This window comes from Rhinopithecus roxellana, chromosome 20 (genome assembly GCF_007565055.1).
Source record: "Rhinopithecus roxellana isolate Shanxi Qingling chromosome 20, ASM756505v1, whole genome shotgun sequence".
NCBI lineage: Eukaryota > Metazoa > Chordata > Mammalia > Primates > Cercopithecidae > Rhinopithecus > Rhinopithecus roxellana.
Genome location: NC_044568.1, coordinates 63,204,636 through 63,492,993, shown reverse-complemented (window position 1 = coordinate 63,492,993; position 288,358 = coordinate 63,204,636). Strand labels below are relative to the sequence as shown.

General features: G+C 46.0%; 2 protein-coding genes across 2 annotated transcripts; both read right to left on the bottom strand.

The window, feature by feature from the left end:
• Positions 1 to 5,378: 5,378 nt before the first annotated feature.
• Positions 5,379 to 70,388, bottom strand: FA2H (fatty acid 2-hydroxylase). Its single transcript, XM_010382962.2, has 7 exons — positions 70,057 to 70,388; positions 33,438 to 33,530; positions 19,969 to 20,111; positions 18,946 to 19,052; positions 11,742 to 11,914; positions 9,153 to 9,405; positions 5,379 to 6,700 (listed from the first exon to the last, which is right to left on the bottom strand). The coding sequence occupies exons 1-7, from the start codon at positions 70,324 to 70,326 to the stop codon at positions 6,621 to 6,623; spliced, it is 1,119 nt and encodes a 372-aa protein (XP_010381264.1). The 5' UTR covers positions 70,327 to 70,388; the 3' UTR covers positions 5,379 to 6,620.
• Positions 70,389 to 170,132: 99,744 nt separating this feature from the next.
• WDR59 (WD repeat domain 59) lies at positions 170,133 to 287,143 on the bottom strand. The gene is given in 27 exon segments (XM_010382963.2): positions 170,133 to 171,005; positions 182,288 to 182,420; positions 182,422 to 182,431; positions 182,894 to 183,020; positions 184,312 to 184,384; positions 184,793 to 184,943; positions 186,322 to 186,434; positions 189,108 to 189,189; positions 190,298 to 190,431; positions 200,809 to 200,962; positions 206,045 to 206,114; positions 206,639 to 206,795; positions 206,959 to 207,054; positions 208,423 to 208,587; positions 211,380 to 211,504; positions 211,637 to 211,769; positions 213,430 to 213,509; positions 219,147 to 219,303; positions 221,485 to 221,562; positions 233,346 to 233,462; positions 238,062 to 238,150; positions 243,839 to 243,876; positions 245,630 to 245,710; positions 247,991 to 248,076; positions 253,048 to 253,183; positions 262,947 to 262,996; positions 286,961 to 287,143. Coding segments are annotated over 27 exon segments (2,925 nt in total). The 5' UTR covers positions 287,015 to 287,143; the 3' UTR covers positions 170,133 to 170,769.
• Between the last annotated feature and the right edge of the window lie 1,215 nt (positions 287,144 to 288,358).

Below are 288,358 nucleotides of genomic sequence, written 5' to 3'. Positions count from 1 at the left end.
GTAGAGACGGGGTTTCACCGTGTTAGCCAGGATGGTCTCAATCTCCTAACCTTGAGATCCGCCTGCCTCGGCCTCCCAAAGTGCTGGGATTACAGGCTTGAGCCACTGCGCCCGGCCTATTTTATTTATTTTTTCAAGACCTCACTCTGTCACCCAGGTTAGAGCACATTGGCGCAATCTTGGCTCACTGTAGCCTCCGCCTTCCAGGTTCAAGCAGTTCTCCCACCTCAGCCTCCCAAGTAGCTGGGACTACAGGCATGCACCAACATGCCTGGCTACTTTTTATATTTTTAGTAGAGATGGGGTTTCACCATATTGGCCAGGTTGGTCTCGATCTCCTGACCTTGTGATCCACCCACCTAGGCCTCCTAAAGTGCTGGGATTACAAGTGTGAGCCACCGTGCCTGGCCAGTCCTTGGAATTTTACCTGTGAGAATTTTTTGAGGCCTGATTTGAAGATACATTTTTCCATAAAACAATTTTAATTGCTTCCTCTGAGAGCCTTGTGGCTCCACCAACCAGGCTATTTCACATTACAATTTTGGCTTGAGGTGTTTCAGATCACACAGTTTGCACGAATTCAGGCTTCAGACCTCAGTGAGGACTCTCCTTGTGGCTCTGCATCCTCAGCCTTTACCCACTCCATGCAGGAAATTTCACTTGCAGTGCCCTGGGGAGGTGGGTTTCCTCTTGGTTCACTCTTACATTGAGGATATAACCATTTGGGGTCTGTAGCGAACACATCGGTTCCTCCTCATCATGTCCCCTCTGTCTACCTCTGGTCTTAGCCTCAATTGCGGTGGAAGGTTCTGTGTGAACTCTGTCTCAGCTTTCAGCCACAGTTCCACTGGCTAGTTCTGGCCTAGCAAGCTCATACTCAACTCGTGCTGATAGAATCCCACTGCCAATGCATACCTCTTCTCCCTGCTTTTGTCCAAGGACTTTTGCCAAAGCCAGCATCTGCTTGGCTTGCACGGCAGGGAAGTCCCTAAGTGAGGGTGAATCAATGTCCCTGAACACAGTCCTCACCCACAGGAGTGGAAGCTGGTGATAAATGCTCCAGCCTCCTGTCCTGTTGGCCCGTTCTGACATGTTTTCTCTATGCTTCTCAAGATGCCCTTACAGAATCGGTAGGAGAACCCCACATACTCAACTTTACACTGCTCCTCCAACTTCTCCCTTTCTAGACCTCCCTGGTTCTCGCTCTTTATTTCTGCAATCACCTCCCAAATAGACTGCCTGCATCCATGTGCTTGTTTTAGGTTTCGATTTTTTTGTTGTTATTGTTTATTTTTTGAGATGGAGTTTCGCTCTTGTTGCCCAGGCTGGAGTGCAGTGGCACGATCTCGGCTCACTGCAACCTCCACCTCCCGGGTTCAAGAGATTCTCCTGCCTCAGCCTCCCAAGTAGCTGGGATTACAGGCATGACACCACACCCGGCTAATTTTGTTATCTTTAGTAGAGACGGGGTTTCTCCATGTTGATCAGGCTGGTCTCGAACTCCCGACCTCAGGTGATCTACCCGCCTCGGCCTCACAAAGTGCTGGTGCAAGCCATCGCGCCTGTAGTCCCATTTTTAGGGAACCTAAAAGAAGATGTAACCCCACTGCTTTTGCCAGAACAAAATATTTTTTCCTCTTTTAAATATCTTCCTCCCCACTATAGGTAGCTGGGATGGGACAGACACTTATGAGACGAGAATCCTGGAATTTTCCTAACTTTACATTCATCTTGTAGCATTCTTTACAGATAACATTTATTCATTGGAACCTGGTGTGGTCTTTGGGCAAAACACCTAACTATAAAGAAAACTCCAGCAGAAATTTTGCAACCATTATGGTTTTTTAGAAAGTTAGAACTATTCATATACATAGTTACAACTTCCTCTCAAAAATGGCAGATGAGTCAAGAATGTAAGTCAACAGAATGGGTAAAGTGGGAAAGACTAGAGTTTTGAAATCACAGACCCCTGCTTCCAAAATAGTCCCCGCGAGGGCAGTAATGATGGGGTAGGGCTGCATGCTGCCACCAGAGGGCAGCAGAGGCCAGGAACAGGTGGAGAGGCAAGGCCCAGTTGCTGTTACCGTCTGAGAGCTGGAGACAAGACGAGCATTTATTGGGCTCTGTTACAAGTTGGTCATTGTGCTGGGCACAATAAAAAATCACACAGAGTTCAAAGGCAGAGGTCAGAGGTCAGCGCCACCGGGGGAGTGGAACAGAGCAGAATTAAGAGGGCAGTTCTTCGGAGCAACTAAGGAACCTTCAAAGACAGCATGCCTGGAAATGCAAACACAATACCAGAAACAAATATGATGGCTATTTTTTGGTCTGTTCTTGGCCGTGGTAGCTGGGTTATCCCTGGAGAATCAGGTGAGGCAAATTTGTAGGGCCACTGGGGGTCAGTCAACCTGCAGATTTACTTTATGCTGATCAGAATTTAAATGGCCCTCTTGGCTGGGCATTGTGGCTCATGCTGGTAATCACAGCACTTTGGGAGGCTAAGCTGGGAGGATGGCTTGAGCCCAGGAGTTCGAGATCAGCCTGGGTAACATAGAGAGACCCTGTCTCTACTTGTAAAAGTTTAAAAATTAGCTGGGCACGATGCCACGTGCCTGCAGTCCCAGCTGTTTGGGAGGCTGAGGTAGGAGGATCTCTTGAGTCTGGGAGGTCAAGACTGCAGTAAGCTATGATCATGCCACTGCACCCTAGCGTGGGCAACAGAATGAGACCCTCTCTCTATAAATAAATCAATAGCCCCCTCCCTGAGCAAACATAAAACTTTTTTGGTTTGGTGTCTCTCCCACTACAGGATAAACACAATCCCACATCACAGGTCCAGGCTTTTCCCATTAGGCTAGATGTGTTGGCATTTTGATAATATCCTGTGCTTGCTCTAACATCTAATCTTTGACTCTTACACTTGATGGCAAAATCCTCCAGCTCCCCCAGATGCTCACTGAGTTGGGGGCTGCTCCATGAGCGCTAACTGCTTGGGGATTGCGGGCCTCGTGGCCTTCCTGTATTTTGCCCTGCTGTGAAAACGCAGGCAATATGGCCGGGTGCGGGGGCTCATGCCTGTAATCCAAGCACTTTGGGAGGCTGAAGTGGGAGGATTGCCTGATTTCAGGAGTCTGAGACCAGCCTGTGCAACATGGTGAAACCCCATCTCTACTAAAAGTACAAAAATTGTCAGGTGTGGTGGTGCGCACCTATAGTCCCATTTACTCAGCAGACTGAGGCAGCAGAATGGCATGAACCCGAGATGCGGAGGTTGCAGCGAGCCGAGATCACGCCACTGCACTCCAGCCTGGGCAACAGAGCGAGACTCCGTCTCAAAAAAAAAAAAAAAGAAAAAGAAAAAGAAAGAAAGAAAATGCAGGCAATGACCCCTCTACACTCTCAAGTGCCTGTGAGGTGGGACTTACTTTCTCTCCAAAAGGCCTTGTGGATACTCCCAAACCCACTGGACAGTTACAGCGGCGCAATGGGGGGCTCTGGGAGAATCTGTCAGATTTTCACCAATTAGACTTTCGATTAATAGGTGGGCTTGGTTTCGTGTTGTCACTTTTTTTCTAACTCTTCTCATTACCATGCTATAAACTCACTTATTTTTTGGCCTTTCTTTTTAGTTTTGTTTTACTCCCTTTTTTTCTTTTGAGACAGGGTCTCACTCTCTTGCCCAGGCTGGAATGCAGTGGTGTGATCACAGCTCACTGCAGCCTCAACCTCCTGGGCTCAGGAGGTGATCCTCCCACCTCAGCCTTCCAAGTAGCTGGGACTACAGGTGTGCACTACCACACTCAGGTAATTTTCCTTATTTTTTGTAGAGATGGGGTCTCACTATGTTGCTCAGGCTGGTCTCAAATTCCTGAGCTAAAGCAATCTGCCTGCCGTGGCCTCCTAAAGTGTTGGGATTACAGGCATAAGCCTCCATGTCTGGTCGGTTTCACTGTTTTTTATTTTTGGTGGTGGTGTTGTTTTTTGTTTGTTTGTTTGTTTGTTTTTTGAGATGGAGTCTTTCTCTGCCACCCAGGCTGGAGTGCAGTGGCACAATCTCAGCTCACTGCAACCTCTGCCTCCTGGGTTCAAGCAATTCTCCTGCCTCTGTCTCTTGAGTAGCTGGGATTACAGGTGCCTGCCGCCACACCCGCCTAATTTTTGTATTTTAGTAGAGACGGGGTTTCACCATGTTGGCCAGGCTGGTCTCGAACTGCTGACCTCAAGTGATCCACTTGCCTCGGCCTCCCAAAATGCTAGGATTACAGGTGTGAGCCACTGCGCCCGGCTTTACTCTTCTTAAATAAAATTTTCAATTTTTTTTTTTTTCTAAATCTTGCTCACCTTAGGCTTTTTCTGCCGCTGTGGCCATGTGTCTTTACACTCGTGGAGTCCGCCTGTGTTCGTCTTCTGCTTCCCTCCCCCTGGGTGTGATGGTCCAGGGTGAGCTGCTCAGCTCCATCAGTAAATGAAGGTTATGAGTTCTGCTGCTTGGACCGTCTGGGTTCCAGGGACAGGCTTCAGGGACTCAAGTGTGGGTGGCTCCGGACAGGTCCTACTTATCTTCAGGCTGGGAGCTGCAGGCATAAAGCTGCCCCTATGAGGCCAGAGCAGGGAGACACAGCACAGTTTGGGGCATCCTTCCTGAGCCTCCCCAACATCAGCTTGTTCCACTTCTGTGTCCTCAGACAGGCGAGTCCAGGGCCAACCCCCTTGGACCTACTGAACTAGACCCTGAGTGCAAGGCCTTGGAGCTACACTTTGACAGCTTCCTAGGTGGTTCTGAGAGGGCAGCAGAAAAAGACAAGCAACAGTTTCACCAAGACTGAGCTGTCTGAGGTTCTAGTTCCCACTATGGGGAGTTGTTGCTGGAGCCTTTCTCCCTATTTTAGGAAAGTCAACTAGAAGCTCAGTTGGGGTTAAACTCCAGAAGAGATCCCTCCCCAGCGGCAGATCAAAGTGGTTTGTGGCACAATGCATCCCAGGTGCAAGCAATAAGAGGAGATGCTATCTGCAGAGAATTTAGAAACAGAATAAAGCTGAGTGAGAGAATAAGAGTAGTCAGCTTTTTTCTTTTGTTTTATTTTGTCTTGTTTTCTTTTCTTTTTAGATATGGAGTTTTGCTATGTTGGGCAGGTTCGTCTTGAACACCTGGACTCAAACGATCCTCCCCCTTGGCCTCCCAAAGTGTTGGGATTACAGTCAGGCGCCATCGCGCCCAGCTGAGAGTTGGTCAGCTTTTAATCATCACCATGCCCCAGCAATTCTACCCACCCTGGTCAGGGCTAAAATCTCCCTCCCTGGGGACCGACACCCGCCCCTCCACCCCTCCCCACACCACTGCCCCTTCCCAACCACGAGGGAGTCTGATGAACAACTCATTTTTGTTGGTTTCTTTTCAGTGTTTTATTTTTCAAAATATACAATTTTTTATTTCACAACTGTAGTTTTGTATATTTATTCCAAAATCTTTAAATAGCTCTGCAGTAAACAGTACAAATCACAAGGTTTGTCAAACTGCTTCTCTTTAGCCTTTACACTCGGCGAGTTTTTTTTTTTTTTTAAGTTTCAAGTAGTAATGGTTTGTGGGTGAGAAAGGAACCAAAAACAGGAGGAAACAATGTTTTTTACATAAACTCAACATGTAGGATTAGAAAGGGCTGTCTGACCAGCTCCTTGGTCTGGGACCAGACTAAGAACATGTGTCTGGTTTATAAATAAGACCGTCCTGGGAGCAGTGAGGGTTTTGGTTATGAGGAGGAAGGGGCAGGAACCTCATCTGCGGAGGCTGGGAGGCAGGGGGAGGTGAGGCACTGAGGGGAGGCTACTTCTGGGGAGGCCCGAGTGGGGGGGCCGAGCCCACCTGTGCAGGGTGGAGGCCAAGAATGGCTGGGGACGGGGTAGGGCTGCCACCAGTGGAGAAGGCTCCTCCCTTGGGGAGAAGGGCTGTGATTCTGGAGGCAGGAGAGGGACGGCTAAAGAAGCTGCCAGGTCCTAAAGAAAGCAGCTGGGACTCCTGCCAGCCACCCTGGGCCCAATGGCACAGGCAGCTGGCAGGGCCAGAGGGGCTGCCCCAGGGTCTGGGGTGGACTGTGGGAGGCATCATGCTGTCTCTTCTTGCGAGAGCTCTTTGTCCACCTCAGAGCCACCAACGCCTCCAGAAAGGACAGCAGGGAGGACAGAGCCCACAGGTCCCACAGACCCACTCCTGACTATGAACGCAGAGCTGTGCCGTGCAGGCAGCTCCTAGGCAGTCCATGACACTAAGGCACAAGGGTGACACAGGTGGCCACGAGGAGTCAGTTTTCTTCATTTCCCCTTGAGGCTGCTACCTTGGCCGGGTCCTGAAGCAGTCCTGTGGGCTGAGCTCTAGGCAGGGATGCTCCAGGAAGAAGAGGGTCACCAAGGGCCACCTGGCCACCAAGTGGATGTGACCCTCCTGCTAGGGGTCAGGAGGGCGGTCCTACCTCAGGGCCCCCTCGGCACCTTCCACTAGGCTGCAGGGCTGGACAGAACCCATCCTGACTGGCCAAGTCAACCTTCTTAGTGGGGTGTGGATGGCGGGTGGGGGTCGGGAAGGGGCCAGGGCCGGGCTGAGGGCAGGACGGAGCAGGTGGGAATTGTCACTGCGTCTTCAGGTGGGGTTTCTCTGGAATGAGGGTGTGGAAACAGTAATCCCACAATTTAGTGCTGATGCCAAATCCTAGAGAGGGAGACAAAAGGGGAGAAGATGAGGCATTGAAGGAGCAGGCGTGCACTGGCTTGGGAAGGGTGCCAGGGTAGGGATAATAAGTGGAAACAATGTCAATATCTGTCCCTTGGCCTTCCCAACCCCCAAGGTCATCCTGGCAGAAGTCAAGGGCGGGGAACCTGTGTTTTTTATTGTCTCCAGCATGAAGCTGGAATAAACCCCAATTCCTTACCTGGCCTGCGTTTCTAGGTTACCTGGCCCCCTCCCACCCCCCACCTCCATCTTCTTCCCCTTCCTTGTGGACCAAGTTCATTCCTGCCTCAGGGCTTTGCACCAGTCACTCCTGGGATGCTAGATGCTGGTTTCTCTTCATTAGGGTCTCAGCTCTAATGGCACCTCTGCAATGACACCTGGACCATTTAATCCCTCTGCTGTCTGACTAGCCCCTAGCCACACGTGGCTACTGAGCACTAGAAATGTGGCTAGAGCTCCAGAGAAACTGAATTTCTAACTTCATTTAATTCTGATGAATTAATATGTCAGTGTAAAAACTGATGCTTGATTCAGTTACTGGAATTTTTAAATTTTTATTTATTTGTTTGTTTGTTTGTTTATTTATTTATTTGAGACGGAGTCTCACTCTGTCACCCAGGCTGGAGCGCAGTGGCTGGATCTCAGCTCACTGCAAGCTCTGCCTCCCGGGTTTACGCCATTCTCCTGCCTCAGCCTCCTGAGTAGCTGGGACTACAGGCGCCCACCACCTCGCCCGGCTAGTTTTTTAGTATTTTTTTTAGTAGAGATGGGTTTTCACCGTGTTAGCTAGGATGGTCTCGATCTCCTGACCTCGTGATCTGCCCATCTCGGCCTCCCAAAGTGCTGGGATTACAGGCTTGAGCCACCGCGCTCGGTCTATTTATTTATTTTTGAGATGGAATTTCGCTCTTGTTGCCCAGGCTGGAGTGCAGTGGCATGATCTTGGCTCACTGCAACCTCCGCCTCCTGGGTCCAAGAGATTCTCCTTCCTCAGCCTCCTGAGTAGCTGGGATTACAGGTGCGCACCACCACATCCAGCTAATTTTTTGTATTTTTAGTAGAGAGGGGGTTTCACCATGTTGGCCAGGCTGGTCCTGAACTCCTGACCTCAGGTGATCCGCCCACCTCGGCCTCCTAGAGTGTGTTACTGGACAATTTTTAAGCTTGTTTGGAGCAACTTACCTATGTGAACTACTGTTTGCAAATTTATAAAATCTAGATACGGATCTAGTATTTCCAATGAAACTTTAGTATCTGAATTGATACGGATCTAGTATTTCCAGTGAAACTTTAGCATCTGAATTGAGATGTGCTGTAAGTACAAAATACACCTTAGATTTCAAAGACATAGTATAAGAGTTGCTAATGACTTTTTTTGAAAAAGAGACTTTACAAAAAGGGTCTTGCTCTGTCACCTAGGCTGGGGTGTGGTGGCATAATCATAGCTCATTGCTGCCTCAAACTCCTGGGCTCAAATGATCCTCTTGCGTCAGCCTTCTAGGTAGCTGAGATTACAGGTGCACACCATCACACCCGGATAATTAAAAATTGTTTAGGTAGAGACAAGGTCTTGCTGTGTTTCCCAGACTGGTCTGGAACTCCTGGCTTCAAGCAATCCCCTGCCTCAGCCTCCTGTAGTGCTGGGATTATAGGCCTGAGCCACTGTGCCCAGCCATTGATGATTTTTTAATGTTGATTACATGTTGAAATAATAATTTGCTTATATTGGGTTAAGTAAATGTTATTAAAATTCTTTTCATCTGTTTATTTTCATGTCTTAGTGTGGCCACTAGAAAATTTAAAATCACTTATGTGGCCCACAGAATATTTCAGTGGAAATCGCTGGACCCTCCCACTACCTATGTGATACTCCATCACCTTGATTTATTTTCTTCTTCTTCTTCTTTTTTTTTTTTTTAAGACAGAGCCTTGCTCTGTCACCCAGCCTGGAGTGCAGTGGTGCAATCTTAGCTCACTGTAGCCTCTGCCTCCTGGATTCAAGCTATTCTCATGCCTCAGCCTCCCAAGTAGCTGAGATTACAGGTGGGCACCACCACATCCCGCTAATTTTCATATTTTTAGTGGAGACAGGTTTCACCACGTTGGCCAGGCTGGTCCCAAACTCCTGACCTCAAGTGATCCACCTGCCTCAGCCTCCCAAACCCCTTGGCTGGGATTACAGGTGTGAGCCACCGCGCCCGGCCCCTTTATTTTCTTTATGGCATTTATCTCAGTTTGAAATCTTTGCCATTTATTGATATCCTTGCCTGTCTCTGCACAGCTGTCTGCACCAGGGAAGAGGGTAGAAGGAACCCTCTGTATATGCCCAGTACACGGAACGGTGCCTCGCCGTTCCCAGGAGCTCAATGGTAGTTGGCAAATAAATCAATGAACACACATAGGGAACTGGGAAACCCAGGCCTGTCCTCACCTGACTTCTGATGTGCAAAGTGGTGCTTGACGTGGTGGGCCTTCAGGTTGTACAGGTAGGAGCCCCTGTGCGGTGAGCCAAAGTGCAGGTAGTAATGGGTCATGTCATACAGGACATAGCCCAGGAGGCCCCCCGCAAACACAGTGCCCCCCACCGCCTCGGGCAGGATGAGCTGCAGGCACAAGTAGAAGACGCCGATCACCAGGGAGGCTGGCACAGGGGGGAAGACCAGGCGGGAGCCGTCGAAGGGTGCCTGCAGATGGAGAGGCTTGGGCGTCAGGAGGCAGCCAGGGGCCTTGGCAGCTGGCCAAGCTTGGGCCGCTCCCTGCAGAGGACAGGGACAGAGTGGCCCAGACATTCCACTCCATAGGCTTGGCACTTTTGGTGGCTCTGGGGAGGGCGGGCCACCACGTCTGGAAGATGTGGTGAGATTGTCTTACTCCCTATTTGTGAGCCAGGCAGGGACCTGGCAGATTGCAGAGGAACATGGGATGGGCAGGATGGGCAGGGTGTGCTGGCAGCTCAGCACCCATCTCATGCTCTAGAGGCCACTGTGACTCTGGAATTTGTCAGGTGCTAGACAGGTATCCCATCCCTAAATGCCATGCCCCTGGCTAGAGGGGCATTCTGGAGAAGCCACCTAGACTGAGGCCTGATGTTGTCTGGGTGAGCAAGGCACTGAGGGTGGCTGAGGTTAATGCAGCCTCTGCGGTGGGATGACCCTGAAGTGTCACTAGAGGTGTCCTCCCCACCCCCATGTCCAAACAGGAGGCCTTTTTTGTTCCAAGGGGGTGTTGCCACAGCAAACCAGCGAACACTGCTTTACCATGGCCCTTGAGCTTCAGAAGCCGAGGGCCTGGCATAGAGGTGAGGTCTTAGCAATGGCTAGGTCAGGATTCTGAGAAGAGAATCCTGCAGCCTCTCTGGGCTGGAGGAGAGAGAGAGAAAGAAGGTGACAGCGACAGTGAGATGCTGGCGTGGGCCTCCCTCCCTTCAGACCCAGAACAACAGGACCAGTGGTGTGCTGGAAAACCAGCTCTCAGGAAAAGGAGGAAGGGAGAGAGGTGGGGGACGAGGGAGGGGGAAATAAAAGGAGGGAGGGAGAGCCCTGATTGGTAGCGTTTGCTAATTCCTGCAGTGTAAAAACTCCTGCCCTGGTGCTTTCAAGCGCCGAGGTGGCATCACTGGAACAGAAACAGGAAAGGATGTGCACAGGTGCTCTTGCGAGCTGGCATGGGCCAGCTCCAGGTCACAGCTGGATCAGGATCCTTAGATGGATAGGTTTGGGGATCTGAGAACACGTTCCTGATTGGAGCCCACGTGGCTACAGGCCACACGATCTCCTCGGGTCCTCGTGGTGTGGCAGCAGGGGACTGGACAGACTGGGGTGGAAATGTCTCAGAAGAGCGAGCCTGAGACAGCCCCTGGGGCCCCAGAATAGCCTAAGCAGGTCCCCAGAAGGTTCCTGTGTCACCTGTGGATGGGAAAGACAGCTGACGGGGCAGTGGATCTGAAAAGCTTCACAAACGGGGCAAGGGACGCAGCAGAGATGCAGTGAGCTCTGGAGAGCAGAGGCCAGGTGAGGCTGGAGGACACAGGTCAGGCCCGGGCTGCGCTACCTCTGAGAGTATACCTGAGGACTGGGCACCCACCCCGATTCTGGCCCCTAGGAAAGCCCCCTAGGATGCAGATCAACTCTGGGGAGGGCCGGGAGGACCACAGCCGACCACCCTGAGAACTCTCAGGTGGCCGATTAAACCCTGAATTGGCTCATCGAGATGAACTGGATTAAGTTGCCGCTGGGAAACCAAGATGAAACCCACGTTCAGTTTCAGCAACATCAGGTTCTAAACTGGTCTCCTGAAAGTATCACATCTGCCACATTTTCTGTGATTTACACCCAGCAGAGAATAGAATGTGGAGACCAGCCAGGGAACAGCCTGGGACGGGCCAAGGAGAGCACAGTGCAGGGACAGAGAGGCAGTGGCGGGTACGGGGGAGGCAGCTTCCTTTGGGCAGACCTGTCTTCTAGGGCCAGCTTCTGGGACTGTCGTGGAGTCCTTGAAGGGCCTCAGGGGAAGGGTGATTGAGAGCGCAGACTCTGGAATCCCCAGAATGGGGTACGACATCCTGGCTGTGCCAAATGTGACCTGGGGCAAGTTTCTTAGTTCCCCTAGGCCTCAGTCTCCTGCTCTGTGGAACAGGGAGAACCATAGGACTGTTTTCAGGACAAGCTCCAGGAGGACAGGGCTTTTTGTTGTTTTGTTCAATGATGTCTAGAACAGTGTCTTGCACACAGGAGGCGCTCACTGGGCATTTGCTGAATGAATGAACGAATGAATGAGTTGTTTCGAGGATTAAAGGTGATGCATAAACAAGGTGCAGAGGGTCTGGGGTCCACCCTGTCCCTGCCTGGCTCAGGTTCGGATGCCCAACCCAGCTGCCCCCGTGAATCACATCAAACGTCCTGTCACTCCCAACCCACAGCCAGACTCCCAGGAGGCTCCGCAGCACCTGAAGCTGCCACCGGCTGCAGGGTCCCCTCGAGCTGCACATGCTAGTTCCGGTCTGGGACCCCACCCCACTCACCTTGTGGTGCTGGCCATGCATGACAAAGTGCAGCATGATGAGGTAATAGCTGTCGCTGGGGGGCTTCATGTGGAACAGGAAGCGGTGGATGAGGTACTCGACCAGGCTCCAGAGGAATATCCCCAGCATGAAGAGCCCAGGGAACATGGACTTGGGCACTGCCAGCGCGTACTCTGCAGGGTGGCGGGGAGAGCGAGGTGAGGACCGGTGCACAGCAGCCTGGTAGCTCCGTGTCCCCACCTCACCATCCCCATCAACTTGGGAGCTGCTGCTCTCTCTTGGACAGCTACGGGGCCAGGCCATACTGTTGGGGCCCTTGGGTCAAAATGGAAAGGAAGCTGCGGGGCTCTGGTCTGGGTCTGGGGGTCCTTTACAGGAGTGATGGGCCACTGGTTGGAGGCCTGATGTCCTCTTTATAGAGGCTGTGGGAGGAGTGGCTGTGGCTGTGGCTGGGCCTTTACCTGGAAGGGTGACCTTGCCCCAAGGACACTGGACACGACACTCCTGAGCCAGGGCGTTGTTATTATTTTGAGACAAGGTATCTCTCTGTCTCCCAGATTGGAAGACTGGAGTGCTGGAGTGCAGTGGTGTGATTGCAGCTTATTGCAGCCTCCCCTTCCTAGGCTCAAGCGATCCTTCCACCTCAGCCTCTCAAGTAGCTGGGATCACGGGCGCATGCCACCGCACCCAGCTAATTTTTAATTTAATTTATTTTTATTTTTTATATTTTTTGTAGAGACAAGATCTTGCTATGTTGCCCAGGGTGGTCTCAAACTCCTGGACTCAAACAATTCTCTTGCCTTGGCCTCCCAAAGTGCTGAGATAATAGGAGTGAGCCACTGTGCCTGGCCTTCAGGGTGTTAATGATGGAAAGTGTGAACCACCAGGGACTGTGGGGCAGGAAGGACAAGAAAAAACAAGCACTGAGATCTCAACAGACAAGACCTGAAATCATAGCACAGGAGGAAGATGTGAAAACGCTGAAGATGATCAGCCTGGGTGGAGAGGAGAAGACTGGAGACAGGGCACCATCTTCAAGCACAAGTTTCCCCCCACCCTCTGGAGACAGCCTGCAGTCCTAGCAGCTTTCAGCTCTTTCCTCCACCTCATTCATTCTTTGACCTCATGGAGATTTCAGCTCTCGTTCCTGTTTTCTCCATATTCATCCTCATCCTTTTTTTTTTTTTGAGATAGAGTCTTGCTCTGTTGCCTAGGCTGGAGTGCAGTGGTGTGATCTGAGCTCACTGCAACTTCCATCTCCCAGGTTCAAGCGATTCTCCCGAGTAGCTGGGATTACAGGTGTGTGCCACCACACCTGGCTAATTTTTATATTTTTAGTAGAGATTGGGTTTCACCATGTTGTCCAGGCTGGTCTTGAACTCCTGACCCCAAGGGATCTGCCCACTTTAGCCTCTCAGATTGCTGGGATTACAGACGTGAGCCACCATGCCCGGCCCATCCTTATCCTCTTAGCTTTCTTTTCTCCACAAACCATAGCTTTGGCCATATCTTCTCTCTTCTTAAATAACAGTTTTATCGAAATCTAATTCACATCCATATAATTCATCCAAATAAAATATATAAATCAGTGCTTTTTAGTATATTCACAGAGTCGTTAAACCATCACCCCAGTCAATTTTACAACATTTTTATCACTTCCCCCCAAACTCCTGTACCCATTAGCAGCCACTCTCCTTTTCTCTCAGACCCTCCCAACCCTAGGAAGCCACAGGTCTACTTTCTTTTTGTTGGATTTGCCTATCCTGGACATTTCACATCAATTGAATCATAGGATGTATGGTCTTTTATGACTGGCTTCTCCTACCAAATATATTCAAGGTTCACCCACGTTGTAGCATGTATTAGAACTCCATTCTTTTTTAAGGCTGAATGATATTCAAAATGTATTTGTCCATCCATTAGTTGAGGGACACCTGGGCTGTTGGCGCTCTTGGCAATGGCGAATAGTGCTGCTATGCACATGCGTGTAGAAGCTTCGGTGTGAACAGATGCTGTCCTTTCTCTTGGGTACAAGCCCAGGAGTGGTACTGTTGAGTTGTATCATAACTCTATGTTTAACCTTTTGAGGAACAGCCAGACTGTTTTCCAAAGCTAGCCATTCTCTCTTTTTCTTTCTTTGTGAGGCAGAGTTTCGCTCTTGTCACCCAGGCTGGAGTGCAATGGCACGATCTCGGCTCACTGCAACTTCCGCCTCCCAGGTTCAAGTGATTCTCCTGCCTCAGCCTCCCAGGTAGCTGGGATTATAGGCACCCACCACCATGTCCAGCTAATTTTTGTATTTTTAGTAGAGACGGGGTTTCACCATGTTGGTCAGACTGGTCTCGAACTCCTGACCTCAAGTGATCCACCCACCTCAGCCTCCCAGAATGCTGGGATTACAGGCGTAAGCCACGACACTCGGCCTAGTCATTCTCTTTTAACCCCTACTCCATCTCCCTCACCTGCACCCATGAACCCTTACCCCTGGGTCAGCACGGGAACCTTTCTCTGTACCCATACCCACGCTGCTGAGCACGGAGAGTCACACGGCTGTGGGTCTGGCACCTTTGACCTCTATAAGACCCTAGACCCAGCCTGATGGATGATCCCTGTGCATCTTCAAGTTCAGCTCCCTCCCCACTGCCCTTGGATATTCTCTACTCCCCTTTACCGCCTCTCCTTCCATCCAGCCTCCTACTTCACAGAGAAGAGAGGCCCTGGGGTTGGGGATGAACTATCCCCTCCACATACTCCCCCCAACTTCCAAGCACACCACATTCTACCGGAACCCTGGCGCATCCTCCTTGCTTCTCAGGGCAGAGGCGTGCACCGGCACGCAGGCGCTGGATGCTCAGAGCAACAATAACAGCAGATGTGTCCTCACTGATTCCTGTGTGCCAGGCACCCTTCAAGGGTGTTCCATGGATTACTTCCTATTTTATCTCACCACAGCCTTACAAGGGAAGCCCTGCACTGCCTGCATGAGTGAGGACGTGGAGGCCCAAAGTCCATGACTTGCCAGACTCCCCCTGTTCGGCGGTGCAAAGCCCTCAGCCGCCTCCTCCCATCCTCCCTCCCAAGGGACTGCTCTGGGCTCCTTCAGTCTCTCCTTTTCTCCTGGCTCTTCTGCTCATCTTTCTGAGCGAGGCAAGACTTTCCCATCATGGACTCAGCCCCTTCTTCATCAAGGCTCCGAAAAAGCCAGGCTAGGCTGAACATGGGGGCTCATGTCTGTAATCCCAGCCCTTTGAGAGGCTGAGGTGGGAGGATCGTTTGAGCCCAGGAGTTTGAGGCCGACCTGGGCAACACAGTGAGACCCTGCCTCAACAAAAAGTAAAAAAATTAGCTGCGAGTGGTGGCTTATGCCTGTAGTCCCAGCTACTGAGGAGGCTGAGGCAGGGGGACCACTTGAGCCCAGTAGTTCAAGCCTGCAGTGAGCTGTGATTGCACCACTGCACTCCAGCCTGGATGACAGAGCAAGACCATGTCTCAAAAAGAAAAAAGAATAAAAAGGTAGTTTGGACTCATGGCTCCACTTTGCCACTTCCCGTCGGCTTGTCAAGTCCTTAAAAAAAAAAAATCTGTCTTCTGGGCCAGGTGCAGTGGCTCATGCCTGTAATTGTAGCACTTCGGGAGGCCAAGGTGGGCGGATCAGCTGAGGCCGGGAGTTCGAGACCAGCCTGACCAACATGGTGAAACCCCGTCCCTAAAAATACAAAAATTAGCCGGGCCGTGGTGGCGCGTGCCTGTAATCCCAGCTTCCCGGGAGGCTGAGGCAGGAGAATCGCTTGAACCCAGGAGGCAGAGGTTGTGGTGAGCCAAGATTGTGCCATTGCACTCCAGCATGGGCAATAAGAGTGAAACTCCATCTCAAAAAAAAAAAAAAAAAAAAAAAAAAATCTGTCTTCTGCCCCAAACCACCAGAACTTCAAAGGCTATTCATGATGTCTTTCTTGCCAAATCTAAGGAATTTTTTTAGTCCACCTCTAACCTAGCTGTGGCATATGACATTAACACTACTCTCTTCTTCAATCTGCAACTGCCTAGGCACTTAACCTAAGGCTTAGGAATATCTAAGGGTCTTAAGTTGGATTACAGGGTGTCTGTGAACTTGCTGATATATCAAATTGTACTTCTATGGGCATTTTTTCTCTGTAGTGTGTCCACAGTTTCTCAAATTCTCCAAAGATCTGGGAGCAATAAGGTCGGAATCCATAGCTCCACCTTCTGCCTGCTGCCACACTTGGCTTTTCTCCTCTTCTCTGGATCCTCCTGCTCAGGCTCCATCTTGGAAACTCTGCCTCTGTCCCCAGGGTCCAAGCCTGGACCCTCTGCCTCTCAGCTCAATCCCTTCCTCTCCCACGTGCTGACGACTGAAGCTCTACACCAACTCCACCCTGGGTGGCCACTCCCTACTGGACAGCCCTATGTGGTTGTCCATAGCCCCCACCTTGAACACCTCCCAAATGAGGCCAGCCATCTTCCTCCTTCTTCCCGCCCACCTCCTCCTGGGTTTCCTTTCTGGGGGGCTGGGGTTAATATCCACACATTACCAAAGGAGTCAGGTTCAAGTGAGCCCTCTCCCACTGAGTCTTAGCTGGGCTGGGCTGGTTGGTGGGAGACCCTGCTTCCAGGGAAGCCCCGATACCTCTGGGGTCCTTTAGGTACTTCGGTGAAGTGCAGAGAGCACAGGCATTAGATCTGCAGACCTGGATTCAAATCCTGACTCGGCACCACCCAGGTGTTACAGTTTTCTCAGGCAAACACCCTACCCATGTTGGAGGACTGTAGTTAGGATGGAGGTAACAGAATATCTGATTATATGATGAGTATGTATGTCGTATTATATAATAACATTAACATTATATTTTCTTTTTCTTTTTTTTTTTTTTGAGACGGAATCTCACTCTGTCACCCAGGCTGGGATGCAGGGGCATGATCTTGGTTCACTGCAACCTCTGCCTCCCGGGTTCAAACGATTCTCCCGCCTCAGCCTCCTGAGTAGCTGGGACTACAGGTATGCGCCACCATGCCCGGCTAATTTTTGTATTTTTAGTAGAGACTGGGTTTCACCATGTTGGCCAGGCTTGTTTCAAACTCCTGACCTCAGGTGATCCACCTGCCTAGGTTTCCCAAATTGCTGGGATCATAGGCGTGAGCCACCGTGCCCGGCCTTAGCTCTCTTATTGGTAAGGAAAGGACTGGACACATGGGAGCACTCTCTGGCACAGACTCAGGTCCTGGCCTCTGTCGGGCCCTGCACACCACCCCACCAGAGGCCTGCCTGCCCCTCCTCTCCGGGATGCTGCTCGCTCTAACATGCTCTCAGAAGCTGCTCTGGAGCCATCCTGAGTATGCAGCGCTGCACCCTCTCCCCTGTCCCCCTGGCTTTTGAAAGCATTTTCATGTGCGCATCTAGGAATGTCAGCCTTGAACTGGTGTCTCCGTTCAGCTTCCACTGCTTCTTGGCACCCTGACTCTTCTGTATTGATTCCAGTGTGTCCTTTGTCCAGCAGCTGCACTGGGACCCCGCCGAGTCTCTCCTTGCCTTGCTTTGTGGGCTCTTATTTTCTCTGCCTGCGGCTTGTGCCTTGCATGACAAGCTGGGGGCTGAGGGAGGCACGTGGAGACGTATCTCTCATGCCCCCATCCCTGGCATCGTAGTCACAGGCTTACTAACCCTCTACACTGGACCTTTATAAGACAGGCACATTTTAGCTCTCTGCCGAGGCCGTGTGGCTGACAGAGCCCTCAAATCATCCTCCCTGCCACACAGGAAAGTCCTCTCCTATAGGTCAAGCCTCTGCCCGCCCCCTCACCCCAGCATCACCCCTGTCTGCCCACCCAGCTGGAGCTGGTACTGAGTGGCATCTCTGGAGGAATCCGGCAGAGGGACCAGGGCCAAAGCTTCAGCGTCCCCTTCCCCCTCTGGCTGCCAGCCCTGGCGGCCCTGCCACTGTTTGTGATTGTTAGGGGAGTGTCGGGCGGACAGTGGGTGATTCAGCGAGCAGGACTTCTGAGCAACAAGCCCTGTGCTGTGCCTGAGCTATTCAGCGTGGGCAGAACAGGACAACCATGGCTCGAGAGATGCCTGCAGTAACCCTCGGTGACCAGGGGCAGCTCTGGGCTGGATCTGGGGGAACTTCCTGCAACTTGCTCAGCCCCGACTCATCCTGGCTCAGGTGGATAAATGAAGCTCCTGGTGCCATGACCGTGGCCCCTCTCATCTCAACCATTCAGGCACTTGACTTGTGGACAGCGGGGAAAAGAGGTGCCTCTGGCAGAGTGAGGGCAGCTCAGGAAGCTCAGAGCCAGGACAGACAGACCACAGGGCAGGTGGCATGTACCTGGAGGCCCAAGGTAGGCAAGGCGCTTGCAGGGCTGGCTGTCCCAGCGGCCATACCTAAACCCACAGTCATCCTGAAAGACCCAGTCTCATAGGCTCTTTAGACACTGTCCCATATTAGCACCTCTTTTCATCCTCTGCCCCCCAGCTAGAAGCTGGGGCGCACCTGGTATCTACATCCTAGCCACATGACCTTCAACTACTCCCTTGATATGTCTGAGGCTCCATTTCCTCAGCTCTAAAAGGGGACAATGACAGGACCCTTTTTATGGGGCTGCTGGGAGGGGTAAATGAGGCAGTCCTGGGAGAGCACATGGCCCTGCACATGGCAAGTGTCCCATAGAGGTTAGTGGGCTGTTACTCCCAGTCTGGGGGTCCGCTGCCTGAACCTTTGCCTTGGACACACTCTAGGACACTCTCAGATCTTTCTCTCCCAAGTTCTCTGCTAATCTGTGCTCGGTTCACAGGCCAGTCTGAGTCTAGCTCTCAGCTGTGCCACCTGACGAAGTGATTTCATTTAGTTTCTTAGCAAAGAATCCCAGATCATGCATTTTTTGGTGTGACACTCAATGAAAAGCACTCTCTATCTCCCTCTTTTTTTTTTTTTATTGCTATGCCACCTGATGATTCCATTTAGTTTTTGCTGATGTGTTGTTGGGTTTTGTATCCATTTGGGGGGTAGATGGGAGTCTGACAAAATTCTTCTTTGGAAGACTGTTTCTACAGAGAGGCTTCACCAAAAAATGTCTGTGATGTGGTTTGGGGTTCTATGCTCTCAGAAACTCTGGGCCAGGGAAAGCACTGAGGTCTCCCTCCTCTAGGATCCTCAGGGCAAGTCAGGAAAGAACCTGGCATTACCTGTTGTAAATGATGTGAAGAGTCGGACGTTGCCCTGGGCAAAGGTTCGGTAGTAAGACCAGCTGAGGTACAGCACCAGGGGCACCCAGATGATGGGGACACTGTACCTGTAGGAAGGCCGTCAGGGTGAGAGAGATACACGTACAGGAGCTTGACAGGGTCCAGCTTTCTTTCTTTTTTTTTTTGAGATGGAGTTTTGCTCTTGTTGCCCAGGCTGGAGTGCAATGGCGTGATCTTGGCTCACTGCAACCTCTGCCTCCTGGGTTCAAGTGATTCTCCTGCCTCAGCCTCCCAAGTAGCTGAGATTATAAGAATGTGCCACCACACCCAGCTAATTTTGTATTTTTAGTAGAGATGGGGTTTCACCATGTTGTCAGGCTGGTCTTGAACTCCAGACCTCAGGTGATCCACCCGCCTTGGCCTCCCAAAGTGATGGGATTACAGGCGTGAGCCACTGTGCCCGGCATGGTTCAGCTTTCTTAGAGAAACATAACTCAACTGGAGGGGGGACAAGATGACACCAAAGCATATGCAGAATGCCTAAGGAGACCTGGGGTCAAAGGGACACTGGTACAGGGAGTGGGGAAGAGAAAAGAGGAGAGAGGCTGTGAGTCCATCTGCCTCCTGTCTCTGAGATGAATTATTGGCAGAAAAGAACTGTGTCCCCAGCGCGACTGACTCTATGCAAATAGATAGACGCTGACCTCTTGTGGCAGGGGAGCTAATTGCAGGCAAAATTGTTTCCATGTGCACTGGGGGCAAGAAACTCCTCCTAAGAGTCTGGAATAGACCAGGGGTGGCATTCAACGTAGTTTCTGGCTACATGTTGGGTTGTGACCCACCCAGTGGACAAAACCATGCATAGGGATGAATTATTCCCATTGTGTGTTCCTCCCTCCCTGAGAGCTTTACAGCATAGACCTGGGCTCTGGGGAGGGACCCAATTGCCGCTTCCCTTTCCATATCTGATTGGCACCATCAGAAGAGAGGGGAAGCCTGCCACAGGCTCAGGGAAGAGCTCACCAGACAGTCTTAGAGAGACCCTCAATGAGGTCTGAGTGGAAGAGGCGGATGGGCCTGGTCACCGGCTGGTGAACCCACTCATCGTACTTCTCTCCCAAGTGGCCCACCTGCCACAGGAGAGGCTTTCGCCAGTCCACCAGGTCCTGCAAGAGATGAAGCCAAGTGGACATTTGATATTCACGTCTTCCCATATTCATTCTCTAATTTCCTTGTTACAGCATCCCAATCCCCCGCTCCTACCTCAGCTCATGTGATCTACATGGGACCACCCACCCTCCTGCTTCAGTGATCAAGAACTGACCAAGTTGCTCATCCCAGCCCCCAGCCACAGCAATAGGATCCAGTAAAGGTTTGCGACCTAAGCTGGTGTGATGAGCCATCAGACACTCCCTCTTTCTGTTGGACGTGCTAAATCGGCAGGGCATGAGCCTGGATTTACTAGCAGAGCCTGCCTGAAGACACCACCAGAACAGAAGATAGCCAAACCAAGAGCTAGAGAGACAGAATCCCAGTGATGACATCTGAGCATCCAGATTCAGCCACATCTGAAGTTTAAAGTCTTGCTCAGGACTCTTGAGGTACAGGACGCAACACATTTTGTATCAGGAATGAAGTGGGCTCTTTTCCCAGGCTTTCTTCTTGGTGTTGGCCTAGGTAATTAATTCATTCAATCATTTATTCAGCAATTTATTTAATATTTTATATATATATATCTATTTCTATGCTAGGTGCTGGGAAGAATCAACAGGAATGAAAAAGGCCAACCTTATTTCATGTAGCTTAGTGCTTAGACTCTGAAGTCAGGCCTGAGTACAAATCCATTTGCCATTTACTGTGTGACTTTAGGAAAATCACTTAACCTCCTTGAGCCTCGGTTTCCCCAGCTATAAAATGGAAGTAATTGTTGGTTGCAATAGCTCATGCCTGTAAACTCTGCATTTTGGGAGACTGAGCCAGGATAATGGCTTGAGACTAGTAGTTCGAGACCAGCCTGGGCAATATTTTGAGACTCCATCTCTACAAAAATAAAAAAATAATAATGGTACCTGCATTAAGTGCTCAGTGAGATGTGGCATGCCAAGTAAGGAGAGTTTAGTGGAGACACAAAGCAGGCTGAGATCCAGAGGCAGAATGGCTGGTACAAATGCCCGGGTCAGGGTAGGTGAGGAGGGCTTTGCAGAGGACCCGGGGTTTGGGGTGGAGTTCACCAACATGGAGGATTTGACAAGGGGGAGAGAGGAAGGGATAGCGGGGAGTGCGGGCACAGATGTAAAGTTGAATATGGTTGTGGCCTTTCTGGCACCTTAACAGTGCTCTGTGGGCAGCAGGAGGAAAGCTGCTGAAGGCTCAGAGGATGGAACACCCTGTACCACACCCAGGAGTTGCTTATTTTCCAGGCCTGTTGTCTCCAAGGCAAGGATGTACACGTACCCCATTGGTACTCACAGGTTAATCCGCAGAGGCAGGGAGAAAATATTAACGACCCTATTTCTATTTCTATTATTTCTATTTATTTGTGTTTGTAATATATTTATCTCTCTTTTTTCTTTTTCTTTCTTTCTTTTCTTTCCTTTTTTTTTTTTTTTTTTTTTTTTTTTTTTTTTTTTTTTTTGAGACAGAGTCTTGTTCTGTCGCCAGGCTGGAGTGCAGTGGCATAATCTCAGCTCACTGCAACCTCCGCTTCCCACGTTCAAGTGATTCTCCTGCCTCAGCCTCCCAAGCAGCTGGGACTACAGGCATGTGCCACCACGCCTAGCTGAGTTTTGTATTTTTAGTAGAGACGGGGTTTCATCATGTTGGCCAGGATGGTCTCGATCTTATTTTTTGAGACGGAGTCTTACTCTGTCGCCAGGCTGGAGTGCAGTGGCGCGATCTCAGCTCACTGCAACCTCTGCCTCCCAGGTTCAAGTGATTCCCCTGCCTCAGCCTCCCCAGTAGCTAGGATTACAGGCACATGCCACCTTACCCAGCTAATTTTTTATATTTTAGAAGAGACAGGGTTTCACCATGTTGGCCAAGATAGTCTCGATCTCCTGACCCTCGTGATCCGACCGCCTTGGTCTCCCAAAGTGCTGGGATTACAGACGCGAGCCACCATGCCCGGCCTCTTTTTTGTTTTATTAAGAGGTGGGTCTTGCTATGTTGCTCAGGCTGGACTTGAACTCCTGGGCTCAAGCGATCCTCCTGCCTCAGCCTCTTGGGTAGCTTAGATTGTGTGTCACTACGCAGGCTTTATCTCACCTTTACACGGCATTTCAATGTTTTCTAACACACAGAATATGAGAGTACATTAACACATACAAATACTTTAGAAATAATTTAAATGGACACATAATGGAGAGTGTGTGCAGAAAGTTTTACTCATAGGGATGCAAGCTCAGAAAAGTTTGCAAGTTTCAGCTCCAGGCAAGGGGAAGCCCTTGGGGATTTCTGACAAGCCAGTGCTAGGTTAATCTGGACCAATCCAGTAAAGAACAATGAACCTGGAGTGAGGGGAACACCATTAAAGCCTGGCTGTGCCTTTGGCCAGTTGTGAGATCCTGGACATGCATCTTTTCCTTTCGGGGCCCCTCAGTGCCCTCATCTATGATGCTGGTGGGCCCCAATCCGCCACCCACAATCGGACTGAGGATGAGGGTGCCGCGGTGGATGCCCGGCCAATCTTTAGCACGGAGAGTCAGGCAGTCACTGCAGGTGGGAAGTGGGGGAACCACAGGCAGGGAGAGGAAGGGAGAGGAGCAAGGGCTGCACATGGAAGAGCTTGCAGGCCTGGATGAAACAGCCATCAGTGATTCCAGAAACCCGCCTTCCCCTGACCCTGGCCGCAATCTCATCCTTGTACAGGCCTCTTCACCAAAGCCTGCAGCCCCAGGGGGTCTTCCAGGAACCGGCCCTCACGTGCCCCCAGCTCCTCTGGAGGTGGAGCTAGTCTTGCCATCACAGCCTGGGAGCAGGGGTGTGGGGGTCCCGGGAGCAAGCAGGCAAGGCCACTGGGTTTCTCTCTGTGCTTGTCACCAGGATGAAAGGCCCAAAGAAAGCTGTGGCTTCTGCCATGTGAACTTGGCAGGTCCCAGGTACTGGCTGCCTTCCTGTGGCAGGGGTGGGGGTTGGGAGGTTCACCTCCTGCTTCTCAGGCTAGAAGACAATCCAAGTCAGCCTGGAGCCATCCCGCCCTGGCACTAACTAAATCAAGCAATCATCTAAACTGCACCCAGTCGCTGCTCCCTTCCTGACCCCAGTCTCCTTGACCTCAGCCCTTGAGTCTAGCAGCAAGTGGGGTCACTGGAAGTGTGCTGTCTCCTTCCCTCCAGTCCTCTGCCCTAGGTCTCTAAACACACACACACACACACACACACACACACACACACACACACACACACACACCCTGCACCACCACAACCGCTACCACCACTACCAGGAAAAAGAACTGGAGGAACCAGTTGCTGGCCTGTGTTTATACCTTATCTTGCGGCAGTCTGCAGAGCCCCACCTTAGAAGAAGTTGGGCCAGGGTCACGGCGAGAATGCGAGGCTTTGTCCCAGCTGCAGTAGCACTCAGAGCTAATCCCCACGGAGCCCTGCTTATGTGTCAAGCATGGTTCTAAACACCTGACACAGGTTCAGTCACTTGATCCTCGCCATACCCCTAACTAGGTGAGTATTCTAACTATTGTCATTTTGCAGATGGGGAAACCAAGGCTGAGTAATCTGCCCAAGGTTGCCCACTTATGTCTCCTTGATGAGTTGGCCCCTTTACCACTGGGAAAGAGCCATCTTGGTCCCTGGAAATACTCCTTGTCCTGAAGTCTGCTTGGGTAGTAATAGAATCACGTTGGTTTCCTGAAGCTTGGTGTGCACAGGATCCATATTTTCCCATACTTTTCCTTTCAACCTGTGTATGCCTTTACATTTAAGGTGCATCTCTTGCAGACAGAATATAGTTGGATCTTCTTCTTTAATCTAGTCAGACAATCTCTGCCTTTTTTTTTTTTTTTTTTTTTTTTTTTGAGAAAGAGTTTCACTATTTTTGCCTAGGCCAAGATGGCAATGGTGCCATCTCGGCTCACTGCAACCTCCGCCTCCCGGGTTTAAGCAATTCTCCCTGCCTCAGCCTCCTGAGTAGCTGGGATTACAGGCGCCTGCCACCACGTCCGGCTATTTATTTTTTCTTTTCTTTTTTTGGTATTTTTAGTAGAGATGGGATTTCACCGTGTTGGCCAGGATAGTCTTGAACTCCTGACCTCAGGTGATCCTACCTGCCTCGGCCTCCCAAAGCGCTGGGATTACAGGCGTGAGCCACCACACCTGGCCATCTCTGCCTTTTAATTGAAGCACTAACTCTATTTACATTTAATGTTGGCATAGCTCTACTCTGGTTTTCTTTTCTCATTCTTTCCTTCTTTTTTTTTTTTTTTTTTTTGAGACAGTGCTTGCTCTGTCACCCAGGCTGGAGTGCAGTGGCACGATCTGGGCTCACTACAGCCTTGACCTCTGGAGATCAAATATTCCTCCCGCCTCAGCCTTCCGAGTAGCTAGGATTACAGGTGGGCACCACCACACCTGGCTGCTATTTTCTATTTGTCTCCTCTGTTCTTCCTTTGTCTTGTTTGAATGAAATATTTTACAATATGCCATACTATCTCCTCTATTGACCATTCAGCTATGCTTTTGGTATTTTCCTTGCAGTTGTTGCTCTAAAGATAATAATATACATCTCTCATACGACCATCTCTCATACGACCATCTCTCATACGACCATCTCTCATACGACCATCTCTAATACGACCATCTCTAATACGACCATCTCTCATACGACCATCTCTAATACGACCATCTCTCATACGACCATCTCTAATACGACCATCTCTCTCAAATGAATCCCCTGGTCCTTTCCTTTTCTGAGACAGGGACTTGCTCTGTTGCCCAAGTGAGAGTGTGGTGGCATGGCTATGGCTCATTGCAGCATCAACTTCCTAAGTTCAAGCGATCCTTCCACCTCAGCTTCCCGAGTAGCTGGGACTACACGCTCACACCACTATGCCCAGCTAATTTTTTTTTTTAGAGACGGAGTATCACTATGTTGCGTAGGCTAGTCTCGAACTCCTGGGCTCAAGGGCTCAATTGATCCTCCTGCCTCAGCCTCCCAAAGTGCTGGGCTTATTTTTTTATTTTTTATTTTTTATTTTTTTGAGACGGAGTCTCGCTCTGTCGCCCGGGCTGGAGTGCAGTGGCCAGATCTCAGCTCACTGCAAGCTCCGCCTCCCGGGTTTACGCCATTCTCCTGCCTCACCCTCCCGAGTAGCTGGGAATACAGGCGCCCGCCACCTCGCCCGGCTCGTTTTTTTTTTTTTTGTATTTTTTAGTAGAGACGGGGTTTCACTCTTAGCCAGGATGGTCTCGATCTCCTAACCTCGTGATCCGCCCGTCTCGGCCTCCCAAAGTGCTGGGATTACAGGCTTGAGCCACCGCGCCCGGCCCGTGCTGGGCTTATAAGCATGAGCCACTGTGCCTGGCCAGTGCCCCTGGTTTTTCTATGTCCCACTTTTGCATGCTACACATGACAGAGCCTGCTATCCTGTGATTCACGTGTGCACTTTACACAGACTGAGCCATCTTGAACTATGATCTTTTCCAGCTATAGGACAGGGATATGGCCGGGGGGTCCCTCTCTCAGCCTAGCAATGGTTTGGGCAAATTTTAATTTATTGATCCATTTTGTCTTTATTTTGTGAAGCAAGCAGAAAATGGCATATGATTCTTTTTCTTTTTTTTTTTCTTTTTCCTTTTTTTTTTTTGAGATCGAGTCTCACTCTGTCACCCAGGCTGGAGTGCAGTGGCATGATCTCGGCTCACCGCAACCTCTGCTTCCCTGGTTGAAGTGATTCTCCTGCCTCAGCCTCCTGAGTAGCTGGGACTACAGGTGTGTACCACCACACCTGGCTAATTTTTTTGTATTTTTAGTAGAGATGGGGTTTCACCATGTTGGCCAGTTTGGTCTTGAACTCCTGGCTTCAGGTGATCTTGCCTCGGCCTCCCAAAGTGCTGGGATTACAGGTGTGAGCCACTGTGCCCGGCCGAAAATGGCATGGGATTCATACGTTGAATTCAGTTGAACCACAAGAAGAAATGTCTAGATAAGCTATAAGCAGGGACTTCAGCCTAGATCTCACACCTGGATGTACAGGAAACAGAACAAAAGCACAGAGCTGGTGTGGAAACCGGAGCTAGACCATGGAAGATGTGTTTACAGGTGTGGTGGGAACAGCCCCGGCACAGGGGTCTGTCATTTGATTGACTTGATTTCAGTTACTCCCTGAGTAGACACAAGCACTGCCACCTGCACACATGGTGGACTTGTGCTCGAGAGTCAGCGCCAAGCTGCCTCTTGCCTGTCTGGGGCCATGGAGGGCCTCACACTCGAGCTCTGTATCTAGTCTATGCTGTGTCTCCACAAGGAAGCCCTCCTGGGTGCCCAGGTAAGGTGCCCACTTCACTCTGGGGCTGAAGGACCACCCTGGAGGAATCCCAGGAAGGCCTCGCTCTCCCTTCTGTGAACACTCCCCTCAGTCATCAAAGGCCAAAACCTGTAGTTCTACGACTGGGGCCTCAGTCCCGCTATTCCAGGGGAAGCCCCATGAACCTTCCAGAGAAGCACAGAAATTCAGGCCCGCTAACCCCCAACCCAATTTATAGATGAGGATATTGAGGCCTGAAAGGTCAAGTCACTCTTGAGATAGGATTGGTTGGGCCTGAGGTGGAAGCTCCCTCCCCCTTCCCCCAGCTTGTGGCAGCCTCCATACAGTTTCCCAAGAGCTGGGACTGGCACCCTGTGCACTTGACCTTGATTTAGGCGGTACATGCACTGATAGGGTGTCCTTTCTTAATCATCTTCCAGTCCTGAGCACTGAAGGAGAAAGGCTCAGCTGCGTGCTGAGAGGTTCGAGGCCTCTCACTTGCTGGTCGTTTTCAACATGGCAGCTGGCGGGACCTGGTTTTGAGAAGGGAGGACAACAGAAGATGACGGCTTGGGATCCAATGAGATGGGAAGCGATGCAAGACACATTTCACTTCCTGCTGTGCCTCACCAAACAATGGCCTTAGCTCATCATCGTGGGGGTGGGCAGTGCTGCTGACACTGAGCAACAATCCCGCCTCCCGTCTGCCCCAACTCACCACATTCGCCACCTTGGGGAGAAGCAGATTCTGGGCACGCCATTCCCCAGGAAAGCGTCCTATGCCACCTGGCCCTGTGCTGCCTGGGAGGAGGGGTCCTGGGGAGGGGATCCCGGAGGAAAGCGTCCTATGCCACCTGGCCCTGTGCTGCCCGGGAGGAGGGGTCCTGGGGAGGAGGATCCTGGAGGAAAGCGTCCTATGCCACCTGGCCCTGTGCTGCCCGGGAGGAGGGGTCCTGGGGAAGGGGATCCCGGAGGAAAGCAGGGAAGGACCCCTCCTACCTGGGCACCACGCCCTTCCGCCCACCCTCTTCTACCTGACCGAAGACCCCTCCTACTCCTACCACATCAGTGGGTCTCTTCTTTCCAGCTCGTTCTCAGTCCTGGCCCTATTTAGTCCTTTGTTCCCAAGGCTTGGGGGACAGAGGGAAGGCATGGGCACAGGTTTACAGGCTATGTTCGTGGCTGGGGTGGGGAGAAGGGGAGATCAGGCCACTGATGACGCCTCCACTTCCCAGGCATCTGGGGGCTCCCATGGCTCCCCCTACAGTAACAAGTCCCCTTTTACAGCAGTGGAACAGGACGCTAAAGAGGTGTGCCCAGCACTCAGGGCCGCCCAGAGGAAGCTGGCCTGCATGGGCAACAGCACAGTTATGCCCGAAACTGCTCTGGAATGAGCAGCTCATTGGGGTGGAGGGATTTTTTGGTGATTCAAAGACCCGACCAATGGGCTGGGGCCCAGGAAGCGATGCAAGGGGGAGTGGATTTGGCCAAAGCACCTTGTGCCAACTGTGTGGGGTCCATGCCCCACCCCCCAGCCTGCTCTGTTCCCGCCTTAGAGAGAAGGGGACGGCCTCTCCCAGGCTATGCCAGGAATGCAGCCCGCAGCAGCATGGGTAGGGGGAAAGGGCAGCCTGCTGCCCAGAGGGTGGGCGGAAGGGCGATGTGCCCGGGTAGGAGGAGGCCTTCCCCGTTTTCCTCCTCTCCCTCCCCAGGACCCCTCCTCCCGGGCAGCACAGGGCCAGGTAGCATAGGACACTTTCTTGGGGAATGGTGTGCCCAGAATCTGCTTCTCCCTAAGGTGGCAAAGGTGGTTAGCGAGAGTAGGCGGCGGGGGGGGGGGGGGGTAGCTGCTCAGGGTCAGCAGCACAACCCACTCCCACAGCGACGAGCTAAGGCAATTGTTTGAATAAATGTCCACCCAAACTCAGGGCACATCGCTGGAGGGCAGCTTTCTGAGCAGAGAGGTGGAGGACGTGCTTCCAGGCAGCCGGGGCTGCGGGAGGGGAGTGGGGGCCTGTTTTCTGCAGCCTGGTCGCCGGTCAGCCGGGGCTCAGGCTTCACATCCCCTATCCTTCATGACTTAATTCTGGGAGTTGGGGCCAATGATGACCTCCTTTGACAGATGAGAAGACAGGGTCAGATGTTCGGCTGCACGTGCTGTGGCAGGGCCTGGACTCGAGTGCTCACAGCCCAGGCTCAGCCAGGAGGCCTCCTGGCAGCCAGATCGGGACCCCACGGCTGTGACTTCCTCGGTACAGAGGCTGTGAGGAAGCCCAGCAGCGGTCAGTGGGGGCAGCAAGGTGGGGCTCTTGGTGGCGTTGCTGGAGTGACTGCAGGCCCGTCCTGTGTGGTCTAACTGGGACAAGCTCGAGTCCACAGAGGTGGACTTGAGGTTCCGGATCACCTGCCTCCTCCCCCTGAGCCCTGTGACCCTCCCGTCACCCAGGGGATGTGAGGACAGGGAGGTGGCCTCAGGCTCATCCCACGAGGAATCAGGCAGTGGAGAGTGGATAGGGAGCAAAAATGCCAGAGCCACAGGCAGAAAGGAAAGACAGCTTGAGTGCTGGCAGAAAGCAGGCATGACCCTGCCCTTAGGGCTGAAGATGAGTGAAGGGGGCCTGGCCAGGGGCCCCACCCCAAAACCAGGTAGGGTGGTCTTCCCTTGCATCACACTTTCTGATATCTCTTAGTACATTCCACCAGATCCTCCAGATAATCCCACTCAATAATAAGATGCAGGGTTGCAATCCCAGCACCTTGGGAGGCCAAGGTGGGAGGATCACTGAGTCTGCGAGTTTGAGACCAGCCTGGGCAACATAGCGAGACCCTATCTCTACAAAAAAATTTAAGAAAATTAGCCAGGCATGGTGGTATGCACCTGTAGTCCCAGCTACTTAGGAAGCTGAGGTGGGAGGATGGCTTGAGCCTGGGAGGTTGAGGCTGCAGTAAGCTACAATCTTGCCACTGTACTCCAGCCTGGGTGACAGAGTAAGACCCTGTCTCTAAAAAAATTTAAAAGATAGAGGGAACAGCTTTCTCCATCATACTGGAACACCACATGGCATCTCTTGCCGCCCAGCCTGCCCTGTCTATGCCCTCCTAGGGTGTCCTCTAAGACCACAGAAGCAGAAGGCAGTGCCCAGCCCACCTGCCTGCTTTCTGCCTTGGGGTATTTTTTGAGCACCACTGAGCTCCTCTGAAGAGGGGCCAGGAGCTCTGGGCAAGGAGGCACGGAGAGAGGAGACTCAGGGACCCTAAGCCCTGTAATGATAGTCTTGGGTGTTGTCATCCCCTTTGAATGTTGGGCCCTCCAGACCCCTACTCTGGCAGGGAGGGATTATAGAAAGGAGGCCCAAGGGGGCCCAAGGCAACTAGGCAGGCAGGGTGCCTGGAGGAGAGCCAGGCCAGTGCCCACAGTGCCGAGGCTGGTCCCCCCGAGAGTGTGTTGGCCAAAAGGGCCTTTTTCTGATCCAGATGCTACCTTCCTGAGTTCTCAGTGACTGATCTGGGGGTCCTAAACAGGTAAAACACTATGGCCAATATCAATAGCCTTGCCTGGCCCTGGGGACCCTGGTGTCAGGGTGGTGTGGGTTATGCCGGGCAGGGGGCAGGGACAGGGAGTTTGGGGAGCCGACTACTGACACACCTGCTGGATGGGTCTATCTGTCCCTTGAGGGAAGAGGGTGATCAGACCCACTGGCCAGCCCCAGAGGCTGGAAGGAAGCCGGTTATGCCAGCATCTGGCTTAGCCTGAGGAAGGATGGGGAAGAGGATGTGGCTGGCTTGGGAGACACCACTGGTATCTGCTCAGCTTCCTCCCTCCCTCTGCCACCCCCTCTCCTACTCACGGGTCTTGGGGTCTTATTCATGGTCAGCTGTCAGGGTGGGAAGGTTCCAGTACCTTGTGGAGGGGAGGGGCCGCTATCTGGGCTGCTAGTGTGCCCAGAGGTGACTTTGGGCAGGAGATTTAAGCTCTTCCTCATCAATTAAATCAGGATAATTATAATCCTTATCCCTCATGCTATCAGCAGGATTAAAGCAGATAACCGATAACACATTTAAAGCGGCTAGCACACAGTGAGGGCTCAGTACAAGGGGTGTGGATTCAGGGCTAACTCTGCTGCTGAGTGTCTGGGCAGGGAACTTCTGCAAACCCCTCAAATCACACCTGTTCTCTACACTTCCCCAAAGGGAGGCTGGTCCCCAGGGCAGAAAAGGTGGAGAGGGCTCCCAAGGGAGGGCTCCGAAAAAGACATGGCGAAGTGGCAAAAGAGGCTGCTGGACCAGGGGGACAGGTGTGTCCAGGAGCTGAGAGTGGTGGGCAGCTCTGGCCACCTCACCTGGCTGTGTTCTAGAAACAGGGAGGGATGTGGAGGGTGAGAATCCACAGCCTGGCTTCTTGTCCCATAAGGAAGCCTGGGTCCTGCCTGGCTGGGTGACTAAAGGGATGATTTAGAAACTGTTCTGGTAAAATTCCACACGGAGCCTGAAAGTCAGACTATCCCTCATCTCTGAGCAGGGAGGGGCACCAGGGTTTGCTTCCTGGCTCTTCTCGCTGTCTTTTCAGATCCTTCTAACTCTGCCCTGGCTCCATGGCCTAGGGTCCCCTCACTCTTCCCAGCATGGCCCACTCTGTCCCCACCTTCTAGGGCCAGGGAAACTGGATCCTGGGAGGCCAGGACTCCAGTCTTCGGCAGCAAGCACAGTACTGAGCTTGGAGGCGAAGCCAGAAGGGTTAACACCGGCAAGCCCTTCCTCCCCAGGAGCAGGTGTGCGAATCCACCCCAGACCTGGGGACCCTCGGCTGAGACAAAGCTGCCGCCTACATGGCCTCTCTCCCAGCTCCTCCATGTCCCGACCCAAAAGACCCACCCCAGCACCCCCTGCCTGGGTCAACAACAGATGGAGGGCTCAGGTTGGAGCGCTGGTGGGCTCCCCCAGCCTCTCTGTTCCTGCTAACGGAGCTGGGATTGCCCGTGAGGTGAGCGAGAGAGCAGCAGCACCCTTTTTTGGAAAGTCAAAAGTTAAAAGAAAAGGAAAAAGCAGAAAAGCACCCTCCACGCTCCCGGGAAGCCCCGCTCCTTGTGCTGATGTTCTGGGTGCTAAGGGGGGTTCCCATGCACACCCGGATGGGTGGGGGCTCCACCCAGAGTAGGCCTCCACATCCTCCTGGGCCCAGCCCTCACCCTTCTGTCTCAGCCCAGGGACACAGGAGGAAGGGGAGGAAGAGTGAGTGTGCGGAGAGAGAGAATGAGAGAGGTGGGGAAGGTGAGTGAGGCTGCCTGGATGGCTGGCCCAGAGCCAGGCAGGGAGCAGGCCATGGGGGAGGAGGGTCCCCTCGTCCTCTTGGGTGTGGTCGTGGTGACAGCACAGGTGATGGTGGCACAGCCCGGGTTAATCCTCCCCTTGCCTCCTGCAGTGATGGGGCCGGGGTCTGCCCTGAACCACAGCTCGGGGAGACTGGGAGGAGCTGGCCGCAGAGCTGGCAATGTGGGCTGGATCTCCCGTCCCCAGCCAGCCTCAGACCCCAGGTCCTCCCTCCAGGACAGTTTTGTTCATGTCACTCCACCCTGATGGCTGCCACATTTGTTCAGTCCCGGTCAGCTCTTTTCAGAATTCAAACCCTAAGCCACGCTCACAGATGCCTCTCTCTGCAGCTCCTTCCGGTACCATCCACTGGTCACTCAGGACAAGACCCTGAGCCAGAACATGCTGTAGCTCACCCTCTGGTCCCTCATCATTCTGCAAACTCTCCCCATTCCTCTCTGATCTCCCCCTGTTCCAGACTGAGGTCCTGACCCTGACAGCGCCCAGGGCCCAAGCTGGGGGTTGAGGCTCAGAAACCAGGTCCCAGCTTGCCAGCTGTGTGGCTGGGCGGCCTTTCCTCTGGCTGGCCCCCATCTTCCCCAGGGTTCTGCACCTCTCAGGAGGGGACATGGCACAGAATAACTTCTTTCGGCCTCTCTGGTTGGATCCCCCAGGCGCCTGTGCTGTGGGCGGATGGGTTCTCCCAGAGGCAGTTGTGATCTCATGTGACAATTGGGATCTCCATGTTCCCAGCGTCAGGGCCAAGGGGGCCCAGCAGAGTCAGCTTTGTGGGGTCCCCACCCCACTCTGCTCGCCTGTGTTCCTTGGGCATGCATCCCACGCCGCCTCCTGGGGTAGTAACTGTTTATGGCTGTGGTGGGGAGGGGTTACTGTCCCCTCCACCAGGCTGTGAGTTCCCGCGAGGACAGGCCAGTCCTGTCTGTTTCTGTGTCTTTGAGGCCCAGCCTAGGCAGAGGGCACGCAGGGTAGGGGTTCATGGACATGCACATTTGTGTCTGTTCCTAAGCTGGAAGGAAATGGCACCAAACCCGGCTCCCTCCAGCGACCCCCCACCAGGCAACGCTGCTTTTCCCCCGCCACTGAGTGACTCCTTTTCCACCATGACCGCTCAGCTCCTCCAGGGCTCACCTCACCGGTCTATGGGGTCTGCTCAGCCACAGCAAGGCACTGGCCTCTCGATGCCGAAAGAGGCTTATCCTAAGACTGCAGGCATCTCTGACTCCTCCCAAACACGGAGGATGGCTTCAGTGCTATCTCCTGCTGGACTCAGCAGGCTCCTGTGTCCTGCACTGGCCAATGTCGCTTCCAGAAGATTGCAGGTGCCAGGGGCAGCTCTACCTTGCACCCTGGTCAAAGTGGGCATGTCTGGGCTTGCCAACCCTGTCACAGCCCCTTCTCAGCTTCAGGGGTCCTGGTGGGAGAATTCTTCTTCTCCAGGGGTGTCTGGGATCTGGCTCCATGCTGAGACCTTGTTTGCTATTTTTCTGAACTTTCCACCAATGAGGCACACCCCTGCCTGAGTTTGCTGCCCCAGGTCACGCCTGTGGGCTGTGGACACCTGCTTCCCCTTCCCTTCTCCCCTGGGCACACGTCATGCCCACTCCCACCTTTGGCTCCACACACCTTCTCCCTCTCCTCATCCCCGCCAGCCCCTAGTCATCACCCCACTCCGTCCTATGCCAGGTACCTTGTCCCAATCCACCACTTTGAACCATGGTTCCATAGCAGGATCTGTCTTCTGAGTTTCCTCAAGGGCTACAGCCTCGTTCTCCATGGAGCCCTGGAAAGAAAAGATACGAGAGGATTATATACAGTGGGTGAGGGAAGAGGGCAGAGCCCCAAGCTGCCCTGAGAAGAGGCAGCCAGGAGTGGTGAGAGCCCCATGGGTGGGGCAGCGTGCTGGAGATCAAGGACGTTGGGTACTTCTAAAAACAGAGAGACCCTGATGTGAGCATTGTTATTCTCTGTATTTTACATTTCCCTTAAAAAAAAACAATTTCCAGCCAGGCGCAGTGGCTCACACCTGTAATCTCAGCACTTTGGGAGACCAAGGTAGGTGGATCACCCGAGGTCAGGAGTTTGAGACCAGCCTGGCCAACATGGTGAAAACTCATCTCTATTAAAAATACAAAAAAGTTAACCAAGCGTGGTGATGTGCGCCTGTAATCCCAGCTACTCAGGAGGCTGAGGCAGGAGAATCGCTTGAATCTGGAAGACAGACGTTACAGTGAGCCGAGGTCATGCCACTTCACTCCAGCCTGGGCGACAGAGCGAGACTCCATCTCAAAATAATAATAATAATAAAATTTCTGCATAAACAAAACAGGCAGAAAAATCTGGAAGAGGAAGTGAGCCGGTGGAGAGACTGCAGGGAAAAGAGCTTGCTTAGTGGGAGCCCTCTGGGAAAGGGGTCCCTGCCAGTCCTCCTTCAGGTCCCTGGCAGGTGCCAGGCAAAGAGAGTACCAGGGTAGTGCCCAGGGCACCTGGTGGGGCTCACAGGGCCACGCTGATGAGTCACAGGCTGTGGCTTCTAGGGCCACACGCCCACAAGAAAGAAAGGCAGCAGGGAGCAAGGGAGGCTGTCCCTGCAGCAACACCCAAGTGCCAGTCAGTCAGCAGCCACACGTGGGGTGGGATTGGCAGAGCAGTGCCCAAGTGGACTCAAGGTTAAATCGAACTCACAAAGAGGTAAAGTCAGAGGGAAATGGGATGTGCTCGGAAAAGCACACAGCCCCAGCCAGCTCTGATGTCACGCAGGGTGAGGCCAGAGCGAGCAGGGTGAGGCCAGAGCGAGCAGGCTGGCACGTAAAGTGAAACCCATGCTTCCCCGTAGCGGGGGCGGAGAGAGCGCTTGCCTTCTCTGTGTCCTTGTGACTGAAGGAAGCCATGGTGCTGGTGGCCATGGCAGGGAGCTGGAAGCTGGGCACTGGCCGGCGGCCAAGAGGCTACTGTCATGACTTGAACATTTTTGTTTCCAAACAGACCCAAGAGAACCTGATGCTGACAGTATTTTGGCATTTTATGGGAAAGTCCACATGTAACCTAAAAGTTGGCTTTTGTGGTCCTGTCTCAGTCTATGTGTCTCAGCGTATTTAGTCTGTATCACCAAGCTAATACCTGGATTTTTTTTATTTTTTTGAGACAGGCTCTTGTTCTGTCACTCAAGCTAGAGTGCAACGGCCCACTGCTACCTCAGTCTCCTGGGCCTAGGCCATCCTCCCACTTCAGCCTCCCAAGTAGCTGGAACTACAGGTGCACATGACCACACCCAGCTAATTTTTATATTTTTAATAGAGATGGGGTTTGGCCATATTGCCCAGACAGGTCTTGAACTCCTGACCTCAGGTGATCCGCCCACCTCGGCCTCCCAAAGTGCTGGGATTACAGGTGTGAGCCACCGCGCTGGGCCAACACCTGATTTAAAAAATACGTGTGTGTGTGTGTGTGTGTGTGTGTGTGTATCTACCTATCTCATGCTCTCCTGAGTACAAAGAAGAGCGGATTTTATAGCACATCATACATGGAAATACCTTAAATATCCAATAAAAAAGTCCTCCCTCTTCCCATGACAGCAGCTCAATAATCCTGTTCCTTCCAATTCTATTTAACTTCAAAATACTCCAGGGCATGCCCTCTCCAATCTCTCCCCACCACCCTGCTCCAGTGACCTACTGACTTCCTTCTTCCTGGGTAGTTTTCTCCAGGTCACTCAAGTCCTTCCTTGAGTAGGATGGTTGACCCCTCCTCTGTACCCCCAGTACCACTCACTGCAACCCCATTTGCCTCTCCTAGCAAAACACAAGGCTCATCTTTTTTTTTTTTTTTAAACAGAGTCTCATTCTGTCGCCCAGGCTGGAATGCAGTGGCGCCATCTCAGCTCACAGCAAGCTCCGCCTCCCGGGTTCATGCCATTCTCCTGCCTCAGCCTCCCGAGTAGCTGGGACTATAGGTGCCTACCACCATGCCTGGCTAATTTCTTTTTTGTATTTTTTTAGTAGAGACAGGGTTTCACCGTGTTAGCCAGGATGGTCTTGATCTCCTGACCTCGTGATCCACCCGCCTCGGCCTCTCAAAGTGCTGGGATTACAGGCGTGAACCATTGCACCCAGCCACAAGGCTCACCTTAGCAGGGAAGGGCTTACCATACATAGTACTATTAATGTTTTTGTCTATACTACACTTTTCAGACTACTTGGAGTGGTAGACACAGATCTCTTTTGGGTATATCCACCTGAACCACCACTGGAAGCAGAAGACAGGGCATTTAGGGAGTTGGTATTTCATGAGTGTTTACTATATGTTCAGCCCTCTAATTTTCCTAACAACTGCATGAAGTAGGCACAGTGCTTATTCCCATTCGGCAGATGAAGGGACCTGCCACGGGGCAGTCCCACAGCTAGTGAGGGGTCGAGCCAGCAGTGGGACCTCAGAATATTCTCTTTACCACCACGATCTTCTTCTCCAACCATTCTAGCAACTGATCTATTCATTTTCCAACTTTTTTTTTGAGACAGGGTCTTTTGCTCTGTCACCCAGGGCTGGAGTTCAGTGGAGTGACCTCGGCTCACTGCAACTTCCACCTCCTCGGCCCAAGGGATCCTCCCACCACAGCCTCCTGAGTAGCTGGGGCCACAGGCACAAGCCACCACAGCAGGCTAATTTTTGTATTTTTTGTACAGATAGGGTTTTGCTATGTTGCTCAGGCTGGTCTTAAACTCCCATTCTCTAGTGATTTGCCTGCCTCAGCCTCCCAAAATGCTGGGATTACACGCATGAGCCACTGCACCCAGCCCATTTTCCAACTTTTTTTTTTTTTTTTTGAGACAGAGTCTCGCTCTGTCGCCCGGGCTGGAGTGCAGTGGCGCCATCTCGACTCACTGCAAGCTCCGCCTCCCAGGTTCATGCCATTCTCCTGCCTCAGCCTCCGAGTAGCTGGGACTACAGGCACCCGCCACCACGCCCGGCTAATTTTTTGTATTTTTAGTAGAGACGGGGTTTCACTGTGTTAGCCAGGATGGTCTCGATCTCCTGACCTCGTGATCCGCCCGCCTCAGCCTCCCAAAGTGCTGGGATTACAGGCTTGAGCCACCACGCCCGGCCCCATTTTCCAAATTTTAAAAAGTCATACTTTCCATCTGTGATTTTTACTCAGTTGGTATTTATAATTTCTTGCCTCCTGTTGTTTGTGAATGTTGGGGGTAATTATCTGTTTTTGTCCAGTGGTGTGATAGGTTCCAATAGGCAGGGACCTGGTGGATTTCTGTTTCCTGTTTCTAGACCCATGCCTAGCATGGGTCTTGCAAATACCAGATGCTCCACCCACATTTCCCCAGTGGGCTGTGTTTCAATGCTGGGTCTCTGCAAGCAGCCAACGTCTCCCAAGACTCCTGCCATGTGGTGGGCCTGGCTGTGGGGGCGAAGCCCTGAAACTCTGCAGGGCTCACACTCCTTGGGGATGTGAAACAAATGGAATGGGTGTATCTGCCCACCCTGCCACGTGGTGGGGTGTCTGCCTGAGGGGATGGGCCAGGACACAAAACATGCATCTTGCACTCTGGACTGGATAGGGCAGTGCCCAGATAAAAGGATCAAAATTCCAACAATCTAGATCATAGATTCTCAGTACCCTTTGGCCGAGTACATAGGAAAGGCATGAGCAGAATGAAAAATATATAAGACTGGTATGAGATTGCCAGCATTTTATTTTGCCAAATAAAAATATTTCAAGAGCAGGCATGGTAGCCAATGCCTGCAATCCCAGCACTTTGGGAGGCTGAGGTGGGAGGATTGCTTGAGGCCAGGAGTTTGAGACAAGCCTGGGCAACAAAGCGAGACACTGTCTCTATCACAGAAAAAAAAAGCCAGGCGTGGTGCTAGTATGCACCTGTAGTCCCAGCTACTCAGGAGGCTGAGGGAGGAGGATCATTTGAGTCCAGGAGGTTGAGGCTATGAGTGAGCTATGATTGTGCCACTGCACTCCAGCCTGGGCAACACAGTGAGACCTTGTCTCAAAAAAAAATTTTTTTTAAATTTACTATCAGCAACATTTCATAAACAAGAGGAAATTTCAAAACCAAATATATAGGAAGTACATGTTGTCAGGATAAAAGGCAGTGCTTTCCAAGGAAGGCAGCCAGCAACTTTATACTGACATTTACCAAAAAAGGTTCTATTTTATTATTTTTAAAATTATTTTCTTTTTATAGAGATAGGGTCTCACTATGTTGCCCAGTCTGGTCTTAAACTCCTATACTCAAGTGATCCTCCTGCCTCTGCCACCCAAAGTGCTATGATTATTGGTGTGAGCCACCATATCCGGCCTCTATTTTAAAATATTTATTAATGCAGAACAATTATAACAACATTCTGTTTTTATGAGCATTAATTGCACATAATTGTTCTTTGGGCTCAAGACAGTTGATGTGGGGCTCGATGATCTATTTGTAACAGGAAGTAAATCAAATGTTCATTATGTCCTGGTTCTAAGGTTCTACTTCAAAAATTACAAAAATCCAGTTTCTTAGAGAGATGCTGGTTAAATAGAAACAGCCGTTGAAAGCTACCTCATTCAACTGGAAGTATCCTGAGTGACATGAGGAAAGCAGAGGAGTCCCTGCTCTGTGGATTTCTGTCCTGCTCCTGAGAGCCAGGGGGAAGGGCAGGGGTCATACCCCGAGCGGCTCCATCCCCAGCACAGAGGGGCCAGGGATTCTCTCTCCAGAATCCCTCTGAATCATGGACCAGAGCCAGTCAAGGGCTAGAAGAGGGGGCACCCTCTCTATGGAGGCTGAGGAAAAGAGGGACAAAGGGGAAGGGGGTGGGCATGGCCTCTTCCTATCCTTCTCCTTCCTGCTTCTGTTCTAGGATCCTGGCGCCACTCCAGGGAGCAATGTCAGGACTGATATGCTTCTGGCATATAAGCCCCAGACTGACTAAATAAGCAAGGCACTTTCTGGGTGGCTTCATCGGGACCACACCCCTCCTTGGCAGAAGCCCAGGTTCTTATCACAAGATGGGACACACCTCCAACATCGGAGGTGACTCCAGGGAAAACCAGAGCCCGTGTCACACGGTGTCAGCAGCAGGAATACTCCTAGGTACAAGGACACATCTTCCGGTGCATTATTCACTGATTAATTTTCTCAAGTCTAGTTGTGAGATTCCAGGTCTAAAAACTCTCCCTACACGCAGCTAAGACAAAGACCCTCCTGAAGAAGGTTTCCCACTCCCACCTGGGGGACACCAGGACTCCAGGAACTGAGTCCTGCCAGGAGCAGCTGCGCTGCACTCACGCCACACACGTTGATCTGGGCCATGTTTTCCAGACTCCCGCCCCAGTGTGTATTTTATAGTTGAGCCAGCTCACCCTTGAATTCCACAGGTGAACACCATCCATGAATCAGGAGTGTGTAGAGGTCACTCCTGGGAACTAGGGTACAACTCCAGCTTTAAAAGGCTTTTAGAAAAAGCTTCTTGGAAACTTTTCACATTCATTATTTAAAAGGCGCTCCTGGTCCTGGAAGCAAGCCAAAAGGTGGTTTTTAAACACTTTAAAAACCAAAAAGTGCCTTAAATGAAGATATATGTGCTTTTTTTCCCCTACTATTTGGAAATTATTCCAGATGATGCCTTTTTTCCAATATTTGGAAATTATTCCAGATTATGGCTTTTTTTTTTTTTTTTTAACAAGGTCTCACTCTGTCACCCAGGCTGGAGTGCAGTGGCATGATCTTGGCTCAGTGCAGCCTCAACCTCCCAGGCTCAAGCAATCCTCCCACCTCAGCCTCCCAAGTAGCTAGGATGATGAGTGTTCACCATCATGCCCAGCTAATTTTTAAATTTTTTGTAGAGATGGGGTCTTGCTCTGTTGCTCAGGCTGCTCTTGAACTTCCACGTTCAAGCAATCCTCCCACCTCAGCCTCCCAAATAGCTGGGACTATAGGTGTGCACCACTATGTCCAGTGAATTTTTTATTTTTTATGGAGACAAGGTCTTGCTATGTTGCCCAGGTTAGTCTCAAACTCCTAAGCTCAAGCAGTCTGCTCACCTTAGTCTCTCCGAGTTCTGGAATTACAGGTGGGAACCACGGCGCCTGGCTGGTGATGCCTTTGGGTAGGTTTCAGTATTTGGTAAGGGAAGTGAAGAATTTTGTAGTTAGACTCACACTGGCTTTCACAGGAATGATCAGCACAAGTGTTGATGAGTGTGGCTTGACAGGGGGTGTCCAACCCATCTGTGTCAGGTGACAGCTTTCTTGTACCCTGAGGCGGACGAGACTATCCCAGGGCAACAGTCTGGTGCTGAGAAAGGAAGCCCTCATCCGGGTGCCTCCTGGCCTCTCCGCCTTGGGAAGGCAGGCAGGAGAGACAGCTCGACACTCTTGTGTTCAGGCCCAGGGCTGCTGAGTGGCGAGGGGGCACCTGGCTCTCCTGATACCGCATTTACCTGTTGATTGTATCCCAAGCTAGCCTGTAAGCACTGTGCAGTAGAGACCCCGCTCAATCTTGCCCACTGCTCACTCCCTAGTCCCCAGCACAGGCTTGGCCCGCCAATACCTGCTGAGTGATCCATTAGCGAGCAGGTGGGTGGCTGGGTTGACTCTGAGAGCCCAGGCCTGGAAAGGCCAGCAATGTGTGGGGAGAGCAGGCAGAAAGAGAGCCTTCCACAGCCCATGTCTACTTGGAGAGAGAAGGATGGGCACAAGCAATGGCCGAGGTGCTCTGCCAAGGAGACGGGGTCGGCAGGCACTGTTCATTCCCAGCCGAGAGCCACTGGACGTGCTGGGCAATGGAGGGTAGGGAGGGCACTTCAACCTCCTCAGATCCTTCCAGCCATAGTCCAAGGCCACACGAGAGAGAAGCCTTTGAGAAGTACCAACCCTCAATGCTCCCAGCACAACACCAGTTCCTGGCTCATCACCAGGCATTATTTCCTCTCCGGTCAGCCCAAGCTACAAGGACAGCATCGAGTCACTGTCAATGGATTTTTTTTTTCTTTTTTTGAGACAGAGTCTTGCTCTGTAGCCCTGGCTAGAATGCAGTGGCACCATCTTGTCTCGCTGCAGCCTCCGCCTCCTCAGTTCAAGTGATTTTCCTGTCTCAGCCTCCTATGTAGCTGGGACCACAGGCATGTACCACCATGCCTGGCTACTTTTTTGTATTTTTAGCAGAGACAGAGTTTCACCATGTTGCCCAGGCTGGTCTTGAACCTGTGAGCTCAGGCAATCTGCCTGCCTCAGCCTTCTTGGGATTATAGGCATGAGCCATGGTGCCTGGCCTGTCACTGCATCTTCGTATCAGGGAGGCTGCTGGGAATGAAGCAGACTACAGTGAAATAGAGGGGCTACGCCCTGTTATAAGATGCAGCCCTGACTTAGGTCCAAATCATAGGAAGATGGGGACCAAGGGTTGTCAGACCTTCTGATTTCTTTTCTTCTCTCTTTTTCTTTTATTTTGACATAGTCTCACTCTGTTTCCCAGGCTGGAGTGGAGTGATGTGATCGTGGCTTGCTGCAGCCTTGAACTCCAGGGCTCAATTTTTATTTTTTTTATTTTTTGGTAGAAAAAGGGGTCTCGCTATGTGGCCCAGGTTAGTCTTATCCTCCTAGCCTCAAACTCCTTGGCCTCAGGTGATCCTCCTACCTTGGCTTCCTAAGGTGCTGGGATTACAGGCATAAGCCACTGTGCCTGCCCCTGATTTCTATGAAAAGCTGGAAAAATACATTTTTATGTAAAATTTCCAGATTTTAAAATTTGACTTGCATTTAAAACAAATGATGTGAGCCAAACCAACACACATGGATATAAATGAGGCCCTTGGTGTGCCAGTTTGAAACTCCCAGGCAAGTTGCAGGCCTCCTGCTCCCTGGGATGCCCTGTGCACTGAAAAGGATGAGCAGGGACAGACGAGAGCAGGGGTTTTCTCCTCCCTGTCAATTCCTGGAACAGGGAATTCCAATGGGGAGCCTGGGGTATACCCTCATGGGGCAGGCATTCAGGGCCAGTTGTACCAAGGCCCAGGTGGAGTCGGGGCAGGCAGGCACCAAAGGGACCAGAGTCCCAGTAAGGTCTGATGAAGGGCAACCTCAGGCAGGGACTGGCTTCTAGAGAAAGGAGTGGGTCAGGGAGCAGAAGTGGGGGTTGGACCTGGTTTTTCCTGGTTCTCCTCCCCTTACATCTAGAAAGGCGATAAAACTGGCCGGGCATGGTGGCTCATGCCTGTTATCCCAGTACTTCGGGAGGCCGAGGCAGATGGATCACCTGAGGTCAGGAGTTTGAGACCAGCCTGGGCAACATGACAAAACCTCATCTCTATTAAAAATACAAAAACTAGCCAGGCATGGTGGCAGGCACCTGTAATCTCAGCTACTTGGGAGGCTGAGGCAGAAGAATCGCTTGAACTCAGGAAGTGGAGGTTGTAGTGAGCTGAGATCTCGCCACTGTACTCCAGCCTGGGTGACAGAGCAAGACTCCACCTCAAAATAAATAAATAAATAAGAAAGAAAGGTGACAAAATCTGTGAGGGGTAAGGAATCACAGTAGAGACTCAGGCCATACACCAAGGGTGTTACTTCCAGGGTCTCGCTTCCCAGTGTAGAGGTTGTGGGTTGAGCTATGCCAGTCCTCACAAATATCTCTATGCTGAAGTTCGAACCCCCAGAGCCTCAGAATGTGACTTTCTTGGGAAACAGGGTCATTGCAATTAGTTAAGATGTAATTAGTTAAGATGAGGTCATTATAGTGGGCCTTATAAAAGGGGTGATTTGGGCACAGACACGCGCGTGTGAAGATGGAGGGAGAGATGGGAGCAATGCCTCTCCAAGCCAAGTATTGTCAAGAGCAGTTGGCAGTCCCCAGCAGCTCAGGGGAGGGCTGGAACAGACCATCCCTCAATGTCCTCAGAACCCACCCAGCCAACACCTTGCTCTCAGACTTCTGGCCTCCAGAGCTGTGAGACAATACATTTCTGTTGTGCAACCACCCAGTTTGTGATAGTTTGTTACAGGAGCCTAGAAAACCTGTAACAAGGCCTGAATCAGTTTCACCTGGGATCAAGATGGGCCCCCAAAGGAGAGAGAATTCAAGGAGAGGGGACAACCGAGGGAGGCATCCGAGGTGCTGAGGAGCCAGGAGTCTGCCCCTCACCCTAAGCTGAGGACGCCGCAGAAACCAGGTTCTTTCAGTCAGCACAGCCTTGCCACCTGGCCCGCAGGGGCAGGCCACACAGATGGCCCCAGAGGGGCAGGCCACACAGATGGCCCCGGGGGAACAGGCATTCAAGTAGGTCTGTTCCTAGCCCATTGCTGCCCATCTGCAGCCAGGGGCGGCCTTGTTCCCCTTCTTTAGGGCCTGAGAGGTCACTTCCCAGTTTTTCCCACATGGAAACACTGTGCATGGAGCAGTGGAGCAAACTGTTACCCTCTTTAGTGCAAACCTTGTTCTATTCTGCACTTTCCCCACCCCCCAGGTGGCAGCTGAGACAGCCCTGCCACCTCCACCACAAGCACCTTCACCACAGCACACACGCGGCGGCATCTCACTGGGACGGACACAACTCTCCCTGAGAGACTGGCAGGAGGCATTCCACACACGGGGGAAACTGAGGCACAGGAGGCCCGAATGACTTATTCAAGATCTCTCAAGTGACCGCTGGAGGGGCGGGGGGAGCAGAGAGCAGCCCACTCCCAGGGCTGTTCCTGGGAAGGCTCCCCAGGTACCCTCCTTTCTCCCCTCCTGGAGGACTCCCTGGGAGGTCCCCAAGCCCCCAGCTTCCTCCAGGGTCTCAGACCCTGTCCTCCCTAGAGAGGGTTTGCTTGGACGGCGCACGGGGGAGAGAACAGAGAAGAACAACAGAAAGTCTGCGCTCTGCACCACAAACAAACAAATCCACCATAGAGGCAGCCTGAAAGGAGGCAGTGTGCAGCGGGCGGGGGCTGGGGGCGGGGGCGCGGGCATAAAGGCATGTTGTTCGGGAAAGCCGGGGCTGGGCACCGCGGGACGGACAGATGGCCTTTTATCCCACAGCCCGGGTTTTGCCTGAAAACCCTTTTTCTGAAAGGGAATGGTTGCCTCGGGCCTTGGGTCCAGGTGCCCCCACCCTATGGAGGCCCAGGGGGAAGGTGGGGGGTCCAGGTGTCACAGCACCCCTGGGTGGTACATGGTCCCTGGCAGCTAGGAAGGGGCAGTCCCCAGAGGGAGATGATGGTGCCAAGGCTGTCCTGAGCCCTATCTGTATCTGCAGCAAGAGTCTTTCTTGGGGAGGAGGCTCTCGCGGTAACAAGCCCACCTCTGCGGCCCCAGGGAGCAGTCTCCTTGGAGCTGGTGGTTTTTGGTAAAAGCTTTTGGCTGAAATGAAGGCAGCGGATCCGCTTGCTTCCATCTTTAATAAGCTGCCCTCTGCCTTTCTAGATGCAAACCAGGAGTCAGGACCGACCAGGAGCTGAGCTCTAGATGCCTGTGGTGGCCTAAGAAACCGTATCTGGCAAGTGACAAGGCTCAGAACCCCTGAAGCCCACCCACCCCTCGCCCTCCCCACAGTCATTGCAAGGCGATGGGCCCTGCAGGCCACTGTCCCGGTATTCATGGGAGCCAGAGGAAAGGAGGAAAGAAAACCAGCAGGAAACTTGTGCCTGAGCTGTGACCAACTCTCCAGCTCAGGTGTGTGGAGAAGGACAAAAAGACAGTCCTGGGTCCTGGGGCGTTGACTGTTCACCACGGACACAGCATCGATTCTACTCGTGAAGTGAGCCCCCTCTGATGCCACTGCCAGCAACCTCGACACCAGAAGCAGAAGCCAGCACAGGTGGGCAGGCAACCCAGGACATGGCAAAAGGGGCCAGAGGCTTGAAAAAATGAAATTACCACTGGGAACGCGCTAGGATACCCTCCGTGGGTTTTCAAGCCACCAGCTCCATTTTTTACCAAATGTTGCTACTGACTGTTGGCAGCCACTAGGATCCTCAGCCCTCCGGTCTCTAACCTCGGATTAGGGCAAAGTTTCCAGGAATGCACTGAGTCAGGGAGACAGGTGAGTTTTTTCCAGTGAATGAGGGAGCTGGGGATCTGGAGAGGCCCCCAGGGAAACTCTCTGTGCTGAGAGCACAGCTGGAGGGGGCGTGGCCAGGGCTTGTCAGGGTAAACAAGAGGGGCTTTTGGAGGCTTCCCTTCTGGGTACTTCCTTACAAAATCCTTCCTCTCGCTGCAGGGGTAAAATGGGAGGATCTGAGTTTCAATTCCAATGAGCAGCATCAACAGCTTGCAGGACATGAGTTCCTTAAAACGTGTCCTTTTGCAGACTTGCCGAGACCACTTCTGGACCGTACTCTCTCAAGACTGAGACCTCAAGCCACCTCAAGCAGGTTTACAGGATGTGCTATCCACAAGGCACCTAAAATATATTATCTCCTCACTGACCCAACTGGTATAATATAACAAATTTCAGATCTATTGCATAACACTCCAATCTAAGAATTATCCTGTATTTTGCTATTTTTAAAAGCAGAATCAAGACTACTGATTTACAAACAACCTCATATGCCATTATTCCAGAAACAATATTTCTAAATGTGTCTTTTATAATCTAATAATTTAAGAAAGAAAAATATTGTTCTTGCCACTGTTTACAAAATGGCAAATGATTATATTACAAAAAACAATAATAGTCACTGAACCGTTTTATTAAAAAACTCAAACAACAGCAGCAGCAGCAGCATCAACAACAAGACCCTCCCTCACACCTCCTACTTCTTTTTGCTGATTCAAGCAATTCCCTCTCCCCATGCCTGGCCATGCAGTGTTTGCATCCTCCCTGTGCAGTTAAGGATGTTTATGTTTAGAAAGATTGGCTGACTTGTCTCAGGTGGCATGGTGTGTTCTAGAAGACAAGTCCATTGGATTCAGGCCTATGTTCTCTTTTTTTCACTCTTTGTGTTTGTGTGTGTGTGTGTGTGTGTGTGTGTGTAAGACACAGGGTCTCGCTCTGTCAGCAGGCTGGAGTGCAGTGGTGCAATCACGGCTCACTGCAACCTCAGCCTCCAGCTCCTGGCTCAAGTGATTCTTCCATCTCAGCCTCCTGAGTAGTTAGGACTATAGGCACATGCCACAAGGGCCGGCTAATCTGTTACTTTTTTTTTAGAGATGAGGTCATGCTATGTTGCCCAGGCTGGTCTCAAACTCCTGGCCTCAGGGGATCCTTCTACCTCAGCTTCCCAAACTTCTGGGATTACAGGCATGAGCTACTCTGCCTCCTCCCACTGTACATTTCTTTCTGTTTGTTTTTTGAGACAGAGTCTCGCTCTGTCACCCAGGCTGGAGTGCAGTGGCACAATCTCGGCTCACTGCAACTCCCAGGTTCAAGCGATTCTCCTGCCTCAGTCTCCCGAGTAGCTGGGATTACAGACACGCACCACCATGCCTGATTTTTTGTATTTTTAGCAGAGACAGAGTTTCACCATGTTACCCAGGCTGGTCTTGAACTCCTGACCTCAGGTGACCCACCCACCTTGGCCTCCCAAAATGCTGGGATTACAGGTTTGAGCCACCGCGCCCAGCCCCATCACACATTTCTTAAATTAGCGAAGTCTACACAATGAATCCTAGAACTCATGACAACTGGTGGGTACAGCCTCCATTCTATGTGTTATACTCGTCACCATAATGCTGCTTCAGCCCCAGAAAGTGACTTCCTTAAATAACCACAGGGTAAATCATCTTTCTAGGAGGTCAGTGCCTGCCTGACATGGCCACAGGTAAGGGACCTCACTGAATACACGTTCTAGTGTGGTCAAGCAGAGACGGCAAGAGCGAGCCACTTGTGAATGACATACGGACAGCAGCTTCCTAGACAGCACCATCAGATTGGGTGCCATTATCCCAGAGAGAAATGCCTATGGTGCTGGGTCACAGCTCTAGACCAGCACCAGCTGGCAGGATTTTGTCCAGTGATGGAAATGTTCTATATGTGTGCTGTCTAATATGACTGGTGGTTCCCACCTTGGACAGCTCAGCTCTGGACTCATATATTCAATCACTATTCGAAATCTCTACTGATGTTTCCTTGGCACCTCAAACCTGACCCCAGTGAACTTTGATGGTCCTATCCCAAACATTGGCCCCCACCCCAGTATTAGTCATTTCCATAAATCAAACCACCCAGTTGCTCAGGCCAAAACTTTGGCGTCGTCCTCAACTTCTTCCGTTCCCTTGCTGCTGGCATCCAATGCAGCAGCAAGTTCTTATGGCTCCATGTCCATGAAAATTTCAAATTCTCTTCATCCTCACAGTCACCAATCCAGGCCACCCCCATCTGCCACTTGGACAACAGCAATGGCCTCTTAACTCCCCTGCTGCTTCCATTCTTGACCGCCCCCCCACCCCAAGCCCAATCTGCCCTCCACATGGCAGCCAGAGCTATCTGATCAAATGCAGAGCAACGTTGTCAGTCTTCTGCTTAAAATCCTCCAGTGGCTGCCCCTGGTTCTCAGCATAAAATCTAAATCCCTGGCCATGACCCATGAATCCCACCAAGTCAGGGCTCTTGTCCACCTCCTTCCACTTCAGCCCCCACCACACCCCACACCTCCCCACGCTCCAGTCATGCCAGAGTCTCCTCTCAGTCCCGTTGTGCCTCAGAGCCTTTGCACGTGCTGTTCCCTCTGCCTGGAATGTTTCCGACCCAGGATATTGGTCCATACAGAATGTTTCTATTCTATCGCGGCACTTGCTGCCACCTGTAGTTATCACGTCTGTCTCACTCCTGAGGTAAGCCCCATGAGTGTCTCAGTCAGGTGTCTTTTTGTCCCCAGTACCAAGCAGGGTACCTGGCACAGAGGAAACATTAGCATATTTGTGGCTGAATGGAGGAAGGGATGGTGGGGAGCAGGAGGCAGCCCTGTGAGCCCCTGAGACAAACAGGGGCCCTGGCCAGCCTCACCTTTGGGGACTGTCCTTCCCTGACCAGGGTAAGTGTCCTGGGTATAGTGCTGCACCTGTCCAGGTGAAGATGGAGTGACGATGGGAGGCCATCGCAGATCTCCCTGGCCAGGCCTGGAGGGACGACTGAGAGAGACCAGAATGTCACATTCTCCAGCTCCTCCAGGAGTACACAGTCCTACCCAGGAGGGTCCAAGCACGCAGCAGCTCAGGTTCTGAAAACACCTGTCCCTCACTACCTAGCAGAAACCCACCCCTGCTTAGCAGAAGCTGGAGCTGAAGGGACTCCTCACCCTCCTGTGTGGGTGTGATCCCTGCATCCCGTTTCACAGCTCTCATATTATCTCACTGTAGCCACACAGAATCCTGCAGGGGAGGCAGGACATAAGGAAATCACTGCTCAGAGAGGTTGATTAACTTGCCCAAAGTCACACCGCCAGTTAGATACAGAGCCAGAACTAGAGCACCATCTTAGGCACCAGATCCTGGACTCCCTCCTCTGTCTCAGAGGGCAACAGCATGGGCTGCCCGGTAAGTGTCCACAGCACAACTGTTCTGCACTAAACGCCACGCACCGCAACAGGAGCTTGAGGATGTGGCTTCTTTAATTACCCCATGAATAGCAGGGCGAGGTGGCTTACGCCTCCCAGCACTTTGGGAGTCTGAAGCGGGCAGATTATGAGGTCAGGAGTTTGAGACCAGCCTGGCCAACATAGTGAAACCCCGTCTCTACTAAAAATAGCTGGGTGTGTTGGCGTGCACCTGTAATAATTCCAGCTACTCGGGAGACTGAGGCAGGAGAATTGCTTGAACCTGGGAGGTGGAGGTTTCAGTGAGCTGAGATTGCGCCATTGCACTCCAGCCTGGGCAACAGAGCGAAACTCCAGCTCAGAAAAATAAAAATAAAAATAAATAAATAAATAACCCCATGAGCACTGCCTGCCAAGCCATGCCCAGCACCTCCATTTTCTCCATCTCCATTTTCCTTCTGCCCTTACCCTTCTAGGACAATGAGTTACAACAATCTTCACGGTGCTCCAGAGTCACACAGGGTACTTATGAAAAATACAGATTTCTGAGGTCTTGACTCCAGAGATTTACATTTTGTAGGTTTGGAGGGTGAGCTTAGAATCTTTTAAAAATATAATCTATGCACACTAATTCTTTAGTTACACATGGATTTTTTTCACTCAAGTGAAGCATCCAACTTTTCACGTAAGTCTTTGACACTGAAATCTCTGTCTCTGTTGAGTCATTTTTCTGCAATAGACCGTAGTTCTCCAATGAGCATTCATAATCACTTTCATCTAGGTTGTTTGAGCGGCAGAAGTTGTTTAATAATAACTGTACCGGGGGCAGGCACAGTGGTTCAGGTGTGTAATCCTAGCACTTTGGGAGGCCAAGGCAGGTGGATCACTTGAGGTCAGGAGTTTAAGACCAGCCTGGTCAATATGGTGAAACCCTGTCTCTACTAAAAATACAAAAACTAACCAGGTGTGGTGGCAGGTGCCTGTAGTCCCAGCTATGCGGGAGGCTGAGGCAGGAGAATTGCTTGAGCCTGGGAGGTGGACGTTGCAGTGAGCCAAGATTGTGCCACTGCACTCCAGCCTGGGTGACAGAGTGAGGAGACTCCATCTCAAGAACAAAAAACAAAAAATAAAACAAAAAAAATGTACTGGGAGGAATAGTGTCCCTTCCCCAATTCCCCCTGCCAACTCATGTCCATCCAGAGCTTGTGAATGTGACTTTGTTTGGAAACAGGATTTTTATTTATTTATTTATTTTGAGACAGGGTCTGGCTCTGTCACCCAGGCTGGAATGCACTGACGTGATCTCAGCCTACTGAGACCTCTGACTCCTGGGCTCAAGGGATCCTCTCACCTCAGCCTCCTGAGTAGCTGAGACTACAGGTGCATGCCACCACATCCGGGTAATTTTTGTGTTTTTTACAGACAGGGTCTCCCTATGTTGCCCAGGTTGATCTGAAACTTCTGGGCTCTTCAAGTGACCCTCCTGCCTCGGCCTCCCAAATTGCTGGGATTACACGCCTGAGCCACCACACCTGCTCAGAAATAGGATCTTTGATATACTCAATGTAAGATTGGTGGCGTAAGCCCACCCAATGCTAGTCATACTTCAGTATGACTAGCATCCTCCTAAGAGGGGACTTAGGAGACATTGACATAGAGCCACCTGTATGGGAAGAACACCTATAAAGATGGAGGCAGGGACGGGAGTGATGCAACTACAAGCCAAGAAACACCAAAGGATAGCAGCCCCGCTAGAAGCCCAGAGAGGGGCTTGAAGTGGTTCTTCCTCGCAGCCTCTAGAAGAAAGTAACCCGGATGAAATCTTGATGTCTGCTGTCCAGCCTCTAGAAGCATGAGATAATACATTTCTGGTTTTTTGCTTTTTTTTTTTTTTTTTTGGCATGGGGTGGGGAATGGAGTCGTGCTCTGTCACCCAGGCTGGAACGCAGTGGCGCCATCTCGGATCACTGCAACCTCTGCCTCACAGATTTAAGTGATTCTCCCACTTCAGCCTCCAGAGTAGCTGGGACTACATGCACGCGCCACCACACCCGGCTAGTTTTTGTATTCTCAGCAGAGACGGGGTTTCGCCATGCTGGCCAGGTCGGTCTCAAACTCCTGACCTCAGGTAATCCACCCCCCTTGGCCTCCCAAAGTGCATTGTTTCAAGCCATCCTGTGGATGGTGCTTTGCAATGGCCAATATGATATCACTGGAAATTTGATCCTTTGCTGCATGTAACCATTCATGTGCTGTTATTTTATATTTCTACTCATTCTTTAAGAACACCCCTGTGAGTGATTTCCACAGGGGAACTACTTAGTATTTTGTGCAACATTTTGTTAGGAAAATTTCAAATATACAGTAAACTGGGAGAATCTCACCAAAAGCACCTGCATCCCTCTAACCTGGATTTCACCATTTACATTCTACTCTTTCTTTCCAAAGCAGTCTTTGTAAGGCTTGTGTATACCAGCACCAACTCTTGCAAATGTGAGGTCACCTACTTAGGAGTGACTATGAAGCTGGTGTTAAGTTTACTTGGCTCTCCTTTCCCCCTACTAAGCGTAATTTTCATATAGTTAAAAAAAACATCAACTGTAAGGGTGTAGTTTGACAATGACATGCCTCCTTACAGCCAATGCCCAAATCAAGACACAGACCAGTTCCATCTCTCCAGAAAGTCCCAGAAATCTATTTTAATATGCTCCTCATGCAATTCTGATGAAAGGAACGAGGAGGAAATGGGGAATACGTATCCAGTTCCCTTGGCCAGAGGGAGAGTAAAGTTTGAGATCACACGGCTTTCCAGGAGAGGTGCATGTTCCCTCTAGCAAACATGGCTGCCCCCCTGCCATCCTAGCCTTGGTCATCCACGCACACGTGGAATCCGGCCTGCAGGCCTCCCCTCTAACCACAGGCTTTGAACACAAAGCAGGAAGAATAAGCAGGACCCACTGGAATGCTGAGTTCCAGGCCAAGCTGCGGCTACCTGCTCCTTCGACATTCCTCCCCATGTCCACATCCCCTGGCTGAAATCACTGCTATTCCATCACTGCTTGGACAGACAACCACTACCGGCCACACACATGCTGCCGAGGGCGGCTGCCTGCAAGCGTTTCTCCAAAGTGATTTCTTATCTGCTCCAGACACATGACCTCAGGGCCCAGGGCACACCGGGCAGCCCTAGTCTTTGAAAGTCAAACTTGACTGTGTTCGCCAAGCCTGGTGACAGGCTCCACAATCACTCCCACCTCCTGTTCTTTTTCTTTCTCTGGTGGAGCAGAGTCTTGGCTGCAAAGGAATGCAAGGAGGAAAACACAAATGGCTAAAACCTAATAAAACAGTAGTGATTTCATTGGTACAGAATACAGTCCACAAACAGACCTACTTAAATATATATGTAAATGACTGATATGTGAAAAGGTAGGTTTTTAAAAAGAAATCAGTGGAAAAAGATAGATTATTCAATAAATCTACTGGGACAACTGGTAATTTGGAAAAATATAAACCTAAAATAATACCTATCTTTTTCCTTATACCCCATCCCCCCAAAAAAATTCCAGGGAAGCAAAACATTTAAGCAAAAACAAACACACAAGAAAAAACACTAAACATGTTTTTATTTAGGAAACTGAATAAATTTAGGAAATAAACATATTTATTTAGGAAACTGAAATATTTTGTTTTTATGTATAAAATCTTAAAGTGGGGGCAGAACTTTCTAAGAATAAAACCGGTGTCTTTTACTACAAGGAAATTGAAAAGTTTTGCGTTGAAGAAAAAAAATTAAGCAAGGCAAAAGGCAAATGAAAAGTGGAGGAAAAATAGTAACACAGATGCCAAAAAACAGGTTAATACCCTTTACCTCTAAGTAGAGATTTTTAATAAGAAGAAAAAGACAACTATCAATAGAAAGATGGATAAAGGACATGAAAAGGCAGTTTACTAAAAATGTGCAAAAAGTTTAGAAACATGTGGAAAGACTCAGAACCTCCCTTATCCTTCATATAAATAAGAATTTGAACAGGTAGCAATTTTTTCATCCATTGAAGATGATTAAAAATACTGCTAACACACAGAATTGGTGAAAGTGTGGAGAGGCATTCTCACACATTTTTGGAGGGAGTTAAAATTGGTACAACTGTTTTGGGGGCAATTTGGCACTATCTATTAAAATATAAGATGCGTATTATTTGGATCCAGAAATTCCAAATCCAGGATTCTGTGTTATGGTTGATTTGCATATATATGCAAAGTGATTATGTAAGGATGCTTCTTGTGGCACTGATATAATAGGAAAAAGCATCAATAGGAACAGCTGTTAAAAAGAATGGAGTAAACCTATATTGCTGATATGGAAAGAGGTACAAAATATGTCATTGGGTGAAAAAGACAGCAAGTTGTCAACTAGTCTGTGTCACACGATTCCTTTATGTGAGAAATAAAAAGAATAATATGTGCATGGCTGGGCATGGTGGCACACACCTGTAATCCTGGCACTTTGGGAGGCTGAAGTGGGTGGATCATTTCAGCCCAGGAGTTTGAGACCAGCCTGGGCAACACAGTAAAACTCTGTCTCTACAAAAAAAAATACAAAGATTAGCTGGGAGTGGTGGCATGTGCCTACAGGCACATGCTACAGTCCTAGCTATTTGGGAGGCTAAGGTGGGAGGATCACCTGAGCCCGGGAGTTCAAGGCTGCAGTTAGCCGAGATAGCACCACTGTACTCCAGTCTGGGTGATAGAGTGAGAGCCTATTTTTAATATAAATAAATAAATAAATATGTGTGTGTGTGTGGGTATATACACATATATATATGTATATGGGTAGAATATATATATATGTAGAATCTCTGTGAGATTACACAAAAAATGAGGGTATTTATAGAGGGACTAGAGCAAGAGGGAAACAATTATGTTTTTGAGACGAAGTCTTGGACTACCACCTGGGCTGAAGTGCAATGGTATGATCTTGGCTCACTGCAACCTCAGCCTTCTGGGTTCAAGCAATTCTCCTGCCTCAGCCTCCTGAGTAGCTGGGATTATAGGCACACAAACCACACCCGGCTAATTTTTTGCATTTTTAGTAGAGACAGGGTTTCACTATGTTGGCCAGACTGGTCTCGAACTCCTGACCTCGTGATCCGCCTGCCTCGGCCTCCCAAAGTGCTGGGATTACAGGCGTGAGGCACCGCGCCCGGCCGGAAACAATTCTTTTTCGCACATCCCTCTTAACTATCTAAATTTTTATGAACTATATTAATATGTAATTATTATGATAGAAAAAATCTACAGTCTAATTTTAATCAACTATGTTATCCATCCCCTGAACAAACAGAACACTGCAGAATGTGATAAATCTTTGACATCTATCCTAATGAAATGCCATGAGTATTAATTAATGTCGATTAGAATGAGAGTTTCCAGGCCAGGCATGGCGGCTCATGCCTGTAATCCCAGCACTTTGGGAGGCTGAGGTGTGTGGATCACTTGAGGCCAGCAGCTCGAGACTAGCCTGGGCCACAGAGCAAGACCCCCATCTCTACAAAATATTAAAAAATAATTTTAAAAAATGCAAGTGTCTAGGACACAGTGGATTCGAAACCATCCAGGAAAAAGCTCCTTCCCAGCCCTTTCAGCAGGTACCGCGTCTTGTATCTAGAACATTCCAGGGGAGCCCTCCTGAAGGCCTTAGGATCTTGGCTGCATGCAAGGCTCAAAGCCAGGTAGCTGCCTACAAACTCTGCTCTCATCATGGCTGCCTGGCTCTGCACTAAAGTTCATGAGTCACCTTGGTCCTCTGCCTTATCAGGTCACGTCCCACTCTGTTGTACCTGGCAGGTTCTCCCTTAACATGGGTCTAGACTCATGACATCTAGTCTGGGACATTCTTTATACTCTTATCCTGACAGAGAAGATACTTAGGTGGGACCAGCAATTAGAACTCCAGGATTCATTTATTTCTCTAAGGGAACTTCAATGTCAGTCTTTAATGTCTTTAAATGCACACCAACATACTACACACGTTTCATTCATGACACATCTATCTTCCTCCCTTTTCCCAAGTCAGACCAGCCACTGCTGTAGAGAAGGTCTGATGTGGAGGGCCCTAGGTCTTACTGCTGAGATGGGCTTTTTCTGGCAATGAGGGAGCAACCTGTCATCGGCTAATTGGCTGGGATCAGCTCCAGCCACAGAGGGTGCAAGGCGAACTCACCTTTGTGGGCGAGATCAAGAGTGGTGGAGGAAGTAAGAGTTTCCCACTCCTTTTTCCATTCTTCCTACTAAAGACCCTTCTTGAATGTGTTTGACGAGCTCACCTCTGTCACCCACATGTACTTCCATGTTTTCTAAACAAGAGAAACCTAGATAGAAGGAACATTTAAAATTCCCTCACTTTCCCTGGGAAGGCCACCTCTGCCAGCAAGACACTCCAGAGGTAACCGCAGTCCTGGGCTGCTTAGGGAGTCACAGCCATGCTGGCTGGAAGGCGAGGTGCTGGCCTGAGGCTCTGCCTGCCTATGGGCTATGGTCTGGCAGTGCAGCCAGGGCCTCGACTGGGAACTGCCTTATTTCACCCGGACAGGACTTGCATCTTGGAAAGGAGAAGCCGCAGCCACCTCCTAGGGGTCCCCTCTTCCTCTCCTGGTGTCCGCTGGAGCACTGATGAACATGGCACATTGCAACCCCATGGCAAGTTTTTTAGGAAGGAGGTGAGGATCTACAAATTTACCTCATCCTGGACAGCCCCTCCTCCAGCATGCAAGGACAAAGTGACAAGAACCTTAGCTTAGCAGCTTCCTTTCCTGACCTAGCAACTCCTCTTCCATGTGTGATGGAACAGATGAAATCCCTCTACAGGGGTCGTCGTTATTCAAGTGTTCTTTATGTGAGTTCCTGAAGATTCAAATTGCAAAAGACAGGAGAATTGCTTGTCCACTCCCCTGGACACCCCCTACGCCGCCGCTACAGCTGAGCCACACACCAGTGACCTCCAGGCAAGTCAGACCGGCCTCCAGGACACCAGGGCCCCGAGGAAGCGTGCTGGGAGCCACAAATCATTATTATTTCAGGTCTCCCATGTATTTGGAGTCTTTCACAGGCCCTATTGCTCATAAGGGAAGTATTTCTCTAGCCTGGCTAAACTAAAATTGTCTAAATTAAAGGCTTCGGGATACAACTGCAGCAACCAAGCATTACCTCAGTGCCCGTGATGCCAGGCAAAGTTTTTCAAGCCAACACACCATCCCAGCTCCCACTTTGACCTACACTCCCTCACCTCATGAAAGGGCAGCTGCCAGGAAGCCGGAGTGATCCACGGATTAATCAGTAACTGAGCATGCAGGGAGTCAATGACACGTCAGAGGAAGATACGCCTGCTCCCCCCAGGAAATCCCCATCACATGAGTATACGCATTGCCTCACATCATCCTAGAAGACAGTTTATGAGGTCTAGAAAGCAAACAGCTTCAGCCTAAGGATTCTTCTCCTTCTGTCTTCAGAGGCCTGACTTCAGCCCAGTCAGAAGGATCAGAGCGGATCTTGGATGGTACCTCATCCCTCCTAGATCTGAAAGAAATGCATTTGGTACCCCTCAGCTTAATCTCATGCCTAAGATTTGTCCCTAATGAGTATGCACTGAAAATACTGGGCACTTGGAGACCCATACTGCAGGATCTCTCTGAACTACAGCTTCCTATATCTACTCCATCCACTTTAAGAGTTCAAGTAGAAATCTATGGGACAGGGTGGGAGGAGGGAGAGCGTTAGGAAAGACAGAGAATGGATGCTGGGCTTAACATCTAGGTGATGGGATGATCTGGGCAGCAAACCACCGTGGCACATGTTTACCTATGTAACAAACCTGCACATCCTGCACATGTACCCCCAAAGTTAAAATAAAAGTTGGAAGGGAAAAAAGTCTATGGAAAAATATTTTGAAAAATGTAGATAGGGCTAAGTGTGGTGGCTCACGCCTGTAATCCCAGCACTTTGGGAGGCCAAGGCGGGCGGATCACCTGAGGTCAGGAGTTCGAGACCAGCCTGGTCAACATGGTGAAACCCCGTCTCTACTTAAAATACAAAAATTAGGCATGATGGCACACACCTGAAATCCCAGCTACTCGGGAGGCTGAGACAGGAGAATCACTTGAACCAGGGAGGCGGAGGTTGCAGCGACCCGAGATCACGGCACTGCACTCTAGCCTGGGTGACAGAGCAAGACTCCATCTCAAAAAAAAAAAAAAAAAAAACAAAAGAAAAACGTAGATCAATGTAGATCACTATATACACTTAAGGTGTGTTACTATTAGCTCTACAGGGATCATTGTTATCCAAGTGTTCTTTATCTGAGTTTCTGAAGATTCAAGTTGCAAAAGACAGCAAAAATCATGTAGATATTTATGAGTCAGTTGTTCAATAAATTTGACCCTTGCTCAAATACTGACCACCTCCTCCCCCAACTTTGCCCTGCCCATCTAGGCAAAGTGTTCTCTCTTTGATGGTTAGAGGGTGCTATCATCCAACAATATGCAGTGTAACAAGATGCAAAGTAAGATAAACATCCATGCAGAAAAAAAATAGAAAACTTCATGAAGTCACTGAAAGCAATGGAGAACTGTTTGACTCCAACTCCATTGCCAAATAAGGAGGCCAGTGTCAAAAGAGAGGCAATGAATGAAGGAAGAAGCCTTTCAAAAGAGATAGACCTGTTTGTCAAAGGATGAAGAAAGACCCTTAGCCCTTAAATACTCTTGTTAATAAGATGCTTCATTTAGGAGTATGCTGTGAATGTTCAAACTGGAGTTTACGGCGTGTTACATTGTGCTTCCACACAATTGCTTTTTTTTTTTTTTTTTTTTTTTTGAGACAGGGTCTCACTCTGTCACCCAAGCTGGAGTGCAGTGGCATGATCTTGGCTCACTGCAACCTCCACCTCCCAGGTTCAAGCAATTCTCCTGCCTCGGCCTCCCGAGTAGCTGGGACTATAGGCAAGCGCCACCATGCTTGGCTAATTTTTGTATTTTTGTAGAGATGGGGTTTCACCATGTTGTCCAGGCTGGTCTTCAACTCCTGACCTCGTGATCTGCCCACCTCGGCCTCCGAAAGTGCTGGGATTACAGGCACGAGTCACCGCGCCCAGCCTAGAATACAGTAACTTTAAAAAGTGACTTTTTATTAGGATTCAAGGACTCTTCTACTTGGGTCTAAGGAACAACTGAATTTTTTATAGCACTTTGTCTCCAACCAGCATAAGTCATTACGGTTGGTTCCAGAAGACTGCCTGGCACAGGAGAAAGCAACCATGAAACCAAGCTCATCTGTCCTTTTCCCTGTTTGGGGGCAACACAGGATCACAGAAGTTGGGTTTATTCAGTCCAGTGAGGTGCTCCTTATTCCTCCACAGCAGAGTCTCAAAGTGTAGGCCTTTGTCAAACTGACTTTAAAATTTGAGGTCTTTCCTTGATCTTTGTGAGTAAATGATGCCATTTCATAGATTTTCATTATTACATAAGACTAGGGGCTACTTATGAGCACCTAAGTGGGTTATTATGAGTTATTAACATTAGGATTTTTTTTTTTTTTAAAGAGTCTCATTCTGTCATCCAGGCTGGAGTGCAGTGGCGTGAACTCTGCTCACTGCAACCTCTGCCTCCCAGGTTCAAGCAATTCTCATATCTCAGCCTCCTGAGTAGTTGGGATTATAGGCATGCACCACCACACCCAGCTAGTTTTTGTATTTTTAGTAGAGACGAGGTCTCACTATATTGGCCAGGCTGATTCTGGCCTCAAGCCTTCTGCCTGCCTCGGTCTCCCAAAGTGCTGGGATTACAGGCGTGAGCCACCATGCCCAGCCTGGAATTTATAAACTAAAACCAGCCATTTCTAGAGATCCCTAAAAACTCTGATTCCATTTCTCATTAGGTAATCTGAACATCATTCAATGCTAAGCAACATTGGAAAGGTTCTACTGGGCACAAAAGAACGTAGAGAACTAGAATTCTACTCTCCCTCTTAAAGGAGAAATTACAACTAATTTACTTAGGTAATTTTCAAACAAGTTTATTGTAGGTTGCATGGTTCACTCTAAGTATGTAATGACATACTTGCATGAATGAAACTGGTGGCTACTAGCTTTACTCTAACAGGACTTTAAAAATGCTTTGTATGCATCAGATTTCAAACATGTTAAAGCAAATCCCACCACCCTCAAATTTTCTTATCTGGTATTGCTATTTAAATACTTTGCAATGTACCATCAAGGTAAGAAACTGAAGTTATTTGGATAACAGTGTTTTGGTGGCAGTGTTTCACAATATAAAGTACTGAGTTTGAGGTTCATATTTCTGAGTTATAAGCTTTACGAGTGTTGCTAGCATCAAGTTTGTTGTTCTTGAATTTTGTTACGGCTGAGCTCTTTTTCTATCAGAGAGAAAGAGCAGGTCATTAGAGTCTTCTGGCCCCCTTACAATACCATGCGACCCAGCAATCCAGTTACTGGGTATATACCCAAAGGAATATAAGTCATTCCATCATAAAGACACATGTACGTGTATGTTCATTGCAGCACTGTTCACAATAGCAAAGACATGGAATCAACCCAAATGCCCAGCAATGGTAGACTGGATAAAGAAAATGTGGTGCATATACACCATGGAATACTATGCAGCCATAAAAAAGAATGGGATCATGCCCCTTGAGGGAATATGGATGGAGCTGGAAGCCATTATCCTTAGCAAACTAAGGCAGGAACAGAAAACCAAATACCACATGTTCTCATTTATAAGTGGGAGCTAAATGATAAGAACTTATGGACACAAAGAAGGAAACAATAGATACTTGAGGCCTCCACCTGAGGATGGAGGGTGGGAGGAGGGAGAGGAGCAGGAAAAATAAGTAATGGGTACTAGGCCTCACACCTGGGTGGGTGACAAAATAATCTGTACTACAAACCCCCATGACATGAGTTTACCTATTTAACGAAACTGCACATGCATCACTGAACTTAGAAGTTAAAAAAAAAAGAATAGGAGCAATTAGAGAAGACTGAGAACCACCGTTCTGAGTCTATGTGCTTTAGAGAATGTTGCATGAAAAGACAGCAGAAAGAGTAAACAGGACTAGAAACCCAGGCAACCTGGGACATGCCTATGGGTGTCACCCAGGGACTTATAGCTACATGGGGACTGGGGGGTCACAACCCTGAAAGCAATGTGGGTCTCGATTGAGACTTTCTGTGGTTAACTTCACTTCTAACCCTTGAAGGAGACTCATGGGATGGCTGGACTGTAAGAGCCTGCTAAGAGAAAGGTTTTGCTAACTGTCTCTGGCTACAAAGAACCGAGGACAAAAGCAGAAATGAGTGACTTACTTGATGGTTCTCCGTCCTTTCCATCAACTCCCAACCCTTTAGCTAACAACACACAGAAGAGATATTTTTCTTTTTTTTTTTTTTTTTTTTTTTTTTTTTTTTTTTTTTTTTTGAGACGGAGTCTTGCTCTGCCGCCCAGGCTGGAGTGCAGTGGCCGGCTCTCAGCTCACTGCAAGCTCCGCCTCCCGGGTTCACGCCATTCTCCTGTCTCAGCCTACCGAGTAGCTGGGACTACAGGCGCCCGCCTCGTCGCCCGGCTAGTTTTTTGTATTTTTTAGTAGAGACGGGGTTTCACCGTATTAGCCAGGATGGTCTCGATCTCCTGACCTCGTGATCCGCCCGTCTCGGCCTCCCAAAGTGCTGGGATTACAGGCTTGAGCCACCGCGCCCGGCTGAAGAGATATTTTTCTTAATCTTTCATTCAATTTTTTTTTTTGGGGGGGGATGAAGTCCCCCAGGCTGGAGTGCAATGGCACAATCTTGGCTCACTGCAACCTCCATCTCCCAGGTTCAAGCGATTCTCCTGCCTCAGCCTCCTGAGTAGCTGGGATTATAGTCATGCACCACCACATCTGGCTAATTTTTGTATTTTTAGTAGAGACAGGGTTTCACCATGTTGGCCAGGCTGGTCTTGAACTCCTGATCTCAGTTGATCCGCCCGCCTTGGCCTCCCAAAGTAGTGGGATTACAGGTGTGAGCCACCGCGCCTGACTGTGTTTCATTCTTAAAGTGTCTTGCATATGCTAATATTTCCTTTTCAATTATGCACATACCTCAATTTTCCAAGCAACTCATTCATTCACTTATTCAAACATTTATTTATGGCCGGGCGCGGTGGCTCAAGCCTGTAATCCCAGCACTTTGGGAGGCCGAGACGGGCGGATCACGAGGTCAGGAGATCGAGACCATCCTGGCTAATATGGTGAAACCCTGTCTCTACTAAAAATACAAAAAATTAGCCGGTTGCAGTGGCAGGCGCCTGTAGTCCCAGCTGCTCGGGAGGCTGAGGCAGGAGAATGGCGTAAACCCGGGAGGCGGAGCTTGCAGTGAGCTGAGATCCGGCCACTGCACTCCAGCCCGGGCGACAGAGCAAGACTGCGTCTCAAAAACAAACAAACAAACAAACAAACAAAAAAGCACATTTATTTATTTATTCATTCAGTCATTTTTTGAGACAGAGTCTCACTCTGCTGCCCAGACTGGAGTACAATGGTGTGATCATGGCTCACTGCAGCCTTGACCTCCTGGGCTCAAGCAATCCCCCCATCATAGCCTCCCAAGTAGCTGGGACCATAGGCACGTGACCATGCCTGGTTATGTTAAAAAATTTTTTTGTAGACATAGAGTCTCGCTATATTGCCCAGGCTGGCCTTGAACTCCTGGTCTCAAGCTCTCCTTCTGCCTTGGCCTCCCAAAGTGCTGGGATTACAGGTATGAGCCCACACTCAGACCATTCAAATATTTAGTAGTACCTGACGGTATGTACCAGTGTGCCTGTGTGTGTTAGAGAAATCCAGATGAATTAGACAAGTCCAGTCCTTGGAGAGTCTACAGATTAGTAGAGAAAATAATAGGGAAGACAAGAGCCATAGTGAAAATACATTAAGTAAGAAAGAATGTTATCTGCCGGGTGTGGTGGTTCACACCCAACACTTTGGGAGGCCAAGGCAGGTGAGGTCAGGAGCTCAAGATCAGCCTGGCCAACATGGTGAAACCCTGTCTCTACTAAAAATACAAAAATTAGCCGGCATGGTGGTGGGCACCTGTAATCCCAGCTACTCGCGATGCTGAGGCAGGAGAATCACTTGAACCTGGGAGGCAGAGGTTGCCGTGAGCTGAGATCATGCCACTGCACTCCAGCCTGGGGCCTGGGGAACACAGCAAGACTTTGTCTCAAAAAAAAAAAAAAAATTATGAATGCTGTAAGATAGGTTCAGGTGAAGAGCTATGAAAGTCTGATCGAAGGGGAAAAAAACAGGTACAGGTGAGGAGGTAAGGAGAATCTCTGTGGAAGAAAGAGCATTCAAGCTGGACTTAAAGGATATGGCAATAGGGAGCCATTGAATACTTAGGAGCACTGCTGTAACATGATCAAGTTCTCTTTAGAAAGGTTCAGAGACAATGGGGAACAGAGGAAGACCTGCCCAAGAGACTGATAGTGAGTGTAACGCAATAGTGAGTGTAAAGAGGCTCTGGCCAAAGTAGGGCAGTAGTGGGGGAAATGTTCCAGAAGGAAGACTAAGTGGTGGGGCTCCTGAAGATCAACAGGTGGTCTAAGTCATTGGCTCTTCTTGCTCCAGTTACTCCCCATTTTCTCCCTCTGCCTATGGATTCTCTAGGACAGAGTAGGCAATGGAAATGGTTACTGTTAAGAGTAAGAAAAACATCAATAATACCCCAGACATAATACTGAGTGAAAGCGGCCATGAACAACTCTGTTCCCATATAAAGAAACACACAATTCCCATAAATGGGAACAACACAATTCCCATATAAAGATGACGGATTCACAAAACTGTCCCACGGTGATAGAGATTAGAACAGTGGCTGCCTCTGGGAGGCGCTATTGCCTGGAAGGAGGCAGGAGCCTATGCTAGGTGCTGGAAGAGTTCTAGGTCTTGATCTGGGTGGTGGCAACAGAGATGTTTACCTAGGTTAAAAAAACAAAAATGGCCAGGCACGGTGGCTCACGCCTGTAATCTCAGCACTTTGGGAGGCCGAGGCAGTCAAATCACGAGGTCAGGAGATCGAGACCATCCTGGCCAACATGGTGAAACCCCATCTCTACTAAAAATACAAAAATTAGCTGGGCGTGGTGGTGCATGCCTGTGATCCCAGCTGCTTGGGAGGCTGAGGCAGGAGAATCGCTTGAACCCAGGAGGCGAAGGTTGCAGTGAGCTGAGATTGTGCCGTTGCACTCCAGCCTGGCGACAGAGGGAGACTCAAAGAAAAAAAAAAAATCCCTGAGCTGTATGTTCAAGCTTTGTGCACTTTTCTGGGAAATGAGAAGTGAGAGAAACTAACAATGGAGACTGAGAAGTCACGACTGGGGTCTGGGTAGGGTGGGAGGCACAGTCTGTGAATATGCTACCTGACTTTTCAAAAGGGACTTTGCAGATGTCATTAAGTGAAGGATCTTGAGATGAGGAGATTATCCTGGATCATCTAGGTGGGTTCAGTGTGATCCCAAGTGTACTTCCAAGTGGAAGATGGATTCAGGAGCGTCAGTCGTAGGAGGAGACGCAGTGACAGAGTTAGAGGCCAGCATGATGAGATTGCTGGCTGGGCCATGAGCCAAGGAATGCAGGCAGACTCCAGTAACTGGAAAAGGCAGGAAAAAAGAATTTCCCCTAGAGCCTCCAGAAGGAATACTTCCCTGCAGACTCATTTTTTACTTTGGAACTATAATAGTGTAAATGTGTGTTGCTTTAAGTCACCGAGTTTGTGGTAATTTGTCAGAGAAGCAATAAAAAATGAATTCAGGTGGAAAACCAAAAGGGTATAGCATCCAGCAGCCAGGTGAAGAAAGTGTACTAGGGTGGAGGAGGGGTGATCAGTGGTGTCACCAGTTGCTGCCAGGCCATGTAAGATAAGGTGAGCACTGACCACCGGGTGGAGGAAGACGAAGGTCCTGGTAATGCCAAGGGCTGTTTCCGTGGTGTGGTGGGTTTCAGAGCTCATGGGGTGCTTATCACCTGTCTAAATAAATGAAGACTATATATGGACCAATGAGGAGTGTGTGTCATAAGGAAAAAATAAGTGAAGATGATGAATGCTGTTGCCAAAGCATCAGTTCGGGTTACTTCCCGGGAGTACTTCCAAAGACAATTACTCTCATGTATTTCTAGGATTCCTGTTTGTTTCTTTTTATTTCCTCCAGAGAATCCTAATTTTTGACCTTCTTCCCAATTCTCAGTCTCGAAGCCTCTTTCTTCACTGAATTGTGGGGTGACACCAGAGAGCACTCCTGGAGCCTGTGCTGACGCTGGGGTGGCCATGCAACTGTAGTGACCTGGGCCCTGGACGCCCCACCTGCTGGCCCTAGTTTCATCCTCTAGGTGAGACTCGCCTGGCACCACAGCAGGCCAGAGTGTAGAAGTTCTGGCAGGTGGTGGAGGGCAGTGACCGTTAATTGGTCAGGCAGGCTCCCCTGGGATGCCCCCTTAGAGGCCAAGCGATCTTAACCCCTTCAGTAAGTTGACTTCTCAGCTGTACTCTTCTTAGAAGGTGGCGGCAGTTCAGCAAATTCCCCAAGCATCAGTTTTTATCAGACCGGCTTTCCAAGATGGGCTGAGCTCAAGATGTTCCTGACCTGGGTAGGGTGGGAACCCCAAGTCTCCCTGCACTTAATTCTCCTCCTTATTGTCCCTCCCCATTTAATTATTCAAGCCCTGAAGCTCTGAATGGCCAGAGCCCAAAGTCTTACAGACCCATGTGTGGTTGAATCTGTGGACTTCCCAGCCACATTGAGACACAGACAAACTCTGTGGGATTAAAACATGGCATCGAGGCCTTCAGACATCAAGGTTACCCCAACACTAGTGGCTGAGGAGTCAGGTTTGCTTTCCTCCGGGGTCTTCGCAAGCACAGGGCATGGTCAGCTGGCATGGTCAGATATCTGCCCATGGGAGGACCTCTCCAGGACTGGCGGGGCATGGGGGAGTATGAGCCACCCTCTGGCAGTTACCATCTCTCTGGGTGGCAGGCCTGGGGCTCAGGAAAAACCCCAGTTCCATATTCACTTTATTTATTGATTGAGACGGGGTCTCCTGTCACTGAGGCTGGAGTGCAGTGGCATGATCATAGCTTATTGCAGGCTTAACTTCCCAGGCTCAGGTGATCCTCTCACCTCAGCCTCCCAAGTGGCTGGGACCACAGGTGCATGCCACCATGCCCGGCTACTTTTTGTAAATTTTTTCTTGTAGAGATAGTTTTTCACCATGTTGCCCAGGCTGGTCTCGAACTCCTGGGCTCTGGCGACCTGCCCACCTCAGCCTCCCAAAGTGCTGGGATTACAGGCATGAGCCACCATGCCTGGCCCCCATTCCCTTTAAAGTGCATGTAAAACCTTTGATCTTACTGTTATTATCGCCAAGCATGAGTACGTGGGAAAATAAAGTGGGTCAATTTAAAGATAAATATTAAATATGATAGTTCAAGTGGTACACCAAGTTGGTAAAAGGCAAAAGACATACAATCTGAAGAGTAACCAGAGTATAATACACCAAATTGGAGGGAAAAATACTGGGGGTAGTGAGTCATGGATGCCCAGAGTCTGGGAAACACAGTAATATAGCCTGGGAAGGAGGTTTAGATCTAAAGTCCTTTCCTTGTCTATTTATTTGGTGAAAAACGCCAGTCGCGCTCAATAGGTGGACTTCATACTCTGCTAACATGTGGCTGCAGCTGGAAGAGCACTGCTGTTGCCTGAGCTTGGGGTGAGGCTCTTGACCCCACCGCCCCAAGGAACTTCCCTGCTCAGCCATGGCTCTGTCACTTGCTCAAGGTGGGCGGCTTGGCTTCCCCATGTCCAAGGCTGTGGCAGACAGCATGGTGGCTCAAACAAGTGGGACTTGTTTTGTGAGTGTGCCTTCATGTGAGCGTGAATGTGTGTACATAGAGAGGGTGCAGCAAAGTTAGGTGCAGGGGGAACAAACGGGACCAGGTATTCTCCCTGGAGGAAGGGCCAGGATGCTCCCATCCAAGGGCTAAACCAGCAGGACAGGCCCCTGGGAGGGGGACCATTCAGAAACGAGCCCCAAACAATAGAGTTGGTTCATGGCACTCCCCTTCACCAGCAAAATCCTCCTGCCCCTCCAGAGACAGGGGCCTCTAACCACAAGGGTGTCAGCATCCCTGGTCCAGCAGGAGAGGTGGGAAGTGCAAAAGGCAGCTTGGGGCTTGCTAGAAGGGCTTAGCTAGGGAGAAGAACACAAATTGTCTCCATCCAGGCATCTCTTTGAAAGGATATCCCACCCCCAGATTTCTCCTTTGACAACCTCTCCCACAAGTTTTTTTTCTTTCTTTTTTTTTTTTTTTTTTTTTTTTTTGAGACAGGGTCTTGCTCTGTCAGCTAGGCTGGAGTACAGTGGTGTGATGTGACTCACTGCAACTTCTGCCTTCTGGGCTCCAGTGATCCTCCCACCTCAGTCTCCTGAGTAGCTGGGACTGCAGGCACAAGCCACCACACCCAGCTAATTTTCTGTAGAGACGGGGTTTCACCATGTTACCCAGGCTGGTCTCGAACTCCTGGGCTCAAGTGATCCACCCACCTCGGCCTCCCAAAGTGCTAGGATTATGGGCATGAGCCACTGTGCCAAGCCTTCCTCTCTCTCAATTTAAAGACAACCCTGTACTAGTTGTTAGAACTCTGAAGGCAGAAGCTGGCAGCCCAGTGGAGTGCTGGGCTAGTGTGACCATTGTTAAGTTTGGGCCATGTATCTGCAGATGCATTGTTTTGAGTTTTGTTCCACATGCTCAGGTTGGGGCCCAGAAATAAGGATGTCTGCAGCATGGCCCGCACTGGGGATCTTAGCTAACAGATGAGCATGCAGGTCAGAAGCATGTGTGAGACTGGGTCCCTGGGCCCCTCTCTGAGGGTCAGACAAGGCAAACCATGGTGCTAGGTGGTTAGCAGAGCCGGGAGGTGGGGCCATCCAGGGCAGCTGGCCAGGGGTAGCTATAAGAATACTTAGGATGGTGTTGGGAGGACGAGCCACACCCTAAGGCTCCTGTCTAGAGGATACAGTGACGACACAGGGCGGGCCCCATGAGCCACCACAAACCTGTCAGTCTCAACCTCTCTTATTTCCTGCACTCAGTTTTTCTTTTCTTTTTCCTTTCCTTTCCTTTTTCTTTCTCTTTTCTTCTTTTTCTTTTTTTGTGACAAAGTCTCACTCTGTCGCCCAGGCTGGAATGCAGTAGTGCGATCTCGGCTCACTGCAACCTCTGCCTCCCGGGTTCAAACAGTTCTCCTACCTCAGCCTCCCGAGCAGCTGGGATTACAGGCGTGCACCACCACACTCAGCTAGTTTTTTGTATTTTTAGCAGAGGTAAGATTCTACCGTGTTGCCCAAGCTGATCTTGAACTCCCGACCTCAAGTGATCTACCTGCCTCAGCCTCCCAAGTAGCTGAGAGTGCACCACCACGCCCAGTGCACCACCACACCCAGCTAATTTTTAGTATTTTTAGTAGAGAGAGGGTTTCACCATGTTGGCCAGGCTGGTCTCAAACCCCTGACCTCAAGTGATCTGCCCACCTTACCCTCCCAAATTCCTGGGATTACAGGTGGGAGCCACCATGCTCGGCCTCCTGCACTCAGTTTTTCTTATATCTTCTTCTAAACCCTTCAGCACAACCTGACACCAAACACCGACTTCTAAGATTAAACTGGGCTCTCAACACAGAATGCTGTCCCAGCATATTGTCTAGAGACTCTCCCATCTTCATGCCCCTTCTCCCCGTGGTCACAGCCACTGCAGTGGCAGCCATGCAGGAGTGTCCTGCCTGATCTCCTCACACCCACTTAGGCTCTCTCTGTTCCTCCTTGACACTGCAGCCAGGGTCCTCTTCCAAAGATGCAAATCTGACCACGAACACTGCCTGAACCTCTTCCCTGGCTTCCTTTTTTTTTTCTGAGATGGAGTCTTGCTCTGTCGCCCAGGCTGAAGAGCAGTGGCGCGATCTTGGCTCACTGCAACCTCCACCTCCCAGGCTCACCTGGCTTCCCATTTTTGTTAGAGTCAAGTCCCAAATCCTGACCACAGCCTATGAAGCCCTGTGTGATGTGGCCCCGGCTGACTTTTGGCCTCCCCCGCACATCCCTGTCCTTGCCCATCAGCCTCTGGCCACATTGGTTTTATTTCCAATCTTTTACTATGTCAAGCTCTTCCTGCCAGAGCCTTCACACATGCTGTCCCCTTTGTCTGAAACATTCTTCCTGCTACACATCACCTGGTTAAGCCCAGCCTATCAGTCAGCTCTCAGTGTCAATGTGACTTTCTCAAGAAGGCTCTCTCTATGCCTCTCCCCTCTAGATCCATACTCTGATACACCATTAACTAAGCAACTATCATGTGATCTGTGTGTTCCCTCTCCCTCCTGTTAGCTGCATGGAGACAGGAACCGAATTGATTTTGTTCATTGATATCTCCCCACACCCAGCACAGTGCTGTCAACCCATTAAGGAACCAGTTACATGACTGAATAAATGATGGAGAAATTAGGCAGGATGACCCAATGAAAAGCCACCTGAAACAGTGGGTGCTAAGTCCTTTCAACCAAAGATCTAAGAATAGTTGCTGGGCTCATCTTGAAAGCAAGAGCTAGAAGCAGGGGACAACTGTTGGTTTTCAGGAGTCCCCCTTATCCATGGTTTCACTTTCCATGGTTTCAGTAACCCACGGTCAACCTGGGCCCAAAAACATAACTAAATGGAAAATTTCAGAAATAATTTATAAGTTTTAAATTAGTTTTCAATAGTAGCCAATGCCACATCACCATATCTGTCATTCACCTCACTCCAATCCATCATGTAGGCGTCTTATCATCTTTTTTTTTTTTTGAGGTGGGGTCTCACTCTGTTGCTCAGGCTGGAGTGCAGTGGCACGACCATGGCTCACTGCAGCCTCCACCTCTCAGGTGATCCTCCCACCTTAGCCTCCCAAGTAGCTAGAACTATAGGCGCATGCCACCACACCCGGCTAATTTTGGTACTTTTTGTAGAACAGGGTCTCCCTATGTTGCCCAGGCTGGTCTTGAACTCCTGGGCTCAAGAGATCCTCTTACCTTGGCCTCCCAAAGTGCTAGAATTACAGATGTCAGTCACCATGCCCTGCCTCATGTTACATCTTACATCATCACAGTACAGTACAATAAGATGTTTTGAGAGACAGGGACCACATTCAAATAGCTCTTATTACAGCATATTGTTATAACTGTTCATTTTATTATTGTTGTTAATCTCTTTCTATTCTTTTTTTTTTTTTTTTTTTGAGACAGAGTCTCGGTCTGTCGCCCAGGCTGGAGTGCAGTGGCTGGATCTCAGCTCACGGCAAGCTCCGCCTCCCGGGTTTACGCCATTCTCCTGCCTCAGCCTCCCGAGTAGCTGGGACTACAGGCGCCCGCCACCTCGCCTGGCTAGTTTTTTTTGTATTTTTTAGTACAGACGGGGTTTCATCATGTTAGCCAGGATGGTCTCGATCTTCTGACCTCCTGATCCGCCCGTCTCGGCCTCCCAAAGTGCTGGGATTACAGGCTTGAGCCACCGGCCATCTATTCTTAATTTATAAATTTAACTTTATCATAGGTATGTATATATGGGAAAAAACATAGCATATATAGGATTCGGTACTATCCATGGTTTTAGGGATCTATGGAGGGTCTTGAAATGTATCCCCTTGGACAAGGGGAAACTACTGTATATCTAAGCATGATGGCCCCATAGTCACCAGTCCCAGAGCCAGGCCTGGGAACACCCAGAGAGTCACTTTACTTCTGGCCTGAGCCTCCCTGGAATCCTGTGTACTGGGTCCGTCTCCCCGACCCGAAAATTTTTGGGATGGAGCCAGCATTGATTTTGGAGTCAGATACATGTGACTTTCCCACTATTTAGCTATTTGGCCTTAGGCGCATTAATCAGAGCCTCCCTGAGCCTCAGATTCCATATCCTGAAACGGGAATAACAAAACCTGCCCCAGGTTCAGTTAAGGACTTAAATATCACCGGGAGCTGGTACTGCACAGCAGCGTGCAGCTCAGCACACAGTCTGGTCCAAAGTGCCAGTCCCTTTTCCTTGGCAAAACTGGCTCATGTCTTTCATTTCACTCTTTTGGACTCCCAAGCCAGTGTGTAGGACAATGATACAAGGGAAGGTCTGAAAGGCTGGAGGACACAGTCCACCCCAGACGTGGCCCAGGCTTCTCCACCCACCCAGGGGAGCCCTGGTGCAAGGCTAGGGCGCCACCAGGAAACCCAACCTAGTGAGAAGAGCTACTGATCTGTGCCTCTTTGAAGCAGAAGTGAGGTGGGATGGGGAGGTGGGAACAGGTGAGCCCATTATCCAAACAGAAACGGAGAGTGGTTGCAAAGAGGGAGAGGCCGATAAGTGAAGAGGAAGGAAAGCCGGGGCGTGTGGGAGGGCTGGGGCCAGAAACCGGAATCCAGGTTGTCGGAGGGCAGGGGCTGCAGAAGGAACACTCTGGAAGGAGGGGTGTTGGGGAAATGGGAGAGCTGGCACGGAGGCGGGCCAGGCGGTAAGGGTGGAAGGGAACAGCAAGTTCCTGGAGAAAGGAAGAAGGGGTTGGGGGAGACGACAATGACCTGTTGCCTGGAAAGAAGACAGGGGAAGCGAGGGAAGGGAGGCAGAGGCTGTCACCTTCGGTCCTCCTAGAGGGCAGGTGAACGGGGCTCGCCCGGGAGTGGAAGGCTGCGGGAGTCCTGGGTTGGGGTGGGGGACCCCGGCCTGGCTGTACCTGCTGCTCCCCGCGCAGCTCTCCCACGTAGTACTGCTCCAACCAGCGGCGCGCGTTGGCTGAGTGCCTGTGCGGCGGCCCGTCCAGGTCGGCGCTGATGTCCTGGCCCGCCCTGGCCCGCAGCAGCTGCTCGCCCCCCGGGTGGTGCCGCACGAAGCTGGAGAGGTCGTAGAGGCGGGCCCCGCGGCGGACCCAGCATGCGCCGGCCGCCAGGCGCCGCTGGACCTCGGAGGGCGAGAAGGAGGCGGCGGGGGGCGGAGCGGGGGCCATGGCCGGAGACCGCAGCTCCCAGCGCGCAGCCCGGCGTCTGCTCTGCTGCCGCCCTGAGCGCCTCTAACATCCCGGGAGCCCCGGGGCCGTTCCGGGCGGGCCGCCACCGCACCTGCTCATTTGCATGTCGCGCTCCCATTGGCCGGAAGGGAGCCCCGGCAAAGCCGCGAGGGGCGGGCCCGGCCCCGGGAGCTGCGCGCCAGGTGGCCCCCGGCAGGGAAGGGCGCGCCCGCCAGGTGTGTCCCGCGCGAAAGGAGGGCGGGCGGACACAGGCGGAGCGAGTCTCCCCATCGCGGGTGGTTGTCTGGGAGGACATCTTCGGTGGCCTGATCGCCGCTGGAATAACTTCAACCGCTTCCAGGAGGAGCTGGCCGCGTGAGACCCTCTGGCTCCAGGAGGTGCCCCAGAGAGCGAGAGGAGAATGAAGTGCTCGCCTCGGGTGCAAATGTTTGTTTTTTAACATTTTAAAAAATGTCAGTAGCTTTTGGGTTACCAGTGGTTTTTGGTTACATGGAGGAATTGTATAGTTGTGAATCCTGAGATTTTAGTCCACCTGTCCCCCGAGTGGTGTACATTATACCCAGTGTGTAGTGGGTTTTTTTTTTTTTTTTGTCTCACACTCCCTCCCATTCTCCCTAGGGTCCATTATATCACTCTGTATGCCTTTGCGTCCTCATAGCTTAGTTCCTCCTTATGAGTGAGAACATACAGTGTTTGGTTTTCCATTCCTGAGTCACTTCACTTAGAATAATGGCCTCCAGCTCCATGCAAGTTGCTGCAAAAGACATCATTTCGTTCCTTTTAATGGCTGAGTAGTATTCTATGGTGTATATCAACTACATTTTCTTTATCCACTCATTGGTTGATGGTTATTTAAGTTGGTTCCATATCTTTTCAATTGTGAATTGGCTGCAAAAAACAAACATTCGTGTGCAAGTGTCTTTTTCATATAATGACTCTCTTTTCCTTTGGGTAGATACTCAGTGGTGGGATTGCTGGACCGTATGGTAAATCTACTTTCCTTCCTTCCTTCCTTCCCTCCCTCCCTCCCTCCCTCCCTCCCTCCCTCCCTCCCTCCCTCCCTCCCTCCCTCCCTTCCTTCCTTCCTTCCTTCCTTCCTTCCTTCCTTCCTTCCTTCCTTCCTTCCTTCTGTGACAAGGTCTCACTCTATCACCCAGGCTGGAGAGTAGTGGCGCAATCTTGGTTCACTGCAGACTCGACCTCCTGGGCTTAAGCATGCCTCTTACCCCAGCCTCCCAAGTAGCTGGGACTACAGGCATGCACCACTACACCTGGCTAATTTTTGTATTTTTTATAGAGACAAGGTTTCACCATACTGCTCAGGATGGTCTCAAACTCCTGGACTCAAGCGATTTGCCTGCCATGGCCTCCCATAGTGCACTGTTTTTTGTTTTTTGTTTTGAGACAGAGTCTCACTCTGTTGCCCAGGCTGGAGTGCAGTGGCGCGATCTCACCTCACTGCTACCTCCGCCTGCCGGGTTCAAACGATTCTCCTGCCTCAGCCTCCAGAGTAGCTGGGACTATAGGTGCGTGCCCCCATGCCTGGCTACTTTTTTTGTAGTTTTAGTAGAGACGGGGTTTCACCATGTTGGCCAGGCTGGTCTCGAACTCCTGACCTCAAGTGATCCGCCCGTCTCAGCCTCCCAGAGTGCTGGGATTACAGGCGTGAGCCACCGCGCCCAGGCCCAAAGTGTACTTTTAGTTTGTTAAGGAATCTCTATACTGTTTTCCAAACAGGTTCTACTAATTTACATTCCCTCCAGCAATGTATATGCATCCCCCTTCCACTGCATCCACGCAAACATCTACTGTTTCTTGACTTTTTAATAACGTTTAAGGGCAAAATTTAATGGGGCACCCCAGAACTCAGTCATCACTATATCTAAAACCTGAATGTACTATTTTAAAAAATTATATTGTTGGCTGGACGCGGTGGCTCACACCTATAATCCCAGCACTTTGGGAGGCCGAGGTGGGTGAATCATGAGGTCAAGAGATCGAGACCATCCTGGTCAACATGGTGAAACCCTGTCTCTACTAAAAATACAAAAATTAGCTGGGCATGGAGGCATGCATCTGTAGTCATAGTTACTTGAGAGGCTGAGGCAGGGGAATCACTTGAACCCGGGAGTCGGAGGTTGCAGTGAACTGAGATCGCCCCACTGCACTCCAGCCTGGCAACAAAGTGAAACTCTGTCTCAAAAAAAAAAAAGAAAAAAAAATTTTTGTTTCACAATGTGAATGTTGTTAATGTCTCTGAACTGTACACTGAAAATGGTTGAAATGGTAAATTTATATTATGTATATTTTACCCCAATACAAAATATTTAAGAATGTTTTTAAAAATCATATTGGCAAATGACAGGGTGAGGGGTGGGGTTGGGGGCGTGGCATTGGCCACTTGTTTTTGTAAATAAAGTTTTATTGGAACCAGGGCCAGGGATTCATGAGACATGGATGTGAAAGTGCAGGGTTAGCTCCTGTTTTTATTTAACATTTTGATATTTTGTCCATCATGGATTTTTTTGCATTAATTTTGAAGTTTTAAAATACTGCATTAAAATATTATTTATATTGGTTATTTTTGTTTGTTTGTTTTTTGGCATGCCTGTAAATTTTGCACTCAGGGCTAGTGCCTCACTCCCTCACTCTAATCCTGGGCCCTGGGGAAGGACCTGAGAGGAGAACAGAGAACACTGTCTCCATTACAGAAGGGGAAGTAGGTGCCCACAGGAGTAAAGGCTGGGGGTGATGCTCTGTGGAAAGGAGGACTGAGTTTGTTCATCACAGTTTTGTTTAGAACAGGAAACCTTGGCTGGACATGGTGGCTCATGCCTGTAATCCCAACACTTTGGGAGGCCAAGGCAGGAGGATCACTTGAGCCCAGGAGTTCAAGACCAGCCTGGGCAACAAAGCAATACCTTGTCTCTACAAAAAATATATATATAAAAATTGAGGGCAGGCCAGGCGCGGTGGCTCATGCCTACAGTCCCAGCACTCTGGGAGGCCGAGGTGGGTGGATCACCTGAGGTTGGGAGTTTGAGACTAGCCTGACCAACATGGAGAAACCCCTTCTCTACTAAAAATACAAAATTAGCTTGGCATGGTGGCACATGCCTGTAATCTCAGCTACTCCGGAAGGCTGAGGCAGGAGAATCATTTAAACCCGGAAGGTGGAGGTTGCAGTGAGCTGAGATTGTGCCATTGCACTCCAGCCTGGGCAACAGGAGTGAAACTCCGTCTCAAAAAAAAAAAAAGAAAGAAAGAAAAAATTGAGGCCAGGCGCAGTGGCTCACACCTGTAATCCTAGCAGTTTGGGAGGCCAAGGCAGGCAGATCCCCTGAGGTCAGGAGTTTGAGACCAGCCTGGCCAACATGGTGGAACCCCATCTCTACTAAAAATACAAGAAAATTAGTCCGGCGCAGTGGCATGCCCCTGTAGTCCCAGCTACTTGGGAGACTGAGGCTGCAGAATCGCTTGAACCCAGGTGGCAGATGTTGCAGTGAGCGGAGTTTGCACCACTGCACTCCAGCCTGAGTGACAGAGCGAGGCTCCATCTCAAAAATAATTAGATAAATAAATACTTTTTAAAATTAGCCAGTTGTAGTGACACGGGACTATCATCCCAGCTACTGAGGAAGCCGAGGCCAGAGGATCTCTTGAATCCAGGAGGTTGAGGCTGCAGTATCCTATGACTGCACCACTGCACTCCAGCCTGGGCAACAGAGTGAGCTCCATCTCTTAAACAGAAAACCAAAAGCGAAAAGCCGCACACAGTTTCACTTGCCCAGCCACAGGGGTTCCCACTTGAACTCATGATTTGTAATCAAACGCTTCTGGTACAGAGGCTAACTCATCTAGCTGGCTTTTGTCTCTTTCAGGAAAGATATTTTAAGGATCACCCCCATTTGTGCCCTTCTGGGGCCAGGCATCTGTGCTGGGCCAGTTCAAGTATGGGAAGCCTGGCCTTGATGCCTCAGGGGCCCCCAGGTCAGAAGAGCCGCCCCTCTCCCCTCTCCCTTCTCTTTGGACTGACCCTCAGGGAGTAGGCAAGAGTTCTGCTATCTGTGGGTCTATGGAGCACCTGCCCATCAGGCCTAGAGGCCTTACATCACCAGAGTTGTTGCTTTTCTCAAGTGGTGAATGCAGAAGTAGTCACCCTTACCCAACTCCCACACCTACTCTGCTCCAAATCCCCTGCACGTGCCAAAGTAGCCAAGCACACAGTCACAGGTGTACTCAGGTACCTCTTGCTGACAATATCTGTGGGTACTCCCATTTGGATTTCTCACCATGGCCGTAAACTCCCAGTGTTTAAAGTTGAACAAACGATTTGGCCATCTGTTCAGAATTGTAACACTCACACTTCCTGCCCTAGTTATTCCACTTCTAGAAATTTGATCTTACAGATATACTATACCAAGATGCAAGAACAATAACATTAATCGCAACCTCATTTATAGACAGAAATGATCAAATGTTCATCATTAGGGAGGACTGATTAAATAAATTATGGTATATTTAGACAGTGAAATACTACGTAGCCATTAGAAAAAATGAGGTAGATCTATGTGTACTAATTTAGAATAATCTCCAGAGTATTGCAGGGGAAAACAACAGGAATGGTGTGTATGGCATGCTAAAAACTATTGGCTATTTTTAATTAATCTTTAAGATATTTTTATGCAAACAAAAAAATACATGTAATTTTTAAAGCAAAAAGTTTCATTAACTCATTGAATCTCCCTCCTAACTCAAGAGCTAGGACATTACCAAAAACTTGTACCTACTGCTGTACCCTAAACCTTTCACCTCTTTGCCTATTGGTTACATACAAAGAGGTAACCTCTGCCCTGATATTAATGCTCATCCTTCCTTTGAGACAGAGTTGAGCTCTGTCCCCAGGCTGCAGTGCAGTGCTATGATCTCGGCTCACTGCAACCTCTGCCTTCCAGGTTCAAGTGATTCTCATACCTCAGCCTCCCAAGTAACTGGGATTACTGGCGTCTGCCATCACGCCCACCTAATTTTTGTGTTTTTGTAGAAATGGGGTTTCACTATGTAGGCCAGGCTGGTCTTGAACTGCTGACCTCAGGTGATCTGTTCACCTCGGCCTCCCAAAGTGCTAGGATTACAGGTGTGAGCCACTGTGCCCAGCCTGCTTTTTATTTTTAATATTTTTAGCACTCCTATGTGTGTGCCTATGGAATGTATTATTTAGATCAGCTTGTTTTTGAGTTTTATGAAAATCATGTGATACTCTATTTAGCTTTATGTGGCCTTGCATGCTTTACTCAATTTTATATTAAGATTCATCCAACACTCCATCCAGTGTTGAGGGTCACTTTTTTTTTCTGTTTTTTTCAAACAGAGTCTTACTGTGTCACCCAGGCTGGAGTGCAGAGGTGCAATCTGAGCTCATTTCAACCTCTGTCTCCTGGATTCAACCAATTCTGCCTCAGCCTCCTGAGTAGCTGGGATGACAGGCATGTGCCACCACACCAGTTTTCACTGCTGTGTCATATTCCACTATATTAATTTATTCATTTCCCTTTTCCTCTTCAAAGGAATTTTAATTGTTTTTTTTTTTTTCTATTGTGAAATTTCTTGTACCTATGGGTGAGACTTTCTATAGCCTATGTACCTAGGAGTACATCCTAGAGTACGCAAGAGTTCAAATTTGCAAGATAATGTAAATTAACTTCTAGGTGGATATACTATTTTACATCTCCATGAAAGATGCATGAAAATCTCTAGCCCTAATATTAGGAACAAGGCAAGGATGGCCAGTCTTATCACTTATATTCAACATTAGCAATGCTAGCCAGTGATGTAAGGCAAACAAAAAAAATGAAAGCCATAAAAAGAAGAAATGAAGGAGGAAAACTTTCTACTTGCAGAGGCCATGATTGTTTACATAGAAATTCTCAACCAATTTGCAAAACAACTAGAACTAATGAGTAAATTTAGCAAGTCCATAGGATCCAAGGTCAAAATACAAAAAGCAGTCATATTTTAATTACTAGCAACAAACAATTGGAAAATAATATTTTAGAATTTCATTTATAATAGTGTCAAAATCCATAAAGTATGCAAGGATAAATTTTACAAAAATTATCTAAAACCTCTAAGTGAAAACTACAAAAATGCTGCTGAGAGAAAAGAAAGAATATCTTAACAAATGGAATTCATAGATATACCAAATTCCAAGTTCATATATTGCATAACTCAATATTAAGATCTCAGTTATCTTCCAACTGATCTAATGATTCAATGCAATTCCAATCATAATCCCACTAGCCACTAGTTTTGTGGAGTTTTTTGTTTGTTTGTTTCTTGAGACAGAGTCTTACTCTGTCACCCAGGCTGGAGCGCAGTGGCACAATCTCAGCTCACTGCAACCTCTGCCTCCTGGGTTCAAGTGATTCCCCTGCCTCAGCCTCCCAAGTAGCTGGGATGACAGGCACGCACCACCACACCCGGCTAATTTTCGTATGTTTAGTAGAGGCGGGGTTTCACTGTGTTGGCCAGGCTGATCTCGAACTCCTGACCGCAGGTAATCCGCTCGCCTTGACCTCCCAAAGTGCTGGGATTTACAGGTGTGAGCCATCATGCTAGCCCACTAGTTGTTGTTGTTGTTGTTGTTTTAGAACTTTTAACTTGCTTTGAAAATTTATATGGAAATGTAAAGGACCCAGAATATTGAAAGCAATCTTGAGAAAGAAGAACAAACTGGTGGGACTTACACTTCCTGACTTCAAGCCTTGGTATAAAGCTACATACATATTCAAGACAGTGTAGTACTTGCATAAGAAGCAAGAAATAGATCAATGGAACAAAAAGGAACAGAAAGAGACCCAAACATAGAAGGTCATTTTGTTCTTTTATTGAGATAACTTACATACGATAAAATTTGGCCTTTTTAGTGTACAGGTGGGGCATCTTCTATATCCTTTTTCTTCCTTCTACATCCTTCTAAAGGTCAGATTTGTCTCTCCCTTTGCTAATACAACATTGTCTTCATTATTGTAGCTTCAATAATGAGTCTTGGTATCTGATAAGGCTGATACACATACCCTGTTCTTCTTTAAGAGTGTCTTTGTTTAGGCTCAGATTTTTCTTTTTTTTCATATAAACTTTAGAATCATTTTGTCAATGTTCATGAAGAAGCCTATTGGGATTGTGAAAATAATTGCATTGAATCCATAGATTAATTTGGAGAGGATTAATACATTTGAGGCCAGGCTCAGTGACTCACACCTGTAATATCAGCACTTTTGGAGGCTGAGGCAGGAGGATCGCTTGAGCCCAGGAGTTCAAGACAAGCCTGGGCAACATGCAAGACCTCGTCTCTACAAAAAAAAAAAAAAAAATTAGTTGGGTATCATGGTGATGCACCTGTGGTCCCAGCTACTCAGGAGGCTGAGGCAGGAAGATCACTTGAGCCTGAGAAGTCGAGCTGCAGTGAGCTATGATCATGCCACTGCACTCCAGCCTGGGTGACAGAGTAAGATTCTGTCTCAAAATAAGTTTGCAATACAGAGACTTCCTATTTATGTACCTGAGCTGTATCTCCACTTATTCATCCAGGCCATATGTAATTTAATTCCATAAAGGTTAAGGTTTCTGCATATAGAACTTTCACACATGTGTTAAATGAATTCCTAAGTACCCTATATTGTTTTTCTATTATAAATAATTTCTTTTTTTTTTTTTTTTTTTTTTTTTGAGGTGGAGTCTCGCTCTGTCACCCAGGCTGGAGTGCAGTGGTGTGATCGCGGCTCATTGCAACATCCGCCTTCTGGGCTTAAGCAATTCTCTGTCTCAGCCTGCGAGTAGCTGGGATTATAGGCACGCGCCACCACACCCAGCTCATTTTTGTATTTTTAGTAGACACGGGGTTTCATCATGTTGGCCAGGCTGGTCTTGAACTCCTGACTTTGTGATCCACCTGCCTCGGCCTCCCAAAGTGTTGGGATTACAGGCATGAGCCACCGTGTCTGGCCAATAATTTCTTTTTAAATAAGCTTTTTGTTGATGTATGACATCCACAGAGAAAAGTACACAAATCATAAGTGTACAGCTCAATGAATTTTCACAAAGTGAGCATACACTTCTCAGGAAATAGAACACTAACAGCCCCACAGAAGTCTCCCTCAAGCCTTTCCACAGTTACTGCCTCTTTCCCAGAGAAAACCACCATGTTGATTTCCAGCCTCATACATGAATTTTGTCTGCTTTAGAATTTTATATAAATAGGACTATACAGTGTATATTCTGTTTAACTGCCTTCTTTTACTTATTCTTAGGTTTGTGAGATCCATTTATGTTGTTTGGTATAGTAGTAATTTGCACATTCTTATATCTGTATAGTATTCCAGTATATGAACATGCCACACTTAATGTATCTATTCTATTATTAATGGACTTTTGGGTTCTTTACAGCTTGGGGCTATTAAGTGATGTGATAAATATGCTTGTACTTTTTTTTTTTAATTTGAATGCATTTCTGTTAGGTAGATACTCAGGAGTGGACTTGTCTGTGTTCAACTTGAGTAGGTAATATGCCAAATTATATTCCCCTCAGCAGTATATGAGAGTTCCAATTTTCCCACGTCCTCGCCACACTCAGTTTTACTAGCCTTAAAACAATTTTTTAGCCATCCTTGTGGGTAAATACTGGTATCTCATGGTGATTTAAACGTGCGCATCCTCAGTGACTGGGACTGAGCACTTGTATTTAATTGGTTATCCCCATTGTCCATTTTTCTATCAAAACAAATTTTTTTTTTGAGATGGAGTCTCGCTCTGTTGCCCAGGCTGGAGTGCAACGGCACGATCTCGGCTCACTGCAAACTCCGCCTCCTGGGTTCAAGCGATTCTCCTGCCTCAGCCTTCTGAGTAGCTGGGATTACAGGTGCACGCCGCCATGACCATCTAACTTTTTGTGTTTTTAGTAGAGATGGAGTTTCACCTTGTTGGCCAGGCTGGTCTCGAACTCCGGACCTCGTAACCCACCCGCCTCGGCCTTCCAAAGTGCTGGGATTATAGGCGTGAGCCACCGCGCCCGCCCCCCCCCCCCTTTTTTTTTTTTTTTTGAGATGGAGTCTTGCTCTGTCACCCAGGCTAAAGTGCAATGGTATGATCTAGGCCGGGCGTGGTGGCTTAAGCCTGTAATCCCAGCACTTTGGGAGGCCGAGACGGGCGGATCACGAGGTCAGGAGATCGAGACCATCCTGGCTAACACGGTGAAACCCCGTCTCTACTAAAAATACAAAAAACTAGCCGGGCGAGGTGGCGGGCGCCTGTAGTCCCAGCTACTCGGGTGGCTGAGGCAGGAGAATGGCGTGAACCCGGGAGGCGGAGCTTGCAGTGAGCTGAGATCCGGCCACCGCACTCCAGCCTGGGCGACAGAGCAAGACTCCGTCTCAAAAAAAAAAAAAAAAAGGTATGATCTAGGCTCACTGCAACCTCCGCCTCCTGGGTTCAAGTGATTTTCCCGCTTCAGCCTCCCAAGTACCTGGGGTTACAGGCACCAGTCACCACACCCAGCTAACTTTTGTATTTTTGCAGAGACAGGGTTTTGCCATGTTTGGCCAAGCTGGTCTTGAACTCCTGACCTCAGGTCATCCGCCCACCTTGACCTCCCAAAGTGCTGGGATTATAGGCATGAGCCACCGTGCCCAGCTGAGGAACACTTTTTTTTTTTTTGAGACAGAGTTTTTGTTCTTGTTGCCCAGGCTGGAGTGCAATGGCACGATCTTGGCTCACCACAACCTCCGCCTCCCGGGTTCAAGCGATTCTCCTGCAGCCTCCCAAGTAGCTGGGATTACAGGCATGTGTCACCACGCCCGGTTAATTTTTTGTATTTTTAGTAGAGATGGGGTTTCACCATGTTGGTCAGGTTGGTCTTGAACTCCTGATCTCAGGTGATCTGCCCACCTCGGCCTCCCAAAGTGCTAGGATTACAGGCGTAAGCCACTGTGCCTGGCCTTTAAAATTTAAAGTAGTTTATCAGTCTTTTATTTTATGATTATGGCTTTTCGTGTCTTGTTTAAGAAATATTTGACTACCCCCAAATTATAAATATATTCTATATATTCTTTTCTCCTGGAAGCTTTATTGTTTTACTTTTCATATTTAGATCTAAAATCAACTTGGGATTGATTTTTTTAGTATGGTGTAAAGATATGGATCAAGATTAGTATTTTTTTCCATGTATATATCCAGTCTATTCAGCAACACTTGTTGAAAAGACCACTCTTTTCTACATGGCTCTGAGGTATCAGTTTCACATAAATCAAATGTATACAGTCATGTGTCACTTAATGGCAGGTATACAGGCTAAGCAATGCATCATTAGGCTATTTCATCATTATATGAACATCATAGAATGTGTGTACCTGAGCTCGGTGTGGTGGCTCACGCCTGTAATCCCAGCACTTTGGGAGGCCAAGGAGGGTGGATTGCTTGAATCCAGTAATTCGAGACCTGCCTGGGCAACACAGTGAAGACCTGTCTCTACAAAAATTAGCTGAGCCTGGTGGTATACGCTTGTAGTTCCAGCTACTCAGGAGGCTGAGGTAGGAGGATTGCTGGAGTCTGTAAAGTGGAGGTTGCAGTGAGCCGAGATCGTACCACTGCACTCCAGCCTGAACTACAGAGCCAGACCTTGCCTCAAAAACAACAACAAAAAACTTGCATTAAAGTTCACATAACACAAAATTCATCATTTTAACCATTTTGATACATACAATTCAAGGGCATTAGTACATTTACAGTGCTGTGCAATTATCATCTCCAAATATTTTCACCACCCAAAAAGGAAACCCCAAATCCACTGGCAGTCCTTCTCCATCCTGTTCTTCTCCCAGCTCCTGGCAACTACTAATTTGTTCTCTGTCTTCATGGATTGGCCTATTCTGGATATTTCATATAAAAGGAATCCTGCAACATGTGACTTTTGTGCTGACTTCTTTTACTTAGCACAGTGTTTTAGTTCATCCTTGTGGCAGCAGGTGTCAGTACTTCATTCCTTTTCATGGCTGAATAGTGTTCCATTCTATGGATATGACCCATTCTGTTTATCCATTCATTGGGTGATTGGCTTTTGGGCTGTTTTTACCTTTGGCTATTATGAACAGTGCTGCTATGAATATTCAGTATCTTTCTGTATAAAATAAGGATAAAAAACTTTTGTCCTGGCTGAGGCAAAGACTGTCAGGAAACTCAAATGAGATAGCACAGAAGAAAGTTTTCTGTGAGCTGCCTGGCCTCGTGCAAGTGTAGATTGGAAGTTGGTGTTGTTGTTATGGTTAAGGTCATGATTATGGTTATGGACAGGTTCAGCTATCCTGGCATCAGGGAGGGAGAGAAAGGGTCCAAGGCCTGAGCTCTCCCTCAATGCCAGCTTGTCACCCAGTGCCCAGTGTTGGTCTGTCTGGCAGAGGCCAGCTGCTCATAAGTTATATTAGTCCATTTTCACACTGGTGATAAAGACATATGACTGGGTGCGGTGGCTCATGCCTGTAATCCCCGCACATTGGGAGGCCTAGGCAGGTGGATCACTTGAGGTCAGGAGTTCGAGACCAGCCTGGCCAATATGGTGAAACCCAATCTCTACTAAAAATACAAAAATTAGCCAGATGTGGTGGCAGGTGCCTGTAATCACAGCTACTTGGGAGGCTGAGGTAGGAGAATCCCTTGAACCTCGTAGGCAGAGGTTGCAGTGAGCCAAGATCACGCCACTGTACTCCACCTGGGCAACAGAGTGAGACTCTGTCAAAGAAAGAAAGACAGAGAGAGAGAGAGAGAGAGAGAGAGAGAGAGAGAGAGAGAGAGAGAGAGAGAGAAGAAGGAAGGAAGGAAGGAAGGAAGGAAGGAAGGAAGGAAGGAAGGAAGGAAGGAAGGAAGGAAGGAAGGAAGGAAAGAAAGAAAGAGAGAGAGAGACATACCCAAGACAGGGTAATTTACAAAGAAAAAGAGATGTAATGGACTCACAGTTCCATGTGACTGGAGAGGCCTCAGAATCATGGCAGAAGGTGAAAGGTACTTACATGGCGGCAGCAAGAGAGAAACGAGAGCCAAGCAAAAGGGGTTTCCGCTTGTAAAGCCATCAGATCTTGCGAAACTGATTCACTACCACGAGAACAGTATGGGGAAAACCACCCCATGGTTCAATTATCTCCCACCAGGTCCCTCCCACAACACATGGAATTATGAGATACCATTCAGGGTGAGATTTGGATGGGGACACAGCCAAACCAGACCACAAGTATATCTAGATATCAGTGCTTGGCCATTCAGATATAGCAATCACAGCAAAGGGCCAGTTAACAATAACTTGCCTTGGAGTTCTGCATTATTATTTGGTCTTGTTGCCTGTGGGCCTGCGTTGGATGGAATAACTTTTGAACAAATCTGCTGGGTGAGGTGCGTTTAGACAGGTAAGACAGGCAGTGATTGGAGTTATTTAGAAACTCCCTAGTGCTCTAGGCTAGCTATAACCACAGTGCAGAGTAGTTTCACTTATTTACTCCCTCCATCTTTTTCAAATGTCTGCTCTCTCTGTCTTGAGCTGGGAACATAAAGGAAAGGGAAGACATCATTTACACGCCCCAGATTGAGGAAAAGAAAATGTGAAGCTGGAAGGCATTTGTAAAGCAACTCACTCCAAAAAATTATCTAAACTGCCATGGTGCAGAGAGGCAGAGGGAATATACACATATTTAAAAAGAGAGGGTTTAGTGAAATTAATAGAAAAGGCTCCTGGGAAGTGAGTGCTCAGGTGACTGTTAGAAAAGGGAAGGCTGGGCCAGGGGTGGTGGCTCAAGCCTGTAATTCTAGCACTTTGGGAGGCCGAGGCAGGTGGATCACTTGAGGTCAAGAGTTCGAGACCAGCCTGGCCAACACGGCAAAACCCCCATCTTTACTGAAAATACAAAAATTAGCCAGATGTGGTGGTGCACACCTGTAATCCTAGCTACCTGGGAGGCTGAGGCAGTAGAATCGCTTCAACCTGGGAGGCCAAGGTTGCAATGAGCCAAGATCATGCCACTGCACTCCAGCCTGGGCAACAGAGTGAGACTCCATATTAAAAAAGAAAAAGAAAAAGAAAAAGAGAAAGGGAGGACTGGAGATGGGTATATATGACTCCAGCGATCCCAGAGTCTCTGCTTGGGGGGTCAGGGCCCACATCCCATCTTTTGTGACATCTACTCACTGGGACATACTATGGTGTGTGGGGTTGCAGTGTTGCTCCCTGTCTGCCAAATGGCAGTCCCATCTGCACAGCCAAACACTACTATACAACCCTAGTGCCTTCTTCCCCCTGTTCCCACTCCCACCCCCAGATCACATGGAAGAGAGCAAGCGAGGCCAGAGCTACGAAGTCTCGGGTCCTTGCAGAGAGTTGGGGGCTGCTATATTTTCACTTCTTGCTTTGACCAGCTCTGGTCCCAATGTGTTAATGGGAGTATATTCAACGGCATCTTAATTACCTGGGCTGTCATTCTGTCATTGCTCTTAGGTTGTTGAACACAACATACAACTTCCTTGTGGATCCTAATTCTCACCGCCTTAAATTGTTGCCAGGTTTTGATGGCACCTTCTTCTTTTCATCACTAGCATATTTTCTTTTTCCTGCCTCTAAAGAGAAGATATTTCCCAAGGTCGCCCGCGACACTCCACTCTTCTGCCTGTACTCTTCCCCTTGGTGACAGTATACACTTCCTCTACCTCAACAACCATCTCTAGTTGTTGTGTATACGTCCGTAGCTCCCTCTCTGACCCTCTTTCAAGCTCCAGAAAGGTATTTCTGATCACCGTATGACAACCGTATCCCAAGCTCAACCTGGTGCATCCAAACCCATTATCTTGTTCCTAAAAATGAGCTTTTCTATTTCTGCATTGTAGAACTTTAGATACTCAGCAAGGAACCTCAGAATCCTCTTTTATTTCTCCTCTCCCACCCTCCCCAAACCAATCCACCACCCACGTGTGTCAATTCTACCTCTGAGATGACGCTCATGTTCACCCCAACCATCAGGTGTACATCCTTAACGTTACCATATATCTATGAGGACCATAGACCTCACGTGATTTCATTCAGCAAAGAGTGTTTAGTTACCTCATTGATTACCAGGACAAATTAGAGTATGTAATACAGTCAGTCTGACTCTGACTCAACATGAATTCCCATATTGGGAGGACTACTTGAGCCTGGGAGGTTGAGGTTACAGTGAGCTGTGATCGTGCCATTGCACTCCAGCCTGGGCGACAGTGAGACTCTGTCTCAAAAAAAATTTTCCTTTTGACTGGGCATAGTGGTTCACGCCTATAATCCCAGCACTTTGGGATGTTGAGGTGGGTGGATCACTTGAGGTCAGGAGTTCGTGACCAGCCTGCCCAACATGGTGAAACCCCATTTCTACCAAAAATACAAAAATTAGCCAGGCCTGGTGGCACACACCTGTAATCCCAGCTACTCAGGAGGCTGAGACCAGAGAATCACTTGAAGCCAGGAGGTGGAGTTTGCAGTGAGCCAAGATGGTGCCACTGCACTGCAGTCTGGGCGACAGAGTGAGACTCCATCTAAAAAACAACAACAACAACAACAAAAATGTCCCACACTATTCTCTGAGAACAGAGAATGTTCTAATTGTCCTGGACATTCTTCTCCCTTTTTAACCTGTCTTCAGTTGGAGAAGTAGGAAGCAAACATACTAGAGAAACGTGGCAGGGCTGCCTGGTTCATCCGAGTATCTATTTGAGAAAGCTGGAAGAATTTGCACCAAGATGTTATTGGAATTCACCTTCCTTTTCCATACCTGTATTTCCTGCTTTTTTTCCCCCATAATGAGCATGCGTGGTGAGTTCTCACGAGATCTGGTTGTTTGAAAGTGTATGGCACCTCCCCCTTCGCTATCTCTCTCTTGTCTGCCATGTGAAGACTGCCTGCTTCTCCTTTTGCCTTCCGCTATGATTGTAAGTTTCCTGAGGCCTCCCCAGCCCTGCTTCCTGTGCAGCCTTTGGAACCATGAGCCAATTAAACCTCTTTTCTTTATAAATTACCCAGTCTCAGGTAGTTCTTTACAGCATTGCAAGAACTGACTAATACAACCACTATACCTAATACCTTTTCGTTTTCAACAAAAACTCTGCACCCATTAAGTAACAACTCCCCCTTCTCCCTCTTCCAAGCCCCTGGCAACCCCTATTCTCCTTTCTGCTTCCATGAATTTGCATATTCTAGGTACATAATATAAGTGGAGTCATACGATATTTGTCCTTCTGTGTCTGGCTTATTTCACTAAGCATAATGATTTCGAGGTCTATTCATGCTGTAGCACACATCAAAACTTTATTCCTTTTCGTGGCTGAATAATATTCCATGTATGACTATGCCACATTTTGTTGATCCATTCTTCTGTTAATTGACACTTGCATTGTTTCCACTTTTTGGCTATTGTGACTAATGCTGCTATGAACATTGGTGTACAAGAGTTTGTTGAAGTCCTTGCTTTTGATTCTTTTGGATGTGTGTCTAAGAGTGAAATTGCTGGGTCAGTAGTCCTATGTTTAACCTTCTGAGAAACTGCCTGTTTGCTACAGTAACTGCACCATTTTACATTCCCACCAGCAGTGCACGAGGGTTCCAATTTGTGCACATCTTCACCAATAACTGTTATTTCTGTTTTAAAAATCATAGCCATCCTAGTGTCTCTTCTGATGTTAAAGAAAGTAAAATTGGCTGGGTACAGTGGCTCATGCCTGTAATCCTAGCACTTTGGAAGGCCAAGGTGGGTGGATCACCTGAGGTCAGGAGTTCAAGACCAGCCTCACCAACAGGGTGAAACCCCGTCTCTACTACAAATACAAAAATTAGCTGGGCATGGTGGTAGATGCCTGTAATCCCAGCTACTTGGGAGGCTGAGGCAGGAGAGCCACTTGAATCCAGGAGGCAGAGGATGCTGAGAGCCGAGATCACTCCACTGCAGTCCAGCCTGGGCAACAAGAGTGAAACTCCATCAAAAAAAAAAAAAAAAAAAAAGCAACAGAAAGAAAGTAAAATTAATACCTGTTTGTGGCTCTTAAAAGTATTGTGAATTGGGGCCTGGCGCGGTGGCTCATGCCTGTAATGCCAGTACTTGGGGAGGCCAAGGCGAGCGGATCACGAGGTCAGGAGATGGAGACCATCCTTGCTAACATGGTGAAACCCCATCTCTACTAAAAAAATACAAAAAAATTAGCCAGGCATGGTGGCGGGCACCTGTAGTCCCAGCTACTCGGGAGGCTGAGGCAGGAGAATGGTGTGAACCCAGGAGACAGAGCTTGCAGTGAGCCGAGATCGCGCCTCTGCACTCCAGCCTGAGTGACAGAGCGAGACTCTGTCTCAAAAAAAAAGGTATTGTGAATTGAACTCGGTGGTGCATGCCTGTAGTCCCAGCTACTGGGGAGGCACAGGTGACAGGAATTCTTGAGGCCAGGAGTTTGAGTCCAGCTTGGGCAAATAGCAAGACACCCAATTCCCCTGCCAAAAAAAAGTTCTCATGGGACCTGCCTGATGAAGTTAGTCCTACATCTCACTGACAGTGCCTGATAAAGTACAGTGCTCAAAGCAAATGCTGATTCACTCTTTCTTCAGTGTGGTTGTCATCAGTTTGATATACATACAGTCCTGTGTTGCTTAACAATCCAAATACATTCTGAGAAATGCATTGTTAGGTAATTTCATCACTGTGTGAACATCATAGTATGTACTTACACAAACCTCGATGGTGTAGACCACTACACACCTAGGCTATGTGGTGGGAGGCTGTGAACCTGTACAGCATGTTACTGTACTGAATGCTATATGCAATTGGAATATAGTGGTAATTATTTGTGTATCTAAACATAGAAAAGATACAGTAAAAATGTGGTATAATCTTATGGGACCACTGTCATACATGCAGCCTGTGGTTGACCAAAATACGTCAACTTCCATATGCAGTACAAGACTATGCTTAGTTTCCATCGCTTCTGTTGTATTCAGTTTTAGGGATTTCCTTCCTATTCTTGTGGATTCAATATTATTATTATTGGTTTTTTTTTTCTTTTTCTTTTTTTTTTCTTTTCTTTGAGATAGAGTCTCTCTGTGTTGCCCAGGCTGGAGTGCAATGGCGTGATCTCAGCTCACTGCAACCTCTGCCTCCTGGGTTTAAGAGATTCTCTTGCCTCAGCCTCCTGAGTAGCTGGGATTACAGGTGTGCAGCATCATGCCTGACTAATTTTTGTATTTTTAGTAGAGACAGGATTTCACCATGTTGGCCAGGCTGGTCATGAACTCCTGACCTCAAGTGATCTGCCCGCCTTGGCTTCCCAAAGTGCAATATTATTTTTAAGTATGTAAAGAATTAATCTGGTTCAAGACTATACTTAAAAACCCCCTCAGCAAAGCCCATTCACTTCGCTTCCCTATACCTTCCACCTTGTTCCATTTCCCATCATAGTTAAACTGAATTCCTTAGTTTCTGGCTTATATTCCTTGTGTTTCATCTTGTTATGTATTTGTTATACAATTATATGCTAATAATAAGCATATGTATATGCTTATTATTATATATATGTTTATATATATACATATGCTATTTCCTCTGAATGAGTTAGATTGTAAGTCATTCCATGTTACTTCATTTTCTCTCATAGCTTCATGGTATTTCACTGTGTGAAATACACCATAGTTTATTAAACCAATCTCCTCCCTGTGTGTGTACATTTAGATTAGTAGTGGTATTTTGCAATTATAAATTATTCCAGAAAAAATGTCATATGCACATGATTTTCATATGACTTTGATGAGTATCTTCAAGGAAAATTCCTAAAAATGAAATTGCTGGATTAAGGGGTAAATGCATGTATCGTTTTGTTAGACAGGGCCACATACCCTTCCATAGAGGTAGTACCCTTTTGTATTCCTGCCAGTAATATATGAGAGTCCACAGAGTATGTGGTTAAGCTTTAGAATGCTTGTCCATCTGATAGGGAAGAAATCATGTTGCCTTAATTTGCACTTCTTTTTTTATGAATCAGGTTTTAATCTTTTAAAAGCCTTTCTGCTGTGAATCTCTTCCTACTTAAATACATCCTTCATCCTGACTGTTGCCAAGTTAAACATCTTTTAGCATTTTCCTAAAGCTTTCTGTATCCCTCCTTCTACGATCAATTTCCTCTGCCATCTGTCACAATCCATATCTCAACTATATCTCCAACTCTTGTCCACAATTCAGAAGAGCAGACCGATTGAATTCATTACCCCTAAATACACTCCACATTTTCTTGCCTCTGAGGTTTTGCCCCTTTGTGGTAATGCCATCTTTGTGGGATGGCAAATATTCTATTTGTATGGGTTGATATTTTCTCTATTTTTCTCTATGTTTCAGGGTCCAGCTCAAACATCCACCCTGATTTTCCCATTGATATTTGTTTTATCTGTGTATAAGCTGTACTCCCTACTCCCTATCAGACTTTAGATGCTATACCAGTGACTTTCTCTAGGGGAAAGGGGACATATCAAATCACTTGAAGAAGACTTTTAACATACATGCTAGTCAGTTTGGCTCATCTCTCAACCCCAGGTGTATAAATGTTTCTGGAGCAATTTGGAATGTTCTAGGGGATGTGGTGAGGAAAACAGATAAATTCTCTTCTAAGGAGCTTAAATTCTTGGGGAGGCAACTAATAAATAAATTAGTAAATAAACAGGAACTCAGGGAAGGAAAGTCACCAATCAGAGAATTTAAGCAGGGTGAGATGGAGACTTTCTTTTCCATTCAAGATGGAAGAGAACAAATTTATCTTTCTGCATGAAACAGCCAAAATACTGGACAAAACGCATGAAACAACGGCTTCAAGACTTTGGACATCAGGCAACCAAAGGCAGTGATCCCTGAGAAGTGGGGTATTAAATGAGGTGAACTTCTTGATTGACCCAGTTTACTGCCTGGAAAGAGCTTCCAGGTCATAGTGCATGGGTGGGGAAATGAGGTTTGGGATGGAGAATATAGGCAGAGCTGAGTGGTCATCCTCAGTTGAAGAGATGGAGCTGGGAGTTGGGGGACACCCAGGTAACTGGAGTTATCAAGGGAAAATACCAGAGGGGAGAGAGATGCACAGAGAACTCCAGAGATCTATAGAGTATTTCCCTCAAGTATTTAGCTGATATTGATGAACACATGTGTGTGAAGAAAGTACTGAGAGTCAGTAAACACCAACTGAAAGTGTTACAGGGAACAATCCTTGAAGCTCACACTACCCAGCATTCCACTGGTCAGACTGGAAAATCTCTTAATTCTCAGGACATTGGGTTGAATACTCAGAGTGCTTTTACCTTAGTTGTGGAGAATAATTAGCTTATCTTGTCTCTACTAAAAAACTTTAAAGGCAAGACCCCAAAGGACAAAGAAGCAGAAAAATACTTCCTCTTTGGAAGTATTTTAACAGGATATTGGTAAATAATTATGAGAAAAATTACAAACTGTCCCACAAATGACAAATGACAAAGCTGATAGAATCAGTAGAAAGGAGTGTTAAAACAGTTATTGTAAGTGTTCTCACATGCTCAAGAAACTAGAGGAAAGACAACATCTTAAGTAGATGTACTGAATACAGAAAAAAAAATCCAAATCAAACTTCTGAGAGGAAATCTACAACGTCTGAGATGACAAATACATTGGAGAGGACGAAGGACTGTTTAGAAATTGCAGAAGAGCCGGGTGCGGTGGCTCAAGCCTGTAATCCCAGCACTTTGGGAGGCCGAGATGGGCGGATCACGAGGTCAGGAGATCGAGACCATCCTGGCTAACACGGTGAAACCCCGTCTCTACTAAAAAATACAAAAAACTAGCCGGACGAAGTGGCGGGCGCCTGTAGTCCCAGCTACTCAGGAGGCTGAGGCAGGAGAATGGCGTCAACCCGGGAGGCGGAGCTTGCAGTGAGCTGAGATCCGGCCACTGCACTCCAGCCTGGGCGACAGAGTGAGACTGTGTCTCAAAAAAAAAAAAAAAAAAAAAAGAAATTGCAGAAGAAAAAAGCAGTGTTAATGAAGATATATGCTTCACTATGAAGCTATAGCAATAGAAATTATCTAAAATGAAATATAAAGAGAAAGAAGACAGAAACAAAATCAACAGAGTGTCAGTGAGCTGTGAGACAATTTCTAGCAGGCTAATATATGTGTAATTGAAATCCCAGAGGGAGGGAGGGAAACAAAAATATTTGAGGATATAAAGTCTGATAGTTTTCCAAATATGATGAAAACCATATTTGATTTTCTGAAAACCTGAGATATTCCCAGACCCAAGAATTTCAACAAACCCCAAGCACAAGGAGCATGAAGAGAATTATATTAAAGAACATTATAGGCACATTGCTTAAAACTGGCAATAATGAGAAACATCCTAAAAGTAGCTGAGGAGGGGAATGGGCAGGGGAACCCATGATATACTAAAGCAGCAGCCCGCAACCTTTTTGGCACTGGGGACTGGTTTTGTGGAAGACAATTGTTCCATGGACAGGAGTTAGAAGGATGGTTTTGGAATGAAACTGTTCCACCTCAGATCAACAGGCATCAGCTAGATTCTCACAAGGAGTGTGCCACTTAGATCCCTCACATGCACATTTCACAGTAGGGTTGAAGCTCCTATGAGAATCTAATGCTGCCACTGATCTGACAGGAGGAGGAGCTCAGGAAGTAGTGCTCGCTCACCCACTCATCTTCTGCTGTGTGGCCTGGTTCCTAACAGGCCACAGACCAGTACCGGTCTGCAGCCCAGGGGCTGGGGACCCTTGTCTAAAAAACAAAGATAAGGATGACAACAGATTGCTCATTGAAAACAATGGAAGCCAGAAGACAATGGAGCAACATATGTGAAGTGCTGAAAGGATAAAGCTTGTCAACCTAGAATTCATACTCAGTGAAGATATATTTAGAGAACAAAAGAGAGTAAAACAAAGACCTTTTCAGGCATACAAAAACTGAAGGAATACACTTATAGAAGACGTATGCTATAAGAAATAAAGTCTTTCAGACAGAAGACAAATGACACCATATGGTAATACTGATCTATTTAAAGAAATGAACACCAGACATGATAACTATGTTGGAAAATTTTTTAAAGTTATTATTATTTAAATGTATTTTAAAAATATTGTTGTACAAGAAAAATAGCAATGTATGTTGGGGATTGTAACATAGGTATAAGTAAAATATATGACAAAACGAATGTTACAAATGCAGGAAGAGGAGAAATACAAAGATACTGTTGTAAGGTTCTCATAGTATATGTAAAGGTTCATAAAATCACTTGAAAGTAGACAGTTAAATATGTATTCTGCAAACTGTAAAGCAACCACTAAAATAACAAAATGAAGAGTTCTAGCTAATACGCTAGAAAATGGGATAAGTGGAACCATAAAAAACAATTAGCTGGGTGTGATGACTCGTGCTTGTAATTTCAGCACTTTGGGAGGCCAAGGCGGATGGATTATTTGAGGTCAGGTGTTCAGGACCAGCCTGGCCAACATGGTGGACCCTCGTCTCTACTAAAAATACAAAAATTAGCCAGGCGTGGTAGTGCATGTCTGTAATCCCAGCTATTTGGGAGGCTGAGGTGGGAGGATCACTTGAACCTGGGAGGCAGAGGTTGCAGTGAGTCAAGATTGTACCACTGTACTCCAGCCGTGGGTAAGAGTGAGACTGTCTCAAAAACAAAAAACAAAAAACAAAACACTCAATCCAAAAAAAGTCAGTAAAATAACAAAACGAGAACAACAAGCAAATAGGACAAATAGAAAACAAAGAGCAAAATGCTAACTCTAACCCTAACCATATCAATAACCACATTAAGTGTAAATTTCGGCTGGGTACAGTGACATAGTTGTAATCCTAGCACTTTGGGAGTCTGAGGCGGGAGGATCACTGGAAGCCAGGAGTCTGAGACCAGCCCGGGCAACATGTTTTTCTGTTTTTATTATTTTCTACTGTCTGGACTGAATTCTAATCTTTCCTGGCTACAAGTCTCCAAAATAATATTTTCATTTTTTTCTTTCTTTTCCTTTTCCCCATATTTTTCCTAATTTGAAATCACTGAAAACTAAGCTGTGCTTTCCTAAAGGCCTGCAAACTGAAAGTAGACAACTTGAACTTCAAAAGAAAATAACAGCATCCTTTTACATACGTAAGCCACTTTTATACCTGCCTATTGATGTATGGACTTCAGAGTAAGGTGGCGTATATCAATTTTGCAGGATTGTTCTTTTGTTTGTGGTTCTTTCTCTTCCTTCTTCCTCCTGTTTTCTCTTCATAGGACATTAGACTTCACAACCTGCTGAAAATGAGCTTTCCTAATAACCTGGAACCTATCTGTCTAGGAGTAAACTGTCTTAGCTGTGAGAGAGCAGATGAAACCTGAGACCAGAGACTCATTTTCTTCCAAAAATGCTTTCTCCAAAAGATTTGAAAACCAAAAGGGGGGAAATGTAAAAGGGAAATAAATCTTATGACCCCAAAATCACTAAGCTAAAGGGAAAAGTCAAGCTGGGAACTACTTAGGGCAAACCTGCCTCCCACTCTATTCAAAGTCACCCCTCTGCTCACTGAGATAAATGCATATCTGATTGCCTCCTTTGGAGAGGCTAATCAGAAACTCAAAAGAATGCAACCATTTGTCTCTCACCTACCTGTGACCTGGAAGCCCCCTCCTTGCTTTGAGCTGTCCCGCCTTTTTGGGAGGAACTAATGTTTCTCTTACATATACTGATTGATGTCTCATGTCTCTCTAAAATGTATAAAACCAAGTTGTGCCCTGATCGCCTTGGGCACATGTCAGGGTCTCCTGAGGCTGTGTAATGGGTGCATGTCCTCAACCTTGGCAAAATAAACTTCCCAAAGTAACTGAGACCTGTCTCAGATATTTGGGATTCACAGTGTACAATACGTTTTGACGTGTGTAGATTGTGGATTGACCCATCTAATATTACAAAATGTCCTTCTTTATCTCTAGTAACATCCTAGGGACACAGCATTATGCTGTTGGAAGCCATGCTAGTATCTCATTTAGATGCTCTGCGTTATTTAGTGCAGAGGTTTGTACAAAGTTATTATGTGGGAAGTGTTCTGTAGTTCTCAACACACACACACATGCTCGCATTCTCACTTATTATCTTGGCTTGCCCTCTAAGCTACTATATCTGTATTCAAATTCTTTCTGTCCTTAGGGAATCCTATGGGTAAGTCTTAAACAGAGCAACATATAACCCTGAGGGCCAATGCCTGGCACAGACCTCAAGCAGGCGCCTGCTGAGGAAAGATCTTGGCCACACAATGAACTTGTGAGCAGGATGCCCAGTACCCAGCCAGGATCATGGCCTCGCTCCTTCTATCTGCTGCCACACCCAGCTCTGTAGCTTCCCTGAGCCCAACTACAAAAATAATCTGCCACGTATGCAGGGGGTGCACCAAGTGGTTTCCCAGCTGAAGCTGAGGAAGGGGAATCTCCAGATCTACTTAGAGGAAAGGAGAAGTCCTCCAAAATGCCCATTGATAGTAGAGCCTATGAATAACCCATCCCTCCAGCAGCCAGAACACCTACCCCAGGGCCTGGCCTGCATTGCTAGCCTCCCGATGTGCAATTGTTGAGTACTGAGAAGCCACCAAGGATTCAGCCTCGTCTCCCTAAGCATTCTCTAAATGGTGGGATGATCTTCCTGTAATAACTTTGAAGGCCAAAGTTTTAAAAAGCCATCCCCTTTTCCTTTTTTCCCCCAAGTCATTCCAATCATCTCAAACAGAAAGCCTTTGTTTGATGCTGCTAAGTCTTTAAGCCTAACTGGAATTGATTAGCAGTAACAGAATTGTTTTGTCTTGTTGTATTTGCCTTTATAGTTACCTTATATTTGTGGCAAAGTATACTGGGTTGTCCATTTGTGATAGGGATGTAAAGTTTTCATTTTATATGAATTAATTTTGGTTAAAAGTAAGTCCTTTAAGGAAAGTAATTGCATATTTAAATAATAACGGGGTTGCAAAATTCATGAGGGTGGTGTTAACTGTGCTTAGAAATCAAAGGCAAGGCCCAGCTGGGTGCAGTGGCTCACGCCTGCAATCCCGGCACTTTGAGAGGCTGAGGTGGGAGGATCGCTTGAGGCCGGGAGTTTGAGAGCAGCTTGAGTAACACAGCGGGACTCCATCTCTATATTTCTATTAAAAGAAAAAAAAAGGAACACCCCTATACATGACATGGGCGAATAGTTCCCACCAAGTAATCCTGGCCATGTATGCCCAAAGCCAAAGGGGCTTGCAGAGGAGGACATTTAAATTTGGGGCTCTACCAATGTTCCTCAGTTTGGCGGGGCTTGGGAGCAGGTGTTGGAGTGAGGGTACAGGAACAGCAGCCCGCTGTCTGTGACACCTGGGCTGGGTGACACCTGGGCTGGGCATTGGCCCCGCCAAGGATGCGGAGTGCAGCGCCGCGCTTCACCACTAGGTGGTGGACGCATGCTCCCAGTATGAGCCACGCTGATTCCGGGAGCAGCGTGGCTCTTTGCAGCCCAAGCAGCTGGAACAGGCTGGGACACGCCTGCCCTCTCGTGGACTCCCGCCCTGGGGTCCCTGCACACCCGGAGCTGGGCTTGGCAAAGTCAGTCTCAGCCCCCTTCAAAACCAAATCTCAGAGCTGCTTGAGGCACAAGGAAATGAAAATAACCCCTAATGGAGATTCTTAACCTTACTTTGTACAAAGCCTGGTTACACTGTGGTGCTCCTCTCAGAATAATCTTTTGAAATTCATGAACTAGATAGGAATAAATAACAAGATCTAGGAATTTGGAAAAACTGAGCACAAGTGACTTTTCCAGATCACTGTAATGACTGTAATATGACATGAACATACCTTCCATTTCAATTGGCACTGCTAATACCACTATGGTTTATTTGCTGCCTGCATTCATAATTGAAGAAAATCCCAAGTATCACTTAGAGGTGGGTGAGAATAACGATTTAATTATTTTCCTTTGCAAGTTCAGGGACCCCATAAACTCTATGCCCACAGTTAAGAAACTTTTAGTGTCTGGCAGTTTCCAGTCAGGGTGAAAAAAAAAGAAATAGAAACAACAACAAAAACTCTTAGTGAAAATCGAGGCAAGATGGAAGAAATTTAAACTGAGCACAACAGACTTCCCTGTCCATTTCCTTTTGCCCCAGCTTTAGTGCTCAGGGCCTCCTCAGTATCTACTCTCCGCCTTGACCGTCAGGAGCTATGAGCAGTACAGGGCATGCATGATCCTAGGGTAAGTGGGGACTGGGAGGGGGCTGAGATATCATCCAGGCTCAATTGTTCAGTCTCCAGACACGGAGACAGAGAAGGGAGTTGGCATCTAGCATCTCCTACTCATTCAGGTCAGAGCTAAAGATCCACGCTCCATACCCATTTCCCCATTTCAGCCTGGGGGACAATTGGGAGGGGACAGGTAAGCCTCCCCAAGAAAGCGACATGAGCTGAGACTTGGAGGAGCCATGTAGATCTCAGGGGAAGAGCTTTTGTAGTGGGGACCATTCACTCAGGTCACACGTAGAGGCCTTGCTGTTTTTCCTTTTTTTTTTTTTTTGAGACGGAGTCTCGCTCTGTTGCCCAGGCTGGAGTGCAGTGGCCGGATCTCAGCTCACTGCAAGCTCCGCCTCCCGGGTTCACGCCATTCTCCAGGCTCAGCCTCCCGAGTAGCTGGGACTACAGGCGCCCACCACCTTGCCCGGCTAGTTTTTTGTATTTTTTTAGTAGAGACAGGGTTTCACCGTGTTTGCCAGGATGGTCTCGATCTCCTGACCTCGTGATCCACCCGTCTTGGCCTCCCAAAGTGCTGGGATTACAGGCTTGAGCCACCGTGCCCGGCCTGTTTTCCCTTTTATATAAATATAGAGATGGAGTCCCGCTAAGTTGCCCAGCCTGGTCTCAAACTCCCAGCCTCAAGCGATTCTCACACATTAGCCTCTGAAAGTACTGGGATTGCAGGTGTGAGCCACCATGCCCAGCTGGACATTGCTTTTTGTTGGGAGCAAGCCCCCCAAAATCTGGCCATAAACTGGCCCCAAGACTGGCCATAAACAAAATCTCTGCAGCACTGTAACATGTTCATAATGCCCCTAATGCCCGCACTGGAAGGTTGTTGGTTTACAGGAATGAGGGCAAGGAACACCTGGCCCACCCAGGGTGGAAAACCGCTTAAAGGCATTCTTAAGCCACAAACAATAGCATAAGCGATCTATGTCTTAAGGGTGTGTTTCTGCTGCAGTTAACTAGCCTGACCTATTCCTTTAATTCAGCCCATCCCTTTGTTTCCCATAAGGGATACTTTTAGTTAATTTAATACCTATAGAAACAATGTTAATGACTGGTTTGCTGTTAATATGTGGGTAAATCTCTGTTCTGGGCTCTCAGCTCTGAAGACTGTGAGACCCCTGACTTCCCACTATCACACATCTATATTTCTGTGTGTGTGTCTTTAATTCCTCTAGTGCCACTGGGTTAGGGTCTCCCCAACCGAGCTGGTCTCAGCAAGTGACGTCCATTGTGGGGGCTCGAATCCAGGTCTAAGGGTCACCAGAGCAATGGTTGGAACAGAAAACTAGCTGGAGGACACCCGAGTACTCTTAAAGCAATCCCCATGGTGAGTAAGAAGGGGAGCTCGGAAGCGTCAGGGTAACAATGGGACAGGTGTGGGGTCTGGTTCGTTTCACCTTGGAACTTTTTCACACTGACAATGAGGAGGAACAAGAGTATAGCAAAGTAACAGAAGAGGTTACAGAGCATGTTTATTTACTAGCTAAAGCTAAAGTGGCAAAGGAAGGAGAGGTTCATCCCTACCCTTCTGCACCCCCTCCTTATTATTTTGAAGAGAATGACCCCCCAGATCTTTCTTTTCCAGAGGACACTGGGAGAAAAAGTAGTTGCCCCAGTGACCGTTTGAGCAGCACCTCGAGCAACTGCTCTTAGTTCTATTCAGGCAGGAATTCAGCAAGCTAGACGAGAGGGTGATATAGAGGCTTGGCAGTTCCCTGCTAGAATACACCCCCCAGATCAACAGGGAAATATTACAGCTACTTTTGAGCCCTTTCCTTTTAAATTGCTCAAAGAATTTAAACAAGCTATAAATGAGTATGGACCAGGTTCTCCTTTTGTAAAGGGAGTGTTAAAGAATGTTGCTGTTTCCCGCTGGATGATTCCTACTGACTGGGACGCTCTTACTCGAGCTTATCTAACTCCTGCTCAGTTCTTACAATTTAAAACTTGGTGGGCAGATGAAGCTTCCATTCGGGCTGCTCCCAATCCCCAGGCCCAACCTCAAATTAATATAACTGCAGACCAACTTTTGGGGGTTGGCGGCTGGGCTGGTTTAGATGCACAAGTGGTCATGCAGGATGATGCCATGGAACCGCTTAGAGGAGTGTGCATTAGAGCTTGGGAAAAAAATCACTTCAGGTGGAGAACAATACCCTTCCTTTAGTGCTATAAAACAGGGACCAAGAGAACCATATGTTGATTTTACAGCTCAGTTACAGAAGTCCCTCAAAAAGATGATTGCAGATTTGGCTGCTCAGGATATAGTGTTGCAGTTATTAGCTTTCGACAATGCTAATCCCGATTGCCAGGCTGCTCTGTGACCTAACATAGGGAAAGCACATTTAGTTAATTATATCAAGGCCTGTGATGGTATTGGAGGTAATCTGCATAAAGTTATTTTGTTGGCACAGGCAATGGCAGGACTGAGAGTGGATAACGGAAATACTCTATTTCCTGGAGCTTGTTTTAACTGTGGGAAGCATGGTCATACTAAAAAAGAATGTAGAAAAAATCAGCGAGTCAGACCACCAGATCGGGGAAAAGAGAAAACTGTTGAGCCTGAAATATGTCCAAAATGTAAAAAAGGAAAACATTGGGCTAGTCAGTGTCACTCTAAGTTTGATAAAGAAGGGAACTCGATTTTGGGAAATGCCATGAGGGGCCCATCCCGGGACCCGTTCTAAACCGAGGCATTTCCAGCTCAGGCCATTCCCTCACCCCTGTACAATGTCTGTCCCCTGCCACAGCCGGCAGTGCCACAGTAGATTTATGCTGCACAAAGGCTGTGAGCCTTCTGCCTGGGGAACCCCCGCCAAAGGTCCCAACAGGAGTCTGTGGACCCTTGCCAGCAGGGACAAGAGGATTACTTTTAGGAAGGTCTAGTGTAAGTTTAAAAGGCGTACAAATACATACAGGAGTCATTGATTCCGATTATAATGGGGAAATTCAAAATGTTATATCTACTTCTATTCCCTGGAAAGCAGAGCCAGGAGCGCACATAGCACAGCTCCTGATTGTGCCGTATGTGGGAATGGGAAAAAGTGAAGTTAAACGAACAAGAGGATTTGGAAGCACAAATAAACAAGGCAAAGCAGCTTATTGGGTAAATCAAATTACTGATAAATATCCTATCTGTTAAATAACTATTCAATGAAAGAAATTTAAAGGTTTGGTAGATACAGGAGTGGACATTTCAATCATTTCTCTACAGCACTGGCCGTCCATGTGGCCAATTCAACCTGCTCAATTTAACATAGTTGGAGTTGGTAAAGCCGTTGAAGTATATCAAAGTAGTTATATTTTGCATTGTAAAGGGCCCGATGGACAACCTGGGACTATTCAACCAATTATAACTTCTGTACCTATAAATTCATGGGGAAGAGATTTATTACAACAATGGGGAGCACAAGTTCTAATTCCAGAACAATTAGATAGCCCTCAAAGTCAACATACGATACATGAAATGGGGTATGTCCCTGGTATGGGACTAGAAAAAAATTTGCAAGGTTTGAAAGACCCTCTTCAAGTGGAAAAACAAAGTTCCCGCCAAAGATTAAGAAATAATTTTTGATGGCGGCCGTTGTTAAGCCTCCAGAACCTATACCTTTAAAAGGGTTAACAGATAAGCCAATTTGGATAGAACAATGGCCGTTAAGTAAAGAAAAACTGGAGACTTTAGAGAAATTAGTTACTGAACAATTAGAAAATGGGCACATAGCGCCAACATTTTCTCCTTGGAATTCTCCAGTTTTCATAATTAAGAAAAAATCAGGAAAATGGAGAATGTTAACTGACTTAAGAGCCATCAGTTCAGTTATACAACCTATGGGAGCATTACAGCCAGGATTGCCTTCTCCTGCTATAATTCCAAAAAATTGGCCTTAATAGTCATAGATTTAAAAGACTGTTTCTTTACTATCCCTTTAGCTGAGCAAGACTGTGAATGGTTTGTATTTACAATTCCTGCAGTAAACAACCTGCAGCCTGCTAAGCGTTTTCATTGTTTTACAGATGGTTCTAGTAAGGGTAAAGCTTCTTATTCTGGATCAAAAAGTAAAGTTTTCCGGATGTCCTATACTTCAGCTCAAAAAATGGAGCTTGAAGCTGTAATTGAGGTATTGACTGCTTTTGATATGCCTATTAACGTGATTTCTGATTCTTCACATGTGGTTCATTCCACACAGTTAATTGAAAACGCTCAGCTACAATTTCATACAGATGAACAACTGATGACTTTATTTACCCAGCTGCAAACAGCAGTTAGGAGTAGAATGCACCCTTTTTACATCACTCACATTAGCGCTCATATACCTCTTCCAGGACCTTTGACTGAAGGGAATCAAATGGCCGATCACCTATTTGCTAAGGCAATATCTAATGCTAGACACTTTCACAATTTGACCCATGTTAATGCTTCTGTTCTCAAACGCAGATACAGCATTGCCTGGAGAGAAGCTAAAGCTATTATCCAGTGATGCCCAACTTGCCAAATGGTACATTCCTCATCTTTTACAGGAGGAGTTAATCCTCGAGGACTGGAACCTAACTCTCTTTGGCAAATGGATGTCACACATGTTCCCTCGTTTGGGAGACTAGCTTATGTACCTGCATGTGAGGACACCTTTTCTCACTTTGGGCTACCTGCCAATGAGGAGAGTCTTCTGCCTGTGTTAAATGTCATCTTTTGCAGTGTTTTGTGGTGACGGGCATTCCAGCTTCTATTAAAACAAATAATGCTCAGGCTATACTAGCCAAGCTCTAGCTACATTTTTCTCTATGTGGAATATTAAACACATTACTGGTATCCCATATAGTTCTCAAGGACAAGCTATAGTGGAAAGAATCTCTCCCTAAAACAGCAGTTGCAAAAGCAGAAGGGAGACAGAGAATATAGAACCCCACAGATGCAACTGAACCCAGCATTATTAACTTAAAATTTTTTGAGCCTGCCCAAAGGCCAGATGTTATCAGCAGCTGAACCGCATCTACGGAAACCACCTGCAAAGACAGAAACAGAACAACTGATTTGGTGGCGAGATCCAATAACAAAAAATTGGGAAATAGGTGAAATAATAACTTGGGGTAGAGGTTATGCTTATATTTCTCCAGGCCAAAATCAACAGCCAATCTGGATACCATCAAGACATCTCAAACCTTATCACAAGCCAGATGCCAAGGGAGAGACTCCGGGAAGATCCCAAGGATCCCCCGGTTGCAGCCATGTCGAGACTGACACTGAGGAGGACCCCAGATGTCATGAGCAACACTCGTCGAACACAGTCACCCACCTGGGGACAGATCAAGAAGATGTCACAGATGGCAGAAGAAAACCTGAGGAAAGCGGGACAGCCAGTCACAATGAATAATTTAATGGTAGCTATGATAGCAGTTATCACCACTGCCGTGAGTATTCCTTCAATAAGGGCTGGTAATAATGCATGGATGCAATCACTCTATGACACAGTTACACATGCTTTCTGATCTGAGTATTTACCATAATAAATCTGCTCCTATAATTGAGGCATACTGCCCTCAAAAACCTATTTGTAAACAAGACTGCACCCAGTCAGAAAAAATGAACGTACTTGTTTAGGAAGATTGCTTTGCAGAACAGGCAGAGGTGCTGCGCAACGATTCCTATGGAATCATTATTAATTGGTCCCCTAAGAGGATGTTTAGCTTGAATTGCACCTCTCAGTCTGTGTGCCACGGTCACACTATGTTCAGATGATCTGAACAAAACGGTCAGATGGTAGAAATGATAAGAAGTACAGCAAAAGTTCCTATTTTCTGGAACCATGGCAGTATAGTGGCACCTCAACCTCAAATCATATGGCCCGCTCTAGGAGCTAAACATAAGGATTTGTGGAAACTATTAAACGCTCTTAATAAGATCAAAATTTGGAAAAGAATAAAAAAGTATCTAGAAGGACACTCTACAAACTTGTTTTTGGATATAGCAAAATTAAAAGAACAAATATTTAAAGCATCCCAGGCACACCTGACCTTAATGCCAGGAACTAGAGTGCTTAAAGAAGCTGCAGACAAATTAGCAACTAGTAACCCATTAAAATGGTTAGAACACTTGGAAGCTCTGTGATTTCAATCATGATTGTGCTTTTAATCTATGTTGTTTGTCTTTGTACAGTGTGCAGATGTGGATCCTGACTCCTGCGAGAAGTAGCTCACCGTGACAAAGCTGCCCTTGCTTTTATCGATTTGCAAATCAGAGAAGGGAGACATGTTGGGAGCAAGCCCCCCAAAATCTGGCCATAAACTGGCCCCAAGACTGGCCATGAACTAAATCTCTGCAGCACTGTAACATGCTCATAATGGCCCTAACGCCCACGCTGGAAGTTCGTGGGTTTATGGGAATGAGGGCAAGGAACACCTGGTCTGCCCAGGGCAGAAAACCACTGAAAGGCATTCTTAATCACAGATAATAGCATGAGTGATCTGTGCCTTAAGGGCATGTTCCTGCTGCAGTTAACTAGCCCAACCTATTCCTTTAATTCGGCCTATCCCTTTGTTTCCCATAAGGGATACTTTTAGTTAATTTAATATCTATAGAAACAATGCTAATGACTGATTTGCTGTTAATAAATATGTGGGTAAATCTCTCTTTGGGGTTCTCAGCTCTGAAGGCTCAGACTTCTGATTTCCCACTTCACACCTCTATATTTCTGTGTGTGTGTCTTTAATTCCTCCAGCGCTACAGGGTTAGGGTCTCCCCGACCGAGCTGGTCTCCAGCAGTTTTTGATTTCTGAGCACAGTCAACACCACCCTCATGAATTTTGCCACCCCATTATTTTTATTTATCATCATCATTTTATTTGAAACCAAATTTCACTCTGTTGCCCAGGCTGGAGTGCAATGGTGTGATCTCAGCTCACTGCAACCTCCGCCTCCTAGGTTCAAGTGATTCCCATGCCTCAGCCTCCTGAGTAGCTGGGATTACAGGCGTGCACCACCACGCCTGGCTATTTTTTGTGTTTTTAGTAGAGACGGGGTTTCACCATGTTGGCCAGGCTAGTCTCGAACTCCTGACCCCAGGTGATCCACCTGCCTTGGCCTCCCAAAGTGCTGGGATTACAGGCTAGAGCCACTGTGCCTGGCCCCATTATTATTTAAATATGCAATAACTTTAAGAAGAGGAAACAGCTGGTGCAGCAGCCCTGGTGGATAGGCCTGGCATGCTTCCAGAAGGAAGCCATGTAGCTGAGGCGGAGTGAAGGGTAAATGAGGTCAGAGAGGTGGCCGGAGACCCAATCTAGAAAATCATCCTCTTATAAGGACTTCGGCTTTTATGCTGTGTGAAACATGGACCTGGCATAGAGTTACTGGCGTTTGAGTGTGTCTCCCAAAAGTCCATGTGTTACAAACTGTGCCCTCATGAATGGGTTCATGAATTAATGAAGATTCTGCCCTCATGAATGGATTCATGTTGTCACTGTCAGGGGATTGGGTAATCATGAGAATGCCTCTGTTACCAAAGTGAGCTCTCTCTTGCACATGCTTTGTTTTGCCCTTTTGCCATGTGATGCCTTCTGCCATGTTAGGATGAAAGTAAAAGGCTCTCACCAGATGCTGGCACCACATCCTTGGAATTCCTAGCCTCCAGAATTGTTAGCTAAATATACTTCTTTTGTTTATAGATTACCCCGTCTGTGTTATTCTGTTACAGCAACAGAAAACAGACTAAAAGAGGGTTTTGAGCAGAGGAGGAATGAAATCTGATTTTGTTTTATTTATTTATTTTATTTTATTTTATATTATTTTATTTTATTTTATTTTATTTTTTGAGACGGAGTCTTGCTCTGTCGCCCGGTCTGGAGTGCAGTGGCCGGATCTCAGCTCACTGCAAGCTCCGCCTCCCAGGTTTACGCCATTCTCCTGCCTCAGCCTCCCGAGTAGCTGGGACTACAGGCGCCCGCCACCTCACCCGGCTAGTTTTTTTTTTTTGTATTTTTAGTAGAGACGGGGTTTCACCGTGTTAGCCAGGATGGTCTCGATCTCCTGACCTCGTGATCCGCCCGTCTCGGCCTCCCAAAGTGCTGGGATTACAGGCTTGAGCCACCGCGCCCGGCCTGATTTTGTTTTAATCAAGGTGATCACATGTTCTGGTTTGCCAGGGCCAGGACTGGCTTACTCCTATTATCCATTGTAATTATCAATAGCATTTCTTTTCACTCTCAAAGAAGGGGTCAATTATGGTTGCTTTAACAGGATGGCCTGGCTGCTGTGCTGAGAATGGACTGAAGGGGGCAAAGATGGGAAGAGGGAGACTAGTCAGGATGCCATGGCAACTGATCCAGGCAAGAGACAACAGTAGCTCTGACTAGGGTGGCCACAGTGGAAGTGGTGAGAAACGGAGAGAGTGCCCGAATTTAGCTTTTGAGATGTGAATTCAAGACATCGATTAGACTTTGAAGTCGTAGCCATTGGCAGATGCTGATTGCCCATGGTGAGCCCTGGTTCCTGTGCTCCACCCCTTCTGCCTGTTACTGCCTGGCCCCCACACACTTGTTGAGGAGTCAGTTGGATGTAGGGGAGAAATGATGCTTCAATCTGGAGATGATGGGGACAGCCCTGGCTGTCCTACCTAGAGCCTGGACCAGAGACTCTCATGTCTAATAGTGACCCAGCTCCAGGGGGCTGTACTCCCCCAGCATTTTCATGTCCCAAGCAGAAGTTCAAGGTTTAGAGCGAAGAGTATGTGGGGCAAGTTGTGTTCATAGTTCAATATGCAAATGTTCTCTATTGCCTTTTGCTGGGATTTCACATACCCTATATCCAGGATCAGCTACATAATTTGCAGCTACATAATTCCAGGGCAAAATGAAATCGCAGGACCCTTTCTTCAAAAATGATTAAGAATTTCAAGATGGGGACAGCAGAACATTAAACCAAGCACAGGGACCTGTGTGATTTACACAGGTCACACATCCACAAACTCAGCCCTGCCTATAACTGAAAGATGTTTCATAATCACTTCTGGAGCTTAGGAGTGAAACTCCTGCCGTCTGTGAGAAAGAAGAGGACATAATCCTAGATTAACAGAACCCTAAATGACAATTTCCCCTTCTACCACCTGAATTGGAAATATCTATTTGTCTGGTGGACACCCTGATGAAAGTGGATATTACAATAAGAGGCTGCCAGAGCCTTCCAGGTGATCTTGAAATCTGGGTCAAGCAGGATTCCTGGATAGGGTGCCTGCAGAAACCCCGGGGCAATGCATGAGGAAACTGCTGGAAGGAAAGTTCTTTGTGGCAACCCAGAGACAAATCAAGAGAAGTAACTGGGTGGTGTGCCAGGTAATAGTGTTGCAGCAAATGAAGAAAGCGCCAGCAGCCTCCGCACTGAGCTACCCCAGTCTCATATGATGACCATAAGTCCTGTGAGGCCTGAGGGTGGGAGGAGATGAACAGTGACACAGGTGTGCAGAAATGAGGACGAGACAGTGTCCTGCCACAGGTGAAGGGGTGGGGTTGTATGGATGCTGCCTAGGAAGGGGCTGGAGGGACAAGATGAGTTTTGGGGTCTTGTAGAGGATTTGATGTTGAAAATAACTCTTAAGAGATAGTAATCCTTTCAGATGCTTCCCACAGTCCACATGGGATTCTCTCTCCCAGCCAGTCAAGGCTGGCCTGACCCTCTCCATTTTTTGCTTATGATCTTTGCCCTAGACTCTCCCATTTGATCCGAAGTCCTCCAGAAGCCATCCATGGCCCCACTGAACCCCAGGAAGCTTTGAAATGTTCAGTAAGCATATCAATCATGGTTCATTCAGGAAAACAGCAACCACAATGTTTATCTCAACAGAGAGAATTTAATAGAGAGAATTAACAAATACTGGAGGAAAGGACAAAAAACAGACATTGTAACTTCAGGAAGTAACTCCCACCCCAAGGACCGGGAGAACAAGGGGGAGAGGTGGATTTATTAGAACCTAGGAATAGATAGGGGAGTCTGGGGAAACCGCAGCTCAGGCTTCCGAGGAGAGGGCACTGCCAGGCGGGTGCTGGTGCCTTGGAAGGTGGATGGATGGTCCTGAGAGCCAGGACCCAGATCCCTATGGAGTGGGCACTGCCTGGCTGCTGCTGCTGTCTCTGATGGGGGTGACCAAGCTGGCTTGGGGAGCATGCAAAGTGTCACTCTGAGGGCCAGGCATGATGGCTCATGCCTCTAATCCCAGCACTGTTGGAGGCTGAGGCAGGTGGGTCGTTTGAGTCCAGGAGTTCAAGACCAGCCTGGCCAACTTGACACAACCCTGTCTCTACAAAAAAGCAAAAACAAAAATTAGCCAGGTGCGGTAGATTGGGCCTGTGATCCCAGCTACTTGGGAGGCTGAGGTGGGAGGATGGCTTGAGTCTGGGAGGTGGCTATAACAACATAGCGCCACTGCACTCCAGCCTGGGCGACAGAGCCAGACCCTGTCTCAAAAAAAAAAAAAAAAAAAAAAAAAAAGTGTCACTCTCAGGGTAAAGAACAGGTGCTGTGGTGCTGCTGGCGGGAATGGAGAGCAGAACAAGATGAAGTTGCTCCCTTCTCCCTTCTTCCAGCATTTCAGTCTCCCTTTAGCACCACTTAGTGGTGCTTGGACTCTGCCAAGAACCCAAGGTGGAGCCAGCTGGCAGGGCAGAAATGTGAATTCCAGAGTCCCTTTATCTTGATCTGAATGTGCCCCACGCCCCTAGCTGAATGCACATCCTCTTGTCCTCTCTGATAGCCAGGGCCACATAGCCACTAGCTCCCTGTCCCCCACCCCCAAGAACTCCAAGCATTACTGCCTGTCCTGCTTCCAGAGGTAGCACACCCAAGAAATTCAAGCGAGACCCCCTATCTCTAACAGACCCCGCTCTGCCCCGACTGTGGAGCAGTGAGAGTTTTTCTATTCCTCCACCTGTTCCTTCTAAACCAAAAAAGTTCATGGTCTTGTTGAAAAGCCCATTTCCCTAAGAAACTTCCTCTACTCTATATACACACATGGGTCCTGACTTCATAGTCTAGCAACCTCAAGATGAAGTTTCCCCTTCATCTTGTTTTAATACATAATAATCATATTTATGAGGTACATAGTGATGTTTCAAACATATAATATGTAGTGATCAGATTATGATAATTCCATATTCCACATATCCATCATCTCAAGCATTTATCATTTATTTGTGTTGGGAATATTCAATATCCTCCTGGCTATTTGAAACTACATAAATCTTGTTAACTATAGTCATCTTACAGTGGTATATTCAGAGAACTGATGAACTTTCCCTCCTATCTAGCTGTAATTTTGTTTATTTATTTATTTATTTATTTATTTATTTATTTATTTATTGAGACGGAGTCTCGCTCTGTCGCCCAGGCTGGAGTGCAGTGGCCGGATCTCAGCTCACTGCAAGCTCCGCCTCCCGGGTTCACGCCATTCTCCTGCCTCAGCCTCCCGAGTAGCTGGGACTACAGGCGCCCGCCACCTCGCCCGGCTAGTTTTTTTTTGTATTTTTGAGTAGAGACGGGGTTTCACCGTGTTAGCCAGGATGGTCTCGATCTCCTGACCTCGTGATCCGCCCGTCTCGGCCTCCCAAAGTGCTGGGATTACAGGCTTGAGCCACCACGCCCGGCCCTAGCTGTAATTTTGTATCCTTTAACAAAGGTCTCCTTTTGCCACCCTTTCTCCACACTTCCCAGCCTCTAGTATCCTCTGTTTTACTTTCGACTTCCATGAGATCAACGTTTTTTTAGCTTCCATGTTGAGTGAGAAAATGCAGTGTTTAACTTTCTGTCCCTGGCTTGTTTCACTTAACATAATGTCCTCCAGTTCCATCCATGTTGCCACAAATGACAGGATTTCATTCTTTTTATGGCTGAATAACATTTCATTGTGCATATACCACATTTTCTTTATCCATTAATCTGTTGATGGACACCTAGGTTGATTCCATATCTTGGCTATTGTGAATAGTATTGCAATAAACATGGGGATGCAGATCTCCGCAATAGACCGATTTCCTTTCTTCTGGATAAATGTCCACTAGCGGGATTGTGGGATCTTATGGTAGCTCTACTTACGGTTTTTTTGAGGAACCTCCATACTGTTCTCCATAGTGGCTTTACTGGTTTACATTCTTTTTTTTTTTTTTTTTTTTTTTTTTTGAGATGGAGTCCCATTCTGTCACCCAGGCTGGAGTGCAGTGGCGTGATCTCAGCTCATTGCAACCTCCGCCTCCCAGGTTCAAGCGATTCTCCTGCCTCAGCCTCCCAAGTAGCTAGGATTACAGGCACCTGCCACCAGATCCGGCTAATTTTTTATATTTTTAGTAGAGATGGGCTTTCATCATGTTGGCCAGGCTGGTCTTGAACTCCTGACCTCAGGTGATCTGACTGCCTTGGCCTCCCAAAGTGTTGGGATTACAGGCATGGGCCACCGCGCCCGGCCTTACTGGTTTACATTTTCACCAGCTGTGTATAAGAGTTCCCTTTTCCCCACATCCTTGCCAGCATTTTCTTTTTTTTTTTTTTTTTTGGTCTTTTTGATAACAGTCATTCTAGCTGGGGTGAGATGATACCCCACTGTGGTTTCGATTTGCATTTCCTGGATGATTAGTTATGTGGAGCAGCTTTTCCATCTATTTGTTGGCCCATTTGTATGTCTTCTTTTGAGAAAAGTCTGTTCAAATCGCCATTTTAATATATATATATATATATATAATATATATATATATTTTTTTGCTGTTGAGATGTTTAAATTCCTTGTATATTCTGAGTATGATCTCCTGTCAGACAAATAGTTTGCAAATATCTTCTCCCATTCTGTAGGTTTTCTTTTCACTCTATTGTTTCCTTTGCTATGCAGAAGTTTTTTAGTTTGATGTAATCCCATTTGTTTATTTTTGCTTTTGTTGCCTCTGTTTTTGAGGTCTTATTCATAAAATATTTCCCTAGACTAATGTCCTAAAGCATTTCCCCTAGGTTTTCTTCTAGTAATTTTATAGTTTTGGGTCTTACCTTTAGTTCTTTGATCCACTTTGAGTTGATTTTTGTATAGCTTGAGAGATGAGTGTTTAGTTTTGTTCTTCTGCATACGGAGATCCAGTTTTCCTGGCACTATTTATTGAAGAGATTGTCCTTTCCCCAGTGAGTGATCTTGGCACCTTTGTCAAAAATCAGTTGGCTATAGATACATGGATTAATTTCTGCATTCCCTGTTCCACTAGTTTATGTCTATTTTTATGCCACGATTGTGCTGTTTTGGTTACTATAGCTTTGTAGTATGTTTTAAAGTCTGGTAGTGTGATACCTCCAGTTTTGTTCCTTTTGCTCAGGATTGCTTTGGCTATTTGGGGTCTTTTGTGATTCCATACAAATTTTAGGATTTTTTTTTTCCTATTTCATTGAAGAATGTCTTTGGTATTTTAATAAGAATGGCATGAATCTGTAGATTGCTTTGAGTGGTATGGTCATTCTAACAATAATGATTCTTCTATCTATGAGCAGGAGAGGTCTTTCTGCCCGTTTTTATCCTCTTCAATTTCTTTCATCAGTGTTTTGTAGTTTCCCTTGTAGATGTCTTTCACTCCCTTGGTTAAATTTATTCCTAAATATTTTAAGTTTTGTAGCTACTGTAAATGGGATTGTCTTCTTGATTTATTTTTCAGATAGTTTGTCATTTGTGTATAGAAATGCTACTGGTTTTTATGTGTTGATTTTGCATCCTGCAGCTTTAGTGAATTTATTTATCAGTTCTAAGAGTCTTTTGGTAGAGTTTTTTCGATATATAAGATTACGTTGTCTGCAAACAGGGACAATGTGACTTCATCCTTTCCAATCTGGATGCCCTTTATTTCATTATCTTACCTAATTGCTCTGAATCCTCTTCATCTTGATAAGGTATCTCCAAGATAATTTCTCTCTACCTTAGAGATAATGAAAATGTGACATGAGAACAGCCAGATGAATATTTGTCCAAAGAGTAGTCTGATTCTCATGTAGCCTTGGGGAGAAGCCATAGACAGGACTGAGGTGCCATGTTGTTTTTCACAAAGTGTGACTGTAGCAGACCTGGTGCCCTGCCCATATCTTCTTTCCTGGGCTGGTACACCTTGCCCTCTAGCTCCTGGGTGTTGCCACTGCTCACACCTACCTCTTTCTCTTGCTCTTGGTGGACACAGCTGCCTTGCCTGGAGATGCCTGGAAGGTTATGTACCATCTTCAGGGGGCAGCCTGTGGCCAATGACTAATGGAGGTGGATATATAACAGCCCAGCCTCCTTATCTGGGCAGGGGTACAGGGGCAACCCCTGTAGTAGAGTTTATTATACTCCAATGCTCCCTGTGGGATTGGGCTAAGGTTAAACTTAGCCTGAACTTGCATCATTGCTTGGCTTGTTCCCTGCCTTATATAAGTTTCTCCAGAGACCCCTCCCTCAAAAATCATGTACACAAGAATCACCATTTCAGGTCTTGCCTCTGGAAAACCCAGCCTATAACAGTGTCCCACCCAACACCAGTCCTCTGAGATGTTGATGAAAAATAAACTTAATGGCCAAGTAAATTTGAGCAACTGCAATTTTATTCTTCTCCTGGAGAGTCAAAATGCCTATTAAAGGTCCTGAAAAATACTGCAACGAAGAAACCTGCTTACCCTTGCTCCATCCTATCAATATCAGACACTTTAGGGAGACTCATCCAGGCAATGTGCCTCAAGGAGCCAGTCAAGCTCAGAAGGAGCAGGACAGGGGATGGGAAAGGGGGATTGGGCAGAATCACTATTCTAGAGTAGTCTAAGAAAACAGTCTATTCTAAGGCTGGCTTTAAGGTTTGGAATTGGGTTTGGTTGAGGATTAGAGAGAGGGTTTGTTCTGTGGCTAGCTGGTAACCCTGGGGAAGCTTCCAGACCAGTAGTCTCTCAAGTCCAACCCTGAACACAAATGATGAGGTTAGAATAAGCCCAAACCCCAGCTTATGGGTAAGGAAGCCTCATGTGTCCCGCCCTGCTGGCTTCACTGTTAACCGTTGTCATGACTCCCTCGGACCTCACTCTGCCCAAAGACTACACAGCATGACCACCTCTCCTCCTTTCACTGCCAAGCTGGAAGAATGTTGTTTGACTAGAGAAAACTGGTAACTTTTTGTTAACTGACAAAGGAGACCAGTTTATCATAATCCAGCTTCTCTTTTCTCTGCTCCATGAGGATGTGTGGGACTTAGTGTCTATTCACGAAGAGGGTTGACAGGTCCGCGGTGATGGGGAAAAGTCATGCCAACACAAACATGGCAGATCTGTTCACTGTGGTAATCATGTCACAATGTACACAAATATCAAAACATCATGTTGTACACTTTAAATAAATATATACAATTTTTATTTGTCAGTTATATCTCAAGAAAGCTGGGGTGGCTGGGCGTGGTGGCTCATGCCTGTAATCCCAGCACTCTGGGAGGCCTAGGTGGGTGCATCACTCAAGCCCAGGAGTTCGAGACCAGCCTGGCCAACATGACAAAACCCCGTCTCTACAAAAAATTACAAATATTAGCCGGGCATGGTAGCAGGTGCCTGTGATCCCAGCTACTTGGGAGGCTGAGGTGTGAGGATTGCTTAAGCCAGAGAGGCAGAGGCAGAGGTTGCAGTAAGCTTAGATCGTAGCACTGCACTCCAGCCTGGGTGACAGAGTGAGAACCTGTCTCAAAAAAGAAAAAAAGAAAAGAAAAGAAAAAGAAGATAGCAAGCTAGGGAAAGAATTTCACAATTCCACTTAAGATTACAAATCACGGCCGGGCGGGGTGGCTCACGCCTGTAATCCCAGCACTTTGGGAGGCCGAGGCGGGCGAATCACAAGGTCAGGAGATCGAGACCACGGTGAAACCCCGTCTCTATTAAAAATACAAAAAATTAGCCGGGCGCGGTAGCGGGCGCCTGTAGTCCCAGCTACTCAGGAGGCTGAGGCAGGAGAATGGCGTGAACCCGGGAGGCGGATCTTGCAGTGAGCCGAGATTGCGTCACTGCACTCCAGCCTGGGCGACAGAGCGAGACTCTGCCTCAAAAAAAAAAAAAAAAAAAAAAAAAAAGATTACAAATCACTTATGAAGCTTGCTTGAATAAGCCAGCTTATACTTCACAAATAGTTGAATAATCCCCAGATATTTAAAAAAAAAAAAAAAAAGCCATGAGAATCAGTGACTTGGATGTAGAAAAAAAATGTCCAGAAAAAATAAAGGCCAGGCACAGTGGCTCACACCTGTAATCCCAGCACTTTAGGAGGCCAAGGTGGGTGGGTTACTTGAGGTCAGGAGTTCGAGACCAGCCTGGCCAACATGGTAAAACCTTGTCTCTACTAAAAATACAAAAAATTAGCATGCACCTGTAGGCCCAGCTACTCTGGAGGCTGAGGCACAAGAATTGCTTGAACCCAGGAAGCGTAGGTCGCAGTGATCCAAGATTGCACCAAAGTACTCCTTACTCCACCCTGGGTGACAGAGTGAGACTGTCTCAAAAAAATAAATAAATAAAAGAAAGAAAAAAATATATACTTCATGAGAATATCAGCCCGTGTTGACTGATGCACTAGCACAGTGAACTTGAATCATCCTGATTTTTGTAAATATGAGATGACTGATTGTCTAGGGCAGTGCTTTCAGAGGCCTGAGACCAAGAAGAAGAGTACTAGAGGAAACCTGTAGTGTGGACATGGAGGCCTGTGCGTACTTGAGAAGACTTACTGCGTGGACACGAAAAGCTTTGTGTACTTGAGAAGACGTGTGGCATGGGTGTGTCAACCTTGGGGACCAGTGGTATGGACAGGGAAGGCTGTGTGCTTCTGAGGGAACATGTGATTTGTTTCCAGAAGGCTGTATAGACACAAGGAGACTTGTGATGTGGACATGATGTTTGTCTGTGACCCGGAGACCTGACAGCGTGGACATAGAAGGCTGTGAGCCCCTAGGGGACTGGTGGTGTGGACATTGATGGTTAGTGAGTGGAGGGGAGACACTTGTGCTGTGGCCACAGAAGACAGCCTGTGACAGAAGACAGGAGGACTTGCGGTGTGGGCGGAGGTGCCCTTGGATCCCTGAGGGAACTTCTGGAGTGGAGGTAGGAGGCTGTGTGTCCCTAAAAGGACTTGTGGTTGTGAAAGTAGAAAGCTGTCCATATGTGATATGACTTGGCCGGGCGTGGTGGCTCACGCCTGTAATCCCAGCACTTTGGGAGGCTAAGGCAGGCGGATCACGAGGTCAGGAGATCAAGACCATCCTGGCCAACATGAGGAAACCCCGTCCTAATAAAAATATAAAAATAAGCTGGGCTTGGTGGCGGGCACCTGTAACCCCAGCTACTTGGGAGGCTGAGGCAGGAGAATCACTTGAACCCGGGAGGCGGAGCTTGCAGTGAGCCGAGATGGCGCCACCGCCCTCCAGCCTGGTGACAGAGTGAGACTCCATCAAAAAAAAAAAAAAAAACAAAGCTGTCCATATGTGATGTGACTTGTGGTGCAGACACTGAAAATCATGTGTTCCTGAGGGGACTTGTGATGTGGACAGAGGACACAGAAGGCTGTGTCATTCAAGAGTACCAGGGACTTGGGAGTTTAAAAAACAAGGCTGTGTGAACTTCAAAGGACTTCTGGTGTGGACACTGGATGTGGACCAAGAAGGCAGTATATGCCTGCGAGGGCTTGTGGTGCGGACCAAGAAGGTGGTATATAGCTGTGAGGGCTCGTGGTGTGGACACTGGATGTGGACCAAGAAGGAGGTATATACCTGCGAGGGGTCGTGACATACACACCGAGGTATGTAGACTTAAGACAACTTGTGGAGTGGAGTAGAAAGCTGTTTATTCCCAGCAAGACTTCTAATGGAGACACAGGAGGAGGTTATACACGAGGACATGTGTGATGTGGCACAAAGGCTATATGTACCTAAGGAGATTTCTTGTGTGGATAAAAGGCTGTGTATGCCTTAGAGGCTTGTGGTGATCGCTCAAGCGATCCTCTCACCTCAGCTTCCCAGAGTGCTGAGATTACAGGCATGAGCCACAACACCCAGCCTGGATATAGTTCTAATAAAAAGACAGATAATAACAAGTGTTGGTAAGGATATGGGGAAATGGGCACCTCTTACGCTGCTGGTGGGAATGTCAAATGGTACAGCCCTTTTGGAAAACAGCTAGAAGTTCCTTAAAATGTTAAGCATAGGGTTACCATAGGATCCAGCAATTCTACTCCTAGGTGTCCCCAAAAGAAATGAAAATGTATGTCCACACCAAAACTTACCCGTAAATGTTCATAGCAGCATTATATATAATAACCAAAAAGTGCAAGCAACCCAGATGTCCATCAACCAATGAAAGGAGAAACAAAACATGGCACAGTAGCGCCCCCTTATCTGTGGTTTCGCTTTCTGCAGTTTCAGTTACCCATGGTCAACCATGGTCCAAAAATAGGTGAGTACAGTACAAGAGCATATTTTGAGAGCGAGGCGAGAGACCACACTCACTCTAAGTTTATTACAGTGTATTGTTATAATTGTTGTATTTTACTTTTATTGTCATCAGTCTCTTTGTGTGCCTAATTTATAAAGTAAACCTTATCATAGATATATACAGATAAGAAAAACACGGTGTATGTAGGGTCCAGTACTATTCATGGTTCCAGGCATCCACTGGGGTTCTTGGAACGTACCTCCTGCAGATAAGCGGGGACTGCTATTTATCTGTAAAATGCTAGCAACCCTTCGTGCCGCATGCCTTGGGTTTCATAAGTCTCACCTCAGCTTCTGTTTTCATGTTGCCTTCTGTCTATGTCTCTGCGTTTTCTTTTCTGTCTTTTATAAAGACACCTGTCATTGCATTTAGGGTCCACCCTAATCCAGGATGATCTCGTCTCAAGCTCCTTACCTTAATTACATCTGCAAAGACCCTTATTCGAAATAAGGTCACATTCTAAGATTCCACGTGGACAAAGATTTAGGGGGCCACAATTCAATCCGCTACTAGGCGTGATGGCTACATAGTACGGGGTTTCTTTGGGGTGATGAAAATGTTCTAAAATTGATTGTGGTAATAGCTGTACAACTTTGTGAACAGGTTGCAAGCCATCGAATGGTATATTTTAAATGGGTAAGTCATCGGACATGTGAAGAATAAAGCTATTATTAGAAAAACAAATGACAGCCCAGGCATGGTGGCTTCCCACCTGTATCCCAGCACTTCGGGAGACTGAGGCAGGTCAATCGCTTGAGCCCAGGAGTTTGAGACCAGTCTGGGCAACATAGTGAAACTCCACTTCTACCAAAAATACAAAAATTAGCCAGTCTCATAGCCTGGTGTCATAATAAATAAACAGATAACTTTAAAATTAAAAATTAAATTTAAAAATTTTTTAAATAAATTTGTAAAGTGGTAAGAACAGATACTGTACTTCACCTTAGCCAAAAGCGCCGAGAAGTAATAATAAATTTTTAAAAAGCAGAAAAACATTCACAGTATCTTCTTGCACCCTCTATTGCTCATGCAGCCACGCCTGGTAGAAATGAACAAAGAATTGCCTCTCTTCTAGCATCTTCAACATGGTAGGACTCCCTGAACACAGAGTCATTGAATATCCCACTCATGACGTTGTTTTTGAAACAACTCCAAACTTTCAACTGTTTTTGTTTTTGAAAGACGGAAAATTGGCGAGTTAGCAGGGCCTTTTCTTCTTTTTCGAGACAGAATACCGCTCTGCTGCCAAGGCTGGTGTGCAGTGGCGTGATCATGGCTCACTGTAGCCTCTACTTCCCCAGCTTAAGTGCTCCTCCCCTCTCAGCCTCCTGAGTAGCAGGGACCACAGGCACACACCACAACACTTGGCTAATTTTTTTTTTTTTTTTTTTTTTTTGTAGAAATGAGGTATTACAGGCTGCTCTTAAACTCCTGGGCTCAAGCGATCCACTTGCACTGGCTTCCCAAAGTGTTGGGATTACAGGTGTGAGCCACTGCGCCTGACACAGGGCCTCAAAGTGCCCTAGACCTCAAGATTATCATAGCAGAAGCTGAGCACTGACTTCCTAAACCTTTACTTGGCTTCACTTGGCACTGTATTTTTAAAAATCATTACTATACTTGGATGTTCTCACAAGGAAAAAAAAAAAAAAAAATTCCAGCAATGCTTATCCACTCCTCACTAACTGGACAAACAAGTACATGAGGCCCAATGGTAAGATGAAGGCTCAAGTATCAAACCCTGACATTGACCTGGCCCTTTGCTGGGCTTGTCTGGCTATTGGGTTTTTGTAGGGTATGGAAGTTCATGGTGTCTTCCATGCCTCTGAAATGTGATTGAACATTCCGAAGGGAGCAAACCCACAGCAAATCAGCACCTTTGAATTTCCTGCTGATCTCCGGAGAGACAAGGACCCAGCTCAGACATCACCTCCTCCATGAAGACCTCCCTGATGCCTGGGACCAGCCTTTCCTTCTGTGTACCCCTGTGGCACGTGACACATTCCCCTGTTAGACCACCTCCACATGGCCTGATTCATAGCAGACATTCAATAAATTGGTTGCATGTAAATCTAATAAAGTATATTGTACCAGAAATTAGGTGGGAGCCACAAAACACAAGCCACCCATAGAAATTTAAATTTTCTTGTAACTACATTTAAAAAGGTAAGAAGACAGGTGAAATTAATTTTAATACTTTATTTCATTTAACCCAACATACTCCAAATATGATGAAGGCAATATGTAATCAATATAGAAACTTTATTTCACCTGACTTGGAGCTCACCCTATGGGCTAGGGTAGGGGGAGCCTTTTCCCCAAGTGCGTTTGTCAATAACATTAAGGAGCAATTGTTTGATTTCATGGCTGCCTGAGATCATGGTGAGACATTTTATTTTTTTTTAATGAAGACTTTTTTTTTTTTTTTCCTTGAGATGGAGTCTCACTGTTGCCCAGGCTGGAGTGCAGTGGCACGATCTCAGCTCACTGCAACCTCCACCTCCCAAGTTCAAGCGATTCTCCTACCTCAGCCTCCTGAGTAGCTGGGATCACAGGCCAAATCCATCACGCCAGGCTAATTTTTGTATTTTTTAGCAGAAACGGGGTTTTGCCATGTTGGTCAGGCTGGTCTCAAACTCCTGACCTCAGGTGATCCACCCGCTTCGGCCTCCCAAAGTGCTGGGATTACAGGCATGAGCCACCACGACCGGCCTTAAATGTAGTAAGTCTTTAGAACCCACTGTATGTTTTCTTTTATGCTTACAGCACATCTCAATCCAGATAAGCCACATTTCTAATGCTCAGTAGCCACATGTGGCTACCATATTGAGCAGCACAGATTTAGGGCATCTGAATCATACAGTAGTTATTATGCTGAGCCTTTTATACCCACATCCCTGTGACACAAACGATTAGAATCAGCCTGCTCCGCCTGCCTCATGCTTCTGCTACCCTAGGTGATCCGCTAAAGGGTTCGCTTGGATTATTGTGTTTAATCTTCCCAGCAGTCCTGTAAATAAACACCATTGTGACACTCACTTTCCCCATGAAGACACTGAGTATTAAAGATACTAGGAAACTAGCCCAAAGCTGCATAGCCACTGAGTGAGGTAGCCAAGCCAGGAAGCCTTAGGCAGAATCTGTCTCCACAAACAGCCTCCACATGGTCTCCCTAAAGCCCTACATGCACCTTCTAAAGCAGGTTCCTATTACAGGGCATTTTGAAATAGAAGCCTATCTGTACATTCTATCAGGCTGAGTTAATAAAGATTTAGCTCTAAATATGCATGCCTTTTGGCCAACTGAATTCTCACCACCACAACATCATTGACTGCTTAAATGTTTTTAAGAAGTCAGGGGTGAGCTTGATTGCATCCATCTATCCACTTTTAGTTCAGAAGTTAAAAGGTTGTAATTTACTTTCATATTGATTTATGATTTCCAGTTATGCAGGCTGTCGTTTTTCAAGCAGAGATCAGAACAGGAAATGGCTGCTTCGACTTCTATCCATGTTTTGCAATGTGATTTAAATGGTTCTGAATTTTTGGCTTAGATGTGCCAAAATGCATTACCTTCAACCTTCTCCAGTAGCTTGCAGGGTGCTATAGAACTAGCTACAAGCAGCGTCATTCAGAGGTAGTCTAAGGAAAGCAAGGACCCCAAGCTCTTGTGGCAATTTCTACACTATCTGGACATGGGATTTCTAAGATTAGCATGTTTTCTGTTTGCTCTGGGAAGGGGTAGAGAAAGCAAGGAAAAAAGTGATGTGATCTTTGTCTGCAGATTCTAAAAGCCTTACAATTTCTGGTATCATGTAAATTCTGTTGTTTTGCTGGCTCAGTAAGGTTGACTTTTTAAATGTGGTGACCAAACAATGACCCTAAGTAGCAGTTTCTCAAATTTTAGGGTTTGGTGCAAATCACTTGGATGCTTATAAAACAGCAGATTTTCACTCTAACCCTCTGGAAAGTTGATTCAGTATATTTGGGGTGGGGCCCAAGAATCTACAGAACTTCCAAAAATTCTGTTCTCCACAGGGCAGTGAGAAAACCGGCAAAAATAATCAGGATCAACTTTTTTTGGAATTCTAGACATTAACCACATGGTTTCAGGAATCCAGGAAGCATTTACTCAAGAAAAATGGCTCTTGGTAAGAACAGCTAGCAAGCATTGTGTGTTTTTATTTATTCCAGTCCTAACCCCTTCTCTCCAGCTCCATGGTAACCTTGACAACCAACAGACTGCACTCATGAGGAAATCCAGTGGTCTGGAAGCCACCAGAAGGGGCTGAGGTTGGAGCACCTTCGAAGTCTGTTTTCCAGAGAATTCTCATTATTTGATCCATCTAGTGTTTCCCTGCAAAACCACGTGCAAAGCTTTCTTTATGTCACCTGACTTGGAGCTCGCCCCATGGGGTAGTGTAGGGGGTCCTTTTCCCTAAGTGCATTTGTCAATAACATTTAGAAGCAATTGTTTGATTTCATGGCTGCCTGACATCATGGATAACAGCAAGGACAAACAACAGACTTAACAAAAAGGCTTAAGAGGAAAAGCTTGGGAATGAGATTTTCACAGAGCTTTGATTAGCTCTGATATATTCCCAGGAATCTAGAAGGCCACGCATGTGTAGAGTTGTGTCCATGCTCCAGAATGACATGAGAAATCCCTAGGCTGTCACTTCTGACTGACTTTGAGGCTCTGCACAAATGGGAAGTGAAGGCTAAGGTGGAGTTGTCAATTGTACACTCCATTGCTTATTGAAAGCACATGCACACAAAGCCCCTTTACAAAGACTTATTGATTCCACTTATTTAAGGAAATCTCTGTCCATTCACTAGTTAACCACTAAACAAATCACACAGCGACTTCAGTGGCTAACACAACCAAGGAATACAGACTTTATAAAATTACTTTAGAAATGTCATTAAACAAATGAACAACAAAAAATAGCAGCAACAACAAAATCTGGTGGGAGGGTGAAGAAAGATCTTATTCCCAGAGTTGCCATATTATATTTCTTAAAATATCCAGTTTTCACTTAAAGATGAGACACATAAACAAAAAAGTATAATCCAAACATAAGAAAAAATAATCAATAGAAACTGCCCCTGAGGAAGTCCAGATGTTAATTTACCAAAGATTTCCAATTAGTTACCTTCAATATGTTCAAATAAATGAAGGTATTTACAATGAACTAAAGAAAAGTTTGAGAATAATGTCTCATCAAATAGATAATATCAAAAGATAGAATTATGAAAAGAACCAAATACAAATTCTGAAGTGGAAAAGCACAATAACTGAAATGAAAAATTTACTAGAGGAGCTCAACAGCAGATTTGAGTAGTCAGAAGAAAGAATCAGACAACCTGAAGACAGATCAATTGAGACTATCCAGCCTGAGGACAAGCAAGAAAAATGAATGGAAAGAAAAATGAGCAGAGCCTCAGGGACCTGTAGAACAATCCCAACAAACACATAATAAGACCCAGAAAAAAAGGATACAAAGGAACAAAAAGAATATTGCAGCCTGGGCAACATGGCAAAACCTCATCTCTAAAAACAAAATACAAAAATTAGCTGGATGTGGTAGTGTACATTTGGGGTCCCAGCTACTTGGAAGACTGAGGTGGGAGGATTGCTTGAGCTCAGGAAGCGAAGATTGCAGTAAACCAAGATGGCACCACTGCACTCCAGCCTGGGTGACAGTAAGACCTTGTCTTAAAAATAGCTTTTCTGAAGAATAGCTGAAAACTCCCCAGTTTTTTAAATTTACATATCCGAGCCCAACAAACTCCAAGTAGAATAAATAGAAAGAGAACCACACCAAGACACATCATAATCACATTGTTGAAAGTCAAAGAGAGAATCTCAAAAGTAGCAAGAGAAAATTGACTGTTTATATTCACAAGAGACTCTCAGCGGAGCAAGATGGCCGAATAGGAACAGCTCCAGTCTCCAACTCCCAGCGCGAGTGACACAGAAGACCGGTGATTTCTGCATTTTCAACTGAGGTACTGGGGTCATCTCACTAGGGAGTGCCGGACAATCGGTGCTGGTCAGCTGCTGCAGTCTGACCAGCGAGAGCTGAAGCAGGGCGAGGCATTGCCTCACCTGGGAAGCGCAAGGGGGAAGGGAATCCCTTTTCCTAGCCAGGGGAACTGAAACACACAACACCTGGAAAATCGGGTAATTCCCACCCCAATACTGCACTTTAAGCAAACGGGCACACCAGGAGAATATATCCCACACCTGGCTGGGAGGGTCCCACGCCCACAGAGCCTCCCTCATTGCTAACACAGCAGTCTGCGGCGATCTAACCGCAAGGCAGCAGCGAGGCTGGGGGAGGGGCGCCCGCCATTGCTGAGGCTTAAGTAGGGAAACAAAGCTGCTGGGAAGCTCGAACTGGGTGGAGCTCACAGCAGCTCAAGGAAACCTGCCTGTCTCTGTAGACTCCACCTCTGGGGACAGGGCACAGCTAAAAAACAACAGGGGAAGCAGCAGAGGCCTGTGCAGACGCGAACGACTCTGTCTGACAGCTTTGAAGAGAGCAGTGGATCTCCCAACACGGAGGTTGAGATCTGAGAACGGACAGACTGCCTGCTCAAGTGGGTCCCTGACCCCTGAGTAGCCTAACTGGGAGACATCCCCCACTAGGGGCAGTCTGACACCCCACACCTCACAGGGTGGAGTACACCCCTGAGAGGAAGCTTCCAAAGTAAGAATCAGACAGGTACACTCGCTGTTCAGCAATATTCTATCTTCGGCAACCTCTGCTGCTGATACCCAGGCAAACAGGGTCTGGAATGGACCTCAAGCAATCTCCAACAGACCTATACCTGAGGGTCCTGACTGTCAGAAGGAAAACTATCAAACAGGAAGGACACCTATACCAAAACCCCATCAGTACGTCACCATCATCAAAGACCAGAGACAGATAAAACCACAAAGATGGGGAAAAAGCAGGGCAGAAAAGCTGGAAATTCAAAAAATAAGAGCGTATCTCCCCCTGCAAAGGAGCGCAGCCCATCGCCAGCAACGGATCAAAGCTGGTCAGAGAATGACTTTGACGAGATGAGAGAAGAAGGCTTCAGTCCATCAAACTTCTCAGAGCTAAAGGAGGAATTACATACCCAGCGCAAAGAAACTAAAACTCTTGAAAAAAGAGTGGAAGAATTGACAGCTAGACTAATTAATGCAGAGAAGGTCATAAACGAAATGACAGAGATGAAAATCATGACACGAGAAATACGCGACAAATGCACAAGCTTCAGTAACCGACTCAATCAACTGGAAGAAAGAGTATCAGCGATTGAGGATCAAATGAATGAAATGAAGCGAGAAGAGAAACCAAAAGAAAAAAGAAGAAAAAGAAATGAACAAAGGCTGCAAGAAGTATGGGATTATGTAAAAAGACCAAATCTACGTCTGATTGGGGTGCCTGAAAGTGAGGGGGAAAATGGAACTAAGTTGGAAAACACTCTTCAGGGTATCATCCAGGAGAACTTCCCCAACCTAGTAGGGCAGGCCAACATTCAAATTCAGGAAATACAGAGAATGCCACAAAGATACTCCTCCAGAAGAGCAACTCCAAGACACATAATTGCCAGATTCACCAAAGTTGAAATGAAGGAAAAAATCTTAAGGGCAGCCAGAGAGAAAGGTCGGGTTACCCACAAAGGGAAGCCCATCAGACTAACAGCAGACCCCTCAGCAGAAACTCTACAAGCCAGAAGAGAGTGGGGGCCAATATTCAACGTTCTTAAAGAAAAGAATTTTAAACCCAGAATTTCATATCCAGCCAAACTAAGTTTCATAAGTGAAGGAGAAATAAAATCCTTTACAGATAAGCAAATGCTTAGAGATTTTGTCACCACCAGGCCTGCCTTACAAGAGACCCTGAAGGAAGCCCTAAACATGGAAAGGAACAACCGGTACCAGCCATTGCAAAAACATGCCAAAATGTAAAGACCATCGAGGCTAGGAAGAAACTGCATCAACTAACGAGCAAAATAACCAGTTAATATCATAATGGCAGGATCAAGTTCACACATAACAATATTAACCTTAAATGTTAATGGACTAAATGCTCCAATTAAAAGACACAGACTGGCAAACTGGATAAAGAGTCAAGACCCATCAGTCTGCTGTATTCAGGAGACCCATCTCACATGCAGAGACATACACAGGCTCAAAATAAAGGGATGGAGGAAGATCTACCAAGCAAATGGAGAACAAAAAAAAGCAGGGGTTGCAATCCTAGTCTCTGATAAAACAGACTTTAAACCATCAAAGATCAAAAGAGACAAAGAAGGCCATTACATAATGGTAAAGGGATCAATTCAACAGGAAGAGCTAACTATCCTAAATATATATGCACCCAATACAGGAGCACCCAGATTCATAAAGCAAGTCCTTAGAGACTTACAAAGAGACTTAGACTCCCATACAATAATAATGGGAGACTTCAACACTCCACGTCAACATTAGACAGATCAACGAGACAGAAAGTTAACAAGGATATCCAGGAATTGAACTCATCTCTGCACCAAGCGGACCTAATAGACATCTATAGAACTCTCCACCCCAAATCAACAGAATATACATTCTTCTCAGCACCACATCGCACTTATTCCAAAATTGACCACATAATTGGAAGCAAAGCACTCCTCAGCAAATGTAAAAGAACAGAAATTATAACAAACTGTCTCTCAGACCACAGTGCAATCAAACTAGAACTCAGGACTAAGAAACTCAATCAAAACCGCTCAACTACATGGAAACTGAACAACCTGCTCCTGAATGACTACTGGGTACATAACGAAATGAAAGCAGAAATAAAGATGTTCTTTGAAACCAATGAGAACAAAGATACAACATACCAGAATCTCTGGGATACATTTAAAGCGGTGTGTAGAGGGAAATTTATAGCACTAAATGCCCACAAGAGAAAGCTGAAAAGATCTAAAATTGACACTCTAACATCACAATTAAAAGAACTAGAGAGGCAAGAGCAAACACATTCAAAAGCTAGCAGAAGGCAAGAAATAACTAAGATCAGAGCAGAACTGAAGGAGATAGAGACACAAAAAACCCTCCAAAAAATCAATGAATCCAGGAGTTGGTTTTTTGAAAAGATCAACAAAATTGACAGACTGCTAGCAAGACTAATAAAGAAGAAAAGAGAGAGGAATCAAATAGACGCAATAAAAAATGATAAAGGGGATATCACCACCGACCCCACAGAAATACAAACTACCATCAGAGAATACTATAAACACCTCTATGCAAATCAACTAGAAAATCTAGAAGAAATGGATAATTTCCTGGACACTTACACTCTCCCAAGACTAAACCAGGAAGAAGTTGAATCCCTGAATAGACCAATAGCAGGCTCTGAAATTGAGGCAACAATTAATAGCCTACTCACCAAAAAAAGTCCAGGACTAGATTGATTCACAGCTGAATTCTACCAGAGGTACAAGGAGGAGCTGGTACCATTCCTTCTGAAACTATTCCAATCAATAGAAAAAGAGGGAATCCTCCCTAACTCATTTTATGAGGCCAACATCATCCTGATACCAAAGCCTGGCAGAGACACAACAAAAAAAGAGAATTTTAGACCAATATCACTGATGAACATCGATGCAAAAATCCTCAATAAAATACTGGCAAACCAGATTCAGCAGCACATCAAAAAGCTTATCCACCATGATCAAGTGGGCTTCATCCCTGGGATGCAAGGCTGGTTCAACATTCGCAAATCAATAAACGTAATCCTGCATATAAACAGAACCAAAGACAAGAACCACATGATTATCTCAATAGATGCAGAAAAGGCTTTTGACAAAATTCAACAGCCCTTCATGCTAAAAACGCTCAATAAATTCGGTATTGATGGAACGTACCTCAAAATAATAAGAGCTATTTATGACAAACCCACAGCTAATATCATACTGAATGGGCAAAAACTGGAAAAATTCCCTTTGAAAACTGGCACAAGACAGGGATGCCCTCTCTCACCACTCCTATTCAACATAGTGTTGGAAGTTCTGGCTAGGGCAATCAGGCAAGAGAAAGAAATAAAGGGTATTCAGTTAGGAAAAGAAGAAGTTAAATTGTCCCTGTTTGCAGATGACATGATTGTATATTTAGAAAACCCCATCGTCTCAGCCCAAAATCTCCTTAAGCTGATAAGCAACATCAGCAAAGTCTCAGGATACAAAATTAATGTGCAAAAATCACAAGCATTCTTATACACCAGTAACAGACAAGCAGAGAGCCAAATCAGGAATGAACTTCCATTCACAATTGCTTCAAAGAGAATCAAATACCTAGGAATCCAACTTACAAGGGATGTAAAGGACCTCTTCAAGGAGAACTACAAACCACTGCTCAGTGAAATCAAAGAGGACACAAACAAATGGAAGAACATACCATGCTCATGGATAGGAAGAATCAATATCGTGAAAATGGCCATACTGCCCAAGGTTATTTATAGATTCAATGCCATCCCCATCAAGCTACCAATGAGTTTCTTCACAGAATTGGAAAAAACTGCTTTAAAGTTCATATGGAACCAAAAAAGAGCCCGCATTGCCAAGACAATCCTAAGTCAAAAGGACAAAGCTGGAGGCGTCACGCTACCTGACTTCAAACTATACTACAAGGCTACAGTAACCAAAACAGCATGGTACTGGTACCAAAACAGAGACATAGACCAATGGAACAGAACAGAGTCCTCAGAACTAATACCACACATCTACAGCCATCTGATCTATGACAAACCTGAGAGAAACAAGAAATGGGGAAAGGATTCCCTATTTAATAAATGGTGCTGGGAAAATTGGCTAGCCATAAGTAGAAAGCTGAAACTGGATCCTTTCCTTACTCCTTATACGAAGATTAATTCAAGATGGATTAGAGATTTAAACGTTAGACCTAATACCATAAAAACCCTAGAAGAAAATCTAGGTAGTACCATTCAGGACATAGGCATGGGCAAGGACTTCATGTCTAAAACACCAAAAGCAACGGCAGCAAAAGCCAAAATTGACAAATGGGATCTAATTAAACTATATTCACAAGAGCCTTGTAAGATTAATAGCTGATTTCTCATTAGAAACCACAGAGGCCAGAAGACAAAAGACAAACCATTGTCAACTAAGAATTCTATATCTAACAAAACTATCTTTTAAAAATGAAGGAGAAGCTGGACTTGGTGGCTCACACTTGTAATCCCAGCACTTTGGGAGGCCGAGGTGGGCAGATCACGAGGTCAGGAGATCAAGACCATCTTGGCTAAGATGGTGAAACCCCATCTCTACTAAAAATACAAAAAATTAGCCAGGTGAGGTGGCAGGCACCTGTAGTCCCAGCTACTCAGGAGGCTGAGGCAGGAGAATGGCATGAACCCAGGAGGCAGAGCTTACAGTGAGTGGAGATCGCACCACTGCACTGTAGCCTGGGCAACAGAGCGAGACTCCATCTAAAAAAAAAAAAAAAGAAGGAGAAATTAAGATGTTCTCAGATAAACAAAACCTGAAAGGATTCATTACTAGCAATCCCGCCATATAACAAATATTAAAAGAGAGTCTTTGGCCGGGCGCGGTGGCTCAAGCCTATAGTCCCAGCACTTTGGGAGGCTGAGACGGGCGGATCACGAGGTCAGGAGATCAAGACCATCCTGGCTAACACGGTGAAACCCCGTCTCTACTAAAAATACAAAAAACTAGCCGGGCGACCTGGCGGGCGCCTGTAGTCCCAGCTACTCAGGAGGCTGAGGCAGGAGAGTGGCGTAAACCCGGGAGGCGGAGCTTGCAGTGAGCTGAGATCCGGCCACTGCACTCCAGCCTGGGCGACAGAGCGAGACTCCGTCTCAAAAAAAAAAAAAAAAAAAGAGAGAGTCTTTTAGCCTGAAATGAGAAGACTCTAGACAGTAGTAACTTGAATTCATATGAAGAAATAAAGGGCATTTGTAAAGATAACTGCATAGGTAAACATAAAAGACAGTATTAATGTATTTTTGTTGTAACGCTTTTATCTCCTAGCTGATTTAAAAGGCAACTGCATAAAGTAAAATTATAAATCAGTGTTAATGTCCATATAATCTATAAAGATATAATCTGTAAGACAATAATAACACCAAGGAGGAAGGGGAGAATAAAGGTTTTGTGTAATACTGACATAAAGATGTATTAATCAGAACTAGATTCCTATAAGATGTTCATAATTACCATGGCAACCAACTCAAAACATATAGAAGTGACAAAGGAATTGAAATGGCACATTAGGGCCGGGCGCAGGTGGCTCAAGCCTGTAATCCCAGCACTTTGGGAGGCCGAGACGGGCGGATCATGAGGTCAGGAGATCGAGACCATCCTGGCTAACGGTGAAACCCTGTCTCTACTAAAAAATACAAAAAAACTAGCCGGGGAGGTGGCGGACGCCTGTAGTCCCAGCTACTCGGGAGGCTGGGGCAGGAGAATGGTGTGAACTCAGGAGGCAGAGCTTGCAGTGAGCTGAGATCTGGCCACTGCACTCCAGCCTGGGCAACAGAGTGAGACTCCGTCTCAAAAAAAAAAAGAAATGGCACATTAGAAAATATCTATTTAACACAAACAAAGGCAGTAATGGAGACGTGTTTGAGTAAACAGACCAAGGGTCTTGGGGAAGCGAACGTGCAGTGTGAGATGATAAGTAGGAGATTTGGGCAACATCCTAATAAGTCAGACCCAGCCTTGTTAGCTAAGCCAGGGAGTTTGGAGTTTGTTCAAAGGGCAAAAGTGCGGTGGATTCTATTGTCTCTATCTCTGCGTCTCTCTCTAATCAAGAGAATGAACAGCAGGCAGAGTCTTGAGTGTATCTCCTGTCTTCTAGGACTCACAACTGATGCAAGCATATTTCTTAATGTTATTTTTTAAATTATTTCATTTAATTTTTTGAGACAGGGTCTTGCTCTGTTGCCCAGGCTGGAGTACAATGGCACAATCACAGCTCACTGCAGCCTCAACTTCCTGGCCTCAGGTGATCCTCCCACTTCAGCCTCCTGACTAGCTGGGACTACAGGCACACACCACCACAGCTTGCTAATTTTTTTGTAGAAATGAAGTTTTGTCATGTTTCCCAGGCTGGTCTCCAACTCTTGGGCTCAAGTGATCTGCCCGCCTCAGCCTCCCAAAGTGCTGGGATTACAAGTGTGAGCCACCACACCTGGCTAATTTTCATAGAGATGGGGTTTCACCATGTTGCCCAGGTTGGTCTTGAACTCCTGGGCCGAAGCAATCCCCCCACCTTGGCCTCCCAAAGTGTTGGAATTACAGGTATCAGTCACTGAGCTCGGGTCTGATGCAAGTATAAACAAATAGTGTGTAGAGCCAAACTAAGAAAGTCCAGCTTGGTTTAGACCGCCAAATAATTATTTAAGGAAGAACAACTTCTTGGAATGCGTAAGAATAATTTATAATGAGCTACTGTGGTACATTTTCAGAGAGGTAAATCTTTTGTTTCTGTGTAGGTTTCAATGATATTCCTGCATTCTTGCTCACACTGTTCACTCACTGATTTGTATTTTGTGTCAAGTCAAATGTCTACTTGGATTTCTTCTGGATTATCACAGTGCTGAATTAATGAAGCTTAACTTCATAAACACATCTTGCTGATGCCCTGACCCAGGATTTACCCTTCTTCATCTCTTGGTGTGAGTCATGAAAGACAGACCCCACTAATCCTTGCTCTTCATCCATGTTGCCAGAAGCAGGGACATGGAGCAGGTTCCTGCAGGCATGTCACCCTGAGTGCTGAATGACTAATGATCTGGACAGGGACAGGGTTACCATGCTTGAAAAAGCAGTTGTGGAAGGACTTGCTGTGGAATTCATAGGAGGCTCCAGAGAGAGTGGAAGGCTTGCACCTCACACTTCACAGAGGGATATCCCTTTCTTTAATCGGACTTCTAAGAATGAAATTTCATTTCCCATGCCCTGAATTTACCAGAGCTTTTTTTTTTTTTTTTTGGAGACAGGGTCTCACTGTGTTGCCCAGGCTGGAGTGCAGTGGTGCGATCCTGGCTCACTGTAGCCTTAACTGCCTGGGCTCAAGCAATCCTCCCACCTCAGCCCCCTGAGTAGTTGGGACCACAGGCACACACTACCACACCCAGCTAATCAACGTCATTTTTTTGTTTGTTTTGTTTTGTTTTGTTTTGTTTGTAGAGAAGGAGTTTCGCCATGTTGCCCAGGCTGGTCTCAAACTCCTGGGCTCCAGAGGTCCATCTGCCTTGGCCTCCCAAAGTGCTGAGATTACAGCTGTGAGCCACCATGCCTTGTCTATCAGAGCTTCTTACAAACACAGCTAGCAAGTGAAAAGGAGAAAAATTTAATGGGAAACTTCCTCTCCACTCCACTTTCTACAATTCTAACATATTCATTCTCATCCTATTTCGCCCTTTTAGTCATCCCTTCTACAAAAGGTATATTGATACTTAAAAGTTTTCATTTATTTATTCCTTCAACAAGCATTTACTAATGCACCACCCCATCCTTTGGGTATGCAAAGATGACTATGTTAGTCATAATTCTTGGTTTCAAGCTGCAGAAAACAACTCTACACAGAAAGGGTATATTCTGGAAGAAGCAGATGGGAGGCAAGGGTTTGGAAAATGATCAGGAAACAGGACTATGGCAGAGGGCTAGGGAACAGGAAGATAACCACTATTTTTCAGTAGAAGCCATTTGGTCAGGATGCTACTACCAATGCCACCACAAGGTACCACTGCTGGACACCACCATCCCTGTGAATGATGCCCAACTGTTGGTCTTTGGGGCACTTGCTCAAGATTCTGTGCCTCAGGAAGGAGAAAGTGACTGGCCAAGCCAAGTCCCATGTCCATGCCCTGGTCACTTGACACAGGGAAAGGGTATTTCTTACACTTTCATACTTCCAAGGTGAGAGGGAAAACATTCAGTGGTTGCGGAGCTCAACTTTAGGAACGGAGGCCGGGTGCAGTGACTCACGCCTGTAATCCCAGCACTTTGGGAGGCAAGCAGATCGCTTGAGCCCAGGAGTTCAAGACCAGACCAACCTTGGCAACAGAACGAGACACTATCTCTACAAAAAATACGAAAATGAGCTGAGCGTGGTAGTATGCGCCTGTAGCTCCAGCTACTCTGGAGGCTAAGGTAGGAGGATCATTTGGGCCCAGGAAGATAGAGGCACTGACCTTGTCCTTGCATGGCCAAGAACATGGTCTTGCATGGCACTTGCATGACCTTGCATGGCACCGACCCTGTCCTTGAAAAGTGCCCTATCTTCAAGGAGAGAAAGACAGTAAATAAATCAAAACCCAATAATAAATGCTGTGCTAGAGACATAATCAAGATATAGTTCCCCAGAGTCAGATGAGCAGGAGATAAATCTTGGTTCTGTGAGATGTAAGCTGTGTGAGCTTGAAAAGGCGTTTAACCTCTAGTTGCCTCCTCACTTGTAAAGAGAAGTTAATAGTAATGCCTTCAGAGGCTATTATGAAATGAAGTATGGCAAGTAGACAGCATCACGCCTGGAACACCACATCACCCCAATCAATGTTAGCAGTGATGGGTCCCTCAGAGGGTCATAGGCACTCTAGAGATATTGCTGAAATGTCTTTTGGTTTTTGTTTTCGCTCTGTTGTCCAGGCTGGAGTGCAGTGGCTTGATCTCAGCTCACTGCAACCTCTGCGTCCCAGTCCACATCCTGGGTTCAAGTGATTCTCCCACCTCAGCCTCCTGAGTAGCTGGAATTACAGGTGCCTGCCACCATGCCCAGATAATTTTTTTTTTTTTATACACAGTCTCACTCTGTTGCCTAGGCTGGAGTGCAGTGGCACGATATTGGCTCACTGCAACCTCCACCTACCAGGTTCAAGCGATTCTCCTGCCTCAGCCTCCCAAGTAGCTGGGACTACAGGTGCGTACTACCACACCCAGCTAATGTTTTGCATTTTTAGTAGAGATGGGGTTTCACTGTGTTAGCCAGGATGGTCTCGATCTCCTGACCTCATGATCCGCCCGCCTTGGCCTCCCTACTTTTTGTATTTTTAGTAGAGATGAGGTTTTACCGTGTTGGCCAGGCTGGTCTCGAACTCTTGACTACAAGCGATCAGCCCGTCTCAGCCTCCCAAAGTGCTGGGATTATAGGCGTGACCCACTGCGCCCGGCCTGGCTGAAAGGTCTTTGGTTCACCCACACAAAACTGAGGCTCTGGGGCTCTATCTACTCACGTTTTCCTAGAAAACAGATTCATTTGAACTTGATTTGCTTTTGGAAGTGGATAAATGACTCTGTCTAAAAGCAAAGGCATAACTACAGTCATCTCTTCCAGATTTCTTCCCAGTTCCTTGTTTAATTCAGAGAGAAGTGGAGTGGGTGCGGCAGCAGCTGGTCATGATACTTGCATCAGATTATCAGAAGGTTGGGCAACTTCAAAAACAAAGTCGGAGCCTGGGCGATATCCTGAGTCCTCATCTCTACAAAAAATGTTTAAAAAGTGATTTGGGGCTGGATGCAGTGGCTCACACCTGTAATCCCAGCACTTTGGGAGGCCAAGGAGGGAGGATCACGAGGTCAGGAGATCAAGACCATCCTGGCAAACATGGTGAAACCCCATCTCTACTAAAAATACAAACAAACAAACAAAAATTAGCCGGGCACGGTGGCGGGTGCCTGTATTCCCAGCTACTCGGGAGGCTGAGGCAGGAGAATGGCGTGAACCCGGGAGGCGGAACTTGCAGTGAGCCAGGATCGTGCCACTGTACTCCAGCCTGGGCGACAGACTGAAACTCTGTCTCATAAAAAAGAAGAAGAAAAAAAAAGTTATTTGGGTGTGGTAACACGTGCTTGTAGTTCCAGCTATTGGGGAGCCTGAGCAGGGAGGATCACTTGAGTCCAGGAGTTCGAGGCTCCAGTGAGCTGTGATCACATCACTGCATTCCAGCCTGGGTGACAGCGGCAAGACTGTCTCAAAAAAAAAAAAAAAAAAAAGCTGGTTGCCTCTGCATTCTGCAGTAGAAGGAAGCTGTGCAGAAGGAGGCTTCAAGAATCAGGATGTCAGGAGAGGACCTGGAATGGCAGGCACATGCCCAAATACAGACGTCCAAAGAAACCAGCCAAAGTTGAAGGATATTGCCACACCCCGTCCCCGGCCCTCCACCACCCAGCCATTATTTAATATTCTGGGGTTGTGTATGGAAAATGTTTCCCTCCATTTCCACTGGCTTGTCTTGTGATCTCTACTAAGTCAGAATCACTTCACATCTTGGTTTTGCCTTCCAAAGCAGCACCGTCCAGTAGAACTTTCCAGTAGAATATTTGGAAATATTTTGTATGTGTGCTATCCAGATATGGTAGCCACGATTATTATTAGTTTTTGAGACAGGATCTCACTTTGTCACCCAGGCTAGTGTGCAGTGGAGCAATCATGGCTCACTGCAACCTCGACCTCCAGGGCTCAAGTGATCCTCCCACCTCAGCCTCCCAAGTAGCTGGGACTACGGCTGCATGCCACCATATCTGACTAATTTTTTTTGTATTTTTTTGTAGAAATGGGGTTGCCATGATGCCTAGGCTGATCTTGCTCAGACTTCTGAGCTCAAGTGATCCTCCTGCCTCAGTCTCCCTGAGTGCTGTGATTACAGGCATGTACCACTGTGTCCAGCTGACACTGATAATGAAGAACTTGAAATGTGCCTTCTGTGACTAAGAAACTGAATTTTAAATGAAATTAAATTTAACTTAATGTAATTTTGTTTTTATTTTTAGAGACAGGGCCTCGCTCTGTCGCCCAGGCTGGATTACAGTGGCACAGTGACAGCTCACTGCAGCCTCAAACTCCTAGGCTCAAGCGATTCTCCCACCTCAACCTTCCGAGTAGCTGGGACTACAGGCACGTGCCATCATACCTATTTGATTTTTTCATTTTTATCTCATTTTGTTGCCTGGGCTGGTCTTGAACTCCTGGGCTCAACTGATCCTCCTGCCTTGGCCTCCCAAAGTGCTGGGATTACAGGCATGGGCCACTGCGCCCGGCAAAACAGGCCATTCACCCTCTGTGGAGTCCAGACTTTCTTGCTGTCTTGTTCTTTGCCTCACTGACTTTATTCTATATTTTCTGGGCCAGAGGAAAGAGCTACAACAATGCCTTTTGCTTTTTTGCCTTAACACAAATTTGTTTATCTCAGAAGTCCAAAGTGGGTTTTCTTCCAGAGGCTCTTGGGGAGAATTTCCTTTTTTGCCTGTTCCAACATCTAGAGGCCACCCATGTTTCTTGACCTATGGCCCCTTCCTCCACCTTCCAAGCACATCACTCCAACATCGATTCCACCTTCATCTCTCCTCTCTGCTCTGATCCTCCTGTCTCCTTTTGAGACAGAGTCTCACTCCATCACCCAAGCTGGAGTGCAGTGGCACGATCTTGGTTCACTGCAACCTCCGCCTCCCCAGTTCAAGTGATTCTCCTGCCTCAGCCTCCCGAGTAGCTGGGACGACAGGTGCCACCAAGCCTGGTTAATTTGGCGACAAAGTGAGATCCTGTCTCAAAAACTAGTAATTTTTTTAGTAGAGACAGGGTCTCAAATGTTGACCAGGATGGTCTGGAACTCCTGACCACAGGTGATCTACCCACCTTGGCCTCCCAAAGTGCTGCGATTACAGGTGTGAGCCACCGCACCCGGCCTCCTGTCTTCTTCTTATAAGGACTCTTGTGATTACACTGGCCCCACTTACTTAATCCAGGGTAACCTCCTCATCTTAAGATCCTTAATTTAACCGCATCTGCAAAGCCTTTCCTACCATGTAAGGTGACATGAATTCACAGGTTGCTGGGATGAGGCTGTGAGTATCTTTGGGGGAAGAGGGGTGCATGACCATTGTCCGGGTGGCCTTGGACCAATTCAGTTCCTCCCTCTTTCTCACTTCTAGTTCTCAAGAACGATTGTAGAATGTGCTGAGAACGCAATACCCTCAGATAGAGAGGAACCAGCACAACAGCCCAGGCTCTGTTTCTGTTCCTCCTTGAACAAGATGCCCTTCACTCCTTAGCCCAACAAGTCTCATGACTCCCAAGGTTTAAAACCCAGGACAGCCTCCTTTCCAAGGTCCCTCAGCTGTGGTGCAAGTGGGTTCCATCCACCCCAGGAAGCTCTCCTGAGCCTCAGGGGACTGGCTCTCCATGAATCCTAGGCTTCTGCCATCCCTTGCTGCCTATCTGTCAATAATAAAGTTGTTTTGTGGCCAGGTACAGTGGCTCACGCCCGTAATCCCAGCACTTTGGGAGGGTGAGGCGGGTGGATCACTTGAGGTCAGGAGTTCAAGACCACCCTGGTCAACATGGCGAAACCCAGTCTCTACTAAAAATATAAAAATTAGCCAGGCGGCGGGGTGGTGGCAGGTGCCTGTAATCCCAGTTACTCGGGAGGCTGAGGCAGGAGAATCGCTTGAACCCGGGAGGCAGAGGTTGCAGTGAGCTGAGATCGTGCCACTGTACTCCAGCCTGGGTGACAGATTGAGGCTCCATCCTCCCCCCCAAAAAAATTGTTTTGTAAGTTGTGTGAGTGTTCTGTCTCACTGGACTCACGCAAGTGGTAGAAATTGCAGCTGAAATGCAGTGGGCTAACATGGTGCTAGTGCATAGGGAATCTGCCTAACAGGGGACATTGTTAAGCCTACCAGAGTAAGATCTTCTACTGTAAGCTGCCTACAACAAGGCTTTTACAAATTAATAGTAAATAGAATTTTAATTCTACTCTTGATTTTTTTTGCTCAGCTCTTGTTTACCAACTTGGCATCTTGTGGCCAGAGCAAGCCAGCATGGGAACTTCAGAGAGTTTGCGAAAATCCCTTTAAGACTGAGCTGCATAAATGTCATCTGAAAAGGTTCGAGACAATGGGTGCTTATGGCTTCTCTTCTCTGTGAGCTTGCCAAGGCATGGCTGGTTTTACTCCTTTGGGATGTTTCCAACTACAAAGTACTTTTCCACTCCCAAGATCACACAATCTTCCAGATGAAATATTAAAACAAAACAAGAAAAAAGTCGGAGTCTGTGAGAAAAAAGAAAGCTATTATAATCAGGAAGAAAAATAACAGTCCTTTTTATAGTCACCCCATACATAATAATCAATGTGCCAGACTAGAATGTCATCATGTAAATTCTATCTGGCGTTTTCTTTTTAAACGAGCATCTAGAATGTTTTTAGCCAGGCATGGTAGCATGAGTCTATAGTCCCAGCTACTTGGGAGGCTGAAGTGGGAGGATCACTTGAGCCCAGGAGGTGGAAGCTGCTGTGAACCGAGATTGTACCACTGCACTCCAGGCTGGGTAACAGAGCGAGACCCTGTCTCAAAAATAATAGGATAAAATAATAACATAAAATTAATAATATAAACTTTTTAAAAAATTAACTACCGTACAGAATTGGACCATATACATATTTTAATTGAGTCCAAACTTTACAAATTAAGTTGTGTGTATATATATATATATATTTATTTACATTTAGGTATTTCCAGAGATTTTTATTTCAGATATAATAGAAACTCATGTTTTCGTATAACATATGGACAGATCAACAATAAGAATGCGCTAAATGAGCTGAGGCAACAGTAATCTTTAGGTTAATCTGTGTCTTTAGATTGGAGTGTGTTAATAGTAAAGGCAGTGATACAGGATAATTTAAACAATATATTTGCCTGAAAGCCCAAGGCCTGTTCTAATAAGTCAGTGGATGTCAGTTTTTTATATCACTTAGTGAACAATGACTGTAAGATATTTTTTGCGTTTGTGGTACACAGATGTCACAGTCAATTTGTTGCATCATAGTATTTTTGTAAATTTTTTCCCATGATCTTTCACCTATAGAGGTAGAAGAAATAGAAGAGTAGAGGCAGGCAGTTGAAGGGTGAATGAGACCATCACCTGCAGATGCCCAGCAGCAGCCAACTCACATGTTGCCTACTCTTGACCTAGTCAGTAAGCAGCACTGATTATAGTCCTGGCCTTTCAACTGAAATCTCGTAATGAGAGACACTCGCTTCATTTCTCAGGGGCTATTTCTTTTTTTTTTTTTTTTTGAGACGGAGTCTCGCTCTGTCGCCCAGGCTGGAGCGCAGTGGCGCGATCTTGGCTCACTGCAAGCTCCGCCTCCTGGGTTAACGCCATTCTCCTGCCTCAGCCTCCGGAGTAGCTGGGACTACAGGCGCCCGCCACCTCGCCCGGCTAGTGTTTTGTATTTTTTTTAGTAGAGACGGGGTTTCACCGTGTTAGCCAGGATGGTCTCGATCTCCTGACCTCGTGATCCGCCCGTCTCGGCCTCCCAAAGTGCTGGGATTACAGGCTTGAGCCACCGCACCCGGCAGTGGCTATTTCTTTACCTGAAAAAAATACCAATAGGGAAGAGAAACTTAGCAAGGGGACACTTTTCACGTTTTGTTAGAAGTTCTGAGTTCAATTTGTCAACACTGCAGGATGGCGGCTAATGGGTGGATGCCCTCAACATAAAGAGAGTGCAGAATTCAGCTCACTCTTAACAGGCAGCAGGAAGAAACCCAAGTTGGGGGCACGAGGAGAGTTGATGAATTCCATCTACTGAAATCTGAAAAGTAAAATTAGTAAGAATGACATTTCAAAGATCATTGGAACGTATGATGCACTGGGTTGAGAAATTTACAATTAACTCGTTTGAAGATGTGGCCTCTAGAACCACACACTGAGAATGGATTATGCTGGTCTGCCTCCAGTTTGTTGAACCCAGGTTCCTGTGTTCCGGCTGCCTTTGGCCAGTAGCCCTGAGTCACCCTTTATCTGTCAAAAAAAACAAACAGTTTTTCTTCATTCAATGAGGAAATAAACTATTGTTTCCTTGCAATTTATTTCTTGAATTGTGAAGAACATTTGTCCTGTAGAGTTTTCTATATTCTAGACCTTTCTGGTTGCATCCCTACGCACTTCCTGTGAACTGGTGTTTACAGTACAAGCTTGAGATACTCACTCAGATCTGCTTAAGTGGATTCATGAATTTGCAATCCTAGAAAGTCATAATAAATAAGCATAGGCCAGACATGGTGGCTCACGCCTACAATCCCAACACTTTGGGAGGCCGAGGCAGGAAGATCACTTGAGCTCAGGAGTTTGAGACCAGCCTGGGCAACATAGCAAAACCCTGTCTCTAAAAAATAAAAATTTTTAAATTTTAAAAATAAAAAACAAAAAAAGAAATAAACATATAGGTGACACAGGAAATAAATTGTAACACAAACTATATCAATCCTGGTGTGAAAAGTTTTGTAATCACTGTGTTTCTTTTTATATGCTTTCTTCAGTTTTCAGTGGTTTGAAACATTTCAGGCCTGACATACTAGAGAATTTAACATACCATTTTAATTGTAATCCTTAGCAAGCTTTAGCTATTTAGGTGTGCAATCAACGTTTAAATGCTAAAGAGTTCTGACTTTCTAAATAGATAAGTATGATTTTCAACATCTAGAAACACTTTAAGATTTTCATCTTACTAAAGGTAAATTTTGATTAATGTATATTTGACTTATAAGAGTTATCTAAATCCCTATCAAAATTTTATTCTGCGATATGGTGCCTGCAAAAATCAGATTTAAAGAAAGAGCTGAACTTTCCTGTGAACTGCAGGGTAAGCTCTTCTTTTAGAAGAATATAGACTAATGAGCGCAGGAGTGAACGCCTTGGAGTATCATCATTCCACGAATACTAAGAAAGTAATGATTCTAGACCCTCAGCTGCCAAAACCATCAGGTGAAAAGCCAAGGGGACACTGTCACAACACACGCATCTGGGACACTGTCACAACACGCGCATCTGGGACACTGTCACAACACGCGCATCTGGGACACTGTCACAACACGCGCATCTGGGACACTGTTCACAACACGCGCATCTGCGTGACACTGTCACAACAACGCGCATCTGGGCACTGTCCAACAAACACGCGCATCTGGGCACTGTCACAACACGGCATCTGAGGACACTGCACAACACGCGCATCGGGACACTGTCACAAACGCGATCTGGACACTTTCACAACACGAGCATCTGGGACACTGTCACAACACGGCATCTGGGACACGTACAACACGCGCATCTGGGACACGTCACAACACGCCGCATCTGGGACACTGTCACAACACGCGCATCTGGGACACTGTCACAACACGCGCATCTGGGACACTGTCACAACACGCGCATCTGGGGACACTGTCACAACACGCGCATCTGGGACACTGTCACAACACGCGCATCTGGGACACTGTCACAACACGCGCATCTGGGACACTGTCACAACACGCGCATCTGGGACACTCTCACAACACGCGCATCTGGGACACTGTCACAACACGCGCATCTGGGACACTCTCACAACACGCGCATCTGGGACACTCTCACAACACGCGCATCTGGGACACTCTCACAACACGCGCATCTGGGACACTCTCACAACACGCGCATCTGGGACACTGTCACAACACGCGCATCTGGGACACTGCTCACAAACACGCGCATCTGGGACACTGTCACAACACGCGCATCTGGGACACTGTCACAACACGCGCATCTGGGACACTGTCACAACACGCGCATCTGGGACACTGTCACAACACGCGCATCTGGGACACTGTCACAACACGCGCATCTGGGACACTGTCACAACACGCGCATCTGGGACACTGTCACAACACGCGCATCTGGGACACTGTCACAACACGCGCATCTGGGACACTGTCACAACACGCGCATCTGGGACACTGTCACAACACGCGCATCTGGGACACTGTCACAACACGCGCATCTGGGACACTGTCACAAACACGCGCATCTGGGACACTCTCACAACACGCGCATCTGGGACCTCTCACAACACGCGCATCTGGGACACTCTCACAACACGCGCATCTGGGACACTGTCACAACACGCGCATCTGGGACACTGTCACAACACGCGCATCTGGGACACTGTCACAACACGCGCATCTGGGACACTGTCACAACACGCGCATCTGGGACACTGTCACAACACGCGCATCTGGGACACTCTCACAACACGCGCATCTGGGACACTCTCACAACACGCGCATCTGGGACACTGTCACAACACGCGCATCTGGGACACTGTCACAACACGCGCATCTGGGACACTGTCACAACACGCGCATCTGGGACACTGTCACAACACGCGCATCTGGGACACTGTCACAACACGCGCATCTGGGACACTGTCACAACACGCGCATCTGGGACACTGTCACAACACGCGCATCTGGGACACTGTCACAACACGCGCATCTGGGACACTGTCACAACACGCGCATCTGGGACACTCTCACAACACGCGCATCTGGGGACACTCTCACAACACGCGCATCTGGGACACTGTCACAACACGCGCATCTGGGACACTGTCACAACACGCGCATCTGGGACACTCTCACAACACGCGCATCTGGGACACTCTCACAACACGCGCATCTGGGACACTGTCACAACACGCGCATCTGGGACACTGTCACAACACGCGCATCTGGGACACTGTCACAACACGCGCATCTGGGACACTCTCACAACACGCGCATCTGGGACACTCTCACAACACGCGCATCTGGGACACTCACAACACGCGCATCTGGGACACTCTCACAACACGCGCATCTGGGACACTCTCACAACACGCGCATCTGGGACACTGTCACAACACGTGCATCTGGGACACTGTCACAACACGTGCATCTGGGACACTGTCACAACACATGCATCTGGGAGTGTCCCCTTGGCTGTTCACCTGATGGTTTTGGCAGCTGAGGGTCTAGAATCACTACTTTCTTAGTATTTGTGGAATGATGATATGTACTATATATACACACACACATATATATATATATATATATTTTTTTTTTTTTTTTTTTTTGAGGCAGAGTCTCGCTCTATCACCCAGGCTGGAGTGCAGGGGCACAATTTCAGCTCACTGCAGCCTCTGTCTCCTGGGTTCAAACAATTCTTCTGCCTCAGCCTCCCAAGTAGTTGGAATTACAGACGTGCACCACCACACCTAGCTAATTTTTGTATTTTTAGTAGAGACAGGATTTCGCCATGTTGGCCGGGCTGGTATTGAACTCCCGGCCTCAAGGGATCCACCCGCCTCAGCTTCCCAAAGTGCTGGGATTGCAGGCATGAGCCACTGCACCTGGCCTATCTGGCTGATATTAATAAAACCTGAATCCATTCATGTCCACATCACATCACATCACATCACATCACATCACATCACATCACATCACATCACATCACATCACAAAAAGAGGAATAGCCAGACTTTTGTCTCCTGCTGAAAGTACACAATACCACCTAGAACACAGTCCTGCCGAAAAACCACTCCTGAGTGTGATCACTTCTCTAGGTTAAAGTTGTCAAATTTAGCAAAAAATGCAGAATGATTAAAAAAAAAAATACAGGGGCCAAGCGCAGGGACTCACGCCTATAATCCCAGCACTTTGGGAGGCTCAGGTGAGCATACTGCTTGAGCTTAGAAGTTCAAGACTAGCCTGGGCAACATGGCGAAACCTGTCTCTACAAAAAATACAAAAATTAGCCAAGCATGGTGGCATGCGCCTGTAATCCCAGATACCTTGGAGGCTGAAGTGGAAGGACCACTTGAGCCCAGGAGGTTGAGGCCGCAGTGAGCAGAGATTGCATCACTGCACTGTAGCCTGGGTGACAAAGTGAGACCCTGTCTCAAAAGAAAAAAATACAGGATGCCCAAATATTACAGGGGGCATACTTACACTAATAAAATTATTCATTGTTTAGCTGAAATTCAAATTTAACTGAGCAAGCTGCATTTTATCTGAAAAACCTACTCTAAATCTAAACACCAGTTCACAGGAAATACATAGAGACACAGCCAGAAAAGTCTAAAATGTAGAAAATGCTACAGGACAAATGTTCTTCAAAAAATAAATGGCAAGGAAACAATAGTTCATTTGCTCATTGAAAGGAAAAAAACCAATTTGTTCTTTGACAAGTTGCAGGAATGAAAGAGGGAGAAAAATCTATAGATTCTTTAGATTAAAAGAGACTTGGGCCAGTCACGGTGGCTCGCCCGTGTAATCCCAGCACTTTGGGAGGCCAAGGTGAGGCGGGCGGATCACTTGAGGTCAGGAGTTACAGACCAGCCTGGCCAACATGGTGAAACCCGTCTCTATCAAAAATACCAAAAAAAGTAGCTGGGTGTGGTGGCACATGCCTGTAATCCAGGAGGCTGAGGCAGGAGAATCGCTTGAACCCGGGAGGCAGAGGTTGCAGTGAGCTGAGATCGCGCCACTGTAGTCCAGCCTGGGTGACGGAGCGAGACTCTGCCTCAAAATGAAATAAATAAATAAATAATAAAATAAGAAGATAATAAGAAGAAAAGCATTTAAAACACCACCGGGCACACTGGAAGTGCTCCATGTTTCCTGTTATGATTACTGGCTTTTAAAACTTTAGGGTTATACAGTAGACTTCTGGTTCTGCAGTCTGATGACCAAGATATAATAACTTGCAAACCTCCCTGCTGCAAACCCCTGAACGCACTGGATACAGTATAATCAACATAGTTGTGAACGCTGAGCTAACAAGAAAGAAAGGGGACTGAGTGAGGTGTATGAGCAGACACTGCTGCTTTAATGAGAGGCAGCCAGTCTCTGCAGTAACCCAGGCAGATGACCCCTGGGCCCCATGAGAACTGGGGTTCAGTACTAGGGAACACTTGCATCATGCCCAATTCTTTACTGGAGTAGAAAACAGTCCCCTTTTCTCAAAGGAAAACAAGGAATATCTATATCTGGACTTTGGAATAGAGGGGAAAATTATTCCTATTAGAATGTTTTTCAACTGACAGTCCTTTACTGAGGTATAGTTTACAGTACACAAATCTGAAGTGTACGGCTCGGTGACCAACACTCACATTAAGATATAGAACACTGTCCTCACCCCCAGAGGTTCCCAGTCCCTTTTCCCAGCCCTTCAGCACCCAGAGGACACCACTATCTTGACTTCTGTCATCGTAGTTTTGCCTGTTCTTGAACTTCATTGAAGTGGAATTGTGAGGCATGACCTGTTTTATGTCTGGCTTACATTGCTCAACTTAATGTTACTGACATTGATCCACATAGCCGCATCAGTAGGTCAGTGTCAGCAGGTGCATCATATGAATATAACACAGTTTATCCATTGTCTTATTGACAGATATTTGTATCGTTTCAACTTTTTGGCTGTCATGGGCAAACCAGGACATATACATTCATAAAAAGACTTGTATGTTAATTTCTACACCTGAGAAGAATTTCTCAGTCATTGGATAGCTGTATGTTTAATTTGAGAAATTGCCAAAAAGTTTGTGCCCAGCGGTTGTGCCATTTATCCTGTCACCGGCAATGTTTCAGAGCACTGGTTGCCACACATTCTCTGCAAAACGTGGTACTGCCCATCTTTTTACACTTGATCTTGGCCAAATGGCCGAGAAGAGATTGCTAATCTTTTCAACGTTAGCCATTGTGGTGATGAGAGAAAGAGCACGCAAACTGGAAGCAGCAGTGTGTTATAACCCAATCTCAGAAGTGAGATGGTATCACTTCCGCCATATTGTATTAGTAACAGGGATCAAAACAAAAGAATACAGACACTCAGCTCAAACAGATACTTGTACACCAATGCTCACAGCAGGTTTATTCCCAATAGCCAAAAGGTGGGAACAGCTCAAGTATCTATCAACAGATGAATGGACAAACAGAATGTGGTGTATCCATGCAATGGAATATGATTCCTCTATATAAAGGAATGAGGTTCTGATACACGCTACCACATGGATGCACCTGCAAAGCCTCATGCTGAGTGAAATAAGGTACACACAAAAGGACAAATATTACGATTTCACTAGGTATAGGGAAGAACTTAGAATAGGCAAATTCATAAACACAGAAAGTAGAGGTTACCAAGGGCTGGGCAGTGCAGAGAGTGAGGCGTTCTTATTGAATGGGTATGGAGTTTCTGTTTGGGAAGATACAGTCCTGGATATGGATAGTGGTGATGATTGCACAGCATCATCAATGTACTGAACGCCACTGAACTGTACATTTTAAAATGGTAAAAATGGGGGAAAATGTTTAAAATGGTAAATGTTTATGTTATATATATTTTACCACAATAAAAAAAAAAGCATCCATTCACAAAGTGGATCTGGACTATGCACTAATTAAGGTCCATTTGATAGAAATGCTCTTTTTATAATTAATTTTTAAATTCTTTTTTCTTTGTATTTATTTTGTTTTTACCACAATAATGACTAACAATGCTTTTTTTTGTTTTTGGCTTCCTCAAATGCTGGGGAGCAAATGCCGACTCCTTTTTCCAGAACGCCTGTACTCTCTTTGCCTGTGAACAGTAACAACAAATGCTTATATCTGGTCTCTTGGATGTCAACTTGGAAAAGCTCAATGATTTTTCAGAATTATTACCAAGGCTTTCTTGTTGCTGCCTAAGAAATCCCCATAAGCTCAAAACGATCATTTCTGAAATCTTAGAACCAGGAGATAAAAATCACGATACATTTGCCAAAGTCTACCCCCAGGTTTTTGCTGTAACTTGGCTACTGGTCATTCAAGGCATACAGGGAAGAGCAGGGGGGAGGCTCGAGCCCTCAGCCACAGGTCCACTGTGTGTGCACAACAGTTACACTACCAGGGAAACAAGAAACGAGTATCCTACACAAGGGAGAAAAAAGTTTGTATGGCTTTTATAGTAAAGGAAATGTTAAAACTTGAACCAGGCTGGGCACAGTGGCTCATGTCTGTAATCCTAACACTTTGGGAGGCCGAGGCAGGTAGATTGCTTGAGTTCGGGAGTTCGAGACCAGCCTGGCCAACATGGAAATACCTCATCTCTACTAAAAATACAAAAATTAGCTGAATGTGGTGGCGCATGCCTGTAGTCCCAGCTACATGGGAGGCTGAGGCGGGAGGATCACTTAAACCCCAGAGGCAGAGGTTGCAGTGAGCTGAGATTGCCCCACTGCACTCCAGCCTGGGCAACACAGCAAGACTCCATTTCAAAAAATAATAATAACTTAAATCAAACATTGTGATTGTCTAATCCAGATGGAGAGGCCTTACATTACAGTAGGCAGATGAGAGGTGGTGAGTGATATAAGCAGTGAAGGGCGGGCTTCTAGGAGCTGCTCAAATTTGTGGGGTGGGGAAACCACACACAGGAAGCCCCAAAAAAGCTCCCTAAGCACAAGAGGCATTGGTCATCTCCTGTGTCAGACTGTGGCCATGTGGCCAGTGGGTCAGCAGCACACCACAGGGTCCATTCACAGGTGGGTCACCAGCCAATGGGTGGGAGCCGGGAAAGAGGGGTCCATGCCAAGGCCAACCTAGGTTTTCAGAATGAAAGAAGAATGGGTTCGGGAATCTGACCATGTACCTCTGACTCCAGCATTGCCAAATACTTGCCTAATGGCCTTGGGCACCGCTCTCAACTGGGTCTCAGTTACCTCATGTGTAAATGTGGGAAGAAAATACCTCCTGTTCAGGACTGCTATAAGGATTAAAGGTAACGAACTATTTATAAAGCACTTGTTGTTTGGGGTGCTCAGATGAACGGGGGCCACCATGCTGAAGTCTGCCGGAGTTTGTTATTTACAATAGTTTAATGATATGCTCTATGGGAACTCTGTCCTTTCCGCTCAACCTGCAGTGAACCTAACACTGCTCTAAAACATAGTCTATTTTTTAAAAAAGCAAGGTTCCCTTTGAGCATCACTGCCAACCTTGGTCTCCTGTGCTGCTCTGAGGTAACCAGTTATCGGTTTGGTGTGTCCTTCCAGAACATTCTCTGTGTATTTACAGCTATATACATGTACCATAGCAGACATAAGGCATCATTTTGTTTTTTTGTTTGGTTGGTTTTGTTTTTTGAGATGGAGACTCTCTCTGTTGCCCAGGCTGGAGTGCAGTAGCGCAGTCTTGGCTCACTGCAACCTCTGCCTCCCGGGTTTGAGCAATTCTCCTGCCTCAGCCTCCCGAGTAACTGGGGCTACAGGAATGTGCCACCACGCCTGGCTAATTTTTTTGTATTTTTAGTAGAGCTGGGGTTTTGCCATGTTGGTCAGGCTGGTCTCAAACTCCTGACCTCAAGTGATTAGCCCGCCTCGGCCTCCCAAAGTGCTGAGATTACAGGCATAAGCCACTGCGCCTGGCCTGTTTTGTGTATTTCTGTGTGCTTGTTGATACGGTTTGGCTCTGTGTTCCCATCCAAATCTCATGTTGAATTGTAATCCCCGGTGTTGGGGGAGGGACCTGGTGGGAGGTGATTGGATCATGGGGGCAGATTTCCCCCTTGCTGTTCTCGTGATAGTGAGTGAGGAGAGACAGCGCGAAGGTGGGCGGGGGGGAGGGTGTTACACACTTATAAACAACCAGATCTTTGCTGTCTCTCTCCTGACACCATGTGAAGACATGCCTTGCTTCTCCTTTGCCTCTCGCCATGATTGTAGGTTTCCTGAGGCCTCTGCAGCCATGTAGAACTGTGAGCCAATTAAAACTGTTTATAAATTACCCAGTCTCAGGTATGTCTTTACAGCAGAGTGAGAACAGACTAATACATTCGTCTCGATCTCCTTCCTTGCTGTCATCTGACTGTTCTATGAATCTTGATTAAAAGTACGTGATCATTAAGATACAGACCTATACATCGTTCGTTGGAAGGAAGGAAGAAAAGGAAGAAGAGACTAAAACACTGGAGGATAAGCAAAGCTACCAAGATGCTAAGGATTTGGCTGAGTAGATAAACCCTGGGTTTGTTACTTTGAAAGTGGAGTTGGTCTGACAAAATCTGTCATAATTGCGCGTGAGATAGAGGAAGGCACCCCTGACCCCCTTAGCTGTGTGTTGCTGTTCTGCTGGTGAGCACACACAATTTCACACAGCATATACATCAGACAAGCATCTCCACGATGGTGACAGATCAAGACAAAAACCAAGACCACTTGGGTATGGTGTTCGAACACAGACAAAACCTGAACATTTTCGAAGTCACAAACACCAACGATTGCCCCGCCTTCTCCCAGTCAGTCTGAGGGATGGCTACTTCTGTACCAATTACAGCTGTAGCCTCACTCTTATCTACCCTTCCTATGATTAAGCTTTAGTAAGATATCCAATCACAGAATTATCCTTGCTTCCAACAGCAACATCTAACCCTGAGCAAATCTCCACTTCCATAAACCCACCCCCAAATCACCAGCCAGAAGTGCAAATCCTGCAATAAGGCCCTTAGAGCACTTTCCTTCTGAAATGTCCCAGGTTTCCCTGGTGTGAGATTTTCCTTCCCTGAAATGAGCAATAAACCCAACTTGGTTAACTGCAGGTGTGTTCCTGGTGGTCTTTGGCTGGAGGTATTCACAGGGATTTTCTTTAAAACTTGAAAAACGATGAATCCAGTGGCTCACACCTGTAATCCCAGCACTTTGGGAGGCTGAGACAGGCAGATCCTCTGAGATAGGGAGTTCTAGACCAGCCTGGCCAACATGGTGAAACCCTGTCTCTACCAAAAATACAAAAATTAGCTGGGCATGGTGGTACGTGCTTGTAGTCCCAGCTAATCAGGAGGTTGAGGCAGGAGAATTGCTTGAACCCAGGAGGCGGAGGTTACTGTGAGCTGAGATTGTGCCACTGCACTCCAGCCTGAGTGACAGAGCAAGACTCCATCTCAAAAAAAAGAAGAAAAGAAAGAAAGAAAGAAAGAAAGAAAGAAAGAAAGAAAGAAAGAAAGAAAGAAAGAAAGAAAGAAAGAAAGAAAGAAAGAAAAGAAAGAGAAAATAAAAGAAAGGGAAGGAAAGACAATGAATCCTGACCTAAATACTCATAGGCCAACCCTCGTTAAAAACTGCTTCCCACAGTGGATTTAATGACCACCTTCCCGATATCCATTTCCCATTTCTCTTGGTAACCACCACTAACCCCACTTTTCAAGTAACGTCTCCCACTCAGCCTACCTGTCCAACAAGTTGACTTCCAGGAGCCCCCAAGACCCAGGCACTCAGAGACGAAGCCAGAGTAGATCTCCTTTCACAGGACCCAGGAAACTTCCAGGCCCACCTGCAGGGCCCCGAGCTGACTGGCAAGCACTTAAACCCTGCTAGTGGGCGGCCTCACTACACCTGTCAGCCCCTAGACCTCAGCAGCCGGTTGGTATAGGAAAAGCAGATGGATGGACTGGAATTGTGAATGGGATAATTTTTCCATGATTTAAAATGTGTATATGTGCAGAATTTTGTTTTGTTTTAAACAAAAACTACTAACATAAATATAAGTGCTTTGTCATCTTTTTTACTTAATAAATTATCATTATTTGCTCCAATTGTCCCTTGCATTCAAGTCTCTGAGAACTGACTTCAGCTGGCCTGTTTGAGTTATTAACAAAACCTCTCTTCCCTTCACTCTCTGCAATCGGCTTTTGAGACTATTTGGAAAGAAGAGTCAAGTTTTCTTGGGTGACACTATTATTCCCATGGACTATGTAATATTCAGAATGCCAAAACTCTTTAGGGAGGGACTTTTCAAATATAATTTTAATTGTCACTATCTATTAAGTCAGCTATTAACCTTAATGTCAGGCTGATGACTTCAGGCCATATTGGCATAACATTTGAAATGTCAAACACACCCATGAAAGCTGCCTTATAATAAATCTGTTGATAAGCACACATTATTTGGGTGTGTGCTTTATTTGACCCATATAAACATTTGGCTCCAGTATAGCCATCCCAATTAAAACAAAGTGTAGGAATGACAGTGGTTTGCACCCAACAATGGGTGCTGAGTGCTGCCTCCAACACGTGTCATTCTCAAGAAAAAAAAAGACTAATAATAAAATACATGTCATTCTTCTTAGCCACGCACTGAGCAGCCTGCAAAAACTTCCCTTTTTATATTTAAAAAAGTTTTGTTTTGGGTTTTTGTGGCAAGAAAACCTTACAATATTTAACTAGCTTTTGTTTTGTTTTCTTTTTGCTTTAAGACACGGTCTCACACTTTCACTCTGTCACCCAGGCTGGAGTGCAGTTGTGCAATCACAGCTCACTGCAGCCTCAAACTCCTGGGCTCAAGGGATTCTCCCGCCTCAGCCTCCCAAAGTGTCAACTAGCTTTTGTTTACATGTAAAAACTCAAAGAAACATTAAAAAATCAAACAGGGCCAGGCGCGGTGGCTCATGCCTGTAATCTCAGCACTTAGGAGGCCAAGGCAGGCAGATGACTTGAACTCAGGAGTTCAAGACCAGCGTGGGCAACATGGTGAAACCACGTCTCTATAAAAAATACAAAAAAATTAGCTGGGTGTGGTGTTATGCGCCTGTAGTCCCAGCTACTTGTGGGGCTGAGGCAGGATTGCTTGAACCCGGGAGGTCAAGGCTGCAGTGAGCCAAGATTGTGCCACTGCACTCCAGCCTAGGTGACAAAGTGAGACCCTGTCTCAAAAAAAATTAATAAATAAAATCAAACAGTACAAAACATTCAAAATATAAAAGTAAAATTCTGTTCCCACCCCAACTCCCTCAGGCCGATTCACCAGAGAAAATTCCCATTAACAATGTGGCCTTCCAGAAATTATCTATGTATTTATAAATACATTTAGAATGTATATTTATATATAATTTATATATTATATATATCACTTATATATGTTTAAACATTGATATAGTTTATATATCACATATCATTTTTAAGAAATAGAACCATACTGGCTGGGTGCGGTGGCTCACCTGTAATCCCAGTGCTTTGGGAGGCTAAGGCGGACAGGCCACGAGGTCAGCAGTTCGAGACCAGCCTGGCCAACATGCTGAAACCCCGTCTCTACTAAAAATACAAAAATTAGCCAGGTGTGGTGGCGGGCACCTGTAATCCCAGCTACTTGGGAAGCTGAGGCAGGAGAATGGCTTGAACCCGGGAGGTGGAGCTTGCAGTGAGCCGAGATTGCGCCACTGCACTCCAGCCTGGGAGACAGAGCGAGACTCCATTTCAAAAAAAAAAAAAAAAAAAAAAGGAAATAGAAGCATGTTTGATATGTAATTTCTCTGTATGTTCTTTGAACAATATTTACGGCAGCACATATGATCCAGATCCATTTTTTCCCAGTGTTTTGTAGTATTCCATTGTATGAATAGATCCACAATTTCTTTTATCAGTTCTCCGTTGATGAACATGTATTTAGGTTGCTTCCCCTTTTTCTCACTGTAATGAACAAAGTGAAAGTAAACGTTCTGGCCAGGTCCAGTGGCTCTCATCTATAATCCTAGCACTTTGGGAGGCCTGAGGTGGGAGGATTACTTGAGCCCAGGAGTTCAAGACCAGCCAGGGCAACATAAATAACACTCCCCCATCTTTACAAAAAATAAATTTAAAAAAAATTAGCTGGGCACAGTGGCTCATGTCTGTGGTCTCAGCTACTTAGGAGGCTGAAGTAGGAGGATCGCTTGAGCCCAGGAGTTCAAGGCTGCGATGAGCCGTGATCTCGCCACTGCACTCCAGCCTAGGGCAACAGAGTGAGAAAGAAAAACATTCTCATACAAACATTCTTGTGCATTTGTGTAAGCACACCGATGGGGTCCATTCCCTCTAACGAAGTTGAATGAAAGGACTGAGTATTGAACATTGAGAGCACTGTTGCCAAAGTGTTTTTCAAGAAGGCTTCAGCAATTCACACTTCTATCAGCAGCATACAGCTCTGCATGCTTCCCCATACACTTGCAAACAGTGTTTTCTTAGCTTTTAATCCTGCCAGCCAGAGAGGTAGGAAGCGGGATTGCCTATGTACGTGTGTGTGCTTTTAGCCAGTACACAACGAGTTCAAGGTTGCTGCCATTTCTGAATACAGGAGCCCAATTAAATAAATGCAGAGTAGTAAGAGGTATAAATGCTATTTCAAAAGTTTATCTTTTTGGTTTTTGGCTTTTTGTTTGTTTGTTTAGAGACAAGGTCTCGCTCTGTCACCCAGGCTGGAGTGCAGTGGCACGATCATAGCTCACTGTAGCATTGATCTCTTGGGCTCAAGCAAACCTCCCGCCTCAGCCTCCCTGAGTAGCCCTGAGGCATGCACCACCACACCTGGCTAATTTTTAAATTTTTTTGTAGAGACCGAGTCTCACTGTGTTGCCCAGGCTGGTCTCGAACTCCTGGCCTCAAGCAATCCTCCTACTTTGGCTTCCCAAAATGTTGGGATTACTGGCGTTAGCCACCATGCCTGGCCTATCCTTATTTCTAAGCATGATTAATTGGCTTTGCAGCCTAAATTTGAAAGATTTTCAGGTACTAAGTAGCACTTTTGTGCCACTTTCTGATTACTCCTTGATCTCAAAATGTCAAGCTAAGAATCAAGAGAACCTCAAGATAACATAAAGAGTAATTACAATTTTGATTCAATTATTTAGAAAGGTCACCTCACGTACAGGCATGGTGGCTCACACTTGTAATCCTAGCACTTTGGGAGGCTGAGGCAGGAGGATTACTTGAGCTCAAGAGTTCAAGACCAGCCTGGACAACTTAGTGAGACACTGACTCCATTGAAAAAACGTCAGGCCGGGCATGGTGGCTCACACCTGTAATCCCAGCACTTTGGGAGGCCGAGGTGGGTGGATCACAAGGTTAGGAGATCAAGACCATCCTGGCTAACACGATAAAACCCCATATCTACCAAAACTACAAAAATTAGGCAGGCGTGGTGGCATGCACCTGTAGTCCCAGCTACTTGGGAGGCTGAGGCAAGAGAAACACTTGAACCCGGGAGGCAGAGGTTGCAGTGAGCCGAGATTGCACCACTGCACTCCAGCCTGGGCGACAGAGAAAGACTCCATCTCAAAAAAAAAAAAAAAAGAAAGAAAAAATTTAGCAGAAGTCATTTGAAATCATGGTAATGGTAACAATTCATAGGGGTCACCATATTGTATGTTTATACAAACATCCTCAAGAATATACTAAATATAAATCAAGTATAAGTATGGTAAATCTCACACCTTTTCTTTACCTCTAATGAACAGCTTTGGAAGAAAGTAATTACTGCCGTTATGAGAAGTCTTAAAATCCTTACCAGCTGGGCGCGGTGGCTCACGCCTGTAATCCCAGCACTTTGGGAGGCCAAGGTGGGCAGATCACCTGAGGTCAGGAGTTCAAGAACAGCCTGGCCAACATGGTGAAACCCCATCTCTACTAAAAACACAAAAATTAGCTGGGTGTGGTGGCGGGCGCCTGTAATCCCAGCTACTCAGGAGGCTGAGGCAAGGGAATCGCTTGAACCCAGGAGGCAGACGTTGCAGTGAGCCGAGATCGTGCCATTGCATTCCAGCCTGGGTGACAGAGTGGGAGACAGAGCAAGACCATGTCTCAAAAACAAAAACAAAAACAAAAACAAAAAAAAACAAAAAAAAAAACCCCACAAACCTACCAATAAGCTTTTTATTTTAGAAGATTTTTAGATTTGTAGCAAAATTGCAAAGATGTACAGAGTTCCTACATCCCGTGACCATAAAATAGTTTACCCTATTTATTACTATCATACATTAGTGTGGTGTATTTGTCATCATGAATGAACCAGTGTTTGAACATTATTACTAACTAAGTCCCACACTTTACTCAGATTTCTTTAGTTTTCACCTCATGGCCCTTTTCTGTTCCAGGGTCCCATCCAGGATCCCACACGACATTTAGTTTTCTTCTCTCCCTCTGTAGGTTCCTCCTGGCTGTAACACTTTCTCAGATTTTCCTTGGTTTTGATGATCTTGACAGTTTTGAGGAGTTCCAGTCAAGCATTTTGTAGACTGTCCCTCAGATGGGATTTCTTTCTCTCAATTTCTTTCTCACGAACCTAGCCTGAGGTTCTGGTTTTAGACCAGGATGGCCACAGTGGCAAAATGCCTTCTTCACTGCATCATACCAACTAACATATCTTACTACAGACATGACTTTGATCACTGTTGGTGTTGACCTTGATGGCCTGACTGAGTGAAATGCATTTCTAAACTTTCCCTGTTGGCATAAACAAGGATATAGGGCGTGATGAGTTGAGTCCTGATGGTTTCCAACATAAATCATGGTGGTGAGGCTGAGTATTAAGACGCAGGAAGGGCACGTCCTTTCCAGGAGGCCCCACCAAGAAAGCAGGCAGAATTCTACACCAGCGCATAGAAAACTTCAAAGCGCCGGCACAGTGGCTCATACCTGTAATCCCAACACTTTGGGAGGCCGAAGCGGGTGGATCACCTGAAGTCAGGAGTATGAGACCAGCCTGACCAACATGGAGAAACCCCATCTCTACTAAAAATACAAAATTAGCCAAGCGTGATGGCGCATGCCTGTAATCCCAGCCACTTGGGAGGCTGAGCTAGGAGAATCACTTGAACCTGACAGGCGGAGGTTGCGGTGAGCCGAGATCGTGCCATTGCACTCCACCCTGGGCAACAAGAGCAAAACTCCATCTCAAAAAAAAAAAAAAAAAAAAAAAAAAAAAAAAAAAAAACAAAAAACAAAAAACAAAACTTTAAAGCATATTAGAAATTTAGAAATACATTCTTCAAATGTATTGAGATAAGACTATTACCCGCACTTTTCAGAGGAGGAAACTGAGGCACAGTGCCAAACATACTACCAAGCCGAGATGCAAGTCCACATTGTCTGGCCACAGGGTCCAGGCTCTTAATTACTACCCACTGACTCACCAATGCGATCTTTTGTCTTAACTTGTATTTCCCTGATTACTGGTGAGAAGGGGCATCTTTTTCGATTGATTGGCTATTGGACTTCTTTCCAAGACCTCGATGTGGAGAGGTATACAAAGGGGAACCCGTGAGGAACAGGTTCAGGGTGGGACAGCAGGTTTTCAGAGTCAGAGTGGGCAGAGACCTGGTTGGGGGGAGGGCAATGCCTGCTCAGAGTCAGGGCTGCGTAGCATCGCTGGTATTAGGACCTAGAATCATCTCAGAGTATAATTTAGGCATTTAGCCACCTTGGCTAGGGTGGCCAGATTTTGCAAATAAAAATACCAGATGTCCATTTAAATTTGAACTTCAGGTTAAGAACAAATAAGTATGTTCCAAATGACATCCAGATTTGCCTGAGGAGCCTGCATTTTATCTGACAGTACTCGCACTGGCTCCCATAGCCTTCAAGCCTGGTTTTCCAGCCTTCCTGGAATTTCTGTGAATTACTCAGTAACTTTTTTTTCTTTTCTTTTTGAGATGGAGTCCTGCTCTGTTGCCCAGGCTGGAGTACAGTGGCATGATCTTGTCTCACTGTAACCTCCACCTCCCAGGTTCAAGCAATTATCCTGCCACAGCCTCCCAAGTAACGGATTACAGGCATGTGCCACCACACCTGGCTAATTTATTTTTATTTATTTTTAATAGAGACAAGGTTTCACCATGTTGGCCAGGCTGGTCTGGAACTCCTGACCTCAAGTAATCCACCTGCCTCGGCCTCCCAAAGTGCTGGGATTACAGGCGTGAGCCACTGTGCCCGGCTCAGTATCTCTTTCATAAATCTCTTTCCTGCTTAACATAGCTGTAGTGGAGACTGTTGTGTGCCACTAAAACCCCTTACATTGTGTCTCTATCAATGTGGAAAAATAAAGATCTAGAAGGCTGAGTGTTTTAAGAAAAATGGGACGGAATACAATTTCATATATTTTTTATTATATATTAGTTTTATTATATATATTAGTTGTATATTTTATTTTAGGTTCAGGGCTACATGTACAGGTTTGCTATTTAGGTAAACTTGTGACTTGGGGGTTTAGTGTACATATTATTTTGTCACTCAGGTACTAAGTGTAGTACCCAATCGTTGGGTTTTGTTTTCCTGAACCTCTCCCTCCTCCCACCCTCCACCCTCAAAGTAAGCCCGTGTTTGTGGTTCCCCTCTTTCTGTCCATGGGGAACACAGTTCTCAATGGAAGAGAAAATAATGCAATATGCTTAACAGGTGAAATGTCCACCTGGAGAATTCTACTTAATGTGGTTATGAAACAAATCATAACACCTCCTTGCTTCATGTACTTATGTTACGTGCCTGAACCCCGTAGGCTTTGGAGTTTGCAACACCTGGAATAGTTCTGCATCTTTATTTTACAGATGAGTAATTGGAGATTGCCAGAGGTTCTGTGTCTTCTCTCAGTCACACAGCAAAGCTACAGTGAGAACAAAGGTCTCCAGATTCACAGATGCTATTCCCACTGCCCCGAATTCCTAATCCAGAAAATTAGTTCCAATAAGCACGGTGCATACAAAAATGTATCACAAAAGAACAGGAATCATGTCTAATTAACAAGTGTGCCCCTACAAAGGGTAGCATAATTGCCTGAAACTGAACAGATACTCCTTAAATGGATGGAAGGAAAAGTAGAATCAGGCCTTTTAAAAAATAGTCAGTGATTTAAATATTAATTTATTGAGTAGCATGAAATTTTTGCCAACCCAAAGCCGACCTTTGAATGATAGGACATAATCAGGCAGGTAAAAGGAAAGGTAGTCAGCTTCTTTCATAAGGATCTTAACATTTTTATTTTATTTTATTTTTTTGAGATATGGTCTCACTCCATTGCCCAGGCAGGAGTTCAGTGGTGTGACCATGGCTCACTGCAACCTTGACCTCCTGGGCTCAAGCGATCCTCCCACCTTAGCCTCCTGGGTAGCTGGGACCACAGGTACACACCACCATGCTCAGCTGTATTTTTTTTTTTTTTTCTTAGAGACAGGGTCTCCCTATGTTACCCAGGCTGATCTCAAGCTCCAGGGTCAAGCAATCCTCTCACCTCAGCCTTCCAAAGTGCTGGGATCACAGGCATGAGCCACTGTGCCTGGGTTTCATAAGGATCTTTATAGCTCATGGGTACACCCTCTTAGCCAATGCAAGAATTCCCTCTACAACAGCTTTGACAGATGTTCCTAAGAGAACTCTTCCAGTGACGGGGAGCTCACTACCTCATTACTGGACAATTTTTTAAGTCTCCCCTAGTGTAATCTAGATACCCCAGTCCCCCTGTCCTGCTGAAGTCACCTTTAAGAACTAAGGAAGGCGGATTGTGGGCAGCCTCCTCCAGCATTCCCCATATTGAGCAGTTCGTCCAGCCTGCCGCTCACCTGCCCTCCTTGCCCACCGTTCAGTGTCCACCTTCATCGTCTTCCCTCCGGGGCCCCTCTATCCACCATGAACTCCAGTCCTCTTCTGTCACTTCCCCCGCCAAACACCGCTGATACAAGGTCACTGTGTCTGGCAGACTTTCCTGAAGAGTTAGTGGTCATCGAGGGTAATTATGGCACCAAACTTAATGAGAAATTATTAATGACATTAATAATTGTCATTAAGTAGCACTAGCTACTTAATGACATTATGGCACTAATGTCAAACTTAATGAGAAATTTAACAGCCATTCCCCACCTTGGCAAATTTCTCACTCCGTGAGTCCTGGACTTTCCCCAGCCCTCCTCATGTTCCTTCCTTGTTTCCATAGCTCCCTGGGGAAAGCAAACATTCTTCCCACCTTACCAGGCAGTGGAATTGGACTTTATTTTTTGTATCTTCCCCCTATGACTGCAGCCAGAGGCAACTCACCTTGCAAAGCCAAAGAGGCTCATCAAGGTTATCTGACTAAACAGAAATACTCTCAGGTGAGTTATGTTACAGCCATAATATGTGAAAGTCAGTACTATCAATTGATTTAAGTTATTTTTTTCTGCTACACTTAAACTGAGCTGAAATCCATATCCTTGTAGCTTGATTCCATTAATCCTACTTTTGATTTCTGGAACTACAGAATAAATCTAATTTACTTTTAGCCATTAAAAGTCAGCTTTTCAGGGCCGGGCGCGGTGGCTCAAGCCTGTAATCCCAGCACTTTGGGAGGCCGAGACGGGCGGATCACGAGGTCAGGAGATCGAGACCATCCTGGCTAACACGGTGAAACCCCGTCTCTACTAAAAAATACAAAAAAAAAACTAGCCGGGCGAGGTGGCGGGCACCTGTAGTCCCAGCTACTCGGGAGGCTGAGGCAGGAGAATGGCGTAAACCTGGGAGGCGGAGCTTGCAGTGAGCTGAGATCCAGCCACTGCAGTCCAGCCCGGGCGACAGAGCGAGACTCCGTCTCAAAAAAAAAAAAAAAAAAAAAAAAAAGTCAGCTTTTCAGGCCAGACTTGGTGGCTCATGCCTGCAATCCTGGCAGTTTGGGAGGCCAAGGTGGGAGGATTGCTTGAGGCCAGGAGTTTGAGAGCACCCTGGGCAACAAAGCGAGACCCCGTCTCTACAAAAGATTTAAAAATTAGCCAGACATGGTGGCACGTGCCTGTAGTGGCACTAGCTACTTGGGAGGATCACTTGAGCCCAGGAGTTCAAGGCTACAGTGAGCTGTGATTGACCACTGCACTCCAGCCTGGGCAACAAAGTGAGACGCTGTCTCTTAAAAAAAAAAAAAAAAAAAAAAAAAAAAAAAAAAAAAAAGTCAGCTTTTCATATCTTCTCTTTACCAGGTTAAAATTTTCCAATTTTGCAGTAATTCTTTTTTTTCTTTCTTTCTTTCTTTCTTTTTTTTTTTTGAGACTGAGTCTTGCTCTGCTCCCCAGGCTAGAGTACAATGGAGCAATCTTGGCTCACCGAACTTCTGCCTTCCAGGTTCAAGTGATTCTTCTGCCTCAGCCTCCAGAGCAGCTGGGATTACAGGCACCTGCCACCGTGCCCAGCTAATTTTTGTATGTTTTAGTAGAGATGGGGTTTCGCCAAGTTAGCCAGGCTGGTCTTGAACTCCTAACCTCAGGTGATCCACCCGCCTCAGCCTCCCAAAGTGCTGGGATTACAGGCGTGAGCCACCACGCCTGGCCAGTAATTCTTCATTGTATATAGTTTTCAAATTTATCACCACCTTGCCCATCCTTTGAACTCTGTCCCTCTAACAATGTCCTAGAATTGAACAGAATGATTCACAAGTGGGTTAAAAAAGTAGAATAAATGGGGCTATTTTTCTGTCTCCATTCAGTGAGCTCTGAGATTTCATTGACTTTTTTGATCATAAATGCACATTGTTGCTTCATACCAAGCAATTCGCTAAAACCTGTGGGTCTTTTTCATAGGAATGCCCTCCTCCTGCACTTCTACAGTTATTTCCAACCAACTGGAGACTTTGCATCCATCCTTCATAAAACTTTTTTTTTTTTTTTTTGAGACAGAGTCTCGCTCTGTTGCCCAGGCCAGAGTGCAGTGGTGCGAGCTTGGCTCACTGCAACCTCTGCCTCCTGGGTTCAAGTGATTCTCCTGCCTCAGCCTCCCGAGTAGCTGGGATTACAGGCATGCACCACCACACCCAGCTAATTTTTGTATTTTTTAGTAGAGACAGGGCTTCATCATGTTGGCCAGGCTGGTCTTGAACTCCGGATCTGCCCACCTTGGCCTCCCACAGTGCTAGGATTACATGCATGAGCCACCGCACCCAGCCCCTTCGTAAAACTTATCTTTTCAGCCTGGATCTACAACCATCACTTGTTGAGATTTTTTTCATCTGGATTCGATGCAATTATCTAGCACGTGAATTACTATCTCAGCTCTCTGGCTTCAACCCATCTTAGAAGGATATGTTGTCTGTGAACTGTCCCCACCAGGGGAGCTACACATTCTTGCCATTAAAACGATGTGACAGAGCAAAAAAACTCAGGCTCACCTATAGGAGAGCTGGGTTCCAATCCTAGCTTCGTTGTTCTTCCTGTGAACTGCAGCAAAAGTCTCTGAGCTTTATTCTCACCGAACTGTCAAATGAGCTTTGTCTCTGACAGGGCTGGTGTGAAGGTCAATGGTGAAATACACAGAAAGGCATGAACCTGGTTTCAGCTCATTGTTTTTATTTTTTATCTTTTATTGCTTATTTCAGTTCCGCCTTCGTCCTCCAATGCTGGGCTCTATGTTGTTGGAGTCCCCCACCACCTTACTGACCAAGCTCCTGGATTTCATGTGACCACATCCATCTTCCTTATTTGTATGTGCATTGTAACTATGTTTCTCATTTTAAAATGTAATTTTAGGCCAGGTGCAGTGGCTCACGCCTGTAATCCCAGCACTTTGTGGGGCCCAGGCAGGCAGATCACTTGAGGTCAGGAGTTAGAGACCAGCCTGACCAACATGGAGAAACTCCCTCTCTACTAAAAATACAAAAAAAAAAATTAGCCGAGCATGGTGGTGTGTGCCTGTAATCCCAGATACTCTGGAGGCTGAGGCAGGAGAATTGCTTGAACCTGGGAAGTAGAGACTGCAGTCAGCCAAGATTACGCCATTGCACTCCAGCCTGGGCAACAAGAGTGAAACTCCATCTCAAAAAAAAAAAAAAAAAAAAAAAGAAAGAAAGAAATAAAAAGAAAAGAAAAGAAAAAGAAAGTGTAATTTCAAGTTAATGTGTAGAGCTCTGATTTTAGCAATAATGTGTAAGACACGTTCGTGCCCAAGAAGGTGAGAGGCAGGATTTCAAACAGCTTTTCTGATGTTTTGTTCAATCACTGCATCGACAAATCCAGAATGAATTACAGGTGAGCGGATCTTTCATTTCACAACTAGCAAAACGAATGTAGACTAAACTGAATTAACTCTTATCCTTATCTGCATTTCAGATGGATGATGCACTCACCTGCACTAGGTCTTTGCTGCCACCTAGTGTTAATAATTTCTCAGTTTTAAAGACATCAATGTTCAGGAAGAGATCAATGTTCTAAAGATTACACCCTCAGCTCTAAAAATTACACTCTGAGCTCTTGCAGCCATCTCTTACAGGATTTCCAATTCTTTCAAAGCCTTTTGTGGGAAAAACAAGAAAGAGTGTATCCTCTATTTATACTGCACAAGCAACCAGTAGCTTGGGCCAGTTAATGCTGAAAGAACTTTCAATAGGGAAGTACCCAAGGTGGAGAGAAATGTTCTCCCGAATGGCAATTCAGGCCCATGACAGCAACGAGCTGAGTTCAGTGAAAAAAACAGCAGCCATTTCTCTTTCATTGTTTTTCTCATCCTTTATGTTGTATCTTGGATTCACATAGCAAAATAAAGGCAGTAGTTAGAGATCGTGTTGTAATTTATGTTGCTGTAAGAGAAAAACATTTATGATAGAAGAGCTGGGTCCTCACGTCCATGGTTTTCTTTCTTTTCTTTCTTTCTTTTTTTTTTTTTTTTGACAGAGTCCTGCTCTGTCACCCAGGCTGCAGTGCAGTGGCTGGATCTCGACTCAGTGCAACTTCTGCCTCCCTGGTTCAAGTGATTCTCCTGCCTCAGCCTCCCGAGTAGCTGGGATTTCAGGCACATGCCACCATGCTTGGCTAATTTTTTTGTAGTTTTAGTAGAGACAGGGTTTCGTCATGTTGGCCAGGCGGTCTCAGACTCCTGACCTCAGGTGATCCGCCCACCTCGGCCTCCCAAAGTGCTGGGAGTACAGGCGTGAGCCACCGCACCCGGCTGTGGCTGTGGTTTTCTTACGTTTTCTGGTTAGCACACCGTGAAAACAGCTTATCCATGGGCCTTCCCACATGATAATAGGCGTTCTCTCTGATGGCAGCAGTGGAATTTTCTGATATCTGCTTTGGAAGGATATAACCAGTCTCCTGAGATTAGTTGTGTATTTCTAAAGTGATGGCAAATATGGTTGTCTGCTATTCCTGAAAGTTCATATTGCTTTTCAACCACAAGTGTAACTGGAAAATAATTACTACTACCATAAGGGAAATATAGAAAGAGAACTCAAAACAGAACACAAACTAGACGATATGGCTTGGCTCTGTGTCCCCATCCAAATCTCACCTTGAATTGTAATCCCCATAATCCCCACGTGTGGAGAGTGGGACCTGGTGGGAGGTGAATGGATCATGGAGGTAGTTTCTCCCACGTTGTTCTTGTGATAGTGAGTTCTCAGGAGATCTCATGGTTTTATAAGTGTTTAACAGTTCCTCTTACACACACACTGTCTCACCTGCCACCATGTAAGATGTGCCTGCTTCTCCTTCCACCATGATTGTAAGTTTCCTGAGGCCTCCCCAGCCATGCAGAACTGTGAGTCAATTGAACCTCTTTCCTTTATAAATTACCCAATCTCAGGCAGTTCTTTACAGCAGGGTGAAAACAGACTAATACACTAGATATGCTTATTATTTAACATCAGACAAACCCTTCTAGTAGTGGCAAACCAGGGCTGAAGTCAGTCCGACTGAGTCTACCACCTAAATATCTGACTCTTTCCCCTTCTCTCCACTGCTACTCCTTATCAAAAAGAGTTTCACTCACTACTGTTACTCCCTTTACTCAAAGGAAAGACAAAAATCTTTACCATGACCCGCACAACGAGCTCCAAGTTTCTTTACTTGTCAGGTAAGGGAACACACACCATGCATGGCTCGGCCAGAAGAGAGAGCAGCTGGGGTGTTGGTGTCTGTGTCAGGGAGTGAGTGTGCTAATTAAGGATCAAATCCTGCTTCCGAGGTAGGACAGAATGAGCCTACAAGCCCCTGTGCAATTAGTTAAAACAAGTCCCACTGGCCCGGTGCAGTGGCTCACACCAGCCCTTTGGGAGGTTGAGGTGGATAGATCACTTGAGGTCAGGAGCTCGAGACCAGCCCAGCTAACTTGGTGAAACCCCATCTCTTCTAAAAATACAAAAATTAGCTGGGCATGGTGGCAGGCACCTGTAATCCCAGCTACTCAGGAGCCTGAGGCAGGAAAATCACTTGAACCCAGGAGGCAGAAGCTGCAGTAAGCTCTGACTATGCCACTGTACTCCAGCCTGGGCGACAGAGTCACTCTGTCTCAAAAAAAAAAAAAAAAAAAAAAAAGTCTTCAGTTACATGCAGAGAGGTTCTAGCACAGCTAAGTTGATGTTCAAAATTCGTAGTTGTTTATCAGACCCAAGTGTGGTGAATCACAGTATCCAGCTTTTTTTTTTTTTTTTTTTTTGAAACGGAGTCTTGCTCTGTTGCCCAGACTAGAGTGCAGTGGTATGATCTTGGCTCACAGCAACCTCTGCCTCCTGGGTTCAAGCGATTCTCCTGCCTCAGCCTCCCGAGTAGCTGGGATTACAGACACCTGCCACCGCACCTGGCTAATTTTTGTATTTTTAGTAGAGACGGGATTTTACCATTTTGGCCAGGCTGGTCTGGAACTCCTGACCTCGTGATCCACCCACCTCAGCCTCCCAAAGTGCTGGGATTACAGGCTTGAGCCACCGTGCCCGGCCCACAGTATGCAGCTTTTAAAAAATAATTACACTTTTTATTTTGATAGAACTGTAGATTCACATTCAGTTTTAAGAAACAACACAGACAGCCAGGCACAGTGGCTCATGCCTGTAATCCCCAGCACTTTGGGAGGCCGAGGCAGGCAGACTACCTGAGGTTGGGAGTTTGAGACCAGACTGACCGACATGGGGAAACCCCATCTCTACTAAAAATACAAAATTAGCTGGGCGTGGTGGCGCATGCCTGCAATCCCAGCTACTCCAGAGGCTGAGGCCGAAGAATCGCTTGAACCCAGGAGGCGGAGGTTGCGGTGAGCCGAGATGTCGCCATTGCACTCCAGCCTGGGCAACAAGAGCGAGAGTTTATCGAAAGAAAGAAAGAAAGAAAAGAGAGAGAGAGAGAGAGAAGAAAGAAAGCAGACACTCTGTGTATGCTTTGCCCAGTTTCCCCCAATGGTAACATCTTGCAAGACTACAGTATAGTATCACACTCAGGATATTGACATTCAGACAACCCACCCATCTTCCTCAGATTTCCCTGGTTTTACTTGCACTCCATGGTGGGTACTTAGTTCTGTGCAATTTACCACACGTGTAGGTGTGCACTCACCACCACAATCAGCATATGAAAAGGTCCCATCCCCACAAGGGTCCTTTGTGCTGCCCTTTTATAGCCACACCTCCCAAACTCCTGCCCCTGCCCACCGCTCATGACCGCCCAACTCTTTTCCAGTCGTAACCACCCAACGGGTTCATTTGCCTGCTGCCCAGACAGAGCCCATTCATCAAGACAAGGGAACTGCAATAGAGAAAGAATTTAATTGGTGCAGAGCTGGCTGAACAGGAGACTGAAGTTTTATTACTCAAATCAGTCTCTCCAAAAGCTCAGAGCCTAGGGTTTTTCAAGGATAGTTTGGCAGGCCAGGGTGCTGCTGACTGGTTGGGGGTGCAATCCTAGGAGTGTACGGTCCTTGCACAGGCTGAGTCTGCTTCTGGGTGGGGTCACAGGACTGGTTGGTGGGTAGGAATGGAGCCATCAATAGTCAGAAGTGCAAAAACCTGAAAAGATGGCCAGGCATTGTGGCTCACACCTGTAATCCCAGCACTTTGGGAGGCTGAGGCAGGCGGATCACTTGGTCAGGAGTTCGAAACCAGACTGGCCAATTTTTCTATTTTTAGTCTCTATTAAAAATACAAAAATTAGGCTGGGTGCAGTGGCTCATGACTGTAATCCCAGCACTTTGGGAGGCTGGATCACAACTTCAGGAGTTCGAGACCAACCTGACTAACATAGTGAAACCCCATCTCTACTAAAAATACAAAATTAGCCGGGCATGGTGGCACATGCCTGTAATCCCAGCTACTTGGGAGGCTGAAGCAGGAGAATCGCTTGAACTCGGTAGGAGAGTTTGCAGTGAGCCAAGATTGCACCATTGCACTCCAGACTGGGCAACATGAGTGAAACCCTGTCCTCTCCCTAAAAGGTGACAGTAATCCCAGCTATTCAGGAGGCTGAGGCAGGAGCATTGCTTGAACCTGGGAGGCGGAGGTTGCAGTGAGCCAAGATCACACCACTGCCTGGGCGACAAAGTGAGACTCCATCTCAAAAAAAAAAAAAAAAAAAGCCTGAAAAAACATCTCAAAAGACCAACCTTAGTTTTTTGAGGTGTTTTTGAGACAAGGTTTCTCTGTCACCCAGGCTGGAGCACAGTGGTGTAATCTCGCTTGGCTCACTGCAACCTCCATCTGTCTCCTGGGCTCAACCGATCCTCCCTCCTCAGCCTCCTGAGTAGCTGGGACTACAGGTGCACACCACCACGCCCAGCTAATTTTTGTATTGTTTATAGAGATGGTATTTCGCCACATTGCCCAGGCTGGTCTTGAACTCCTGAGCTCATGCGATCTGCCCACCTTGGCCTCCCACAGTGCTGGTGTTACTGCTGGAGGGTCTAGACTGCAAGTTTTCCAGGTTCTTGGCATTCTGAACAAAGAAATGGATGAAATGCACAAAGCAAGGAAAGAATGAAGCAACAAAAGAGATGTACTGAAAGCCCTTAGGTTCCCTACTTCCAGGCCCTATTCTCTTGCCTCACTGGTATTACAGGCTTGAGACACTGTGCCCAGCCCCAATCTTAGTTTCTACAATAGTGATGTTATCTGCAGGAGTCATTGGGAAGTTACAAATCTTGTGACCTCCAGAATAATGGCTGGTAATCGTTTATGTCTACATCGTAGCAGAATTCAGGCTCTTCTCATCCTCCTAACCTGGTGGTCTTCCATTAGCTTTACAAAGGCAGTTTAGTTTTGGAGAAGGGCTATTATTATTTAAACTATAAACTACCTGTCTCCCAAAGTGGCTTGGCATAAGCCCAGGAATCATTAAGGGCAGTCTGGAGGTTGAAGGCAAGATGGGGGTTTGTTAGATCAGGTCTCTTTCACTGTCATAATTTTCTCACTGCTCTAATTTTTGCAAAGGCAGTTTCATAGCTCTAGAGTTTTGCCGCTTCAAGAATGTTACAATAATAACAGTTATCAACCAGGTGCACTGGCTCATGCCTGTGATACCAGCACTTTGGGAGGCCGAGGTGGGCGGATCACCTGAGGTCAGGAGTTCAAGACCAGCCTGGCCAACATGGAGAAACCCCAGTCTCTACTAAAAATACATACATTAGCCAGGAGTCAGGTGGCAGTGCCTGTAATCCCAGATACTCGGGAGGCTGAGGCAGGAGAATCGCTTGAATCTGGGAGACGGAGGTTGCAGAGAGCTGTGATCTCACCACTGTACTCCAGCCTGGGCAAGAGTGAACCATCTCAAAAAAAAAAAAAAAAAAAAAAGAGTCATGTGGAAGGTAACCTTTTGGGGTTGGCTTTTTTTCACTCAGCCCAATTCGCTTGAGAATCATCTAGACTGCTATGTGTATCTGATGATGTAAGGGTGAAGAAGAAATTACTCAGGCAGCTAGTGTGCATATGGGAGTCCTCGGTAAGGTTTCCTTTTTAATGAAAAGCAGCTCCCAAATCATTTTCTTTTCTAACAAAGAGCAGCCTGTAAAATCGAGCTGCAGACATAGACAAGCAAGCTGGAAGCTTGCACAGGTGAATGCCGGCAGCTGTGCCAATAAAAAGGGCTACCTGGGACTAGGCATATTCAGCATGGCGGCTCCATCTTCCCTTCCCTTTGCCAAACCACGTGTACAGTAAGGAAGAGACAGCATGGCGCAGGCCAGGCAAAGACCCCATCTACATAATAAGATTATGGTGGGGCCACCAGCTTCCTCGTGTGCTAAACGTCACACCTGGTCCACCCAATCTGTGAGTCCTATGTAAACCAGACACTGCCTCCTCAATCCTGTCTATGAAATCTGGTGCACTCAGCCTTGGGCCAGAATTCCCACTCGGTGCCCCTCTCTCTCGCAGGAGAGAGAGCTATTCTCTCTTCTCTTTCTTTCGCCTATTGAACCTCCGCTCTTAACCTCACTCCATGTGTGTCCGTGTCCTCGATTTCCTTGGCATGAGGCAACGACATGCCAAGACATGCCCCAGACCACAACACTGCTTCATTTCTGGGGCTGATTCCCTTTTATTGCTGAGTAGCATCCTACAGGACAGAGGCTAGAGTCTGTCTAACCATTCGCCTGCTGAAGGACATCTAAGACAGTTTCAGTTTGGGGCTATTACAAATCTGCGCTTTAGTCTTTGTTTTCTGTGTTTCCTCCGTTTCTTGTTCTTCTGTTTCTTTTGTCTTGCCTTCCTGTGGGCAGAAAGACTTGCCCTCATGTAGAAGCTCCTATGCTCTTTTTCTTTTTTGAATATATATTTTAAAAATATAGACATAGGGTCTCACTATGTTGTCCAGACTGGTCGGGAACTCCTGGGCTAAAGTGAGCTGCCCACCTCGGCCTCCCAGAGTGCTGGGATTACAGGCATGAGCCGCTGTGCCCAGCCTCCTGTGCTTTTTCTTAACTCTAGCTGTTTTCTCCCCCTGGGAAGCAGTGCTGAGGCTCCCTATACCTTCTTCATAAGCAAATGGCTTTTACCTCTTTTTGTCTTGTGCCTGTGTTTTCCTGATTCATGAAAATAAAAATAAGCCCTACTTAATGGAAATCATATGGAGACAAGGCAGACAGAACAAAATAGTAACAATATTTAAAGTGCTTCTATAATTAGAAAAAAAAAATCAAGACATAAAAATCTTTTCTTAAAAATGTGTGGGTCAGATAGACCTGAGTGTGAGTTGAGACACTGCTTTCCTTTTCTGGGTGTGATACTGTGATTTAAAAAGAAATGTATATCCGGTCTGTGCCCTGGTTCCTGACACAGAGCTCCTCAACCCTGTCATTTCCTGAGCAATAGGGCTGCTAAGAGAATCTTTTGTTCTGATATTTAGTCTTTGATCTGGGTTCCTAACACAGAGCTCCTACGACCTTTGTAATTTCCTGAGTGATAGGAGCGTCTGACACAGAGCTACTAAATCCCTTGGAATTTGGTGAGAGGAACAGCTTTTGTTCTAATGAGTGGACTCCTGGTGGCTTCTCACACAGCCTCAGGATGGGGGCTGGTTGCCAGGGGAACCAACCCTGTGTGACTGTCCAATGTATCGCTTCATCTGTCTGCCCACCTGTATCCTTTTAAGGCCCTTTATAAAACATGAGGAGCCAGGTGCAGTGGCTCATGCCTGTAATCCCAGCACTTTGGGAAGCTGAGGCAGGAGGACTGCTTGAGACCATGAGTTGAAGACCAGCCTGTGCAACATAGACCCCATTTCAATTTAAAAAAAAAAAAAAAAAAAAAAAGAAGCAGAAGAAGAAATACACAAATAAATGCAAGTAAAGTGTTTCCCTGAATTCGGCATGTCTCCTAGTGAAACCCGAGCAGGGTGTCATTGGAACCCCCAATTTAGAGCCAGTAAGTCAGAAGCACAGGTCACACAACCTGGGACTTGAAACTGGCATCTGAAGTGGGGGGCATCACAGGCTCCACTAAGAAACTACACACAGCACCCCCAATGCCACGCTGTCATGTCCCACTCTTCCTCATTGAAAACACCCTTCATATGAACTCAGCCAAAGCCACCTCCTCTGCGCAATCTCGGCCCTTGGTAGAGTTTCTTCTTTCCTTGGGGGCCAACAGCACGTTTTGGTGTAAGCACTTACATACTTAAGTTTCCGGCAAGACTCCGCCTCCAGCAGGCCAGAGACCATATTCTGTATGGTTCATCTTTGCCCAAGTGTCTATCCTCATGTCCAATACTTGATAAATTGTACCAGACCTTCTCAGATTTGAGGAAGAAATACTAAATTAGTGATATTGTGGCGACATAAACTTGCCAATGTGACAGAATGCCAACATGGGAGATTTATTTCTGATTCTGACAAGACCATTAGATTCTAAGAAGGATGTAGAAACCCAGGTGTTTCCCCCATGCCCAGGACCCGCCACTGGGTGCGTAAATCATACCCCATGGCTGGTGCCACTTTGAGGGTGGGCATGCAAAGATGAGCCATAAAGAAGAGGGTGTGATTTGTCACGCTGTTTGCGGAACTATTTTGCCACAATTAGCAAAACCAACCCTTTAAGAAATTGTTCAGGGGCTAGGCACGGTGGCTCATGCCTGTAATCCCAGCACTTTGGGAGGCCGAGGCAGGTGGACCACTTGAGGTCAGGAGTTCGAGACCAGCCTGGGCAACATGGTGAAACCCTGTCTAAAATACAAAAAATGCAAAAAATTTAGCCAGGTGTGGTGGCACATACCTGTAATCCCAACCACTCAGGAGGCTGAGGCACAAGAATCACTTGAACCTGGGAGATGGAGGTTGCAGTGAGCAGACATCACATGCGCCACTACACTCCAGCCTGGGCGACAGAGAGAGGCTCCATCTCAAAGACCCCGACCCTAGGGTAGCTATAGCCTAGGTCCTCTCCTGCGTTCCTGCTGCACTAAACCACTGAAAAGGAGCTGGCTTTCTCCCCAATCCTGTCAGCCACCTAGGGAACCACACTGAGTAAGGGAAGGAGCTCCCAGCAGGTGAACCTGGTGTCTTCAGACTGATGCATTTTTACATTAAATTAAACAAAACATAGTTGGCTGGGCACGGGTGGCTCACATCTGTAATCCTAGCACTTTGGGAGGCCGAGGCGGGCAGATCACTCGAGGTCAGGAGTTCGAGACTGGCCTGGCCAACATGGTGAAACCCCGTCTCTATTAAAAATACAAAAAACAGCTGGGCGTGGTGGCACACGCCTGTAGTCCCAGCTACTCAGGAGGCTGAGGCAGGAGAATCGCTTGAACCTCGGAGACAGAGATTGCAGTGAGCTGAGATCACACCACTGCACTCTAGCCTGGGTGACAGAGCAAGACTGTCTCAAAACAAACAAACAAACAAAAATTGTTAAAAGCAACATCGATTCTACCTATGTGACATTACCAAGGAAAGCATTATACCATTTGTGTCTTGGGGGGTTAGGGACAGGAACAAATAGTCAACCTGGTGGTTGCCCTGAGACTTGCCCCTTCCCCCATCCTTTCCAGTAGCCTGCCTGAGCAACCTTTTGTTTCTGGTGCACAAATAAGATTCCTGGGCCTGTTTTCTTGCAAAGGTACTTTCAAACATAGTTTGTATTGCATGCATGTATTTATTTATTTATTTATTTAGAAATGGAGTTTTGCTTTGTTGCCCAGGCTGGAGTGCAGTGGCACAATCTCAGTTCACTGCAACCTCCGCCTCCCAGGTTCAAGCGATTCTCCTGCCTCAGCCTCCCGAGTAGCTGGGATTACAGGCAACCGCCATCACCCCCGGAAAATTTTTGCATTTTTCGTAAAGACAAGGTTTCGCCATGTTGGCCAGGCTGGTCTTGAACTCCTGACCTCAGGTGATCCACCCACCTCAGCCTCCCAAAGTACTGGGATTACAGGCGTGAGCCATCCCACTTGGCCTTGTATTGCGTTTAAAAACAAACCAACAAAAAAAGACTCAGATGTAATCATCTATTCTGCGGTTGAGAGAGTATCGGCCAAGGCCCATAACCAGACAACCAACCTGTTTCCAAACATGAATATTTTAAAAATATTAGACTTTTGTTCTGGTAACTTGGGAATTCAAAAGGAATTTCCATATTGAAGGAAGACATTATGTAATATTTTAAACTTGAAATTTCTTCACACCCATTATTAAGGTTTATCAGTTTTGAAAGCCAATGTTCCTCTAACAATAAAACAAGAAAGACATCTCATTCTGGATGGGGACTGATAGGGACAGATTTTTACACTAGCTTGAGCAGGCAGGAACGGGAAAAGATTGTTCTCTGCCAACGGTGTGATTTCACTGAAGAACACAACAGATCCTTTCTCTCCATGTAAATCAGCCAACCTATTCTGTGATCACTATCACAACATAATTTGTGTGTGCAAATTCCTGGCTCAGCCTCCTCCTGTCATGCTCCCAGCAGGCCCTCCTGCTCACTCTACTGAGACACTGGCACCTTACCTCAGATCAGAGCCCAGCACTAAACCTCTGGTTCCACTGCACAGGATCTAAGTTCTTTCTTTCTTTTTTTTTTTTTTTTTTTTTTTTGAGACGGAGTCTCGCTCTGTCGCCCAGGCTGGAGTGCAGTGGCCGGATCTCAGCTCACTGCAAGCTCCGCCTCCCGGGTTTACACCATTCTCCTGCCTCAGCCTCCCGAGTAGCTGGGACTACAGGCGCCCGCCACCTCGCCCGGCTAGTTTTTTGTATTTTTTAGTAGAGATGGGGTTTCACCGTGTTAGCCAGGATGGTCTCGATCTCCTGACCTCGTGAGCCACCCGTCTCGGCCTCCCAAAGTGCTGGGATTACAGGCTTGAGTTCTTTCTTGTATCATGAAATTTCATGCCCAGTAACACAGGGGACAAGGTGTAAGCTTCATTTAAAAAAAAAAGAGTTCTGAAAATGTTTTTGACTACAACTTTCAGTAAGAAATGAGTTTACACTGTGATTCGGTGTACACCTGTGTACATGTGTGCTGCACACTCATAAACAAGTTACACAAAACATTTTCCTTAGTTATGTATGGTACATTCTGATCATTTTTCTCCTGCACCGTTTCATTTTTTTAAATGGTGATTTTCTGCAGCAGATCAATGTCACAATCAACTAATGGGTCCTGACCTGGAGTTTGAAACACACGAATACACAATACTCTCACATTATGGGACATGTTCTAGTCCCTAAGTTAATCTACTTGGAACTGCAACATTCTAAGAAACAGAAATAGATATTTCAATATAAATAATAAAAAAGATTTCTTTTCACTGGCACATACAAAATGTAAAGTTGAAAATCATTCTGAAATTAGCCAGGCGTGGTGGTGCACACCTGTAGTCCCAGCTACTCAGGAGGCTGAGGTGGGAGGATCACTTGAACTCAGGTGATAGAGGCTACAGTGAGCTATGATTGCATCACTGGTGACAGAGTGAGACCCTGTCTCTTTAAAAAAAAAAAAAAAATTTAACTTAAAAAAAAGAAAGTCATTCTGAAGAATCGGTGGACACAGGTGTTACAACTACTCAGAACACAGGCAAACACGGGCAGTGTGCAAGAGAATCCAAAGGAAGAGTGAGGGCACTCACTGGAACCCAGCCCATCTGCACAGAGGCAAGGAAGACTGGTTTACTGACAGGGTCTCACTCTTTGCCCAGGCTGGAGTACAGTGGTACAATCAAGGCTCACTGCAGCCTCGACCTCCTGGATGCAAGTGATCCTCCCATCTCGGCACCCCAAGTAGCTGGGACCACAGGCATGTGCCACCACAACCAGCTATTTTTTTTAAATTTTTTTTTTCTTTTTTTGAGACGGAGTCTCACTCTTGTCACCCAGGCTGGAGTGCAATGGCATAATCTTGGCTCCCTGCAACCTCTGCTTTCCAGTTCAAGCGATTCTCCTATCTCAGCCTCCCCAGTACCTGGGATTACAGGCTCCCACCACCACGCCCAGCTAATTTTTGTATTTTTAGTAGAAATGGGGTTATACCATGTTGGCCAGGCTGGTCTCAAACTCCTGACTTCAGGTGATCCTCTTGCCTTGGCCTCCCAAAGTGCTGGGATTACAGGCATGAGCCACCACGCCCGGCCTATTTTTAAAGTTTTTTACAGAGATGGGATCTCCTTATGTTGCCCAGGCTGGTCTTGAACTCCTGACCTCAGGTGATCCTCCCACCTTGGCCTCCCAAAGTGCTGGGACTACAGGCATGAGCCACCGCACCCAGCCTATTTTTTAAATTTTTTGCAGAGATGGGATCTCCTATGTTGCCCAGGCTGGTCTCGAACTCCTGAGCTCAGGTGATCCTCCCACTTTTGCCTCCTGAAGTGTTGGGATTACAGGCGTGAACCACTGTGCCTGGCCAAGGGAGACTTTTCTATCCATGCTGCACAGCAATCTCGTTCTCCTTTTGCTAGAAGAAATAAGAAGACTCTTGGGGTTGGGAAGAACCTTAAATGTCAAATTCTATTTTCTCCTGTCAGATGACAAAAGTAAATCAGCATTTCCTTTAAAAATCAGAGCACTGACTTTGGTCCTATTCAAAATAGCTACCTTCAATTAGAAGTAGGGTAAAAAATGATTCACCAAAAATGTTGTTTAACTTTCTCTCTCTTCTTTTTTTTTTCAAATAATTACTAGAATTTTATTAGCCAAGGGATAACAGCTGGAGGAGAAATAACAAACAAAAAATACATCTTAAGAATCCTTAAGTACAGTGCATATTTACAATTTAAGTGTCATATTTTAGAAGGCCACTGTCCATCAGCTCAGTAAATGTACCAGCTTCTAAAGCCACAATGCCACAGGCCCATTTGTTGATTCAATTCCGACCCACTGTCCTCGGCCTCAGGAGGCTGTCTTTTCCATCTGACTCTGGTCTCTCTGTTGGCATCAGGAGAACACCGCTCGGTGGTTTAAGGCTAACACCTTACAGGGTAACATCGGCCCCGGAGCCAGGTGCTGTTCTCCATGAAAACCTCCCCCTTGGTAGCTCAGCCGACATAGACAACACACAAGTGCAGCTCTGCACTTCTGCCCTCATCTTCCCACAGTGACATCCACGCCAGGTAGCCAAACAGAAGAGAAGGCAGAGGCCCACCAAGAGCTGACACTGCACAGTCCTGGGGGGACCATCCTCCCGTCTCACTGGGGACGAATGGAGGTTCTGGAGCCCCTCCCCTGACAGACAGCTTGTCAGCGGCATTCATGGGTCATCTGGGATTTCAGACAACACCCGTGGTCTGTAGGTTCAGAAAGTGCTTTCAAGCAGGCAGTGGCACCCACACCCAGTGGGACACACCTCCTGGGTCCGAAACCACTCCATCATGTGGCTGGTATGGCCACCGTGCCCACAGGTCAGGCAGAAATTGGACGATCCCCGCACAGCCACATGGCAGATGGCACACTGGAACGTGAAGCCTTTGCAGATGGCACACTGCGTGCCACGGACCTCACTCCGGCAGTGGCTGCAGTACACGCCGAACTCTGGAAATGGGCAGGGATGGGCAAAACAAGAGGCAGCATGAGTTTAGTTCTGAAAAAGGAAACTGGGGCTTGCCAGGAAGAAGGACGTCTCCTCTTAGACTCCAGCAGATTCTTAGACCAGTGGTTTGCATTTTCTGTTTTTTTGGTTTTTTCTTTTTGAGACAGAGTTTCACTCTTGTCGCCCAGGCTCGAGTGCAATGATACAATTTTGGCTCACTGCAACCTTCACAGCCCGGGTTCAAGTGTCCTGCCTCAGCCTCCCAAGCATCTGGAATTACAGGCGCCTGCCACCACCCCTGGCTTAAGTTTGTATTTTTAGTAGAGACGGGGTTTCACCATGTTGGCCAGGCTGGTCTCGAACTCCTGACCTCAGGTGATCCACCTGCCTTGGCCTCCCAAAGTGCTGGGATTACAGGCGTGAGCCACCGTGCCCAGCCCATGTTCTGTTTTTTGTTTGTTTGTTTGTTTGTTTTAAATCAGAACTCCTTCTGAGCCACTGCACCTGGCTGAGTACTGTATTTTCTCAGGGGTCTCACGTGGAAACCCAGTGCCCCACAGCAGGGGGCAGGTGCATCTGATGCCTCTTCCCACCCTGACGGCTGGCAGGGCCTGGCACGCAGGAGATGTTGAACAGGTGAAAGAACTGAATGACTTAGTAGTAACGCTTCAGCAGAGGGCAGAATGGTTTTACCAACGCCTGCTACTGCGCACTCGCCACCGGCCCAAGTCAGGACACCACGTGCTGCTCCATCGCCGGGCAAGGACTGGTTCCACTGGGCTACCCCGAGTGAAACCTGCTCTGTCTACTCTGCTGGCAATAATCTCCTCATCAACTGACCCTCCCGCCTCTGCTGGCCTTTGGATGAAAGGCCATTTCTTACTTAAGTCCTCTGACTGCAGGGGCAGTGGGGTGGGGACTGGGCCCCATCACCACCTCCAGACCATGACCTTCTGCTGGAGGCCAACATCATCCAGCTTCACTAGCCTTTCCCCCTTTTCTCTGTGTCATCTGCGGACATTCTGGAGACACACCTCGATTCACTGAAGACTTGTTCTTGGCTCTCAATTTTCTCTCTACCCTAGATCTTAGCACAATCCTGGAGGTCTCCCAAACCTACACCACTAACCCTGTGCCCACCCGGCCATTCAGGTCTTTGCCCTCGTCCCTAACCCACCACCACTAACCCTTTGGTCCACCTGCCCCTTTCGAGCTGCAGTTTGCCCTTTGGCCAACCTGAATTACATGGACTCACTTTATAATAATCACTTATTTTACAAATGCCTTCAATTCCTTTGCCCATCTCCTGCACCACCTGGCAAAACCTCTACCCTGGATGAACCATATCACCTGCCCACTCCATGCCTGCCCACAAGAGGCTGAGCAATCCTGCAGAAAGGCCCATGGTCAAGAAATGCATCTCACTTCATACACACAATCACCAACTGACACAACACCTAGCCCTGCACAGAGCCTGTGTTTCCTTTCTGTCCCCGAGATGGTGACTTCGGGCCTCTGCCACATTCTGCAAACTCCTCCCTCAGGCCTTTTCTCCCCACTCCTGCACCTGCCGGCCTCTTCTCTCACTTCCCCTCATCATTACACCAGGCATCTTACAATCTCCCACCTCTCCTTCCCTCTTACAATGGAGGGAGGGTCCTTTCTTCCAGCAGAACTGGCTGCTCTGTTGAATGACAATTGGTGGTTAGAAAAATACGCCAGTAAAAACTCCTCTGATATGTGGTACCTAAGGGCATATTTTATGATAGTCCCAATTAAGGCAAATCCTGAGACAAATCAGACTAGTTTGATAATTTTGGTTTAAAAATAGCTACATCTTCTCCCTCTAAGCATAATTTTTTATATTATGTACAAACTTTGGTTATATTCTCATGAAAAGCCTAATTAGTTGAAAACTCTCAAATTTTCATTACTGGTTTTATTGGCCAACATTTCACATTAAGAGAATGCAAATATTGTGCGTTCAGGTAAATTTAATTCTAATGTTTAAAAGGGTTTGTTCTTTGGTACTTGAGAGAACTGTAAACTTAATTATTCTCCATATCTATCTGGGTAAAATTATTAAAATGTCATCTCATAGTATCATTAATAATTGTGTTTCTCTACAGGGAATCAGATTAAATATAGTTTTCAAGATCCTTATTAACTTTAAGACCCTGAACTAATATTTCATTTCATTAATTAGTGAATGATCTTTGGGGGGATCTGGACAATTTCTAAGGAGATCTAAATTCACAAAGACAGAAAACACTAAAACCCCAGGACGCGCTCCCTTGCCTTTTCCCGGTATATACGCAATGGGATGGCTCGGCAGACGAACCGGTTGAGAAGGATGGGCAGACGCCCGTGGGCCTTGCTGGTGCACGCCTCCTCTCACCACTTTAGGGCATACAAAGGGATGTGGAATGTGTTCCCCAAACAGAGCTGGCAAGGTGTCTCACATCTGGTTGTTTAGAATTTTCCCTGACAATCCACTAATAGTGTCGGTGGCTAACGGTTCCAGGTTTTCTCTGGGTCTCTGAGGGAAGAAGAATGACTCTGGGGAGGCTGGGGCTATACTAGATACAAATTGCAAAGCAGATACCACTTGCAAGTATGAGATATGAATCTGTATTCAAAATAATTGATGTGTTCTGTTAGTTCATCAAAGAAATGTTCCAGTTTTATGAAAACGATCAATCAACGGGGTGAGGGTATTGTCTTACTGAATGTGCTGATAAAGTTAGTATATTTTAAAGTCAAAATATTTAAATTTGCTGGTTTTGCGTACATCTCAAAACACACACACGCACACACAAACACACAAAGGTATCTTAACATTTTTAAACAAAATCAAATGATATACACTTTAAGAGGAAAAAAACAATACTTCCTAAGAAAACTGTTTAGTGACGAAGAAAATGTCAAATGTGATTCTTACAGCACCAAAATAATCTCACTTGACAGCTGGTTAATTTCTGGTGCTTTTTGTCATGCTTTTGAATTACATTAAACGAAAATCTACTTCTGAAAAGTCTAGGGTTCTTAATTATTTGCTGCTGTGTTTATTTATTTATTTTTCTTTTTATTTATTTATTTATTTTTTGAGATGAAGTCTCACTCTTGTCACCCAGGCTGGAGTGCAATGGTGTGATCTCAGCTCACTGCAACCTCCACCTCACGGATTCGAGACCAGCCTGGGCAACAGAGTGAGACCCCATCCCTACAGAAAATGAAAAACTTAGCCGAGCATGATGGCTTGTGCTGGTGGTACCGTTTACTCAGGAGGTGAGGCTGAGGCAGGAGGATTGCTTGAGTCCAGGAGTTTGAGGCTGCAACGCCACTGCTGTCCATCTGGGGTGATAGAGACCCTCCCCCATGCCCCCCCATCTAAAAAAACAAAGCAAACCAGCTTTGGCAGCAGTGTTCATACCTAATTCTTTGTTTTTTGAGATAGAGTTTCTCTCTTGTTGCTTAGGCTGAAGTGCAGTGGCGCAATCTCGGCTCACTGCAACATCCACCTCCCGGGTTCAGGCGATTCTCCTGCCTCAGCCTCCCGAGTAGCTGGGATTACAGGCACCTGACAACATGCCCGGCTAATTTTTGTATTTTTAGTAAAGAGGGGGTTTCACCATGTTGGCTAGGCTGGTCTCGAACTCCTGACCTCAGGTGATCCGCCTGCCTCGGCTTCCCAAAGTGCTGGGACTACAGGCGTGAGCCACTACACCCCACCTGCCGTGTTTATTTTAAATATCATCATTCTGAACTAAGCATGTTACAATGTCTTGTCTTTAGGCATATAATAACTTATGCTTATATCGAATCACCTCTGACAACTCTTTCTCAAACTGCCTTTTCCCAAATTTGGAAAAACAAAGCTCTGTCTTCTACACATGTCGGCTACACGTAGAACTCTCCAGATGACAAGTGGCCAACACTACAGATTTGTTCCCTCACTATAGGAAGGAGGGAAGCCAGAAATGATTGGGAATGTCTGGCATTCTCTATCCTTTTCATAGTTTAGCATTATTGTAAAAGCTCATGTGTTTATTAAACCCACAATATGAGAAATCAAATAGGGAAGTTCAACCTCCCTGGGGAACTTTACTCAAGTGCAAGATTATTAATGGGAATTTTTCCGCAACTTCTTTCAAGATCAATAGAAGGATACTCATGTCTGTTACAAAGACTGGCATATCTTTCAACAAATTTATTTTTTATTTTTATTTTATTTTATTTTATTTTATTTATTTTTTTTTTTTTGAGGCGGAGTCTTGCTCTGTCGCCCAGGCTGGAGTGCAGTGGCCGGATCTCAGCTCACTGCAAGCTCCGCCTCCCGGGTTCCCGCCATTCTCCTGCCTCAGCCTCCCAAGTAGCTGGGACTACAGGCGCCCGCCACCTCGCCCGGCTAGTTTTTTGTATTTTTAGTAGAGACGGGGTTTCACTGTGTTCGCCAGGATGGTCTCGATCTCCTGACCTTGTGATCCGCCCATCTCGGCCTCCCAACGTGCTGGGATTACAGGCTTGAGCCACCGCGCCCGGCCCAAATTTATTTTTTAAACTTATGTTTAAAATGAAAATACAGTACTTGGCCGGGTGCCGTGGCTCTCGTCTGTAATCCCAGCACTTTGGGAGGCCAAGGTGGGTGGATTACCTGAGGCCAGGAGTTTGAGACCAGTCTGGCCAACACGGCAAAACCCATCTCCACTAAAAACATAAAAATTAGCTGGGCGTGGCGGTGCACACCTGTAATACCTGGAAGGCTGAGGTAGGAGAACTGCTTGAACCTGGGTGGCGGAGGTTACAGCAAGCCAAGACTGCACCACTGCACTCCAGCCTGGGCGACAGAGAGAGATCTTGTTCCCCCCACAGCACCCACTCCACCAAAAAAGAAAACAATAGTAAAAAGAAAATACAGTACTCCTTTTGTTTGGCAATAACCTTACAAACATTTTATGGGATGAATTAAAAGAGCGTGGAGATTTGTCAATATCCTCAGAGCCCAAAATATTTTAGTGTTGGGGAATCACTAACTGAATCCTTAGGAAATGATTACGTGTTTTTCTGCTCCATACGATACTGTTATCATAAACTAGCCAGAGCCATTTCGCATTATTGCCAATTGCCAGTTTCTGCTTTTGCCTCACACTTGCCTAAAGTCACCTGCTATAAACAATAGGTCATAAATAGAAACTTATAGAAGACATGTCAAAATAAAGCCTCTTTAGGCACTAATAAAGGTACTCTTCACTACTGATATTACTGAAGAGATTCCTGAATACCAACTTTCCAAATAAGCTGACACCAGCCAGAAGCAGTTTCTCACGCCTGTAATCCCAGCACTGTGCGAGGTCGAGGTGGGGGTATCCCTTGAGCCCAGGAGTTTGAGACCAGCCTGGGCAACATGGCGAGACCCCATCTCTACAAAAACATTTTCCAAAAAATTAGCCGGGCATGATGGTGTATGCCTGTGGTCCCAGCTACTCAGGAGACTGTGGTGGGAGGGTTGTTGAGCCCAGCAGGTCGAGGCTGCAGTGAGCTGTGATCATGCCTCTGCACTGCAGCCTGGGTGACAGAGTGAGACCCTGTCTCAAAAAACAAACAAGCCAAACACCATTGCCACCAGGAGACACTTGTCAGGCTGTGGAATGGATCAGGATTTCTAGGACTTTTTGGTTCAGAAGCAGATGACTTTAGTGAAAGCAGATGGGTAGAGAATCCAAGATAATCAGAACAAGAATTACTTAGCAGGGACTGAATACAACTGATGGAAAAATTTAATTCTGGCTAATGATCTATTTTCTACTAGAAAGGAGAAAACATTCTTTCTTTTTTCTTGCTCCATCTCTACCCCTCAGTTTAACACATTATAAACATTGAAATGAAACACTCTGACAATGGTATCTTGTTCCAATTACCTTCAGGAGGAAAAAAATCCAAAAAAGATCTTAATATAGACTATAAGATACCAAATCATTAGGAAAACCTTAGAACAATAATTCCATAGGAAATATCATATGTTGATTAACCTCATCTGCAGAAGTGCTCAGAACAATGGGTAAGTACCACACAAAGGCCTTTTCTTTCCATGACAAAATATTTATACAGGTTCAGTGAGTCTGCTGGGGCTGGGTGTGGTGGCTCATGCTTCTAATCCCAGCATGCTGGGAGGCTGAGATGGAAGGATCACTTGAACCCAAGAATTTGAGACCACAATGGACAACATAGTGAGACTCTGTCTCTATTTTATAAAAATTTTAAAAATAAAAAACAAAAGAAGCTGCCCTCCTACTTATCACGATATACATGGATAGATCAAATTTACAGCCAAGGTCATGCCCAAAACATCACATTTAGATTCAAATCTCATTTAAATTAGGTATGATATGGCCAGGCACGGTGGCTTACGCCTGTAATCCCAGCACTCTGGGAGGCCGAGGCGGGCGGATCCCGAGGTCAGGAGATCGAGACCATCCTGGCCCACATGGTTAAACCCCGTCTCTACTAAAAATGCAAAAAAATTAGCCGGGCATGGTGGCGGGCGCCTATAGTCCCAGCTACTCGGGAGGCTGAGGCAGGAGAATGGCGTGAACCCGGCGGGCGGAGCTTGCAGTGAGCCGAGACTGCACCACTGCACTCCAGCCTGGGTGAAAGAGCGAGACTCCATCTCAAAATAAATAAATAAATAAATAAATAAATAAATAAATAAATAAATAAATAAAATAAAATAAATTAGGTATGATAAGTCATTATGAAGGGGAGGAGATTGCTTCATACGTGGACATGAAGCCCACAAGTGCTCCCAGGAAACTTCTTTGGCTTAGGGAATCCCAGCCTTGCACAAAGTACAGATGTCATTTCCTGACAGGCCAGAAACACTGACTACCCTGAGGATCACAGGTAAGAGGCACAGGACGACAGGATAGGTTTTGCCGGTGAAACTTGATAAGGGTGAAATGAATCATTCTTGGGTCCTAACAGACAAACTAATAAAGACCATAAAAATACTCCCAGCACATAGAACAATCAAAGTATGATTCCAAGGCTTTTCAAAACTTCCAGGAGGAAGCGAACTCCAAAGGTGCAGGATCATATGGCTCCAGTCTGTTAACTATACAACAAAAAGTCTTGTGTATTAATCAACATCACCTATTACACAAAAGTAAATAAAACTGGCCAAAGAAATAAGACGTTAAATTAATATACTGAACCAATAAACTGCTGAACGAAATTTAGGTGAGCAGCTCTGTGCCTCTAGGGAGGGAATCCTCCCCATGCGGAGGCTGGGAAAGCAATCGCTTTGCTCTGCCACCATTAAGACCAAGCACATCACATACCACAATCAGAAACAAAAACAAAAAAATCATCTCATATCTTGAGACTTTCTTTAAGGGAATACTCTATCTAACAGTATCCCCACAAAACGAATGAAACCATGAGCCCCATCTGTAAATATTGAATCCCAATGAAACTAACTTTGTCCCTCAAATTTGCTATGCTGAAGTCTGTGGATATGGGATGATCAAGGAGGTGGAAGTTGCAGTGACCCGAGATTGTTCCACTGCACTCCAGCCTGGGCAACAGAGAGACTCCATCTCAAAAAAAAAAAAAAAAAAGAAAAAAGAAAAGAAAATACTTCTTTTACTGCTTTTGTCTGTGAGTTCATCTTTTACAATCCTGCCGTGCTTTATAAACCTTGTGACATTGCTTTTATTGAAATTAGGATACATTATTCATCCTTAACTACCATTAAGTCTTCCTGAGTTTGTATTTCAGACTCTCTGACTGCACTACAGACATCTTGACCCACCAAACCACACTTTTTATTTCTTTGTACATCCCACAGAATCCAGCATGACACTTTATAAAAGCAGATGTCAATAAGGGTTTAGCTGACTGATGGGCTGATACATCAGCTCTGTATCTCCATGATTCATATGTTTTCCTGAAAACTAATTTTTAAAAGACAAATTGCTCCAGGCTATCATTAATCTTTTCCTGAGATACTTTCATTCATTTAGATGCTCTGAAAAAATATGTTGCCCACATAGCATTTTGTGTCTTTACATTTCTTCAAGTACATATACCAACGTAATCTCTGTTAAAATAATCCTTGAAATTCACTACCTAAACCTACATATTACTCTAGTTTGTTTCTTGAAATAGAAACTACCAGGTATGGTGTCTCACATCTGTACTCCCAGCACTCTAGGAGGCTGAGGCGGACGCATCATTTGAGGCCAGTAGTTCAAGACCAGCCTGGACAACATGGCAAAACCCCATCTCTACCAAAAATACAAGTGGTATTTGTATTGTATTTTACTATCTCAACTAAAGATTCCTATTAATTGTATTGTATTTTAGTGTCTCTACTAAAAATACAAGTGGCATGGTGGCGGGCGCCTGTAGTCCCAGCTACTTGGGAGGCTGAGGCATGAGAATCGCTTGCACTTGGGAGGCAGAGGTTGCAGTGAGCCGAGATCACGTGACTGCACTCCAGCCTGGGCAACAGAGCGACACTCTGTCTCAAAAACAAAAAAAAGAAAAGAAAAGAAAAGAAAGGAAAAGAAACTATATCTACACAATTTAAAAGAGTCAAATCATTCTACACATCTTATTACAAAACCCAGCATTCCCTGCCACTGCCCACCTCATCACTCCCTAGATGAAATGCTTTCCATTTATTTAACTGTTTCTTTTTTGTTGTAGACTAGAGTGCAGTGGCACAATCTCGGCTCACTGCAACCTCTGCCTCCCAAGCTCAAGTGATCCTCCTGCCTCAGCCTCCCAAGTAACTAGGACTACAAGCATGTGCCACCATGCCCGGCTAATTTTTGTATTTTTAGTAGAGACAGGGTTTCACCATGTTGGCCAGGATGGTCTCGATCTCCTGACCTCGTGATCCGCTCATCTCAGCCTCCCAAAGTGCTCGGATTACAGGCATCAGTCACCGTGCCCGGCCACACCCATTTTTAATCTCACTGTCAAGCCACGTCCACAGGTCCCTGAGCCACGTGAGGGTTCTGCAGTGTGTTTTGTGCTTCTGACAACAGTTCAGGGTTCAGCTTTGTCAGGCCCTGCCAATTCAGCTGCCACTAAGCTATCCACTTCCCAGATCCCAAATTTTATTACCAACATTACTTCTTGTACAGTTAAGCTTTTCAGAAGAGCTCTGTACAGACATTTTGGTGGGGTCCTGGAGAAGAGGAAATCAGTATATGTTTAGTCCACTACATTTGCAGCCTTCCACTTCATTCTGTACAACACCTCTCTCTGCTCAGTCTTGCTTTTCCTCAACACTCACTAGGGTCTCATTCTAACTCTCTCTGCCTTGTTCTTCCTCTAGGACCCAAGCTCCAGGTATCGGTTTCTCTCAAGGCCCAGCGCGGGCGGCCTCTCCCTGCACTCTTCCTTCCCAGCCCCAGCTGGGTGGGTCAACACACCCATTCCCACAGCTGGAATGCCATCCACATGCTGGGGATCCCTAAATCCCAGTTCTAGCCCCAATCTCTCCTCTGAGAACCCAACTCACACCCAACTGCCTATGCAACTTCTCCAGTCCGATATCTCACACATATCACTGACTATCCCAAGCTAAGCCCACAGCGTTCTTCCAGTCGTTTCCATCTGGGAAGCTGGTACTGCCATTGACCCAGTCGCTCATGCTGAAAATCTAGGAATCATCCAAGTTTCATCTCTCTTCCTGATCCCACATCCAAGTTATAAGTAAGTCACACTGAGTCTAGCTCTACAATATATTTTAACCCATCCATCATCTCTCTCAAACTCCAGCAATGCCACCCACAGACCAGGCTGACCGCCTCTGACCACTACAACATCTCTGAACCGGCTTCTGGCTTCTGCTCTGCCCTCCTCCCATCCTTTTCTCATAGGAAGGCCATAGTGACCCTCTTAAAACACAACCCAAGCACGCTGCTTACTTCTTATGCCCTTGGAAGCTTACCATTGGACTTGGATACAATTGAAATTCTTTTTTTTTTTTTCTTTTTTGAGACAGAGTCTTGCTGTCACTCAGGCTGGAGTGCAGTGGCATGATCTCGGCTCACTGCAACCTCTGCCTCCTGGGTTCAAGCGATTCTCCTGCCTCAGCCTCCCAAGGAGCTGGGATTATTGGCGTGTGCCACCACGCCTGGCTAATTTTGTATTTTTATTACAGACGGGGTTTCACCATGTTGGCCAGGCTAGTCTCAAACCCCTGGCCTCAAGTGATCTGCCAGACTTGGCCTCCCAAAGTGCTGGGATTACAGGCATGAGTCACCATATCTGGCTGAATCCGAATTCTTTACTACAACTTACAAGCACCTGCCTGACTCAATCCTAAGTACTCTACACTCTAATTTGATACCGCTCTTCTCCCCACTGTACTGCAGCCACACTGTGCGACCTTCCTTCGCTTGTTCACAACGACAGTCATTTCCCTGGGGCCTGACCCTCAGTGTGGGACGCTCTTTTCACCACTCTGCACTGATGGCTCCATGGTTCCTTTAAATCTTCAGACCGCAGCTCCTTGGAGGCCTTCCTAACACACCTCAATTCCTCTTTTAAGATTCTCCCTCTCTGTTCTCCCTGCCCCCACATCGTTTTCGTTTGCTTATGAATATTTATTTGAAATTATTTAATATCCCCCCCCCACTCAGTTGTAAGCTCCATGCAGGAAAGGAATGTGTGGGCACTGTGCCTAAGAGGAGTTGGACACATAGAGGAATAAATGAAGAAATATCCATCCCTCTGATCCATGCTGGAGTACTGTGTATAAACTACTTCTGTTGCAATAGAAATTTCATCCTGGACCAGGCGCCATGGCTCACACCTGTAATCCCAGCACTTTGGGAGGCCGAGGCGGGCATATCACCTGAGGTCAGGAGTTCGAGACCAGCCTGGCCAATATGGTGAAACCTCATCTCTACTAAAAGTACAAAAATTAGCCGGGCATGATGGCAGGCACCTGTAATCCCAGCTACTCGGGAGGCTGAGGGAGGAGAAGTTTGAACCCGGGAGGCAAAGGTTGCCGTGAGCCAAGATCACACCACTGCACTCCAGCCTGGGTGACAAGAGTGAGACTCCATCCCAAAAAAAAAAAAAAGATTTCATCCTGTTATGAAATGCAAGGGCTTTTCAGAAGCTTGGAATAGACTCAAAATGCCTCAGAAATTTCTGCTTAGAAATGAGAAGCTGAAACTTCATTCCAAGTCTGATGCTGTGGACAAATTAAATTACAGGATCTTTCAGACAGTGACAGGAAGAGAGAGAAATGCATTCTCACCGATCCCTTTGTGCGGGTCAGGAGGACAGGAGACAAACTTCAACACTTCGGCTCGCTTCTCTCTCAGACCCCAACGGTAGAGGATTTCCCCATAGCATTTCTTAAAGTCATCAAATTGCTGGGTGTTGGCAGGGGTCCAGGAGCCTGGAGAAAGTTAAAGAGATTTCCTGTCAGATCCTTTAAGAAAAAATAAGCTTGATCCTAAATGGCACTTAATATGCCCTTCTTAAAGCAACAGTCCTGGCTAGGCACGGTGGCTCACACCTGTCACTCCCTGCACTTTTGGAGGCCGAGGCTGGCAGATCACTTGAGGTCAGGAGTTTGAGACCAGCCTGGCCAACATGGTGAAACTCTGTTTCTACTAAAAATACAAAAAATTAGCCGGACATGGTGGCAGGTGCCTGTAGTCCCAGCTACTCAGGAGGCTGAGGCAGGAGAATCACTTGAGCCTGGGAAGCAGAGGTTGCAGTGAGCCCAGATTCCGCCACTGCACTCCAACCTGGCGACAGAGTAAGACTCTGTGTCAAAAAAAAAAAAAGCACAAGAGTTGTGATTGTGGAGAAACTGGAGTCTGGCATCGCAGCTCTCACCTGAGAGGATGGTTACCTTTTATTTTTATCATGCTGGTCGCGTTCCCGCTCCCGGGGATCACTGCAGGTCAGACTCCCAAAGCGGAGCTCTTCCGGCGAGGATTCTCCCCAAGGGGAGGACAAGTGCTCTGCCTCTCTTCCCGCTGAAGAAAATCAAATGCGAAGGGAAGATGGCAATCAGAGAAGGCATGGAAAATATCTGAAAAGTCTCATAAGACCGCATGTGGCCAATGGATTTCCCAGAAGAAAAGTAAGTGAGGCTGAATATTCTGAGAAATATAACTAAACAGAACTCTTTCCTACCCTTACCTTTTTGCCCAGGTATTTATTACTAAGAGAACCTGATAGCTAAGTACACACACAGGATGCTAAAGCAAATGATGGGCTGGGCATGGTGGCTCATGCCTGGAATCCCAGCACTTTGGGAGGCCGAGGCGGGCAGATCACCTGAAGTCAGAGATTTGAGACCAGCCTGATGAACATGGTGAAACCCCGTCTCTACTAAAAAAAAAAATACAAAAAGTAGCTGGGCTACTAGCACATGCCTGTAATCCCAGCTACTCGGGAGGCTGAGACAGGAGAATTGCTTGAACCTGGGAGGTGGAGGGTGCAGTGAGTCGAAATCACACCACTGCACTCCAGCCTGGGCAACAGAGCAAGACTCCATCTCAAAAAACTAAATAAATAAATAAATAAAGCAAATGATGGCACAGAGATAGAGTGGAATGTTATGTAGTCATTATTTATGAAGACTTTTTGAACAATATTTGCTCATGATTTAATTAAAAACAGAACACAAAGTCACATATATGGAATGACCACACTCCTGCACACAAAGAATGGATGGAAATGTTCTAGAACGTTAATGGATGCTATTCCTAGGTGGGAGATCAACGATTACAATTTTCTTCTCTAATACTTCGTGTTTGCTTTTCTTCACTGGGCATGAGCTACTTTTGAAATCAGAAAAATTAACATCATTTTAAAAAATTGTTTTTTAAAAAAAATCCAGGAAATACAAATACACCTACTCCGCAAATAGCTTTATGATCAGCTGGAGTCAGACCCAGCTGTATTTGTCTACTCTGAAAGCGTTCGTGGGCAGGGGTAGGTGGCAGATGAACATGGAAAGGGCATGTGAAGGAGAAAGGATAAGGGTTGGATTTTGGGGGTGAACAGTGGGAAGTCCCATTGTCAGTTTCTCCAGGTTTTGAGATGGAAAGCAACACAGCAAAAGGCACAAAGACCCCCAGAACGTGGCCTGTTCAACATGCAGAGCCAGGCCTCCGGCAAGAGTATCCCTATCACAGTAAATGTAAAGAGAAATAAGAAACAAGAAAAAAATATGGAGACTAAGCATCAACTAAAGCTTACATATGCACAGCTATCAGAGAACTAAAAATCCAGCGTGGGCTAAGTCATTTCCATACAAACCTATGTTCCAGCCGCCAGTGTTGAGCCCTGGGTCTGACATACTGGAGCACGAACCAGAAGAGGTAAAGCTAGGCTACAGATGGGAAGAGAAGAACCAACAGGACTAGCATCAGAATACTGTTCCCCATGACAGTTCACATTAAGAAAACAGCAGGCCAAGCGTGGTGGCTCATGCCTGTAATCCTAGCACTTTGGGAGGCTAAGGAAGGGAAAACACCTGAGGTCAGGGGTTCGAGACCAGCCTGGCCAATATGGTGAAACCTCATCTCTACTAAAAATACAAAAATATACCGGGAGTGGGGGTGCATGCCTGTAATCCCAGCTATTCAGGAGGCTGAGGCACGAGAATTGTTTGAACCCAGGAGGTAGAGGTTGCAGTGAGCTGAGATCGTGCCACTGCACTCCAGCCTGGGCAACAGGGTAAAACTCTGTCTAAAAAAAAAAAAAAAAAACAGACAAAACCAGAAAAGGACAAACTTACATATCGACTATGGGACACCACAAGATTAGAAGAACGGTTGGGAAAAGGCCCAAAGGGGTTTGGTATCCCCTGAGGCCGAGACTGGGCTTCGAACACGCTACAGAGCATTGCCAGCGTCTGGACATCCCGGAGCCGGCAATAGTGAGCCAACCTGAGGAAAAGGTGAGAGGAAAGAAGACAAGTCAGGAGGAGGGACTGAGGAGGAACACGATCACAGTCATGGCGTGTTACTGCCACAGGGGTGGGATGGGAGGATTCTTGATTCAGCCTCAAAAACCCGTCAGGAATGGGGGCTTTCTACAGATCCAGTGGTTTGACCTACTTTGAGTTTGCCTAAACTTGTTTTGCAATACAAGGCATCGACGTATTACACATGATCTAGAGGATGCATCTCAAAGCCTCTGGCTAACATTCAGGCATGGGCTTAAACATGAATTGGCTTCTCCAAGAATTAAGTGGACTAACCTGACATCTGAACGAGCCAATACATGCTATCTCTGTCCTCCCAGCTCCAAGGAAGAATCACACTGCTTTTGGGGGATTCCCATACATGTCATTTCTATAACCTAAAGCTACATGGAGGAGCCCAGAGGACACTGGACCACCACAGTATGCTAGCAGGCAATTGACTTTGGAGGTGCAGTTATGAAGATAAGCTATTAGGTAAGAACAACAAGGAGTGTTTCTACCCTTTAGGTACTCATATCCCCTTTGTCCTTTCAGGAAGGTTATGCTAGAATGTGAGTAAGGAATCAGGGGGGCTTTGCCTTTAAGAATGAATAATATTACTGTCTTCGTATCACTCAATGTCTAATATTTGTGTTTTCACACTCACTATCTTATTTGAGTCTCACACAAAGTAGGTAGAGCAAACCTTATCATCCCTGTGTTAGCGACAAGGAAACGGAAGCATGAACACGTGTCCCAGGGGTGGCCTTAATGCATAAATAAAACCTCAACCTGAAGGCAGGAGCGTTTCTCTCCCCAGGCCCTGGGCCTCCAAGTTATGGAGATTCAAATGGTTTTACTTGGTGTTAAATTATATTGTATAGTGTATTCCAGTTTGCCACATGTCAGTGCAATAAACTGAACACAAAGGCAATGTTTTCTCGAATTGCCTAACAGGGTGAAAGTGTCGTGGTCTCTGGCAAACATGAACACCAACACGCAGTTCTCTAATCCACTCTCAAAGGGGAGACCCTAGAGCTTTCAAGAAACTTACCATCTCATGAGCTCAAACTCCTGTGTTCAGACTGACGTGATTTGTGGACTAACGCATGAATCTCTAAAGGATACATGAGTCTCAGGGGTCTCAAATCCTTGTTATAAATGACAAGAATTGTATAGTTCTGTCTGCTGTAAGAAGTTGTTCTGTACAGAAATTATGTCAGCACTGAAAGGAAAGATCCTACTCCTTCCTTTCATTCCTCGGGCCTCTGCACCTCTCTCTTAGGTGATGACATTTCAAGTGTTTACAGACCAAAAACGGACATCACTCATTTTTCTCACTTTTAGCTCTCAAAACCTACAGGGACTCCAGCAGCTGCCGCCCAAATGGATGTCGAGCCCAGGGTGTTTCCAAATCTGGGTCAGATTTCGGACCAAGGCAAAGATCTGTAGCTACCGTAGCCAGCGACCAAACCTGGACAGATCAAAGAGAAATACAAACTCAAACTGGAAAGGACAAGAACCGAAACTGTGAAGCAACCCCACCTGTCTTCCATTGAAAACCCAATGCCTTGCTGCTCTGGGGGCAGCAAAAGCTGGAACCTTATTGAGATGCAGAAGTTTAGGCCCCAGTTAGTCCTACTGAATCAGCGTTTACATTTTCACCCACTCCTTCGGGGAGTTGAGTGCACTCTAAATTTGAGAAACACTAGGCTTAAAAACTTTTCATTAAGCAAACTTCAGAGAAATGACACAGTGTAATAATTTCAATGGGTCATCTACTTAACCACTAACTCACATGACTTTTTATTTTACTTTTATGAGACAGAGTCTCGCTTTGTCGTCTAGGCTGGAGTGCCGTGGCACGATCACAGCTCACCGCAACCTCTGCCTCGTGGGTTCAAGCCACCCTCCTGCCTCAGCCTCCCGAGTATCTAGGATCATAGGCATGTGCCACCACACCTGGCTAATTTTTGTATTTTTAGTAGAGATGGGGTTTTGCCATGTTGGCCAGGCTGGTCTGGAACTCCTGGACTCAAGTGATACGCCTACCTTGGCCCCAAAAAGTGCTGGGATTACAGGTGTGAGTCACCGTGCCTAACCTCACTTGACTTCTTAAAATGCTGCTTCATCAGTAAGTTGGGTTGGCAGGGAGGAAAAAAAAAGGCAGTCTATAACACATTTAAGATCTGTCCTTCTTTATCTGAATAATGAAAGACTTTGTTGCCTTCATTATAAAAGTTTCAGTATCCTCTCTGAAGCTAAAATGTAAGAATAAAAAAAATAGGCCAAGGCAAAATGGATTTGGCTTTCTTTTTGTTGACGTCAAATCTGAGGAATACCTCCCGACTTGAAATCCCATGGGGCCTGGAGCCATCGAGCAGAAAGCGATAGCCACTAAGTGTCTATTTAAGTCCAAGGCACAGGCTAAACCCATCATGTCATAAGCAAAGTCCCCACTTCCGCAATACCTTTAAAAATCAAATACGGCGGATCCCGTGGCTCACGCCTGTAATCCCAGCACTTTGGGAGGCCAAGGAGGGCAAATCACGAGGTCAGGAGTTCGAGACAAGCCTGGCCAATATGATGAAATCCCATCTCTACTAAAAATACAAAAATTAGCTGGGCATGGCGGCACACGCCTGTAGTCCCAGTTACTTGGGAGGCTGAGGCAGAAGAATCGCTTGAACCCGGGAGGCAGAGGTTGCAGTGAGCCAAGATCGCGCCACTGCACTCCAGCCTGGGCGACAGAGTGAGACTCCGTTTCAAAAAAAAAAAAAAAAAAAAACAAATACTATTTTCTGGAAAACCTTTCTTAGTAGCAGCACATCACTGTATGCCCATTAACTGGAAAACATTATACTAGACTCTGAGATGCTCAAAAGAAAGAAGATACGGACTTCGAATCAAGGAGTTTGCAATCTTAAGGAGAAAGAATAGGCAAACAAAGACAATGAGAAACAGGTAGAGAAGCATTAGGCATGCAAAATCAATTAAATCATGTGGTACTAACATACTTGAAAAATATATAGAAGGTATTGTCGAAAAGGAGAAACCTGAAGTTCACATTCATCTCTATAATCAATGACCTACTGAATCAGTACTAAAGGAAGTTGATGACTTTCTGGGATAAGATAAGATGTTTGCTACCCTGGCTGAAAATTTAGGCATGTTATTTCCTCACTGATAATACACATTTCCTGAATGTCTTCAACAGAAACAGTGACTCTTGCATTTACTTCTGTAACTCTTTGCAAAATAGTAAAAATATCTTCAACACGAACAAAAAGGCTGGGTGTGGTGGCTCATGCCTGTAATCCCAACACTTTGGGAGGCCAAGGCAGAAGGATTGCTTGAGGCCAGGAGTTCAAGACTAGTCTGGCCAACATGGTGAAACCCCATCCCTACTAAAAAATACAAAAATCAGCCGGTCTTGGTGGCATGCATCTATAATCCCAGCTACTCGGGAGGCTGAGGCAGGAGAATCGTTTGAAACCAGGAGGCAGAGGTTGCAGTGAGCAGAGATCATGCCACTGCACTTTAGCCTGGGCGACAGAGTGAGACTCCATCACAAAAAAACAAAAACAAAAACAAACCACTGAATGGTGTATTTTAAATGGGTAAATTGCATGGTAGATGGGCTATACCTCAGTTAAGCCGTTTAAAAAAATACAGAAATAGTTTGTTATAATACACTGATACGTTGCTGCAAAGATGAAGAAAATTGAAATATTTGTCATGTTAAATCATATTTTAAAACTGAACATCTCTATCTAAAGGAACACTTTGGTAAATATTTCATAAAATGAAGCACTTTAGAAAGAAAAAAAAAGAATTGAGGGTGCAAATGGCAAAGAAATGGACACTCAAGTTTAGCTACACAGCAATCACCGTGATACTGGAACAGAAAAGAGATGTATAATAAAAAAAATTAATCAATGCTTTAGGATCTTCCCAACTAAGCACCAGGAAGAAAAATTTCCAGATTTGGAAAGCCACTCTAACCCTGCAGACTGGCAAAGAAAATGGAAAAGGAATTCCAAGTCAAGACACACACTTTGAAAATGTCATTAAATGCCACGACAAAGTAAAAACAATTTGCTCCTGAAGAAAAATCCAAATCTCCACCAAAAGGGATGGACAATACCTGGACAAGATCCTTTCTTCCAACAAGCAAGGCAGAAGCGGCATTCTTCTGACACGTTTCCTGAATATCATTCACATTCAATCTGAAATGATTTTTAAAGAATTAAAAATTTCGTTCTCGTGTAACTTCCCACATCAACAAACAGATGAGAAACTGCCTCTTTGGTTGCTACTCAAAATGTTTTACTCTGTGTTTGCCTTGGGCCTCCTTCCTACCTGACTCAGAGGAAAAGCTTAACTAGAGCTGATGCTAATGGCTCTAGCTAGGCTCTGGGGGTTCTAGCCTGGGGAAGGTGAAATTGCTCACCTCTTTAAAGTCAGGAGAGGAGGCCATACTCAAATACCAATTTACCAACCAGCTTTTCTATGGAGTTCCCAAGCCTTGAGGGTTGAATAAAAATGAATTGAAATACATGCGACACTGACTATGGTTCCTAACAGAAAGAGTAGTGTGCTATGTACAGACTACAAAGGAAACACTTTCTGTTATGAGTTCGAGTTTAGGAAGAGGCAGGGGAACTGCAGGTGGCCTCTGCATGCCAATTACTCACCTCTCACTTCCGTCCAAACAAAAGTAGCTCTGCTTTGTATAATAGCTCTTCTGCTTTGTAAAGCAGTATGCCTTGTACAATACTCCACCCCTTTGAACATGGGTGACACCAGTGAATATGGATGGGATATCACTTCTGTGATTATGTTATTAAGCAGTTGACTTTGAAGTCACCTACAGAGAAACTATCCTGGGTGGGGCTGACCTCGTCAGGTGAGGCCTCAGAGGGAAGGTGAAGCATATATGAGCCATTCCTGCTGGTCTCAAGACGAAATTTACATACGAGTTCTACAGCTGCAAGGGCCTGAATTCTGCTGACAACCTGAACAAGCTTGGAAAAGGAGTCTGTGCATCAGATGAGACCACTGCCTGGCCAACGCCATTTCAGCCTGCTGAGACCCTGAGCAAGGACACAGAAAAGCTGTGCCCAGACTCATGACTCACAAAAACTGGAAGATGAGAAATGAATGTTGTTGGAAGCTAAGTTTGTGAGAATTTGTACACAGCAACAGAAAGCTAACACACTGGGCTTCTCCTGAAATTGCTTTTGAAGAAAGGATTCCCACACTCAAAAAAAAAAAAAAAGGTTTGCTAATCCTAGCTAAGTGACGAGTACAGCTGACTTGAAATTTTGTACTTACATGTACAGTTCTCCCAGCGATTTGTGAACAGGCAGGAGGCACGCAACATCCTGGATGATGACTTTCCCAGCAGCCTTGATCTGTCGATTGCCAGAGTCTGATCCCTCACGCTTACTTTTCCATCGCCTTGATTTCTAGGGGTAGATGAAAGGATGTAACTAATGGGGACTTTGACAAGTGGAAACCAACAATTGCAGAGCTCATCATGTTGGGGTCATTGGTAATTTGCACTTTTTTAAAATTACATCATGCCTACAATTATAGGAATCAGCATCTGTAGGAAATAAAAGGATGAGCTCTTGATCCAATAATCCCAACAGGAAAAAAGCACCTACTGCTGGGCTAGATACATTCTGCAGGTGCTCAGAAACATGTATCAGGAAGCCAGGATTAATACATTAATTAATGAATTTGAAAACAGCAAGTAAATAAGTTAGTAAAGGCCACAAAAATGTGGGAGAACAATTTTTAGATTGAATTCAGTCCTAGGTTCAAAATTCCTGCCTGAAACTAATCAAAGTTTCTTTCCTTAGGCAGTTTGAACAATGTTTGTTGAAAATTTATTTCAGACATAGCAGTGTGTGGGCTCTGCAAACCTCAATCTGTAGTAGGAAGACAGAGAAATTTTGCAGCTTGAGGAGAATTATCCCGTTTTTCTGGAAGACTTGAATTAAATTTCTAAAAGTGATCTTTCTCAATGTCAAAAATACCTGATTTGAGGGGCTTGGGTAATGGACTTGGAATATCGTGGGCAAGTTTCCCATTTCCCCAGGCTTACCTATGAGTGGCTACATATGTGAGGAGTCTGTATGTGTGCAATGAGAGATGTCCTGGAAAACTCGAATTATCAGAGCACAGCCCCATCTGGAATCTTTAAAATGACAAGCCAAGGAGCAGGATTCTATTTTATTACCAGAAGTTAAAAAGGGAGTCACCAAAGTGATTCAGCTAAGGAAGGAGTGACATATTTATTAGCAAAAAAAGGCAAAAGGAGCTGGTAAAAAGGGCCTCCAATTTGGAATGAGAAAAACCAAGATTTCCAGGTCTTATTACTACGTGTACTGGCTCAGTAGGACCCTGCGCAAGTTTTCATTTGTTGTGAATTTAGCCTAAGGCACGTCACTCTTTGTTCACTCACTGACAACTTATGGCCAATCATGACCTCTGTTGTTCCAGTCTCACAAGGTTAATGAGCATACAATGAAGAGGTAGGGATGCAAATTAAATGGAAAAGTGTACTCTAGAAACATGTAATTATTATGAATATATATAAGCTCTCGGGAATTTAAATTGGATCATTATTTAGATTACTCACAAATAAACTCATTTTCTGTAAGTGATTTTTATACAATCATTCTTCCATAAATTAGCCTTGGTCTAAAGTCAGGGGTTTCTGACCACTGATATCCCATTTAATCCCCAAAGTTGTCCAATGCGTGTAACTTCCTATAGGGTTATCGTGTGTCTTAGAACCTACTAAATTCAGGACATGTGTAGTTCAGGGCAGGTAAATGAAGAAGTTTAGCTGAAGTATCTGTCAATTGTTTATCGTCATTTGTAAATGCATGTATGCATGTTACACTATCAATTTGGAACTTTAACCCGTTTGATCTTTATTTTTTTTTTTTCTTTTGAGACAGAGTCTCGCTCTGTTGCTGAGGCTGGAGTGCCGTGGCGTGATCTTGGCTCACTGCAACCTCCGCTTCCTGGGTTCAAGTGATTCTCCTGCCTCAGCCTCCCAAGTAGCTGGGATTCCAGACATGCGCCACCATGGCGACTAATTTTTGTATTTTTAGTAGAAATAGGGTTTCACCATATTGGTCACGCTGGTCTTGAACTCCTGACCTCAAGTGATCCACCCACCTTGGCCGCCCAAAATGCTAGGATTACAGGCGTGAGCCATCGTGCCCGGCCCCATTTGATCTTAAGAACCAGTTCAGTGACTATTTACCATTTATCCATACCCAAGTCATTATTCTGCAATACAAGGGGAAGCTTCATCAATTATTATGGGGTAGCCCTTCCATTTCTACTTGCCCTGGTTTTCTAAAACATTATGTGCATACTCACAAAAGTGTTACCCTTTTAGACACAATCATCCTGACATGGGTGTAAGTAAGGGGAGGATATGTTAAAGAGCAGATAACCTGTCAGAATGGGCTGGAGCCAGGCAGTGTTACTGACCTAAGACAGACGTAGTCACATGTGCACTAAATACTATGGCAGGGCCTGTTTTAGGGAGGGTCATTTAACCTGTGTCTACCCTGCAGTGACAGTGAACAGCACAGGGGCTTTAGAAGAATAGGGAAGGGACAAGGTACACAAGCTCATTCACTGTGATTTTCATTCAGGTTTCCAGGACTTAAAAACGCCCAGGAAACAACACACCCACAGGCCCCACGTAATTGCTCATCTCAAGTGAGACTCAGGGTACTGGATTTAAAAAAAAAAAAATCTATGCCAGAAAGATTCCACCTAGAATGGAATATGATCTGTCTAAGTTGATCTTCCGGGTAGGGTGGAAGGCTTCTCAAACACTGATCCAGGCAGTCACTCTGGCTCTTTATTCCAAAAAGAGAAGGAGAAGCGCTTCAACAATTAAGCAATTCACTATTGCTCAGTTAAACTACACAGCTGAATTGAAGGCCTCAATGAAGGATGAGGTCTACTAGCTTACAGAACACACGGATAATAACCATGGGCTGAGTGCAGTGGCTCACACCTATAATCCCACACTTTGGGAGCCCAAGGCAGGCAGATCACTTGAGGCCATGAGTTCAAGACCAGCCTGGCCCTGGCCCACATGGTGAAACTCCGTCCATACAAAATATACAAAAATTAGCAAGGCGCGGTGGTATGGGCCTGTGGTCCCAGCTATTTGGGAAGCTGAGGCAGGAGAATTGCTTGAACCGGGAGGCAGAAGTTTCAATAAGCTGAGATCGCGCCACTGCACTCCAGCCTGGACGACAGAGCAAGACCCTGCCCCCCAAAAAAAAAAGTTGCAATTTCCTGACCTTTAAAACAAACCTAATGAAAGCATATTATTAATTATATTAAGATTCATATGCCCAAAGCAGCTCATTTGCAAAACAGACTAGCTCATTTGAAACTGACAAATGACACAAGTCCAAGTGTACAAATGTTTGACTGAGGACTTACAGTATCAGCTCCTGCTCCTGGATTGCTCACTCTGTGCTAGTATAAGCCTCACTATGACAGCTCTGTGACGAGGGATACTACCTGCATTTTACAAATGAGGACATGAGGTTTACTCTAGGTCGCAGCCATCAGTGCTGAGATTTGAATACAGGCCCGTCAGGCTGCTAAGCTCATTCTTGTTAACTTGATTTTCAGTATACAATTTTATATTTAAAAATAATATATAAATTCTAAGCCCCCCGTTAATATGGAAATTGCTTGGTCCATTTTTTAACGGATCCATTTCCGCAGGAAGGAGATTAGCACTGGGTTCCAGCGATGCCTGTCGAGCTCCACCCTTCTACGATGACTCACTTCTTCAGTCACTTTCTGTCAGCATCGTGCCTCTGTTCTGCTCAGTCTGAGTGTCTAGTGAAGATCTGCAGCTCCTGCAGCTACATGGTTTCATAGCAGGGCAGGCCAGATTCAGACCAACATGCTGCATTTCAGGCCGGGCACCTCACACTGTTTAGGCTTTGGGGTTTAGGCACATTCAGGATTAGGCACATTGAGAGAGAAGAAAACTGAGTTCAAAGAGATGTCTTAGGGACTCTTCCCCCATTTGCAGCTTTGGGTTACAAAGATGAGTAGAAACAAACCTACGTGACCTGTCCATACTTGATGCAAATACAGACAGTGGTCTTTGCAACTTTTTGCAATGATTCTTCAATGAATTATGAAAATCACAGTCTGTAATTCATGGGACTTCTTGAGACACCAGGCTTCTAGATATTTCTGTTTGATCTGTACTGGATGGATAGGAGGTCCTTTATGAAACCTCACTCAGCTGCCTTTAAGCCTGCCATAAAGGAGGTTCCCCAACAAAGGATCACCCTAATCAGAGTTGCTACCTGGAACCAAACTGTAAAAGCAATTACAGGACAGTGCTGTAAATTTTTTTAATCCAGCAAGAAATAACTGCAAAACATTGTCAAAAATCTTTAAGGGGCTGCAAAATATTGTCACTGTCAGTTTTTCATAATGTGCTGGTTTGTGGTTTTTAAACATAAATATCTCCCCTTTAGGCTTCGGGGTCTCTTGGTAATCCTGCCTACTGGCCAATTACTCTGGGGAGTCTAACAAGGCTGTCTAAATGGAGAGGCTAAATCTCAAATGAGATCAGATACTAGTTGGGGTCTTAGGCCCTTGCTGTTAGCTAATGACTAGATGGACACCTTTTCAGGGTTTTTTCCCCAGTGCTCTGGCAATAAGAACCATTCATGTTCCATCCACGTCTCTCCTAAGAAATTTTCACCTCAATATCTTGCTGGCAATGTCCGGAATCTCTCATCTGTGCAACTGTCAGGTAATAACATACGGATTTCTTTTAGGATTCTCTGGTTCCAGAGCATACTGACACATGAGGCTAAGGTGTGGTTCATCTTTCCGCACTCGGGAAGGGTGCCATGGTCTAAAAGCCCCTGAACCTCCTGCATTGCTCCAGTCCCACTCTGACGGGCTTAAATATGGACTTCTCTATGCAGTAAAGTTAGTACCTCTGGGAGGCAAAGGATTTGATCCTTTCAATGCTCCATCAATAGAAAATGTCCTGTCCCCACAGGTTTCAGGAGAAGAAATTGAGGGAAGAGAGACAAAGCAAGACAGACAAATTATTACATGATGAGCACCAGGCTGCCCCTCTGAACAAACCAAGAAGGTGTTCATGGAGTTATGGCAAAGAGGACAAGGAAGAACGGAGTGGGGTGGAGGTTGGGGGGCAGGAGGGAGGCACTGGTGCAAATAGCACTGAATGACAACCAATAGCCAGCTTGCGACTGTACCACCAGTGTTACTGCTACAATAAGAGGCAACATTGATGCCAATAAATGGGTTGAATGTAAAAACAGCCCAAGAATAAGCCACCAACTGCTTCGCAGAAACCCCATTAGCAATGCATAATCCGCAGAGCGGGCAGGGAATCTAAATGAATCCCTGTTTAAATAGCAGCAGGAGCAGGGACTTTTGGACAGTGGAAATTCAGCAGTCGGGTTGGCTGGGACAGGCTTTTGGAAGGTGGCCCCATTGGTGGCTCCACCTACAAGCTGTTGGCAGCAGTGGTACTTGCTAATCGGGGCTTCTGATTCCAACTGGTTTTCTATGACAAGGCTATAGGATGATTCTCCTCAGTATTGTTTATACCAAATGAAATTTATACAAAGCCTCAAGGCTGCCTTGCACAGCGTGAGGTCACCTTGGCACTACTGAAACATGAAGGGATGGGAGAGGAAGACAGAAGAGGGGAAATGGCCAATAGGAGTGAGTAAGAAAGAAAGAAAAGGAAGAGAGGATGTCCACAGCGGAGGTTTTACTGTCTACGCAAAATATTGATGGTAAGGAAAAAATTTGTTCCAGAAACTTCCCAAAGGATAAAAACTAGGTTCTGTGTTATGCCAATGAAGCAGGTGGGCACCTCCCTCTGTGAACTAGACCATGATTGTAAAAGCAGAGACAAAATAGTGGAAGCCTCTTATATCTTCCTCTGCTCCCCCCATGCCAAAGGTAGGCTTTTGAAAGCTCCAAAAAATTACACAAATGCTCCAAGTGAAATTGGGTGAGCTAACGGCTTACAATCAGGGTTCTTTCCAAGAAACCCAGTATTTAGTTTCCTTTGCAAAAAGAATCCATTCAGGATCCCTGACAATATTAGCCATTTGAAACTCTGTGATTGGACAAGGAGACAGTCCTTGGTGCCTGAACTCCCCCAAGCAAACCATTGACTGTTGCTGGTCCTGAAAACAGCTAGCCTGTCATTTCAGGTTCCTCAAAGCCAGGCAGGTGGCATTTTATTCTTGGGCCTTGGGTAGAGACAGGATTAGTTAAGGAGAGCATTTGCACAGCGCACAGTACCGGGAAGTCGTTAATTGCTTGTATGGACCAACGCCGCCGGGCAGAGCGAGGAGACATCTGTGCATGAAAACGTTACACCCAGGAGGAGGGAAGAAAAACACCAAGAAAATTAAAAGGGAAAAATATAGAATAAAATGAAAGCTTCCCACACATCCGATGGATTCAAATGTACCATAATACACTGTAAAGTTGGGATTGGAACAACTAAAAAATCTGATCCTAAGCACAGCGGTATTCGGCTTCCCTCACCTCCCTCCCACCCCATCACACTCCAAACACAGCTTTAATTTCATTGTTCTTTTAGTCACATTTCAAGGTATATGGAGGCTGACATCAACATAGTTCTGACAAAGGCACTACAAATAGGTTTGAGGAACACTAACACACACTAAGATCATTGTGCACGTGGAGAAATAGGCAGAAGCCTGTTTTCCCCTGCAGTAGGTAAGAAGCAGAACATATATTGAGAGCACATACTCATTCCTAAAAGGAAGGCATTCTTGAATAGGCTCAATACCAAATTTTTTCTGGTATGGGGTTGGGGGGCGATGAGGGAATTGGGTGTCTTGACATTGGGCCTGCAGGACTGTCTTCAGAGTGACACCACGGAGAAATGGGAACCGTGGAGAAACGAGGGGAAGGAAGAGGCTAACACTGAGGAGGGACCTTCTTGAAAGCACCCTTGCTAACAAGATGAGTATCTGTTTATGGAGATCAGAAATCATTCTATTAACTTAAAGATCTCTCCAGTTATTTACATCAGAGCTATTTTAGCAACATAAACTAAAGCAAGAGTGGGAGGTTGCAACAATGTTTAAACGTATGCAAGGCAATACCTAAAGCTTATCCTAAGTTCTGGGCCTTCTGATTTACCCTAGGAATGAACAACACTTCATCAGCTATTAAGAGTTCACTTGTCAAATTAATGTTAGCAATTTGATGGCTTTTGAGGCATCACACGTTTTAAAATTTTTAGGAGCAAACCTTAGCATTCCATCTAGAGAATATTTGGGTGAATAAAACAATATAACCTAAGTAGGGCAGGTTAAAAACACACAAAACCACAGGAGAAACAAACAATAATCTCTAGATGGCTCTATAAAGATGTTTTGTTATTACACTCTACTGGGCCGGGCGCGGTGGCTCACACCTGTAATCCCAACACTTTGGGAGGCCAAGGCAGGTGGATCACCTGAGGTCATGAGTTCGAGACCAGCCTGGCCAACATGGTGAAACCATGTCTCTACTAAAAATACAAAAAATTAGCCAGGCGTGGTGGTGGGCACCTGTCATTCCAGCTACTCGGGAGACTGACGCAGGAGAATCGCTTGAGCCCAGGAGGTAGAGGTTGCAGTGAGCCGAGACTACGCTTTTGTACCCCAGCCTGGGCAACAAGAACGAAACGCTGTCTCAAAAAAAAAAAACAAAAAAAACACTGTACTGGCTGGGTGAGATGGCTCATGCCTATAATCCCAGCCCTTTGGGAGGCTGAGGTAGGAAGACTGTTAGAACCCAGGAGTTTGAGACCAGCCTGGGCAACATAGCAAGACCTCATCTCTACAAAACACAGATCAAAAAAAACCCAAAACCAAAAAACCACTATACTTCCCTCACTGCTATGCCTTAAGGCAGTTACATTCCGTTCTGTTTTTCTTACTCATTTAAAGCTCTCAGGGGCAGAGATCTAAAAGGGAATAAAAATATGTGGGAGAAAAATTTGGGCTAAAAATGAAGACCTAAACACAGAGAAATCCAGGCTGGGCAACATAGCAGGACCCAGCTCCACAAAAATATTTGTTTTTAATTAACTGGGTGATGAAGTGTACTCCTGTAGTTCTAGCTGCTCAGGAGGCTGAGGTGGGAGGATCACTCAAGTACCGGAGTCTGAGGTTGCAGTGAGCCATGTTCACACCACTGCACTCTAGCCTGGGCAACGGGAACAGAGTGAGGTCCCATCTCTTAAAAAAATTTTTTAAAAATTCCAAAACCCAAAAACACAGCTGAGGATTAGAAAACGCTCCTCAGGGTATCGACCTTTGTAAGGGAGGTAAGGTAGCCCACATAAGATATCATGGCCATATTACACTTATGTAATTCCCTCCTTGGCCCCTACGTAAATGGGATGGATGTGAACAAACTTCAAGGAGAGAGAAATTTATGTCAAATTCATCACAAAATGACTGACTTATTTTTATCTTGTTAACCTATTAAGTTGAACCATAAGAATCTTTGTTTAGGTCAAAAATGGTCAAATATCAGCAATTTCATATGACTTAAGCTAATAATCCAAGGTTTCTGAGGTTCTTAAAATGTTCTATTTCTTGACCTGTGAGACTATTAATTCACTGAACTGTACACGCCTTTGATTTGTGAACTTTTCTGTATTTGGCATATATCAAGACAAGAGTTTCATATGAAATTATAATCAGCTGGGCGCGGTGGCTCAAGCCTGTAATCCCAGCACTTTGGGAGGCCGAGACGGGTGGATCACGAGGTCAGGAGATCGAGACCATCTTGGCTAAGACGGTGAAACCCCGTCTCCACTAAAAAATACAAAAAACTAGCCAGGCAAGGTGGCGGGCGCCTGTAGTCCCAGCTACTCGGGAGGCTGAGGCAGGAGAATGGCGTAAACTCGGGAGGTGGAGCTTGCAGTGAGCTAAGATCCGGCCACTGCACTCCAACCTGGATGACAGAGCAAGACTCCATCTCAAAAAAAAAAAAAAAAAAAGAAATTATAATCAAAGCATCACCCCATTTTATTTGGTCACTATTTGAAATAAAACATAAAAGGCCACTTACTATGTCTATTAGGAGGCTCGAACAGCCCACTTTCTGTGATGAACAGAATACTGGGAACCACCCTGAACTGAAATTTCACAACTCTTCCTCCACTACCCTGCATATGCTATCTGATGAGAGAATTATCCACGTGCTCTTGGTTCCTCTTTATAATTATGGTGTTTGTAGTAAAAAAGGCCATATCATCAAAAACATGAACACAGGCTTAAAAGAGGCCCCATCTTGGAAATGGAGATATTTTGATTTTTGTGGGCTTTACACACCCCCACAAAGTCAAAATTACTAGTCAGTCTATTCTGCCCAATCTGAACCCAAGCATGGGTGGCACACGATACGAATCAAAGAGGAATTCAGAACTGCCTCTTGGACTGAAAGACCTCCTTGACCTGCCCCTGACACTAAAGAGAACTCCCACATGTACCCAACCATAAGCCTGGCTTTCATCTCAACAAAATGTCTTAGTTCCAACCTGTTTATCAAATCATCTCTCCAATTACCTGCAAACGTGGGAAAAAATAACTAACAATTTTGAATGGAAACGACTTGGAGATGATACAGATGAGTGGGTGTTCCAAGGAGGTCTGTACTAGGCATATGGGCAGAATTCCATCAGAGATGTGAGGAAGGGGACTATAGGAAAGTGTCCAGAAGAAAAAAAAAATCATTTTCCCTATTCAACTAAATGGTTTTGTTCAAGGCTGGACTGGTCTCAAACATCACTTGCTGCCGCTCATTTTAGTCACATACAACCCTAAAATAAAGTCAGAGATGGTCAACTCTCAGTGTAAACCAAGAAGGTTGGACATTCTACTGCAATCGAACTGAAGGCACTTCTAATACTTCCTAGAAATGGGTGTTTTGTCTAAAATAATTCAATTTTTTAAAAACAAATATTAATTACAATCCATTATTTCCCATTGAGCGAGAGATAACAACAAAGAATTCCTAAGGCCCGAGTTTGTGCAGTGCTCAGTGGTAACTCTGTTTAAAACATCATGTCAGCTAAAAGTCTGTTTAACCCAGACCCGCAATCTGTCAACACACAAAGCTCTCTTAGGATCATTCCTATGCTCTGCCAACATTCTCTCCATTGTTGGCACCAAACGTTTCTGACAGCTTAATGATAACTACTCATGGACAATGAGTTCTTTAAGAAACTAGGCACATAAGGACAAGCTCAGGTGATTTTTGTGTCATCTGGTCCACTCAGATGTGTATTTCCATGTAGACTTAGTGAAAAAAAAAAAACCTTTTAGACATTAACTTTAAGACTTCTCACAACTATGAAGTTCCAAATATATTAAGATCCCAAGACTTCAGAGGCATCCATCCCTTAATTTGCTGACAAACATCAGAATACCATGGAAGACTTGAAGCTAAGGTATTCTACCCTGAAATAATGGGAATCAGCTCAGTGAATGGAGATTACGAGGACAGGGCTAAACGCGGAGTAAAGATTATGGACCATAAGAACGATCCCCCAACCCATACACACACAATTTAGAGCAGGTAAAACCAACCGAAAGGAACAAAGCAATGGCTTTCTTGAACAAACTGATTATGAAAGTGAATAGTTACAGGGCGATTACTAATCTAGCTGCTGCACCAGGCAGGAGATGAGGAACAAGAATCCAGGAGAAGGGGTAAGAATCAAAAGCCGCACTTACCCGCTCCTTGTAGTAGAAGGAGCTGATGGAGACCTGCTCTTTCTCGCTGCGAGTGGGGCTCCCACTGTATAAACGAAGGTTCCCAGGGGCCTCTGTGCGGATCTTCATGGGCGCGATCAAGCCAGTGTGATAAGCGGACAAGGCTGAGAGAGATCTGTAGTTGAAAATGATAATTATCCACACTGGCTGCAGTCCTGTCATATTTCCAATGGTGCTATTTTTAGCACTTGATACCAAGAGTAGAAGATAAAATGAGAAGATGGAACCTCCAGAAAAAGTCAATAAAACTTTTAACACTGAAAAATGCTTTATCTGCAGAAGCATAGAATGCTTCTATGATTACAGACATAAAAAATTCAAAGGAATCTACAAACTACTAGAATAAGTGAATTTGAATACAAGGTCAACCTACAAACATCTACTATATTTCTATCAGTTAGAAACAAACATTTGGAAAATAAGTATTTTTAAAGCTCATTTATAGTAGCATTAAAACACATCAAATACCTAGGAATAAATTTAATTTTTGAAAATGTGCATGAAAATACAAAATGTTGCTGAGAGAAATTAAAGGAGACATACAATGATGGAGAAATACACCATGCTAGTGGACTGGAAGCGTCCGTACTCTTAAGACATCAATTTTCTCTAAATTGTTCTACAGAGTCAACACAATTCCAATCAAAATACAAGCAGGCTTTGTAGCAGGAACAATTAAGCTGATTTCATAATTTTATTAAAAGACCTAGAGTAGCCAACCTGAACTAAACAAGAATAATATAATTGGAGAACTTGACGTATCAGATTTGAAGACTGAACTATAAAAAAGTACATTATGAATGTAGTGTTGGCATAAAGGATAAACAGATCAAAGGAAAAAGGAGAGTCCAGAAAGACCACAAATATATGATCTATTGATGTTCACCAAAGGCATCAATACAAATTCAATGAAGAAAGGAAATCTTTTCATAAATGGTGTTAGAACAACTGTTTTTCTACAAAATAAAACAAACTTTGACCCCTTAACTCACATTACATGCAAAAATTAATTTGAAATGGATCACAGAACTTAAATAAGGAATTTAAATCTATAAAGCATTTATTTATTTATTTTTCTATAAAGCTTTTAAAAGAAAACACAAGGCCGGGTGCGGTAGCTCACACCTGTAATCCCAGCACTTTGGGAAGCTGAGGAGGGCAGATCACCTGAGGTTAGGAGTTTGAGACCAGCCTGGCCAACAGGGTAAAACCCCGTCTCAATACAAAATGAGCCAGGCTGGTGGCACATGCCTGTAATCCCAGCTACTCGGGAGGCTGAGGCAGGAGAATCACTTGAACCTGGGAGGTGGAGGTTGTGGTGAGCTGAGATTGTGCCATTGCACTCCAGCCTGGGGAACAAGAGCGAAACTCCGTATGAAAAAATAAAAAATAAAATAAATAGGCCGGGCACGGTGGCTCACGCCTGTAATCCCAGCACTTTGGGAAGCTGAGGAGGGCAGATCACCTGAGGTTAGGAGTTTGAGACCAGCCTGGCCAACAGGGTGAAACCCCGTCTCAATACAAAATGAGCCAGGCTGGTGGCACATGCCTGTAATCCCAGCTACTTGGGAGGCTGAGGCAGGAGAATCACTTGAACCTGGGAGGTGGAGGTTGTGGTGAGCTGAGATTGTGCCATTGCACTCCAGCCTGGGGAACAAGAGCGAAACTCCGTATGAAAAAATAAAAAATAAAATAAATAGGCCGGGCACGGTGGCTCACGCCTGTAATCCCAGCACTTTGGGAGGCCAAGCCAGGTGGATCACAAGGTCAGGACATCAAGATCATCCTGGCTAACACGGTGAAAACCCATCTCTACTAAAAAATACAAAAAATTAGGCCGGTGTCATGGCGGGCACCTATAGTCCCAGCTACTCGGGAGGCTGAGGCAGGAGAATGGCATGAACCTGGGAGGCGGGGCTTCCAGTGAGCCGAGATCGTGCCACTGCACTCCAGCCTGGGTGACAGAGCAAGACTCTGTTTCAAAAAAAAAAAAAAAAAGAATAAAAAAATAAAATGAATAAAATTAAAAAGTGATAAATTGGACATCATCAAAATTAGGAAAATCTGTTCACTGAAAAACATTAAAGAGGGAGAAAGACAAGCCACAGATTAGGAAAAAATACATACATACATCTAGCAAAGAATTTGTAACCAAAATAGATAACAACCAGAAATAAGTAAGAAATGCAGTTCCCCCAAAATGGGCAAAGTACTTAAGCACAACACAAAAAAAGATATCCAAATGGTCAATATGCACACAGAAGCTGCTTGACGTCATTCATCACCAACATGGAAATGCAAATTAAAACGACAGTGAGATACTAGGACACTCACATCACAATGGCTAAAGTTGAAAAGACTGGCAATACCAAGTTTTGGAGTGGATACAGAGCAACCAGTGCTCTCAAATATTGCTGATGACAGGGTAAATGGCACAACCACTGTGTACAAACTTCTGGGCAATTTCTCAAGTTAAACATACATCTATTCGATGACTGAGGAATTCTGCTCCTCAGGTGCAGAAATTAATATACAAGTCTTTTTATGAACATATGTATCCAGGTTTGCTCATAATGGCCAAAAACTGGAAAGGATGCAAATATCTATCAACAGGACAATAAATAAACAAACTGTGTTATATTCATCCAATGGACCTACTGACACATGCGGCAATGTGGATCAATGTCGGTAACATTAAGTTGAGCAAAGTAAGCCAGACATAAAACAGTTCATGCTGCACAATTCCACTTCAATGAAGTTCAAGAACTGGCAAAACTATGAGGACAGAAGTCAAGATAGTGGTGTCCTCTGGGTGCTGAAGGGCTGGGAAAAGGGACTGGGAACCTCTGGGGGTGAGGACAGTGTTCTATACCTTAATGTGAGTGTTGGTCACCGAGCCGTACACTTCAGATTTGTGTACTGTAAACTATACCTCAGTAAAGGACTGTCAGTTGAAAAACATTCTAATAGGAACATTTTCCCCTCTAATCCAAAGTCCAGATACAGATATTCCTTCTTTTCCTTTGAGAATACAGGACATTTTCTACTCCAATAAGGAACTGGGTGTAATGTAGGTATTCCCTAGTACTGAACGCCAGTTCCCATGGGGCCCAGGTCACAACTGCCCAGGTTACTGCAGAGACTGGCCACCTCTTGGCAAAACAGCAGTGTCTGCTCACACAGTTCTGTCATTCAGTTCTCTTTCTTTCTTGTTAGCTCAGCTATTCATTTATAACTGATATGGTTAGGCTTTGTGTCCCCACCCAAATCTCATCTTGAATTGTAATCCCCACAATCCCCATATGTCGAGGGAGGGACAGAGTGGGAGGTGATTGGATCATGGGGGCTGTGTCCCCCATGCTGTTCTCATGATAGTGAGTGAGTTCTCACCAGACCTGATGGTTTTATAAGATCTGACAGTTTCTCCACATGCACACTCTCTCTCGCCTGCTGCCATGTAAGATGTGCCTCTTCCCCTTCCGCCACGATTTTAAGTTTCCTGAGGTCTCTCCAGCCATGTGGAACTGTGAGTCAATTAAACCTCTTTTATTTATAAATTACCCAGTCTGGGGCAGTTCTTTATAGCAGTGTGAGAATGGACTAATACAATGACTATGCTGATTATACTGTATCCAGCGCCTTCAGGGGTTTGCAGCAGAGAGCTTTGCAAGTTATTATATCTTGGTCACCAGACTGCAGAACCAGAAGTCTACTGTATAATCCTAAAGTTTTAAAACCCAGTAATCATAACAGGACATACAGAGCACTTCCGATATACCAGGTGGTATTTTAAATGTTTTTAGAGGGACTTAATCTTCCCAGCAACTACAGGTGGTGGGTGCTACGATCATCCCATGTTACTGTTGAAGGAACTGAAGCTGAAGTTGAGATAACTTGCCCAAGGTCATAAAATGACAGGGCCAAAATCTGGATCTGGACACGTTGGCTATGAAGTCCATATTCCTATCTGCTACACTAGATTGCCTATAAAGAAAAACTTTTTTTAAAGCACAGAAAAATAATGACTAGACAGAAACATGTTCTGTTGTTAAACATGATTATCTCTAAAACAGGGAAAAGGCAAAGAAGGGCTTTCTTTTTTTTTCTTTTTTTTTTTTTTTGAGACGGGGTCTCACTCTGTCGCCCAGGCTGGAGCGCAGTGGCCGGATCTCAGCTCACTGCAAGCTCCGCCTCCCGGGTTTACGCCATTCTCCTGCCTCAGCCTCCCGAGTAGCTGGGACTACAGGCACCAGCCACCTCGCCCGGCTAGCTTTTTGTATTTTTTTAGTAGAGACGGGGGTTTCACCGTGTTAGCCAGGATGGTCTCGAACTCCTGACCTCGTGATCCGCCCGTCTCGGCCTCCCAAAGTGCTGGGATTACAGGCTTGAGCCACCGCGCCCGGTGAAGGGCTTTCACATTGTAATTTAAAACTTCCAGGCCAGGCATGGTGGCTCACGCCTATAATCCTAGCACTTTGGAAGGCTGAGACAGGTGGACTGCTTGAGCTCAGGAGTCTGAGACCCGCCTGGCAACACTGCAAAATGCTATCTCTAAAAAAATATATAAAAATTAGCTGGGCATGGTGGTGCACACCTGTAGTCCCAGCTACTTGGGAGGCAGAGGTGGGAGGATCACTTGAGCCAGGAGGTAAAGGCTGCAGTGAGCTATGATCATGCCACTGCACTCCAGCCTGGATGACAGAGCCAGATCCTATCTTAAAAAAAAAAAAAAAAATTTCGTTTGTGTTTTCCCAATGTACTACTTACGTAATGTTATAAAATTACACATTGTTTGGTAATATCAGAAGTGGCACATTAATGTTGTGAAACTACAGATGGTCTTTTTGTATTTTTCCAGTTTTATTTAATGTTAAATTGATTAATAAAATAATTAAAAACAAATAATAAATAATATGCTAGCAATAGGGGAAAGGCATATTTAAAAACAATTTGTCTTGTTTTGACAATAGCTTTTATCAATCTACTTCTTCTAAGGGTTTGGTAATAACTGTACAGCAGAAATCTCAGCTTTCTTGCAACTTGATTGACTTCAATCTTTCTCAAATAAATCTTGTAATGGGAGTTTACTGAAGAACTAAAACGCATTGTCCAAAGACAAACTCCGTGGTCCTTCCCAGGTCTCTGGCCACTTCTGACCATGGGAACGTACAGTGGCTTCTGCATCTCCCGCACTCACCTCGGAGTAGGCTCTGTGGGAGACACCGCCCGATGCATCGTCATGGGCCTTGTGAAATACACCAGGTAACCTAAAGAAGAAGACATCACATGAGCCATCAGTGTCAACAAGCTGGATATGGGAAATCCTGAGGCAGGACTGGCCAGTCTTTCTTCTATCTCTGTATACCTGAGGGTAAGACACATTTTCATAAGCTGCAAGACTCATGACTGTGGTGACCCTTACCAAGAACAAAGGTCAGCACTCCAGAGTCCAGGAGAGAGGATATAAGTGAATGGGGCAGAGTCATCAGCGGGACTCTAAGCCTCCCTACCAGGGGACTGTCCCCTGCTAAGAATCAGGGCTGTGAGTAAAGACTCAAACCCAAGCTCATCAGAATGAAGAAAGTTAAGACCACCATTCTGGTGCACACTCTTAGGATAAGTCCAGAGACACCGACTGGGCCTCAGACCCTGCCACGCTACTATGGAAGTCTCGTTGGAGTTCTCTGGGAATAAAAGCAAACATTTGTTGCTGAAGATGTTTATACAGAATCTATGACATTCTTAGCTGCTCCCTCTCAAAATCTAGAATCACAGAACCAAAGAGACCCACCTGCTCCACAGAACCTGGCCCCAGAAGTCCTAGGAAAGGGAATGTTGGCATCCTGGTATGACCCGTAGGCTGTGGTCACACGAGCAAAAGTCGGTAACGGGGGTGTGACGGAGTTGGGGAGTGCAAACGGATTGCTGGAAGCGCTGTCTTCCTGGTTCTGAAATTTAAAATTCCATAAGCTAAAACCACAACCTGTCTTAAAGTTGAATTACAAAATAAGCACCCAGCATGAAAAAAACAGAAAGCCCATGATTTTAGGGAGAAAGAAATGAAACAAAACACCAAAGCATAAGTTGGTACAACAGTTTCATGCTTCCCACCACAAAGGACTCGAGGCAGGAGACGAGCTGGCGCAGGCAGGGCTCCAGGCAGCTCTGGCCGCGCTTCACTTTCTGCAGGGCCGTGTCCTTCAGGATCTAGAAAAGGCCCAAAACACAGTCAAGAAGAGGAACACATTTCTCTGATAGGCTATTCTGTTTTTTTTTTTTTTTTTTTTTTTTTGAGATGGAGTCTGTTCTTTGTTGCCCAGGCTGGAGTGTAGTGGTGCAATCTCGGTTCATTGCAACCTCTGCCTACCGTGTTCAAGTGATCCTCCTGCCTCAGCCTACCGAGTAGCTGGGAATACAGGCATGCGCCACCACGCCTGGCTACTTTTTGTATTTTTAGTAGAGATGGGGTTTCACCATGTTGCCCAGGCTGGTCTTGAACTCCTGACCTCAGGTGATCCATGAGCCTCGGCCTCCCAAAGTGCTGAGATTACAGGAGTGAGCCACCGCACTGGGAAAAGGTCTGATTTTTCACAAAAAAATGTGCAATCTAATTGTATCATTTTATACTAATAGAAAAATCTATCTTTTTTGTATGTCCAAACTAGGCAACGATATATTCAGATTCCAAGTTTAACACGTCAAATACCACAAGATCTGAGTTACTGGCATTTCAGAGATCCTTAAGCCACTTGAAAACGTCCTGGTTCCATGTGATACCCCAACAAAGTGTAACAATCAAGTGTCCACGACCCAAACTGGGCAAAAAATGAGCAACATTCAGGTTGGCCTGAGTTTGTCAAAAAACTTCAGTCACTATAACTTGTGACACTGCTCCAACTGAACAAGCGGTATGAAGAGGCTCACAGGGCTTTGTCATGGAGATTCCACCTGATTTGCTCTGGATGAACTGACACATCAAGTCTCTGAATCTGCAGAATTAAACACTGATGTCAGGCTGTGGCACCTCCATCTGGACACCCACTGTGCAGCTAGCCAGCCTACCTCTGGGATAACACCAGCTCCTTCTATGGGATAAAAATGTTTTTATGACCTTACACATGTTTTTTTCTAATTATGAAATATCTTTTAGCTTCAGAATACATCTTGTTTGTTGTTTCCACATAAATGACATTGGACTGCAGTGCTCCTAACCTGGGTTCCTAAATGAAATTGGATTGCAAATCTCATAACCTGAGATGAATGCATAACGTTAATGAGATCTGTGGACAGATTATATGCAATTCACATATTTATAGGCAGTATTTCTCAAACCATATGCAATCATTGTGTAGATTTTTCTGAGGAAGGCCATGACCCAAAAAAGGTTAAGAACCACCGCTCTTATGCTTTCTACACAAAGCAAATGGCAAGTGCAGAGGTTACGTTGCTAACATTAGTGTGTGTATGAAACAGATGACTTCTGAATCTCATCTACTAGAGTTTTCAGTCTTCTTTACTACTCAATCTAGACAATGATGCAGAACAGCAGGAGAATTTGGGAACCCAGACCCCTACCTTTAGCAGCTTAGCTTTCATGGTGGATGTGATGGTTGTGGGGTTAATAAACTGGAAGGAAGGGGCGGCGTTGTTCGGATACTGAGCAGGGAACTTCACCAGCATCTTGACGCGATGGTTGCTGCAGTGCACAGACACTGTGCAGCTCCTGTCTGCCGCATCCATCTGCAAGAGGCAAATCCACAATGGCTTTGGAAACAAACCACAAAGCGTCTTTCAATGCAAGTGCATTTAACTGAGCGGTCCATGTTCCTAGTAATTGGGTGAAGGGGCTCCACAAAGACAAATCTGTGTGGAAGACAATTCATTTTCAAAAAGATTCTTCAATTTTCATATCAGATTATTAAATTTTCATACCAATGGAATAAGCTGAAAGGTTTTTTTTTTCTTTGAGACAGGGTCTCACTCTGTTGCCCAGGCTGGAGTGCAGTGTGGCACGATCTCAGCTCACTGCAACCTCCACCTTCTGGGTTCAAGTGATTCTCCCACCTCCACCTCTCAAATACTAGGAATACAGGCAGGCGCCACCATGCCCAGGGAATCTTTGTTTTTGTTTTTTTGGTTTTTTTGTTTTGTTTTGGTAGAGATGGAGTTTCGCCATGTTGGCCAGGCCGGTCTCAAACTCCTGACCTCAAGTGATCTGCCCACCTTGGCCTCCTAAAGTGCTGGGATTACAGGCGTGAGCCACCGTGAAGTTCAAAGTATTCTGACTTTAACAAAGCTTCCTCCCAAAGTTGTGGGATAGACTGAAACTTGTTATATTTACTTTGAGATGGGAAAATAAAGCAGAAAGAAGTTAAACACCAGACTCAACTTAAAAAGTGCTCCTGGGAAAATCCATAGGGGAAGAAAGTAGATTTGGGATTGCCGGGGACTGGGGGAAGGGGAAATAGGGAGAGACTGCTTATGAGTATGCAGTTTCTTCTGGGAATGATGAAAATGTTCTGGAATCAGACAATGGTAATGGCTGCACAACTCTGTGAATATACCCACAACCGCCAGATTATTCACTTTAAAAAGGGGAATTTTGGCTGGGCATGGTGGCTCACACCCGTAATCCCAGCACTTTGGGAGGCCAGGGTGGGCAGATCATCTGAGGTCAGGAGTTCAAGACCAACCTGGCCCACACGGCAAAAACCCCATCTCTACTAAAAATACAAAAAACAATTAGCTGAGTGTGGTGGTGTACGCCCATAATCCCAGCTATTTGGGAGGCTGAGGCAGGAGGATCGCTTGAACCCGGGAGGCAGAGGTTGCAGTGAGTCATGATAGTGCCATTGCACTCCAGCCTGGGTGGACAGAGCAAGACTCCATCCCCCCCCAAAAAAAGATGAATTTTATAGTATGTGAATTATATCTCAATAATTTTTTTAAAGTACTCTCAAAGAAAGGAATCAAGATCTTCAACTAGATCACTAGGAATCCACACTGTCCTCAAATGGGACAAAGGGAGTAGAAACTGACTTGATATAGATCACTAATTAAGCAAAGAATCTTTTATATCTTTCGATTTCTTGTGCTGCCAACTAGAGACAGTAGCTGGAGTAAAGTGAAGAGAACCACATGTGGGAAATCTGGAGACCTGGATTCACATGTTATTTCTTCCACCAAATACCTGCTGACCTTGGACACTTCTTCTCTTGATGTCTCTGTTTCCTCAGCTGTAAAGTGAGGCTAAAACCACTTAGAGCAGACTTTTTTTTTTTTTTTTTTGAGACAGAGTCTCGCTCTGTTGCCAGGCTGGAGTGCAGTGCCACAATCTTGGCTCACTGCAAGCTCTGCTTCCTGGGTTCAAGCGATTCTCCTGCCTCAGACTTGCGAATAGCTGGGATTACAGGCACACACCACCATGCCCAGCTAATTTTTGTATTTTTAGTAGAGACGGGGTTTCACCATGTTGGTCAAGATGGTGTTGATCTCTTGACCTCGTGATCCGCCTACCTCAGCCTCCCAAAGTGCTTACAGGCGTGAGCCACCACATCCGGCCAGCAGACTTGTTTTAAAGGCCACATGAGATAGTTATGTAACAGCACATATTTGGGTAAAGGAAAAACTAATCAAGCTTTAAAACTCCTTTCTGGAGAGTCACTCAATTTTCTAAAGCAAAGACTTTCAATACTTGCCCCCCCAAAAAGAGTAAATGTTCCACAGGCTAAGTGAACAAAGAAGTTTTGGTTGCCTTCTTACTATGAATCAAAATCACCAGGAAATGGCCAGCCTGTGAGGGAAGATGGCATAGCACAGCACAGCACAGCACAGAGAGTGCCCTGGAGGGGCTGGAGGTTTGGCTTCCCAAGGCAACTCTGCCCCTAACTTCAGCAGCAACTCCTGCCAAATCACTAAGCCTCCTGGGCCTAAGTATCTCCCTCTATAGTAAAATGAGATGCTGGAGCATCTAAGGAGGAGCTAAGGCACATAAGCATCAGGTTCTCCTTTGGCTCATCTTAGGAGAAAAGAATAGGGTTAGAAAGAAAGTCTGCATCCATTTACTTATTTATTTATTTATTTAGAGACAGAGTCTTGCTCTGTCACCCAGGCTGGAGGGCAGTGGTGCGATCTTGGCTCACTGCAATCTCTGCTTCTCAAGTTCAAGTGATTCCTGTGCCTCTCGAGTAGTTGGAACTACAGGTGCCTGCCACCACATCTGGCTCTTTTTTTTTTTTTTTTTTTTTTTTTTATTTTCAGTAGAGACGGGGTTTCACCATGTTGGTCAGGCTGGTCTCGAACTCCTGGCTTCCTGGTTTCAAGTGATCTGCCCATCTCAGCCTCCCAAAGTGCTGGGATTACAGGTGTAAGCCACCGTGCCTGGCCAGAAAACCCAGGAAATAAAAAAGCAAGCAGAGAGAGTTCTGTTAAGGCTGTGAAGTTATTTGCTAACCAAAATCGTGGCTGAAATGGTTCCCTCTCCCACAAACTGCCATCAGCAAACATGAGATACAGCTGATTAAGCTAAGTACCTCCACATTGACATTCCGGATTTGTACATTGATCAGGGAGAATTCCTGCTGCAAGGTCTGAGGCAGCCCCAATTGATCTGATTTCCTCTCTTCCAGGAGATTTCTAGGGGGATCTTCCTTTAGGGCTAGCGGGAGAGAGAAGTTCAATGTTGGAAAGCATTTTTGAAAATGAATCAGAGAATAGGTCTGGGGTATCCGTCACAACTCTACAATGCGTAGAGTGGCACCTCACCTGAGACATCAGTTTGACAAATTACCTTCTTCCTCCCCGTGGCTTGCATTGTGCTGGTGATCTGTATCTTCAGTGTGCAGGGTCTTCTCGGGTTCCGGCAGAAGGGAAATACTCTCAATGAACTCATCGACACCATCTAATATGTCATTTGCACAGAGCTGCAACAAAGGGTAGAAGATGTAGTTCTAGAGAAGTCAGTGGAAATGATCATCATGTCTGATCAAAGAGTTCTGACTTAAAAATGGGAATGGCAAAGGATGGACATGTGTCAGCCAAGAGTTGACATAAAATAAATTTTACCCACTGCCAACTCTCCCTGGTTAAAGACTCGGGATAATAGACTCTATTATTCAGCCTTGGAAATTTTTCAGCATGTTTGGAGTTTATGCAAGCCTCAGAAAAAAAATTAATTTAAACTCCAATCCTTGATGGAGTTATTCAGCTAATCCAGGAGCAAAAATATCATAACCGGCCAGGCGTGGTGGCTCATACCTGTAATCCCAGTACTTTGGGAGGCCAAGGCGGGCGGATCACCTGAGGTTAGGAGTTTGAGACCAGCCTGATCAGCAGGGTGAAACTCCGTCTCTACTAAAAAGACAAAAATTAGCCAGACATGGTGGTGGATGCCTGTAATCCCAGCTACTTGGGAGGATGAGGCAGGAGAATCACTTGAACCCAGGAGGCAGAGGTTGCAGTGAACAAAGATCACGCGGCTGCACTCCAGCCTGGGCAACAGAGAGAGACTCCGTCTCAAAAAAAAAAAAAAAAAAAAAAAAAATCGTAACCTCAAGGCATTTTGGTGCAAATTGTACCTTTCAGAGAAAACAGACTGAAAATGCAATAAGGAAATCAGATTTGACCAAATTGCTCAAGAGTGACTCCATACTAAGCAGTGTTGAAATTTTTATCCAGTATTTTCTATTAATTATGTGCAAAGCAGTGTGCCAAGTGCTGTGGGAGATCCAATACAAGTGAGACACCTTCCCACTGTCAAGAAATTTAGCCATCAAATGAGGAGAGGACAGAGCCCTGTGATAAGGCAGAGAAGAGCAACGGCCAACAAAGCAGCTCATACCAGGTACTACTGTGGTTCATGTAAGAAACAGGTATCATTTATCGGGAAAAAGTTACAAACAGCTTCATAGAAGCGGTGTTGTTGATGGATGTAGAAGCCTCTAAGCATTTGCAGAATACAAGGTAGGCTTCTTAGTCCATTTAGAAGAGAAAGAAATGAAGCCCACAGGGCACATGATCAGGGAGCTACCCATACTATCTTATGCTAGAATAAGGGGGGGAAAGACATTTAGAGGCTCTCTGGCCTTAAAGTGCTGAATACTGAAGTTGGTTCTTAAAGACCTCAAAGCCTTGATGTGGTACACACCAGCCACTCAGCCAGCCAGTAAGTACATATTAAATGTCTATCCTCCCGGGCACGGTGGCTCACACCGGTGATCCCAGCACTTTGGGAGGCTGAGGCAGGTGGATCACTTGAGGTCAGGAGTTCGAGACTAGCCTGGCCAACTTGGTGAAACCCTGTCTCTACTAAAAATACAAAACTTAACCGAGTGTGGTGGTGGGTGCCTGTAATTCCAGCTTCTCGGGAGGCTGAGGCACGAGAATTGCTTGAACCCAGGAGGCAGGGGTTGTAGTGAGCCAAGATCGTGCCACTGCACTCCAGCCTGGGAGATTGAGTGAGACTCAGTCTCAAAAATGAAACAAAAGAAAGTCTATCTTGTAACCTCTAATTTCCACAAATCCTGAATCTTATATTTTTGGTGTATCCAGGTACATTTCTCCACAATAGCACTGAATACATACCCTCTGCATCTGGGAATCTACCCGCCACATTCTCAAGGTCTGATCCCGGGACCACGTCACCAGTTGATAGTCCTTGGACCCTAGAAATCACCAAATAAGAATCCTGGAAATTCTTCTGGATTCAACATCCATTTTGCTATAGGTTGAAATGGAGTGAGATTCATCCATCCGTTCAACAAATACCTGCTGAACATCTCTGAAATGCCAGGCACTATTCTAGGGACTACAGCATGAATAAAATAATTTCTGTCTTTATAGATCTTGCATTCCAGTGGTAGAAATAGACAAATAAATATCTGATAAAACATGTGGTATAAAAAATAACACAGGATAAGAGGACAGAGACTGACGGTGGAACTATTTTTAGATAGCACTCCCCAAGGAAATGACATTTGAGCAGAAACTTAAATGAAGTGAAATACTAACTGGCAAATTAGCAGGTAAAGAGCGATGCTGGGATTTAATGTGACACTAACCTTTCACCTCTGCAAATGTTCCTCCTTTTACACGCTCTCAAGGAGCTGGAGATGAACATATTTTTGCAAAATGGGTTGTTTCAAATGCATCACAGCATCTTACCATTCAAAAGAATTTTTTGGTAAAGTGATGCATCTCTTTGTAAAATGAATAATCAATCCTTAATGTTCTTAATTGACTGAATCATATTTTCATCTTAAGTCTGGTCAAAGGGAAATTATCCTGAAAAGGTTCAGGGTGCTTTATGAAATAACTTCATGGAAGATCAGGACATTTGCGGATAATTTTGCAGTACCTAGAATCTCCTTCAGGGCCACCTTCAGACAGCAAAGAATTTAGAAATAATTTCATCCAATTTCTTAACTTTATGGATGGGGAAACTGAGGCGAGAGAATATGATCTGTCCAAGGTCACAGGGTGAGTTGGTTCCTTCTCCGCGTCACCACCTTCAACCAAAACTTCACTCCTCAATATTTCATATATCACTAGGCATGGCCAGCCAGAGAGCAACTATTCTGAACCACGGCTTGTTACAATTGCCACCATCTTGCCTCATGTCCACATCAACACCTTCTGACCCTACATCTGGCTTCTCTTCATGCCCCTGACTTTGAGGAAAAGGTGCCTAATTCCTTTCTAAAGGTTATAAATTAACTCAACCCCTCGACCTGTGCCTCCCCAGCTCATCCCAAGGGGCCCTTTGCTTCCCCGACTCCCTTGTATCTTCTCCCTGCCTTCCAACAGAGAGGGCAGCAGCCTCTCCCAATTGGCTAATTCTATGCCTTGTCTTTGAGGGTAACTTCATTCCCTAAACCAGTTCCTGCTGCCCCTGTTTGTGCCACCCTATGATCTGGCTTCTCTCCTCAATTTGCTTTTGGAACGCCGTTTTTTTGTTTTTTTTTTTTTATTTTTGCTTTTTTAATTTTTTGTATTTTGAGATAGGGTCTCACTCTGTCACCCAGGCTGGAGTGCAGTGATGCAATCTCGGCTCACTGCAACAACCTCTGCCTCCTGGTTCAGGCAATTCTCCTGCCTCAGCCTCCCAAGTGGCTGAGATTACAGGAACGCGCTACCACACCTGGCTAATTTTTTTTTTTTTTTTTTTTGAGATGGAGTCTCGCTCTGCCTCCTGGGCTGGAGTGCAGTGGCCGGATCGCAGCTCACTTCAGCTCACTGCAAGCTCCGCCTCCTGGGTTCACGCCATTCTCCTGCCTCAGCCTCCCGAGTAGCTGGGACTATAGGCGCCCGCCACCACGCCCGGCTAGTTTTTTGTATTTTTTAGTAGAGACGGGGTTTCACCGTGTTAGCCAGGATAGTCTCGATCTCCTGACCTCGTGATCCACCCGTCTCGGCCTCCCAAAGTGCTGGGATTACAGGCTTGAGCCACCAGCGCCCGGCCTTTTTTTTTTTTTTTTTTAAATATATTTTGGTAGAGATGGGATTTCACCATGTTGGCCAGGCTGGTCTCAAACTCCTGGCCTCAAGTGATCAACCTGCCTTGGCCTCCCCAAGTCCTGGGATTATAGGCATGAGCCACTGCACCTGGCCTGGAACTCCTTTCTTAATGATTATATGGCTTCCGATTTGGTCAGTTAAATGCTTTTCTCTTACTCCACATTTTGATCTGTCAGCAACACCTGAAACCAAGGACTACTGCTTCCCTCAGAAGGCATCCTTGTCCCCTGGCCACAACATCCTGACTCACTTCCTACCTCTTGGAGAAATCCTTCCCGACAGTAAAATCAAAGCATGAAGTGGTCCAATAAAACTTGATGACTACTACCAGCCTGGGCAACATGGTGAAACCCATCTCTACAAAAATACAAAAAATTAGGTGGCGTGGTGGCACACTCCTGTAGTGCCAGCTACTCAGGTGGCTGAAATGGAAGTGCTGCTTGAGCCCAGGAGGTCGAGGCTACAGTAAGCCATGTTTGTGCCACACTGCACTCTAGCCTGGGTGACACAGTGGGACCCTACCTCAAAAAAAAAAAAAAAAAAAAATTGATGACGAAGACATGGCAGTAAAAGTAAACTGGAACAACCTTCGGTTGAGAAAGAAGTAAAATACAGATGGTTCCCAACTTACAATGGTTCAACTTAACAATTTTTTGACTTTATGATGGCGTGAAACTGTCACAATTTTAACATAATGCACAGTATTCAATAAAGTATATGAGATATTCAACACTTTTTTAAACAAAATAGGCTTTGTATTAGAGGATTTAGCCCAAACGTAGGCCGATGGAAGTGTTCTGAGCATGTTTAAGGTAGGCTACTTAAGCTACGATGTTCAGTGGGTTACGTGGGTAAAATATGTTTGTTTGTTTTTTGTGTTTTTTTTTTTCCTTTTGAGACAGTCTTGCTCTGTCTCCAGGCTGGATTGCAGTGGCACAATCTCAGCTCACTGAAACCTCCGCCTCCCAGGTTCAGGAGATTCTCCTGCCTCAGCCTCCCGAGTAGCTGGGACTACAGGCACGCACTACCACACCTGGCTCATTTTTGTATTTTTATTAGAGATGGGGTTTTGCCATGTTGGCCAAGCTGGTCTTGAACTCCTGGCCTCAAGTGATCCACCCACCTCAGCCTCCCAAAGTACTGAGATTACAGGTGTAAGCCACAGTGCCCGGCCTAAAATAAATTTTCTACTTATGATATTTTCAACTTACAGTGGGTTTATTGGGACATAACCCCATCATAAGGAACATCTGAATAAAAACACATGCATAATAATTAAATTTGTAAAAGGTTCAGAAACAGGCAAACCTAAACTACCTTTAGGGATTCATAAATAGGCAGTGAAACCACAAAGGAAAAATCCAGCAATGGTTATCATAAGCATTAGGGGAGTAGTGTTCTCAGGGAAGGAGGGGATTATGATCAGGAAGCTTTGGGGCTCCTGGCATTGTTTTCTTTCTTGACCTGCATGGTAATTACATAGATTTTCACTTTATAATTACTTATTGCACTATACATGTTCCATGTAATTTTCAAATACATGATATATTTCACAGTAAAAAAAAAATTTTTTTTAATTTAAACTTTTATTTTAGATTCAGGGGTTCATGTGCAGGTTTGTTACACAGGCAAGCTTGTGTCACGGGGGTTTGCTGTACAGATTATTTCATCGCCCAGGTACTAAGCCTAGTACCCAACAGTTATTTTTTTCTGATCCTCTCCCCACTCCACCCTCCGTCCTCAAGTAGGCCCCAGTGTTTATTATTCCCCTCTTTCACAGTTAAAACAAAAAAAAAAGTTAAATAGTAACTTGTACTCAAAATTTTGCTACTGGCCAGGCAATTCCAATTTACACAACTCACCCCACCAGCTTAAAGACAACATGAGTAACTAAAAATGGGTTCCTAAAAACTTTATTGCCATCCAAAACTACCAGTCAACCCCTCCTGCTAGACTGAGGAAATCACATCATCTGTTTTGTTTTCTTGTTGTTGTTTTTTTGAGACGGAGTCTTGCTCTGTTTCCCAGGCTGGAGTGCAATGGCGTGATCTCAGCTCAATGCAACCTCTGCCTGAGGGTTCAAGTCATTCTCCTGCCTCAGCCTCCCAGGTAGCTGGGACTATAGGCGTGTGCCACTAGGCCTGGCTAATTTTTTTTTGTATTTTTAGTAGAGATGGGGTTTCACCATGCTGGTCAGGTTGGTCTCGAACTCCTGACTTCAAGTTATCCACCCACCTTGGCCTCCCAAAGTGCTGGGATTATAGATGTGAACCACCACGCCTGGCCACATCATCTGTTTTCTACGGCAAATGCAAGAGATTAAGTTCAAAGTCAAAACCCATGCATGCAATTGGTGGGATAAACATCAGGCAGCCTCATGTTTCTAGAAGCAAGAGAGATTTTGGAAATATGCGTAGGAAAGTTAACAGGATGATCAAAAGAGTATTTTTTTTTTTTTTTTTTTTGAGACAGATTCTCGCTCTGTCACCCAGGCTGGAGTGGAGCCGCGCATCTCGGCTCACTGCAAGCTCTGCCTCCCGGGTTCACGCCATTCTCCTGCCTCAGCCTCCTGAGTAGCTGGGACTACAGGCGCCCGCCATTACGCCCGGCTAATTCTTGGTGTTTTCAGTAATTTTTTGTGTTTTCAGTAGAGACGGGGTTTCATCGTGTTAGCCAGGATGGTCGCAATCTCCTGACCTCATGCTCTGCCCGTCTCGGCCTCCCAAAGTGCTGGGATTACAGGCGTGAGCCACTGCGCCTGGCCACAAGAGTCTCTTTAATAAATATCCTGGAAGAAGTTTATGAGAGTCACAAACAAGCTGGGACAGAAGATGACTGCTCTAATCCCAGGTCCACTAGAGACCTTTCCTGGGACCCTGGACAAGTCACATCACTCCACTTGCCTGGCTTCCCATGTGCAACACGAAAACACCAACAAATAAACTTGTATTCTGTCAAACACTTAAGAGATCATGGCAAAACGATCGCAAGAAAAGACAGGCTGTATCTAAACTTGCATGGTGAGCTGATGGAGAAACTGAGGCTGCGGCTTCTTGACTCCCATTACACTAGGGCCCTGCATGAGTGAGGGCTGGATGATGAAGCTGCAATAACAAACCACCCCAACACCTCGGTGGCTTACATTTCCTGCTTGCTCTGCATCTCCGCCTCATCCTCGTGCCAGGATGTGCTGGAAGCAGCTCTATCTTGAGCTTTGCCAACTGATGTGGCAGAGGTAAAGAGGGCGTTTAATTGCACATCAGCCCCTAACCTTTCAACCCAGGAGGGACCACATAATGTGTCATGATCAAAGCAAGTCTATCAGCCAAATCTATCTTCAAAGGGCTGGAAGGTAAAATAGCACTACGTGCTTATGAAGACAACTGAGGGTATGTAGTAGGCAGCACTAACCACCACCTTGGGTCTCCCTCATCAACAGAGCGGCAAGGGGTAAATGTCCTGGACTTCTGAGCCCAGAGTCTTTCAGTCCCAGAAATGATCCAACAGCAAATCTCTATCTTCCATCTCTTACTGGAGCAGATCTCTTCCAAGCAAGAGAGACTACGCTGAAAATTAAGAGAAGAGGACAGAATTTGGAAGAGGAACAGCAGCCGTACATAGTCCCTTTACCCACCTATGATGAAAGATGGCGACAGTCCTGGCTCTCTGATTCCTAAAGCCTAGCTCTCTCTCTGTCTTCCTTACTGGACTCCAGGGCAGCACTGACTGGCACTGCTGTCACCAGAGCTCAGAAGGAAAGTCGGCAGCAGGCCTCTGCCACTCACCTTCCTTCTGCTTCCTCCACTGGAACTCCAGCACCACATCATCATGCCCCACGAAGGTGTGGACTGGGGTGTTCAAGTCAAAGACATTCCACAGGAGAAGGCTGTTTTCCCTCCGCAGCTGGGGAACCATCACGGTCACCAATCCGTTGCTGAAAGGCTAAAGCAGAGAAGGCAAAAGCAGATGATCAGATTATTTCAGGGAGGATCGGCTGAGTCTTGAGTTTCCAAACCTGCAATTCTTCCTAAGTAAAATAATTAGATAATGGAAGGCCCCAACTCATCTGGAGAAATTTTCCCCAAACACCGTAAGCTGAACATCGTTACTTTTCTCTTTGCTTATGGAAGCCACCACAGCAAGTAAAAACTCAGGCTGAGGCAAGCGCTTGAAGAACTTTGAAAATTCTAAAATAAGCAAATGGTTCTGATTGCTATGCACTGAAACACACTGTTTCACATCCTAGCTACTCTCCATGAGTAGCTCAAGAGTTACTGAGTGCTTTCCCAGAATGAGCATGCAGGGCTGACAGGGAAAATCCCTGGAGCAGCAAACCTAATTCTTGCCACGTGGAAACGCACCAGAAACACACCACCCATGTGACGCATCACCTTCCCGCCTCCCCAGCACTGTAACTGCTCAGAGGAAAACTTGCTCACTTCAGGACTGACATGTTTTACTTGGCAAAACCCAATCTGCTAGGTAGCTAAGGGGTCCATTTAGTTGAATTAGACTGTTATTTAAGGAATAAATAGTCACCTAAGAACACATTTATCTTCATCACCATTCCTGGTAGCACTCTTGGACTTTCTGTTTATTTTTTAAAGCAAACATATTAACCTAGAAAAGTATTTCAATTCATAAGAAGAGTGTCTGATTTCTTGGCAAGTGATCCCAGGTGCAAAACCAGCTTAATATCCAAGTTATCTTAATACCCAAGTTATCTTTTTTGCTCCCCATGGTGACGGTCGAATGTATAAAGGTAGCTTTATTCATCCCTGTACTAGCTTTCAGATTGACATTAAAGGAAATACATTATCTCTCACCCGTGTGGCAATGGAAAATTACTGGAAGGTTGATAATTGCCTACCCACTCTATTTGTAGCATTTAATGGTTTAAAAAGCACATTCCCGGCCGGGCGCGGTGGCTCAAGCCTGTAATACCAGCACTTTGGGAGGCCAAGACGGGTGGATCACGAGGTCAGGAGATCGAGACCATCCTGGCTAACACGGTGAAACCCCGTCTCTCCTAAAAAATACAAAAAAATTAGCCGGGCAAGGTGGCGGTCGCCTGTAATCCCAGCTACTCGGGAGGCTGAGGCAGGAGAATGGCATGAACCCGGGAGGCGGAGCTTGCAGTGAGCTGAGATCTGGACACAGCACTCCAGCCTGGGCAGCAGAGCAAGACTCTGTCTCAAAAAAAAAAAAAAAAAAAAAAGCACATTCATATAAGTTATTTCAAAAGAAAGTCAGCTTGTGAACCACAGAATTGTACACTTTAAAATGGTGGATTTTATCACAATTTAAAAAAAAGGAGGGCAGAATAAAAATTACTATTCATATTCTACAGTAGAGGAAATTTCTGCTCAAAAACATCAAATGGCTTCCCCAAGGCCATATCCGTATTAAATGATAGAGCATGACCCCCAGCCCAGGTCTTCTGAATTTAAAGCCAGAGTTCACTCCACCACAATTGACAGACCTCAAGCCTCCTGAGCCTCTCCTCCATCTACCCTGCTGCCAGCCCTATCATTAGTGAGTATCTTTACATGGCCTAGATTCTCTGTGGAGCTTTGATCAGCAATTCTGATGTAGGATACTTACCCAACACTCAAAGAATAAAAAGTTTTTATTTTATTTACTTATTTATTTTTTTGGAGATGGAGTCTCACTCTGTCACTCAGGCTGGAGTGCAGTGGTGCAATCTCTGCTTACTGCAATCTCTGCCTCCTGGGTTCAAGAGATTCTCCTGCCTCAGCCTCTCAAGTAGCTGGGACTATAGGCGTGTGCCACCACGCCTGGCTAATTTTTGTATTTTTAGTAGAGATGGGGTTTCACTACATTGGCCAGGCTGGTCTCGAACTCCTGACCTCAGGTGATCCACCCGCCTTGGCCTCCCAAGGTGCTGGGATAACAGGTGTGAGCCACTGCGACCAGCCAAGAATAAAATTGGAAATAGTTAAGAGCATTTATGCCATCATTATCAAATTTGTCCCACCACTAAACCAAGAGAGAAAGATAAAATCACCTCACAAAGAAAGTAAGAGAAAATGTCCCTGGGCTCCTTGTTTTTGGAACACCCAAAAAGAAGTTTCCTATCAAGAGGCAGGGTGGCTCACTCACTGTGTATCTGGCCTTCCAGACAGGCACCTGGCAAGGAAGAATATTGAGGTATTTCCGAGGCTGGCGGTAATCCCAGAACTAGAAGAGAAGCAAGCAAGATCATTTGTGAAATAAACGCCATTAAAAAATTCTACTGAAATAAGCATAGCCTTTGAACTCATTGCTTCTGGTCCTCTAAAGATACACTTTAACAGCATATTTTTAGTTCAGGTCCTATAACCATACTACTGTGACAGAGACACAAAGAAACCTCCCTTTCCATTTCTAAAACATTACAGGAGAATTTCTGGACTTTATGAGGACCACTAATCAGGGCAGGTCACTATCAAGTGGCTTGATTATGAAATGACCTTTAGAGCTAAAAATTAGAAGAGATGTGTTTGATCCTGTATCACGTTTACATCACGCAGGTAATTGAAAAACAATAGCTGAAGTGTCCTGACTATTCATTGCATTTCAGACTTATATTTAGAACTTTTTTCTCCCATTTAATCTTTGTACCAACCACATAATGCATGTTTTTAATCTCTTTTTTAAATGTAGAGGCTATATAAAGACAAGACATAATGTGCAAGGTCACAAAGATAAAAGGCAGCTGTGTGAGAACCTAGGAGCCAATCCATTCAAGTCCACACCCGCTATCATCCTCCAACATCTGAGGTGCAGTTCTTGAAACTGTAGAGCACACAAAGTGAGCCACACAAACTACCTTAGAGACACCTATGCTTCTAACGTGAGAGGCACATACGCTTAGAACTCCAGCATTTGTCACAAAGGCAGGAAAGCCAAGAGTGAAACTTGGAACTGTTTTAAGGAAATTATTTTCAAAAATAGATGACAGCAATCACTCTGGAAATCACTATAGCAATTGCTTTTTTTAATAGAGATGGGATCTTGCCATGTTGCCCAGGCTGGTCTCGAACCCCTGGGCTCAGGCAATCCTCCCACCTTGGCCTCCCAAAGTGCTGGGACTACAGGTGTGAGCCACCACTCCCGGCTACTTTGGCAATTTCCTATAAAGTTAAGAGTACACATACCATATGACCCAGCAATACCACTCCTACATAACTGCCCTAGAAAATTGAAAATGTCTGTTCACACAAAAACCTATACATGAATGTTTATAGTGGCTCTATTCACAATCACCAAAAACCAAAAATAGTCCAAATGTCCTTAAATGGGTCAACAGAAAACTCATGGTAGCATATCCATAAGTGGAATACTACTCAGTACTAAAACGTCTATGCATTATTACTTTTTAAAACAACTTGGATGACTCTTAAAAGGCATTATATTGAATGAAAAAAAGACAACCTTAAAAGGTTATATACTAGTCCGGGTGCAGTGGCTCATGCCTGTAATCCCAGCACTTTGGGAGGCCAAGGCAGGCAGATCACTTAAGGTCAAGAGTTCGAGACCAGCCTGGCTCACATGGTGAAACCCCATATCTACCAAAACTACAAAAATTAGCTGGGCATGGTGGCACATACCTGTGGTCCCAGCTACTCAGCAGGCTGAGGCACAATAATTGCTTGAACCCGGGAGGCAGAGGTTGTAGTGAGCCAAGATGGCACCACTGCATCCCAGCCTGGGCAACAGAACAAGACTCCATTTCAAAAAAAAAAAAAAAAAAAAAAAAGCCATTCTCAAAAAGACCAAACTATAGTGATGGGGAACAGACAAGTGGTTGCCAGAGGTTAGGGGTAGGAGAGGGTATGAGTGCAAAGGAATAACACGAGGTGGCTCTTCATTGTCATGGAACTGTTCAATACCCTGACTGTGTGGGCAGTTATATGCAACTCTGCATATGTGTATTTCATAGGTTTTCAAGGCTGGTGCAGTGGCTCATGCCTGTAATCTCAGTGCTTTGGGAGGCTAAGGTAGGAGGATCACTTGATGCCAGGAGTTCAAGACCAGCGTGGGCAACAAAGCAAGACCCCGTCTCCTCACCTAGCTGATTGGGAGGTTGAAGTGGGAGGACTGACTGAGCCAAGGAGTCCAAGGTTACAGTAAGCTATGATCATACCACTGCATGCCAGCGTGGGCAACAGAGCATGACCCTGTCTCAAAAAAAATGTTTTAAATAAAAAAGTAAAAAGTATATCAGACTATAAGGAAAACAGTGAAGAAGTCTAATAAATGTATACTTTTTTTTTTTTTTGAGGGGGAGTTTCGCTCTTGTTGCCCAGGCTGGAGTGCAACAGCGTGATCTTGGCTCACTACAACCTCCGCCTCCCGATTTCAAGCGATTCTCCTGCTTTAGCCTCCAAAGTAGCTGGGATTACCAGCGCACACCACCACGCCTGGCTAATTTTTTGTATTTTTAGTACAGATGGGGTTTTACCATGGCCAGGCTGGTTTTGAACTCCTGACCTCAGGTGATTTGCCCACCTCGGCCGCCCAGAGTGCTGGTATTACAGGTGTGAGCCACTGTGCCCAGCCGATGTATAATTATTGTTCCAGAGGAAAGGAAAGAGAAGGAATGGAACAGAAGTAATATTTGAAGAGCGAATAATGGTTGAAAATTTCCCCAAAGTGAGGATGGCCAACAAGCCACAGATATGAGAAGTATTTTCCTCCTTCTTACAAAAGAAACCAGTTTTGATAATGGCCTTTAATAATCATAACCTTTTCTGTAGAAGGATATGACCCACACAAGTAATGTCAGGCTGGCCTTCTCTGTTTCAAAACTTTTAGAGACTTAATAAAGTATAGGGATAAATATTCAGACCCACGAATCTCTTACTAAACTTTAAAATAGTCAAAATGGTTTAAAGCTGGTTTTACATGGTTTTAGAGCAAAGCAAGAGACTTTCCAAAGGTTTTGCTTGGTTTGGTTAATAATTTTGTGAATAAGCCTGAATGGAAATGGAAATGACTTGTCTGGAGTTTCATAACCTTCTGAAAAATCTAAAGAGTTCGAAGTGGGTGACTTTTTCTCCTCTCAAAAGAAAATCAGGATATCCCAAAGAAATATATAAATGAGCCAACCTGGAATGTAAGGGAGTGTTCTATGCCAACAATGAGGTATTAATAAATCTTAGAAGCTGTTCCTCTACTTAATGCACAATATGAATGAACAAGTATTACAGAGCACAGCACACAGGAACAGGCAAACACCCAGCTGTAAACTCTTGCTTAGTTTCCCAGCCTGCCTGAGGGCTGGATGAGGTTCTTCCATTGAGTGTGTGGGAAGAGGTGAACGCAATCATTTCTGAGCAGACGTGTGAGTGTAATTTTGCCTATTTAAAAAAAAAATTTAATGATTTAGATTGAAAAGTTTAGATGGCATAACTGCTAAATTTAATAGCATCCCTGTTTTGATTCAAGACTAATAATCAAATAGCTAAATATAAAATGAGAAAACTCAAGAATTTCTAGAAAGAAGCCAGGCACGGTGGCTCACATCTACAACCCCAGCACTTTCGGAGGCTGAGGCGGGCAGATCACCCAAGGTCAGGAGTTAAAGACCAGCCTGGCCAACATGGCAAAATCCCGTCTCTACTAAAAATACACAAATTAGCCAGGCAACGTGGCATGCGCCTGGAGTCCCAGCTACTTGTGAGGATGAGGTAGGAGAATCACTTGAACCCAGGAGGTGGAGGCTGCAATGAGCTGAGACTGCACCACTGCACTCCTGCCTGGGCAACGGAGTGAGACTCCGTCTCAAAAAAAAAAAAAAAAAAAAAAATTAATGGCTGTGCATGGTAGAATATAAAATAAGAAGCTTGACAACAGGGTAAAAACAAAACACAAAAATCAAATAAACAAAAATGGAAAAAAATTCCAGTACCTTGAAACAAACTTTATGAAAGTTTTTTAAAATATATAAACACAGAAAGAAGTTCTGCCAGGAACGCTGGCTCACTCCTGTAACCCCACCACTTTGGGAGGTCGAGGTGGGTAGACCACCTGAGGTCAGGAGTTCGAGACCAACCTGGCCAACATGGTGAAACTCTGTCTCTACTAAAAATACAAAAATTAGCCAAGTGTGGTGGCACACACCTGTTATCCCAGCTACTTGGGAGGCTGAGGCAGGAGAATCATTTGAATCCAGGAGGAAAAGGTTGCAGTGAGCTGAGATCATGCCACCACACGCCTAGCCTGGATGACAAAGAGAGACTCCGTCTCCGTCTCCAAAAAAAAAAAAAAAAGAGCAAGACTCTGTCTCCAAAAAAAAAAAAAAAGAAAGGAAAGAAAAAAGTTCAGGTAATGTTCTAATGAAGATGAATCCCTGGAGAAATTAGACTATGTAGTTTAATAATTTGGATTTATAAATATCTATGTGTGTTTTCCTGACTTTATCACAGTATAAATATTAATTTTTAACATACTATTCTAACTTAAATAAGCCTTGGGTTTATTTTCTCATGGAAAGCTTAAATTAAACTTCCTAAATTACGTAACTATTTCTATGGATTATAGCAGTTGTCATCGTTTCCACAAAATATTTAAAATTATTAAAATGTAAAAATTACATCAAATCGAATGAATGAAAACAACTGATGCTCTTAAAAAAATGTTTGCTCTCATGCTCTTATGAACTTTTGTTTTTTCTTTTTTGAGAGATGGTCTCCCTTTTTCAGGCAGGTTGGAGTGCAGTGGCACAATCTTGGCTCAATACAACCTCAACCTCTTGGGTTTGAACAATTCTCCCACCTCCGCCTCCCAAGTAGCTGGGCCTACAGGTGCTTGCTACCACGCCTGGCTAATTTTTTGCATTTTTTGCAGAGATAGGGTTTTGCCATGTTGCCCACGCTGGTCCCAACTCCTAAGTTCAAGCAATCTGCCCACTTCAGCGTCCCAAAGAGATGGGAATTCAGGTACGAGTTACTGCACCCGGGTGCACTTTCTATAATAATAAGGATCACAAGAACTGAGTCTACAGCCTGGTGACATGGGGAGACCCATCTCTAAAAAAAAAACCTCAAAAATTAGCCAGGCATTGTGGCTTGCACCTGCAGTCCCAGCTACTCCGGAGGCTGACATGGGAAGATCGTTTGAGCCCAGGAAGTCAAGGCTGCAGTGAGCTGTGATTGTGCCATTGCATTCCAGCCTGGGTAACAGAGCAAGATCTTGTATCAAAAAAAAAAAAAAAAAAAAAAGAACAACAACTTAGCTATTCCATTACAGTATCAAGGTAAATGTTTAATGCTTCTCTAACAAACTCTTAATATAAACTTGTTTCTGTGTTATAAACTTAAATTGTAATTTCAAAATCTTTAGATTAATTTTAAGACCTTGAACTAATATTAATGAATAACCTTTGAATATATAAATAAAGTCTAGGCATAATTTTATATATATATATATATATATATATATATATATATTTTTTTTTTTTTTTTTTTTTTTTTTTTTTTTTAAGAGATAGGGTCTCACTCTGTCACCTAAACTGGAGTGCAGTGGTTTGATCACAGCTCATTGCAGCCTCGAACTCCTGGGCTCAAGCAATCCTCCCGCCTTAGCCTACTGAGTAGCGGGGATGACAGGTGCATGCCACCAGTCCGGCTATCTTTTTATTTTTTAGAAACAGGGTCTTACTATGTTGTCTAGGCTCATTTTAAACTCCAGGCCTGAAGGAATCCTCCCACCTCAGCCTCTCAAGGTGCTAAGATTACAGGCATGAACCACCACACCTAGCCAAGAATACCTTTTGAAAATTGAGTCATGAAACATAATTTTTACACACACACCCTTGCTCCTTGATACTATTTATTTATTTATTTGAGACAGGGTCTCACTCTGTCACCCAGGTTGGAGTGCAGTGGTGTGATCACAGCTCACTGCAGCCTCATCCTCCTCGGCTCCAACAATCCTCCTACCTCAGCCTTCTGGGTGGCTGAGACTACTGGTAGGCACCATCACACCAAGCTAATTTGTTTATTTTTTGTGGAGATGGGGTTTCACTATGTTGGCCGGGCTGGTCTCCAACTCCTGGGCTCAAGTGATCCTCCCTCCTCAGACTCCCAAAGTGCTGAGATTACATGCGTGAGCCACCATGCCCAGTCTTGATTCTTTATTGATTGTCCAGTTAATAGGGTGAAAGGATTTACAAATACCTTTTGATCACATTGGTATACATGCTTACTTCTGCTGCCTTAAAAATGTCAAATATTGGCCGGGCGCGGTGGCTCAAGCCTGTAATCCTAGCACTTTGGGAGGCCGAGACGGGCGGATCATAAGGTCAGGAGATCGAGACCATCCTGCCCAACATGGTGAAGCCCCGTCTCTACTAAAAAATACAAAAATCTAGCCGGGCGAGGTGGCAGGCTCGGGAGGCTGAGGCAGGAGAATGGCGTAAACTCGGGAGGCGGAGCTTGCAGTGAGCTGAGATCCGGCCACTGCACTCCAGCCAGGGCGAGAGAGCGAGACTCCGTCTCAAAAAAAAAAAAAAAAAAAAAAAGTCAAATATTATCTATGATTGTATGAGGATGTGTTTGCAAGATAATACATGCATTTCTTGCCTTATCAAGGAGAAAAATTGAATATTTTTGCCTTATATATTATGTGTTGACAAAGTTGGCCAAATGTTATGGATTTTCTTATAAAACAAAAATGACTTGTGGAAAAGATTTTTGTGGAAAACATGATATGGATAGTACACAAAAGGAATAAAACTAAAATGTCAGCCTGGGCAACATAGCAAGACCCCACCTCTACAAAAAACAAAATAATTTGACATGGTGGCATACACCTGTAGTCCTAGCAACTTGAGAGGCTGAGGTGGGAGGATCACTTGAGCCCAGCAGTTCAAGGCTGCAGTGAGCTGTGATCATGCCACTTGTAGTGCAGCCTGGGTGACACAGTGAGACCCTGTCTCTAAAAAAGAAAAACAAAACCTAAAATGTAGGTTTTCTTTCCATTTAAACAGCAACTGATCACTGAGCACATCATTTGTTTAAAACAGTAAAAACTTAGTCTATATCTACAGAGCAGAGGTTCACCAAAATACTGTTACTTTTTGTGTTTTTCATAAAGCTCCTGAATTATTTGCCTAAATCTCATTTTTTAAAAAATGCTACCATTCTTAATAATTTTTATCACTTACTGCTGTATTTAACTTTAGTTTCACTATATATCAAGACTGTAATCATTTCTTATCTTTATTTTATTTATTCGGGGTTTTTTTTTATTTTTTTTATTTTTTTTTATTTTTTGAGACGGAGTTTAGCTCTTGTTGCCCAGGCTGGAGTGCATATAGCATGATCTCAGCTCACTGCAACCTCCACCTCCTGGGTTCAAGCGATTCTCCTGCCTCAACCTCCCGAGTAGGTGGGATTACAGGCATGTACCACCACACCCAGCTATGTATTTTTAGTAGAGATGGAGTTACACCATGTTGGCCAGGCTGGTCACGAACTCCTGACCTCAGGTGATCCACCCGCCTTGGCCTCCCAAAGCGTTGGGATTACAGGCGTGAGCCACTGTGACAGCCATTTCTTATTTTTAGACCCTTATATGACAACTCTTTGTTGCCAAATTCAGGTCCTGTGTTCAAAATAATGGTCAAGATGTCTTTTCAGCTTAAACTACTTTTGCATTTCCCATATGGCCACATGGTAAACTATAAATCGCCCCTCAACTTATAAAAGGAATTATACTCAAAATAATTAGGTATGCTTGTCATTCTCCAGATTTCTAACGAGCTCCACACTGTCCATGCCGCCCTATTATCAAACCCACAGTGTGTGGAAAGCTAGCAAAGAAAAGTTCAGCCTCCCCAGATTAATTATATACAAGTAAAATGTTGTTAATATGAATACATTCTAGTAACTGTTTACTTTCATATTCACATTCATGAACATATTTATATTCATGTACAAAGGTCGGCATATAACTGTTAGCAAGATTAATGCCTTTTTTAAGAAAAAAAGAAAGATTTTGTTTCTAGATTTAAATATGCTCACCAACTGGTGACAATTATACAATTTATGGGATTAATTTGAGGACCCTGGAGATTTGACAACGTCCTCACTGTTCATAACATGCTCTTGCTCTCAAGGCAATCACTGATGCAGTCTTACAAAATGATTACATGTCATTTGCAAACAGAAGACTTCATTCTATTTCAATCTGATATAGGTAGTCATTACAAATTAACCGGAGCCATTCCATCCCCCTATTCACAGACAATTTCTCCTTTTCATTTACCCTTGCCAGAGGGTTCCTGCTACAAACTACAGATCAGAAGAAAGTCCTCTGAAGAAATATCAGGGGCTAGGTGTGGCTCACGCCTGTAATCCCAACACTTTCGGAGGCTGAAGCAGGAAGATTGCTTGAGCCCAGGAGTTCAAAACCAGCCTGGGCAACACGGTGAGACAAAATAGATATTTTTTCTTTATATATAGATATACACATATCTACATAGAGATGAAGAAAGAGAAGTATAAAGAAATATCAGAAGAGCCTTGGTCAAAACTGAACCAGGTTTCCTTGAGTGTTGATACCCTAGGAAATAGACTCAAAGCTGCATGTTTCTCATCAGAATGTACGAAGGGTGGTAGGGCACGGTGGCTCATTCCTGTAATCCCAGCACTTTGGGAGGCCGAGACAGGTAGATTGTTTGAGGTCAGGAGTTTGAGACCAGTCTGGCCAACATAGTGAAACTCCGTCTCTACTAAAAATACAAAAATTAGCCTGGCATGTTAGTGCACCCTTGTAATCCCAGCTACTGAGGGAGGCTGAGACATGAGAATTGCTTGAACCCGGGAGGCAGAGGTTGCAGTGAGCCAAGATCACGCCACTGCAGTCCAGCCTGGGCAACAGAGCAAGACTCTGTCTCAAAAAAAAAAAGAATGTACCAAGGGACTATGACTGGATTTCCAGGACTCTCTTTGTCTAGAAGGCAGCAATTTTTGTGAAATAGGCTGCTGTTAACCCAAGATCAGGAAAAACAAAAAGATTTATGTAAAATGATATGAACTCATTTAATTGTAGTTAATGTTCTATTTCTAAGGGCCACATAAGAAAAATTCTTTTCTTTCTTCTTGATCTACCCCAACCTTCAAATCAATTGTTCTGTAAACAATTTACAAACTGAAGTGAAATACACATTCAGTGATAACCTTGCTCCAGCTGACCCCTTCGAATTTAGAAAATAAAAATACAATAAAAATAACTAATATTAATTATGAGCTAATTTTGTATTTTTACATTATATGGATAGTATACAAAAGGAATAAAACTAAAACACTAGCTTGGGCATTTGTCATATACACCTAAGAGTTGTCATATAAACCTAAGAATGATTATGTAGAAAAATTACACATATTGATCCCTATCTACTGAAAAAATGGTTGAATGTTATACAAAGTCCCTTTTATAAGTTTCTTCACTTTTTATGATCATGCTATTTACATACATTCAATAAAATTGTCTTGCTAGCACTGTGGGAGGCCGAGGTGGGTGGATCATGAGGTTAAGAGATTGAGACCAACCTGGCCAACATGGTGAAACCACGTCTCTACTAAAAATACAAAAGTTAGCTGGGCGTGTTGGCATGTGGCATGCACAGGAGAATCACTTGAACCTGGGAGGTGGAGGTTGCAGTGAGCCAAGATCGTGCCACTGCACTCCAGCCTGGGTGACAGAGCAAGATTCCATCTCAAAAAAAAAAAAAAAGAAAAAATTGTCTTGCTTCCAGGATATAGTGGAATAAATCAAATACCATGCCAAAAATCTCATTTCATTAATAAGCTAAGCCTGCTGGTAAAGAACAGAGAAGGCTCTTTGTATGGGGAAACAATGCCTATAAAGTCCTCCCAGGAAACTGGCTGTTACCTGCTTTATTACCTATGAAACCCCAGCCTCACGGGTAGGAAAGATGCCGCTGAGTATCAACAAACTTGGGCATCTCATAGAAAGAGGTAGAGTTGAACTGGATGGTTTCTGGTTTCCGAACTTGGGAGACAAGCTGATTGGGATATGGGGACAGAAACCCAAATGTGGCCGGGCATGGTAACTCCTGCCTGTAATCCCAGCACTTTGGGAGGCTGAGATGGGTGGATCACTTGAGGTTAGGAGTTCAAGACCATCCTGGCCAACATGGTTAAATCCCACCTGTACTAAAAATACAAAAATTAGTCAGGCATGATGGCGTGCATCTATAATCCCAGCTACTCGGGAGGCTGAGGCAGAAGAATCAGGAGTGGACGTTGCAGTGAGCCGAGATCACACCACTGCACTTCCGCCTGGGTGACAAAGCGAGACTCAGTCTCAAAAAAAAATAAAAATAAAAACAAAAAACCAAATGCAATATGGCCGGGCGCAGTGGCTCAAGCCTGTAATCCCAGCACTTTGGGAGGCCGAGACGGGCGGATCACGAGGTCAGGAGATCGAGACCATCCTGGCTAACACGGTGAAACCCTGTCTCTACTAAAAATACAAAAAAAAAAAAAAAACTAGCCGGGCGAGGTGGCGGGCGCCTGTAGTCCCAGCTACTCCGGAGGCTGAGGCAGGAGAATGGCGTAAACCCGGGAGGCAGAGCTTGCAGTGAGCTGAGATCCGGCCACTGCACTCCAGCCCGGGCGACAGAACAAGACTCCATCTCAAAAAAAAAAAACAAACAACAAACAAACAAAAAAAACCAAATGCAATATGAACAAACAAACAAAAAAAGTCACATCTGGCACATTAAAAATAACTTATAACCCTGAGGGATTTACAAACTTCAAGACAGGAGTTAACTTTTAACTTAGTGTATGACTGTAGTTTGCTAATCATATCACAAAGATGTCATATATGACTATATAAATACAACAAAGCATTAAATAAATGACACTGAATCATAAAATTGCTAAACCAACTTCTGTGGTCCAACCCCTGTCCTCAGAGACCTGACCACAAGGAGGAACTACTGGAGCAAAGATGACTCTGCCCTGCCATCATTCTGACCAAGGATGAACATCACATGCCACAGAGAGGAAAGGCAAACAAACAACGTTGTACCTTGTGATAAACCAAAAATAATCGGGTTACTGAAACACAAAAAATCTTGAGCATTTCCTGTAAGTTAGAGAATCACTAATAAAATGACTCTAGCCTGAAAACGTCAGAACTTTCTACATATGATAAGCATGTGAGGGAGCAGCTGTTTTTTCACCAGGAATAGACTAATTGTAAACTTTGCAACCTTAACAACTCTGTAGGCTTTTTTCTTTACTTATATCTGTTATGCATACCTAACTTCCTTGCAGCTTCTTTGCAAGGGAACCTCTTTCCCTTTCTTGAGGCAGAGTCTCGCTCGGTCGCCCAGGTTGGTGTGCAGTGGCTCAATCTCGGCTCAGTGCAACCTCTGCCTCCCGGGTTCAAGCTGATTCTTGTGTCTCAGCCTCCTGAGTAGCTGGAATTACAGGTGTGCGCCACCACATCCAGCTAATTTTTGTATTTTTAGTAGAGATCAGGTTTCACCAGGTTGGCCAGGCTGGTCTCCAATTCCTGACCTCAAGTGATCTGCCCGCCTTGGCCTCCCAAAGTGCTGGGATTACAGGTGTGAGCCACTGCACCCGGCCAACTTCTTTCTCTTTCTAAGTACTTTTATCTCTGACTTCCTTTCACAAAGGGAAAGACGAAAACCTTCTGAACAAATTCTAAGAGACGTATCAGAGGAGATGCTGTGGCATGTCACTCTGCCATCGTAATGCAGCGTGGTTACGTTGAACAGCACCATGTTGGGTCTCGCTCTGTTGCATTTCGCTGGTCAACATAACCAAATTTATGTGTTCAATTGCCCAAGAAGCACATGCACCGTGAAATACATACTATGCTAAGACACTATAGCTTTCCTCCCAAGGTGGAATCGTACATCCCTGATGCCACCCAAACACTGCTCCTCCAACTTCCCCATGGGCGCCACTGACCTTCACAGAATTGTCTTGACTGGAGGTAGCAAGAATATGCTCGCTGTCTGGGTGCCAGTCCAGGCCATGGATTTTGGAGAGGTGGGCGGCTAGATATTCCACTGCTGTATTGGGTTTCTGCAACAGATCAGCACCGAATGTTATCGATTTAGAAAGAACTCATTGAGTGTCTACCACATAAAAGTCTGCTAGGTAGTGAGTGAGGATGCAAAAATACTACCAGATACTGTTTCTACCCTACACAGACTTTGTTTTGGTTAACCCAAACAAAACACCATCACCAAAAGACTCATCCAACTCTCCTTCACATGCTCTGGAAATGCGCCTGTGAGCCTCATTTCTTCCCACTTCAATGGAGGATACAAGGTAGTGGGTACTTCCCCCCTGCTTTTTGTTTTATGAGACGAAGTCTTGCTCTGTGTGCAGTGGCACGATCACGGCTCACTGCAGCCTCAACTTACTGGGCTCAAGCAGTCCTCCCGCCTCAGCCCTCCAAATAGCTGGGACTACAGGTACATGCCACCTTGCCTGGCTAATTTTTTTGCATTTTTTGTAGGGATAGGGTTTTGCATGTTGTCCAGGCTGGTTTTGAACTCCTGGGCTCAAGCGACCCACCTGTTTTGGCCGCCCAAACGTCCTGGGATTACAGGCATGATCCACTGTGCTCAGCCTCACACTTTCAATAGCGCAATCTGACAATTCCCACTTGCCTTCCCCATGATCACCCAAGAAGAGGGACTGAGACATCCAAATGAGCCCAGCTTCAACAAAAGGGTAAAACCACCATCTTAAAGTGATGGAGTGCTAAGATTCCGAAGGAGAATGAATGTACATCACAAAAGAAAACAATACATGACTAATAAGCATAGAAAATAAACAGGCCGGGGACGGTGGCTCACGCCTGTAATCCCGGCACCTTGGGAGGCCAAGGCGGGTGGATCACCTGAGGTCAGGAGTTTGTGACCAGCCTGGCCAACATGGTGAAGCTGGTCTTGAACTCCTGGCCTTAAGCAATCTTCTTGCCATGGCCTCCCAAAGTGCTGAGATTACAGGTTTGAGCCACTTTTCCCAGCCCAAAATTTTTCCTATCTTAAGGGAATAATACAAACTCACAAAAAGCTTTAGATATAAAAGAAGTTCATCTTGATGTTATCTGAAACACTAGAAAACCAGAAAAAACCTAAATGATCAACAAATGGGAAATAATGAAGCTGAATCAATATCCTACAGCTATGTGACACCATATAATTTATACAATATGATGCAGCCACTGAAAGCTATACTTAGAGCTTACAGTACGAGGATAATGCATCTGTTGTAATGTTAAATGAAAAAAAAGTGTATACAACTACATACACAGTATGACAAACTAAGTTAAAAAAAAAAAAAAGCATAAAACAGAAAACACCAAAATGTTAGCATTTGTCTCTGGGTAGTAGGATTATGAATGATTTTTATTTTTTCATTTATATTTTCTACAAAGAGCTTGTATTACTTCTATAATTAGCATTATAGAGGTTAAGAGTGCAATCTCTAGGCTGGGTGCCGTGGCTCACACCTGTAATCCCAAGGTTTTGGGAAGCCAAAGCAGGAGGATCACTTGAGACCAGAAGTCAAGACCAGCCTGGGCAACACAGTAAGATTACCATCTATACAAAAAAATTTTGTTTTAATTACCTCATCATGGTGGTGCATACCCGCAGTCCCAGCTACTCAGGTGGGAGGATCACTTCAGTGCAGGAGTTTGAGGCTGCAGTGAGCTATGATTGTACAACTGCACTCCGACCTGGGAGACAGAGGGAGACTCTGTCTCAAAAACAAAAGAAGAGTGCAGTCTCTAGCACCAGCCTGCCTGGGTTCAAATTTTGGCAGCAAATTGTGCTTTGGTTTACGCATCTGTAGAACAGGGATAACTATAGCACCTAATGGCCGGGTGCAGTGGCTCACGCCTGTAATTCCAGCACTTTGGGAGGCGGAGACGGGTGGATCACCTGTGGCCAGGAGTCGAGACCAGCCTGACCAACACGGTGAAACCCTGTCTCTACTAAAAATACAAAAATTAGCCAGATTTGGTGGTGGGCACCTGTAATCCCAGCTACTCAGGAGGCTGAGGCAAGAGAATTGCTTGAACCTGGGAGGTAGAGGTTGCAGTGAGCCAAGATCACGCCATTGTACTCCAGCCTAGGCAACAGAGCGAGACTCTGTCTCAAAAAAAAAAAAAAAAAAAAAAAAAAAAAACCTTTACTTTAAAGGCTAATTATAAAGAGACATTAATCAATAAATATAAAGCTCTTAAAATAATGCTTATGTACAATAAATGCTCAGTAAACGTTAATATGTTAGTCATACATGAGTTTGGGTTAAAATTCACTATCAGCGCTGACACGTTGAAGTTTGTAATGCTTGTTGCAATCAGTGCTGCTTTGACACTACAAAGCTCCAGAGAAGTGAAAATATAATCAACAAGTTCTGCAACTCACCTGAGCAGAAGTCCTAAGTATCATTATTTTTAGTTTATTTATTTATTTATTTATTTATTTATTTATTTATTTATTTTTGAGACAGAGGCTCACTCTGTCGCCCAGGTTGGAGTGCAGTTGCATGATCTTGGCTCACTGCAACCTCCGCCTCCTGGGTTCAAGTGATTCTCCTGCCTCAGCCTCCGAGTAGCGGGGACTACAGGCGTGCAGCACCACCCCTAGCTAATTTTTGTATTTTTAGTAGAGATGGGGTTTCACCATGTTGGCCAGAAATGGTCACGATCTCTTGACCTCATGATCCACCTGACTAGGCCTCCCAAAGTGCTGGGATTACAGGTGTGAGCCACCGCCCCTGGCCCTAAGTATCATTATTAATTAAAAAAAAGAAAAAAAGCTAAAACCCTTTCAATAAAATAGATAAAAAGATTTGCTGAGGGAAATTAGTGTTATCAGTTACCTCCTTTCTAATCAGGAGACTAGAAAATGCTGTTCTAGTGACAAACTGAATAAAACCAATCACTAATTAAAGAAATAATGAAGGCCAGGAGCAGTGGCTCATGTCCGTAATCCCAGCACTTTGGGAGGCTGAGGTGGGAGGATCGCTTGACCCCAGGAGTTCAAGACCAGCCTGGACAACATAGGGAGACCTTGTCTCTACAAAAAAATATTTTTAAAAATTGGCTGGGTGTGATGGCAGGTACTTGTAGTCCCAGTTACTCAGGAGGCTGAGGCAGGAGAATAGCTTGAGCCCAAGAGGTCGAGGCTGTAATGAGCTATAGTCACACCACTACACTCCAGCCTGTGTGACAGAGTGAGGCTCCATCTCAAAAAAAAAAAAAAAAAAAAAAGAGAGAAAGGGAAAATGGCCATACAGGAACAGAAGACAAAAACTAACATGTAGAAGATGCGGCTGGGCGCAGTGGCTCACGCCTGTAATTCCAACACTTTGGGAGGCTGAGGCAGGCAGATCACTTGAGGTCAGGAGTTCAAGACCATCCTGGCCAACATGGTGAAACTCCATCTGTACTAAAAATACAAAAATTACCTGGGTGTGGTGGTACGCGCCTACAGTCCCAGCTACTCGGGATGCTGAGGCAGGAGAATCACTTGAACCCAGGAGGCAGAGGTTGCAGTGAGCGAAGGTCCCCACTGCACTCCAGCCCGGGCAACAGAGCCAGACTCCATCTCAAGAAAAAATAAAAAAAGAAGATGCACCCGCCCAACCTCTACGAAATCACCTTCTCACCTAAGAGCTACCTAAGGCAGAGGGCTTCTGCCACATAAGGCTTCCCCAGCATGCCTGGAGCCTGATGCAGCAGACAGGATCTGCCACGCCTCATCTCTGCTCCACTTTCTGCTTCTCTTCCAAATGTATGAAGGGAAGGGAGCAGTCGGAAGATAAGATGGTGGAGTCATCCCTGAACAAGCCATCCCCACAATGCCTGAGCATCTCTAACCCCAGGTCTCACAGGCAGTGAGCAGGATTTACATCCAGGTCTCATGGCAGTGATGGCTCTGTTCATTATTACTCAACAGTCTGGCAGTCAATATGGGGGAGGCCTTTTCCCTGTGCCATGACCCTCACTGAAGCCAACACAACCAACTTCAGCAGACTTTCCATTACAGTCACAACCAAGGACCCGGTGCTATTTCCATCCCTAGATGTCCCATGGGCTGCTGCAGTGAGAACGTATGATCGATATGCAGGCTACTTTGAGGCTGATGGGACATCTAGGCTTATAAGGGGAAATTTAAGCATCATGAGTGCCCTGCCTCGCTCATCGTTACTGGAAGTATTCAGGATGGCAGGCATCCAAGAACAAATACATTTCACTTTGCAAGCACAGGCAGGGATGAGACACCTGCTGACAATTCTAGAATAGTGTCTGGGCTCCACGGCTTAACCCCAGTGATACACACAGTTAGTGTCTTTATTTTGGAGGAAACTGAGGTTAAGAGAAGTGACAGTGGCTGGCTTACCTGGTGTCATAATTAGGAGGTGGCAAAATGGGGCTGATTTTCTCAACCACTGTTGCTAATGTCTCACTTCCCTAGCTTCCTTCAACATTGGACTGAGACGCAAATATCATCTGGTACTACAAGCTTAAAATGAGCATTTACCATGCTGCCCAGGGTTCCTCGGACTCTCAAGATGAGCCCCGGCATTCATAAAGTCATCTTCACACCCTCTGGGAGGGATCAAAGACCAAAAAGGGGGAAAAAAGAGATTACTCACCCTCTTATCCCATATCCGCACATCACCATCATGGCTGGTGGCAAGGCAGTTAGCATTTTTTTTATTCCATTTGACCTGGGAGGCACCCGCTGCAAAGAAAAATCAGGGAAGAAAGCTGCTGCCCTCGGTGCCTTCGGAAGCAGAGCAGAGCACAGCCAGGGGAGCTGGATAATGAGTTCTGGCTGAATAAGCCCAGAACCCTTCAAGTTTCTATGACTACACCAACTCCACTATTCCAGATAAAATGAAGCCAAAAAATAAATGAATTAACACATGGAACAGGATCATAGTCACCTAATTGAGGAAATCATCTCAGGGGAAAAAATCCACAGGTTACTCTGAGCAGAATCAGCAGGAAGATGTAGTTTCTTACAGAGCAGTAGTTGAGCATGGCACTGCTGGCTGGTAATTGACTTGTCACACAACCTGACCATTTCTCATCCCCAAATGACACCCGCTCGCACTCCTAATCAGAACAGCCTCAGCTCTTATGCCTGCCCCTTCTTCTTTTTTTAATTGTTGAGCAATAGTCTCAGAAAAACACAGCCTTAACTGAAGATCAACTACAGAATAAGCCCCAGTGGTGACCAGTTCTGCCCCAAGGGTTACATGCCCCCGGCACCCCATCTCCCCATCAGCTGTGTCAGCCATGGCCAGTGGCACCACATTGATAAGGGAAAGGGAGCACCCTCGGCAGTGTGTGACCTCAGTCCTTTTCCCTCTCCGCCAGTACAGAGTGTCATTGATACATCAGTGACAAAAGGGCTACTTAGGAGACACAATGTGAGATGCCAGGAAGAGCTGAGACATGGAAAACCGGGACACAGTGGCACTTCTAGCTGACTCCTAAAAAATAAATCATTAATCAAGAACCAAACCAGAACCAAAGTGACAGCACTGCTTCCTGCCTCCTCCTGCCCTTGCTCACAGCACACATGACATTACTGCCGTGACACTGGTCCCTCTGCCTGGTGTTTATTACTGGAGAAACCCATAGTAGATCCACAGCTTTGGAGAGCTACTAGATCCAAAAAGTGTAGGACAGAGCAATGACTCAGAACCTAACAGGATATAGAGCATTAGGCCCAGAACTTGGTCCTGTCCAAGGATATGCTGTGTTGGTTTTGATGAGGCTATTTGTCTGTCTTGTTCTTTCTTGAGACATAGGGTATCTTAAGTCATCTAAAAACAAATGGAGACCAGTGAAAATGAAGCAAGGAACAGTGTCAGGAGGTGGTTTCTTTGCAAGGAAGGATATCAGCTGGAGGAGAAAGTGCATGAGAAGAACTTGCTCTACCTCCTCTTGACAGAGTTACTTAAGAGTCCAAGAGAACACACCTTTCTCAGTGGAAAGCCATCAGAACTGGAGGGCTCACAAAGGACTCTGGGAAGCCCCCCAGTGCAATCTACTTTATCGAGATCACGTATACCAGGGGCTGGGCGCAGTGGCTCACGCCTGTAATCCCAGCACTTTGGAAGGCCGAAGCGGGTGGTTCACCTGAGGTCAGGAGTTCACGACCAGCCTGGCAAACATGGCGAAACCGTGTCTCTACTAAAAATAAAAAAATTAGCCAGGCGTGCTGGCGTACACCTGTAATCCCAGCTACTTGGGAGACCAAGGCAGGAGAATCACTTAAACCCATGAGGGAGAGATTGCAGTGAGCCAAGATTGCACCACTGCACTCCGGCCTGGGCAACAGAGCAAGACTCTGTCTCAAAAAAAAAAAAAAAAAATCATTACACCAGGGTCAGATGGACATCCCAGGCTATGAAAGCTCTCAGACACAGAGAACACTCTGGAATACTTACAACGTGACCCCCTATCCCAAAGGGCATGAATAATGTGACCCCTTAGAGATGGGGACCATGGGCTCTGGGGAGCAGGCAGTACCTGAGGCTGCACCACTCGGGGGATGTTAGGTCCAGCAGCTTATCAAGGTCCACAAGCCTCTCACTTGCCTCTTTTCCCCTACGGTAGCTCTGCCACCACTGAGAAACCTCACTGAGTACAAAGGAAAGAAGTCTCCTACTTCCATTTTTTTAGAAAGATCTATAACAGAAAAAAAAAGCAATGAGAACAAGCAGGCTAAAAAAAGAACCACTTTCAGCTGGGCGTGGCAGCTCATGCCATAATCCCAGCACTTTGGGAGGCCGAGGCAGGTGGGCCATGAGGTCAGGAGCCGGAGACCAGCCTGGCCCATATGGTGAAACTCCGTCTCTACTAAAAATAGAAAAATTAGCTGGGTGTGGTGGCCCATGCCTGTAGTCCCAGCTGCTTGGGAGGTTGAGGCAAGAGAATTGCTTGAACCCAGGAGGTAGAGGTTGCGGTGAGCCAAGATCGCATCACTGCACTACAGCCTGGACAACAGAGCAAGACTCCGTCTCAAAAAAAAAAGAGCCACTTTCCTTTTTAGGCTTTCCCTAAAACCAATCTAACTCAGAAATCTATAAATGTGGCCGGGCACAGTGGCTCACGCCTGTAACCCCAGCACTTTGGGAGGCTGAGACGGGCGCGTCACGTGGTCAGGAGATCGAAACCATACTGGCTAACGTGGTGAAATCCCGTCTCTACGAAAAATACAAAAAAGTAGCCGGGCGTAGTGGCGGGTGCCTGTAGTCACAGCTACTCAGGAGGCTGAGGCAGGAGAATGGCGAGAACCTGGGAGAGACAGCTTGCAGTGAGCCGAGATTGCGCCACTGCACTCCAGACTGGGAGACAGAGCAAGGTTCTATCCCAAAAAAAAAAAAAAAAAAGGCCGGGCGCGGTGGCTCAAGCCTGTAATCCCAGCACTTTGGGAGGCCGAGACGGGTGGATCACGAGGTCAGGAGATCGAGACCATCCTGGCTAACACGGTGAAACCCCGTCTCTACTAAAAAATACAAAAAACTAGCTGGGCGTGGTGGTGGGCGCCTGTAGTCCCAGCTGCTCAGGAGGCTGAGGCAGGAGAATGGCGTGAACCCGGGAGGCGGAGCTTGCAGCGAGCCGAGATCCGGCCACTACACTCCAGCCTGGGCGACAGAGCGAGACTCCGTCTCAAAAAAAAAAAAAAAAAGAAACCTATAAATGTAAGTAACAAAGTCAGGAGAACATGATTGAGGCATCTATAGACCATCTGTATTTCTACTCAGTTACACGCCCTCTCTGGCCAGTCTATGTCTCAGATCATAAGTATCTAAAGCAGGTGGGGGTCGGGGGGTAGAGCAGTAGAACTGTTAAGCACTTAGCACAGAAGCACAGGTATTCGATTCATATATCCATGCAACAAATGCTTAGTCCCCCTTATCCACAGTTCTACCTTCTGCAGTGTCAGTCACCCCCAGTACAGTACAAGGAGATATTCTGAGAGAAAGACAGACCACATTCACATAACCTTTATTGTGGTACAGTGTTATAATTGTTCTATTTTATTATTATTAGTTGTTGTTGTTAATCACTTACTGTGCCTTATTTATAAATTAAACCTTCTCCAAGTTATGTATGTACAGAAAAAAAATAGTATATTTGGTTCAGTATTATCTGTGGTTTCAGGCATCCAGTGGGGGTCTTGGACTGTGTCCCCTGAGAATGGTGGGGGGGGATTACTGTATTACTATATTAAGTATCTCCTTGGATCAGTCACAAATGCCTGTAGTGCACAAATACATACACTAGTCTACAGAACTGAATAAGAAAGAAATGGTTTCTGCCTGGGCGCGGTGGCTCGCGCCTATAATCCCAACACTTTAGGAGGCCGAGGCAGGCAGATCACTTGAGGTCAGGAGTTCGAGACCAGCCTGGCCAACATGGTAAAACCCTGTCTCTACTAAAAATACAAAAATTAGCTGGGTGTGGTGGTACGTGCCTGTAATCCCAGCTACTCAGGAGGCTGAGGTGGGAGAAACGCTTGAACAACAGAGGTGGAGGTTGCAGTGAGCTAAGATTCCGCCACTGCACTCCAACCTGGGTGACAGAGTGAGGATCTGTCTCAAAAAAGAAAGAAAAAAAAAAAAAGAAAGAAAAGAAAAGAGGTTTCTAACTTCACAAATCATATCACCCAGCTGCTAATACAATCATGATGCTACAGGACTTTACATAAAAAGGCGTGGGGGTACAGAAGGAAAAAGAACCATGTACAGTAACCATTTCAGAGCAAACACCAAATGTGTGTTCCAATGCACCAAGGAGAGGCAAAGGACAGAATTTAAGAAACAGATAATACATGCTTTTATAAAGGATGCCAAAATATTGACAATTTAGCTTTATCTCTGTGGAATAAGTTATACCAGTTCTATTCCACATTCTACTCTCAGGAAGCGCTGGGAATATTCTCTAGTAGCCCCAGCTGAGAATTCCAGAAAAGGTCAGTTCCAACTAAGCAATGAAAACAGGTAGATCAGAATGTAACTACAAAGATTTGGTTCATCCATGTTAAACTTAACACCATGGGCCAGGCACGGTGGCTCAAGCCTGTAATCCCAGCACTTTGGGAGGCCAAGGTAGGTGGATCACCTGAGGTCAGGAGTTCGAGACCAGCCTGACCAACGTGGAGAAACTCCATCTTTATTAAAAACACAAAATTAGCTGGGCATGGTGGCACATGCCTGTAATCCCGCCATTGCACTCTAGCCTGGGCAACAAGAGCAAAACTCTGTCTCAAAAAAACAAAAACAAAAACAAAAAACACCATGCAGATACAATCAGTGTAATCCAATTGTGGAGAAACCACAGGATGAACCACTGCTTTAATAAACTACAGGAAAAGAAAAACACAAATCCAAAAAGGAGGAGAGAGACTTAAAAAGATGAGAAATATGTCAACCACTTACACGTATGGACTTTATGTAGATTCTTATTCAAACCATTTTTCAAACAATTTGTAAATAAAAAGGAGAGAGAGACTATTGGGGAAATCTGAATGCTGCTTAGATACTTGATGATATTAAAGAGTTACTGTTAATATTTTTAGGTATTTTTAAGTATGGTACTGGGATTCTTCTTTTGTAAAAATATACACTGAAATACTTGTTGAAGAAATGATATGATACCTAGCTTCAAAATAATCACAAGGGGGCCAGGCATGGTGGCTCACACCCGTAATCCCAGCACTTTGGGAGGCCGAGGCAGGAAGATCACTTGAGGTTAGGAGATCAAGACCAGCCTGGCCAATATGGTGAAACCTGTCTCTACTAAAAATACAAAAATCACCCGGGTGTGGTGGCAGGCGCCTGTAATCCCAGTTGTTTGGGAGGCTGAAGCAGGAGAATTGCTTGAACCTGGGAAGCAGAGGCTGCAGTGAGCCGAGGTTGCACTACTGCACTTCAGCCTGGGCAATGAGAGCGAGACCTCTGTCTCAGAAAAGAAAAAAAAATCACAAGGGGAATGAAGGTGGAGGTGAAATAGTGGGTGGAGGAAAAGATGAAATAAAATTGGATGTATGATGACAAGTGTTGAAGCTGACGATGAACACAGGCAGTTCATTTTCTTCTCCCTATTTTTACAGAATGTTTGAAATTTTCCACCACAAAAAGGTTAAAACAAATCAACTTGGCTCTTGTCCTTGGACTCTGAAATGAGGTCCTGCTCCACACCCAACAGTCCTAACTGTGGCTTCTGGGAGCAGCCTAAAGTGAACCTCTTGCAACAACATGGAACTCACGATTCCACTCGGCCATGGCACAGCCCAGGGAGAGGCAGAGAGGAAGATGGAAAGGAATAGGAAGGAACAGTAAAGAACTGGAAGGAAGAAAATGAAGACAAACTGAGGTGCACGGGCGAGGTGGGAGAAGCATACACTCACCAACAGCAGATAGTGCAACAGTAGGTTTCCTTGTGTCTCTGAAATACGAAAATAAAAAATCAAATCCCCAATTTATATGCCACCACCCACCTGGTATTTTTCACCCTTTGTACACAATTCTTCGCTTTCCTTTCAGCCGGAACTTGGAGTAGGTAGATCCGCTGTGAGGGCCTTAAAAAGACGTATAAAGAGAGACCTGCTGGCCAGGCGCAGTGGCTCATGCCAGCACTTCGGGAGGCTGAGGTGGGTGCATCACCTGAGGTCAGAGTTCAAAACCAGCCTGACCAACATGGTGACACCCTGTCTCTACTAAAAATACAAAAATTAGCCAAGTGTGGCAGGCACCTAAAATCCCAGCTACTCGGGAGGCCGAAGCAGGAGAATTGTTTGAACCAGGGAGGCAGAGGTTGCAGTGAGCCAAGATCGCACCACTGCACTCCAGCCAGGAAGATAAGAGCAAAACTCTGTCTAAAAAAAAAAAAGAATAGAAAAGGAAAGAAAGAGGAAGGAAGGAAGGAAGGAAGGAAGGAAGGAAGGAAGGAAGGAAGGAAGGAAGGAAGGGAGGAAGGGAGGAAGGGAGGGAGGGAGGGAGGGAGGGAGGGAGGGAGGAAGGGAGGAAGGAAGGAAGGTAGGAAGGTAGGAAGGAAGGAAGGAAGGAAGGAAGGAAGGAAGGAAGGAAGGAAGGAAGGAAGGAAGGAAGGAAGGGAAAAAAGCAAGAAAACAAACTACAGGCCATGTACAACAGCTCACACCTGTAATCCCAACACTTTGGGAGACCAAGGTGGAAGGACTGCTTGAGACCAGGAGTTTGAGATCAGCCTGACAACACAGCAAGACTCTGTCTCTACAAAAAAAAAAAAACTAAAAAATAAAAATTAGGCCAGGCACGGTGGCTCATGCCTGTAATCCCAGCACTTTGGGAGGCTGAGGCAGGTGGATCACGAGGTCAGGAGATTGAGACCATCCTGGCTAACACAGTGAAACCCCGTCTCTACTAAAAACACACAAAAAAATTAGCCGGGCGTGGTGGCGGGTACCTGTAGCCCAGCTACTTGGGAAGCTGAGGCAGGAGAATGGTGTGAACCTGGGAGGCAGAGCTGGCAGTGAGCCAAGATCGCGCCACTGCACTCCAGCCTGGGCGACAGAGCGAGACTCCATCTCAAAATAAATAAATAAATAAATAAATAAATATTGGCTGGGCATGGTGGCAAGTGCCTGTGGTCCCAGGTACTCAAGAGGCGGAAGTGAGAGGATCAGTTGAGCCCAGCGTTTCAAGACTGTACTGAGCTGAGATGACACCACAGTACTCCAGCCTGGGTGACAGAGTAAGACCATGACAAAAAAAAAAAAAAAAAAAAGAAAGAAAGAAAGAAAAGAAAGAAAGAAAGAAAGAAAGAAAGAAAGAAAGAAAGAAAGAAAGAAGAAAGAAAGAAAGAAAGAAGGAAGAAAGGAAAGAAACAGAGGAAGGAAGGAAAGACAGGAGGGAAGGGGGTAAGGATGAAAATGAGGGAGGGAAGGAGGGAGGGAGGGTGGGATGGAAGGATGGAAGGAAGGAAGGAAGGAAGGAAGGAAGTCTAACTAAGGAGACTTCTCCTTAAGGTCTTACCTAGAGAGGTCCTAGCTCTCTTCTCAATTCCCCTACAACTGTGTCGTTCACTCCCAAATAATATATTTGCACTCAAATCTTTGCCTCGAGGTATTGAGGGGAAACCAAACTAAGACACTTGATCTCTAAAACAAAGGTCCCAAATCACCCCCAACCAAGTGGTTATGCCTCCTAATTGTTCTTACTTGATATCCCAAATGTAGATGTAGGTGTCCACAGAGCTGGTAACCAGGAGGTCAGGCTCAAACACTGCCCAGTCCAAGTCGCTGGGACACAAAGAATAAACAGAACAAAGAAAAGAAAAATATTTCAGAGTCCAGGTCCGAAGCACTAGCACATCAAGTCTTCAGTGGCTTCAGAATGTCATTGTTAATGGGCTTCTTAATGTGGTTTAGGCTGAGAATCTCCAAAGTTCCTTGGTAGTGAACATGAGTTTGGAAGGAAACTGTCAGGTCCTTCGCCCGGTAGTTGCCAGCTATACTATCATCTGCTCCCAGAAAAGAAATGGAGTGCTTCAACTTAAAACATTCTCTCAGGGCTGAGCGTGGTGGCTCACGACTGTAATCCCAGCACTTTGGGAGTCCAAGGTGGGCTATCATTTGAGGTCAGGAGTTCAAGACCAGCCTGGCCAATATGGTGAAACCCCGTCTCTACTAATAATACAAAAATTGGCCAGGCATGGTGGTGCACACCTGTAATCCCAGCTACTCAGGAGGCTGAGGCAGGAGAATCTTTAGAACCTGGGAGGCAGATGTTGCAGTGAGCCGAAATTACACCACTGTACTCCAGCCTGGGTAACAAGAGTGAAACTCCATTTCAAAACACACAAACAAAAAAACCTTTCTCTCTCTAATAAACAGACAAAACAAAGGAAAAACACACAAAGTAATCTTTGCATTATCATTTTCTAAATCAAATTCCACCACAGGTACCTTGGGTAAACTCAACATCCTTAAGCAGCAGCAAACCATCACACTGCCATGCAGCACCCAGAGACGGCCAGAGGCCTGTGGTGTTCCCTACCCGTGCTCTGCTTCCTAGACAGGCAGCGAATCCACAGAACATTCCACCTGACCCAGGTGTCTCACCTTTCCCAGCATTTCCAGGTCAGCTTAGCCCAGAAACAGTGACCCAGGGAAAGAGTGGATCAAGGAAGACTCAAAACCAACTGGAAGCCTTGACTGGGAGGCGGCTGTGCCCTTGGGTAATGAACTGTGATGCAGGAGCTCTGTTACCACTGTCACCAGAGAGAGAGCCAAGGGCCACTCTCTGACATCTCTATGTCCTCCCAGGCACCACTGACCATGAACTGGGGGATTCTGCTGCATAATCCCTCCCCTCCTATGACAAAAATCAGCTCTAGGCCAGGCACGGTGGTTCACACCTGTAATTCCAACACTTTGGGAGGCCAAGGCAGGTGGGTCACTTCAGGTCAGGAGTTCAAGACTAGCCTGGCCAACGTGGTAAAACCCTGTCTCTACTAAAAAAAAATACAAAAATTAGCCAGGCGTGGTGGAGCACACCTGTAATTCCAGCTACTCAGAAGGCTGAGGCAAGAGAATCGCTTGAACCCAGGAAGCAGTGGTTGCAGTGAGCCAAGATCGCACCATTGCACTCCAGCCTGGGCGACAGAGTAAGACTTCGTCTCAAAAAAAAAAGGCCGGGCGCGGTGGCTCAAGCCTGTAATCCCAGCACTTTGGGAGGCCGAGACAGGCGGATCATGAGGTCAGGAGATTGAGACCATCCTAGCTAACACGGTGAAACCCTGTCTCTACTAAAAAATACAAAAAACTCGCCGGGCGAGGTGGTGGGCGCCTGTAGTCCCAGCTACTCGGGAGGCTGAGGCAGGAGAATGGCGTAAACCCGGGAGGTGGAGATTGCAGTGAGCTGAGATCCAGCCACTGCACTCCAGCCTGGGCAACAGAGGGAGACTCCTCCTCAAAAAAAAAAAGAAAAAGAAAAAAAAGGCCAGGCACGGTGGCTCACGCCTGCAATCCCAGCACTTTGGGAGGCCAAGGCGGGCGGATCACAAGGTCAGGAGATCGAGACCACGGTGAAACCCCGTCTCTACTAAAAATACAAAAAATTAGCCAGGCGCGGTTGCAGGAGCCTGTAATCCCAGCTACTCGGGAGACTGAGGCAGGAGAATGGCGGGAACCCGGGAGGCGGAGCTTGCAGTGAGCCGAGATCGCGCCACTGCACTCCAGCCAGGGGGACAGAGCGAGACTCCGTCTCAAAAAAAAAAAAAAAAAAGAAAAAAGAAAAAAAAAATCAGCTCTAATCCTTTACCCTGAACTGGACTCTATCTGTCCGGGATGTGGTCTGGGATGGGGGTCAACAGCTACGCGATGGTGCTTTCTAAATGCCGGCTGTTCCTCACTGTGTTCTTCACCATCATCTTAGTGAATGCTAACAACCCACTGACCACCCGGGGCCTGTGTAACACAGACGGTCAAGCCGTGCAAGGAGGATGGCATCATCATTTCGTTCCCAGGAGACTGTGACAAAGCAAGACAGCCAAGGAGCTGCAGAGGACTGGTGCCTACCTGATGACACGAGTGTGGCCTTGTAAGGTTGTGCCAACTTCCCCACTGCCGTCTTTCCACTTGTAAAGGTCCACCCGTTGGTTGCTCTGAAAAGAAGGGAAAGAAGGTCGCAGGCAAGTACGTTGGTATATATGCTCTTGCCCCAATCAGCTTAAGGCAGAGAAGAGGAAGCCAGGGATCTCACACATGGCAGAGATCCTTCAGGCTGAACTTTTCTTTGAAGAGCCATCAGGAATAAGTACAATTAACATCAGCTTGAGCTAACTTCAGCTCAGTATGTAGGTCTGTGGATCTCAAAATGGAAAGGCAGGACTATCTTAAGAGATACATCTTGAACAGTCACAGCTGAACTGAAGGTGCAGAAACACTTCTGCACATGAGCTTCATGGGCCAGGAAAATGTCCCGGCCACTAAAGGAACCTCCTTCCTCTGAAGGTCACACTCGTCTCCCCAGCTGCTGGTACACTGGATGTCTCCAGCTCACCCTACCATGATCAAATGGCCAGAGTCCACCTACCACAGGTTGTTTTGTTTGTGTGTTTGTTTTGTTTTTTTTCTTGGGATGGGATCTATATTGCCCACGCTTTTCTAGAACTCCTGGGCTCAAACAATCCCCTTGCCTCAGAGTCCAGGATAGCTGGAATAAGGTGTGAGGAGTGAAGACTGCGCCATCACAACTGGGTCCTATGACACTTTAAAAACAGAGGTGCATAAGAGAGAAAAAAGAGGCTGGGCGTGGTGGCTCATGCCTGTAATCCCAGCACTTTAAGAGGCTGAGGCAGGAGGACTGCTTGAGCCCAGGAATTCAAGACCAGTCTGGGCAACATAGCCAAATCACATCTCTACAAAAAAAATTAAAAATTAGCCAGTCATGGTGGTGCATGCCTGTGGTCTCAGCTACTTGAGAGGCTGAGGTGGGAGGATCACTTGAGCCTGGGAGGTTGAGGCTACAGTAAGCTGTGATTGTGCCACTGTACTCCAGCCTGGGTGACACAGCAAGACCCCATCTCAAAAAAAAAGAAAAGAAAGAAAGAAAAGAAGAAAGACCATCAAAAGGGTGTCCTAGAAGGCAAAATTATTTAACACTCCTTGAAATATGCCTGTATTTAATTTCGTAAAGGGTTAAGCAGAAAGTGACAGGGAAAATGGACCAGAAGAAACCACAGCTACAATAGAAAAATAACTTCCACCAAAGTACATTTCATTTAAATATATAACAAAACAGCAAAGGTTCCCTACATATCATGAGTTTACGGAACACACTGAAAGTGATAAAGATTACTAATAGGCTGAGAACAATGGCAGGCCACTTAATAATTTTTGAAATGATATATATGTAATAGACTGATTGTCATTTTAGCTCAGAAACAGACAGATGTATAAAATTCTGAGATTTTTATCCTGAAATACCAGTTTCCAAATTGAAAAAGGTAAGATTCTCGTGAAAAGGTTAGGATTCAAAATAGCTTCCAATGGGAACAGGAATGAAAAGAAAAGTCCCCTTGTCTTCTGATAATATTCCCTGCCGTTTCTGGAGGGAATATTTCTGCTAGTGCCAGTGCACCTTAACGCATCTGGCCTCTGTCCTCCCCCAGCACACGCCACAGTGGGTATCATCACCCACATTATAGATGAGGCAAGCAAGGCTCAGAAAATTGTGGGGCCTCTCAAGATAAAAGACAGGATGTTAAAACTAGGACTTGACCTCAGATTTCCCTAACTAAAGCTTTCTCAAAAGGTTTTCTTCCAGCCAGGGGCAGTGGCTCACGCCTGTAATCCCAGCACTTTGGGAAGCTGAGGCAGGCGGATCACTTGAGGTCAGGAGTTAGAGCCCAGCCTGGCCAACATGGTGAAAGCCCGTCTCTATTTAAAAATACAAAAATTGGCTGGGCGCGGTGGCTCAAGCCTGTAATCCCAGCACTTTGGGAGGCCGAGACGGGCGGATCACGAGGTCAGGAGATTGAGACCATCCTGGCTAACCCGGTGAAACCCTGTCTCTACTAAAAAAAAAAAAAAAAAAAAAAAAAAACTAGCCGGGCGAGGTGGCGGGCGCCTACACTCCCAGCTACTCGGGAGGCTGAGGCAGGAGAATGGCGTAAACCCGGGAGGTGGAGCTTGCAGTGCGCTGAGATCCGGTCACTGCACTCCAGCCTGGGCGACAAAGCGAGACTCCGTCTCAACAACAACAACAAAATAAATAAATAAATAAATAAATAATACAAAAATTAGCCAGGTGTGGAGGCACGTGCCTATAGTCCCAGCTACTTGGGAGGCTGAGGCACGAGAATTCTTTGAACCTGGGAGGCGGAGGCTGCAATGAACTGAGATGGCGCCACTGCACTCCAGCCTGGGCAACAGAGCGAGATTCTGTCTCCAAAAAAAAAAAAAGTTGCTTTCCAACCAAGAACAAAAGAAAAGAACAGATAAACTTCATTAAAATTAAAGCTTTTGTGCATCAAAGAACACTGTCAAGAATGTAAAAAGACAACCAACAAAAGGGGAGAAAACATTTGCAAATCATATATCTGATAAAGGTTTAATATCCAGAATATATAAAGAACTCCTACAATTCAACAGCAAAAATGCAAACAACCCAATATAAAAAAGGGCAGAGGCCTTGAATAGACATTTCTCAAAAAATAATGACATATGCGTGGCCAATAAGATACTCAACATCCTTAGTCACTGGGGAAATGTAAATTAAAACCACAAGAAGGCCGGGTGCAGTGGCACACGCCTGTAATCCCAGCATTTTGGGAGGCCGAGGTAGGTAGATCACCTGAGGTCGGGAATTTGAGACCAGCCTGACCAACATGGAGAAACCCTGTCTCTACTAAAAATACAAAATTAGCCAGGCATGGTGTTACATGCCTGTAATCCCAGCTACTTGGGAGGCTGAGGCAGGAGAATCACTTGAACCAGGGAGGTGGAGGTTATGGTGAGCCAAGATCATACCACTGCACTCCAGCCTGGGCAACAAGAGTGAAACTCCAGCTCAAAACAAACAAACAAACATAGTAAAGTACCACTTCACACCTTCACATCCACTAGGATGGCTACAATTTTTTAAAAATACAAAAAATAAATTTTGGAGAAGATGTGGAAAAACTGGAACTCTGTGCATTGCTGATGGGAGTTTAAAAGGTTTAGCAACTGTGAAAATAGTTTGGTGGTTCCCTCCAAAAGTTCAACACAGAATTACCATATGACCCTGCAATTCCACTCTTAGGTTTATACCCAAAAGAAGTGAAAACAAGTACATCCACACATATGTTCATGCCAGCTCTAGTCAATAGCCAGTCAAATGTCCTCTGATGGATGGACAGATAGATAAACAATTACACAATGGAATATTATTCACTCATAAAAAGGAATGAAGTTCTGATACCTGCTATAACACGGATGAACTTCAAAACATTATGCTAAGTAAAAGAAGACACAAAAGGCCACTTATTTTGTGATCTCATGTCTATGAAAGATCCAGAATAGATCAATCCATTGAGACAGAGAGCAGACTGGTGGTTGCCATGAGTTGCAAGGGAGGAAAAAATGGGGAGAAACTGCTTAATGAGTAAAGGGTTTTACCCTGGAGGGATAGAAATGCTTGAGAATTGGATAGAGGTGGTGATTATACAACACTGTGAATGCAGTGAAGGATATTGAATTGTTCACTTTAAAATGATTAATTGCGAAAGAACAAATTTAAAAAAGGCTGTCTTTGTTAGCACTCCCAAACAAATGCAGTGTTAATCCACTGAGTACAACTACTGAGGCGTCAGTCTAAACCATAGGTTCCCAATCAGAGGTTATTTCGCTTCCCAGAGGACATCTGACAGTGTCTGGAGACATTTTTGATTGTTTATAACAAAGGGAGGGGAGGATACTACTGAGATCTAGTAGGTAGGGCCAGGGATGCTGCTGAACTTCCTACAATGCACAGGACAGCCCCCACCGCAAAGAGTGACCTAACAAGCCAGTAGTGCCAAGGTTAAAAAATCCTGGACTAGATGATCAGGGGCTGAGGGTGAGAGGGGAATAAGGGTCCCGAGGTATAAACCAACTAAAACAGCTCCTTCTATCACCCAGGAGACAGGCTGAGAGTAGAAAGGCAAGAAGACTATCCCTTTCTCTTTCAGAACAGCCCTGAAAATCAGCGCAACCTCAGACATCCACAGTTAAAGGCAGATCCTATTTTGGAAACAGCTTGGGAAGGGCGGCTTTCTGTTCCTTCTCAAGCTGACAAAGTTGCTCTTCTTTCTTTGCTCAGATGCTTTCCTTCCGCAGACTGCCTTTCCTGACAAGAACAGACTGAGACAGGCTATACAGTGGTCCTGCCCCTGGTGAATCAGAAGGATTCCTTTAAATACTCTCCTGCCAGCCCAATGCAAAAAGAGCAAAAAGTTTAGATCTCTCATTATTCTAGAATACAATGTGACACAGAATCTGGAGAAAGATGCCAGAGAGATTCTAGTCCAGAATCCTTTTGTATAAAGAAAAGATTTTTGTATTAGAAAACCTAACAAAACTTATACATGTTTTCCCAAGAAAAAAAAGTCATACATAAACAGGCACATAAAATTTGATGGGGTTAATGAAATCTAATGATTCCCAATCAAGGAAGAATCCTTTCCTTTGAATGGAAGGGTAGGGGAAGTCTTCTGATCCCTCTGAAAGCAATGAAGGTCAACTCCACACCAGCTCCCCAGTTACCCTCCTTAGAATGTCTTTCAAAGTCATCTGCCATTTGGCCGCTGGCTAGTTACATTGCTGCTGATGAAACAGGTTCTCACCACTCACAGAAATGGATGCATCTGCCTGTTTCCTTTTCAAAATCTGGATTCAGTCCCTAGAAATACAAGGCCTGACACCGATGGGACCAGCGAGCATTCCCACATATATTTAATCTGTAACTTGCCTCTGTCTTTCTTTCAGAACCATCCAAACCTCTTTTCCAACTGAGCAATGAACTGCACTCTCTTCTCTACACAGGACATAGATCTGCCAGCCCCAGACGACACATTTAACAGCATTCTCCTGTATTCCTTAAATAAGCTCACCGAAGCTGCAAAATAGTGTGCAAAGCTGTCATGAGGATTCCACTGCACAGCTCCAATGTCCCATTTGCTCTGGCGAGAGATCTTTCGGTGACCTTCGAAAGGGGCATCCAGATTGACGATGTACAAGAATCTGCGGCTAGAGACCAACATCAACATTATAATAGTATAAAAGCCCGACATCATTAGCATTAAGATAGAAAAGCACAACTGGAATTGCACACAATTTGCAAGCAGTGCTCCAAAAAACCCAAACACATATGGCATTTATTTACGCTGAAAGACAAAGAAGTGACAAGAGTAACTCAAGATGGCTGTCACACAAAGGGAAGAAGTGTCCCTGTGACAGTCCTACCTCCAGAGATGGCCTTCCCTACCACATCAATCCATGAGAGTCTGGCCTCCTCCCCTGGATTCATCTCCAACTCTCCCAGCCTTTCCTAATTCCTCAGCTAGGGTTAATTACTAAATTAGTTAATTCCACATTGCTCCCATTGCATAGTTTGCATTTTGACCGCAGCATTTATCTTGTAGCAGGACTACTAATTAAGGCTCTTGTCCTGAGTCAACTAAGTGTTCAAAGAATGAACCATGTCTCGAATATCTTTTTTTTTTTTTTTTTTTTGAGACAGAGTCTCGTTCTGTCACCCAGGCTGGAGTATAGTGGTACAATCTCGGCTCACTGCAACCTCCACTTTCCAAGTTCAAGCGATTCTCCTGTCTCAGCCTCCTGAGTATCTGGGTTTACAGGCACCGGCCATCACACCTAGCTAATTTTTGTATTTTGCGTAGAGACGGAGTTTCACCATGTTGGCCAGGCTGATCTCGAACTTCTGACCTCAGGTGATCCACCCGCCTCAGCCTCCCAAAGTGCTGGGATTACAAGCATGAGCCACCGTGCCCGGCCGTCTTGAATATCTATGTATGCTTCACATCACTAGGCACAGTGCTCTGCACTCAACAAATGTGAGTTAAATTAAACATATCACTTATTATTAAGCCAAAATCCTGTAGAAGCAGAAAATCTCAAAATTCCCCGTACTACTCGCTGGTCAAGAAAACTAAACTAAATCTATCAGGAGGTTTAACAATAACAACAAAAAGGAATAACAATTAAAATAACAAAGGAAGTGCCAGTAACGTTCAAGGTGCCAATCAACACAAAGGTTCTGAAAACGGGGAGGTCCTGCATTCACCTATTTTCTTTTTAAGTAAAATATCCTTGGTGTGTGAATCAACATCTCTGCAGCCATCAGCTATTGATTCTTTGCTAGAGACCACTCCAAGCCCCTGGAGTTCAATGAGAATAGGCAAGCTCAAAAATGAAGAAAAAGATTAATCATCCCTGCTCAGAAGAGCCAGGAAATGGCATACAAAACTCTAGGTGGTAGCAGAAACTCTGAGTAGAGATGATGGAGGGAGAAGAAGAAAAGTCAGGGGAATACACAATTTCACAGAATTTCCAGGACTTCTAAGAAAGTGCAGAACAAAGATCACATAGAATCTCTGGCCTCCTCCAAAGGAATCACCTGATCCTGCAATGGCTGGCTGGCATCGTCCCATCAGAACAACAGGACAAGCCTAGTAATCATACATGTGTATCAGTGTGTGTATCAATAGCGGGGTGCAGAGACCTTAAGGGCAAATGTACAAAGGCAGAAAGTGTGCACTTCAGGGTGAACATGCCTGATGGAACATAGGTGTTTATCTTCATTTTCCCCAGTGCTCCACTACAATAAGAGTAAAGAAAGACAAAAAAACCTCCAAAGACAAAGAAAATGAGACAGGAAATGAAAAGCAAGTGGACAAACGGTAATCGATCTAAAGAAAGCTAAATAGGTCGGGCATGGTAACTCACAACTGTATTCCCAGCACTTTGAGAGGCCAAGGTGGGTGGATCGCTTCAGGTCAGAAGTTGGAGACCAGCCTGGCCAACATGGTGAAACCCCGTCTCTACTAAAAATACTAAAAATTTAGCTAGACATGGTGGCAGGCACCTGTAATCCCAGCTACTCAGGAGGTTGAGGCAGGAAAATTGCTTGAACTTGGGAAGCAGAGGTTGCAGTGAGCTGAGATCACGCCACTGCACTCCAGTCTGGGCAATCGGTTGAGACTCTATCTTGGAAAAAAAAAAAAAAAAGCTAAATAGAGCCAAAGTGCGTGAAGAGAGAAGAGAGTGCGAAGCAAGCTGCTTCCCCCCAACTGGAGGCTTTAGTCTCAAGACAAGGGCAAGGGGTAGGGCTAGAAGACAGCAAGCAGAACGAAAGTAGGAGAGCTGTGTGAAAGAGCACTAGGGAGGCCGGGCACGGTGGCTCACGCCTGTAATCCCAGCACTGTGGGAGGCCAAGGCGGGTGGATCACCTGAGGTCGGGAGTTCGAGACCAGCCCGATCAACATGGAGAAACCCCTGGCTAATAAAAAATTAGCCAAGCATGGCGGTGCATGCCTGTAATCCCAGCTACTTGGGAGACTGAGGCAGGAGGATCGCTTGAAACTGGGAGGCGGAGGTTGCGGTGAGCCGAGATCCCACCATTGCACTCCAGCGTGGGCAACAAGAGCACAACTCTGTCTCAAAAAAAAAAAAGAAAGAAAAAAAACCACTAAGGAGAGGGTTATGTGCAACCCATCCAGGCAGGTGGTTGCCTCAGTGGAGAGTGGGTGCTGTTCTCCCCAGAGCAGCCGCAGACCTGGGAAGTGGGAAGTGCTGCACTAAATCATTCCTCTCTCTATGCAGCACTCACAACTCTGCCTTCTACTCCTCAGATATAGACTTCTCAGGAGAAAATGACCAGCCCAGGAAAAAACAAAAGCAAGCAAACAACAACAAAACACTGGAGATAATGACATTTGAACATTCACTAACGGGGCCTGGTTCCCACCTGATCTCCTCCACCATCTACCCACTTAAAGAGAGATGCCAATCGCTCTTTAACATTAGCAGCCAATGATCTCAACCACTGGAGGAAACCTGAAGGATAGAGACTAACATAATGGAAAAAAAAAAAACGCTTCATGGCTGGACACAGCAGCTCACACTGGAACTCTTAGTGCTACAGGCAGAAGGATCGCTTGAGGTCCGGAGTTAAGACCAGCCTGGGCAACCTGGCAAGACTCTCTCTGTATAAAAAAAAAATTATAACAAAATAAAATAAAATTAGCCAGGAGTGGTGACATGTGCCTGTAGTCCCAGTTACAGAGAAGGCTGAGACGGGAGGATTGCTTGCCCAGCAATTCAAGGCTGCAGTGAGCCATGATTGCGGCTCTGCGCTCCAGCCTAGGTGACAAAACAGAAAAAGAAAAGGAAAGAAAAAACTCCTCCCTTGCCTCCCCACTGCCCTCCAAAGTAAGAACAATAACAAAAAAAAAAAAAAAGAGAGAGAGAAAGGAAGAAGAAAAGAAGGAACTCAAAGGAAACAGCGATAAGTGCAGAAGAGAAAAAATCTTGGAACCAATATTCTCCAAGAGTTAAGAGACAATATAAATAATAATAAACATTAAAACAATAGTTGAAATTTTTTGAAAATTAAAATAGTTGAAATTTTTTTAAAAATCTGAAAGAAGTGTTAGAAGCTAAAGTTGAGGCTGGGCACGGTGGCTCACTGCCTGTAATCCTAGCACTTTGGGAGGCTGAGGCAGGTGGATTGCCTGAGCTCAGGGGTTTGAGACCAGCCTGGGCAAAACGGTGAAACCCCGTCTCACTAAAATACAAAAAAGTTAACTGGGCATGGCAGCGTGCGCCTGTAATCCCAGTTACTTGGGAGGCTGAGGCAGCAGAATTGCTTGAACCCAGGAGGTGGACGTTGCAGTGAGCCAACATTGCGCCACTGCACTCCAGCCTGGGCAGCGGAGCAAAACTCAATCTAAAAAAAAGAAAGAAGCTAAAGTTTAAAACTGACAAGGCCAGAAGAAAAGTCATACAAGATATCCAACAATGACTACTAGTAGGAATTCCAACAAGAAAGAATGAGAAGAGAAAATGAGGTCAGGCACAGTGGTTCACAGCACTTTGGGAGACTGAGGTGGGTAGATCACCCGAGGTCAGGAGTTTGAGATCAGCCTGGCCAACATGAAACTACAAAACTACAAAAATTAGCTGGGTGTGGTGGCGCTCACCTGTAATCCCAGCCACTTGGGAGGCTGAGGCATGAGAATCGCTTGAACCCGGGAGGCAGAGGTGGTTGCAGTGAACCAAGTTTTCATCACTGCACTCCCACCTTGGTGACAGAGCAAGACTCCGTCACAAAAAAAAAAAGAAAGAAGGCTGAGACAGGCGGATCACGAGGTCAGGAGATCGAGACCATCCTGGCTAACACGGTGAAACCCCGTCTCTACCAAAAAATACAAAAAAAAAAAACTAGCCAGGCAAGGTGGCAGGCGCCTGTAGTCCCAGCTACTCGGGAGGCTGAGGCAGGAGAATGGCGTAAACCCAGGAGGCGGAGCTTGCAGTGAGCTGAGATCCGGCCACTGCACTCCAGCCCGGGCGACAGAGCGAGACTCTGTCTCAAAAAAAAAGAGAAAGAAAGAAAATGGGAAAATAAAAGGCAGAAAATGATCAAAGACATAATACAGAAAAATTTATCTAAACTAAAAGATTCAGATTTCCAGATTTGAAGGGCCTTTCAAGGTGCTAAAAAAAAAAAAATTCTTATCTTAATCAGAATGGTGATTACATGAGTGTATATATTTATAAATTTTAGCTATTTACTTAAGTTTACCACACTTTATACAATTTACTACACATATTGTAAAATTCAACATAAGAAAAGGTCAGGTGCATGGCTCACGTCTATAATCCCAGCACTTTGGGAGGCCAAGGCAGGAGGATCACTTGAGCGCAGGAGCTCAAGATCAGCCTGGGCAACATAGGGAGATCCTGTCTCTACGAAAAAAAAATAAAAATTAGCCAGGCAGGTATAGTGGTACATGCTGGCAGTCCCAGCAGTTCGGAGGCTGAGGTGGAAGGATCACTTGAGCCCTGGAAGTCGAGACTGCAATGAGCTGTGATCTGCATTCCAGCCTAGGCAACAGAGTGAAACCTTGTCTCAAAACAACAACAAAAAGAAACCCAATATAAGAAAATAAAAGTTCTAGGTCTTTCAAGAATCACCTGTCTTCCACAACGTCTTCCACAATGGTTGAACTAGTTTATATTCCCACCAACAGTGTAAAAGGATTCCTATTTCTCCACAGCCTTGCCAGCATCTGTTGTTTCTTGACTTTTTAATAATTGACACTTTGGCGAGAGATGGTATCTCATTGTGGTTTTGATTTGCATTTCTCTAATGATCAGTAATGATGAGCTTTTTTTCATATGTTTGTTGGCTGCATAAATGTCTTCTTTTGAGAGGTGTCTGTTCATGTCCTTTGCCCACTTTTTAATGTTTTTTTTTCTTGTACATTTGTTTAAGTTCCTTGCAGATTCTGGATATTAGACCTTTGTCAGATGGATAGGTTGCAAGAATTCTCTCCCATTCTGTAGGCTGTCCACTCTGATGATAGTTTCTTTTGCTATGGGGAAGTTCTTTAGTTTAATTAGATCCCATTTGTCAATTTTTGCTTTTGTTGCGATTGCTTTTTGTGTTTTTGTCATAAAATCTTTGCCCGTGCCGGCTGGGCGCGGTGGCTCAAGCCTGTAATCCCAGCACTTTGGGAGGCCAAGACGGGTGGATCACAAGGTCAGGAGATCAAGACCATCCTGGCTAACACGGTGAAACCCCGTCTCTACTAAAAAATACAAAAAAACTAGCCAGGCAAGGTGGTGGGCACCTGTAGTCCCAGCTACTCGGGAGGCTGAGGCAGGAGAATGGCGTAAACCTGGGAGGCAGAGCTTGCAGTGAGCCGAGATCCAACCACTGCACTCCAGCCTGGGTGACAGAGCGAGACTCCGTCTCAAGAAAAAAAAAAATTCTTTGCCCATGCCTATGTCTTGAATAGTACTGCCTAGATTTTCTTCTAGGGTTTTTATAGTTTTGGATTTTACATTTAAGTCTTTAACCCATTTTGAGTTTATTTTTTTACAAGGTGTAAGGAAGGGGTCCAGTTTCCATTTTCTGCATATGACCAGCCAGTTCTTCCAGAACCACTTGCTAAATAGGGAATCCTTTCCCCATTGATTGTTTTTGTCAGGTTGATCGAGATCAGATGGTTGTAGATGCGCAGTCTTATTTCTGATATCTCTATTCTGTTCCATTGGTCTATGTGTCTGTTTTGTACCAGTACCATGCTGTTTTAGTTACTGCAGGCTTGTAGGATAGTTTGAAGTCGGGTAATGTGATACCTCCAGCTTTGTTCTTTTTGTTTAGGATTTTCTTGGCTATACAGGCTCTTTTTGGCTTCCATATGAATTTTATACTTTTTTCTAATTCTGTGAAGAATGTGAATGGTAGTTTAATGGGAACAGCCTGAATCTATAAATTACTTTGGGAGGTATGGCCATTTTCATGATATTGATTCTTCCTATCCATGAGCATGGAATGTTTTTCTCTTTGTTTCTGTCCTTTCTGATTTCCTTGTACAGTGGTTTATAGTTCTCCTTGAAGAGGTCCTTCACTTCCCTTGTTAGTTGTATTCCTAGGTATTTTATTCTCTTTGTAACAATTGTGAATGGGAGTTCATTCATGATTTGGCTCTCTGCTTGCCTATTGTTGTTGTATAGGAATGCTTGTGATTTTTGCACACTGATTTTGTATCCTGAAATTTTGCTAAAGTTGCTTATCAACTTAAGAAACTTTGGGGCTGAGACAATGGGGTTTCCTAGATACAGGATCATGTCATCTGCAAACAGGGACAGTTTGACTTCCTCTTTTTCTATTTATTTTTTCTTTTTTTCTCTCTCTCTTCCTATTTGAATATTCATTATTTCTTTCTCTTGCCTGATTGCCCTGGGCAGAACTTTCAATACTATGTTGAATAGGAGTGGTGAGAGATTCCTGAAAGACCTAAAGGCAGAAATACCATTTGACCCAGCAATCCCATTATTGGGTATGTACCCAGAGGAATCTAAATCATTCTATTATAAAGATATGGCCGGGCACGGTGGCTCACTACTAGCACTTTGGGAGGCCGAGGAGGGTGGACTGCCTGAGTTCAGAAGTTCAAGACCAGCCTGGGCAACAGGGTGAAACCCCGTTTCTACTAAAATACAAAAAATTAGCCAGGCTTGGCAGCATGTGCCTGTAGTCCCAGCTACTCGGGAGGTTGAGGCAGGAGAATTGCTTGAACCCGGGAGGCAGAAGTTGTAGTGAGCCGACATCATGCCACTGCACTCCAGCCTGGGTGACAGAGTGAGACTCAATCTCCAAAAAAAAAATACAAATAAAAATAAAGATACATGCATGCATGTGTTCAGTGAAGCACTATTCACAATAGCAAAGACATGGAATCAACCCAAATGCCCACCAGTGATAGACTGGATAAAGAAAATGTGGTACATATACATCATGGAGTACTATGTACCCATAAAAAGGAATGAGATCATGTCCTTTGCAGGGACATGGATGGAGCTGGAAGCCATTATCCTTAGCAAACTAACACAAGAACAGAAAACCAAATACCACATGTTCTCACTTATAAGTGTGAGTTGAACCGTGAGAACACATGGACACAGGGAGGGGAACAATGCACAATGGGACTTGTTGGGGGCCGAAGGGGAGGGAGAGCATCAGGATAAATAGCTACTGCACGTGGGGCTTAATACCTAGGTGATGGGTTGATAGGTGCAACAAACCACCATAGCACACGTTTACCGACGTAACAAACCTGCACATCCTGCACATATATCCTGGAACTTAAAATTAAATTAAACTTTTTTAAAAAAGAAAAGAAAAGAAAATACTTCAAGAGGCCAAGGCAGAGGCAGGTGGATTGCTTGAGTCTGGGATGTTGAGGCTGCAATGAGCCAAGATCACATCAGCAACTGCACTCCAGCCTGGGCGACGGAGTGAGACCCTGTCTCGAAAGAAAGAAAGTGAAAAAGAAAGTAAGAGAGAAAGAGAGAGAGAGAGAGAGAGAGAAAGAGAGAGAGAGAGAGAGGAGAGAGAGAGAGAGAGAGAGAAAGAAAATATGAAATGAGGCCAAGGTGAGAGGATTGCTTGAGTCCAGCAGTTCAAGACCAGCCTGGGCAACAAAGCAAGACCCCCATCTCTAAAAACAGAAAAAAAAAGAAAGAAAATTAAATAGAAAGCTTCAAGATCATGTTGAAAAATAGTAAGAGTGTGTGCCAGGCATGGTGGCTCACGCCTGTAATCCCAGTGCTTTGAGAGAACGAGCCGGGTGGATCACTAGGTCAGGAGTTCAAGATCAGCCTGGCCAACATGGTGAAACCCCATCTCTACTAAAAATACAAAAATTAGCTGGGCGTGGTGGTGGGTGTCTGTAATCCCAGGTACTCGGGAGGCTGAGGCAGGAGGATCACTTGAAACTGGAAGGCGGAGGTTGCAGTGAGCCAAGATCCGTGCCACTGTACTCCAGCCTGGGCAACAAGGGCGAAACACCATCTCAAGGAAAAAAAAAAAAAAAAAAAAGAGTAGGGAGCTGCAGGCAGAAAAGAGATACCAATTTTCCCTTATCTAGGCACCCAGTATGACACACAAAAAAATGGTATCAATAATTTTCTCTGGGGAGGTGGTCAGAGGTAGGAAGGAAATTTACTTTTCATTGTATATCCTTCTGAACTTTTTAAATGTTTACTATGTTGTGTGGTTTTTTAAAAAGGTAAATTAAAACACAATTTCAAAATAAAGTAATGAAGCTGATAGAAAAGAAAACATTTTCATTGATTTGTAAATGGGTTCATAAACAACTACATTAATGAAAACACAGTGGATCCTAGAGGTAAGGACTGTAATCGTGAGCAACACGAAAGGGAAAGGGGACCGTGACCATCAAAAAAAAATTTTCACCAGGTGCTGTGGCTCATGCCTGTAATCCCAGCACTTTAGGAGACACTTTGGGAGGCCAAGGAGGTGGATCACCTGAGGTCAGGAGTTCGAGGTCAGCGTGGCCAACATGGTGGAACCCTGTCTCTGCTAAAAATACAAAAAATGAGCCGGGCATGGTGGCACACACCTGTAATCCCAGCTACCTGGGAGGTTGAGGCAGGAGAATCACTTGAACACGGGAGGCAGAAGTTGCAGTGAGCCAAGATCGCACCATTGCACTCCAGCGTGGGCAACAAGAGCAAAACTCTGTCTCAAAAAAAAAAAAAATTTTTTTTTTGAGATGAAGTCTTGCTATGTTGACCCGGCTGGTCTTGAACTCCTTGGCTCAAGTGATCCTCCTGCCTCAGCTTCACAAGTAGCTGGAACTACAGGCAACACCTGGCTTAATTATTACATTTTATCCCAATAGTACAATGTTAGGGTTATTAGCAAAAACAGAGATGGCCCTTAATTGCCAGAGTCTTAAAATTTTTGAGCCAGAAGACACTACAGAAACTATGTCATTCAATTCCTTCATGATGAAATCAAATTCCTCCATGAGAAAACCAAAGTCCAGTTAAGCCAAACTGAATAAATGTCCAGGGGCTCATAGTGGCACCGTCAAACTGGAACTCAGAATCCTTCAATCCTAGGAACCACCTGCTTGACCATAATAGATTACATCCTTCAGGTATATAGTAGCAAACATCCTTGAGTCTTGTAGTAAACAGAAAATTGCAATTTCAAGTTCAAGCTACCAGTCACTAAAACTTCAAAGGTGTTTTATTGCTTATCTATTAGGGCAGAGATTAAAATAAACTGCGAATAATCCCTCCAAGTAGTCCTGAGGCAAACAGGACATCAGAACTAAATCCTATGAATCATAATCCTAAATAGAAGAATAGCTTCCAAGTTCCCAGAAACTCCCTGATTTGCAATTCGTTTCTAGAAATCATGGCAGACAAACTCAGCAAGCTCACTTACCCAGAAAGCACTGCATGCTGCCCAAGACAGTCCACAGACATCGCAGTTGCCTGAGAGAGAGAACACAGTCAGTGCTGCCAGCAAACCCAGCCAGGGATATAAGGCAGAGGTCTCTGTGGCTCTTACTATCTCCCAAGAAGTCCCTAGCTCACAAGTATCATTAGTTCTCTACAGTGGATGCTTTTACCCACCTACTTCTAATTCGCAACCAAATTTCACATTCACTTTATTTTTTGTAGAGACAGGGTCTTGCTATGTTGCCCAGGCTGGATTCGAACTCCTGGTCTCAGGTAATCCTCCCACCTCAACCTCCCAAGTACACATTCATTTTTGACAACAGGGCAGTTGTTATCTGTTACCCCCACACCAAGGCTATACATAACCAAGCTGGTACCTTCTAAACTGAAGAGACAGACTGGGCGGGGTGGCTCACGCCTGTAATCCCAGCACTTTGGGACGCCAAGGCAGGCAGATCACCTGAGGTCAGGAGTTCAAGACCAGCTTGGCCAACACAGTGAAATCCCGTCTCTACTAAAAATACAAAAATTAGCCAGGTGTTATGGTGGGCACCTGTAATACCAGCTACTTGGGAGGACGAGGCAGGAGCATCGCTTGAAACCGGGAGGTGGAGGATGCAGTGAGTCAAGATCGAGCCACTGCACTCCAGCCTGGGTGACAGAGTGAGACTCCGTCTCAAAAAATAAAAATAAATAAATTGAAGAGACAGAAGTCCTGGAGTCCATGGGGAGGCTGATTAGCTCGGAGAAAACAGCAGCTACTATGCACAAAAAACCTCTTCCAAGTGAAATCTAACTTGGACACCCCCATCCCACACACACCCAAGACATCCATGACTTTCCAAAGGGCATGGACTTCTCCTCAAGCCATACGGCAGCTGGCAATATTCAAACACCATCCCTGCTGAATCCAAGGTAAGATGCTTGATACTGACATGCCCAGGTCACATTCGCTCTGAAATTTCTAGTGCATTTAACTGGTTTCTATTTCCCGGGTCTCCCAATTCCCAGGGAGCACTATCACATAGTTTCAGGATTCAATGTCTAACTCCCAAGAGACGGCACTGAGTCCAAAGAATGTGCATTCAGGCTGAGCACAAGGCTTATTTTAATCCTGGCAGTTATTGCCCTGAATTTCTTTGGACAAGTTCAAATCCTGCTGTATTCTCATGCCAATATCATGAAACAGTTTGTGCCACTGTTTGGTTATTAAATGTTCTAAGTTCTCTCCAAGAGAATATCAACGAAGAATCCATTTTATACATTCTGCCACAATCACAAATCACAAATGGTAAGCACATTCTTTCCCTCACCCTCGCTGGCCTTATTTAGTGGGTTTCTCAGGTCATTCACCCTCAGGAAACATCATAGGTAATATTGGGGACAAGAAGCCGGAGTACTCTCACCAGACGTTGCAAAGTGATTAATATGCATCCTTCAGTGCACCAGAGTCAGAAGCAGAGAGAAGCCCAGAAGGAAAGGCAGGCAGTGAAACGAGATGCCGTTTCCAGGATTCCTCTGTGCAATTTACAGACGGTAAGGAGACGACAAGGAGGAGGGCAAGACGGTTCCTCTAACAAGATCTCAGTAATCTTTCTGGGGAGTCTGTGGTAGGCAGAATCCTAACAGATTCCAGGCCCTTGGTATACACACACCTTTTTCCTGCTATTCAACACTCACTGAACACGAATCTAGCTACTATTGAGAAAGGATTTTAATCTAGCTACTATTGGGAAGGGACTGTCACCCAGGCTGGAGTGCAGTGGCAAGTGCAGTGGCTACAGCGTCTGGGATATCTCAAAACTTCCCTTTCTATCTCCTACCCTCCTTACCCCTAACCTCCCAATCAGTTAACCTTAAGATAGAACTCAGCAGGGCGCAGTGGCTCATGCCTGTAATCCTGGCACTTTGGGAGGCCGAGGCCAGTGAATCACTTGAGGTCAGGAGTTCGAGACCAGCCTGGCCAACATGGTGAAGCCTCATCTCTACCAAAAAATACAAACATTAGCCAGGCATGGTGGCAGGTGCATGTAATCCCAGCTACTCAGGAGGCTGAGGCAGGAGAATCGCTTGACCCCAGGAGACAGAGGTTGCAGTAGGCCGAGACGTGCCATTGCACTACAGCTTATGCAATAAAGCAAGGCTCGGTCTCAAAAAAAAAAAAAGACCTCAAATATCCACAAATAAACACCAGTGGAGGAACAGATAAACAAAATGTGGTATAGACATATAATGGAATATTATTTAGCCTTAAAAGGGAAGGAAATTCTGATACATGCTATAACATGGATGAAGCTTGGAAACATGCTAAGTGGAGTATCCCAGATGCAAAAGGACAAATATTATATGACTCCACCTAAAGCAGATGAATTCATAGAAATAAAAAGTAGAATGGAGGTTGCCAAGGTCTAGGGGAAGTAGAGAATGGGGAGTTACTGTTTAATAGGTACAGAGCTCCTATTTGGGATGATGAAAAGTTAGAGGACAGGGAGATTGAGAAACTGAGTCTCATCAGCCCTTTAAATCTACATCTAGATGTCAGAGACAGGAAGTCAGAGATTAAAAGAATGAGAGATTCAACATGAAGATTTTCATTGCTGGATGCAATCACAGGACACGGCAAGGACCTGAGAGAGCATATAGGAGCTGAGAGTGCCTGGACTTCTGACCTACAGAACTGTGAGCTAATAAATGCACGTTGTTTTAAGATGCTAAATCTGGGCTGGGCGCAGTGGCTCACACCTGTAATCCCAGCACTTTGGGAGGCCGAGGCAGGTGGACCACCTGAGGTCAGGAGTTCAACACCAGCCTGGCCAACGTGGTGAAAACCCATTTCTACCAAATATACAAAAATTAGCCAGGCGTGATGGAGCATGCACCTGTAGTCCCAGCTGCTTGGGAGGCTGAGGTAGGAGGATCGCTTGAACCCAGGAGGTGGAGGTTGCATGCAGTGAGCTGAGATCTTGCCACTGCACTCCAGCCTGGGTGACAGAGCAAGACTCTGTCTCAAAAAAACAAAACAAAACAAAAAGGGCAAATAATGTATCATAACTCAACCATATCAGGGGAAGTTATTTAAAAAAAGGAAAACCACCACTAATACACCAGCTACGTGATTTTCCCCACCCCTACCCGAGAAAAAACAGGTTACCACCGTGTTTGCAGGAGCACACTGAGGAAGGTTATACTAAGCTGTCCCAAAGAAGGCATGGAGAAAGGGAACACTGAGACGGGGAAGTGAAAACGACCTCATCAGAGAAAGTGAGTGCTTTGTGGGGGAAAGGAGTCTGCAATCCAATTCCTGTCCACCCTCAGCACACCAGGTGGGGAATTCTAGACATGGCATCAAGAACCACAGGACTGTGGGATTTTTGTATGATCCACTGCAAGTGAGGAGGGGAAGCCCTGCAATGACGGAGATAGAATTTCCCAGCAGTCTGAAGAAAGGTGCCTGCTGCAGATTAAAGACAGGTTAGCGATGTCAAGTGGCATTTTATATCCTCTTACAGACTTAAATTTAAATTGGCTACTTATATATATTTATATATATATAATTATATATTATATATCTCATATATTACTCATATTTTATATATTAATATATATTATATATATGTATATATAGTTTGTTTTGTTTTTTGAGATGGAGTCTTGCTCTGTCATCCAGGCTGGAGTGCAGTGGCACAATCTTGGCTCACTGCAACCTCCGCCACCCGGGTTCACACCATTTTCCTGCTTCAGCCTCCAGAGTAGCTGGGACTACAGGTGCCCGCCACCATGCCTGGCTAATTTTTTGTATTTTTAGTAGAGACAGGGTTTCACCGTATTAGCCAGGATGGTCTCGATCTCCTGACCTCGTGATCCACCCGCCTCAGCCTCCCAAAGTACTGGGATTATAGGTGTGAGTCACTGCACCCGGCCTGTTTTTTTTGTTTGTTTTTTGAGACAGAGTTTCGCTCTTGTTGCCCAGGCTGGCATGCAATGGCATTATCTCAGCTCACTGCAACCTCCACCTCCCGGGTTCAAGAGATTCTCCTGCCTCAGCCTCCCAAGTAGCTGCAATTACAGGCATGTGACACCACACCCGGTTCATTTTGTATTTTTAGTACAGACAGGGTTTCACCATGTTTCCCAGGCTGGTCTCGAACTCCTGACCTAAGGTGATCACCACCTCAGCCTCCCAAAGTGCTGTGATTACAGGCGTGCACCACCACGCCTGGTCCTATACATATATGTTTAAGAAAAACACTGAAGGGGCCAGGCACGGAGGCTCACACCTGTAATCCCAGCCCTTTAGGAGGCCGAGGCAGGTGGATCACTTGAGGCCAGTTTCAACACCAGCCTGGCCAACATGGTGAAACCCTGTCTCTACTAAAAATACAAAAATTAGCTGGGTGTGGTGACGTACCTGTAATCCCAGCTACTCGGGAGGCAGAGGCAGAAGAATCCCATGAACGCAGGAGGCAGAGGTTACAGTGAGCTGAATTCATACCACTGCACTCCAGCCTGGGTGACAGAGGGAGAGTTGGTCTCAAAAAAATAAAAAAAGAAAGAAAAACACTGAAGGAAGTATATCAAAATGTTTAAAAGTAGTTGTTCCTAAATATGTTAATTTGCCCGATTACCCTACATTATATTCATAAATCATAACATAATTTTGTACCAAATAAAGACACACAAATGGTCAATTTGCAATAAACTTTTGTGTGTGTACGTGAGACTCTGTCACACAGGCTGGAGCACAACGGCATGATCTCAGCTCACTGCAGCCTCAAGCTCCCAGATTCAAATGATACTTCCCTGAGCGCACAGCACCATCCCCAATGAATTTTTGTGGGATTTTAGGGGGTTTGCTTGAGACAGGGTCTCAATTTTTTGCCCAGGCTGGAGAACAGTGGCTCAGTCTCAGCTCACTGCAACCTCCGCCTCCTGGGTTCAAGTGATCCTCTCACCTCAGCCTCCCAAACAGCTGGGACCACCTGTGCATGCCACACCCAGCTAGTTTTTTCTAATTTTGGTAGAGATGGGATTTCACCATGTTGCCCAGGCTGGTCTAGAACTCCTTTCCCCATTGTTAATTTTTGTCGACTTTGTCAAAGATCAGGTGGTTGTAGGCATGTAGCTTTATTTCTGTGTTCTTTATTCTGTTCCATTGATCTATATGTCTAGTTTTATAGCAGTACCATGCTGTTTGAGTTACCACAGACTTGTAGTATAACTAAAAGGCAGGCAATGTGATACCTACAGATTTGTCATTTCACTTAATTCTATTTATCTTCTAAGTCCCAAGATATACCTCCTCTAAGAAGCTCTCCCAGGGACCTCTAAGAAGGTTCCACCTTTTCCAGAAGCCTTTCTCTGCCCCTCTGTCACAGAACTTGCCAAAACTTGCTTTGTGTTTAGTTATTGCCATACACATTTTTCTTCTCCTACTAGCTGATGAGCCCCTGCTGAGCACAGTCTGTTTCATTTCTCCCAGAGCACCCAGCAAGGTGCTTTGTACACAGAGGTGCTCTGTAAAAATCTGTAGTATGAAAGATGGTTGCGACTGGGCGTTGTGGTACACACCTATAATCCCAGGACTTTGGGAAGCCAAGGCAAGAGGATCGCTTGGAGCCCAGAAGTTCGAGACCAGCCTGGAAAACATGGTGAAACCACATCACTTAAAAACAAATAAGGCCGGGCGCAGCGGTTCACACCTGTAATCCCAGCACTTTGGGAAGCCGAGGCAGGCAGATCACGAGGTCAGGAGATCGAGACCATCCTGGCTAACGAAGTAAAACCCCGTCTCTACTAAAAATACAAAAATTAGCCGGGCGTGGTGGCGGACGCCTGCAGTCCCAGCTACTTCCCAGCTACTTGGGAGACTGAGACAGGAGAATGGCGTGAACCCAGGAGGTGGAGCATGCAGTGAGCAGAGATTGCACCACTGCACTCGAGCCTGGGTGACAGAGCGAGACTCCGTCTCAAAAAAAAAAAAAAACATTAGCCAGGAAGGGTGTCGCTCACTTGTAGTCCCAGCTATTTGGGGGGCTGAGAGGGGAGGATCACTTAAGCCCGAGAGGGTAAGGCTGCAGTGAGCCATGTTCATACCACTGCACTCCTGGCTGAATGACTAAGCAAGACCCTGTCTCAAAAAAAGCCAAAAAAAAGATGGTAGGTCAGAACCAGGTCAAAATCAGGGTCCTTCCAGCTCACAATGTGCCAAGGTGTTCCCTGACGTCTCTGAGAATATTTTTGGTGGTTTCTCTTGATGATTCCCCTTAATAATTTATCACCCATGAGTTTATCTGAACTTTTAAAGTTCATTTGTTTCATTAATACCTCCTAGGATAATGAACTTCAATAGCTCACTGCCTGCCGTGTGAGACATTCTATTAGAATAATGTGATGAACAAAATATAGTTTCTGACAGTGGTCCCAAAAAAAGAGAAAAAAAAAGATTTGTGTACCTTACCCATACACTTCATACTATAAAATTTTCATCACTCTTCCTTCCTTCCTTCCTCCTTTCCTGTCCTTTCCTTTCTTCCTTCCTGCCTTTCTTTCTTTTTCTTTTTTCTCTTTCTCTTTTATTTTTCTGAGATGGAGCTTTGCTCTGTCACCCAGGCTGGAGTGCAGTGGTGCAATCTCGGCTCACTGCAACCTCCACCTCCTGGGTTCAAGCAGTTCTCCTGCCTCAGCCTCCTGAGTAGCTGGGATTACAGGCACCTGCCACCGTGCCTGGCTAATGTTTTCTGTATTTTTAGTAGAGGTGGGGTTTCACTATGTTGGCCAGGCTGGTCTTGAACTCCTGACCTCAAGTGATCCACCTGCCTGAGCCTCCCAAAGTGCAGGGATTACAGGTGTGAGCCACCGGGCCCAGCCCCTCTCTCAGAGAGTCTCACTCTGTCACCCAGGCTGGGGTGCAGTGGCACTCACTGTAACCCCAAACCTCTGGGCTCAAGTGATTCCCCTGCCTCAGCCTCCCAAGTAACTGGGACTACAGGTGCACACCACCGCACCTGGCTAATTTTACAATTTTGTGTAGAGATGGGGAGTCACTATGTTGCCCAGGCTGGTGTTGAACTCCTGGCTCAAGCAATCTTCCTGCCTCGGCCTCAGCCTCCCAAGTGGCTGGGGTTATGGGCATGTGCCACCATACACAGCCAAACTCTTGCTTTTCCATACTGAAAAGTCCTCCTCAACTGTAGGAAAACAAACTAATTATCCAGGACTGCTCTCTATCAAAACAAGCATCTTTATACAGAAGAGAATGAAGTTCTTCTTAGGAGCCTTTGTTCCTACAACTGCAAGAAGGATGGTGACTTTTGGCACACTTAACACTTTAGGAATTACATGCCCTTTATGAAATGAAAATTGATGGTGATATTTGATTCTTACTCTCTTGGACAAAATAAAATTAACAATTTGGAAAAGTCAAGCTAACTGATGGCTAATGAAAGAAACCAATTCCATGAGACTCTATTAGACTACATACACAAATTGCTGCTGTCGTTGTTTAAAAAATTTCTTGGTGCCGGGCGCGGTGGCTCAAGCCTGTAATCCCAGCACTTTGGGAGGCCGAGACGGGCGGATCACGAGGTCAGGAGATCGAGACCATCCTGGCTAACACGGTGAAACCCCGTCTCTACTAAAAAATACAAAAATCTAGCCGGGCGAGGTGGCGGCGCCTGTAGTCCCAGCTACCCGGGAGGCTGAGGCAGGAGAATGGCGTGAACCCGGGAGGCGGAGCTTGCAGTGAGCTGAGATCTGGCCACAGCACTCCAGCCTGGGCGACAGAGCGAGACTCCGTCTCAAAAAAAAAAAAAAAAAAAAATTTATTGGTGAGCCAAGTTCCAAAGGCAGCTGTGTTCTGAAGCATTTGGTTTCAGCAATCCAAAGCAACAGACCACAATTTATCAAAAAGAGGAAAAATTCTGCCCTTCCTCCAGATATAAAATGGAGACAGCCTAGTGCAGCAGGAAGGATGTACACGGGCGTTGCAGTCAGAACTCGATTAAAACTCACATCTAGGCCGGGCATGGTGGCTCATGCCTGTAATCCCAGCACTTTGGGAGGCCGAGGCAGGTAGATCACTTGAGGTCAGGAGTTTGAGACCAGCCTGGCCAACATGGCTACTAAAAATACAAAAATTAGCCAGCTGTGGTGGCACATGCCTGTAATCCCAACTACACAGAAGGCTAAGGCACAAGATTCACTTGAACCTGGGAGATGGAGCTTGCAGTGAGCCGAGATGGAGCCCCCGCATTCTAGCCTGGGTGACAGAGCGGGACTTCATCTCAAATAAAAAAAAAAAGGGTTTTACAGACTAAAGCTACAAACTAAAAACCATTGATTATTAAAAGGGTCTGAGGACAAGATCCAATTTCTATTTAAATTAGATATTGGCCAGGCACCGTGGCTCATACCTATAAATCCCAGCACTTTGGGAGGCTGAGGCAGGCGGATCACCTGAATCTGAGCTCAGGAGTTTGAGACCAGCCTGACCAACATGGAGAAACCCCATCTCTACTAAAAACACAAACAATTAGCCAGGCGTGGTGGTGCATGCCTGTAATCCCAGCTACTCGGGAGGCTGAGGCAGGAGAATTGCTTGAACCCGGGAGGTGGATGTTGCAGTGAGCCAAGATTGCGCCACTGCACTCCAGCCTAAGCAACAAGAGAGAAACTCCATCTCAAAAAACAAAGAATTAGGTATGAACACTGCTGCCAAAGCTGGTTTGCTTTGTTTTTTAGATGGGGGGGCATGGGGGAGGGTCTCTATCACCCCAGATGGACAGCAGTGGCGTTGCAGCCTCAAACTCCTGGACTCAAGCAATCCTCCTGCCTCAGCCTCACCTCCTGAGTAAACGGTACCACCAGCACAAGCCATCATGCTCAGCTAAGTTTTTCATTTTCTGTAGGGATGGGGTCTCACTCTGTTGCCCAGGCTGGTCTCGAACCCCTGGGCTCAAGTGATCCACCAGCCCTGACCTCTCAAAGTGCGGGATTACAGGCGTGAGCCACCATGCTTGGCCCAATACTGTTTCTGAGCCATCCTTGTCTAATACTCACTACACGTTACCTATCGGAGACTCTGGTTCACATGCCCAGCAATAGGGGTGTTGCTCAGCCAGGCGCGGTGGCTCATGCCTGTAATCCCAGCATTTTGGGAGGCTGAGGCGAGTGGATCATGAGGTCAGGAAATTGAGACCATCCTGGCTAACACGGTGAAAACCCGTCTCTACTAAAAATACCAAAAATTAGCCGGGCATGGTAGCGGGCACCTGTAGTCCCAGCTACTCGGGAGGCTGCGGCAGGAGAATGGCATGAACCTGGGAGGAAGAGGTTGCAGTGAGCCAAGATCACGCCACTGCACTCCAGCCTGGGTGACAGAGCAAGACTCCACCTAAAAAAAAAAAAAAAAAAAAAAAATGGGTGTTGCTCAGGAACTCTTTTCTCTTTTAAATGAGAACATTCTTTGAATGTCATGGTGGATTGCAAAATAAAAAATTAATTAATTCGGCCAGATGCAGTGGCTCATACCTGTAATCCCAGCACTCTGGGAGGCTGAGGCAGGCAGATCACTTGAGGTCAAGAGTTCAAGACCAGCCTAGCCAACATGGTGAAACCATCTCCACTAAAATACAAAAACTGGCCAGGCGTGGTGGCTCACGCCTGTAATCCTAGCACTCTGGGAGGCTGAGGCGGGTGGATCACCTGAGGTCAAGAGTTCAAGACCAGCCTGGCCAACATGGTGAAACCTTGTCTCTACTAAAAATACAAAAATTAACTGGGCGTGGTGGCAGGTGCCTGCAATCCCAGCTACTGAGGAGGCTGAGGCAGGAGAATTGCTTGAACCCAGGAGATGGAGCTTGCAGTGAGCCGAGATCGTGCCACTGCACTCTAACCTGGGACAAAAGCAAGACTCCGTCTCAAAAAAAAAAGAAAAAAATTAATTGACTAATGAAATTTAATTAAATGGGAACATTCTCATTTTCCCACAAACTAAAATGGCATGCACTAGATACTACTAGGTACATCACCTAATCTTTCTGGGGCTCACACTCCTCATCTGCAAAATGACAGGGCAGGTGAGAGGGCTATTTTGTCAAGCCAAGCATCTTGCTTCCTTAGGCCAGTTTTCTAATTTAATAATGATAGTAATTCACATTTATCAACCACTTAACATATACTGACCACTATGCTAGGTGCTCCACACTGATACTGTCATTTAATCTTCACAGCCAGTCCACAAGGTAGTCTGCAGAAAAGAGTTGGCACAGCAGGCCTGAGGCTACTACCCTTGCAAGGCCTGCTTGCAAGGGTAGTAGCCTGCTTGCAAGGGTAGCTCTTGGCTGGTATCTACAACTTGGATTTTGGGAGCGTTCCACTGCTCCTTAACTGGTAAGAGAGGCTCCCTGTGCCTCAACTGCATGCACAAACGATGTGGTTTACAATGAGTGCCTGCTTTCCTTCAGAAGGTCTGGAATTTTGGTACCTGTTAAGGCAGAGGGTGCCAACATGACCAGCCCCAAATAGAAACTGTGGGTACTGAGTCCCTAGTGAACTTCCTTGGTACAGAACGTCTCTCACACATTGCTCCAGTTACATGCGGGAGGAATTAAGCATATCCTGTGTGCCTCTACAGTGAGCGGACTCTGGGAAGCTTCGGCCTGGTTTCCTTCTGACCTCATGCCATTTGCCTTTTCCCTTTGATTCTGCATTGTGTCCTTCTGCTGTAATATGTCATAACTGCAAATACGACCAGTGAATCCTCCTTGCAAGTCACTGAGCCTGGCGTGGCCTGGGGAACCCCCAACACAAGGAGGCACTATTATCCTTGTTTTATGAACAAAGAAACTCAGTCGGGCGCTGAGTCTCACACCTGTAATCCCAGCACTTTGGGACGCCAAGGTGGGCGGATCACCTGAGGTCTGGAGTTCAAGACCAGCCTGGCCAACATGATGATACCCCCGTCTCTACTAAAAATACAAAAATTAGCCAGGTGTGGCAGCACCCACCTGTAATCCCAGCTACTCAGGAGGCTGAGAAAGGAGAATCGCTTGAACCCGGGAGGTGGAGGATGCAGCGAGCCGTGATCATACCACTGCACTCCAACCTAGGAGACAGAGCAAGACTTTGACTCAAAAAAATAAAAAAATAAAAAATAAAAACACAGGGCTGGGCGCAGTGGCTCATGTCTGTAATTCCAGCACTTTGGGAGGTCGAGGAGGGTGGATCACCTGAGGTCAGGAGTTCGAGACTAGCCTGGCCAACATGGTGAAACCCCATCTGTACTAAAAATACAAAAAATTAGCCAGATGTGGTGGCGGGCGTAATCCCAGTTACTTGGGAGGCTGAGGGAGGAGAACTGCTAGAACCCGGCAGGCAGAGGTTGCACTGAGCTGATATCATGCCAGTGCACTCCGGCCTGGGCAACAAGAGTGAAACTCCGTCTCAAAAAAAAAAAAAAGTGAAAAAAGAAAAAAAAAAATTTTAAAAGAAAAACTGAAGCTTAGAAAGGAAGTAACTTGCCCAAGATCACATGGAAGACAGGTGGCATAACCTAAATCTTAACACAGTCTGGCATCAAATCCTTAATCTCTTTGCTATTCTCTCCTCCTATTCATCACCACATCTTGATATTAAGTTTTCTAGAAAAAAAAATAGGCAAAGTGCAATGGCTCATGCCTGTGATCACAGCACTTTGGGAGGCTGAGGTGGGAGGATCACTTAAGCTCAGGAGTTTGAGACCAGCCTGGGCAACACAGTGAGACCCCATCTCGATTTTAAAATACATATATATAAATTTTTTAATAAAGAAAAAATAATTCAAAGTATACATATTAATAGTCACACCAAAAAGTCCTACTCTGCCCCTCCATCTCTATAGTTTTTCAAAATGAACATTGTATGAAACTAGAAAAGCAGGAACCAAAGTTGGATTGCTCCAGAAAAACATACGGATTATTAATTATTTATAATTTTGCTCCTAGCCAAAGAATTTCTTGAGCTGTGTTTTTTTATTTTAGTTTTTATTAGAGTAAAACACTGTCCTCAATCTTTATGCTTATGGAAAAGCTGTTGTAATACTGAGACTAATAAATCACCAACCATTATTAGGTCAGCAGAAAAGTATACTTTCTGCTAAGATGATTCATTTTCAATTTCAAGGTAACAGAAAATATTAGGGTATATCTTTATGAACCTAGGATATGAACGTTTTTCTTTTTTTTCTTTTCTTTTTTTTCTTTTGGGATGCAGCCTCACCCTGTCGCTCAGGCTGGAGTGCAATGGCACAATCTCGGCTCACTGAACCACCGCCTTTTGGGTTCGAGCGATTCTCCTGCCTCAGCCTCCCGAGTAGCTGGAACTACATGTGCCCACCACCACACCTGGCTAATTTTTTGTATTTTTAGTAGACAGTGTTAGCCAGGATGGTCTCGATCTTCTGACCTTGTGATCTGCCCACCTCGGCCTCCCAAAGTGTCGGGATTACAGATGTGAGCCACCAAGCCCGGCCCAAACATTTTTCTTAAGAAGACTGAAAAAGAATTTGGGAGGCCATGTGGTTGGATAATTTGAGCCTAGGACTTCGAGACCAGCCTGGCCAACGTGGCAAAACTTTGTCTCTACAAAAAATACAAACATTAGCCCAGTGTGGTGGTGTGTGCCTGTAGTCCCAACTACTTAAGAGGCTAAGGCAGGAGGATCACTTGAGCCCAGGAGGCAGAGGTTGCAGTGATTCAAGATCATGGCACTCCAGCCTGGGCAACAGTGTGAGACCCTGTCTCAAAACAAAAACAACAACAACAAGACTGAAAAAGTACAATCCATAAATTTAACTGCATTAAAATTAAAGTTCTGTTCATCAAAAGAAAGCACAAGGCTGGGAGCGGTAGCTCACAAATATAGACACAGTTACTTGGGAGGCTGAAGCAGGCTCATTTGAGACCAGGAGTTCAAGGAGGCAGTGTGCTATGATTGTGCCTGTGAATAGGCACTCCAGCCACAGTAATAGCGAGACCGCATCTCAAAAAAAAAAAATTAAATTAAAAAAAAATTTTAAATACCATAAAAAGAATGAAAAGGCAAGCTACAACCTGGGAGAATGGATTTACAACACATATAACCATACAGAACTAGAATCCAGAAGAATGTTTACACTCTTCTTAATCTATAAGAAAGAGACAATGCTGCTAGGCGCGGTGGCTCACACCTGTAATCCCAGCACTCTGGGAGGCCGAGGCAGGCGGATCACGAGGTCAGGAGATCCAGACCATCCTGGTTAACATGGTGAAACCCCGTCTCTACTAAAAATACAAAAAAAAAAAAAATTAGCTGGGCGTGGGGGCGGGCACCTGTAGTCCCAGCTACTCGGGAGGCTGAGGCAGGAGAATGGCACGAACGCAGGAGGCAGAGCTTGCAGTGAGCCGAGATCACGTCACTGCACTCCAGCCTGGGCCACACAGCGAGACTCCGTCTCAAAAGAAAAAAAAAAAAAAGACAATGATATTTTTAAAAGGGCACGAGACATAAACAGGTATTTCATAGAAGAAACACAAATTGTCTGGGTGTGGTGGCATGTGCCTGTAATCCCAGCTACTTCACAGGCTGAGATATGAGAAATGCTTGAACCTGAGAGGCAGAGGTTGCAGTGAGCCGAGATCGTGCCACTGCACTCCAGGCTGGGGGACACAGTGATACTCTGTCTCAAAGAAAAAAAAATATATTGCCAATGATACATATAAAAAATATTCCCTTGGGCACAGTGACTCACGCCTGTAATCCCAGCACTTTGGGAGAACGAGACAGGTGGATCACTTTAGGTCAGGAGTTTGAGACCAGCCTGGCCAACATGCTGAAAGTCCATCTCAACTAAAAATATAAAAAATTAGCCGGGCATGGTGGTATGTGCCTGTAATCCCAGCTACTTGGGAGGCTGAGGTGCAAGAATCACTTGTACTCCAGGCTGGGTGACAGAGCAAGACTGTGTCTTAAAAAAAAAAAAACATTCACCTTCATCAGTAATCAGAGAAATACAAATTAAACTAAAAAATGACAGGCCATTTACCAGATACGTGAAAAATCAGTACAATATAAGAACAAGAGTTTAATGTGGGCAAGAAATTCTGTTTTGTTTACTGCTTTATTTATGGTGCCTAACATACAGTAGACTCCGAATAAACATCTGATGAGAAGATAAGAAATGTAAAGTCAGATAGTATCAAGTGTTGGTGAGGATACAGACCAACGGGAACTCTTCAAGCATTGCTGCTGGGAGTGTAAAATTTCAACCACTTTGGAAAACAACTTTACATTTTTTGATAAGGCTAAAGAATATACACATCCTGGCTGGGCGTGGTGGCTCAGGCCTGTAATCCTAGCACTTAGGGAGGCTGAGGTGGGGGGATTGCACGAGCTTAGGAGTTTGTAACTAGCCTGGGAGACATGCCAAAACCCCATCTCTACTAAAATCTCATCTCTACCAACAATACAAAAAATTAGCCAGGCATGGTGGCACATGCCTGTAGTCCCAGCTACTTGGGAGGCTGAGGCAGAAGAATTGCTTGAACCTGAGAACGGAGGTTACAGTGAGCTGAGATCAGGCCACTGCACTCCAGCTGCGGCAACACAGCAAAACTCTGTCTCAAAAAAAAGAGTATACACACCTCATCATCCAGCAAATATACTCCTATATAAATACCATGTTCATAGAATCATCACCTATGATTTAAAATAGAAAATAACCCAAATGTTTAATAAGAGGAACAAATCAGTTGTGGCACATTCATACAATGGAATACTACTTTACACTACTTTTTGTTTTTGTTGTTTTTTACGGAGACAGAGTCTCAATCTGTCGCCCAGGCTGGAGTGCAGTAGCACGATCTCGGCTCACTGCAACCTCTGCCTCCCTGGTTCGAGCGATTCTCCTGCCTCAGCCTCCCGAGCAGCTGGGATTACAGGAGTAAGCCACCACACGGGCCTTGATTTCTAATATTCCCCAATAAAAGGAACCAGGGCTCCTTAGAGAAATGGCTTTTAGGACTGGGGCAGGAAATATATAAGATCAAAGTTGAGCATTGTACAATGCCAGAAAGTAAAAACTAAACAAAACGACAATGATGAAGGTGTCAAAGGAATACAAGAGCCAACTGAAAAAGCTCCCGATGGTAAAAGCTGGAACAATTTCAGTAACAAAATTAAGTTATACTGGATTATAATACGAAGTATAAAATAAATTTCTGTAAATTCATACTGATATAAACAAATGACTGAATAAGTAAATAAATAAGAGAGATTAACTCCCCACTCTTCAAGTACGGGCTACATTTGGAGACTGTCTTCCAAAGACAGAAAAAGGGCAAAAAGAGTCTGTTTACAGTAGAGAAACCTGACAAACACTACCTCGGCCAGGTGCTCAAGATAACACCAGCAGTGACACGTCATATTCATAACCCCTGACATGGTGTGGTAAGACTGGGCACTTTATCTCCAGGATCTTCATCCCAAAATCTATAATCTTGATCTACTCATGGGAAAACATCAAACAAACCCCAACTGAGGAACATTCTACAAAACACCTGACTGGTACTCCTTAAAACTGTCAAAGTCATTGAAAACTAGGAAAGCCAGCGCAATGGCTCACACCTGTAATCCCAGCACTTTGGGAGGCCGAGGGAGGTAGATCACCTGAGGTCAGGAGTTCGAGACCAGCCTGCCCAACATGGCGAAACCCAGTCTCTACTAAAAATACAAAAAATTAGCCGGGTGTGACGGCACGCACCTGTAATCCCAGCTACTCAGGAGGCTGAGGCAGGAGAATCGCTTGAACCCAGGAGGCAGAGGATGTGGTGAGCCGAGATGGAGCCACTGCACTCCAGCCTGGGCGACAAGAGTGAAACTCTGTCTCAAAAAAAAAAAAAAAAAAACTGTAGACACCTAAATACTTTTTCCTAATTCCTGCTAGAATTCTTGGTTGACATAATCATTATTATTATTATTTTTTTTTTGGAGACAGTCTCTCTCTGTCACCCAGGCTGGAGTGCAGTGGCACAATCTCAGCTTACTGCAACCTCTGCCTCCTGGGTTCAAGCGACTCTCTTGCCTCAGCTCCCCAAGCAACTGGGACTACAGGTGACCACCACCACACCCAGCAAATTTTTTGTATTTTTAATAGAGACACAGTTTCACCATGTTGGCCAGGCTGGTCTTGAACTCCTGATCTCAGGTGATCCACTGGCCTCGGCCTCCCAAAGTGCTGGGGTTACAGGTGTGAGCCACCATGAACAGCTGACATCATTGGTTTTTAAAATTTATTCATTCAACAAATATTTGTTGAGCACCTGCTCCATCCTAAGTACTATTCTAGGCAGCAGGAACACAGGAGCCAAAAATACAAGGTCTCCATCCTCCCACAGCTTACACTGTGGTAGAAGAAAAGTGAAATAAATAGGAGCAATGTGATACAAGAAATAATCTGAGAAGCATGCAAAGACCAGGACACAAAATAGTCCAAAATAAGGAATTTATATTTTATTTCCAGTGCAATAGAATGCCACTGAAGGATCTTCTTTGAGGAGGATACGAAAATGTATATTTAAAAAATTGGCCTTGATACTTATCTACTTATAGCAGCTTTCTTCAGTCACTAAAAACTGGAAAAAAACTAAATGCCCATAAACAGGTGAATGAATACACAAATTGCAGTCTCTCTATACACTGGAACACTACTCAGCAAGGAGAAGGAATGGACTAACTGATAGGTTCAACAACAAGAATGAATCTCAAAAGCACTAGGCTAAGCAAAAGAAGCCAGGTCGGGTAGTGGCTCATGCCTGTAATCCCAAAACTTTGGAAGGCCAAGGTGGGAGGGCTGTGTGAGGTCAGGAGTTCAAGACCAGCCTGGGCATGAAGAGCCAGATTCCACCCCCATAAAAATTTTCTAAAAATTAGCCAGGCCTGGCCAGGCACAGTGGCTCACGCCTGTAATCCCAGCACTTCGGGAGGCTAAAGTGGGTGGATCACAAGGTCAGGAGTTCAAGACCAGCCTGGAAAAGTCAGTGAAACCCCGTCTCTACTAAAAATACAAACATTAGCCGGGCATGGTGGTGGGCACCTGTAATCCCAGCTACTCGGGAGGCTGAGGCAGAGAATCGCTTGAACCCAGGAGGCAGAGGTTGCAGTGAGCCAAGATCATGCCACTGTACTCCAGCCTGGCGACAGAGCGAGACTCCATCTCAGAAAAAAAAAAAAAAAAGAGCTAGGCCTGGTGGCACATGCCTGTCATCCCAGTTATTCAGGAGGCTGAGATGGGAGGACACTTGAGCCCAAGAGCTGGAGGCTGCACTGAGCAAGAACTGTGCAACTGCACTCCAGCCTGGGCAACTGAGGAAGATTCTGTCCCTTCAAAAAACAAAACAAACCAAAAAGGAGAGCCAGATTCAAAAGGCTACACATCATATCACATGATTTCATTTGTTACAGAAATCCCATCAGCAGCTGCCAGAGATAAGGGGGGGAGACTGAGTACACAGAGGCACCAAGGAACTCTTTGGAGTGATGGAAACATTCTACATCATGATTACAGCAGTGGTTACATGACTACATCCATTTATCAAAACCCAACAGCCTCTACAATTATACCTGCATAAACCTGGATTAAAAAAAAAAAAGTCACTCTGGCTATACGGAAGATAAAATGGAAGAGGGAAACGCTAGCGTGCAGGAAGAGTTTTTTCCAAGTATGTTCAGCTGCTTTGGACATACAGAGCTCGATTTTCTCGCAGATCCTGAAGTGGAGACACGAAGTAGGCAGCTACCGTGCGTCTGCGGTTCTTCTCTTCAACACAGGAGCCATCCACCGCAGCGCTTTTGCACATATCATTAGGTTAGCCTTGTAATTGCACATTCCAGCATCTTACCTTTCCTTGAGAGTGAAAACTAATCTCCACACTTCTCAGTACTCCGAACTGTACTTTCCAATATCGTAGCCACTAGCCACAGCGACTATTTAAATGGCAATTAAAATGTCATAAAATTGAAAATACATCTGTCACACACTAGCCCCATTTCCATCATCACTAGAAGGTCTACAAAACAGTATTGCTCTGGAAGATTACCTCTTACTTGTGTATTTGTGTGTGTGTGCGTGTTTTTTTTTTTGTTTTTTTTTGGAGACAGAGTCTTGCTCTTGTCACCCAGGCTGGAGTGCAGTGGCACGATCTCGGCTCACTGCAACCTCCGCCTCCCAGCTTCAAGCGATTCTTTTTTTTTTTTTTTTTTTTTTTGTATTTTTTAGTAGAGACGGGGTTTCACCATGTTAGCCAGTATGGTCTCGATCTCCTGACCTCGTCATCCGCCCGTCTCGGCCTCCCAAAATGCTGGGATTACAGGCTTGAGCCACCGCGCCCGGCCAAGCTTCAAGCGATTCTTCTGCCTCAGCCTCCAGAGTAGCTGGGATTACAGGCACGCGCCACCATGCCCGGTTAACGTTTTTTGTATTTTTAGTAGAAACAGGCCTTCACCATGATAGCCAGGCTGGTCTCGACTCCTGACCTCAGGTGATCCGCCTGCCTTGGCCTCCCAAAGTGGTGGGATTACAGGCGTGCGCCACCGTGCCCGGCCTAAGTGTTCTTATGGTGCTAACACTCGTTGATGCCAGGAACCACTTCACAGTAGTTGCCAAGCAGCACAGGTTCTTCATTATTAATTAGTGACAGGAATATCCCAAAGCATTGTTTTATAAAGTAAATGGCACTTCTATAATCTATAAAAAACACTTTCACACTTCAGACTGGGGTATTCCTCTGAAAAATCTAAGTCTTCTTTTTTTTTTGAGACAGAGTTTCGCTCTTGTTGCCCAGGCTGGAGTGCAATGGTGCGCTCTCGGCTCGCTGTAACCTCCGCCTCCCAGGTTCAAGCGACTCTCCTGCCTCAGCCTCCCAAGTAGCTGGAATTACAGGCACCCGCCACCACGCCTAGCTAATTTTTGTATTTTTAGTAGAGACGGGGTTTCACCATGTTGGCCAGGCTGGTCTCAAACTCCTGACCTCAGGTGATCCACCTGCCTTGGCCTCCCAAAGTGCTAGGATTACAGGCATGAGCCCACACCCAGCCAAAAAATCTAAAAGTTTTAATTTTTAAAAATTATTTTCAGGCCGGGCGCGGTGGCTCAAGCCTGTAATCCCAGCACTTTGGGAGGCTGAGACGGGCGGATCACGAGGTCAGGAGATCGAGACCATCCTGGCTAACACGGTGAAACCCCGTCTCTACTAAAAAATACAAAAAACTAGCCGGGCGAGGTAGCGGGCACCTGTAGTCCCAGCTACTCGGGAGGCTGAGGCAGGAGAATGGCATAAACCCGGGAGGCGGAGCTTGCAGTGAGCTGAGATCCGGCCACTGCACTCCAGCCCGGGCGACAGAGCGAGACTCCGTCTCAAAAAAAAAAAAAAAAAAAAATTATTTTCAGACCAGGTGTAATGGCTCACATCTGTAATGCAGCACTTTGGGAGGCTGAGGCAGACAGATCACTTCAGGTAAGGAGTTCGAGACCAGTTCGAGACCAGCCTGGTCAATATGGCGAAACCCTATCTTTACTAAAAATATAAAAATTAGCCAGGTGTGGTGGGGCACACCTGTAATCCCAGCTACTCAGGAGGCAGGAGAAGCACTTGAACCTAGGAAGCAGAGGTGGCAGCAAGCCAAGATCACGCCACTGCACTCTAGCCTGGGCAACAGAGTGAGACTCCGTCTCAAAAATAAAAAAAATTTACATTTTTAGGCCAAGGTGGGAGGATCACTTGAGCTCAGGAGTCTGAGACCAGCCTGAGCAACACGGTAAAAGCCCCATCTCTACAGAAAAACACACAAAAAATTGCAGGGCCTGGTGGTGTGCACCTGCATTCGCAGCTACTCAGGAGACTGAGGTGGGAAGATCACTTGATACCATAAGGTTGAGGCTGGCCGGGCGCGGTGGCTCACGCCTGTAATCCCAGCACTTTGGGAGGCCGAGGCAGGTGGATCACGGGGTCAGGAGATGGAGACCATCCTGGCTGGCACGGTGAAACCCCATCTCTACTAAAAAATATGAAAAATTAGCTGGGCGTGGTGGCAGGTGCCTATAGTCCCAGTACAGTAGTGAAATCTTGGCTCACTGCAACCTCTGCCTCCCAGATTCAAGCAATTCTCCTGCCTCAGCCTCCCAAGTAGCCGGGATTATAGGTGCACACCACCACAGCCGGCTAATTTTTGTATCTTTAGTAGAGACAGGGTTTCACCATGTTGGCCAGACTGGTCTCAAACTCCTGACCTCAGGTGATCTGCCCACCTCAACCTCCCAAAGTGGTGGGATTACAGGTGTGAGCCACCACGCCTGGCCATATATGTATATTTTTTAGGCCAGGCACAGTGGCTCAGGCCTGTAATCCCAGCACTTTGGGAGGCTGCACCAGGAGAATCGCTTGAACCCAGGAGTTCAAGACCACCTGGGCAAGATACAGAGGCTCCTATTTCTATTTAAAAAAAAAAAAATGCAAAATGAAAGAAATTTTTATATTTTCATTAGAAACTTTAAATAAAATTATTATTTAAAAGATGTAGAGTGGGCCGGGCGCGGTGGCTCAAGCCTGTAATCCCAGCACTTTGGGAGGCCGAGACGGGCGGATCACGAGGTCAGGAGATCGAGACCATCCTGGCTAACCCAGTGAAACCCCGTCTCTACTAAAAAGTACAAAAAGCTAGCCGGGCGAGGTGGCGGGCGTCTGTAGTCCCAGCTACTCGGGAGGCTGAGGCAGGAGAATGGCGTAAACCCGGGAGGCGGAGCTTGCAGTGAGCTGAGATCCGGCCACTGCACTCCAGCCCGGGCGACAGAGCGAGACTCCGTCTCAAAAAAAAAATAATAAAATAAAAAAATAAATAAAAGATGTAGAGTGTTTTGAAAAGTTTATTGTTCCTATTCAGAAAGGCATTATGAAGAGTTTTAACTTTTTCTTTCTACATTAACAAAATAGTTAATAAAATGGGTTCCTGCCGGGCGCGGTGGCTCAAGCCTGTAATCCCAGCACTTTGGGAGGCCGAGACGGGCGGATCACGAGGTCAGGAGATCGAGACCATCCTGGTTAATACGGTGAAACCCCGTCTCTACTTAAAAATACAAAAAACTAGCCGAGCGACGAGGCGGGTGCCTGTAGTCCCAGCTACTCGGGAGGCTGAGGCAGGAGAATGGCGTAAACCCGGGAGGCAGAGCTTGCAGTGAGCTGAGATCCGGCCACTGCACTCCAGCCTGGGTGGCAGAGCAAGACTCCGTCTCAAAAAAAATAAATAAATAAAATAAAATAAAATAAAATAAAATGGGTTCCTGCCCCTTCCAATCATCACCAGAATCACCCACAAAACCATGCTAATTCACATAAATTAGCATGTAAACAGAGAAATCAGAACAAAAAAAACAGAAACTCCCATAAGCCAGTAAAATTACCCAATTTACTTTGTTCGCTTACTATGACAACTGCTGTTGAGATTTAATTATTTGCTACAACTTCATAGCATCCTAATATATGTGTCAGCACTCTCTCTGCAGGTCTCTTCAATTACATCTCTATAAAGAGGCAGGGGTGAGACTACCTGGGTTTCTGTGAGAATTAAAGGGTTTGCAGATTAGTAGCTTCCAAATTAGCAGGCTTAGAGGCATGATACACGATTCTATTTTGTCCTAGTCCCCAATGAAAGCAATTAACAAGAAAGGAAACAGGAATACAGTTCCTTTTCCCTAGGAGTCTGGCGCCTCTCTAGGGAGAGCAGGACTCATGGAGACTCCGTGCTGACAGTACTTGGAGATCCTTAATCCAAATGCTACTGCTCAAATTCTCAGTGGAGGCTACTGATCAGAGGGCACCACAGAGCAAACTGGTAGGTAGCTCCTCCACTCACTCATCCTCTGGCAAAAGACAGGATGGGGTTTTGGAAAGAAGAAACCACACCACCCACTTGTACTAATCCAGATCTCCTTCAGTATCAACCTCCTGTGCCTGGCACAGTATATACCTGATGGGAGCTCAGTAAATCCTTGTTGAATAAATGAGTGAATAAAAGTGTGGCACACAGAAGGTATTCGATAAATATTAGTTGAATAAATGAAGAGAATGGCCAGGCACAGTGGGTCACACCTGTAATCCTATCATTTTGGGAGGCCAAAGTGGGAGGATCGCCTGAGGCCAGCAGGTCAAGACCAACCTGGGCAATACAGCGAGACCCTGTCTCTACAAAAAATAAGTAAATAGGCCAGGGGCAGTGGCTCACACTTGTAATTCCAGCACTTTGGGAGGCCAAGGAAGGCAGATCACTTGAGGCCAGGAGTTCAAGACCAGCCTGGCCAACATAGTGAAAGCCCGTCTCTACAAAAAACACAAAAATTAGCCGGGCATGGTGGCACGCACCTGTAATTCCAGCTACTCGGGAGGCTGAGACACAAGAATCATTTGAACCTGGGAGGCAGAGGTTGCAGTGAACCAAGATCATGCCACTACACTACAGCCTGGGTCATAGAGCAAGACTCTGCCTCAAAAAATAAAAATAAAAAAGGTAAATAAATTGAAAGAGAATCACTCTTTCAATTTCAAATAAATTGAAAACTGAAGAGAATCACCAAGACACTGTCCTAGGTACTGGGGAAGAGGGGATGTATATGACAGGTTCAGAGCTACCCACCATGAGTAAAGCAGTCTAATGAGCTAAACCAGGGCTCTGGGGTCAGATCCAGCATCCAAATCCCAATGGCACTGGCCACATTATAGGAAGCCTTAGCCAAGTCACTGGGATCCACTTCTGGAAAAAAGGAATAACACCTACTTACCTTGCATGGTTATTGTATGAATCAGAAAAAGATATAGATAAAGCGCCTCGAAGGAGGCCTGGCATATGGAAGACATGGCAAAGAAAAAACGATAAAACTCTCTAGTAAGTGCTAACATTTCTTGAGGGTTACCACGCACACTTCACTGTGCCACATATCCTAAACATATGACCACATAAAATCTTCACTCGAGCCTGTGCTCAGTGGATCACACCTGTAATCCCGACACTTTGGGAGGCTGAGGCGGGGGGTCACTTGAGTTCAGAAGTTCCATACCAGCCTGGACAACATAGGAAGACCCCGTCTCCACAAAAAAATGAAAAATTTAGGCGGAAGTGGTGGCGTGCGCCTGCAGTCCCAGCTACTGGGGAGGCTGAGGTGGGAGGATAGTTTGAGCCTGGGAGGTCAAGGCTGAAATGAGCAGTGATTCCCGCCTCAGCACTCAAGCCTGGGTGACAGAGCGAGACCCTGTCTCAAATAAAATAAAATAGAAAATTAAAAAATAAAATATTTAGGCCAATCTTGTAAGTACGACGATCTCCCTTCTACAGGTGAGAAAACTAACGTGTAGGAAGTGATGACAGGGTAGGGGTTGCGGGATTCGAACTCGGGCAACACGTGCAGTGTCGCTCCTATCCACTACACGGTATTTTCCACTCTGATGGCATTAAGACCCACTTTATCGCGTAGACACTGCAACAGGCACTTTGCAAACAGTGTTTCAACTAATTCACCCCAACAGGGTTAAAAGTCCACGCAGCTGAAGCTCTAAGGAGTCTCGCGACTTGCTTGAAGTCGCCAAACGCGGCTAGGGCCTCGGGGAGCCGTCACCCCCTCGCTCCGCACCCTGATCATGGGAAACCTCTCCTCAGCACTCACGGTGCGCAGTCTCTGCCTCAGTGTCCCAAGGCGGACCCCACTCCCCTACCCGCGTGGAGAGCCCCGAAACTCCGTCCGTGCCCGCCCCGATTGCCCCCGATGGCTCCCGATGGTCTTCTTCCCTCTCCCGCCCGGTCTAAGAGGTCGGGTCAGCCCGCCCACCTCCTCAGTTCGGGGCCGAGGGTCTCCCCGTAGCCCCCGGGACGGAAGCAGCCGCGTGGGGGAGGGGAAGCGGGGAGGACGCATGCCCAGACGGCTCCACTCGGCCTCCAGCTCACCTGGGAGTCACGAAACTCTACAACCACGTTCTCGCTGCTCCATCGCGCCGCCATCTCCCCCGCCCGGCCGCCGCGGCCCCAGGACGGAGCCCTCCCACCCCGCGGTTCCCAGTATCCCGGGACCGTGCGCCCCACACAGCCGGAGAATCAGCCCGGACACGCCCCGTACCCCGGTTGCTCCTGAACGCAAGCCATTGGTTGACCCAAGCACAGGCTCCGCCCCTTCTTCCTGGCTCCTCCAATTGCTGCACCTCGCCTGCCACAAACAGGCACGCCCTCGCTCACTTCCGTCACTCGGTTTGAGTCACCAAAGCTCCTCGCGGTTGCGGGCACTCCCCCTACCGCGAGCTCTGCCGGGAGTTGTAGTCCAAGCTCGAGTAAGCGTGGGTGACCCGGGCTCGCAGGTTTGGGTGAGGTTCCTGTTGTCCTCACTAGCTCCTCGCTGGAGTCCCCAGCATTCGTTCAGACCCAGTCTACAAATCAAAATCAACGTTCGGGGCGGGTGCGGTGGCTCACGCCTGTAATCCCAGCACTTTGGGAGGCCTAGGTCAGGAGTTCAAGACCAGCCTAATCAACATGGTGAAACCACGTCCCTACTAAAAATACAAAAATTATAGCCGGGCGCGGTGGCAGACACCTGTAATCCCAGCTACTCGGGAGGCTGAGGCAGGAGAATCACTTGAACTCGGAGGGCGGAAGTTGCAGTGAGCCGAGATCACACCACTGCACCCCAGCCTGGGCGACAGAGTGAGACTCGTCTCAAAAAAAAAAAAAACAAATTAGCCGGGTGCGGTGGCGGGCGCCTGTAATCCCAGCTACTTGGGAGGCTGGGACAGGAGAATAGCTTGAACCAGGGAGGCGGAGATTGCAGTGAGCCGAGATCGCACCATTGTACTCCAGCCTGGGTGACAACAGCGAGACTCCGTCTGGGGGGGAAAAAAAATCAACGTTCGTGCAAACAGAATATACCTCTTCTCCTTATGCCTATCCCGATTCCCATGGAGATATGTTAAAGTCTGAATGTGCAATGTATTGTTTCATACAATACAGCAGCGCCTCCGGTAACAATGAAGGTAGATTTAATTGTGAGAATCCAGCTGTTTTCTTGATCCAATGCTCTACCTCTGAGCTATACCCCCTCCAACAATCCAGCTCTTTTTTTTTCTTTTCTTTTCTTTTCTTTTCTTTTTTTTTTTTTGAGACGTAGTCTCGCTTAGTCGCCCAGGCTGGAGTGCAGTGGCGCGATCTCCGCTCACTGCAAGCTCCGCCTCCCGGGTTCACGCCATTCTCCTGCCTCAGCCTCCCGAGTAGCTGGGACTACAGGTGGCCGGCACTACACCTGGCTAATTTGTTTGTATTTTTAGTAGAGACGGAGTTTCACCGTGTGAGCCAGGATGG

Coding starts and splice junctions, on each gene's coding strand:
- FA2H (XM_010382962.2), bottom strand. CDS start 70,326: ATGGCCCCCGCTCCGCCCCCCGCCGCCTCCTTCTCGCCCTCCGAGGTC. Junction 33,531..70,056: donor AGCTGCGCGGGGAGCAGCAG/GTACAGCCAGGC, acceptor TTTTCTTTCCAG/GGCTCCATGGAGAACGAGGC. Junction 19,053..19,968: donor GGTCTCTCTAAGACTGTCTG/GTGAGCTCTTCC, acceptor GCCTTCCTACAG/GTACAGTGTCCCCATCATCT.